The sequence below is a fragment of the Panthera pardus genome, unplaced genomic scaffold, assembly GCF_024362965.1.
Source record: "Panthera pardus isolate Hobbes unplaced genomic scaffold, ASM2436296v1 HiC_scaffold_5, whole genome shotgun sequence".
NCBI lineage: Eukaryota > Metazoa > Chordata > Mammalia > Carnivora > Felidae > Panthera > Panthera pardus.
This window is the reverse complement of record NW_026526980.1, coordinates 10,173,774-10,462,131: the sequence shown is the minus strand read 5'-3', so window position 1 is coordinate 10,462,131 and position 288,358 is coordinate 10,173,774. Positions and strand designations below refer to the sequence as shown.

Sequence of the window (288,358 nt, the reverse complement as noted above, 5' to 3'; positions counted from 1 at the left end):
CCAGGGGAGCAAGCAGCCAGATTGAGTGGGAAGGTGACAATTTCTTCTTTTAAAAAGAGAGAGAGAGAGAGAAAAAATGAGGCCTGAACTCCACTGGTGTGTTCTTTTTTCTTCACAAGCTCAGAGCTCCCAAGGACTTTGACTCCCACCCCAGCTGGGAGACCTTGGTGGCCTTTAGTGCTGCTAATTGAAGGAAAAGACCACTGCAGGCTCCCGGTTTCCAGAGCAACGAGCCCTTTTGTGCATCCCCTCCCCTCCCTTCCCCTCCACCCTCCCTCGGTCACCTCTGGCCTCATCTCTTACCTTCTCACCCTCTCCGATTCCCAGCTTGGCTGAACCATTTGCATTTCTCCAAATGTTCCATATTCTCTCATACCCCCAGGCCTTTGCACCTGCTGTGTCCTCACCGGAAACATGTTCCCTGACTCTTATCTTTGAGGTCTCAGTTGAGACATCATCCCCTCCCAGAAGCTTCCCAGATCTCCAAATCCTAGGTGCCACTTTTAGGTGCTCCTGTGGCAACACCCTGAAATTTCCCCATCTGGGAAGGGGGCTCTGGTGTCCTGTCCTAATCACCCATGAGCTCCTTGAGGAGACAGTTGGAGCGGCCACCAGTTCAACTAGGGAGACAAAGCGAGTAAACAAATAACCAGCCTCCAAAAATAATTTGGGGGTGCTCCCTCAAGTTTTTGCCAGCATGGCCCACATCCACAAATGACATAATAATTTATTTCTGTGCTTATTTTTCTTAAAAAGTTTTTTAACGTTTTACTTATTTTTGAGAGACAGAGACTGAGTGCAAGCAGGGGAGGGGCAGAGAGAGAGGGAGACACAGAATCAGAAGCAGGCTCCAGGCTCTGAGCTGTCAGCCCAGAGCCAGATGCGGGGAGACCACGAACCATGAGACCATGACCTGAGCCAAAGTTGGACGCTTAACTGAGCCACCCAGACGCCCCCATTCTTATTTTTCTTTATGTCAACTTGTAAAACCCAAGCGATCAGAAGCCCCCTCTGTGTAGCTGGCCACAGTATCTCCAGCTAACTGCCTGAGCCCAAGTGGGTGCTCAAATAGAATTTGTTGAATGAAAAAGGAAATGAATGAATGTCCAGACCGTCAAGACTGAGTCAAAAGGAAATGGGCTTAAATCCGACAGGAATCTCTAAATTAGGTCTGGAGCCATACAGCCTGGCTTTAACAACCACCTCTGCCACTCAGCTGCTGTGTGATATTGGGCATGTTACTCAACCTCTCTGTCCTTGGTTCCTTCCTCTGTAAAACGAGAGTGATTGTGGTATCTACCTTGTAGGATGTGTGAAGACTAACTGAGCTGATATGTACAAAGAGCCTGACACCATGCCTGGTTCAGGTGACAGCCCATTGGGGTTGGTCCTGTTTGTTACAGTGCCATCATTACCTGACTCATCAAGCTGTAAACCTATAGAAATCCCTTCATGAGAGAGACACGGATTAGCGAAGGCTACTTTGGGGTTCAGGCTGATAAAAGGCCTCTAAGATCCTTCTAGTCTCAGTTTCTAGAAATCCCAGAGGGAAGGGGGGTGTGGGATACCAGGCAGGGTGGAGTTCATTATCCCATGTCCAAACACGTGGCTTTTTGCCTCCCAGATCCTTCCAATTAAAAGCCTTTGCCTGCCCAGGTGGAAAAGGGAATAATTGAGCAGTGACCTGTCACAGCCCCATTTTCTGGTATGTTTCACCCCAGGCATCCATAACCACCATTTGTTCAGTAGACAAAATCAAAGGAACCAGGAGGGTGAAGGAGGGAGCTTGTTTTCCACAGGGAGACCTGCTTTGGAAATATCCACCAGGCTTTAGGACCCAGGAGAAGCCTTTGGACCTTGGGGAGAGGGGAGTAGGAACCCTGGCCGCCTCCTTTCCCCTTCCAGCCCCTTTCATTTAATTATTAAAGTCTCTCTGCATCTTCAAAGGTAGTGCCACAAAGTTCCTACAAAGAGCTCAGCAACATCCACGGTTTCAAGAGGTGGAACAAAGCAGGACTGACGGTGTGGCTGTCTGGGGCAGGGGAGGGGCGTAGGAAGGGCAGTTCTGGTCAAATGAGAAAGCCCAGTGGCTGTGGTCAGTGATGGGAGACATGGAACCTGTCTGCTTAGCGTAGCTCTTTGGATTAAGACATCTGACTCTTTCCCCCAGATAAATGCGCATGCACACGTACACACTCTTGATTTTGCACTTCATTTCAGGGGACACAATGGATCCCTGAAACCCCATCAACCCCGGCTATGAAACCCTGAGCTAATCATTAATAATCATACTATTACAGAGCAATCCATGGACGCCAAGCATTTGGCGAACTTCTATGAAGTAAGGTGCTAAAAGACAGTGAACCATTCTCAGCCCCGTTGATGTCCCATGATGAGGCATCACGTGGACTTTCAGATCAAAGACTCTGGTGTCAGGAGGTTCGGTTCAAATCCCTACCTGCCACTTGCGAGCAGGATGACCTTGGGCAAGTCACTTAACCTGTCCAAGCCTCAGTTTCCCTGTAGGTGTGTGACACATTACAAATGCTTCATAAATGTTGTCCACTACTTTATTATTCAAGAGCTCAGCCAGCTGTTACAGTGGCTTGAAAGGCAAAGATCCCACGCCCTTGGGGGTCCACAAAAGGGGCCCCAGAGATCAACCAGTTTGACAGCTGAATGTGCCGTTGTCACCTGGCATGTTAGGCACAGAGCTGGCAGCTGGGACCCAGACCTCCAGAGTCCCAGTCCAACAGATGTTAGCCCTGCCCCCCACCGTGGGTGAGCTACCTAACATAGCTCAAGGCAGGTTCTCAGTGCGCCTTCTTCCTCGCAACCAGTCATCTTGAGTTGTGGTTTCCAAAAAAAAAGATATCTCCTAAGAGGCCTTCAAGGGGGTCGAGGCTTGGAGGAACTTTATTGTCTCAAAAGTGGATTTCCATCTGTGCTTTTTCAGAATTAAGGTTGCTTCCTGAACCCCAGTAGTTCGATGGGCTACAGATATAAATAGTCTTGGCTATAGTTTGTCAGTAAACACGTGGAGAAATGTCTGCCCTCACCACAGAGCCCAGAGTTGCACATTGAAACAAGGCACCTTTTTTTTGCTTATAAAATTTGCAAAGATTGCCATTAAAGTGACAACACCCGGCACTGGCGAGGGCACTGTGAGATGGGCACTCTCAGACATTACTGTGGGAGGACAAATTGCTTTCAGGAGGCAATTTAGCAAGTTGTATCAAAGCCTTAAAAATCTCTCCTTGGAAAATCTTCAGAAATGTTGAAAAAAGCTTGATGTACGAGGCTGTTCATCTCAGCATTATGTCTATTTATTTTTAAAAAAAGGGAACCAGTCTAATTATCCACAAATAGGGGAATGATTAAATAAACTCTAGGGGGACCACTCCGTGGAGTATTCAAGAGCTATTTAAAACAATGTTTATGAAAATTTATAATAACAGGAGGGGAATATATTCTAATTTTTGGAACTCTGAATATTGACAGGTATGTATAGTACAATATAATAATAGAATTTTTACAAATCTCTGCGTTCAAGCATGATACGAAGAAAAACACACCAAAGCAGTAACATTTTTCAAGTGTTCTATAATGAGCATATATTACTTTTGTCATTTGGTAAATTTTAGGTACGCATGTATTTTTTGGACCTCAAGCATAGAATGTTACTAATCACAATGGGACATGTTTTACTTTCACTCTTGAAAAGGTGTCATAAGCTGTAGGAACAATGTTTCCACGCTACCAGCCCTCCTTCCAGTCTCTTTCTCTGCCCACAGCCATGCCCGAGCTGCCCCCGGCTTCTCTGTGCCCACTATTCTGGATGGAGTTCAAAGGCCACTGCTACCGATTTTTCCCTCTCAATAAGACTTGGGCCGAGGCTGACTTCTACTGTTCTGAGTTCTCCATTGGCAGGAAGTCTGCGAAACTGGCCTCCATCCACAGGTGAGTGGACATCCGTCCCCCATAGCCCAACCAAGCACCCCCTTTGGAACAGAGAGTGAAAACTGGCATTTCTCACTGGTGTTTCTCTTTGGTAATTCAAGCTAACTTTGATCTAGCCCAATTTCTCATTGAAACTGATCCGGCCTGGGTGGCTCGGTCGGTTAGGCGTCCAACTTCGGCTCAGGTCATGATCTCGTAGTTCATGGGTTCAAGCCCTGCGTTGGGCTCAGTGCTGACGGCTCAGAGCCTGGGGCCTGCCTCAGATTCTGTCTTCCTCTCTCTCTGCCCCTCCCCCACTCCTGCTTTGTCTCTCTCTCTCTCCCTCTCTCTCAAAATTAAATAAACATTAAAAAAAGAAGAAGAAAGAAACAAACCAATCCAGCCCAATTTCTCATTGAAACGGTTGAAGGCGAAGCGTGTAGCATGGGAAGCTAAGAGCGGCTACAGGATCCACCTTCACATGTGCTGATTTTGTGCTGTGCCCCACATGACAACACGGGGCTTGACCCTGCGATACAATGCACATAATATATATACCAAGAATATAATACGAGGAATAATAACTGACGTCTATTTGCTGAGTGTTTGTATACAGCATCATTTTGAAGCTCTCTCAAACCGTATCGGGTAGGTATCTTCCTTTTCACAGACACCGAACCCGATCCTCCAAGAAGGTAACTTGCTCAAAGTTACATAGCTTTAAAGTGGTGGAGCTGGGATTTGAACCTGAATAGTCGAATTACCACCCACCAAGGCCACCTTCAGCATTCCTCTGTGTCTCCTAAGCCCCAGCCACATTGACCGTCTCAAAGTTTTACGGTCTGGTGCAACCGTTTTACTCCTCCAGACCTTTGCACATTCTGTTCCCTCTGCTGGGAATTCCCATCCCCTTCTCCTCCATCTCTTCACTGAAGTCACCCTAACTCCGTGGCACCGTAATTGCACTCATTGCCCACCTTTCCTGGAGCCCATTTTTCATCACCTTTTATTTATTTGTTTGTTATATTTATTTATTTATTTTGAGAAAGAACAAGCACGAGCTGGGGAGGGGCAGAGAGGGAAAGGGAGAATCTCAAGCATGCTCTGACATTGGGCTCGATCTCACGAACCGTGAGATCGTGACCTGAGCCAAAATCAAGAGTGAGACGCTTAACCAACTGAGCCACCCTGGTGCCCCTTCATCACCTCTAACTGACTTGCTTTCACACCCGATGGCCTTGCTGATGTATGGCTTCTTTTCAAGGATCTCAGAGACTTGAAGTCAGAAAGACAGTTGGTTCTTTATGCTTTAGAGTCACTGACTTTTGTTAAGAACAGAGAAGGGGTCCTGTATCTTAGTTTTTGTTTTTAATGTTTGTTTTTGACAGAAAGAGATAGAGAGCGTGAGTGGCGGAGGGGCAGAGAGAGGAAGACAGAGAAGCAGGCTCTGCACTATAAGCCCGACATGGGGCTCGAACTCATGAACCATGAGATCATGACCTGAGCCGAAGTCGGACACTCAACAGACTGAGCCACCCAGGCGCCCCCGTCTTAGTTTTTAAATGAATCCTCCATGTATTCAGCCAACAGATACATAGAGCTCCCACTGTATTCTCAGTGATGCTGAAGAAGATGAGAGGCAGTCATGGTCTATTAGGAGAATGGGAACCACTTCAGACATGCAGAACAGAATTTAGTACGCACGAGTGATGGAATCTAAGATCGTAAAGAGGCAGTAATGAGGCAGTCTAGAGATTCACAACAGCAGGAAGCCAATTCCACCCCTAATGGGAAGGCAAACCAGTCTCATAGAGCTGGAGCCACCAAGGCGAGGCAGCCCCCGCCAGCGACTCCCGAGGCAGGGAGAGAAATACCGGGCTTCTCTCGGCTTCTCTCTGCCCCCTTCCTCTTCTGGCCCTTCCCGCTGCTTACGGGGAAGCTGACAAGAAAACGTGGGAAAGGCAGTCTTCAGGGCAAATCCGCTGTGATACAGGCAGAGCACAGGACCGGCCCGCACACCGGTGGATCAAAGAAGTTGTCAAAACTTTCAAGGCTGTAGAGGAAAATGAGATACTCGGAATAAAGAGTACGTTTTAAAATGATTCCAAGTGAAAATTTCTCTTTAGCCAGCCCACAGGCAGGACAGTTCAGCCACTCATGGTGCTTATAACCTCAACCTTAGCTAGGCATCAGCAAAGATTCTGGGCAAATGTGGGGAGTTTCCAGGCAATTCTTGACCCAATTCTGGTCCTTTGCTGCCTCAACCTACCTTCTTCCTGTCTTCTCAACTCCGAATGCCCCCTCCTTTTCCTTCTTGTACTACTAACATTCTCTCCCTTTCCTCTCTTTTACAGGTAGTTTTCCATTTTGGTATTAATACTTTTTTTTTTAAGTTTATTTACTTATTTTGAGAGAGAGAGAGAGAGAGCAAGTGGGTAAGGGGCAGAGAGAGGGAGAGAGGGAATCCCAAACTCTGTCAGTGCAGAGCCCAACGCGGGGCTCAAACTCATGAACCATGAGATCATGACCTGAGCAGAGATCATGAGTCAGAGACTTAACCGACTGAGCCCCCCCGGGCATCCCGGTCCATGATACTTTTATGAAAACATTTTGGAAAGTTGGATCTGATCAACTCCTTAACCTGTTTTATGTGAAGTTCAGTTCACAGAAAGCTAGACGCTATTATAAAATCCCTAATTACATCTTGTCTTTGAGACACAATCCAATTCTATATTTCTGGTGTTTTCTTCATGCTTTTTTTTTTCTTTCATAATTAAACACACAATCAGCTTATGTCTGTCTGTGGAGCATCTGATTGAAATTTAAGATCCTCATACTTTCTGCTTACCTAATCATTTCCGCCTTTGTTTCAAGAGGCTGTTGAGGTGAATTAAGTTCAACTGCTCTATGCTCCTTATTACTTGCAGTAGCACCTTGGGCTTCTCTATGTTCCAGTTATTTTGACCAGTTATGGGGAAAATGCAATGAAATATGGAAATTTTTTCCCAAGCAGGTGCTGTTGAACAAAGATGACAAAGTGCTAAAATGGCTAGGCGGCCACTCTACCCGATGACTGCTCAACGTGTATGCTCAGCAGTCAATGTAGGAGACCCCAAATTGTGCGTGAGAGAGGCGTGTGGGGATGCCAGTGCTTACGCAGCGGGGCAGGACCAAGCTCAAGGACCCACTAGGGTGAAGAACACCCTGTCCCCAGAAAGTGGATTCCCTCACACGGCGGAACACATACTCTTGGAACATCAATGTTGAAGAGAGCCCTGCTGATGTCAAGTAGAAGTAAGGTTTGGTGTTGTTTATGTGGTCCTTGTGGCTCATTTGAGGACACCAGACCTTAAGAAATAGAGAAATAAACCAACGAGCCTGCCTCTGGGAAGTCAGAAATGTGTGCTCTAAGTGGTCCGGAGTGGATAGGGGGTATTCAGGGAAGGTTTCCTGGAAGGACCATCTTGGATCAGGATATTCAAGGATGAGGAAGCCTAAAGAATGGAAACAGCAGATGTTCCAAAGGAAGAAGCAAGGACACTAGACTCAGACAGTCCTGGACTAGTCCCAGCTCTGCCACTTCCTCCCTACACCAAGGAGACCAAGCATCTGACCAAGGAGACCAAGCATCTGAAGTTCTTACAAAGTTAGCTCATCACTGAGTGCTCAAGAGAGGGAGCCATTAATAGTTTCGTTCATTATAATTCTAGGCATCTCAAGGGGGCCAGTTCTTACTTAGGGTTCCCATGTCAGATCGTCTTTCTGAGGGCCAGCAAGCCCTGCCCCACTCACCCTTTTTCCCTTCCATTTCCTCCAATGGTATCTCGGTTCTTAGTCCATTCAGGCTGCTGTTACAAAAACACGACAGACAGGGTGGCTTACAAACAACAGAAATGTATTTCTCCCAGTTTGGTGGTGAGAAGTCCAAGCTAGGGTGCCAGCTTGGTCAGGTTCATAGTGGGAGAGCCTGCTCCCTGGTCCACGATGGCCATCTTCGAGCTGCATCCTCACCGGGGAAGGGGTGAGAGCTCTCTGGCATCTTTTCAGGGCACTAATCCCATTCATGAGAGCTCCACCCCCATGACCTAATCACCTCCCAGAGTCCCCACCCTCTAATACCATCACACTGGTATTAACATAGGAATTTGGGTTCATATATTCCCAACATATGAATATGGGGTTTCAACAAATGAATTTGGGGGAGACCCAAAGATTGAGTTCCCAACTGTATCTGCAACTCCCTGAATGTGATTGCCTGCAGCACGGTATTGAGAAAGATTCTGAGTGCTTCTGGAACGGATTGGCAATGTCTTCCACAAACACAGAATGAAGCAGAATAAACATGGGTGTTCTGATTTGCTACCAGGGCCTCAGGACAAAGGGAATTTAATAGGGGGCATTTTAGACAAGATGGCAGCCCGTGGAGAGTGGCCATCCAGTGAAGCTTGATGACAGCAGATATGCTTTGTTGCAGCATAAAGGGCACCTCACCAGAGTCCCGTTTTAAAGTGAGTTATTTGCTAGTTATTCGGTCTGAGGCTGCTAAGTATGACTTGATAAAGATTTCTTGAACATACTGAAGTCTACCTTAATGCCACGTGGAAGCCGAAAATGGGACCCCTGGTCTGGTGAGATCTGCCCCTCTGGGTCTGTGAGCTCCTTGAGCCGAGCTATTGTGTGTCCATTGCCCTCACCTCCCTTACCTGCCCTTCTGGCCTCTGCCGATGGCGTTCTCCAGGCTCTCTGGTAGCAGGGCGCTGGGTGAGCTGTTCCCTTCCCCAGGCTCTTCAGTGCAGCAGCTTCAAACATCAGGTCCACCCTCAACTATAACCCAAGAAGGAAAGGCCACGATAGACCCTGCAGCCTTTTCCACACACCTGTCTCCATTTATCAGGGAGGGCAGTATTTTCCAGACGCCACTTACGGAAGTCTGCTTACATCCAGTTGGCCCACCTGGGGTTGATGGCCAGTGGTGGCTGAAGAGGAGGCCAGAAAGTGAAACCTAGCTTTCCTAACTTCTTTTTGGGTGGTGTTTTTATTTTAGAGAGAGAGAGAGAGAGAGAGAGAGAGAGAGAAAGCATGTGGGCATGCTCAAGCAGGGCAGAGGGGCAGAGGATGGGGGGGAGAGAGAGAGAGAGAGAGAGAGAGAGAGAGAGAGAGAGAATATCTCTAGCAGGCTCCCTGCTCAGCGCAGAGCCTGACTTGGGGCTCAATCCCACGAACCTAGGATCATGACCTGAGCCGAAATCAAGAGTCAGATGCTCAACTGACCAAGCCACCCAGGTGCCCTTCCTCTCCTAACTTCTTATGTAGGCAACAGGCAAAGAGACCAGAGATGGCTGTGGAGTAAGCAACCAGGGGTGTCCATCCCAGTGTCCCATTGATATGACAATGCAAAAAGAAGGCAATGCGGTGACTTCACATATGCAAAACATGCAGCACAGTACCTGTCAGGAAGTCAGCACTCAGGAAACATTTTAATGATCCAAGGAAAATCTCTATGTGTCTATCTCTCTATCCATCCATCCATCTCTATTTCTTTGTCGCTCTGGGCAGCAGACTGCTTTCAGTGTCCTCCACCGATGCCTTTTGTTAGGTGAAGTATTTTCTGAGTTCTTTGAAATAGGAGGTGAGGGTCCCCCAAGAAGACACCAATGCCTTCTGCTATGGTTTGAATATTTGTGTCCTACCCCCCAAATTCATAGGTTGAAATCCTAATGCCCAACGTGACCATATTCGGAGGTTGGACATTTGGAGGTGATTAGGTCATGAGGTGAAGCCCTCATGAATGAGATTAGCACCCTTTTTCTTTTAATGTTTCTTTACTTATTTTGAGGGCAAGAGAAAGAGAGAGAGAGAGAGAGAGAGAGTCTCAAGCAGGCTCAGCATGGAGCCTGACACAGGGCTCAATCCCATGACTCTGGGATCATGACCTGAGCCGAAATCAGGAGCCAGATGCTTAACCGACTGAGGCACCCAGGCGCCCTGGAATTAGTGCCCCTATACAAGACGCCCCACATTGCTGTCTTGCCCCTTCCTCCTCCGTGTGAGGACACAGTGAGAAGTCTGTGACCCAGAAGGCCCTCACCTGACCATGCTGGCCTCCTGAACTTGGACTTCTAACCTCTAGAACTGTGAAAAATAGATATCTGTTGTTTGAAAGCCATCCAGTCTATGATATTTTGTTACTGCAGCCTGAAAAGGCTGACACTTTCTAAGCGGGGGTGGCCTGTTAACCAAAGGGCTTTGGTGTTGCTGAGTGGGCTATGCAAGTTCAAGCCCAGAGCCGAATTTTCCAGGGAGGCAAAAGATTTTGGAGGCAGTATGTGAACAAAAACCTGGTAGGATATGTAAGGACTGGCAGCATAGGAGGGCTTCTGAGAGAAAACGAAAGTGTCTAGTGGAGATTTCCATCAAGTTATTTGATGTGCAGAGCGCATGAGAAACCCCTTTCTCTGTCTCTTCATGATATTGTCAATACAATCCACCTCATTTGCTGGTGTGTTTGAGACAGATGTAAATTTTTAGGATGAATAGTGGGGCTGAGATCTGCTTTGAACTGGCATGGATCTGATCCGGAGGTGGCCATGAAAAGACAGTCACATATGGGTGGTGTAATTAAAGAAAGAAAAAGAGGGACGCCTGGGTGGCTCAGTCGGTTAAGCACCCGACTTTGGCCCAGGCCATGATCTCACAGTTTGTGGGTTCGAGCCCCATGTCTGGCTCTGTGCTGACAGCTCAGAGCCTGGAACCTGCTTCAAATCCTGTGCCTCCCTCTCTCTCTGCCCCTCACTCACTTGTGCTCTGTCTCTCTCTATCTCTCAAAAATAAATAAGTGTTAAAAAAAAATTAAAAAATAAATAAATAAAAGAAAAAAGAAAAAGAAGGAGGGGCGCCTGGGTGGCTCAGTCAGTTAAGTGGCCGACTCTTGATTTCGGCCCAAGTCATGATCTCATGGTTCATGGGTTTGAGCCCTGCATGGGGCTCTGCGCTCACAGTGTGGAGCCTGATTCAGAGTCTCTGTCTCCCCTCCCCTCTCTCTGCCCCTCCCCCACTAGAGTGAGCTCTCTCTCTCTCTCTCAAAAATAAATAAATGTTAAAAAAAAGAAAACGAAGGAAAAGACAGGATTGCATCATACCCTCGATTTACTTTGAACCAGGGAGATTAACAAGGATTGCTTTCACTTTTTGACTCTGTCCTAAGAACAGAGACAACGAGTAACACTACTGAGTTTCTTACGTTTGCAGCTGGGAAGAGAATGTCTTTGTGTATGACCTTGTGAACAGCTGTGTGCCTGGGATCCCAGCTGACATCTGGACGGGGCTTCACGATCACAGACAGGTAAGGAAGCAGGGGCCATCAGGCCCTCTTGGCAGCTGCAGCAAGGATGCCATTTTGACTTAGCCGACCTTTCACCTGGGGCCCATACGGCAGGTCACTGCGGCGTGCCCAGCACGTGGAGAAAAACCAGACACCGGGATGCCCCAGGTAGAAGATAGTGTTGTGAAAGAGTATGTGACGGGGACATAGTAGGATCAGGGAAGGCCTTTCTTTGGGTGAGTTCCCAAAACAGTGGACACAAAAATGTGACTAGATGTGTAAAATATTTCTGAGGGAGAAAGATCTGTGAGGGAAAAAAGAGGAGGGGACATAAGTGTGATGATAGCACAGTTCTGAGAAAGACTTGGCTAGGCCAGTGGGGAGTCCTCAGGCAAAGGATGGCCACTAGAGGAACCCCGCCTGGGGCAGGAATGGGCCGGCACCAGCACCCCTGAGTACCTGCTGAGTCACTGACTGGGCACAGCCTGGAGGAAACCTGGTCTGGCTGTGAACGCAGCGGTGAATCCGAAGGGGCAGGGGAGCTGAGGCTGTGGGTCAGCCGTGCTCCCTGTAGCTGGTCCTCCTGAGGGAGTTCCAAGCAGTGCCCTTCCATGGTTGCCACAGCCTCCCTAAGTTAAAGACATTTAAGCTAGTATCTAATGGATAAATAGGAGTCAGCCAGAGGAAGCGCATTCCAGGTAGAGGGAATAGCATGAGCAAAGGTCCTGAGGCGTGAGAGATCATGACCTATTCGAGGACCTGAAAGACAAGTGGGTCTGGGATGCAAAATGGGGCAGGGGTCGATGGAATAATGGTGAAGAGCAAGGCCAGATCTCATACCTGGCGACATCGCAGCAGAGTCCCCCTGGGAATTCTGTCCCCAGACTCTCCCTGGGTGAGCTGAATACTGTCTCTGTTTTGCATGTATGCTACCAGCCCTGCCCCCAGAGTACTGCGGGGAATAGGGCTCCAGTTCCAGCCCCCGTCCTGCCTCTTACTGGCTGGTAGGTGACTTTGGCCAATTTTTTTTTTGTTGACCTCTCTGAGCTTCAGTTTCCTCAGCTATAAAATGGGGGTAATGATAACAGTGCCTTGTTATGAAAAGTCAATGAGCTTAGCCTGGCACTTGGGACACTCTAAGAGCTCACTAGGGCTGGTAGAAGTCACTGTCAAATAGCAGAAGCAACAGTAGTAGCCAGACTCAACAGAGATGGATATATATTTTTTTAAATCAATAGAATTCATCTTGCAAGAACCTACATAGAAGTTGTAATTGAAAAAAAAAAAAAAAAAAAACCCACAAGGGGCACCTGGGTGGCCCAATCAGTTAAGTGTCCTACTTCGGCTCAGGCTGTGATCTCATGGTTCATGAGTTCAAGCCCCTCATCGGGCTCACTGCCATCAGCACAGAGGCTTCTTGGATCCTCTGTCCCCCTCTCTCTCTGGACTTCCCCGGCTCATGCTCTCTCTCTCAAAAATAAATAGACATTAAAAAAAAAGAACCGCAAAATTTCTATTCATAATAGTGACTTTCAAATGGGATTATAGGAACACCTGGGTGGTTCAGTCAATTAAACATCCCACTTGGGCTCAGGTCATGATCTCACGGTTCATGAGTTCGAGCCCCACATCAGGCTTGCTGCTGTCAGCGCAGAGGCTGCTTGGGCTCCTCTCTCTCCCTCTCTCTCTCTGCCCCTCCCCCACTCACTCTCTCTCATAAATAAATAAATAAATGAATGAATGAATAAATAAAGAAAGAAAGAAAGAATTTTTTTAAATGGGATTATAGGGGCGCCTGGCTGGCTCAGTCAGAAGAGCCTGTGACTCTTGATCTCAAGGTCATGAGTGTGAGTCCCACGTTGGGTATAGAAATTACTTAAATAAACTTAGAGAAAAAAAGGATTGTGAATACACTTAGGGTTTAAGGAACTTGTATTACAATAATTAAGTGTAGTAATAACAAACAATACAGTAAAAGATCTTGTTTTTTAAAATCTTCCTTGCAGGACACTAGCTAAGTCCTTTGTGCCCTTTACTTCATCACTGCTCACAACAGGTTTCTGAGGGAGAGACTAGCTCCATTGTAAAGGTGTGGAAACTGAGGCTGGGGAGGTTAAGTAACCTGTCCAGATGGCAGTGAGGAGGTGGGTAGCATCTAGCTCTAGCCTCTCTCTCAGAAGCAGCATGCTGTTTCCATTATCTGATGCCACCTCCGTAATCATCAGTCTTTCGGGGGAGACTTTTCTAAGGACTTGAATAAATGCAGAAATGGCTCGTGTTCCAGAACATGGCAAGGATATAGTTCTTTCCACAGTTAATTTGCACATTTATTTTAACACCAATCAAATTCCCAACAGGAGTTTTCTTGTAATTGGACAGAGAAGTCTCACATCAGGCAAGAAAAATACACAGTACAGGGACAAAAGGAAAGAAATGAAGGGTGACTCCAGTCGGCTGGTAAATTGAATTAAAAAAAAAAAAAGTGTAGTAGTTAAATCTTGGGCACGGAGTCTCACAGACCTGGGTTTGAATGCCAGCACCAATGCTTTATTAGCTATGTGAATTTGGCTAGGCCAATCTGAGTCTGAGTTTTCTCATCTGTGCAATAGACATGATGATGCCTGCTTGGACGACGGGGGGCAGAAAATAAGTAGAGCACCTGATGGCAACTAATGAGCCTTCCATAAACAGCAGCTAGCAGTGATGGTATAATAGCAGTATCTCACATCAAACTGAGGCCTTTTTAAGAATATTTTAGTATTTATTTTTGAGAGAGAGAGAGAATGTGAGACACAGACTCCGAAGCAGGCTCCAGGCTCTGAGCTATCAGCGCAGAGCCCCCGCGTGGGGCTCAAACCCATCAACCAGGAGATCATGACCTGAGCCGAAGTCGGAGGCTTAACTGACCGAGCTACCCAGGCGCCCCTATATATTTATTTTGAGAGAGAGAGAGAGAGAGAGAGACTGGGCGAGATGGAGAGAGAGAGAGAGAGAGAGAGAGAGAGAGAGACGGAGAGAGAGAATCCCAAACAGGCTCCATACTGTCAGCACAGAGCCCAACTCAGAGCTCAAACTCAGGAACCTTGAGATCATAACCTGAGCCGAAGTGGGAAGCTCAGTTGAGTGAGCCCCCCAGGTGCCCCAGGACTTTTTAAAAAGTTTGTTTGTTTGTTTGTTTGTTTGTTAAGGTTTTTTTTGAGAGAGAGAGCTCACGAGCGTGCAGGCTCATGCGCGCGCCCACGAGTAGGGGCGGGGCAGAGAGAGAGAGAGGGAGAGAGAGAATCCCAAACAGGCTCCATACTCTCAGCACAGAGCCCAACTCAGAGCTCAAACTCAGGAACCTTGAGATCATAACCTGAGCCGAAGTGGGAAGCTCAGTTGAGTGAGCCCCCCAGGTGCCCCAGGACTTTTTAAAAAGTTTGTTTGTTTGTTTGTTTGTTTGTTTGTTTGTTTGTTAAGGGTTTTTTTGAGAGAGAGAGCTCACGAGCGTGCAGGCTCATGCGCGTGCCCACGAGTGGGGGCGGGGCAGAGAGAGAGAGGGAGAGAGAGAATCCCGAGAAGGCAGGGCTCGATCCCACAAGCTGTGAGATCATGACCTGAGCCCAAATCAGGAGTCCAAGGGTTAACGGACTGAGCCCCTAGGTGCCCCCAAAGTGAGGACTTCTGCACTGTTCCATATGGAGGCGTTAGAATGTCAGCCCTGAGCTGGGGCTGGCTCTGATGCCAGATCTTTCTCTTACGGACTGGCTTCCTCCACTCTGGATGGGATTGCCCAGGAAGGGCAGTTTGAATGGACCGACGGCTCCTCCTATGACTACAGCTACTGGGACGGAAGCCAGCCGGACGACGGCGTCCACAAGGACCCAGAAGAGGACTGCGTGCAGATATGGTACCGGCCGACCAGCGGTGAGTGCCCGCGAAATCAGGGCTTTTGCAGGGGTGCTGGGGAGGAGCCGGGGATGGCAGAGAGACTGCCTGCCCCCCGCCTTTTCCTGGGCGTTAGGGGGCTGGTGGGGGCGGAGTGGGCGGGGTTGGGGGGCCGGGCCCTTCTCCGCCGTGGATACAGTTTAAACAGTAGGTAGCGGGGCATTGTTGACCTGCAGACCGTGCTTGGATTAAAAAGATATTAGAGGCAGAAGCATGGGGCACATTGGGGGGGCGGGGTCGCAAAGACCGTAGTCAAAAGATGGTGCTTCTGTGTCAGCTCCCCAGTGCGCTGGAGTGCCAGCCCCGACCCCAGGCTCGTGCTCCTCACTATCAGAGCAGAGGTATGCCTGGAGAAGCACCGAGGTGGAAGTAGTGAAAAGGATATACACCTGGGTCCAAGCCCTTGCCTTGCTGCTTTCTAGCTCTGTAACCTTGCAGGGAATCACTTATTCACTCTGAGATTCCGCTTCCTCTTCTGTAAAATGGATTTAGTAACCGTTCTACCCATAGGGCAGACGTGAGGATTATAGGAGGCACAGCTGATCCAGCTGTTCTTGGAACCCCAGCTCCACCCCTTATTAATCGCGTGGTCCAAAGTGAATGCCTTAACCTCCTGGCTCAGAGTCTGCATCTGCAAAATGGGCTAATGATACTTAACGCACAAGGTTGCTGTGAAGAGGAAAGAAGCTAATGTACATAATGTGGCCACAACGATTTGCATGTGGTATTAGCAATCACCGCCATCAGCATGAGCAACATCATCACTCCTCAACCCGATCTGGAGAAGTGAAAATGATTCATATTCTCATTTTGCAGATGAAGAAATGGAAGCTCAGAGATGTTAAACAATTTGTTCTTGGTCACACAGCAAGTAGTGAAATGGGTTTCAAACCTGGACCTACCAAAGTCCAGATTCAAGCACCCAACTCCTGCTCCTTCTGCGCCCCTTTTTCTTTTCCTGATTCGAATAGGGAGGTAGGGAACAGGGACTTGCTATCCTGGGAGCCAGTCTGGAGCCTGGGAGTCAGAGCTGGGCCAAGCCCCTGGGTAAAGGGTGTCCTGCCCCTCCACAGCAGCAAGTCAGGACCAGCCTTGGAGAGAGAAGAGCCGGACAGCAGCCTCATCAAGCACCAGCCAGAAAGGGGTGCCAGTGCAGGCATGAGGCCACAGGAGAGGGCTTTTACTCCAGTGGGGCGGTGAGGTTACTTTTACTGTGGTAGGTGGACCCTCACCCGGATTCTGTGCTTCTTCTCACTGCAGCTCTGAGGTCATGGAATGATAACACATGCAGCCGCAAGTTCCCCTTTGTCTGCAAGATCGCGTCTCTGACCATTCACTGAGCCGGTCTTGCCCCGTCAAAAGTGAGCCCAACTCCAGCACATCATGTAGGTATATCTAGTGTAAATCTGACACTCAATAAATATAAGCCACAGAAGAGATAAAGCTCCTGGGCAGAGATTTTTGTTTTTAATTTTTTAATGTGTATTTTTATTTATTTTGAGAGGGAAGAGGAGAGGCAGAGAGAGAGAGAGAGAGAGAGGGAGAGAGAGAGAGAGAGAGAGAGAGAGAGAGAGAGAGAATCCCAAGCAGACTCTACGTTGTCAGCACGGAGTCCAACATGGGGCTCAATCTCACGAACCATGAGATCATGACCTGAGCCTAAATCAAGAGTCAGATGCTTAACCGACAGAGCCACCCAGGTGCCGCCCCAGGCAGAGGTTTTAAACAAGCAAGTCTTAATGATACAGAGTGGTGACTTGGTCACACTGAAACTGGCTTAATTAAGAAACAAGGGTGGTGGATATAGGTAAGCAACACAAATCCAAGGTTGTTTGAGATTCAGAGTTGAATTTCACGGGCCTGGCTCAGTCACACGCCTATTCCACTTTAGCAAATTCTGGTTGTTTAGATGCCCATCTCTGGGGCAGAGAGTGGTGGGAATTAATATCATCTGAACCATGTGGGCCCAAAGAGGAGAGTCGTTCCCCCCAAAACCCAAAAATATCAACAAATTTATACATTGCTGGTGGCAATATAAAATGGTGAAGCCATTCTGGAAAAGAGTATGGTGCTTCCCCAAAAAGTTAAATATAGAATTACCAAAGGACCCAGTGATTCCAATTCTGGGTATATACCCAGTAGTACTGAACACAGGTATTCAAACATGAGGGGTCATAGCAGCATTATTCATAATGGCCCCTCAAGTGGAAACGTCTTTGGGGGCACCACCCAGATGACCTCATTCCATGTGTCAGGGTCCCAGTCGGGGCCCTGACCATAGTGTAACACTGCTTTCCTTGGGAGCTTAACTGCCTTTGAAGTTCGGTCACCCTGAATCTCGGGCTTGGTCTGCCCTCCTGCCAACTTCCTTGTCTGCAACCCAAGAGGCTCTCTGGTTTTCACTCCTAGAGTAAGGGCCTGTTACTTGTCCTTGGCTGTTTGGTATCCTGCAAAGCCTTGTAGCAATAGCCATCCAACCTAGTTATGCTTAGGGCTACTGTTTTCTTTGTTCATCAACTACCTGATACATGGCTTCTGCTAGGACATTCCCTCCCCCTGGTACACCCTCCCAGCTCAGTCTATGGAGGTTTGGACCACCTTGTGCCAGAGGCTGTGTTCCACCCACCGCTATTGATTGCCAACCTAGAGGGGGGCAGGGGAGCAATCCAGGTCCTAAGCCCTGTCTTGTGGCTTTTTCAGACTGCTCCCAGCATCACTGGTTCTAGACTGGGTTTTCTGGCAGTGGTTGCTGAGACAGAGTTTGGAGTAGAGATTGTTTATTAGGAACCAATACCTGGGAAGAGAAAGCAGAGGAAGGAGTGGAACTGGGGTGCAGTCTGGCAAATTAACAGCCAACCTGGCCGGGAGATCCGGGAGAAATCCTGACCATCAGAGTGGACCACATAGGGCTGAAGTGGCCAGGACTTTAGACCCATACTTCACTCAGTGATGCAGGCTTCCCCAGAAAGGATGTGACCTCTCTGTGGCTGCAGCTGACCCTGATGGAGCTGACAGCTGAAACCTCTCTGTCCTCATCCTTGAAGGAGGGATCTGGGTGGCACATCTCTATGATATCACAACTGGAATCAAAAAGACATAGATTCAGATCCCACCACTTCGGCTTACTGTGTGACCTCATCTAAGTGGCTTAACCTCCCTGAATTTCAGTTTTCTCCTTTATATAATAGAGATACACTCCCCTTCAGCTCTGTGATTTATCAGGCAGCTTTCGGGAATGAGGAGCTCGGCTGAGGTGACTTTTCCAGAAAACTAAAACTCATTCCACAGGCGTCACAAATACTTCTGTTTTTTCTACTTTGGATGGGAATCTTTCTTAACCACGTTATACATTTTCCTGCTTCCTCAAACAGATGATATCCAACAAGATTAGCCTTTCCTTGACGATTCAGGGTCATATGTGCTTTGTCTACTTCAGGTAATTTTTGTCACCTGTCTTATCTGGGAGTCACTGTGCCAGTCTCTGACAGCCCACAGAATCTCCCATCTTTTCTAGACTGTTGCTGCTGAGATGCTGTGGGCAGGGAAGCCAGGCAACCAAGCCCGAGAATAATCTGGGGCGGGGGGGGAGTGGAGAGGGGGAAATAGATCAATGATGGATGGATGGATGGATGGGTAAGTGGATGGATGGATGAGTGGATGGATGGATAGAGGGAGGGGTGGAAACAAGAGAGATTTTTAGAGACACCTAGAGGATAGATAGATGGACAGACAGACAGGGATGCTGGAGCTCATGGCAATTAATATATATCACCCATAGGATCATTGCAAATGAAGCATACCATCCCAGCATGTGGATGTAGCAAAAAGTATTTAACACTCCTATTGTTAGCCTTTTAGGTACCATCTAATTTTCCACTCTTACAAATAACACAGTGATAAGCATCTCTGTATGCATGTTCAATTATTTTCTTGGGGGTATATTGCTAGAAGTGGAATTACCTGTTCAAAGTGTGTGCCCATGTTAAAATAGGATTACTTTTTTTTTTTATAAAAATACGGACATGGACTGTAAAACCGTATATAGAGAAAGGTGTCTTAGGTTGTGTGTGTCTCCCATAATCGCACCAGCCAGAGTTAACCACTGCTGACTTTTAATAGTGGTTTCTGGGTATGTGTCCTGCGACCACCATGAGAACGCACCTTGGGGCCTCCTGTTGAAATCCATCATTTTGAAAAAAAAAAAAGAAAAGAAAAGAAAAAAGAAATCCATCATTTTGTTTGCTTGGAGACCTCACTTTCCATAGGCTGTTCCCAGGCAATGACTAAGTGAGGCAGGGTCCTGAGACAGCCCTGTTTCTGGGGGAGAGCATTCCCTTGTTGGTGGATTTTGGCTCAGGGACACCTTGATGGCCTTGCTGAACTTGCCTTAGACTACAGGCCAGTCTAGGATGCCTCTACTGTCTGTCCTTCACTGGGGGGATGGGGGGGGGCAGACTTGTGTCACAGACTGACACCTCTCCCAGCCCTCTCTGCTCCCCCCATATTTTCTTTCACAAAGGCAATTTTCTCTTAAAATCCTTGCACACTTAATCCATCCTGGTGCCCGCTTCTCAGAGGACCCAGATTAACACTTATACCTGTAGTATAATGAGACAGCCCCCCCCAAAGTCTGTACTAATTTATACTCATACCTGCAGTGTATGAGAGCCCCTCTTCACCCGCACTCTTGCCAGCACATTGATCCCCACCTTCAGACTGAGCCTCCAAGCAGGTGGATACTCCTTCTGCTCCCTTGCCAGTCCTCAGAGGCAAGTGGGCCATCGAGGCTGTTGTGATTGCTAGTGACAGAAAACCCAACCCAAACTGCCTTAAACACAAAAAGACTTTGGTTTACTGATTGAGCTGCAAAGTCCTGAGGTATCTAGCTTCAGGCTCAGCTTGATCCAGGGACTTAAATGATATTGCCAAAGATGTCTGCCTCCCTGCTCTGCCTCCATGGCATTGGCTTGATCCTGAAGCTCCAGTCTCCCCACTTAGGAAAGCAGAAATGGCCATTGTAATTCTACAGTTACATCCTTCAAGAGCAGGAGGGGTGTCTTTTTCCCAGAAGCCCCAGCAACCATCTCCTTTCATATCATTGGTTGTACGTGGGTTATTTGGCCAATTCAACCAATCACTGTGGCCAGGAGGTAAAGGAACTTGATTGCTGCAGCCAATCATGGTCTGTGCAATCAAGCCTTTGAGAACTGCAGAGGCATGGCTTTCCAGCAGGAATTGGAGGTGTGTTTTATCAAAAAAGAGCTGGTGGAAGCACTAATGATATAACGAAAAATCTCTAGTTCAAGAGGGTCATGAGGAACCAACTCCAAATTTCAAACTGGGAAGAAGGTTGAAAACAGAAAGCTAACTGCAGCCTCAGGGCAGTCTTCTCACCGAAGAGCAAGACCACAGCTCACTCCCATGAAGAGCCTTTGGAGGGAGTAGTTTTTGTTTCCTATTCTCAGCTTATAAGAAATAGGATATTCCCTGGGAATGCAAGCTGGTGCAGCCACTCTGGAAAACAGTATGGAGGTTCCTCAAAAAAACTAACAACAGAACTACCCTACGACCCAGCAATGGCACTACCAGGCATTTATCCAAGGGATACAGGAATGCTGATTCACAGGGACACGTGCACCCCCATGTTTATAGCAGCACTATCGACAATAGCCAAAGTATGGAAAGAGCCCAAATGTCCATCGATGGATGAATGGGTGAAGAAGATGTGGTATCTATATACAATGGACTATTACTCGGCAATAAAAAGAATGAAATCTTGCCATTTGCCACTACGTGGATGGAACTAGAGTATATTATGCTAAGTGAAATTAGTCAGAGAAAGACAAATATCATATGACATCACTCCTATGAGGACTTTAAGATACAAAACAGATGCGGGGTGCCTGGGTGGCTCAGTCGGTTGAGCGTCCGACTTCGGCTCAGGTCATGATCTCACAGCTGGTGAGTTTGAGCCCCGTGTCAGGCTCTGTGCTGGCAGCTCAGAGCCTGGAGCCTGCTTCAGATTCTGTGTCTCCCTCTCTCTCTGCCCCTAACGCACTCACATTCTGTCTCTGTCTCTCTCAAAAATAAATAAACATTAAAATTTTAAAAAAGAAAAAAAAGATACAAAACAGATGAACATAAGGGAAGGGAAGCAAAAATAAGATAAAAACAGGGAGGGGGACAAAACAGAAGAGACTCATAAATACAGAGAACAAACTGAGGGTTCCTGCAGGGGTTGCGGGAGGAGGGCTGGGCTAAATGGGTAGGGGGCATTAGGGAATCTACTCCTGAAATCATTGTTGCACTACATGCTAACTAACTTGGATGTAAATTAAAAAAAAAAATTAATTAAAAAAATAATTTAAAAAGGAGACAACACAATACTTTAAAAAAATTGTTAAATGTTATTCCTTAAAAAAAAAGAAGTAGGATATTCCCTGTGGTGCTGCAAAAAAGAATCAGGAGGTGTATCAGCTGTCAAAATAAACACATGGGGCATAGTTAAGTGGTTTGCCCAATTTGAAGGATAATAGTAATAACATTAAAAAAAGAAAAAAACAGTGCTCGCTTCAGCAGCACATATACTAAAAAAAGAAAAAAACAGGCCCCTGTTATTTTGAAGAAAATTTCGAAGTCAACAGCCCAGTGTCCATCTTTTTTCAAGGCGACTCTGACCAGCTGGGGAATTCTCTTGAGGAAGCCAGTCCTCACAAACATGCCATGTTAGAAGATTCCACGGCTTTCTTTTCCAACCCAGGGCTGGCTGCACAGCACTTCTTCCTAACATCCACCGACTGTCAGGGACCTCAGCCGTGGAAGCCGATGCAGTCCTCCCAACAAGGCCACAACAGGGGCTCTGCTGAGCCTCAAGGTGAGAGGATCGTGGGTCTGGGTCAGATGCGTGGCTCAATCCTCCACTGCAGCAACGTGTAACCTTGGCCAAGCTGCTTCACCTCGCCAGGCTTCCATTTGGAAATGCAGATGGAAATGCCAACATTCCTATGACGCTGTGAGGATGGAGTGAGACCCTCCACGAAAAGTGCTCACACAGTGGCTGGCACATAGTAGACAGTTAATAAACATTCGCTGTCATTATGGTGATTGGCATTCCCGCTTCATCAGCTAGGACAAGGACAGGACACCGCCATTTAGTATTCAACCTGGATGACTTTGCACCTATTGTGAGAACCTGAGACTGTCTTTGTTGCCACAGACCTTCCTTCTGTGACAATTTGTGATCCCTAGGGGATGTTCATTCCTGTTTATCTCCGCAAAGGAAGAAACCTTTCAAGGCACATGGGCAGCCCTCGGGTCCTGGTCCTTTTGGCTCGTGTTAATGTCACTGCTGAAACACTAGTGATCCTGAGCTGACCTCTTTCCCCACTGCCAGACCACTGGTGGGGACCCAGGCACACACCTCTGCTGGAACCTGGCACCAAGGCAGCTGTCTGCTCACCTGAGACAGAGCCCCCTGGGCAGGTGCTTTCTGCAGTGAATGAGAGTAAGCACTTTGCCCACGCAAGGCCTGCTCAGTCATGCTGTCTTCTCGGAACTCAGCCACACATGGCGTGGACTCATTTCTGCATTTCAACTTGGGACATGGGCCAGAGTGGTTGGGTCCCGAGGTGTTCGTCATTCTTGGCCACTTCCTGTGCCTGGAATACCCCCTGTCCCCCCTCTGTCTCTCTTTTTTTATTTGGCCTTCAGTGTCAAGTTTATTATTTGTCCCCCTGTCCTCTCTCTTAATTTGCAGACACCAAAAGCAGAATTACCCCTCACTCCCTCACTCCTAAGGCTCACCCTTATACTCTTCCATAAGCTAGGATGGGCCCCTGGAAAAGCTATTTTTTCTTCTATGCAAAGGGAGCCTAGGGTCCTATGTGAGAATAACACAGTGGCCTATTATGTAAGGAAGCACTCAATTTCATGGTGGACGGAGTGGGTTTTCTCTCTTTCCAGCTGGATGGGACTAAGGAAGCACACGGAGACCAGTTGTCAGATGTTCCAAGTTGTTTAATAGTAACAGTAATTAAAATGGAAGGTCTGACAGTGATTTACTCATTTTTTAAGACTGAGTTCAAGATTACTCCAATTATAATGACACTAACTCTTGGCTTGCGTTCCTATATGCATTCTCAAAAGAGAAAGGAAGGGACAGAGTGAGGACAGAGGTTCCCAGACTATTACAAATTAATATGCATCTCTTGAGCAGCGTGTTATGAATGTGAACATTTTTCATCATCTATGGCATGGGAAGATGGGCAGTACACAAGGGTGAGAACCATTGCCCTCAAAGAAACCGTCAGTTAAATAAACTATGCACTAGAACACTATGTAGCCTTTATGTACAGACACAAAACATGTCTAAGGCATATTGTTGAGTGATAAAGGCAAGTTGTAGAAAAATGGATAAAATATTATATCATTTATATATCCACAATCTCCCCCATAGAATTATACCTCATATTTCTATAGACACGTGTATCTGTAAATATGGCAGAAAAAAGCTGGAAAGATACACACAAAACTGATAAAATTGTGGACCTCAGAGATGAGAGCGATGGTCCCATGGGAGAATGTCAGCTTTATCTGTAATGTTTGATTTCACACAGTGATCATATACACGCGCATCATTTGTGTAGTTAAAAATATGTAGATGCTTCTAAACTATGCTAAGTTCAGCCTATTCTCTCTCATAACCCCTAGGGTTGGTTTGACTTGGCCACAGACCCAGGCCCAGCTGCAGTAATTGGGACAAAACTTTGATATGTTTAATATATTTATTGTCAAATACTTTCAAGAAGGTAATACCAATTTCCACCCCAATCTATGCAAAGATGACAAAAATAATAACACTCATGGCTGGTATTGACTTTCCAAATAAATAATCCTTTGATTACCACCCACTGAGGACGAGCATTTGATCATAGTGGTCTCAGCAATCTTGACTTGGGAGGAAGGTGCCAGATTTTCCAGTCCTCCTCAGCTGGGAAATGGCTCCCTCCCACCACCCAGGGACTGTGTAATTAACACCTGCCTCCCCTACCCGCCCCCCCCCCCCCCAACCAAACAACAACCAGGCACTCCGGGAACTTCCCCTGGGAAGAAGCCTATGATTCTCCCCACGCCCAGCTGGAGTCATTACTATTTGTCTTACAATAGAAAGTCCCCAGCGATAACGCTGGCCTGTCAGAGCCAGTCTTCTAGGGAGCCCTGGCTCATAGTAATGATACCTCAGGAATGAGTCTCCAGCTGTGCTGCAAGCATGGATGCAGGGGGAGCTGGGGGAAGCCCTGTTGGAGCCTTCAGAGGCTCCACACGCCCCGCTCTCCTCCACGTGGGCCCTGGCAGCTTGAAGTTCACTGCCAACTCATTGCCAAGCCCCACTGCGCATCAGCCACTATCAGTGTCATTAACTCAGTATCTTTCATCCATACAGGCCAGCCCATTGCCAGCCCCAGCAGCTGGCCTCATGAAGAAGGATATTGTTGGAAAAAGGGCCTCATAGTAATAATAGAGGTGTGGAGGAAGTTGTAGGCATCAGAATTTCTCATAGACCTGACTTTATTTAGGGAAACATCTTGATAAACACTTGGTGGAGAGGAGAGGAGCCCAGGTAAGAGAAGAGATAGCCGAATGACTCCACATTCAAAATGAACTGAAAATATATGGCGAACATGTGTCAAAGATGTTTTTAATTTATTAATGAAGGAACCAGCTAGATGGCAAAACTGGTTCAGAGGATAGAAGTAACTAATATATACATGCTGCCACCAATATACACCCACATCCACACTCACATACATTTCATAGGAAAAAAGAACGCTGGGGCACCTGGGTGGCTCAGTTGGGTAAGTGTCCTACTTCGGCTCAGGTCATGATCTCTCGGTTCATGAGTTCGAGCCCCGTGTCGGGCTCTGTGCTGACAGCTCAGAGCCTGGAGCCTGCTTCGGATTCTGTGTCTCTCTTTTTCTCTGTTCCTTCCCTGCTTGCACTGTCTCTCTCTTTCAAAAATAAATAAAGTTAAAAAAAAAAAAAAAGGATGCTGGGACACCTGGCTGGCTCATTCAATGGAACGTGCTGCTCTTGATCTCAGGGTTGTGGGTTTGAGGCCCGTATTGGGTGTAGAGATTACTTTAAAAAATAAAATCTTTTTTTAAAAAAAAAGAATTCTGGAATAAGTTTCCAAGTTAAATATGAAACTAGCTAAAGACCTGCGGGACAATAAAACCTTTAGGCCAAAGATTGGCAAACTATGACTTGATGATCAAACCAAACCCACCACCTATTTTTGTAGAGTCTTGTTTTTGTTTTACATTTTTTTACACAGCTGGAAAAAGAATGAACAGTATTTCATAATGTGAAAGTGACATAAGATTCAAATTCAACGTCTATAAATAAAGTTTTATGGGAACGCAGCCCTGCTCATTCATAGCAGTCTGTGGCTGCTTTCACACTACTATGGCAGAGTGGAATAGTTGCAACAGAGAATGTGTGGCCCACAAAGTCTATTTATCATCTGGCCCTTTATGGAAGAAGTTTGCTGAGCCCTGCTCTAATATTATGTCAATGATCTTTGAGATTACCTTCTCCACAGGACAAAAATCATTTGCAACTTGTCAATTTTCTACAAGTTAACACCTACCTTTATAGAACTGGGGCCTAATCAATAACAAAGTCAAACAGTTACATCCCCTAGAAAATCAGATAGCCTTTAAGTAGATAGTGTTCTGATTTAAGTTTGAAAAGTTATACAGCCATCTTTTTACTCTTTTTCAAACTCATGGATAATTGTTCTTAACACTTGGAACCAAAAGATAGTTAGGCAATAGAGACTCAGTGATCTATAATGATCTACAATTCATGGTCTAGAAAGCCACTTTCTTCTCAGGAGTTCTCAGAATTGAAGATCTGAAAGCTCTTTCACAAAGCTCAGGGAATGAGGAGGACTCTCGCTCTAGCAGATAGAGGAAACCAAGATCTAGTGGTGGTAGGAGTGGCTGGGGGAAAGCTGGCCTGCTGGTCTACCTTGAAGGTTGATATATGTTGGCCTAGACGGAATGGGGTGGAGAGGGGCAAAGACCAATGTGACAGCCAAGAGGGCTTTGGAGTATGTTGGGAATTGGGTGGTATTTTGGTTATTATTGGTGTCACTCTCCAATAGATTAGGGAAAGACCGCTAACCACATACATTCAAGTGGCCCACACTACACCCCAGCGCTGCCATCATGACTAGAATATGCTGGAAAGAAATCTGGGAGGGTTTCTTTTTCAAAAAGCTTTCTGAAATATAATTCACTCACTTTCTTAGTCCACAATGCTATAACGGAGTACCATAGACTGGGTAGTTTGTGAACAACAGAAGTTTCTTCCTCACAGTACTAGAGGTGAATTCTAAGATCAAGTCACCAAAAGATTTAGTGCCTGGTGAGAACCTGCTTCCTGGTTCATAGACAGCCAACTTTCCACTGTGTCTTCACATGGTGGAAAGGATGAAGGAACTCTCAAGGGTCTCTTTTATTATCTTCCCTAATTCCATTCATGAGGGTTCCACCTCATGACCTAACCACCTCCCAAAGACCCCACCTCCAGATACCATCCCACCGGGGATAAGTTTCAATACACGAATGGGAGCCAGGGAAGGACGCAAGTGTTCAGTCTATAGCACACACCATAACAGTCATTCATTTAAAGTGTATAGTTTAATGGCTTTTAGATCATTCAGAGATTTGTGCACCCATTACCATAATCACTTTTAGAATATTTTAATTACCCTCCAAAGGAAACACACGCCCCTTGGCCATCACCCCTAACTCCCCAGCTGTAGGTCAAGTGGGCTGTTTTTGTTTTTGTTTAACTATAGGTGAGTCAGGAGCTTAAACATATCAATATATCAGAGAAGCATTGCCTACCCAGGGATTTCACAATTTGCTGCCAGCATGCAGGACAAATCCCAAGTCCCAAAATCAGAATTCCAGTGCACTGAAATATTCATGCAAGTCCATGATGTTTCTCCTGCTTCCAACTCCCACCGCCTCCCCACCATGTTCTTGATACAATTCTAAGGTGAGGGGTAGGGGATGACATCACTATAAGGTGCCATAACACCCCTCACTTTGTTTCCCTTGCCTTCCTATACCTTATAGTATAGAAACATCTAAGGGCCATGGAGACGTTTGGGGTTTATGAAATAGACATGTTGGAATTTGGCATTTGGGAAACACAAGCACCTATTCCTGAAGAGGTGGGTGAGAGCTGTTATCATCTCCAGTCTATTCAGGACCCCCAGACTGGCACTTAGGAGGTACACATTCGAGGCATCCAGAAATTCCTGATCTCTTAGGTCACATTTTCTAGAAGCAGAACCTAAGACAAGGACATATGAACAAGTGACTTATTGAGGGAGTGTTCACAGGAAGAATTCATACGGGAAGATGAATAATTAATCCTTTCATCTGGCGATTCATACATTTCCAATTTGTTCTCTTTATTGTTTATTTTCAAATTTGGAAAGAATATCCATATGTTTTGTTACAGTTTTACATTCATCAAAACATATTTTCAAACAGATTCTATAAAATCTGACTCTTTTCCCTGGACTAGAGTGATCAGTTGTTTGGAGAGCAAAGGACACAACTACACCGGAAGAACGACAGCGAAAACATAGTAAAATCTCCATAGTGTGGACAGCAACATGACTGCCAGTCCACTTCTGGCTTCCAAATCTTGCACAAATATTTCTGCAACCCGTGCCGACAGGGAACTCTGTGAGGAAGGGAGTTCTGAGAAAGGCAGTTCCACCGTAGCTAAGTTGATATAACGCAAATTCAACACAGTTTGTCAGCTCCAAGTTACCAGCCCAATGAGAGTGGGGACAAAACCCAAAGAACTTCTTTGCAGCAAAGCCAATTTAACTGGAAGCATATTAGGGCCATTAAACAGCTTGGTTAGGGACAGTTCTTTGTACGGGGGAGGTGATGTCACCCTCATGAAAATTATACACAAGTGACTTTTTTTCCCCCCATTTGGTTATTGAAGCAGTTAAAAAAAAAAAAAAAAAACAACCCAGGACCTACTCCCTTTATTTCTTCTACTATAATTGAGAATATTATTCAGCCATAAAAAGGAATGAAGTTCTGACATGTTACAACGTGGATGAACCTTGAAAACATTATGCTTGCTCTGCATCAGAAGTCATGAGGGAATGACAAAAAAATAACAGTAAGATATCACCATATTCCTATTAGAATTGCCAAAATCCAGAATGCTGACGGTAATGTATGCTGGCGAGGATGTGAAGCAACAGGAACTCTCATTAATTGCTGGTGGGAATGCAAAATATATTGTACAGACTCTTTGGAAGCCAGTTGGGTAGTTTCTTACAAAACTAAGCATATTTATGCCATTTGCAACGACATGGATGGAGCTAGACTGTATAATGCTAAGCGAAATAAGTCAGAGAAAGACAGATACCAGATGATTTCACTCATATGTGGAATTTAAGAAACAACACAGACGAGCAAAGGGGAAAAAGAGAGAGGGACGGGCAAACCAAGAAACAGAATCTTAACTATAGAGAACACATGGATGGTTACCAGAGGGGAGGTTGGTTGAGGGCGTTGGGGGCAGAGATAGGTGAAATAAGTGATAGGGATTAGGGAGGGCACTTGTTGTGATGAGCACTGGATGTTGTACAGAATTGTGGAATCAATATATTGTACACCTGAAACTAATATAACACTGTGTGTTAACTACTTGGACTTTAAATAAAAACTTAAAAAAAAAAAAACCCTAAAACTAAGCATACTCTTACCATATAATCTAGCAATCACACTTGTTGGTATTTATCCAAAGGGTTTGAAAACTTATGTCCACATAAAACCCTGCACATGGATGTTTATAACAACTTTGTTCATAGTTGGAAGCCACTGAGAGGTTAAGTAACTTGCCCAAGGTCACACAGTCAATAAATAGGAGAAGTGGGATTTAGATCCACCGGCATGATTCCAGAAACTGCACACAGAATCGCTAAGTTTGGCCAAGTGTGACCAAGTTAGACTGTGACTCTCAGGAAGAAATACACTTTAAATGTTTATTTGTTTTTGAGAGAGAGAGCATGAGTGGGGAGGACCCAAAGGGGGCCCGATGTGGGGCTCGAACTCACGAACTGTGAGATCATGACCTGAGCCAAAATCAAGAGTTGGTTGCCCAAATGACTGAGCCACCCAGGTACCTCCAAAACTTATTCTTATTACATGTGATGCACTTTGACATTTTCTATTCTCTTCTATTTTACTTTTTATTTATTTATTTTTAAGTAATCTCCATGCCCAGTGTGGGGCTTGAACTCACATTCCGGAGATCAAGAGTCACGTGCTCCACTGTTTGAGCCAGCCAGGTGCCCCCTAATTATTTTTTTAAATTGTTACAACCCCAGGGTGCCTGGGCGGCTCAGTCGGTTGAGCGTCCGACTTCAGCTTAGGTCATGATCTCACCGTCTGTGAGTTCAGGCCCCACGTCGGGCTCTGTGCTGACAGCTCGGAGCCTGGAGCCTGTTTCGGATTCTGTGTGTCAGTCTCTCTGCCCCTCCCCTGCTCACGCTCTGTCTGTCTCTGAAAAATGAATAAACCTTTAAAAAATTTTTAAAAATAAATAAATGGTTACAACCCACTTAATTTATTTCCCCACCCACTAATGGATTGCAACCTGCAATTTGAAAAAATCACTGTACGAAGCCATGCTAAGTCTTTAGCACTTAAAAACTTACTGAGAATGACTATAAGCCACATGCTAAACTTGTCTAGAGATCTCAGGGGAAATGAGACATGGTCTCTAGCTTCAGAGATTTTGCACTTTAGGGCAGAAGGGACACAGAAAGAAATGACTCATGTTATTTGAACATCTGTAATATACCAAGCTCTTTGCTGAGCACGTACACACCTGACGTCACTAATTTTCAGGACAAGTCTATGAATTAGGCCAGTGCTTCTCAAATTCTTAGGTGCATATGAATCACCTGGGGGTCTTTTACAGTGCACATCCTGTTTCAGAGGGTCTGGAGCAGGGCCCCGAGATGCTGTATTGCTAACAAGCTCCCAGGCAATGCCTTTGCTACTGATCCAGGGACCATGCTTTGAGTGGCAAGGAGTCATTTATTTTTAAGCTAATTATTGAGTTCTTCTTCCATACCGGGCATCGCCCTCAGCACTCAGGATGTGATCGTGAGACCACTACTTGACTGCAGAGGTCTCTGATCTCAAACTTTGTGCTCACAGCCAAGAAAGTGGGAACAATTGTACTCAAGATGCAGGGAATGGACAGAACAGTTGATGGGACCTGGCCTGGGGGTTTGGGGAGGGGGTGTGGCGCGGGTAGCAGGCGCCAAACCAGAGCCAGATCCCAGGGCCAGGCTGAGGGAGTCATGGGTAATTTTTATGGGCAGTTTGGCTGACAAGGGCATGACATGGAGGGCTGGTGGTCAGGGTAGGCTTCTCTTGGTCCCTCTGGATTCCCTGCAGCCAAGAAGCCTCTGACTCACATAGCAGGTCACATCTAGCACATGTCCCATGAGGCAGCACTTCCTGCAGTAGCCTTGGACTATTCACTCTGTACCTTCCAAATGAATCTTTGGGGGGGCACACTTTCCAAATAGCACAGCGGGTCCAGCCCATCAAGGGCTCCACAGCCTGTGATCCATCAATCTAGATATCTGCCCCTCAGCAAGACACTCAGCCTAACAATCAAGGCCACCATGGCTCTGAAATGCTCAAATACTTATTCCACTCACTCTCTGCAACTTGTTTTTGTATATGTCTAGAGCTGGAGGGTTTCCAACCCCAGGGAACAGCTTAGTTAGACCATTGCTGACTGCAAAAAGATTCAATGCCTTTCAACAGACACAAATGAACTCCAGCCTTGTCCCATGCCCTGTGGTAGGCCTTGAGGCAGAGACTTGAAAACATGAAAAAGAGGTCCCAATGTGGTCATCCGAGCTACATGCCCCCTTACTGCTGAAAGGTGTCTCCTAGAAAACCACGTGTCCAGTAACCCTACGAAATAATGCTCAGACTCCATAGTAAGGTAAGGGGAACCAAAACATCAGCAAAATACCACATGCTATCCTTCAGATAGGCAAAAAGTTTAAAAAAAAAAAAAAAGGAAAGATTTGATGTTGGAGATGTTCTAGTGAAATGGACATCCTCACACACTGGTGGGTAGGTTAAGTTGTGAAGCTTTTGTGGAGGCAATATGGCAACTTCTGTTGAGAGTTGGTCCCAGCCACTTCCTCCCAAGAGCCCATCACTAAAGGAAGAGCAAATGGAAGAAGTGGCCTTACAATTGAGAGGTCTGTGTTCTGAGCACCTGTGCCTTGGGACTCCCATTACAAGTCATGAAGGCATTGAGCATCTGGACCCTCATAGCACAGGATGCGACAAATCTAAAGAAATGTACGCTGTTTTATCACCGTGTTCTTGTGCCTACCAGGCTGGTGTGCCTCTAAAAACACTGGATTATATCCAGCCTGAACCTTTGCGGGGTTTATAGTCCGGTATGGAAGAAACGTATTTACATAAAAATAATGGACTCAAAGCTGAGCGGGACGCATACTGTAATAGAGGGATGATACCGGGAGCCCGCGCTTTTTGTGAGCCCACTGTGTGCCAGGCACTGGATTGGTGTGGTCTTGGCTAAGCCTTCCAGTAACTCTGTGGGTTAAGCAATAGTATTCCCATTAAGTAGCTTGGCCAAAGTCTCATGACTAGTAATTGGCAGAGTCAAGATTCTGGCTCCAAGTTGGCTAACTCCAAAACCAGCACCCTCCCCGCTGGAACATACCTGTCCTCCCGGGGTTTCCCACTAAGGTGCCCAAATTCTGATCACTTCCTTAGAGCGACCATGAGAAGCCACTGCCCTAGAGACAGGGCCATTTCTATTTTATACGTTTAGCCAGTACCCTTAATTGGATTCGTGACTTAATTTGTACATCGTTCAAAATGCAAAGACACCCTAGGAGAGCGCAAGCACAAAAGGAATCTCTATTTGTTCCTTCCTTCAGAACGAGGGAAAGAGAAATGACATAGTGGCTGAGCATATTACAGGCTCTGGAGTCGCACTGACAGAGTGTGAATCTCAGCTCTCCCATTAATAGCTGGGCGGCCTTGGACATTTTACTTAACCTCTCTGTGCCTCGGTTCCTTACAAATGGCAAGTTTTGGCAAACTTAATGAGTTAATATTTGTGAAGCACTTCGAACGGTGTCCAGCATAGGGGGAGTGTTATTTGTTACAGTCTCAGTAGCTGGTAGGAAAATTCATCTTTATCTTTCTATATTTATATAAGAAATACATTAGTTTGCATAAAATTTAACTACATTTATTTAGGTAAAATACAGTGATATTTCGGGATGAGACCGCACTATGCCCCTCTGTCAAAGGTCATGCTCAAATAACGAAACATGCCCCGCTAAGGTACCTTTCAGAGTGAGGGGTCTTACCCACAAAGGAGCCTCTGTTTTATTTAGTATCATCACAGATGATTGGATGTGGACTGGGACGGAGAAGCCCCTCCACACACTATGGGATAACAAATTTGAATCAGAATCCGAGAGAGGGCAGACACCAAGGTTGGGAGCTAGATACGAAATGCAGTCAGAGGGCAGGCTCAGTGGCATCCCAGTTGAAGGACACGGGAAGACAGAAACACCCACCACGGGCCACTAGGGGAATGACGTGGCCGGCTCAATGTGCCTCCTGTATTAACACCCAGAGCTGGGTGGTTTATGAACGACGCAAGGTCTAGCTCATCTAAAGGGGCATCATTCACGTCACAGAGGGGCAGATTTGTATATCTGCAGTGACAATTTCCAGCAGATGACAGCAACACATCCTGAAGAAGGGGAGCATTTTTCTAATTTAATAAAGGCACCAAAAGGGCTAGTGGTGACCCTGCCAAACGTTTCCCTGCGTAGGAAGGTGAGGGAGGCCCCAAAGCGGATCTTCGGCAGAATGGGATAGTTCAGAGCTCAGCAGAATGGGGTCGAATCCCTACTCTGCCACTTAGACTGGCTGCCTAACCTAGACAAGTTTTTCTAACGTTCTCTGAGACTCAGTTTGCTCAAATATAAAATGGGGTAATAACGACACCTGCTTGTTGAGAGAGCAAAATGGGATATGCCATATAAAACACTTAACACAGTGCTTGGCTCATAGTAGGTGCTCAAAATGCCCTTGAAACAGTAACAGGAAGAAGGAAAAGTGGATATTCGCTGCTTTATCTCTATAAGGCCCCACCACACTCCTCCTCCTGGGAAATGCTCTTTACCCTGCTCTTGTGGTGTGCTTGCTTGCTTTTTTTTTTCCAGCATCTTTGTTGCTGTTTTTAATGTTTATTTATTTTTGAGAGACAAACACAGTGTGGGCTGGGGAGGGACAGAGAGAGAAGGAGACACAGAATCTGAAGCCAGCTCCAGGCTGCAAGCTGTCAGCACGGAGCCGAAGTGGAACTCACGAACCATGAGGTCACGACCCGAGCTGAAGTCTGACCCTTAGCCAGCTGAGCCACCCAGGTGCCCCGCGGGGGGCTTTTGATGGGAGAGGCTCTCTCCTTTCAGGTGGGCTTCCTTGGACCTGATTGGCTTGGGGGTGTCACCTGACCTGAGCTGAACCAATCAGGACCCCTCTCTAACTTCTTCCATTTGGCACCCGAGGAGGCAAGGCTCAGGGCTCACATGGTTAAAGCTGAGTGTGAGTTGAGGGAGGTGATAGGTGCTGTGTGAAGTTCAACTACGTGAGGAAGATGTTCTGGAAAAATGAAGCCAACGAGAGAGAAGCGGTGAGAAGGAAAGGAGGGATGGAGGGAGGAAAAGAGGGGGAGAGCGATCTGGTGGCATTTGAGTCCCTAATCCAGTGTCCATGAAACCCAGAGAGACGTTCCCCACATTTATGTGACGATTTAGATCAATCTGTATAGCATGGGTCACACTTGATTGCTTTGCCCTGTTGTGCAAAAACACTTCTCACCCACCTGATAAAAAATATACAGTTTTCGGGTTGGTTATCAAAGAACTCTATGGTCTGGCTTCAGCCTACCCCGCTAGCCTTGTCCCCCTCCCACCGTCTGCACCCCTGCTTGTTCACCCCTGGCCAACTGAATGTTCCTTGAACATGGCCCTTACGCTCCCGCCCTTAATAAACTACAATAGTCTCTCTTCCCATCACTTCTGCTAGTGGATACTGGTCGTGCTGGCCCTCGGATCTCTAAATCCTTTTCTATCTGCTGCAACATCCCAATTTTTTCTAGGGGAGCCCTTTTCCCCCCACTACAGACAGACTCTGTAGTGTCCTACAGTTCGCAGGTAAGGCGAACCGCATGCTCTCTCCCAGGACTTAGAGTCTGAAGTCAAAGGACCTACCAACAACAGCAACATGGTTTGAACTGACAAGACTCTTGATTTGTTCCACCTGAGGATCCTTTTTGATTTTTTTTTTTTTAATGATTCTTTAGGCTTCCTTATTTCTTTCTAACAAATGGCCTTTTTTCTGAAGTTAGCTAGAATCCCACAATGAAAGCACCCTGACATGGTCCCTGCTGACATCTTACTCCACTTGGAGAAGACCCAGCACAAAGAGCTCCTAGGAGCGATTCCTCCTTTCAGAATGTGACTCAGCGATGACTTCTCTCTCCTTTTTCTCTTTCCCTCCCTCTCTTTGGCTCATGCCCCCCCCCCCACCCCATCACCCTCTCCTTTGATCACTCACAGATTCCCACCTTGGAAGGTGAGGCAGAAATTTCTAGTTGCCTACACAACATCCATTCCACCCCTTATTCCTTTCCAGAAAGCTCTGGTGACACCTGGAGAGCCAATGTGCCTGGCTAAAAAACTACACTTCCCAGCATCCCTTTCAGGGAGCATTCTGGCCAATGAGATGGAAGTAGAAGTTGCTGGCTAGGGTTTCTGGTAACACTGTCCAGCAAAAGGGGCTGGCTCAGATGATAGTCTTGCTTTTGCACCTGTCCCTTCCTTCCTGCCATTTGGCACGTGGATGGGAGAGCAGTGGCTATGGCCGCCATGAGATGGCCTTGAGATTGAAAGGCACATGCTTATGATGGTGGGCCAGAAAGTGAGAGGAACCTGGGTCCCTGCTGAAAATGCCAAGCTGTCTTTCCAACTCTGGACACCCACCTCCAGACATTTTTTTCATGTGAGAGACCGCGCTTTATCTTTATAAAGTACCATCAATTGGGCTTGCCGTTTTATGCAGCTGAACCCAGTCCTGATTCAGAAGGTCAGTGAGGGCTGCTCCTGGAAGAGGAATCAGCCTAGGATCAACGGCTGTACCACTGTTACCCAGTCACATTGTAGCGATAAAGAACAAAACACTAGCATGGAACTCAGGGACCTAGTCCCAGCTTTGTCTTTTTTTTTTTTTTTTTTAAGTTTATTAATTATTTATTTTGAGAGACAGAAGCAGAGAGGGCGAGGGAGAACCCCAGCAGGCTCTACACTGTCAGCACAAAACCCAATGCGGGGCTCGAACCTATGAACCGTGAGATCATGACCTGAGCTGAAATCAAGAGTCTGAGCTTAACTGACCGAGCCCCCCAGGCGCCCCAGTTCTGTCTTCTATATAAGAAAGTGTTGATATTCTTGCTGTTCACCTTCTAACCATCACCTGGCTCTTTGTAATTCTTTTGTTCCCCCATCAAGTAATGGTCCATCAGTCTCCCTCCTCTTTTGCAAACTCCCACAACCCAAGCGTCCCTTCCGTCTAGAAAAGTTCACCAAGACTCCTCCCCCACCCCTGCCAAAACCAAGCCAGCCTCCATGTAGATAGCTAGTATTTGCTGAGTGCTCGTTATGTGACTGGCCCGTGCTATGTACTGTCCGTGCATCATCTCCTGTCCATGCGCCCAGCAACCAGCCAGGTTTTCCTCAGGCGGAAACAGGTTCGTACTCAGCAGAGGTGGCATCTGAACTCACGTCCATTTGCCTCGTGTGGCTGTGCTCCTAACTGACCACTCTCTTCTGTTTGTGAGGAGGAAAGAAATGAAAACTCTTAGCTAGTAGGTGGCAGAGATGGCTAGCTGTCCCCCAATATCCGCCCTCCCCTTCGTCTGCGGCAGTGGTTCTCAAGCAGGGACAATCTTGTTGTCTGGAGATGCGTTATTTGGGTTGTCACAGTGTGGAGAAGGAGTGCTACTGGCATCTAGTGGGTGGAGGCCAGGGACACTGCTAATCACCCTGTAACACACAGGACAGCCTCCCCCCCCCCCCCCCCAAACACACACACACAACACACAGAATTATCTGGCCCAAAATGCCAATGGCACCAAGGCTGAGGAACTCAACTCTGTAGGAGCAGGGTCACAATTTTTAGCTGAGCACAGGGCTGCCTAGAATAATGGCTGCCTGTGACCAAGTTCTGGCCAATGCGATAGGAGCGACTTCTGTATCATGACTTCAAAGGAAGCAGTGTGCCCCTCCTCTTCCTCTTCTCCCCCTCCCTTATGTCTGGAATTTGGACATGCTGGTGGCCATCTTGGAACTTACAGATGGGGCAGCACCCAGGGAAGGCAGGCCAACAAGATGGGGGACCCTGCACCCCCAGCCACCACACGAGCTGGGGACTTTTGCCTGAGAAAGACAAATTTTCATCTTGTTAGAGCCACAGTTATTTTGAGTCCTGGATACAGCTGTCAACCCCTTGTGCTAACCAACACAATATGCTATTTCCAATTCTTCTGCATTCAGAGAACTTCTGGTCTCTGGATAAAACCCTCTGGAGAGGCAGAGTATCTGCTTTGTTTTGGTAGCAGACCCTGAAGGATGGGAAAGCACCCTTGAAAATTTTTTAAATGTTTATTTATTTATTTTTAATTGTTTTTAATGTTATTTTTGAGAGAGAGAGAGACAGAGCAGGGGAGGGGCAGAGAGAGAGGGAGACACAGAATCCGAAGCAGGCTCCAGGCCCTGAGCTGTCGGCACAGAGCCCGACTCGGGGCCTGAACTTACAAACAGCAAGATCATGACCTGAGCCGAAGTCAGCCGCTCAACCGGCTGAGCCACCCTGGTGCCCTAGGAAGGCACCCTTTTTTTTTTTTTTTTTTTTTTTTCAACGTTTTTTATTTATTTTTGGGACAGAGAGAGACAGAGCATGAACGGGGGAGGGGCAGAGAGAGAGGGAGACACAGAATCGGAAACAGGCTCCAGGCTCCGAGCCATCAGCCCAGAGCCTGATGCGGGGCTCGAACTCACAGACCGCGAGATCGTGACCTGGCTGAAGTCGGACGCTTAACCGACTGCGCCACCCAGGCGCCCCAGGAAGGCACCCTTTAACTGCAATGTCATCACTACCTGGTGGCATTTGCTTTGTTGGTAAATGCCCTCAAGTCACCTCCATCTGAGGACATTAGTTCCTCACGTTCCCAGACTGTGACTCAGCTCCATTACGTCTTCGCTCACAGGGCCTCAAGTGGTCTCTTGATGCACAAAAAACAGTCTCCCGAATACAGAGCAGGTGCACATTTCTGGAATTGTAATCTGTCGTCCTGGGGAGACTGCAGTGAAGGAGCCTCTGCTCATGGACTTACTGCCCCCGCTGGACACCTCTGTTCCCTTGTTCTCCTGTCAACACGGAGATGGGGGCTGTGGCTGATCACCCAGATGTCATTATGATCTCCACAGAGTCCTGTCACCCACATCGTTTGTTGAAATCCAGGGGTCACCTGGCATGTGTTTGGAACACATCAAGCACATTGAGAGGCACAGTGGAAAACAAGACTGGCCTCATAGATACCTGGTTTCTTACTCCCAAACCTGCCTCCAGCTGTGTGATTCTATCTGTTGGCAAGTGACAACCTTCAACTGGCTTCTGCAAGAGAATAGGGAATTTACCGGCTCCTGTGACGAAGTCCAAAATCGAGACACGGCTGGGTGCAGGGACTGTGTTCACTGTGTTTCTTTATCTTGCAAACTCGTTGCCTCACTGTCTGCTCTGCGTGCATAGCTGGACAGGACACACTTTGTTCTCCACAACCCAGTAACAGGCCTGAGTTCCCCGTCACCTCGCCTGGGCCTTCTGCCTCCTTTGTCCCCCCTCACTCCTCAGGTGAACCCCTCCAAATGCACTTTTTGGGTACAAACCACCCAATCCAGAGTCTATACCTCAGCATCCTCCCTGATCCATTTCTCACATCCGGGCCACCATATACCTGCTCGCATCACCCCAGGGCCAGTGACAACCATCAGGGACAGCCCCAGTGCCCCAGAGTCCACTGAAGTTATCCAAACGTGCTTCCCCTGCCTCACCTGTTTTTCCTGCAGAAACCACAATAAAGGCTATTACCCACAGACCCTCCTCCCACCTCCACCTCATGACCGACCCTGGTACTTCCCTGACTGTCCCCCCATCCTGCGACATGTACTCTCTCTTGAGGTCTGGGAGCATAACAAGTTATCTTTTTAACGGCAATCACCTCTTCTGTTGGCCTTGCTACCCCTAAATACTAATAAAACCGGGATGCAGACAGTGTCTTCAGGAAGTTCTCTGTCTCTCAGCCCTGTTTCGCTTGCTGCCGGCTTCATTCACAGACAAGCTTTCCCTAAGAGGTGGCAGGGGTTTGCTAGCAGTCCCACTGCCCTTCTCCTTGGAGTTGGGTGGCCCCCATGGAAGGAGGGCTCCACCAGCAGTCTTAGAGTTGATCGCTATTAGCAGGGCTTTGGGTGACATGCTAAGACTCTGTACCCAGTCCTAGTTGTGGTTGCCAACTACACTTCTGGCCAGTTGGGACATTATCTACCTGGACATAGCATCATATCCCCCAGGTTAAGGGCTCATTCCCTCAAGACTGATCCTCACTGCCCCCTCCCCCCCACCCAATTTCAGATGCCAATTACAAATTGATGTTGTCACCTGTACTTCTGACCAGTCAGCTAGGTTCCTGTGACCCCCCTCCTTGGGTTCAGTGAATTTGCTAGAGAGGCTCCCTGAACTCAGGAAAGCATGTATTTACTACATCACCGGTTTATGATAAAAGCATAGAATTCAGGAACAGCGAGATGGAAGAGATACCGAGGGCAAGACATGTGCGAAGGGGGTGAGGTTTCCATGCTCTCTCAGTGCCCTAGCTCCCCAAATCACATGTTCTCCAACCCCGAAACTCTCTGAACCCTTCCTTTTGGGTTTGTATGGAGGCTTCATTACACAGGCATGATTGATTAAATCACTGGCCACTGGCCGCTGAACTCAGTCTCCAGCCTCTCTCCCCTCCCCAGAGATGGGGGTGAGAGAGAGGCGTGGGACTGAAATTTCCAAGGCTCTATTCACAAGGTTGGCTCCCCTGGCAGCCTGCCCCCATCCTTAGATGCTTTCCAAGGTCCCTCTTTAGCATAACAAAAGACACCTTTATCCCTCTCATCACAGGAAAATCCAAGGGTTTTAGGAGCTGTGAGCCAGGAGCCTGTGGGTGAAAAACAAATATTTGTTCCTTATTATACATCACAATATCACATATGTCCATCCTTGAACGAATCCCTGTGGTCAGACAGACAGGGTACTCTGTGTGATATAGGAGACTTCCAAGCCCTGGAGCTGGAGAGTGAGATCTATCCCCTCTGCCGAGAGTGGGAAGTCTACTTCTCAGAACAAAAGGGAGGTGCAGGGCAAGAGAAAACCCTGGGTGGTCCCTACCTTAGTCTGGGTTCCCTAGAAGCAGACCCCAGAGACAAGAATTTGATGCATGTCGTTTACTTGGAAGGTGATCCCGGGAAGCACCAGCAGGCCCTGAGAACGTGAGACAGGGAAGGGAAGGAAACCAACTCAGGGTGCATTCAGGAGGGAGTGCATTCACTTAGGGCACCTGGGACCCAGCCCAGCCGGGAGACTGTACAGAACTCACCTAAAGGGTGAGGGAGTTGGGGGCATTAGTCCACCAGCCTCTATCTGTCACTGCTTTAGGCTGCCTCAAGGACACAAGTTCTCTAGTGCTTGCAGCTTGGCTAGAGTGCTCAGTGAGCAGATTCTTGGGGCCACAGAGTGGCCCAGACAGAAAAATTACAGGTGCTTTGCAGTAAGAAGCTGGGTGTGGGTCCGTACAGAATGATGAGAGCCCAGGATCTGTTACAGTCAGGGGCAAGACATTTCCCCGTGCAGCACCTCCTAGAGTATTCTCACTGGTGAAATGAGATCATTGGACGACAGGCTCTCTCACTTCCCTCTCTGAGGGGAATCCTAAAGCTTTCTCCCTTTGTCCCTTTGGATTCAGCGGGTGGGAGGTTGGGTCGAGGCCATGTAAGGTGGTTGCTGAGTGTTCAGGCTCTGAGGTTGGATTGCCTGGTGCCTCAGCCAAGAAAACATGTGGCACACAGTATAAGGTTTATTTCAAAAGAGTCTCGTGATGATGTGTTGCATCACACGCAGGACTGGCATCAGCAGGGAGCCGCACCACCCCGATGGGTACCAGAAGAGAGGCTGTGTCACCAGAGCCAGGCCGGTGGAGGGAGGGCCACTCGCCAGAGTCGTGGCTGTCCAGAACTGCAGCCAGGCGGGCAGGGGCGAGAAACAGCCTCGTCTCTTCCTGTCCTCCCAACCTCCCACCCGCTGAACCCAAAGGGAAACCAGAGAGCAAGGAAATAATAGGTCATGGAGGTCAGAGTCCCAGAGCACAGAACGGAGCAGAGGACAGCAATTGGATCCAAAGGGACAAAGGGAGAAAAATGTGCCCACCCGGATTCAACACTCAGCTCCTCTGTTTCCTAGCTGTGCAACTTTGGGCCAGTTGCTGAACCTGGCTGAGCCTCAGTTTCCTCCCCTATAGAATGGTATCAGTGTTAATATCTACCTCTGAGGGTTGTTGGGAAGATTAACACCCATAAAAGCGCTTAAAACAGTGCTAGGTATTTTGTAAATGATCGACGGATATTAGCTATTATATTATCATATAATTATATGAGTTATTAATTGCCTCTGACTGCAGCTATTAGCATGTGATAGCCATGTGCCAAGTACATAATTGCTGTGAAGTTAAAACATGACAAAATGTGGGGTGCCTGGGTGGCTCAGTTGGTTGAGCGTCCGACTTTGGCTCAGGTCATGATCTCGTGGTTCATGGGTTCGAGCCCTGTGTTGGGCTCTGTGCTGATCTCTCAGAGCCTGGAGCCTGCTTCGTGGATTCTGTCTCCCTCTCTCTCTGCACCTCTCCCGCTCGTACTCTGTCTCTCAAAAATAAGTAAGACTTTTTTTTTTTAATTTTTTTTTAACGTTTATTTATTTTTGAGACAGAGAGAGACACAGCATGAACGGGGGAGGGGCAGAGAGAGAGGGAACCACAGAATCGGAAGCAGGCTCCAGGCTCTGAGCCATCAGCCCAGAGCCCGACACGGGGCTCGAACTTGCGGATCGCGAGATCGTGACCTGAGCCGAAGTCGGAGGCTTAACCGACTGAGCCACCCAGACGCCCCAAGTAAGACATTTTAAAAAATGTTTTTAAAAAACATAAAATGTGTTGAAGCAGGGTGCCTGGGTGGCTCAGTCGGTTAAGTGTCCGACTCTTGGTTTGAACTCAGGTCATGGTTCATGGGTTCGAGCCCCACGTCAGACACTGCGCTGACAGCACAGAGCCTGCTTGGGAGTCAGTCTCTCTCTCTCTCTCTCTCTCTCTCTCTCTCTCTCTCTCTCTCTCTCTCAAAACAAACTTTACAAAAGAAAAAAGAAAAACACGTGTTGAAGAGATCTGAAAATTTGAGTGTACTCCCAGATACTAAAGAGTATTCTTATTTGGCCTAAGAAGACTTAATGAAGAAAGAGACTGCAGACAGAGGGAAAAAAAAGGAAAGAAAAAGAAAGTGACCAGGGGCAGTGTGGGCAGCACTCTTGATTTTTCCTTTCTCTGGGACATTCCTTCCACCTCCTGCCGAAAACTATCTCTTGCCTGTACTGCACCAAGAGAAATGTTACAGGAGCATAATATGCTCCTCGTTGCAGTGAAGTCAAGATAGATCTTTCCAGACGAATAGATAGTTATCTCTGGGAAGTGGCTGGGAGGAGTCTGGTGCTCATGAAGTTCTGCCAAAAGCTGTCAAGAGCATGGGATCCCTTCCCTGTTATTCCGGAGACCGCAAGGTGCATGGCAAGTACCCCAGACTTGGGGGGGGGGTGGCTATCAGAGCCCCCTTCCTGAATGCTTGCCGAGGGCCAGGCACATAAAGTATTACCTCACTAACCCTTCCTGCAAAGCGTTACTGCGTCCCCCATTTTATAGATGAGGAAACTGAGGCTCAGAGGCTTTGAGGCATTTTCCCAGGTCGCGTAGCTAGTGAGTGGCTGGAACCAATGTCCGTCTAAGTCCAAAGCTCTTGCTCTTTCTGGGGCACCTGGACCTAATGCCAGCTCCACCGTCAACTTACCCTGTAATTTCTTTCCTCTGTCATTTCAGGGAGGTCACTTGTACTTTCTGCCAACCATGGAATGATGGAGCCGGTGGTAATCTCTCCTTCCAGCTCCACGTTCAAGGGCAGGGCCGCAGTGTAGGTGGCTTCAGCGGAAGTTCCTACCCAAGTATAACCAAACCATAGTATGAACACCATGTGGCAGGATTTCTCACCGTCAGCCTGCTTTATATTGTCCATGTTAAAAAAAAAGTTTGCAGGGCAAAGTAAAAGTGCCAACCGGAACTGAACACAACCTGAACATCTATCAGCTGTAGAATGGGTGGATATATTGATTCCAGGGGCGCCCTGGTGGCTCAGTCAGTTGAGTGTCCGACTTCGGCTCAGGTCAGGTCATGATCTCGCGGTTTGTGAGCTCAAGCCCCACCTTGGGCTCCCTGCTGTCAGCACAGAGCCCGTTTCAGATCCTCTGTCCCCCTCTCTTCCTGTCCCTCCCCTGCTCGTGTGTGCTCTCTCAAAACTAAACATTAAAAGAAGAAAAATTATTTAAAGAATAAATTGATTCCATAATGGGTCTGGGTCTCACCTGGCCAAAGTCAAGGTGAGGCCGAGGTCTCCTCTGAAGCCGGGGTCCTCTTCCAGTGCTCACTGGTTGTTGACAGAGCTCACTTTATTATAGCTGTGGGACTGAGGCCTCAGCTCCTGGAGGCCTCTCACTGTTCTCTGCCACACAGTCCTCACCACACACGGCTGTTGGCTCCTTCAAGGCCAACTGGAGAGCATTGCTGAGGCTTTGAATTTCTTGATCTCTTCTGTCTCTGACCTCTAGACCTACATTCTAAGGGTTCAGGTGACTAAATCAGGCTCACTCAGGATAATCTCTCCTTTGGTAAACTGAACCTGTTAGAGACCTTAATTACATCCACAGCACTCTTTTACTTTGCCATATAATGAAACCGAATCGGCAGTGATGCCTCACTATATTCCCGTGTCCCCCCTCCCGCACACTCCAGGGGAAGGGATTGGATAGGGAGGGCTCACCGTGGGCTCCATTTTGGAATCCTGCCTGCCACAATTCACTGAGCATTTACTACGTACCAGGCTCTCTAACTGCTTTATGTGGAACCATTCACATCAACCCTATAAAGGAGTTGTAGGGTCCCTGTTGCACTGGTGAGCAAGGTGAGGGGCCAAGAAGTTAGGTGACTGGTCACACAGCTCATGAGTGGCAGAGCTAGGGTTCCTGTCTGCCTCTGCCCACCCCCCTTTCTATGTGTGTCTGTGTGTCTCTATGTGTACGTGCATGTCTGTGTATGTGTGTGTGTTGCCTTATGTGTGCCTTCCTCTGTTTCTTACACTTACACACTCATAGACATACACATACACATTCTCACAACACTTCCCCCCAGTCCTTTCCTTCTCCACCTTTTTGGTAAACGTTTGCCTTCAGAAAGTCATTCTGAAGGGTCCAAAGGGGATGGGGACGTTTGAGGAAAGGAAGAGACAGGGAGCATATAAAGCCCAACCTTAGGAACTGGTGTGATGACTGAGCATTTGCTGTGTGCTGTGCTAAGCTTTGCCCTTCACATCCGTCACCCCACTCCTCCTCCCCGCAACCCCACTTGACTGACAAGGAGAGGGCGCTCAGAGAGGTTAAGCTACTTGCCAAGGTCACACAGTAAGTGACCAAGATGGAGGCCCCCTCAGATTAGTCCAACCAACGGCCAGCTTTCCCTGGCACCCCAGTGCCTCTCCTCAGGGCCCTCTGGCTTCTCTGCCATCATTGTGAGAGCTGCCAACGCAGCCCAAAACCTCAGCTCACCTCGAAAGAGAGCTGCAAGCAAGCAGAAGGCCCAGGCTCTCCCTGCCTCCCAGCCTCACGGCAAACTCGGCCTGCTTTGCATTCATGACAACATCGATCTTGTTCAAACCCCCGAGCCCATGAGTCCCACCACGTTGGCAGCCTCTGAGTCACTGCACACCAGCAGACGGTGCTAAACTAATTTCCCAGCATCTTTGGGAAGGATTTGGTTTCTGTCTCCCCAGCAAAGGGCCATGCAGACAGTGGCAGGAGACCAGCAGGACCCAGGGGCTCCCTTTCTGCTCTGGGGGAGGACTGACTGAGATGTGATAAGATCCTGATTAGCACAGTGGCTCGGACTTGGGTCCAAACTGAATTAAGGGATGGGACAGCCCAAGCCAAATTACAGGGATGGTGCTAAAAAACATCCCTGGAAATGCAACCAGATAGATAAAATTGTCATTATCTTTTACAGTGACTTACAAGGCTCTCGCTATGCATACAGATGACTGACTCTTCATTACAACCCTGTAAGGTAGGTACTATTTATTTTTACCATTTTACAGATGAGGAAACTGAGGCACAGAGCTCTAGGAACTTGTTCGAGGTCACAAACCTGGTAGGTGATGGAGCCAGACTTTTAACCTTGACCACCTGAGTCAACGGGACACCACATCATTTGCCCGTCCAGGTGCCCACACATCTTGGTCGATCCCTCCCTGGTGATAGCTTCCGCAGAAGACAAGACAATAAGTCAGTTAACATCTGTCCCTCTCTGGAATTGGTTTTGAATCGGTCCCCAGATGTGTAGTGATGCTGGGTTTCAGACCAGGCCCAGCCATCTTCCTGGTTCCCAACTTCCTGCTCCCTGGCAAGGCTTGAGTTCCTACTTTGCACTTGCTAATTCCATCAACAGAGGCAACATGAAGTAATGCAAGAAGCCAGAGCAGAGGAGCCAAGTTCAAATCCTGGCTTTGTCAAGCCTATGACCTTGGACACGTCTCTCTCTCTCTCTCTCTCTCTCAGTCTACACACACACACACACACACACACATACACACACGTATAAGGCACACAGTCAGCCCTCAATCAATGCCAGTACCAAAAGTGACACAGCAGTAATTATTGCCAATTTAACCTGTTGGTTAAGCACACGGACTCTAGAGCCTATCTGGGTTCAAAGCTGTATAGCCCTTCAGGTTTGTCAGTTAACCTCAGAGATCTCACCCCTGTAAAGGGGGATACTGATAATACCCACCTTGTAATTAGTTAAAATCGATAAAGGTTTAAGACACCAGTATACGCTAAATACACATAATATTTAAAATCATAATAACAGAAAGTCTACATGTCCATTTCAACCTTGACTTTGGCTTTGGCAATGGAAATTAAGATGCTGCCGGATGAACTACTTTTAACTAAATGCTATGACAACAAGGCACTTGGGGCACCTGGGTGGCTCATTTGGTTGAGCATCTGACTTCAGCTCAGGTCATGATCTCAGGGCCCATGGGTTCGAGCCCCACGTCAGGGTTTGTGCTGACAGTGCAGAGCCTGCTTCAGATTGTCTGTCTCTGTCTCTTTTTCCTCTCTTTGCCCATCCCCTGCTTGTGCTCACTCTCTCTCCCTCGCTCTCAAAAATAAATAAACGTTAAAAATTTTTTTTTATTATTTTTTTTTTAATTTTTTTTTTTAACATTTATTTATTTTTGAGACAGAGAGAGACAGAGCATGAACAGGGGAGGGTCAGAGAGAGGGAGACACAGAATCGGAAGCAGGCTCCAGGCTCTGAGCTGTCAGCACAGAGCCTGACGCAGGGCTCGAACACACGGACCGTGAGATCATGACCTGAGCTGAAGTCGGCCGCTTAACCGACTGAGCCACCCAGGCGCCCCTGATTATTTTTTAACATTTATTTATTTTTGAAAGCGAGAGAGAGAGACACAGAGCATGAGCAGGGGAGGGGCAGAGAGAGGGGGAGACACAGAATCTGAAGCAGGCTGCAGGCTCTGAGCTGTCAGCACGGAGCCCGATGCGGGGCTCGAACTCACGAACTGCGAACCATGACCTGAGCTGAAGTTGGTCGCTCAACCAACTGAGCCACCCAGGTGCCCCCAAAAAATGTTTTAAAAGAACAACAAAGCAATTAGTAATAGAGTGGATATTTTGAGTATAATTCAGTGACATTTAGTATAAAATGGCCAATTTTATGTTGTGTGATTTACCACAATATTCTACCTATTCATTTGTTCATCCTAACAGTGTCACAGAATCTGGAATTTTTTAAAGGTTATGTATTTTTAAGTAATCTCTAGGTATAGACCCAATGTGGGACTCAAAACCCCAAGATCAAGAGTTACATGCTCTTCTGACTGAGCCAGCCAGGTACCCCAGTCTGGACTATTTTGGACAGATGATAGGTGATCTGTGAGCTTCATATTTTATTTGTTTATTTATTTATTTATTTATTTATTTATTTATTTATTTATTTATTTTGAGACAGGCGGGGGGAGAGAGCAGGGGAGGGGCAGAGAGAGGGAGAGAGAATCCCAAGCAGGCTGTGTACCATCAGCATGGAGCCCGATGTGGGGCTCAGTCTCACAACTGTGAGATCATGACCTGAGCCGAAATCAAGAGTTGGAGGCTCAAACGACTGAGCCACCCAGATGCCCCTGTGAGTTTCATATTATTGTCTTATACAAAGGATATTGCTATCCATACGGAGCTATTTGAACACGCAGGAGAGACTAGTTTTCCCAGCCTGCAGTCTTGTGAACGTGTCCTTTTGACTGACCGCAGAGCCGTAAGTAAATATGGCCAGAGAGAGCTCCGCTCTCGTCAGAACCACGGCAAACCCAAAACGGCCTGACTGTTCATAACCCCCATCCATGCACTGTGGATGACCTGCGTCAGCAGCCGTGGGAGTGGCCCTTTAGAAGCTGCCTGAATACATCTTTGAAATGATTTCTCCATGGTTCATGCTGCATCATAAATTTATAAAGTTAGACACGCCTTCTCCAAAATGTCAGGCTGGAAAGAACATGACAAGCACCGGCATTTTAAAACGCGGTTATCCAAAACGACCGAATAAAGGCTTTGGAAGAACGCCACTTGTCCCATGTGCCTTCTCTCCAGGTTAAGAGCTGCCGCATGGCTTTTGGCACTGAGAACCTCGGAGCCTCCGGTGTTAGAAAGCCGGCCGCTGCAGGGAAAGACCAAGCGCCCTCTGTTCATCTTACTTGGCATCATTATATTTTGGCAAGGCTTCTCAGTGACTGTTCAGAAAGCCACTGGCAGTCTCTGGGTCTGGGCATTCGTGTGGCGGCAGGTGGGGATCAAACATGCCCACTGGCACCACCTGACAACCCCGAAGCCCTTGCTGGAGCGCATATGGCCTACAGGTACTTCGAACGTGATGCTGGGTTTCAGAGTAAACGCTGGCGTCTGAGATCCACATAGGAAAACCTTAACATTTGGTTAAACTTTCTTTTTTAAAAAAAAGCTTATACATAGCAAAGAACTGTGTCTGCCATTGCCTGAGATTTTGTTTAGTTTTGTTTTCAGAGCCGATCAAAGATTTTATTCCTTCCTCTTGGAGAAGGCCAAATCCCAGCTGAGCCCTGTTGATCCTTATCGTGCTCCTGGATCACATCCTTTTTGGATAATTGGCAACAGTGAGCTCAAATTCCAGCCTTCCTCCTGGGAGACTGGGAGCCTGTCACAGAAACATATGGCCGTAAAAGTACTTTCTCGATTGTGTGGGGAATGCAGCCAGACTTCTCCATGAGACAGATCTTGGCCTTATCAGGTCACCCTATTGCAAATCCAGTTTTCGGCATCACTGGGAATAGCCTGGTTCCCCAGGAGTAAAGAAGCTATATTTTCAGGGGCGCCTGGGTGGCTCAGTTGGTTAAGCATTGGACTCTTGGTTTCCAATCATATTTTGTGGGTTAGTTGACCTGCATCAGGCTCCACGCTGACAGTGTGGAGCCTGCTTGGGATTCTTCTCTCTCCCTCTTTCTTTCTGCTCCCCGCCCCCCCCAGTCATGCTGTCTCTCTCAAAATAAATAAATAAACTTAAAAAACCTTTCTTTTAAGAAGCTATATTTTCAAATGGAACCCAACAGGTCTGCAGCTAGAGGTAACCTGAGATGTTACTATTTTGTCTGTATCACTCACAATTCCAATCTGCATTCAACCAAGTGTTCTGGGATCAATCTTTCCTTTATTTTTTTTTAATGTTTATTTATTTTTTGATAGAGAGAGAGAGAGAGAGCACGAGCATGAGTGGGGGAGGGGCAGAGAGAAAGAGGGAGACACAGAATTCGAAGCAGGCTCCAGGCTCTGAGCCGTCAGCACAGAGCCCGACTAGGGGCTCGAACTCACAAACCATGAGATCATGACCTGAGCCGAAGTCAGACGCTTAACCAACTGAGCCACCCAGGTGCCCCAATCTTTCCTTTAATAATAGCATCAGCTACAGTGCTTTCAGCTGGAAGCATTGAAGCTGGCAGAAAACCCAATTTAACTGGCTTAAGCAATGATAAAAGTACAATCTCATCTAACAAGATGAAATCATAAACAAGGCAGCCTTGTACTGGCAGTTCTTGCCACTGCAATAAGGTAAGAAAAAGAAATAAAAGCATAAAGATCAGAAAGGAAGAAGTAAAACAATCTCTATTTGCAGACGACATGATTATTTGTATAGAAGAGCCTAAAGAACTACAAAATAACTACTAGAACAAATGAGTTTAACAAGGTTGCAGAATAGGATCCATATACAAAATAATCATATAACAAGATGCCTGAATGGAGGGGGGGAGTGCCCTTAATTGTTTAACAATATCACCAAATACCTAAGTTATCTAGAGCATTCCACATTGCCAGATGTAGTGTTGTTTCTTATGGTTGCACAATGACTGACACAGGTCCAAAAATCACAGCTCCACAAAGCAACATCCAAAGGCCAGAGCAAGAAAAGAGGACATATTTCTTCCTTGTGTCCATATATAAGATATGAAAACTTTCATAGAAGCCTAACCCCCTAGGCTTTCCTTCATTAGCCAGGATGGTATCACATGCCCATTTGTGAAACAGTCACTGGCCAAGGAAGCAGAATTACTGTGATTGGCTCGAAATAGTCAGGATTTACACTCCCCATTCAGTGGGGATGAGGAGATGGCTAGATTCCTTAAAGCTCATGACCACAGGATACCTGAACAAAACCAGAATTTGGCTGAAAAGTAAAGAAAGGGAAATGTCCACCAGGTAGCAACTAACAGTATCTTTCATGATATCCTGCACACAGTTTCCTATCATCAAGCCATTGGGGAACTCGAAGCTGGTCATGAATAAGATCTTAGCTTCTGTCAACATGGATGTCTGCTGCCTCTGGGTGACCTCCAGACCCCTGGCTTTCAATGCAACCAGCAAAATCCCTTTGGCTTATGTATCCCTTTATTTATGTGTTCTTGAATGATTTTTTAAAACCTTCTGTTTACAAATACATTTTGTAATTTTTAAAGGCAATTTCCCATCCTTTGTCTAATCTCTCCATACAACGAACTCCAGAAGCCCCAAGAGATTAAATGATGTCCCTAAAGTCACCAGGAGCAGAGAAACCATGGGGTATCGATGACCTTGTATGCACCAGAATCTGTACTAGGCATTTAGCATGCATTGTCTTGTGTAATTCTCACTACTACCCAACAAGGTAGATTTTCTTACTATTCCTATTTTGTAAAGGAAGACTGAGGCACAGAGAGGTTAAGTAACTTATCTCTGGTCACATAGCTAGGGAATAGAAGACCCGGGATAGACCTCAGGTCTATCTAAATCCCAAACCCTATGCTCTTTAACTCCTAAATTAGATTTTTAGTTTTTTATTTTACAGAGAGAGTGCATGCATACATGCATGCAAGCAGGGGAGGGGCAGAGAGAGAGGGGGAAAGAGAATCCCAAGCAGGCCCCCCTTTGTGACACAGGACCCCAACACAGGGCTCAGTCCCACAAACTGTGAGATCATGACCTGAGCCAAAATCAAGAGTCAGTTAACCAACTGAGCCACCCAGGCGCCCCATAACTAAATTTTTTAAATCATCTTGTCCCAAACACCTATGTTCAGCTTGACTTAATTAAAGATTAACTCATCTAATATTTCTCTTGATGCTTCTTTCCGTGTCAACACAAATAAGAATAGTTTTAGAAGGCAGAAACAATGGAATGAGGAAAAGGGAGGCTATCTTTCATTTCTTTAATCTGGCAAGCCCTCCTCTCACAAACTCTCCCTTCTCCCCAACCCCCCACCCCACCCTGCCACTAGCCCCAAAACCTGCAATTCACCACAGGCTTCCCATACCCACACGTACTACGCAGTCTTTGTCCCATACTAATGCCTCCAATACAGATAAATTCTGTGCCTTCCTAAATTTTCTTTTTTCCAGCCATAGGTCATTCCTTGAACCCAATTCTTGGTACTCTTTTTCTGGTCCGACACTGTGGGAACCTGGTTGTGTTGCCCTTCCCAGACCCTCAGGTCTGCCAAACCCCTGAGACCCCAATTCCAATAAGAATTCCTTTCCTGGGGGCACTTGGGTCGGCTGAGCATCTGACTTTGGCTCAGGTCATGATCTCACAGTTCGTGGCTTCGAGTCCCACATTGGGCTCTGTGCTGACAGCTCGGAGCTTGGAGCCTGCTTCAGATCCTCTGCCCCCTTCTTTCTCTGCCCCTCCCCAACTCATGCTTGCTCTCTCCCAAAAACAAATAAACATTTAATAAAAAAAAAGAACTCCCTCCCTGTCAGAGTGGAGAAACCAGCTGTTTTATAGCCCATTCTTTGACATTCTCTGCTTAAACCTTTAGTCTGGGACTTGGCACCTCTGGAAAGAAAGATGAAAAAATGGCAAGAGAGGGTGCAGTTTGGAGATAAGAAAAGGCTGCATACAGTCAATATGTCTCTCCTTCTCCCCAAGTGGAACCTCATTGCCTCCCTCCTCCTGTCTTAACTGCTCTCCCATCTCTGACTCACCCTTTAGCCAGCCCCACATAATCTTCCCCACACCCCCAAGCAGACCAGAGGCCAGGCCCCTGTAGCACCCATTTTTTACAAAATACTTCCTACCCTCCATTTCATTAAAAAGGATAATATAAAAATATTCCATGTGTACCATTTCCTATCTCTCTAGCACAATTTGAATTTCATTTTTCTAGGAGATGAGGAAGAACTCTCAATATCCCTCTTTTATTCTGATTGCATTATAAATTGTAAGACTTAAAGCAACATAATTATATCATTTAGGGAAGGTTTTCAGGAAATTGACATGACAAGGAAATTGAAGAAAAAGAAAAAACCTGTTCATTTTTTATCTATTCAGTAAAAATTGGGAGAAAATAATACTCTGTCCCTACACCTGCTGGTTACCTCCAATAGATTCTTTTCAACACTATTTAGAAAGTAAATGACATTGGGGCACCTGGGTGGCTCAGTAGGTTAAATGTCCAACTCCTGGTTTCAGCTCAGGTCATGATCTCACAGTTCCATGAGTTTGATCCCTACATCGGGTTCCACAGGTGCAGAGCCTGCTTCAGATTCTCTCTCTCTCTCTCTCTCTCTCTCTCAAATAAGTAAATTAAAAAAAAAAGAAAGTAAATGATATCAATATGAAAAGTGGAAATTTATATCATATATTCTTACTATTCTAATCAAAAGAGATAGTTCAGCAGGAAGTTTAAAGCAGTCAAGTCAGTGGGTGGCTCTCAGGCTGGACACAGTCCATAGACACTCTATATGGTGGGACTTTTTCAAAATTATTTGCTGTATTTGGCTACCCTCATGGCTATTCCCAATTCCTTTCTCTCTGCCAGTCATCCACTCTGGAGATTGGAAAAAGCCAAATCTTTGTATTGATGTGTCATTTCCTGAATTTGATCATTCTACTGTGGTTACATGGAGGAAGAAACTTGTACTAGGGAAATACACTCTGGAATGTGTAGAGATGAAGGGCATTCTGTTTGCAACTTATTTTTATTTGTTGTATATATACTTTTTTTAAGTAAGCTCTAGGCCCAGTGTGGTGCTCGAACTCACAACCCCGAGATCAGGAATCACACACACTACTGACTAAGCTAGCAAGGCATCCCTGTCCTTATGTTTTCAGTTGTTTATAGTAACTTGCAGCCGAAGGCATTCCTAATATGGTTGTGGTGCTCAATTTTTTTTTTCTAACCTCCCAGCATTTAAACTCTCAAAAACAGGAATTCCAGGACATGTGCCCCAGAGGCTGCAACTTACATAGCACACCTGGCATTTCAAATGGAGGTGGCAGTTGGAAGACATCAAGGGCAGTGGGACTGATAGGCTAGGGGAGCATTGCCCAAAGTCCCAAGGGCAGTGGTACCTACCAATGCTAGCCTTTTACTAGCTACCTCCTTGGGCACAACCTGTCTCTGTCCCCGGCTGCTGGGGCTCTCATGGTTCTTGCCTGGTCTCCTGAGCCCAGCTCCCCACCTTTAGTTCAATTTTCCGAGCTAACTGGTATACCTTTCCCATTAACCCTTTGTCTACTTAAGCCAACCAGAGAGAATTCTGTTAGCAGTTGATAACCCTGACTGGTATAATTGTACACATCTGAAAATCCAAAAATTCACATCAAATCCCACATTTCTGACTTGTCTTGAAAAGCCAGAAGATGATGCACCAGTGGGACTTAACTCCCAGGCAGGAACAATAGGCTGATGTTGATAGCAGCTACTACCCTCCTTTAAGTGGCATATCTTGGTTACCTATCTGGCATTTGGGGGCTTGTGTCTTCCAATCATGAACACCCACATTAAAGGTTTTCTTTCCTTCATTTAAATCTTATCAGGAATATGCAGAACTATAATATCCAGTGAACCCATTTTAACTATGTCCAGATTTCGGGGACATAGGTCAAGTTCAGTGACTAGATGTAGTAGGTAACAATAAAAATAGACTAGGTGGGTGAATAAAAGGATGCAAAGGATGACTGTAGCATCTGGAAGTATCCAGGCTGGAGAAAAGGACACTAAGTCAGTAAATAACCAAAGGGGTATCAGGTGAAAGAATATGTGTTTTGGATTGACCCAAAAGTCAGAACTAGAATCATAGTGTGGAATTTATACAAAAGCGAATTTCTGTTTAGACTAAGAAGGATTCAAATAATTTGAGCTGCTTATCAGGTGGCTGGAGTGCAAAATAAGACCCCTGGCTGGAGGCGGTCACGCAAAGACTGAATGGGTCTTGGGCAAGGATGTAGAAATCTCTGTGCTCTGTAGAGGGCAAAGTAGGACTTCTCAAAGTTGAATGTTCAAAGAAACCACCTGGGGATCCTGCTAATATATAAACTGTAATTTGGTAGGTCTGGAATGCAGCCCGAGGATTTGCATTTTTTTAAATTCAAGAATAGTTGGGGGTGCCGGGGTGGCTCTTTCCATTGATCATTATCAGACTTCTGCTCAGGTCATGATCTTGTGGTTTGTGAGTTCCAGTTTAGGTGCCCTCCTGTCAACATGGAGACTGCTTCTGATTCTCTGTCTCTATCTCTCTCTGCCCCTTCCGGTTCGCGCTTTCTCAAAAATGAATAAACATTAAAAAAAAAGAATAGTTGACATACAATGTTACTTTAGTTTCAGGTGTAAGAGGTTCTGCATTTTTCTTTAATATTTTTATTTATAAGAGAGAGTGAGAGAGTGCGCTTGAGAGGGACAGAGAGAGAGAGAGAGGGGGAGAGACAGGATCCAAAGTGGGCTCTGTGCTAACAGCAGAGAGCCCAATGCAGGGCTCGAACTCACAAACCGGGAGATCATGACCTGAGCCGAAGTGGGACGCTTAACTGCTGAGCTGCCCAGGCACCCCTAGAGGTTCTGCATTTTTAACACATTCTCAGGGAATGCTGATGTTCCTGGTCCAAGGCCACACTTTCAGTAGCTGAGAGATTATCTCTGGGCCCTCTCAGGACTCTGATGTTCTATGAACGTTCTATGAGGCTGTCTGTAAGCTCCCTACCAATAGGGACCATATCTGCCCTGTCTTTTGTTATATCCCCAATACCTAGCACAGAGCCTGACACATAGTAGGTGCTCAAGAAAAAGGTATATTAATGAGAAATACTACTCAGCAATAAAAAAAATAACCAAATGACAGGGGCACCTGGGTGGCTCAGTTGGTTGAGCGTCCAACTTCAGCTCAGGTCATGATCTCACAGCTCATGAGTTTAAGCACCGAATGGGGCTTGCTGCTTCAGCCAGAGCCTGCTTCAGATCCTCTGTCCCACTGTCTCTCTGACCCTCCTCAGCTTGTGTTCTCTCAAAATTAAAAAAAAAAACAAAAAACAAATGACACACGCCAATCTCAAAATATTATCTAATGTGTATGTTCACATGTATATGATATTCTTGAGAAGATAAAGCCATAGTGACACAGACCATATCATTGTTTGCCAGGAGTTAGGGATGGGGAGGGAGACAGAATGTAATTATAAAGGAAAAACACAGCGGAATTTTCTGGGATGATAGAATTCCGTTCTGTATTCTGATTGTGGTCATGATCACATGATCAGATCATGATCTGATCAGGTCATGATCTCGCAACTCATGAGTTCGAGCCCCACATCAGGCTCTATGCTGACAGCTCAGAACCTGGATCCTGCTTTGGATTCTGTGTCTTCCTCTCTCTCTGCCCCTCCCCCACTTGCGCTCTCCTTCCAAAATAAATAAACACTGGGGCACCTGGATGGCTCAGTTGAGCATCTAACTTCAGCTCAGGTCATGATCTCACGGCCCATGGGTTTGAGCCCTGCATCAGGCTCTATGCTGACAGCTCAGAGCCTGGAACCTGCTTCAGATTCTGTGTCCCTCCTCTCTCTCTGCTCCTCCCTCACTCACATTCTGTCTCACTCTCTCTCTCAAAACTAAACATTAAAAAAAAAATTAAAAATAAATAAATGAACATTTAAAACTTTTGTTAAAAATCATTGATCTGCATACCAAACAAGGTCAATTTTACTGCACGATAGTTTTTTAAATAAGATAGATGTTAAAAAAATAATTATTGAAAATGACATTTTCTGAATCACATTAATTGAATAACTATCCTGGGCCAGGCCAGAGCCAGGTACTGAGGCTTCAAAGATGAAAAAGACAAAACCCTCCACTCCCAACATGTCTCCTTATTGTTGACAAAACTCCTCTGGGAAAATAATTACCCAAGAGTCATAAGTGACAAATGGAGGTGGAGAAAGGATCTAAGCCTTCATCAGTTTGTGATCATTATTGTTTACGCTGGGACTTAAGATGAGTGCTAATGACATTCCTTGCTTTTGATGGGCTTGGAAAAAATTCCAGGAATTCTGCTCAAAGTGCCCTACTTAGTAGCCTGTCCCCACTTAACAAGTCCACATGTTTGCCTCCAGACTTAACCTTGTAGATTGTCAAATCCATCCAAGGGGAAAGCCAATTTGCATAATCCAGTCTGGCTGCCAACTGACAGATGAAACAGATCCAGCCCAGAGCAGAGGGAATCTTGACTCAGAACTTGTAAAAATTCAAGTACAGAAATCGAAAATGTAGAGACAGCCACTGCTACAGTTTGGTATTTATTCCTCCAGAGTTTTTTTCCTACGCACATGCTAACATCGGTCCATAAATTATTTGTTTTACAGCATGCGATCCTACTAAGTAAACCGGTCCACCACTTGCTTGTGGACAGTTTTCCAATCCAATAATAGAGGCAGACATTTTTTGTGGTCAGAGCTGCACTGATAGACTGTTATCGAAATACACCCTGTTTATTAACTTAGTCCTCTATTGACGGATATTCACATCACTCCCAGTTTTCACGGTTACAAACTCTATCGCATGGGCTAGGATGGGCTGCTAAGTTAGGCTGCTGTAATTAATATTTCAAATCTTAGTAACTGAACACAAGAAAGATTTATTCCTTGCTCATGATGCATTTCCATTATTTCCAGCCACAGCCCTGCCCAGTGTCAGCTCTGCTCCAGGAGCCAGACTGATGGAGCAGCCATTATCTGAAATTTGCAGGACAGCATAGCATAGAGAAAAAAAAAAAAAAAAAAGAGGTGACAAGACATACACTGGCTTAAAGCGACTGACAGGAAGCGACACATGTGACCTGCTTACATTTTTTTGTGAGGGCATGGGGGCCCAAACAAGTCCCAGGACCAATCTTGGTTTCAAATGGCAGAGAAGTATAATCCTCCCACAGGGAAGGGAGTCAGATATTGGCAGGAAGTCAGTCTACCAATCAGCATCCTCCCACAAGCATCTGTATATTCTTGGGGGAGTTTTTCAGTAAGACAAATTCCTACACATTGAATTGCTGGTCAAAACAAAGGCATACCACTATATGTGTTTGCTTGAATTGAACAATAAGTAAATGGATAGTTATGGTGGAAGCCAACCTTCTCATTATTGGAGTAGATTTTATTTTATTTTTTAATGTATATTCATTTTGAGAGAGAGAGAGAGAGAGCAAGCGGTGAAGGGGCAGAGAAAAAGAGAGAATCCCAAGCAGATTCTGCACTGCCAGCACAGAGCCCATTGTGGAGCTCAAACCCATGAAACGAGAGGTTGTGACCTGAGCTGAAACCAAGAGTTGGATGCTTAACCAACTGAGCCACCCTTGTGTCCCTGGAGTAGGAGATTTTAAATAAACAAGCAGAGAAGTCTAGAATGATCCACGCGGCAATGGTTTACAATTGGAAAGATCATTGTGAACTCTTGTTGAGCTTAATATACATTCAGATGGCGCCACGTAGAAATAGTTACTGATACACTGTATACACAGGTTAGTGAACAGGTACTTTGCTTTGTACTGTCTACCGAGGGGACCAACGGCAGGAACCCCTCAGTAGCAACAAGCACATTTGGTTCTCAGATCTCAGTCTTTAATACCATTCTCCAACCAAAGGACAGGTGGCTGATGCTAGAACAGGGCCAAGAAACATATGAGCTGAGCCTGGAGCACCTTGTAGTGCCAGAAAGTAAAAGGAAATAGTCACACAAAAAGTCACGAGGATGGGGTATGTCAAAGGGACACAGGAGCCACCTGAAGGAGCCTCAGTGGCCAAAGCTGAAATAACCTGAGGCTCAAAATAAATAAAGTATGTTTACCCAAAGTAAAGAAAGAAAGAAAGAGAAAGAAGGAAAAGAAAAAAGACAAGTTCATACTGATATAAATAATTTCATAAATAAATGGGGAGACTCGACAAGAGATTCTCCTGGGCAAGCGAATTCTGCATAATTTAGATAGATACTTTGCCTGCAAGGAGGCAGAACAGAATGCTGCACTCTTCAAATGTGAATCACACATACTGACCTCCTTCCAGAGAACACAGTATGAAAAGGGGAGCAGCCACCCAGTAAGCCGTTCTTATTATCGTCTTTTACTAAATGAACCCCTTCCTGCATTCGGAACAGGTAAGAAAGCTTCCTTTGAGGGGAGAAACAGTGTTGTGTTGTGCAGATCGGACATTTACTAGCTGTGGGATCCTGAGCAGACGTTTTATTTCTCTGAGCCTCACACAATGCTGGGTGTGAAGTAGATGTTCAGTTAATGCTCCATTCTATCGTGTGTAAGTAGACACATCGGAGAGCCTCGGAAGGGTGGCAGTCAGTGGGGTCAGCCATCAGTGCCACTGTCGTCTTGAGACAAACCATGACCAATGGGAAAACAAAGACTGAAACTTGTGAGTGGGTGAGTCAGTTGGGGGGCTTCTGTCGGCAAGTGAGAGAAAATCCAGCCGCCAGTGGCTGAAAAGTAAGAATTCCAGCAGCAGAAGCATCCAGGAACAGTTAGTTCAGTGGCTCAGCGAAATCATCCAGTCCTTCTGTCTGCCTGCTCGGCCATCCCCGCGTCTCCTCCTCTGATTAACCTGTGTTGTCACAACATGGCTGCCACAGTTCCAAGCATCGTGGGCTGGCAGGGACACGTCCAGGGAGGAGGAACAGCAGCCTTTTCTTCTTCGTGTACCTCTTCTGAAAAGCAAAGAACCTTTCCCAGAAGCCCCCAGCAGACTCCCCTCACGTGCCCTTGGCCAGACCAGGATCGTTGCTAAGCCCAGGTTTAGACCAATCAGGATTTACTCTGAAAGCACATGGGGAGGGCTGGACAGAGGGTAAAACCCAGGACTCAGGCTGCAGGAGAGTCTTCTCCAGCATGGCCTTCTGAATGCAAGCAAGAATTAAGAGGAAGCTTCCTGGGGTGTCTGGGTGGCTCAGTAGGTTAAACGTTTGACTTCAGCTCAGGTCCTGATCTCACGTTTCGTGAGTCGGAGCCCCACATCAGGCTCTCTGCTGACAGCTCGGAGCCTGGAGCCTGCTTTGGATTCTGTCTCACTCTCTCAGCCCCTTCCCCACTTGTGCTCCGTCTCTCTCCTTCTCTCTCTCTTTCTCTCAAAACTAAATAAACATTTTAAAAAAGAAAGAGAGAATGCTTCCTTTCATGCATAATTAGAAAAACACGTTAATAACCACGTTCCCATCACCACCACATATAGCCCCAAAGCTAGATTTTCTCTGTAAGGCAGGCTATATAAGGTCCTACCCAAAGGTAGACAGATGAAAAAGATTACCATTTCAAGACCCTCTAGTCTGAAGAGACTAAGATTCTAAAAGTTCCTCCGTCTCTGACCTTGAATAAGTACTCGTTCTCCCTCTGAACTCCGGTGTCTTTGATTCTAAGATAAATGTGGTGCTCTAATTCCCTACTTCTTGAACTCACTATTTATAGATATTCCTTTTAAATGTACAAGTATAATCTCCTAATTAATATTTTGTCATCAACATCATTACATTTATGAAACAAGCAGATAGCCGATTGATTAAGCATGCAGACTGTATGAATATAAATCCCAAATTTACGGTAAGTCCATCAGTGGCAGCGTGACATTAAATAGGTTAATTAATCACTTTAAACTTCCATTTCCTTGGCTATAAAATAATAACATTTACCTCCTAGAAGAATTATATGAGATGAGGCCTATGAGGTGTTGAAATGTGTCTGGCACATAATAAACCCTGGATAAATGTGAACCTTTGTATTTGTATTAGAATCCACACTGGCATCCATTCTCCTATTTGTATCTTCTCTTCTGCCATCATGTGGACACAAATCACAATGGTCAGGGGACCCGTGGAGGACAGAATAAAGATGCCCACGTCCTAATTCTCTGAAACTTGTGAATATGTTACCTTATAGGATGAAAGGGGTTTTGCACAGTAGCCTGAATCATCCAGGTGGGCCCAATCTAATCCCATGAGACCTCAAAGATGGCGGAGGAGTGATTCAACATGAGAGATTCAACTCACCAACACTGGCTTTGAAGATGGAGGCAGGAAACCAAGGACCAGGACAACTTCTAGAAGCTGAGAAACAGCCCTCAGCTTACAACCAAGAAGAAAGCTGGGGCTTTGGCCCTATAATCACAAGGAACTGACTTCTGCCAACTCAAATGAGCAGGAAGGTAACTCTCTCTTGGAACCTTCAGAAAGGAACACAGCCCTGCTGACATCTTGATTTTAGCTCAGTGAGACCCATTTTTGGACTTCTGACCTACAGACCGGTAAGATAATAAATTTGTGGGGACTTTTTTTTTTTTAATGTGTAAAAACACACATTCACAAAATTTACCATGTTAACCATTTTTAAGTGTGCAGTATAGTGGTGTTAACTATATATACATTGTCATGCAACAAATCTCTAGAACTTTTTCATTTTGCAAAACTGTAACTCTCTTTGAACAGAAGCCTCCTCCCTCCTCATTTTCCCCTCTGCCCAGCTCCTCCCCCCACCCCCACCCCCACCATTCTACTTTCTGTTTCTAAAAAGCTGATTACTTTAGGGGCACCTGGCTGGCTCAATCAGTGGAGCATGCGACTCTTGATCTCGGGGTTGTGGGTTCTAGCCCCACAACTGGGTGTAGAGATTTCTTAAAAATTTTTGAAATCTTAAAAAAAAAAAAAAAAGTGACCACCTTAGATACCTCATATAAGTGACATCATACATTCTTTATCCTTTTGTGACTGGCTTATTTCACTTAGCCTAATGTCCCCAAGGTTCATTCCTATTGTAGCGTATGATGGGGTTGCTTCCTTTTTAAGACTGAATAATATTCCACTGAGTGTGTAGACCACATTTGGTTTATCCTTTCATCACTTGACGGACATTTAGGTGACCTCCACCCTTGGCTATTGTAAATAATGCTGCAATCAACATGGGTGTACAAATATCTCTTCAAGATCCTGTTTTTAATTATTTTGAACACATACCCACAATTGGGATTGCTGGATCATATGGTAATCCTATTTATAATTTTTTGAGGAATCTACATACTGTTTTCCATAGCAACTGTACCATAAATTTATGTTATTTTAAGCCACTAAACTTGTGATAATCCATTATGGCGGTGATAGGAAATATTGAACCTTTATTGATTTTCCTTTTTTTAAAACCTTTTGATGTATAACATACACACAGAAAAGCGCACCTACCGTAAGCTTACAGCTTTATCAATTTTCACAGTCGGAGCACACCTGTATAACCAGCACCCAGATCAAGAAATAGAATTCTTCTACCTTCCGCCCCCACCCAGAACCTCCCTCATGCCCGAAAGGAGTCTGGAAACTGTCATTTCTGATTGCATTTTACAGAAGGGAGAATTGAGGCCCAGGAAGGCTGCAGGCAATACCATCACATATCTATTTTTAAACTATGCACATTTCGGGGCACCTGGGTGGCTCCGTTGGTGGAGCATCTGACTTAGGCTCAGGTCATGATCTCGACTTGCAGGTTCAAGCCTTGTGTCTGGCTGTGTACTGACAGCTCAGAGCTTGGAGCCTGCTTTGGATTCTGTGTCTTCCTCTCTCTCTGTCCCTCCCCTGTTCTCTGTCTCTCAAAAAAATAAAATAAAACATTAAAACAATTTTTAATGAAGTATGCAGATTTCGTAGGTGGCTTGGTTGGCTCAGTTAGTGGATCATGCGACTTCTGATCTCGGAGTTGTGAGAGCAAGCCCCATGATGGGTATAGAGATTACTTAAAAATAAGATCTTTATTTATTTATTTATTTATTTATTTATTTATTTATTTATTTATTTATTTTGAGAGAGGGAGTGCGCGTGTAAGGGGGAGTGACAGAGACAGAGGCAGAGAGAGGCTCCAGTGCTGTCAATGCACAGCCCAACGCAGGGTTTGATCCCAAGAACCAGGAGATCATGACCTGAGCCGAAATCAAGAGTTGGATGCTTAACGACTAAGCCACCTAGGCATCCCCGAAATAAAATATTGAAAAAAATAATAAAATAAATTAAGATAAAAATATACACTTCAAATACTTGAGTACTTGAGTACTCTTCAAACATACTTAATAGATGAGATTGTTGGAGGAAAATCATTCCCCTTCCAGGGAAATTCATGAACATTCCCATTTTTAAAGGAATTTTAAAAGGATCCCCAAGAGGGGTTTTAATGCGCCATAAACAGAAATCATCCCATAAATATGTGGGATTGTTTGTAAAAAAAAAACATTTTTACAAATAAAAACCCACCCATGATCTCAATGAATGAGAACACAGGTTTTAGTTTTCAGCTATGGCCTAGCCTCTTGCGCCACCTGCCAGTATATTGTGGGAACGTCGTCGCTGCGCAGGCAGTGGTTCTTTTTTAAGATAAATACGTACTGAACACGCAAGCATCTTGCTGGGAAGGCAGACAGTCATACACGTATAACCAATGTAAAATTACAAGTGTAGTAAATTCAACGATGACAAGCGATTCTCTAACCTGGTTGTTCATCTTGTAAAAATCTTGTTAGACTAACCTTCAGGGAAAAAAACAAACAAACAACCCTCTCCCGGAGATTTGTGTCCATTGGCCTGGAATAGAATCCAAGAAATCTGTATTTTCTACCAGCATCCAGTAATACTTCTATAACTGTGGACACAGTAGATTGGTTTTGGAAGGGGTAGGCGTAAAGGGAACTTTGAAAGTAGACTTTGATTATAAATACACTGTGAATAAAAATCTGAGTAAAGCAAAGATGTTAGGTGGAAATCATCAGGGTAGAAGGGCAGTTATAATTGGAGAAAGTGTTTTGAGGGAGACAGAACTCAACAGAGAGTACAGGCTACAGGCAGAGAATGGAGTTTTAGGTGGGGAAGAGGAGGGAAAGAAAAAACAAGGGTGAGAAATTAGATCTTCAAAAAGAGTCTCTCACTATCAGAAACCCACAGCAGGCTATTCAGCCCCTACTACTGTAAATCACTGCGTCGTATATAAGGGCTCCAACAGATGGAAACATTAGCCACGCACCCCAGGAACATAGGGCCATGACAGGAAGTGAACTCCAGGATTACAGATTTTGGAAATGGTACAATATACCAAAGTCTGGCAACTTCCCCAAGACCACTGTAAACCCCACCAGGGCAGGGACCCCACATGCCATTTTCACGCCTGTCTGCACACGTAGGTACTGCTAGAAAAAGCCCACGAGCAGCTGGGGAGCACACGCGAAAGTGCACAGGTACTGCTGTCCTCGTTGTAGGAACAGGCACGTGAGCAAACTTTCTGACGCACTGATTGGTCCAAGGTGTGGTCATGTGACTGCAGATGATCCAATCAGCATTCTTCTTTAGTCTTTTGGAAGCCAAAGCTGTCACATATTTATTGAGTGCCTCCTTAGCGCTTACCCTTGAAGGCTTCCTTCCAGCTTCAGCAATCGGTGAGACTATAAAAACAAGTCCATTTTGAATTTCCCCACTTGAGAACAATTACGTTAAGCACTTCTTATATGCCAAGCAATATGCTGTATATATCATCTCTCAACAATCTTACAAGATAGGTAATTTCTTCTCCTCACTTTTCAAATGCAAAAAAAACTAAGATTTTTTTTAAAAAAAAATTTTAATGTTTGTTTATTACAGAGAGAAAGAGGGAGGGAGACACAGAATCCAAAGCAGGCTCCAGGCTCTGAGCTGTCAGGGGAGAGGCTGATGCAGGGATCAAACCCACCAACCACAAGATCATGACCTGAGCCGAAGCTGGATGCTTAACTGACTGAGCCACCTACATGCCCTGAAAAAAACCTAAGACTTACCAGAAATAAAGCAATATGCCCAAACTCAAAGAGCCAGGAGGCACCCAAGTTTGGAATCAGCTTAAGTTTCTTTGACTCCAGAGATCAAACTCTTAATTAATGGCTAAACTGATCTCATCTCCATGATTATGCTCTAAACTGGATTATGCCCAGTTCATCATGATTTCTTCGAAAATACCATTTCGAATGGCTACATCAGTTTCACCTTATGGATGTAGCAGTCAATTCCCAATTGTTAACTATTTCAGATATTCTCAATAGATGCTGTTATAAATGGCATTTTGTTCTAAATCTAAATCAGCAAACTATAGCTTAGTGAGCCAAATCCAATCTGCCATCTATTTTTGTAAATAAGGTTTTACTGGAACACAGCCACATGCATTCATTTACATATTGCCTATGGCTACTCTCTGCAGAATTAAGTGGTTGTGGCCGAGACTGTATGTCCTACAAACTTTTAAATATGTGCGATCCGGCTTTTTACAGAAAAGGTTTGCCAACGCATATTCTGAATATTTGTGTCACTGATTAAATTTTTAGGATAAACATAGAGGATAAGAGTCAAGCTAAATTGTTTTCCAGAAGATGGGTTCTGAACAACATTGCCATTAGCAGTGTATTCCAAAGGGTCTATTTCCCATGTCTTATACCTTTGCCAGCACTGGCGGTTATGCAAATAGACGTCAAGGTATTTCACTGTTCTAGGTACCAGAGAGACAGCAGTGACCAGAATACACAAGTTTTTGCCCTCAAGGAGCTTGCAATCTACTCAAGGGGTGGGGAGACATGATAAACCACCTGAAGAGTAAACCTATTATTTGTCAGATGGTAATAAGGTACTGTGATGAAAAGGACAGTGGCAGAAGGAAGGGTGATTCTGAGCAGAGTGGAGTGGAGTGGCTCCAAGGCTGCTTGCCACTTGTCCCTGATTAGATGATGTTGGGGCAGAGACCTGAAAGGAGGAGCATCCCAGGTGGAGGAAAAGGCAAATACAACGAACATGGTGTTTTCAGAATTCAGAAGGGAAGTAGCTATTTTTAACTCCACGGTACCATTGTGCTATGGGCATAACTTCATAGAGCCTGTAAGTCAGAAGTCTTTTCTATTTGACTCTGAAGTCTTTCATATTTGTGCAATGGCAGCAGCAGCTGATTTGCTTAGAGATTAGGTTGTGCTAAAGCTAACACCAAAATTAGTTTTCATTTCCTAAGTAAACAGCAGCTGGCAGTACATTTGGGGGTGGAGAGCAGCCCAAATGAGCTGGGTAGAAGAGAAGAATCATCAGGGGTTTGGTATTTTCTGGAGAAGGAGAGGCATGTGTCAGTGGCTGAGGGGAAATACTCCCTGGGTGAGGTGTTGATTCTGAGCAGGGTGGAGTGGAGGGGCTTGTAAAGTATAACAAGCGAGAAGCATCGCTGTCATCTAAAATGCTTCCCTTGTTCTCGTCCCCTTTACTCATTCAATCACCAAATCCTGTTATTTCTTCCTCAAAGACAGCACTTGATTTTGGAGCCTCATCTCTCGCTCTCGTCACCTCTGGACAGAGAGGGGTAGTTGTCCCTGAAAACTAATTTCACCTTCCTTCCTGAATGCATGGCCGTCCAAAATAAAGACTACATTTCCCAGCCTCCTTTGCAGCCAGGGTGGTCATGTGACTGCACTCTGACCTATCAAATGTGATCAAAAATAACGTGCGTGGTTTCCAGGTTGTGCCCTGAAAGGAGAGGAGTATGCCTTCCACTGTCACCTTTCCCTTTTCTCTCTGGCTGGAATGTACACATGCTGGCAGGAGCTAGAGCAGCTGTTTGGATAAGGTTGGAGCTGTGTTTGAGACCTCAATGCAAAACAGGGAGATAGGAGGAGACTAGGTCCCCAGATCTCTCATCCCAGAATTCCAGCCCTAGACTCCCAACGTAGACTGGCATATGAGAGAGAAACAAACATCTTACTCTAACACGGTCCTCAGTGGCCACTTCAGCTTTATCATTTCAATAGCAACGTGCCCAGACGGATGGGCACAGATACGCAAAGATACAAGGATATTTGCTGCTGCACTGTCATAATTAAAAAGAAGCAGTAGGGGCGCCTGGCTGGCTCAATTGGCAGAACATGCACCTCTCGCTCTCCAGGTCGTGAGTTCAAGCTCCAATGTTGAACAGAGAGCTTACATAAAAAATTTAAAAATAAAAAAACAGGGGTTTGAGGAGGAAGCAAAGCGCCAAACGGTACATGTAATGTGAGCCCATTTGGGAGGTGGAGGGGGAATGGCGACATGCTTGCATATGCATAGGAAAATTCTGGAATTTTATGAAATACACGAGTGATCCCCACTGAGATGTGTGAGCTGGTGAGAGGTGGAAACTGTTCATATTATGATATTCAAAACTACTTGAAATTATAACCGTAATCATAATTATTTTAATTATGTCACGTTAGTTGACCTAGGCAGCCCTTCCTGCACCCCAAGTGGCACCTACTGAAATGGACTTTCCAGTTTAAGTGTGAATTAATTTACGGATCCACCCGTAAATTAATTTGTGCAGCTCAAAAATGAAGCCTGTTCTTGGGACGGAGGGCAAGTGCCGAACCTTCCACACATGGCCACGAGAGGGCGCGCCAAAGTAGCCAAACCCACCAAGGAACCGGGAGGGCCCGCGGGAACCATCCCGAACAAAAAGCCATCTTGTTTTCAAAAGGCTGATAGGGGTCCCCACAGGGTGTTCACACTCGGTCTCTTCATAAGTAAATGACATAATTGCAATTTAATTTCTTCCGAACTGCATCAACAATTAAAGAGAAATTACTTCCTTCGCCCTTTCTATTTTTTTTGCAATAGACTCCTGGTAATTTTAGCAATTTAATGAAGTCCATTGTGGGGAAGCAATTGGATTTCAATGGCTTTCTCCCTGGAGCTCAACCCCTGGGTAGAAACTGCCTTCTCCATCTATTTTTGATTTACTGTGAATCTCCCAACATCTTAATGCATCATTTTGCCTCTCTTGTCCAATAATAAATAACCTCCTTCCTCAGAACTAGGCATATAAATGTCTCTCTGTGGCCATCATGATTCATTTTTTCAAGTTCAAAAGGTAGAAAATAGAAAGCTTTTCTCTGGTTGGGCCCCTCCCTTCCTCCCTCCCGGTGCCTTCCACCATAATTGCTTCTTTGGTCATTTATTCTTTTGATCTCAGATCGACAAGCCTTTTAGCAATGCCCATTATGTACCAGGGAAGATAGAAATTTATAACACCTGGCCCACCTTTCATTCCTAATTCTAGGCCCTGGAAAAAAAAGAGTGGGCCAAAAAACCCCTACCCTGTTTCACAATCACCAAAAGATAGAAACATCCAAATGTTCATTAACGAATGAATAAATGAAAGGTGGTTTATCCATAGAATGGAATATTATTCAGCCATACAAAGAAATGAAGTGCTGACACATACAACATAGTAAGTCTCAAAAACATGTCAAGAGACCAGACACATATTGGATGACTTCATTTATATGAAATGTCCAGAAGAGGCAAACCCACTGAGACAGAAAATAGATTAGTGGTTGCCAGGTCCGGGTTAGAGGGGATCATGGGGATTGACTGCTTAATGTCTTAGAACTAGAGAGAGAGAGATGATGCTTGCAAAATGATGTGAACGTCCTTTATGCCACTGAATTGTATGCTTTACAATGGTTCACTGTGTGAATTTCACATCAATTGAAAAAAAGCCCTGCCCTTAAAAGAGTTTGCATCCTATTGGGAATACATTGAAAATAAACCAATAGGCAAGTCACATGAGCTTGAAGTCAGGTGGGAGAGACAGACAAGTCAAGAAATCATTCTATTCTAGTGTAAGCAGTGTCCTGGCAGACACATGCTAGGGGAAGGAAGAAATTCCAGATAACAATACTGTATTGCAGAAGCTTCCAGCAGCCTCAGCTGGCACCCTGTGGTTGAGTCCCAGACTTAGCTTATGCCTAGGTGGCCTTGGGCAAGTCTTGTATCTTTATTCATTCATTCTCATGAGATACATTGAATCTACAGGGTTGCTGGATGCTTCTGAGTCACTCTGTTCTTTCTGCAAGTGTCTATCTGCCCATTTTCCTTTCTTTCTTTTTTTTTTTTTAAAGTTTGTTTATTTATTTTGAGAGAGACAGAGACAGCGCAAGTGGGGAAGGGGCAGAGAGAGAGAGGGAAAGAGAGAATCCCAAGCAGGGATTTGCTTTGCACTGTCAGCGCGGAGCCCAATGCAGGGCTCGAACTCATGAAACCATGAAATCATGACCTGAGCTGAAACCAAGAGTTAGATGCTTAACCAACTGTGCAACCCAGGTGCCCCACCTCTGCCCATTTTCAAAGTTTTACACGTTGTTTTAACCAGTCATAATTTGACAACTGTGTTGAGTGATGTTACTTTGGGACCCAGAAGTGCAGTGGGGTTTCCAAGAAATAATAGTGAGTCCTTTTTATCTGCAGGATGTAGAAAGAGAAAACAGAAGTGGATTTATCTTGAAAGCCTCATCTTCCTGATTTCTGTTGCTTTATGAGACTTGGGGGCATTGGTTTGAGTGACCTGACTATGAATCTCAAGCCACAGTGGATGCTCAGAAGCTAATGAAGAGGGGCGCCTGGGTGGCTCAGTCGGTTGAGTGTCCGACTTCAGCTCAGGTCACGATCTCACCGTCCGTGAGTTCGAGCCCCGCGTTGGGCTCTGGGCTGATGGCCCAGAGCCTGGAGCCTGCTTCCGATTCTGTCTCCCTCTCTCTCTGCTCCTCCCCCGTTCATGCTCTGTCTCTCTCTGTCTCAAAAATAAATAAACGTTAAAAAAAAAAAATTAAAAAAAAAGAAGCTAATGAAGAATCTTGGTCACGACGCACTAAAATGCATTCTCCCAGTCTTTAGTGACTCTGATGATGTTCATGCCTGCCCCCTTGCAATGTTGACTTCCGGTTTATTCCAGGGGGTGGGGATGACATAGCAAACAGTGGCTGCTTCTGCAGAAATTTTGTGGCCCTTGGGGGCCTCGGGGTAGTTTATATATAAGTATATATAAACATATGTTATATATACATTTAATTAGGGCCTACCCTAATGACTTCATTTTACCTAATGACCTCTTTCAAGGTCCAGTCTCCAAACACTGTCACATTCTAAGGCATTAGGGGTTAGGACTTCAACATACGAATTTTGAGGGGTTACAATTCAGCCATTAGCACTCTCTGTCATACCTAAGCATCTGGTATTCCTGAGTCCTCAAAATCCAACTCAAAAATATTTCAGACTCTCCCTCCTCACCTCTTTGTGGTCCAGCCACCTTTGTCAGACAGTCTAGTCTCTGAATACAGCTGTCCCCAGATAGTGACCATCTCCTCCTCTTGGCCACGTCCTGAGTAATGATCAGAATAAAAGGAATACTGAAGTGACTTTGAAAATTCAGAATCCCATCCTGACCATTTCTGGGCATTTAGCAACTCTGGCTACCCCTTCCTGGAATGTATGAGTCTGGTTTCTCCAGAGAAACAGAAACAATGGGAAACAATAGTTTGTATTTATATAAAATATAAAATCATTGTATGTATATATGTGTGTATGTATGTATATGTGTGTGTGTGTGTGTGTGCATATATATATATTTTTTTTTCTTAGTCTCCATAATTATATATAGAGAGAGACAGAGAACCCCCATGGCCCCCCTTTAGGCTGTTGTTGTAGGGGGACTCAGTGAGCAGGGGACTCAGTTCATTATCCTTGTAATCGAGGGCCATGTTAATCCAAAAAGAGAGTCCAGGTGGCTAAAGCACAATTATATATATATATATATATATATATATATATATATATATATATATATATATATAAAATTATGGAAGCTAAGAAATCCAAGATCTGCTATAGGCAAGCTGGAGATCCAGAAGAGTTGATGGTATAAGTTCCATTCCGAGTCTCAGCCCAAAGAGAGAAGACTGTGTTCCAGCTTGAAGTCAGTCCAGCAGAGAGAAAGAATTCTTACTTAATCATTTATTCTATTAGGATATTCAGTGGATTGGATGAGGCCCTCCCATACTGGGGAGGGTGATCAGCTTTACTCAGTCTACTGCTTCAGATGTTCAGATAATGTGGAAACACCCAATATATACACAGAATAATGTGTGACCAAATGTCTGGGCACCTCATGGCCCAGTCAAGTTTTCACATAAAATTAACCATCATGGGGTAGAAACCTGGCCAAAGAGGGTCAAGGAGGATCCAACTTAATTCTGCTTTAGCCACCTGGACTCTCTCTTTGGATTCACATGGCCCTAGATCACAAGGATAATGAACTGAGTCCCCTGCTCACTGAGGCCCCTACAATAACACCCTAAAGGGGGGCCATGGGAGTTCTCTGTAAGTTTTATAAAAATGCCCTTGTCCCTTTGCCAGCCTTTCAGACAAGAGGGCTTTGTGCGAGCAGGAGATGATTGGAAAAGGTGAGGTCACCAGAATGGACACATGGATTTTGTGGCAGTTGAGGGAGGGCAAAAATCTAGGCTGCTGGGGAGGAGGCACCTTGGACTCCCGGAGGTATGGAAAAAGAAAGGACGTTAACAATCCATTGTCTTTCAGAGCTACTTCTAGAAATTTCCTTAGGAAAATGCCCTCCTTCCCAAACTGCTGCAAACGCCTTAAAATCTGTCTACTGGGTCTGCCATCCCCGGTGAGAAGATTCTGATAATGATTTTATCACTGTTCTCCTTAACCTTACTGAGAAGTCTGTTGCAAACAGCCAGGCTTGGTACCAGCTCCTGTACCTCCCCCACAAAACACCTGTCAGCCTCTTGTCTACCTCCATTCCCACAGCCATAGCTCAGTCACTGGGGGAATAGGGCAGAGAAATGTCCCAGCTGCTGGCATGAACAGAACAGGTTGGACTGAGTGCCCTCAGGCTGTGCCTCGACTATTCAAACTGTACTGGTGCCTTTAGGTCTACCAACTGGCCAGGAGAAGATGTTGGAGACCCTGTCATCCTATGCCCTCTGACTGGTGTAGGTTCCATGTGGGATAGTTGTGGAAGACCCCAGTAGTAGTAAGCAGCGCTCTTTCCGGGAGTGCCATGTGCACTTCTTATGTGGAAGCCAGGCGTTAATTTGTCTCTCTCCTGAAAACTCCAGGACTTACAGCATAAGGATGGTCATAAGAGGTGTTCAAGTATTGAGGAAATGCCACAAGTAGATCCTACAGCCTCCATAGATCTTCAGAGATCTGTCCAAAATGAGGCTGGCCTAAAATTCCCAGAGCAATGGCTGGCTCATTATTTTTCACACCCTGTGGGCAGTGATCCCTGCAGTGGAAGTCATCCAATTACAACAGGTGCTCTGAAACTTGTCCCTGCCTTTAGCTGGTGATCAAATGATACCACCTCATCCTTGGAAGACTTTCAGGTCCGTCTCAACTCACTGGCCAGAGTTGTTAGGGGTGATGTAAGCTCCCCAGGCTTCCTTTTTATAGGCCACAGGGGAATCTGTGCAATTGCTAATACATCCTGCTGTCTGGACCAATGCCTTCAGCCAAGAGGAAAGGTCAGTACAAAAATTTAAGGAGAAAGCCACCTGGCTATCTAAGGTGGATCCAGATGGGATTTGTTCATTTATGGGATTTGTTCAGCTGGCTGGGTCCAAGACCAATGGTGGGAGAATTGCCAAGGCCAATACTATTGCTTAGAGTCCTGTTGGCAGTAACCTTAAACAGTAACAGCATTTACATGCTGTTGGGGCAAGGTAAATGGATTTGGTTCCAGCTTCTGTGGGTCCGATTAATCAAAATGGCCAATGGAATGGCATACTTATGGGAGAATTTACCAAAAGCCAAGATAGTATGGAAATGATGGGTGGACATCATTAGCAAACAATTCTCCATGGGTCTCTAGAGGTTCTGCCTATTTTTTGAACAGAGCTTTTCCAGATTGTTTTTTTAAGAATGTATAGCATGGGGCACCTGGGTGGCTCAGTCGATTAAGTGTCCAACTCTTAATTTTGGCTCAGGTCATGATCTTGTGGTTTTTGAGGTTGAGGCCCAGGTCAGGCTCCACACTGAGTGAGGAGCCTGCACAGGATTCTCTCTCTCCCTCCGCCCCTCTCCCCGACTTGTGGGCTGTCTTCCTATCTCTCTCTCAAATTAAAAAAAAAAAAAAAAAAAAAAAAAGCATGTGCATCAAACAGCCTTGGAAGATAGAGGTAGTATCTCCTTCCAGAACAAAGGACAATTTTGTTTACTGTCCAATGTAGACGAGTAATGTCTCCCTCTGGGAAAAACCCAGGCAGGTTAATTGCCCATTATGAAAGGTTTGGGGCCTATGCTTAAGCTTCCTTTTCTGTAATGCATCTCATTGTATACGCAGGCATCCCTTGTCCCTTTTGCACTGCCCTTTGGGACTGCGTCTTGGGTATGGGCACAAATGCTAGCTGCTGCTATTGCGGTGAGTAATAGACTTTTGTCTCTGATCTAGCAGTCTTGTGCCATCTGCTAGCATCCATGAAGACATGGCAGGCCATCGTGTTAACTCGCAGGTAGAATAAGGTCTCAGACCCTTCACAGTTCTTGACAAGTCCATCTAGCACGTTTTTATTGAGGACCTATTTTCTAAGCACTTTTGTAAATGCTGTGTCTACAAAAATGAACAAAGCAAAGTATCTTCATGAAGCTTCTACTCCAATGGGACAGAATGTGGGAAGGTAAATGGGGGCGTCCTTTATGCAGGGCAGTTTAGCAGGATACATATAAAACCTTAAAAATGTGCCTGCCTCTTGGGGCTGCTGGGTGGTTCACAGTTAAGCTTCTGAGTCTTGATTTGGGCTGAGGTCATGACCTCACAGTTCATGAGATCAAGCCCCGCATCGGGCTCTGCACAGGCAGCGGGGAGCCTGCCTGGGATTCTTTCTCTCCCTTTCTCTCTGCCCCTCCCTCCCTCTCTCTCGCTCTCTCGAAATAAACATACATTTAAAAATAATGTGCTTACCACTTGAAAAATTATAAGAATTCATCCCAAGGAAAATATCAGACAAGTAATCAGAGATATGTGCCCCAGGATATTTACCACAGCACCATTTATGGAAGTGTTTTCTAAACTTCTCTTGTTCAAGCACTAAGTTTGTGGTCTTGTTCGATCCATCTGCCACCATACCATTTTGTTAGTCTTTTTAACTGACTCAAGATATTTAGTTAAATAAATTTTATCTTGAAATTAAACATTACATGACTATCAAAAAGGCTAGTTACATTGTTTCTGACTATATACAATACACATGCAAATATACATACTATGTATGCAAATAAATATATAAATTTTTTTTTAATTAAGTAGGCTCCACAACCCAACTTGGGGCTTGAGCTCATAACTCTGACATCAAGAGTCACATGCTCTACCAACTGAGCCAGCCGTGTACCCCTAAATATATAACTATTTAAATATTTAATAAGTCATCAATATACTACTCAAAATCATATTGTATATCTCATTATGGATCCCATTATGAGAAGTTACGACTCTTTAACATTAAAAAAAATGGAAACAATGCCTACAGTTAAACAAATTTCAGTGTATTTGTATAAAATAAAAGAATGTTGGGGTGCCTAGGTGGCTCAGTCAGTTAAGCATCAGACTTTGGCTCAGGTCATGATCTCACGCTTTTTGGGTTCAATCCCCACATTGGGGTTTCTTCTGTCAGCACAGAGCCTGCTTCAGATCCTCTGTCCCCCTCCTCTCTTCCCCTTCCCCACTCATGTTTTCTCTCTCTCAAAAATAAATAAACATTAAAAATATATATTGGGGCACCTGGATGGCTCAGTTGGCTAACCGTCCAACTTTGGCTCAGGTCAGAACCTCACTGTTTGTGAGTTCGAGCCCCGCATCGGGCTCTGTGCTGACAGCTCAGAGCCTGGAGCCTGCTTCGGATTCTGTGTCTCTCTCTTTTTCTCTACCACTCCCCTGCTCACACTCTGTCTCTCAAAAATGAATAAATGTTGGGGCGCCTGGGTGGCTCAGTCGGTTGGGCGTCCGACTTCAGCTCGGGTCATGATCTCGCGGTCCCTGAGTTCGAGCCCCGTGTCGGGCTCTGTGCTGACCGCTCAGAGCCTGGACCCTGTTTCAGATTCTGTGTCTCCCTCTTTCTCTGATACTCCCCCATTCATGCTCTGTCTCTCTCTCTCTCAAAAATAAATAAACGTTAAAAAAAAATTTTTTAAAATGAATAAATGTTAAAATATATATATACATATATTAAAAAATAAAATAAAGGAATGTTAGCAGACATTCCAAGTGATGATATAATGTATATTTCTTGCCATGGATAAGATATAAATGGAAAATAAGGCAGATTCAAAATAATGTTATCCCACTCTAATATAGGGCTATATATTATACATATTACATATATTTATTTATATACATGTATAGGAAATATTCTAAAAGGATTAATTGTCTTTGATGAGAACCGTGCATAAATTTTTTTTTTTATTTCACTAAAAAGAAGTTTAGTTTTTTGTTGTTACTTTTAAGGCCAGAGAGAAGTAATTTATTACATTAAATGCTCTGGGAGAGAATATGATGGCTGTATTCATCTAAACATCAATTTTCCTATGATATCGGTTTTCCATAGATTGCCAAGTAATTGAATAGAGCTGGAAGAAATGCTTTTTTTTTTTTTAAGTTTTTCATTTATTTTTGAGAGTGAGAGTGTGAGTGGGGGAGGGATGGAGGGACAGAGAGAGAAGGGAAACAGGCTCTGTGCTGACAGGAGCAAGCCCAATATAGGGTTCGAACTCACCAGCTGAGATCATGACCTGAGCTGATGTTCAACATTCAACCAACCGAGCCACCCAGGTGCCCCCAGGAAATGCTCTGGAGAGATAACAAACTCAAACTCTGATGGATCAATGTACTCTCCAACCTCAAGTGTATAATAAATGGCTGAAAAAACTGCCAGGAGGAAGGGTCTGTGTCTTCATAAGTGACATCAGAAACCGCTTATAAAGTCACACAACAGTCACGCTTGAAAAAAAAACTGATAAAGTTACCTTACTCTCACCTGGACATTGGAAAGATGGAGACCCTGAGACTCACTCAGATCGGCTGAAATGTCCAAAGTCACACATTTGCGTTAGTGGTGGAGAGAAAGACCAGAATGCAGGTGTTTGGGGCCCCGTGAGTGATTTGTTATGAAATCATCATGATGGACATTGTCTTATGTTCAAATCTCCATCCTCTTTTTTTTTTTTTTTTTTAATTTTTTTTTTTCAACTTTTTTTTTTTTAATTTTATTTTTGGGACAGAGAGAGACAGAGCATGAACGGGGGAGGGGCAGAGAGAGAGGGAGACACAGAATCGGAAACAGGCTCCAGGCTCCGAGCCATCAGCCCAGAGCCTGACGCGGGGCTCGAACTCACGGACCGCGAGATCGTGACCTGGCTGAAGTCGGACGCTTAACCGACTGCGCCACCCAGGCGCCCCAAATCTCCATCCTCTTATACCCTTGTACCCTGGCTGAGGCAACTTGGGTGAGTTAATTTAACTTTTCTGAGCCAAGATTTCCTCATCCTTTAAAATGGGAATAATGCTTACTTCAGAGGATCTTTGTGAGATTTGAACAGTGTGGTTGCCTACCCTATGCCAGTTACCCCTTCTTCCTAAAAAGACCCTGATTTTGTTTGGAGCAGCAGTGGGCCTTTGAAGGGTATGTTCATTTCCATGATGCCCAAATGACATAGTTCCTGTCAACGACTGATAATCTGAAGAAAGCTTCTGGGGAAGCTTTTGCCTCATGGAATCAGGCCCAGTCCCTTCTTACTTCGTGTTTGTTCCTGCTGGCAATACAGAGAGAGGGCCGGAAATGGAGCAGCCATGTCACAATCCTGGAAACTTCTGCGTGAAGGCAGAATCCAGCATGCCGAAGAAGGCAGAGAGGAAAGAGGAAAGGCCTGGAGTGGCATTATGATTGAACATTTCACCAGCCACGGGCTGCCTGCTTTCAGACTCCCTGTTGGAGGAACACATAAAGCGTATTTGGCCAAGTCACAGAAGTATACTGGAAGATTGGCCCCAAGTATTTCCTGCTCCGTAGTAAAACTATCCATCCACACTAGCCTCATGGAGGGTGTCCTTCCTCTTGTGTTGACTTTGGTCTTCATCACGTGATTCGCATTGTCTAATGGGATATTGGCTGATAAAATACTAAGCAAGGCCTTAAAATAAATATGCTTGTGCAGCTGGGCTTGCTGTCTTGTGCCCCTAACCATCTCCATGAAAGGAACACAACTCAAGAAACCTGCTGATCTCAGGAGAGATGTGGGAAGTAAGACTTAAACCCATGGCTTGGTGCTAAATCCAACCTACCCCAGTCACCTTCAGCCAATTCACTGATGTGAATGAGCAGGAAAAAACATAGCGGCTATCATATGCCAATGAGAGTCGATTGGGGGATTGGTCGTAATCTAGCAATATAGTTAAGGAATGCGTCCGTTATGGTCGCATATTGTTACTGGTACTTGAGAGAATGCTTAACAAATATAAACAAGTAACACAGGAAGAGTGCCTGGTACCTATTAGATACTCAATTAATATCAATCACTTTCTTTTTACACTTCCACACAGTGTCATTTCTGGAAAAGGAAGACATTTCTTTGAGTGTTAGTTGGCCTTTGGTTCTGGTCTGTGCCTCTTTCAATGGGTTTTCATCTGGGATTCAATCATTTCCACTGGGTCGATCACATTATTCCAGGCTTCAAGAAAGAAATTAAAATCAGCCCTCAGCAGCATGGGCTATGGACTTAAAATTTAAAGAACTGAGGTTTCTGGCATGGGATTAATAATTATAACCCATAGATTTATGGAAATTATCAAAATACTGACTTTTTGCTCAGTCATACAAAACAGTACCTCAAATCTGTCTGTGAACTTCCCCCTTTATTTTATTTGTACCTTTTATGTGTGTGCTGAGGCTATAATACAAGGCAACTGCTGTATAATGGGCTCTTGCTGCTTGTATATGCCCAGGCCACACCACAGACATTGTTTGCATAGCAGGAGACATTGATCTCATGACACTGCCCAATTACAGTGACTGTGTGTATTATACTGACTGACCGAAGGAGCTAAAGTTCCCTGGACTTCAGGATTCTGTTCTTGGGCAGCTACCCTTTCAGGAGCTCAGAGGGTAAGGCTGTTGTGTTAGCGTAAGCTGACTTGCTAAATCAAGAGGGAGCTACAGCCTAGATTTGCCACTTAGTACGGACCAAGACCAGTGGTGTTGGCATGACCCAAGAACAGGTTAGAAATGCAGAGTCTCAGGCCTAGCCCCAGACCTAATGACTCAGAATCTAAATGTTAACAAGATCTCTAGGTGAGTCTTTTTTTCCTCGGTTTTGAAAATTGAGATCTAATTTGCATACTGTAAGTTTTCCTTTTTGAAATGTAAAATTCTGTGGTTTTTAGTATATTCAGAAAGATGTGCATCCATGACTAACTATCTAGTTCCAGAATATTTTCATTAGCCCAAAACAAACATCATTCTCATTAACAGTCATACCCCTTTGCTCCCTCCCCCAATTCCTGGCAACCACTAACCTACTTCCTGTCTCGATAGATTTGCCTATTCTGGACATGTCACATACATGGACTCAAATATTCTATGGGGCACTGGGTGTCAGTTGGTTGAGCATCTGACTCTTGATTTCAGTTTAGGTCATGATCCCAAGGTCGTGGATCGAGCCCCATATCAGGCTCTAGGCTGACAGTGTGGAGCCTGCTTGGGATTCTCTCTTTCCCTCTCTCTCCACTCCCCACCCCACATCTTGGTGCAGCCACTCTGGAAAACAGTATGGAGGTTCCTCAAAACTCTAAAAAGAGAACTACCCTACAACCCAGCAATTGCACTACTAGGCATTTATCCACGGGATACAGGTGTGCTGTTTCGAAGGGACACATGCACCCCCATGTTTATAGTAGCACTATCAACAATAGCCAAAGTATGGAAAGAGCCCAAGTGTCCATCGATGGATGAATGGATAAAGAAGATGTGGCATACACACACACACACACACACACACACACACACACACACACAATGGAGTATTACTCAGCAACCAAAAAGAATGAAATCTTGCCATTTGCAACTATGTGGATGGAGCTAGAGGGTATTATGCTAAGTGAAAACAGTCAGAGAAAGACAAATATCATATGACTTCACTCATATGAGGAATTTAAGATATAAAACAGATGAACATAAGGGAAGGGAAGCAAAAATAGTATAAAAACAGGGAGAGGGACAAAACAGAAGAGACTCATAAATATGGAAAACAAACAGGGTTGCTGGAGGGGTTGTGGGAGGGGGGGGATGGGCTAAATGGATAAGGGGCACTAAGGAATCTACTCCTGAAATCATTGTTGCACTATATGCTAACTAATTTGGATGTAAATTTTTAAAAATGAAAAATAAAAAAAAACATCCTATGGCTTTTTGTGTCTTGTTTCTATCACTTAGCCTAATCTTTTCAAAGTTCATCCATATAGTAGCATGTATTAATACTTCATTCTTTTTTATGGATGAGTATTATTTCATTGTATGGAAGTACCACATTTTGTTTATCCATTCATCACTTGAGAAACATTTGGGTTGTTTTCATATTTTGCCTATTAACTGCAATGAACATGTAAGTACAAGTTTTTATGTGGACATATGTTTCCATTTCTCTTGGGTATATACCTAGGCGTTTGCTAAGTCAAATGGTAACTTTATGTTTACTCTCTGTGAAACTGCCAGACTGTTCCTAAACTGGCTACACCATTTTGCACTCCCACCAGCAGTATTTGAGGGTTTCAATTTCTCCACATCCTCATCAACACCTGTTATTGTACTTTTTTGTTGTTGTTAACTGTGGGAAAATACATATCACTATAGAAGTTACCATTTTAATCATCAAAAAGAATTTTTTTTTTAAACGTTTATTTATTTTTGAGACAGAGCATGAACAGGGGAGGGGCAGAGAGAGAGGGAGTCACAGAATCTGAAACAGGCTCCAGGCTCTGAGCTGTCAGCACAGAGCCCGACGCGGGGCTCGAACTCACGGACCCTGAGATCATGACCTGAGCCGAAGTCGGACGCTTAACCGACCAAGCCACCCAGGCGCCCCCAAAAAGAATTTTTTAATGTTCATTTATTTTTGGGAGAGAGAGAGAGAGAACTCGAGCAGTGGAGGGGCACAGAGAGAGGGAGACAGAGAATCCAAAGCAGGCTTCAGGCTCTGAGCTGTCAGCACAGAGCCCCTCGCAGGGCTTGAATTCATGACCCTTGAGATCATGACCCGAGCTGAAGTCAGACACTTAACTGACTGAGCCACCCAGGTGCCCCTATTTGTTTCATTTAGCACACTGAATTCCAATTTCACCCATGTTGCAGAATGTGTCAGAATTTCCTTCCTTATTAAGGCTGAATAGCCTGCATACACCACATTGTGTTCATGCATTCGTCTGTGGATGGACGCCTGGGCTGCATCCCTGGTTTAGCTATTGTGAATAATACTGCTTAGAACATGGGTGTAAAACTACCTTTTAGAGACCCTGCTCTCAATTCTTTGAAAGCATTGAAATTCAGAATTTCAGAAGTAGAATTTCTGGATCATATGATAAATTTATGTTTAATTTTTTTTTTTTTTGAGAAACCTCCATACTGTGTTCCATAGCGACAAAACCAGTTTACGTTCCCGCCATCAATACGCGGTGTAATAATGTCCCTTCATCCTTGCCAACACTTGTTATTTTCCGTTTCCTTTGAGAATAGCCATTCTAATGTGTGGAAGGTGATATCTCATTGTGGTTTTAATTTGCATTTCCCTAACGATAAGTGATATTGAGCATCTTTTTGTGTGCTTAATGGCCATTTGAACATCTTCTTTGAAGAAATGTCTATCCAAGTCCTATGTTCTTTTTTTTTTTTTTAAGTTTATTTATTTTTGAGAGAGACAGAGTCAGTGTGAGTGGGGAAAGCGCAGAGAGAGAGAGAGACAGAGAATCCCAAGCAGGTTCCATGCTAACAGCGTGGGGCTGGAACTCACAAACTGTGAGATCATGACCTGACCCGAAACTAGGAGTCGGATGCTTAACCAACTGAGCAACCCAGGCATCCCCGGTTTGTTCAGTTTTTAATTAGGTTGTTTGTTTTGTTGCTGTTGAGTTTCAGGAGTTCTCTGTATATTCTGGATATTAATCCCTTGTCAGATATACGGTTTGCAGGGGCGCCTAGATGGCTCAGTCGGTTCAGCGTCTGACTCTTGATTTCGGCTCGGGTCATGATCTCATGGTTTGTGACATGTAGCCCCGCATCGGATCTGCACTGACAGTGCAGAGCCTGCTTGGGATTCTTCCTCTCCCTCTCTCTCTGCCCTTCCCTGGCGCTTTCTCTGTCTCTCTCAAAATAAATAAACTTAAAAAAAAAAAAAAGATCTACGGTTTGCACATATTGTGAATTGCCTTCTCGTTCTGTTGACAGTGCCTTTTGATGCACAAATATTTTTAATTTTTATGAAAACAATCCATTTATGTTTTCTTTTGTTGCCTGCACCTTTGGTGTCCTAGCAAAAAAAACATAGCCAGATTCAATGTGGTGAAGGTTTTGCCCTATCTTTTCTTCTAAGAGTTTTATTGTGTTAGCTCTTACATTTAAATCTTTCATTCTTTTGTGCTAATTTTGCACATAGTGGTAAATAAGGATCCAGCTCCATTCTTTTACATGTGAATATTCCGTGTTCAGAGCCAGTGTAAAGTGCTCTGTTCTTATCCTTACCCCTTCAGTGGTCTTCCATGTACTACCACTTTTTTTATACTTTATTCATCATAGTTTTGTTTTTTTTTTTTTAAGTAAGCTCTAGGCCCAATGTGGGGCTTAAACTCATGACCCCAAGATCAAGAGTCACATGCTCTACCCAGTGGACTAGCCAGGCACCCTTCTTCTTCATACTCTTAAAAACCAAAAGTCAACCAAGCAAGTTGAAAGAGCAAACTGGCTTCATTCAATGAATCATGAATCAGGACACCCCTCAAACAAAGAGAAAGAAGCTCCAATGAGCTGTACAAATGGAAGTCCTTCCTAGGCAGAAAAGGGAAATTTTCCAACCAAGAGTAGATGGTTTCAGGAAGGTCACCTTCTTTAGAGGGAAGGAGGCTTCTATCCTGCAGGTTACCTCACTAACACTGACCCAGGTCATTCCATGTTGACTGGTTCAAGGTTACATTCCTGGGAGAGGCTGAAGCTGCAGTTAAGTTAGATATTAAGTCTTGCTTTGCTGACATGGGATTTAGCACAAGTGGCTCCATTTTGGGTCTGATGTCTCTTTTTTTTCTTTAACAATACTGATGGGATTTTAGAGTGATGGGGGTCTGGAGCCAATGGTCAAGAAAGAATTCTTGAAGACATCTTTGGTGCAAAAAGTGATTTTATTAAAGCACGGGGTCAGGACCCGTGGGCAGAAAGAGCTTCACTGGGGTCGTGAAGAGTGACTGGTTATATATTATGGAGTTGGGGGAGATAAAGTCAAGAGGAAGTTTCTTAAAGGGATTTTCATATACTAAACAAGATTCACAGATTACTGGAGGCCTAGCTCTTGTCGAGCCAAGGCTACCCTTCCCTACAGCAAAGCAGCAACATTAAGACAGTAGGGAGTTCCTGGATCTACCTTTCCCTCTTGTCTTTTCCCCTCACATCACTGTGGAGCGGAGGGTAATGTTGGGGCTATAGGTTTTTGGAGCTTAGTTTATTGATAATATTGTCTTTTTCTTGTAATTTACCAAGATATTTGTAAACTGGTGGAGACTCATTTCTTGTGAGTTCTAGCAGTTCAACCATTTAGTTTCTGTCCTTTCCTTTGTTCTTGGACAGCCAGGAGTGCCTGAGAGATGTCAACACACATCCTACCTGGGAGGTGGAGGGGGCTTTGTTGTTACCTTGTGCTTGGCCTTCAGCTTGAGTTATGTTCCCTCATCAATACCACTAATTACATTGAATTGTAATTGCCTATTTACTTATCTGTCCCCCCCACTAAACTACAAGCTCAATGAAAGCAGGAACCATGCATTTCTTGTCCCCCCCGTCCCCCCCACTGTATCTCCAGCACTTGACCCAGTCTCTGGAATAGAGTAGATAATCAGAAAATATGTATTAGTGTGATAGAATAAGAAATGTATTTGGGGGGTGCCTGGATGGCTCAATCGGTTAATCATCCAATTTCAGGCTCAGGTCATGATCTTGCAGTTCATGGGTTCAAGCCCTGTGTCAGGCTCTGTGCTGGCAGCTCAGAGCCTGGAGCCTGCTTCAGATTCTGTGTCTCCTTCTCTCTCTGGCCCTCCCCTGCTCACACTCTGTCTCTCGAAAGAGAAAAAAAAGGAGGAAAGGAAAGGAGGAAAGGAGAGGAAAGGAAAGAAAGGAAAGGAAGAAAGGAAAGGAGAAATGTATCTGATCTTTGTTCCAGGTTCCTTGCACAGAGCTCCAAATACTCTGGAATCTCCAGAGTGATAGGAGCATCCTTTGTTATTCATAACAAGCCCCTTTCATCAAATGTGAGTTTCTACTAATGAGGTGACAATGGATGGGGCCCTTTAATAACCTCAGGATGGCGCTGGTCATTCCAAAGACCAAGCATGTGATTAGAGGGTGGGAACCTCCCCTCCAGGGAGGGGAGAGGAGGGGGAGCTGGAGATCCAGCTGTATAAAAACTCTGGAACACAGAGTTCCAGAATTGGGTGAATTGCCAAGTTGGTGAACACATCAAGCTGCAGGGAGGGCGGTGCACCCAAGGAGGGCACGGACGCTGGCTCCATGCACCCTTCCTTCCATACGTTGCCTGTGCATCTCTTCACTGGTGTGTTCCTGATTTTTATCCTTTGTAATAAATTAATAAAAATAAGTGAAGTATATTCCTGAATTCTGTGAAACATTCTAGCAAATTATTAAACTTCAGGAGGAAGTTGTGAGAACCCCCAAATTTGTAGCCAGCTGGTCACAAGTTGTGGGTGACTCAGAGTTTGTGCCTCACATCTAAGTTGGGGGCAGTCCTCATGAGGGGGCATAAGGCAAGCTAAGAGCAAAGCACGAGCTAACAACACCCTGCCCCGCCCCCCTCTGCCAAATGGGATATGTGTGATATTCCTCAGGCCTGGCTACCCCAGGACTAAGGAAAGAAAAATAAAACCAACAGTTAACTGATAAAGGGTCTCCATCAGTTTACAAATAGCTCAGTAAATTAAAGAAAAAGGCAATCTTATCAACAGCCTGGTCTCCAGGAACTCCCTACTTACTGTCTTAATGATAAAGCTTTGCTAGAGGGGAAAATAACCTTAGCTTGACAAGAGCTAGGCCTCCAGTATCCTGGGAGTCTTTAGCGTCTGAAAATCTCTTTAAGAAACTTCCTCTTGACTTTGCCTCCCCCCACTCCACCGTATATAACCAGTCCCTCTTCACAACCCCAGTGCAGCTCTTTCTGCCCTCGGGTCCTGTCCCTGTGTGCTAATTAAATCACCTTTTTGCACCAAAGACACCTCAAGAATTCTTTCTTGGCCATCAGCTCCTTGACCCCTACCCCCCTTGACTCCAACCCCCCACCCCCATCAGTCCTGGGGCACCTGGCTGGCTCAGTCAGTAGAGCGTGCACCTCTTTTTTTAAAATTTATTTTATTTTATTTTTTTTATTTTTGAGAGAAAGTGTGTGAGTGGGGGAGGTGCAGAGAGACAGAGGGACAGAGAATCTGAAGTGGGTGGGCTCTTTGCTGTCACCAGGGAGCCTGACTTGGGGGCTTGAACTCAGGAACTGCGAGATCATGACCTGAACTGAAATCAAGAGTCAGACCAACTGAGCCACCCAGGCACCCTTAGAGCATGCAACTCTTGATCTTAGGGTTGTGGGTTCAAGCCCCACATTGGGTATAAAGATTATTTAAAAATAAAATTTTAGGAGCATCTAGGTAGCTCAGTCTGTTTAGCATCTGAGTTTGCCTCAGGGTGTGATCTCCCAGTTTGTGAGTTTGAGCCCCGCATCGGGCTCTCTACTGTCAGCACAGAGCCTGCTTCAGATCCTCTGTCCCCCTCTCTGCCTGCCCCTCCCCCGCTCACTCTCTCAAAAATAAACATTAAAAAAAATAATAAATCTTAAAAAACAAGTGGGGACAGTCTTGTGGGATACAGCCCTTTAATTTGTGGGATCAGACACTAACTCCAGGTAGCATTAGAATTGAATTGTTGGACAGCCAGTTGGTATTGGAGAATCAGAGACCTGGTGTTGGGAAAAAAAACTCCATGCAGCCAGCTATGTAGGGGGTAACCAGTAAATACTAAGTATTTTTATAATCATTATTGCCAGCCCCTTACTCCAACCAACCTTTGCAAACTGGCACAGAGATATGTGAGTATTTTCCATGTGTGTTTCCTTGTGCACAGATTTTAAGCCAATTTAGACATCCATGTTTCTGATTGATGAGCTAGAGATAATGATTGAACCTGAGGCCAGATCTTAAGATGGCTCTTTGAACTTTTCTGAAATTGTCTACTTTAACACCTTCGGAAGGAAAATGCACCAGGTTGAGAACATCAAGGCAAAGAACTTCCTACCCATTTAGTGATCAAAATGTAAAGGATAAAAACTCATCTTAAGATTAAAGCAGTCTTCTGAATATGGGAGAAGGAAACAGGAGATGGTTGGGGGGGGGGGGGTGGCATTTGCAGCTGATTTAATTGAATATCTCCTTTTCATCCTTGGCTGCTAAGATTAATGTTGATTTTGAAGGCAGGATACAGTGGCTGGGAGAAAATTCAGCATGAAGTTTGCTGGAAACAACTATAGAAACTGTAGAGAGATCAACTTATATCTTGGGACAGGACTAGAGGAGCAGAGATTTCACTCAATTCAAGGCCAGACTAAGTCCTTCAGCCCCTTTAATCCCTTGAAAATATTGCTGCTATAATGTCGTGTATCTTCCTGATGGGATGCACTCTGAGGCACAGGTCACCTATGAAGTGCTCTTGCCCCAAAACAGCCTGAATCGAGTCAAGGCTCTAGAAGTAACTTTCCAGTTTGCCAGAAAGACAGGGGAGAGAGTCAACACCAGGAAGGGGCCAGACACATTTGGAAGGTGGGACATCTTTCATGACAACTGACCTGATTCTCTTAAAGGTAAATGTCATTCATTTCAGCAAGTTCATTGTTAAAGAAACACTACTGATTTTTGTATGTTGATTTTCTATCCTGCAACTTTACTGAATTTGTCTGTTAATTCTAATCACTGTGTGTGTGTGTGTGTGTGTGTGTGTGTGTCTGTGGCGTGTTTAGGGCTTTCTTCCCATAGGATCATGTCATCTGGAAACAGATAGTTTTGTTTCTTCCTTTCCAGTTTAGATGCCTTTTATTTCTTTTTTCATGTCTAATTTCTGTGGCCAGGACTTGCAGTACTGTGTTGAACAGAAATAGTAAGAGTAGGGGCACCTGGGTTGCTCAGTCAGTTAAGTGTCTGCCTTCAGCTCAGGCCATGATCTCACCGTTCATGAGTTCGAGCCCCGCGTCAGGCTCTGTGCTGACAGCTTGGATCCTGGAGCCTGCTTTGGATTCTGTGCCTCCCTCTCTCTCTGCCCTTCCCCTGCTCATGCTCTGTCTCTCTGTCTCTCAAAAACAAATACACATTGAAAAAAGAAAGAAATAGTAAGAGTGGGCATCGTCGTCTTGTTCTCAATCTTAGAAGAAAAGCTTCCAGTTTTCTAACATTAAGTACGATGTTACCTTTTCATACATGGTCTTTGTGGTGAGGTAAATTCCTTAAATACCTAATTTTTAAAAATTTTTTCCAATGTTTATTTATAAATCTGTCTTGTCAGGGTGTATGATTCTTATAATGTGTTGTTGAATTTGGTTTGCTAATACCAGATGAGGATTTTTGAATCTATACTCATCAGGGATATTGGCCTGTAGTTTTCTTGTAATGTCTTTGTCCAGCTTTGGTATCAGTGATGCCAGCCTCATAAAATGAGTTTGGGAGTGTTCCTTTTTATTCTATTTTTGGGGAAAGTTTAAAAAGGATTGGTATTAATTGTATCACCTAGATGAACTTGGAGGACATTATGCTAAGTGAAATAAGCAGACACAGAAGAACAACTACTAGGTGTTTTCACTTCTATCAGAAATCCCAAACACTCAAACTCAGAAGCAGAGAGTAGAATGGTGGTTTCCAGGGGCTGGAAAAAAGGGGAATCCAGGAGGGTGTTGGTCTGAGGGAAGAGTTTCAGGTATGCAAGACAGAAAGTCCCAGAGATCTATAATACAGCCTGTATGTGTAGTACAGTTAATGATACTGTATGATATTCTTTTTTTTTTTTAAGGGGATAGCCCTAGTTTTTTAATGTTTTAAAAATTTTTTAATGTTTATTTTTGGGAGAGAGAGACAGAGCATAAGTGGGGGAGGGGCAGAGAGAGAGGGAGACACAGAATCCAAAGCAGGCTGCAGGCTGTTAGCAGAGTCTGACATGGGGCTCAAATCCATGGACAGCGAGATCATGACCTGAACCAAAGTCATGTGCTTAACTGACTGAACCACCCAGGCACCCCTATTTATTTACTTTTGAGAGAGAGAGTGGAGGAGGGGCAGAGAGAGAGGGAAAGAGAGAACCCCAAGGCAGGCTCCACGCTGTCAGCACAGAGCCCAGTGTAGAGCTTGATCTCTGGAACCATGAGATCGTGACCCCAGCCGAAATCTAGAGTCGGAGGCTTAGCTGACTGAGCCACCCAGTTGCCCCTGTATTATATCATTAAAAATTTGTTAAGAGGGTAGATCTTATGTTAAATATTCTTATCACTAAATGAAGGAAGGAGAGAGGAAGCTTCTGGAGGTGATGGTTATGTTTATGGCTCTAGTTATTTACGGGGACAGTTTCACAGATGTAAACTTACCTTCAAACTCGTCGAAATATATACGTTAAATAGGTACAGCCTGTTTTGTGTCAAAAAATAAAAGTCCATGTCATTGAGAAAGTAGATCAATGGTTGCCCGAGGCCAGGAGGAGAGAAACAGGAAGTTAATGTGTAACAGGTGCACGGTTTCAGTTCTGCAACATGAAAAAGTTCTGGAGACAGAAGGTTGTGTTAGCTGCACAGTAAAGTAAATGGACTTGCTGCCGTTGAACTGCACAGTTTAAAATGATTAAGGTGGCAAAACTTGTGTGTGTTATACAATTTTTTTACATCAGTGTGAAAGAGGAGATGATGGAAAGAGATGAGAGGAGTTTTCTGGATAAAAAGAGAGTAAAGAGACAACAATACCTGCCACAGGTGAATTTCTCTCTCTCTCTCTCTCTCTCTCTCTCTCTCTCTCTCTCTCTCTCTTTGTGTTTATTTATTTATTTTTTGAAAGAGAGAAAGTGCAAGCAGTGGAGAGCCAGAGAGGAGAGACAGAATCCCAAGCAGGTTCCACGCTGTCAGCGCAGCCCGATGTGGGGCTCGAACTCACAAGCTATGAGATCATGACCTGAGCTGAGATCAAGAGTCAGACGCTTAACTGACTGAGCCACCCAGATGCCCCTACCACAGATGAATATTTTAAAAAAAATTTTTTAATGTTTATTTATTTTTGAGACAGAGAGAGACAGAGCATGAGCAGAGGAGAGAGAGAGAGGGAGACACAGAATCCGAAGCAGGCTCTAGGCTCTGAGCTGTCAGCACAGAGCCCGACAGGGGGCCTGAACTCACAAGCTGTGAGATCATGACCTGAGCCGAAGTAGGACACCCAACTGACTGAGCCACCCAGGCGCCCCCCACAGGTGACTTTTAATGGCATCCTGGTTTGAGGAAAGGAAACAGTCTTAAAGGCATTTTGAAGACACCCGGGGAGATTTGGAAGTGGATGGATACTGGAGACAGTAGAGAATTGTTGTTAATTCCCTTAGGTGGAATAATGCCCAGAGATAATGTAGGAGAATGTCTCTATTCCTACAACGTGAATGCTGAAGTATTTAGGGATCAAGTGTCCATGATGCCTGCAACTTCCTTTCAAATGGTTCTGGGGAAAAAAAAAAAAAAACAAGTTCAGTAAAAACAAAAATAAATAAATGACAGCAAAAATGACAAAACATTAACAATTCAATCACTGCTACTCATTGTATCCTTTTTTGGAACTTCAGGGGTATCTGAAACTTTTCATAGGAGGATGATAGGATAAGATGATAGGATAGGATGATTATAATTCCTCTTCCTCCTTTTTCTCACGTGGTTCAAGATACCAATAAAACCAACAGCAAGGTGGTGGGAGGAGGGACGAATAGCTGAAGCACAGGGGATTTTTTCAGGCAATGAAACTATTCTGCGCGTACGATACCGAAAGGGTGTATGCGTGCTGTTTTGCATTTGTTAAAACCCATAGGGCTGCACACTACAAGGAGTGAACCCTAATGTAAGTTTTGAACTTTTGTTAACAATAACACACTCACGTTGGGTTATCAGTTATAACAAAGGTCCCACACCAATGCAAATTGCTAATAAGAGGAAATGTAAGGGAAGAGAGAATATATGGGAACTCTCTGTACTTTCTGCTCATTTTTTTCTGTAAACCTGCTGTTTGTGTAAAGCTGCTCTAAAAAATAAAGCCTAGGGGGGCGCCTGCGTGGCTCAATTGGTTGAGTGTCCAACTTCAGCTCAGGTCATGATCTCACAGGGTTCATGAGTTCGAGCCCTGTGTCAGGCTCTGTGCTGACAGTTCAGAGCCTGGAGCCTGCCTTGGATTCTGTGTCTCCCTCTCTCTCTGCCCCTCCTCTCCTTGCCCTCTGCTTCTGTCTCAAAAATAATAAACATGAAAAAAAATTTTTTTTTTTAAATAGAATCTAGGGGCACCTGGTTGGCTCAGTTGGAAGAGCATGAGACTCTTGATCTTGGTGTTGTGGGTACAAGCCCCATGATGGATACTTAAATAAATAAGTACTTAAATTACTTATTTAAGTAAATTACTTATTACTTATTGAGATTACTTAAATAAATAAACTTTTAAAAAATTTTTTAAAAATTAAAAGTAAATGGGGTGCCTGGGTGGCTCAGTCTGTTAAGCGTCCGAATTTGGCTCGGGTCATGATCTCGTGGTTTGTGGGTTTGAGCCCCGCGTCGGGCTCTGTGCTGACAGCTGGGAGCCTGGAGCCTACTTCAGATTCTGTGTCTCCTCCTCTCTCTGCCCCTCCCCAGTTTGTGCTCTGTCTCTCTATGTCTCTCAAAAAATAAATAAATGCAAAAAAAATTAAAAAAAATTAAAAGTAAAGTCTTAATTGAAACAAGAAGAAAAATAAAGTTTTTTTTAAATTTTTTTTAATGTTTATTTATTTTTGAGACAGAGAGAGACAGAGCATGAATGGGGGAGGGTCAGAGAGAGAGGGAGACACAGAATCTGAAGCAGGCTCCAGGCTCCGAGCTGTCAGCACAGAGCCCAACGTGGGGCTCAAACTCACGAACCGTGAGATCATGACCGGAGCTGAAGTTGGACACTTAACCGACTGAGCCACCCAGGCGCCCCAAAAATAAAGTTTTAATAATAATCCAAGAAGTTAGCAGTCAGAAATGCATGCACTTGGGTACTGTATAATTATAAAATATGGGCCACAAATTTGGCTCTGAGCTTCACAGAAGCTAGGCAAAGAGGGAAACACATGATAAAAACATATTTACTTAATAGAAGGTAAGATGTTTTTTTGGAAGGAGGGGAAGAAATAGGAAAGAAATCTCTCCCATGGGTCCTTAAAAAAAAAAACAAAACAAATAAAAGGTTATGTACCTGCTCATCCTTGATATTTTGCTAAAATTGACTCAAAAGCAAGTTTCAGGGCACTGGTTGTTTCAGTCAGTAGAGCATGTGATTCTTGGTCTTGGGGTCATGAGTTTGAGCCCCATTTTGGGTGTAGAGATTACTTAAAATCTTTATGTATTTTTTTAATTTTTAAAAAATGTTTATTTGTTTTTGATACACACACACACACACACACACACACACGCACACACACAGAAACTGAAGCAGGCTCCAGGCTCTGAGCTGTCAGCACAGAGCCCGACGCGAGGCTCGAACTCAGAAACCGTGAGATCACCACCTGAGCAGAAGTGGGATGCTCAACCAACTGAGCCACCCAGGTGCCCCAAAAATAAAATCTTAAAAAAAAAAAAAAAGTCAGGGGCACTTGGCTGGCTCAGTTTGTAGAGCATGAGATTCTTGATCTCAGGGTTGTAGTTCAAGCCCCGTGTTGGATGGTGGGGATCACTTAAAAAGAAAATCTTTAAAACTGGGAACATAATAATGCGGGGGGGGAACCCCAGACAGCAAAAGGAATGTAAGAATGTATACAAAGTTCTCCTTTTTTCTATTTTCTCAGAATGACACCATCGTTGCTTTTATCCACGTATCAAATATCAAATTCTTGTGGGGTGGGGGGGGGGAGGGTATTCCCCTCTTTGGCTATTGGCCCTAAACTCTGTTGAGTAATCCAACCCTGATACAGCTTTTTTTTTTTTTTTTTTTTGCAAATATTCATTTGCTCAACAAATATTGACATTTTGGTATCTGTCAAGTACCAGGCATCACGTTTGGTTCTGAGACCACAAAGGTCAAAAGCAAAAATTCCAGCCTTCAAGGAATTTACACACTTGAAGGGAAGGAAGGAGACCGACCGGCACGTCTCATCCTAGTGTAATGAGCCCAGAGTGACCGGGTGTCCGGAGGGGATCGTGGCAACAGCACCGCGGCGGCTTCACGACTGAGGCAGTGAGTCAGTGAAGTTGAAAAAGAGGAGCCACCTGCCAAGGCAAGGGGAGGGAGAGAGAATGCCCAGCAGAGGCAAAAGCGGGGACGGCAGGGAGGGCAGAGTGTATACTCTGAGAACAGAAGCTGCCCTGGAGTTGAAGCCGGAAAGGTGGACCGGGACCGGGTCTGGGGGCTCCAGAAAGCCTCTTTCTAGAGTTTAGACGCTAACGTGATGGTGACGGGAGGCTGCTGGGCAGGGAAGCCTCCCGGTCAGAAATGGGTTGTTTGGGAAAATGTCCCCTGGCTGTTTCCGAGGAGGCCAAGCTGAAGGCAGCTAGACCAGTTCTGAGCTATTGCTGCAACGAAGGAATGAGCCAGGAACGGAGCCAGAGGAAGGGGCGGCTTCGCTGGGCATTCTGGAGTAGAACCAGCAGGACTTACAGAGGGATTATAGGCTGGGGAGAACGAGAGGGAGGAGGTAGGTTGACTCTACGTGCCACACAGGGCCCTGGGGTGATCCTGGGTGTGGAAAGCAGGTGAAGGGCTTCCAGAGGAGGGAGGCGGTAACCAGTAGGTCTGGGAACGTTGAGGCCCAGGGCTTGTGGATGTCCGGGTAGAGGTGGTGGGCTGGCCACTGCGGGGGCAGGGCCGGAGTTCTAGAGAGAGCCTGTGGCGCACAGAGTATGCTGTGGGCCTGGGTGTCCGGCAGGGCGCTGTGAAAGGGACACACTGGCCCTTCCTCAGCACTGTGCATTCACACCATGGTCTGTGTGTCAGGCCCTGCCCGGGGCATGGAGGTTGTGCAAATGCACAAAGACTATCCAAAGGAGAACAAACAGATGCTCCTTACTCAGAGCTGTCTATATAGGCTATAGCAAGCGAGTCAGCCCCCATTATTTGTGTTTTGGCACAGACTCAAAGGCAGACAGAGGAGAGGGAAAGCTTTATTGTTAAAAAAAAAAAAAAAAAGGTGGGGGCAGGGAGCGCTTTGCTGGCTCAGTGCATAGAGCATGTGACTCTTGATCTCAGGGTTGTCAGTCCAAGCCCCATATTGGGTGTCAAGCTTACTTAAAAAATAATAATTAAAAAAATAAAAATTTCATAAGTAAATGAAGGAAGGAAGGATCCAGCTGTGCCCCCAGTGGAGGCTGTTGGCATGGGGAAGTCAGAAGTGGGCTAACTAGAAGAAGGGCATGCCATGTGATTGGTTAGGGGTACCCATTTGGCTTTCTCTAGCTGGTCCTAAGCTAGAAGCAGAGATAGGAATTAGGGAAGCTGTCAGTTACTAATCAAGCCCTGGCCTTTGGGGGACGGTTGTTCCAGGGGCTGTTGTTTGGCTCCCAGGCTGGTTACTGTAGACAATGGGTTGGTTTCCTGGGCTGCAGATTGAGGGTCATAATTCTGTTTTTATATAAGGTCTGGCCAGTGTCTGTCTATTCAGTCTCTCAAGGTGCCGCAGTGAACCTACCAGCTACAGTCCTGGCCCTCATGGCACTTGCGTTCCCGGAGGTGAGACCTGCATGAAGCAAAAACAAGCAAATCCGTTATCAAGACCCTTCCACCCAGGGCTCAGTCCTTTTACTGTCCTTATCAACTGGTTCGTTTTTTTTTTGAAGACACTCAGCAAGGTCTCAAAGAGTCTTGATACTAGAACTCTGACAGGTTTTCAAACCTGAAACACATTTCAAAACATGTATGAAAATGTTCATCCCAGAGCTATATACAACAGTCCCAAAGGGAAACAGCCCAGATGTCTATCAATAGATGAAGGGATAAACAAAATGTGGGATATCAATACAATGAAATATTATTCAGGGGCGCCTGGTGGCTCAGGCGGTTGGGTGTGTTAGACTTTTGGTTTTGGCCCAGGTCATGATCTCATGGTTCGTGGGGTCGAGCCCCATGTCGGGTTCTGTGCTGACAGCACAGGAGCCTGCTTGGGATTCTCTCTCCCCCTCTCTCGCTCTGCCCCTCCCCTGCTCACATACACACTCTCTCTCAAGATAAATAAACGTTGAAAAAAAAAAGAACTATTATTCAGTCACAAAAAGGAACGAAATGCTGGTCCATGCTACAATACAACCATGGATGAACCTTGAAAACATTCTGCTGAGTGAAAGAAGGCAGACACAAAAAACTACACAATGTATGATTCCACTTAAATGAAATGTCCAGAATTGGCAAATTGATAGGTATAGAAAGTAGATTAGCTGTTGCCAGGGGCTGGGCTGAGGGGAAACATGGGAAGTGACTGCTTAGTGGGTACCAGGTTTCTTTAGGGTGATGAAAAGCTCTGGGACTAGGTAGTAGTTAGGGCTGCACAGCACTGTGAATGTCCTTCATGCCACACAATAGTACACTTTAAGGGTTTTTTTTTTTTTAATGTTTATTTATTCTTTGAGAGAGAGAGAGAGAGAGAGAGAGGGAGAGGGGCAGAGAGAGAGGGAGACACAGAATCAGAAGCAGGCTCCAGGCTCTAAGCTGTCAACACAGAGCCTGATGCAGGGCTCGAACTCACGGACCATAATATCATAACCTGAGCCGAAGTTGGTCACTCAAGAAACTGAGACACCCAGGCGCCCCTGTTTTTTTGTTTTTTTGTTTTTTTAAGTTTACTTATATTTGAGAGAGAGCGTGAGCAGGGAAGCAGCAGAGAGAGAGGGAGACAGACAGGTTCTGTGCTGTCAGTGCAGAGCCCTATGCGGGGCTCAAACCCACAAACCGTGAGATCATGACCTGAGCCAAACTTGAATGCTCAACCGAGCCAACCAGGCGCCCCTAAAATGGCTAAAATGGTAAATGTAATGTTACGTATATTTTATATGCATGGTCAGTTCTGGAGATTTAATTAGATTAAAAATACTTATAGGCAAGGATTTTATTTGGTCAACTTTGCTCAAACAGAAGAAAATTCATTAAAATTTTTTAAACATGTTTATTTATTTTTGAGACAGAGAGAGAGTATGTGTGCGGCGGTGGGGGAGGGACAGAGAGAGAGTGAGACACAGAATCTGAAGCAGGCTCCAGGCCTAAGCTGTCAGCATAGAGCCCCATGCAGCTTGAACCCACAAACGATGAGACCATGACCTGAGCCAAAGTCAGATGTTTAACTGACTGACTGAGCCCCCCAGGTGCCCAAAATGCATTTTTTTTAAAGTGAAAATATCAGGGGCGCCTGGGTGACTCAGTTGGTTAAGCGTCCGACTTCAGCTCAGGTCACAATCTCACAGTTAGTGGGTTGAAGCCCCTCATCTGGCTCTGTGCTGACAGCTCAGAGCCTGGAGCCTGCTTCTCATTCTGTGTCTCCCACTCTCTCTGCCCCTCCCCTGTTCATGCTCTGTCTCTCTCTGTCTCAAAAATAAATAAATGTTAAAAAAAATTAAAAAAAAAAATTAAGTGAAAATATCAGCTCCTGGATATGGAATGAATTTCAAAAATGTAAAATATACAATATAGAAAAGACAGCTTTCACTCAGTATGGACAGCTCATTTTCTCAAGAAATCCTATTGTTATTTATGCTAACATAAATATTATTTCTAAGGTTATCTAGGGTTATTATTTCTAAGGCTTTTACATGATGACAAAGCCAATAGTTAGTAATTATGAGTATAAAGGTGATTTTGTATTTGGTCAATATCACAGTGTTCACATTTAAAAGATATCTAATGCAGAACAATGGCTCAGTTTGAATGATTGCAAAATGACTTTAATGACATAATAGTGTAACCACTTTAAGGTAATAGCAATGAACTATTTTTTTGTTGTTGTTGTTGTTGTTTAGGCCAATGACTCTGGTTCTTTTTCTGTTACTCATTGAAAAACACTATCAATCTCACAAGGTGATGCCCAGTCTCACTTTCCTATGGGCTACAATTTATTCTCCACTTTCTAGGCACTGGGCTGTGGGCTATGCGTAGTGATCTAATCTACATCCTCACAATCCCCTGCTGGGTAGGATTTCTTTTCTGCATTTTACAGAGAGGTGGTATCATTTGCCCAAATTCTCTCACATAGTTAACACTGGATCCTAGCTTTCTTTCATTCTAAATCCTATTCTTTTAATTAACAGTCTTATTCTGTAAAGGGACAGATCGCACATATTTTAAAGCTTTTCAGACCATGCAATCTCTGCTGCAACTATGTACTTACTCTTCATGGTAACACAAAAGCAGCCACAGACACATAAACAAATGAGCACAGCCTTATTCTGTGCTACAATATGGGCGCCGAAATTGTATTGATTTCCTATGTGTCATGCAACATTATTCTTTCGCTTTTTTCCCCAGCAATTTAAAAATGTAAAAGCCCTTCTTGGCTTGCAGGCCATACAAAAATAGACAGCAAGCCAGATCTAGCCTTATGGCTCTAGTTGGCTGACCTCCGCGTCTGATCTCTGCGGGGTCCCCAAATGCAGTGTGTACAGCAGAGGGCTAGATAATAAGGTGAATGGAACAGGCCGGGCAGTACGTTCGCAGTTAGTAGGGACTGTGACTAACAGAAGAGGCTCGGGCTTCCTAAAGGAAGCTCTCAGTCTGTTCTTAACTCTCATTGCCATGTGTGAATGCGGCCCAGTATTGCCAATCCTTGCATGTTTTCAGAGGAAGGAAGCTGGAAATTCATGTTTGTCTTTGCAGTCTCTCCGTTTCAATATTAGCGGTGAATTTAAATTTCTGAAAGAAGATAGTGTTTATCAAAGCACATCTTGGATCAGACATGGCCCACAGGGTCCCTTGTTTGTGACCTCTTCACTCCGGTTGTGTGGGTTCTCAACCCTGGCTATCCTTGGAATCACTTTGGACTAAAAAAAGCTTCAGAGAAATCACTTTGGACTAAAAACAAAAACAAAAACAAAAACTTACCCCCCGGAGATCGGATTTACATGGTCTACAGTGGAGCATCTGCATATCTTTAAAGCACACCCAACCCCCTACCTCCCCTCCCCCCACATTGATTCTGAAGTGTAGCCACTACTTTCTCCTTCAGCCAATCACACATACAGATCCCTGGAGCCCTGTACATACACACCAAAGGAGGGCAGATTTCCAGCTGCTTTTGGTCCAAAAGCCGGTTCATTTATGGGGTTCCTGGGTGGCTCAGTCGGTCGAGCGTTCGACTTTGGCTTAGATCATGGTCTTGCAGTTCGTGGGTTCAAGCCCCTCATTGAGTTTGCTGCTATCAGCACAGAGCCCACTTTGGATCCTCAGTCTCCTGCTTTCTCTGCCCTTCCTCTGCTTTCTTTCTCTCTCTCAAAAATAAATAAAACATTAAAAAAAAAAAAAGTCAAATCATTTAACATATTCCTGTGCCTGCCCCAAAGCTATTGCTTATAAACACTGGCCATAAGGGACTGGAGTCTTTCCCTGCTCATTAATCCTTCTACTTGTTAGAGAAAAATACCTCTTCTCGTCAGGGCTGAGGAGCAAAATCATAATGACCATTTGCCAGAATGCAGAGGGAATCGGTCAGGGGGCAGATTTGGGGATAGTCTGATGGCAACTTTTTCTGCACACTGCCCTGCTCTGCTTAGAATCCTGGGGTACTTGAATCCTGGCTGTGGTCAAGGGAGCCCCACGCACAGATGTAGGCCAGCTGCCTGACCCACTGGTCTCTGATAGCTTCTCCTGCTCTTTACGGCGGCCTACATGGTCTGGTCCATTGTATCAGTGAGGGTTCAACCCAGAATCACTATAGGTTATGGGATAAGAGATTCATTCTAGGAATTAGACCTCACAGAGCTGAAGGAGGAGTAAGGGAAGGAATGATTCAGGAGGGAAAGTAGAAGATCAAAGGAAGCACTGGCCAGTCGGTCTGAGCAGCCAAGCACATTTGGCCACCAAAATAGAACAGCCAAGGAAGGCTCTATGGCAGGCTGTGCCTCTGTGTCGCTGTTGCCACCAAGCATCTGGTGGTGGGACAGGGGCTGCTGTTGGTCAGGACAAGAGCTGGATGTAGAGCGGAGGAGAGCAAAGGCCAGTGGAACCTGCAGGCATCTCTGTATCTTACCATCTACCACTGCATCCGACCACGGTGACTTTCAGGGACAGTGCTGCTGCACCTGCTCTTGCCTCTTTCGGCCAAATCGAACAGGGAAGAGGATTCTAGGAGACCTCTTTCCAACGTAACCAAGTTGACCCAGTACAAACCACTCATCCCTGCATTCCTCTCTTGCCTCTTCTGGCCATCACCCTCTGTGATGGTTAATTTTGACCTGGGCCATGAGCTCTCCAGGTGGACATCTAGTTAAACGTTACTCGGCGAATCTGTGAGGGTGTTTTTGGAAGAGATTAGCATTTGAATCGGTAGACTGAGTGAGACAGATTGCCCTCCTCCAGGTTGGCGTTAGCCCAATGGGTTGAAGTCCAGAGTGGAAAAAGCCTTAGGAAGAGAGAATTCTCTACCTCTACCTGAGTGTAGAGCTGGGACGTCTGTCTCCTCTTGAGATGGGGACTTATACCATGAGCATTCCTGATTCACGGGGCTTGCCACTGGCCCCATTTCACACCACTGGTTCCTTTGGTTCTAAGGCCTTCACGTTTGGACTCGAACTACACCACCAGCTCTTCTGGGCTTCCAACAGATTGTGGGATTTAGCCTTCATTATCGTGTGAGCCAATGTCTTTCTCTCTGTCTCTCCTGTTGGTTTTCTTTCCCTGGAGAACCCTAAAAACTCTGTCTCCTACACAGCCCTTCTTTAAGTCCCCAGAAGTTGCCACGTTCCTTCCTACCTCAAGGACCTTTCATTTCCAGCTGTAATGTTCTTCCCCCACCAGAACTCCTCACCTAGCTCCTTTTTTCTCATCCCCTAGGGCCCAGCTAAAGTCACTTCCCCTGGACTTCCCACGCAAGTTATCTTCCTGTTATTCTCTCATATGTACAACTTGGGGTTGTATCCATACAACAAAGAGACAAGGCTCAACACTCAGCTTGGGGTTATATATTTACTTGTAGTATTTCTTTCTTTTGCCAGCTCTGAAGCTCTTTGAGGGCAAAGGTTGTGTCTACTTTGTTCACCATTATAAACCCAGTGCCTGGTATGGAGTAGTTCCCAAACAAACCTGTGAAATGGACACAGTGGTTTTGTTTTTTTTTAAGTACTCTCTACACCAAACATGGGGCTCAAACTCACCACCCCAAGATCAATAGTCGCATGCTCCACCTACTGAGCCATCCTGGTGCCCCTAAACGTAGTCATTTTCAAGGCCAGTGTTTGATAGTATTTTGGTGGAAAAAAATAAAAAATAAAAAAGATGGTCCCTTGCCTAATATGTGGCTTCATTCTGCTATATAATTTATGGTCTATATATGTCAAAACAAACCAAAACAAAAATTCTTAAAGTCTCTGCCAGAAGGCAAAAATTAACCTTACTGCCCATTAACCCTGTCGGGATCCCCCATTGGTCTGGTAAAAACCATTAGAGGTGATAGCTAAAACTTTGTGATGGAATTAACCAACTAGCTCTCAGCAGGAGTTTTAATGGCCACCAGGCGAGGTCTAGAAAATTTCTATGGCTTAATGGCCCACATACATTCACAGCTCTACATGTTTCTTCAGCGGCTACATTATTTTCTCTGTGAGAATGCTTTATCTGAACAGACTATTTTTCTTGAAAAAATATTTTTCCAAAAAAAATTCCAGATAGTTATAATTCCAGTGCAGAGTTTTCTACCGCAATCCATGAGCTAATGAAGGCAAATAAATTTGTGGAATCCCTGAGACATATAGGCACTTAATAAATGGTAGTTTCTTTCTCCAGGGTTATTTTTCTATAAGGATTAAACAGACTTGCAACAGGTACTAAATAAGTCCTAAAAATCTAATGTATAGTATAGTGAATACAGACCACAATACTGTATCATAATCATCAAACTTGCGAAGAGACTAGATCTTAGTTATTCCCACCACTAAAAGGAAATAATTATAGGTCCTAATTGTCAGTATACAGTGGCAATCATATGACAATACAGGAATGTGTCAAATCAACATATTATACACCTGAAATTTACACAATGTTATGTATAAAATTTATTTCAGTTTAAAAAAATGCTATTTAACTCAAACTACTGGTTATGAAAATGTCCCTGAAAGAAAAGAAAAAGGTAGGGGCGCCTGGGTGGCTCAGTCGGTTAAGTGTCAGACTCTTGATTTTGGCTCAAGTCATGATCTCATGGTTTGTGAGTTCAAGTCCTAAGTCAGGCTTGGTGCTGAAAGAGCAGAGCCTCCTTTGGATTCTCTCTCTGTCCCTCCCCTGCTTGCCTGTGCACTAGTGCTCTCTCTCTCTCTCTCTCTCTCAATAAATAAATAAAATAATAAAGTAATTTTAAAAAATAAAAAACACTTTTTTGTTTTAGAAAATGAATAGGTAAGTAAAGGAATGTATTTGGAGAAGATAAAAATGAATGTTTATTTTAAAGTTTATTTATTTATTTTGAGAGCACACGGAGGGAGAGGGAGAGAGAGAAACCCAAGCAGGCTCAGTACCATCAGCACTGAGCGAGACTCAAACTGACAACTGAGAGATCATGACCTGTGTGGAAATCAAGAGTCAGTTGCTCAACCGACTGAGCCACCCAGGTGCCCCCAAAATGAGTATTTTTTAAAAAGCTGCTAGGCCTTACCTGTGCTTTGTCTTGAAGCTTAGTTGTAAATCTCTAGCATGTAATTTAATGTAAAAAAAAAGAATTAAAAACTGGAAAAAAAATTAAAAGCTAGCAAAAGCATTACATGGATTTGGAAAAAACTCTGGGGTAAGGAGCTCAACATTTTTAGGAACAGCCCTGGATGTGGAGCTGCCACCGCCTTCCTCCTCCTCCTCCCCCTCCTTCTCCTCCTCCCTCTCCTCCTCCTTCTTCTCTCCTTCCTCCTTCTCCTCCTCCTTCTTCTTCCCCTCCTCCTTCTCTTCCTCTTCCTCCTCCTTCTCCTTCCCCTCCTCCTCCTCTTCCTCCTCCTCATCCTTTTCCTCCTTCTCATCCTTCTCCTCCTCCTCATCCTTCTCCTCCTCCTTCTTCTCCTCCTCCTTCTTCTTCCCCTCCTCCTTCTCTTCCTCCTCCTTCTTCTTTTCCTCCTCCTCCTCCTTCTCCTCCTCCTCCTCCTCCTTCTCTTCCTTCTCCTCCCCTCCTCCTTCTCCTCCTCTTCCTCCCCCTCCTTCTCCTCCTCTTCCTTCTTCTTTTTTAGTTTTTTTATGTATTTTGAAGGGGGTGGGGGAGGACAGAGAGAGAATCCCACCCAGACTCCACGCTGGCAGCAAGGAGCCTGAGCCACCCAGGTGCCCTGGGCACACTTCCATCTTATTCCCATGAGAGAATTCTTACTGCTCCCACCCCTTCTCAATGTCCCTATGGTCATAGCTGAGCTCTTCCACCCTTTGCCCAAGAAACAGAGCCACAGAGCACCTCTGGAATGGAATCATGGGCTTTTACCAAAACAAGTGAGAATGTTCCACCACCATCCAGACTTGGTGGGAAATCTCCAGTTTGCCCAGGGCCAGGCATTCACCCTCACCATCAGCACCACCTCTCGGGGGATGAGGCCACCAGCGTCTATTCTACAGTGGCTACAACTGGCCTGAACTCTCATAAAAGGAGCTGTCCACACAGAGTGAACCAGCTGGGGAACTGACGAGCCTTGGGGCATAAAGATGGATCCTAGGCTGGGTGTAACTGGTTGACAGTCCTCTCTGGGTGACAAGAGAAGGACAACCAACATAGCTTCCAAGCACTGGTAATTCTTGCTTATTTAAGTACTTAAGTGAAGATCAGTTCCTCCCCACAGCACCCCTGTGTGTTCTCTCTTTCCCAGCCCACCAGCAGAATCAGCAGCACTTTGTTAGACGTGCAAATTCTCAGGCCCCACCCACCACAACTGAAACCCTGCAGGGTGGAGTCCTGCAATCTGTGTGTCTTAACAAACCCTGGGGGTGACCCTGAGATATACTAAAGCTTGCTCTAGTCTGGGGCAGTGCTTCTCCAACTGGGCATTGTACTAGAGTCTCCTGAAGTTTTGAAAACTCCGAATGGCCAGGCTCCACCCATACATTTTAAATCAGAATCTGCCGAGGAGACCGAGATATCAGTAGTTCTCCCGGGGTGACTTGAATGGGCAGGCAGGTTTGAGAACCAGTGGTCAACTCTAGGGCCTGGAGGCCCAAGAGCGTGGTCTCCGTACCTGCAGCTTCAGCACCACCTGGGAGCTTATTAGAAATGCAGAGTCTCAGGCCCCAACCCAGGGCTGCTAAAGCTGTTTGCACTTTCACAAGATCCCGGGTGACTGGGAACCACATAGAAATGTGACAAGCACTGACCTGGAGAACAAAAAACACATCTGAAGTGTTTCTGACTTATAGATCAATGATTTACCCAATTGGGTCCAAAGGTTGTTGCTTTTGTTTTTCTGGTTCTCTGGTGACCCTCCCTCTCCCCCATCAGTGGATGCCCTGGTTGGGGGAGGGGAGAACAACCCAGAGAGAGGAATTAAATTCAATAAGCACCTCATGGGGGCCCTGCAGAATGAGTAAGGAAGGAAGAAACATTTTAATTAACATTTGGATGTGTTCTGGAGGTATACAGTTCACTAGATTATTAAGCACCACATTATGTAATAACTGCTCCCAGGAGGCCTCCCCATGAGCCAGCTGGTTCTTACTCTCCCACCCTCCAGTTTCTTATTTCATTCATTTCTCACCATCGCACCAGATCACTACACTGAATGATGTAGAAAGTGAAACCATGGCTGGCTCAGAACTGGAATAAATATTAACCCAGATTTATTATTTCTCTTTTTTTTAAGTTTATTCATTTTGAGAGAGAGGAAAAGAATCCTGAGCAGGCTCTGAACTGCCAGTGCAGAGCCTGATATGAAGCTTGAATCCACAAACCGTGAGATCATGACCCGAGCCAAAACCAAGAATTGGACGCTCAACCGACTGAGCCATCCAGGCGCCCCTATTATTTCTTTAAACAATGTGAAAAGAGAGTTTCAGATCGGAATGGGCCAGCTTTGGGGTGCCTGGCTGGCTCAGTCAGAAGAGCATGTGACTCTTGATCTTGGAGTCCTGAATTCGAACCCCACAGTGGGTATAGAGATTACTTAAAAAACATTGTTTTTTTCAGAGCAAACTTTAAAAACATTTTCTTAAAAAAGGTTGACTTTGTGACCAAGTGCAATAGAAAGTTTACTGCAATTTTTTTAACTGATAAGATTTTTGAAATTAACCCGATTTACATTTTTAGTCTTTTTCCTCGTCTTGAGAATTAGCCTTGGCTGTACACTCATCTCTGTGTGTATGTGTTTATGCACAGTCAGGACAAACACAGATTTTTAGGCTGCCTGTGCTTCCTGGGCAGCAGGGTGTGGAAAGAGGCTGGGAGTGAGGATGCTTGGACCCCCTTCTAGCAAGTCACTTTGCTGTGCAGGACCTGGCTTTCTCACTTCCATAAAGGAGTGTGACAGTTGAGGTTACAAATTCAAATGGCTTCAGAAGCCTGGGTGGAAATCTAAACAGAGTTTAGGGCATCACCTCCTCAGCCCTTTTCTCCTTGTTGACCTGTGGGAACGTGAGTTCAGTATTGTCAATTTCAAGAGAAGCAAAAAAAAAAAAATCTGGATTTTTGTCTTCAATTTCCCAATTTTTGAATGTTGGAAGCTCATATAACTTGATTTTGTTTTGTTTTGTGTTTTGCAGAAATTGGAAACCACTCAAAACATTTCTGAGGCCATCGACCACCTGGGGCCAGCCAGGTAATGACCTGTAGACTAAGTGATATCCCAGGACTCTTAGGATTCCATGTTACCCCTTTAATGAATCTGTTGTTTTTGTGTAGTCATAGCCGTGTCTCTAGTTCATTCTGTCAATAAATATTTGAGCACCCATTATAAGCCTGAAACCATAGTTGATTAAAAAAAAAAGAAGAATGACATAGGGTTTCTACCTTTAGGTAAGGAAATGGGAGAGCTCAGTGAGATGCACCGTATAGAGTAAGGCTTCCTGAATAATTACGCTTGTTGAAAAGTCTAAGGAAAGGCAGACCCAGTTCTCCAGCGAGACACGCAATCTCTCTGAGGCTTGATATTTTCATTCTTTCTTTTATGTTTATTTATTTCTGAGACAGAGAGAGACAGAGCATGAGTGGGGGAGGGGCAGAGAGAGTGGGAGACACAGAATGAGAAGCAGGCTCCAGGCTCTGAGCTGTCAGCACAGAGCCAGATGAGGGGCTTCAACCCACGAACTGTGAGATCGTGACCTGAGCTGAAGTCGGACGCTTACCTGACTGAACCACCCAGGTGCCCCCACAATTGCAATTTTTTTTTAAAAAAAAAAGCAGAAAACAGCACTGATGCGATGCAAATGCATCAGAGAAGCTCTTTCAGGTCTTTTCCACCAATGATGACACAAAGCCTTTTGCTCCTTGTGAGTGGTGCTTGAATTCTCAGGCAGGTTTAATTAGAATACCAAGAGCCAGAGTTGCGTACTTGATGATTTTGAAGGGGGCTTATACGGATGTTTAAGGGTCTTTAACAGAGATGATTCTTGGTTTTTTAAATTTGTCTAATTGCACTTGAACATGTACAACTTTCCTTTTTTCCTGAGACAATTATTTCTAGCACTGATTTCACACTTACCCTTAAAGCATCATCTTTAGGCTGATGACTCTCAAAATCGCATTTCAGGCCACATTCTTACATATTCAGCTCCCAGCTTGGCATTTCTCCCCGGAGATCTCATACACATCTTGGATTTAACAGGCTCAAAACAGAACTTTTGACCCAAATTTGCCTCCTCCCAAGCCTTTCCTATACCAATAAATCACACACTGGTTGCTCAGGTCAAACGTTGGGAAATATCTTAATTTTTTTATATCACCCCCCACATCCTATCCCTCATGGAGGCCTATGTGCTTTGGCTCCAATATCCCATAGCATCATATATATTTTAAAGTTTATTTATTTATTTTGTGAGAGAGAGAGAGAGAGAGAGAGAGCGAGCGCACGTGCACATGGGTGCAAACAGCGGAGGGGCAGAAGCAGAGAATCCCACGCAGCATGCAGGCTTTGTGCAGCAAGCACAGAGCCCCATGAGGGGCTCCATCCTTCAAACCATGAGATCAGGACCTGAGCCACAATCAAGAGTGGGATGCTTAACCGACTGAGCCATTCAGGCCCCCCAGTATCTCACAGCATTGTAGGCAAAGTGTAATCACTTACCACGTGCACACGATCGGTCAGTTCAAGTCACTATTACCTCTACTCCAACAGCCTGCGAACTGATCTTCCTACTTCTCCCACTTCTATCCTTCCTTACACAGCAGCCAGAGTGATCTGAAAGCACAAATAACCTTTCTCCCTTCCTCACAACCCTCCAAAGGCTTTCCGTCGCAGGTGAATAGAACCCAGACGTATTACAATGCCCCACAAAGCTCTGTGGGATCTTGCGTCTGCCTGTTTTCCCCCAGACTGGCCTTACTTTCATCTGTCAAATATGCCAGGCTTGTAGCAACTGAGGGCCCTAGCCAGAAAGTTCTTCTCATGGCCTCTCTCCTCTCATCACTGTCTCTTCCTCAGAAAGGCCTTCCTTGACCATCTCTGGCGGACACTTCTCCACCCTTGTCCACAGAAATGGAACCACTTATTTTTAGCTGTACCCGTAATGGCCCGGCTTCCCTTGATGATTTATGACCATATGACTAAGTTCTGGCCAATGCAATCCAAGCAGAAATACAATGTGGCAGTTTCCAGGAGCCATCCTTAAAAAAAATCATTGGCACATAGCCTTCCCCCGCCGCCCCCCCCTTTTATTCATTCTACTGGCTGGAATGTGACATGATGGCTAGAGCTGGAGCAGCTGATGAGCTAACCCTAGAAATGGAGGCTGTATGCAGATCAATAAAATAGAAGAAGTCTGGATCCCTGAGGACTTGTTGGAGCAGGACTGCCTTCACAGAACTGGATAACTTGCTTCTGGACTCCTCCTTGAGAGAGATACAAACTTTTATCTTGTTTAATCCATTGTTATCTCCTTGAGAGAGAAACAGACTTTTATCTTGTTGAATCCGTTGTTATTTTTGGATCCTGTTACCAACTTACTTCCAATTGATGTTGGAGTCTCTGGCCAAGGCAGGCTTCTTTCATATTTATCCATATTCTTTTCTTTAAAGCACTTGACATCTGAAATTGCCCTATATATTTACTTATGCCTCTATTTATGTTTTTATTATCTATCTTCCCCCTTCTGTATTGTAAACTTCTTGAAACCTGCTATATCCCTTCCCCCTTGGAAGAGTGTCACATAGGTTCTTAGTAAATACTTGTGGAATAAAATCAGTGAATGAACACCTACTATGTGCCAGGGAGGAAAGATACAAAGATGATTAACACATGTTTCCTGTGTCCCTTATCTGAGAAACTTCACCATCTAACAGGAAAATAACTCTCTAGTCAGTCATTCTCATTAGATTAATCTAAAACAGTGGTTCTTGGGGCGCCTGGGTGGCTCAGTTGGTTGAGTGTCTGACTTCGGCTCAGGTTATGATCTCACAGTTCATGAGTTCGTGCCCCATGTCAGGCTCTGTGCTGACAGCTTAGAGCCTGGAGCCCGCTTCCGATTCTGTGTCTCCCTCACTTTGCCCCTCCCCTGCTTACGTTCTGTCTCTCTCTCTCTCAAAAATAAATAAACATTAAAAAAGATTGATATAAAATGAAACGGTGGTTCTCAGCCAGAGGCAATTTTGTCCCCCAAAGGACATTTGTCAATATCCGGAAATATTTTTATTACAAAATATTTTATTTATTTATTTACTTATTTTTGTAATCAAAATATTTTGATTACAAGCTGGGGGCTGCTCTGGCATCCAGTAAGTGGACGCACAGGACACTGCTAACCACCCTGTGAGGCACACGACAGCCCTCGCCTAGATAATTAGCTGGCCTCAAATGCCAATAGTGCTGACGTTGATGGACCATGACCTAGCAAAGGTCAATGCCAATTAGATTTTTCAGAAAACAAGTTGTTTGGGCTGCATGAGAGTAGAAGCCATGGGGTGTGGGAAACACATGCCATGTGGCCTCTTTGGTGTTATTAGTGACAGTGTGGAATTAAGCCCCAAGTAGAGGTTGGCTGAGTTGTCACATTCTGCAAATCTCTCCATGGAGAGGCCAACCCCAGCTGTCAACTTTTTTTTACTTGTCACAGGGCCCACATTGTGAGGACACTGTAAACTCAGAGCAGGTAAAATTATGTCCAGAATTCTAGAGTTCCACACCAGTGAAGCTCTTTGAACAGTATCATCATTAACATAAAGAACTCCGGCATGGATTTTCACTTCACCTGATTTTCTCTGGAAGGCTGAGAGACCTCTGGGGATCTAGTGCTCTTTGTTGTAATACATCTCTTCTCTCTAATGAGTGAAACAAGTGTATCCACATTCATGGTCTTTCTGCAAAATGTTATTTTCTGATGCAAGTAAACAAATGATAGATGAGAGTAGACTAAAGGGCCGGAGATAATGGAAGTCATAGTTCTGGGCCACTTCATATCTTAACCATATATATCTTTTTTAAGCTTTCCAATTTGTTAGACATCGATGCATTCGGTGACCTTGCACAGTGGACTGAATCTCCCTGAGCCCCAGGTTCCTCGTCAGCAGACTCAGGGGTTGGATCAGACCATGACTTAGTTGTCTTCCACTCTAAGTAACCACAATGATATGTCACCTGTTACCGCCAGATAACTGATGGCTACCAATGCCTGGGTTTGAAGAAGTAAATTTTAAAATAAAGGAAAGACTATGGTGATTACTAGCATCAATGTTTACCACCACCCTCACTGCCCCCCCTCACCCTGTTTTCAAAAATAAAACATCACTGAGGCACCTGGGTGGCTCAGTCAGGTAAGCATCTGACTTTGGCTCAGGTCATGATCTCATGGTTCTTGGGTTCACGCTCTACATCGGGCTCCACACTCTTTCCCTCTGTCTCTCTCTCTGCCCCTACCCCACTCACACTTTCTTTCTTTCAAAAATAAATAAACTTTAAAAAAAAAAACATCAGCATGAGTCCTTAGAACAGTATTTCCTAAAATAAATTTATCAGAACATAGGTCCTGAAAACAGGACCTCTATGTCAAAAAAACTGGGAAGCATACTAGAAGAGTAACAGTGACTCACTTTAATTTTTTTTTTAATGTTTACTTACTTTTTGAGAGAGTGAGAGACAGAGCGTGAGCAGGGGAGGGACAGAGAGAGAGGGAGACACAGAACCCGAAGCAGGCTCCAGGCTCTGAGCTGTCAGCACAGAGCCCGACACAGGGCTCGAACTCATGAACTGTGAGATCATGACCTGAGCCGAAGTCGGCCGCTTAACCTAAGACTGAGCCACCAGGCACCCCTCACTTTAATTTTTTTTTAAGTTTATTTATTTATTTTGAGAGAGAGAGAGAAACCGCACAAGCAACAAGCAGGGGAGGGGTAGAGAGAAGAAGAGACAGAATCCCAAGCAGGCTCCTCACCATCATCTCCGAGTCGGATGTAGGCCTCAAACTCATGAACTGTGAGATCATGACCTGATCCGAGATCAAGAGTCATAAGCTTGGGAAGCCTAGGTGGCTCTGTCGGTTAGGAGTCTGACTCTTTGTGTCCACTCAGGTCGCGATCGCTTGGTTTGTGCATTGGAGTCCCACGCTGTCAGTGTGGAGCCTGCTTAAGATTCTTTCTCCCCCTCTCTCTCTGCCCCTCCCCCCTCACTCTTTCTGTCTCTTTCTCAAAAATAAATAAACTTAAAAAAAATTATAAAAAGAGTCAGAAGCTTAACTGACCGAGCTACCCAGGCACCCTTTAATTTTTTATAAACCCAGTGTTTTCACTTATTAGACTAGAGAATTCACTTTTTCTTGAATATTTCTTAGCATCCTACAGCACTGGTGTTCCTTGAAACACTTTGGAGACCCTGCCTTTGTATATGATGATCTTACCCTTTGCTCTGTACCCACTTCAGGAGAGAATGATGGTAACCACTAGGAAAAAAATGTCAAGGAAGACAGACAACATGCTTCCCAACATCCCTGGCCTTGAATAAAAACATGAGAATTCCCATATACTTGATATCAGGCAACAATAACATACTCAGACACACTATTAATGAAATTCATGTATTGACCTCATTTTGTTGTTATATAGCCTGTGATACAGAGAGAGAGAAATTTAAACTTGTGCCTCTCTGCTTTATTTACTCAGTCAACCCTATTTCCTAAATGATTCTATTACAGAGGTGACAAATAGTTTTCTCATGACAACTTTGATCAGTGGGAAGTAGCTGCCTAGAGCTCTGTATTGAAAATGATAATAAGACCTTCAGTGGGTTTGGAGGGAGCATATGCTGTGATTGATTCTTAATGTCTGTCTTGGATATAGTCTTGTGATTGATTATTGATGTCTGTTGTTGTTTAGACTAGCAGAATGCATTGGTTTCTTGTGTGTGTTTCCCCACCCCAAATCAGAAACTTCTATTTTTTTTTAATTTTTAACTTATGTTATTATTTTTTTAAATTAAAGATTTTATTTTAAGTAATCTCTACACCCAGTGTGGGTCTCCAACTCACAACCTTGAGATCAAGAGTCTCATGCCCTGCCAACTGAGCCAGCTAGATACCCACAAAGTCAAAACTTTTACAAACTGCTCATGTTGGTTTGATTGGGAAATTAAGACTTGATGCACTTACGTGACAAAATGAGTGGTATAATTCCATAGGGTCAGAAAACTGAGAAGTTCCTTAAGTTCTTAGGTAAAAATAAATTATATGTAAGAGTTAATATGGGCCTTGAAGGGTAGAAAGGTTAGGTCTTATGAGGATACCTTGGGAGATAATTCTTAGCAGAAACTATAATGAACTAACCAATGACCATGGGATAGCTTGTATCTCTAGAGCTGCCCAGATACCGTGTCATCCCTTAGACAGTGCTCAATAAAGGATACATTCTTATCCTTTATCTAGCACAGCAGTGTCCAACAGAAACATGATTTGATCTACATATATAATTTTAAGCTTTCTAGTAGCCACCTTTAAAAAAGGGAAGAGAAATGAAATTAATTTTAATAGTATATTTGATTTAACCCAATATATGTAAAATAGTATCACTTCATATAATCAATATAAAAATTATTAAAAAGATATTTTACACTCTAGTTTTGGCAATAAGTCTTTGAAAGCTGGTAAATATTTTACTTACAGTATATCTCAGTGGGAACCAGCCACATTTCAAGTGCTCGATAGCCACAAGTGGCCAGTGGCTACCATATTGGAAACTATCAATCTAAACTACCACCACCACCACCCCTTTTTTTAAGTAAGCTCTAGGCCCAACATGGGCCTTGAACTCACAACTCAGAGATCAAGAGTCACATGCTCTATAAACTGAGCCAGGCAGGTACCTCTAAGCTACCACTCTTATTTACATGTTCTTTCTTCCAAAGAGTTTGCAAATAGTTAATTAGGTTTCAAAAGTTTTCCCAAACTCTGTTCTGATGGATACAACTGGTGCCAGCAATATTTTTTAATCTAAAAATTATTTCTGAAAATAAAACATAAGAAAAATCTATAGAGGCACCTGGCTGGTTAAGTCAGAAGAACATGCAACTCTTGATCTTGGGGTCATGAATTTGAGACCCATGTTGGGTGTAGAGGTTACTTAAAAATAAATAAATACATACATACATAGGAGAAATGGGCAGGGGGATGCGTTAAATGGGTGATGGGGATTGAGGATGGCACATGTTTTGTTTGTTTTTTTTAATTTTTTTTTCTTAACGTTTTATTTATTTTTGAGACAGGGAGAGACAGAGCATGAACAGTGGAGGGTCAGAGAGAGGGAGACACAGAATCTGAAACAGGCTCCAGGCTCTGAGCTGTCAGCACAGAGCCTGATGCGGGGCTCGAACTCATGGACCACGAGATCATGACCTGAGCCAAAGTCGGCCGCCCAACCAACTGAGCCACCCAGGCGCCCTGAGGAGGGCACATGCTGTGATGAGCATTGGGTGTCGTGTCAAAGTGTTGAATCACTAAATCCTTCACCTGAAACTAATATTACATTGTATGTTAACTAACTGGAATTTAAATAAAAACTTGGAAGAAAAAAATATATAGATAAAAGTCTATTCATTACTTTAAAAAATAATTTAAATTACAAATTGATTTTAAAAAATAAAAGAGGGGGTGCCTGGGTAGCTCAGTCAGGTAAGTGTCTGACTTTGACTCAGGTCATGATCTTAAGGTTAATGAGAACAAGCCCCACATCCAGCTCTCTACTGTCAGCATGGAGTCCACTTTGGATCCTGTCTCCCCCTCTCTACTGCCCCTCCCCTGCTGGCTGACTTTCTTCGTGTGGCATTATACTCTCTAGATCCGTCCATGTTGTTGCAAATGGCAAGATCTCATTCTTTTTTCTGGCTAGTATTCCATTGTATATATACAGCACATCCTTTTTTAAAAATTATTTTATTTTATTTTTTAATGTTTATTTTTGAGAGACAGGGACAGAGCACAAGTGGGGGAGGAGCACAGAGAGAGGGAGACAGAATTCAAAACAGGCTCCAGGCTCTGAGCTGTCAGCACAGAGCCTGATGCGGGGCTTGAACCCAAGGACTGCGAGATCATGACCTGAGTCGAAGTCAGATGCTCAACCAACTGAGCCATCTGGGTGCCCCAGTACATACAGCACATCTTTATCCATTCATCTATTGACAGCCACGTGGGTTGATTCCATAACATGGCTATTATAAATAATGCTGCAGGGGCACCTGGATGGCTCAGTCAGTTCAGCGTCCAACTTCGGCTCGGTAATGATCTTGTGCCTCGTGAGTTCGAGTACCACATCAGGCTCTCTGCTGTCAGGGTGGAGCCTGCTTGTGGTCCTCTGTCCATCTCTCTCTGCACCTCCCTTGCTTGCACTCTCTCTCTCACTCTCAAAAATAAGTAAACCTTTTTAAAAAAGATTTAATAATGCTGCCATAAACACGGGAGGGGGGCATATATCTTTTTGAATTAGTGTTTTCGTATTCCTTGGGTAAATACTCAGTAGTGAAATTACTGGATCATATGGTAATTCTATTTTTAACTTTTTGAGGAACCTCCATACTGTTTTCCACAGTGGCTGCACCAGTTTGCATTCCCACCAGTAGTGTGTGAGGGTTATTTTTTCTCCACATCCTCTCTTTTATTTTATTTTATTTTCATTTTTTAATTAAAAAAAATGTGTGTGTGTGAGAGAGAGAGAGGGCCATTTAAGTGCCGTCAGGGACAAATAGCCTACAATTTCACTCATGTGGAATTTAAGAAACAAAACAAACAGATAAAATAAGAGACAAACCACCCCCCCCCAAAAAAAAGACCCCCCAAAAACAGACTCTTAACTGTAGAGAGCAAACTAATGGTTATCAGATGGGAGGTAAGTAGGGGGTTGGGTGAAACAGGTGAAGGAGGTTAAGAGTAACATTTGCCATGATGAGCACTGAGTCACGTACCAAGTTATTGAATCACTATATTGTACCCCTGAAACTAATATAACGCTGCATGTTAACTATAGAATTAAAGTAAGGTAAAATAAAAGTTTCTATTATGCAAGATGAAAAAAAATCATAATCAAGAAAATCAAAAATAAAAGCGATTGTTATTTTTGTTCCCTGTTGACATTAGGAAGGCAGAGCTATTAAATAGACAATAGTGCTCGTTCCCACGACTTGTTCTTTCTCTCTCTCTTTCATTTTTTAAATTGTGCTAAAATATACATAACATAAAATTTATCATTTATATGTGTAGTCATGGCATCAAGTTCATTCGTGTCGTTGTGCTACCATCACCACCATGGAACCTTTTCATCCTCCCGTGACCTAATCCACCCATTAAATAATAACTCCGCAACTCTCCTTCCTACCCTACCCACCCCTGACGTCCACCATTCTACTTTTGGTCTCTATGAATTTGACTACTCTAGGTACCTCATATAAGTGGGGTCACACAGTATTCATCCTTTTGTGTATGGCTTCTTTCACTTGGCATAATGTCTTCAAGTTTCATCTATATTATGGCTCATGTCAGAATTTCCTTCCTTGTTGTTATTTTTTCTTTCTTTCCTTCCTTTTTGAGTCTGAATAATATTCCACTGCATGTATATACATATATACATACATATGTTATATATGTATGTAGAAACATATATAAACTAAATGGTAGTTTATCCATTCACCCATCAATGGACACTTGGGTGTCCATTTGGACCTTTTGCTATTGTGAATAATGCTGCTCTGAACACAGGTGTGCACATGATCTGTTTGACTCCCCACTTTCAATTCTTTCGGGTATATGCCCAGAAGTAGAATTGCCAAATCATATGATACTTCTGCTTTTTCATTGGTCAAGGCACTTCCATGCTGTTTTCCATGGCGGCTGCTGTACTGTACCGTATTGCACACTCGCCCACAATGCACAAGGGTTCTGATTTCTCCATATCCTCACCAACACTTGTTATTCTCTGCTTGTTTGTTATTTACTTATCATCGCCATCCTACTGGGCAGAAAGTGGTATCTTACTGTGTTTGTTTGTTTGTTTGTTTGTTTCAAGTAGGCTCCGCACCCAATGTGGGGCTTAAACTCATGACCTTGAGGTCAAGAGTCACATGCTCTACCAGCTGAGCCAGCCAGGAGCCCCTGGGGGTTCGTTTTGAACTTCTGTAATGATTAGAGACGATGACCATCTATGCACGTGCATTTCTTCTTTGGAGAAATGTCTATTCAAGTCCTTTGCTCGTTTTTTAAATTGAGTTGCTTGTTCTTTTGTCATGGTTGAAATGTAGGAGTTCTTCATGTATTCTGGATATCGACCCATTTTTAGATATATATGATTTGCAAATATTTTCTCCCATTCTATGGGTTTCACTTTCACTCTGTCGATAGTCTTTTTTTTTTATTAAAAAAATTTTTTTTAACATTTATGAGAGACAGAAATCAGGAGCAGGGGAGGGGCAGAGAGAGAGGGAGACACAGAATCTGAAGCAGGCTCTAGGCTCGAGCTGTCAGCACAGAGCCCGGTGCGTGGCTCAAAGTCCATGACCTGAGCCGAAGGTGGAGGCTTAACCGACTGAGCCACCCAGGCGCCCCTGTTGACAATGTCTTTTGATGCACAGAAGTTCTTAATTTTGTAGTCGGTAGTCCAACTTAATCTACTTTTCCTTTCATTGCCTCTACTTTTGGTATTAGATTAAATTGGGAACTTTTGATAAAGAGATCAGGGTCTTCCTAGTCAATGAACTCTGCCACATATTTGAAAAGTTAAACCAACAGAGGGATCCTTAATGTTTTAATCTACTGACCCCTTTCATAAAGTCTAAGTGTTTTTTTCTGGAAAAGACTGTGAAATCTTTCTTTCTTTTCAATTTTTAATGTTTGTTTATTTTTGAGAGAGAGACTGAAAGAGAGAGACAGAGCATGAGCAGGGGAGGGGCAGAGAGAGAGGGAGACACCGAATCCGAAGCAGGCTCTAGGCTCTGAGCTGTCAGCACAGAGCCTGCTGCAGGGCTCAAACTCACGAAATGTGAGATCATGACCTGAGCCGAAGTCGGACTCTTAACTGACTGAGCCACCCAGGCGCCCCTCTTTCTCTTTTTCAAGTAGATTTCATGCCCAGCATGGAGCCCAATGTGAGGCGAACTTGAACCCTGAGATCAAGACCTGAGCTGAGATCGAGAGTCTGATGCTTAACTGACTGAGCCACCCAGGCGCCCTTATAAAATCTTTCTAACGCATGTTCTCAATACTGTTTCCAAATAGCTTTCTGAAAGTTTGCTTATTTATGAGGACAACCTCTCCTTCCTGTGCTGAGCCTGGGACTTTGTCCTCGGCCATTCCCCACTCCTCCCCTACTCTGCTCTGCCATGCAAGACACTGATCCCTGAAGGCTGCATTTCCCAGGCTCTCGAGTGAGCTGACTCCTGGCGGGTTCAACCAATGACAGTCACTGGCACGAGACTGGAGGGTAGGAGGAGGAGAGAGGCCAGGGCATTTCTCCCCTTCTCTGCCTCTGCCACTGAATCACCTTTGTGACTCCAGTGCCCAGCGGAAAGACCTGGCCCACATCTTCCATCAGGTGTGACCAGGGCTGTGGGCTCTGGCAGCACCTTTTGTTTTTTCAGCTCCAAGAGTGGTAGTGGCTTGTGCTGAAGTGATTGCCTCACTGTATCAGTCAGGTGCTTTTGGGAAACATATGGTAAAATCAGTCAAGGAAATAGGAAGAAAATTTAATAAAGGAACTATCTACAGAGGGGTGGGAAGAGTTCTGTTGAACTAACAAAGGAGACGCAGTAACCCAGGGCTAGTAACAGCCAGGAGCCTCTCTCACCATTAGGCCCTGGAAAAGACAGGTGGACGAAGACAGCGATGTGTAAGGAACTGTGGCCTTCAGTAGAGGGATGCAGTCACCTCTAGGTGAACTGCAGGGACAAACCTGGAGGAATAAACACACACACATCACTCTCCTCCCGCTCTCCCATCTGGTGGTGGCTCCTATTGGCAGAAGACAAGGACAAGGATTCTGCCATTGCAGTCCATACAGGTCAACCTCTGGGGCCCCGAGCAGGGTGGAGAAGGATGGAGAGCAGATCTACACAGACAAATGGAAAGAGCAGGTACACCACTCTCACACGTTGTCCCCTATTTAGGCTTCCCAGCAGCCAAGGAACACATTCCTATCATCTGTGTGTGGAAAATGGACTGTGCATGGGGCACCAGTGTGGCTCAGTCAGTTAAGTGTCTGACTTTGGCTCAGGGCATGATCTCACAGTGTGTGAGTTTGAACCCCATGTTGGATGGGCTCTGTGGGGACAGCTCAGAGCCTGGAGCCTGCTTTGGATTCCGTGGCCTCCCTCTCTCTCTGCCCCTGCCCCACTCATACTCTGTCTCTCACTCTCAAAAATAAACATTAAAATTTTTTTAAATAATAAAAGAAGATGGACTATGCTGTGATTATTATTGTTATTACTTTGCCATAATATGTCTTTAAGAAAGAGGGTGCTATACCAGGGATAGGCATGCTGTAGCCTGTGTACCAAATATAGCTAGCTGCCTGTCATTGTAATTAGATTTTTATTGAAGCACGGCTCACTCATTCGTTGACATTATTTGTGGCTGCTTTTCCACTACTATGGCAATGTTGAGTAGTTTCAACAGAGATCACATGGCCTGCCCAGCCTGAAATATTTACTCTCTGGCCTTTTATACAAAAAGTTTGCTGACCCCTGTGCCATGCCCATTGTACCAGGAAGAACTGGTTACATAATTTTTAGGTCTTACTGCAAAATGAAAACGCAGAGCCCCTTCTTCAAAATCCTTGACGTATTTCAAGATGGCGGCAAACTTAAGGCTTCTCTAAGTGTGGGGTCATGTGGTACTGCACAGATGACACGCTTACATGTGTATACATACAGAATGGTTTCTAGCTGAATACGATGGCTATAGTAATCCATTTATCTCATTATTCATGGAGGTTTGAGGAGCAGGAGACATGGAATTTGGACTTTAACTACAGTAGGCACAGGAAGGCATCCTGTGTTCCAGGGATGCAGAGATCTACCAGAAGAGGAGAATTGTTTGAGAAAGAGTTTTTACAATGTAACAGTTTTTCAAATAGAGAAAAGTTAAGAAACTAGAGAATATAACAAAGAGACATTACTTTAACATATAACTGAGGCATCTGGGTGGCTCAGTCGGTTGGGCATCTGACTTTAGCTTAGGTCATGATCTCACGGTTTGTGGGTTCAAGACCTGCATTGGGCTTCGTGCTGACAGCTCAGAGCCTGGAGCCTGCTTTGGAGTCTGTGTCTCCTTCTCAATCTGTCCCTCCCCCACTCATGCTGTGTCTCTCTTCCTCTCAAAAAAGAATAAACATTAAAAAAAAATTTTTTTAACTGCTACTATCCTTCTGGGGTACCTGCCACTAGTTTTTCCAGATGAACATATATCAAGAAAAAAAAAAATTAAAGCCTGGTTCTCCAAAACATACCTCACTGGTAAGAGTGACTAGGTGTTTAGAATTTTATGCATCATGAAATCATCATTTCATGATACATTATAATGTAGTCAGAAAAATGGTCCTCCTTATATGCCCCTTAGGTGGTTTTCAGGTAGGGGTGTTTTTGGCATCAGGTACCCCAGTTTCTGCCACTTATCAAACTGTGTGGCCTGAGGCAGGTAACTCACTGCATTTTTTGAGTGCAGTTTCTTCCTATGAAAAAAAGGATTTGATAATATTTACCTCCTAGCAGGGCACCTGGGTGGCTCAGTTGGTTGGGCACCCTTGATTTCAGCACCAGGGTCGTGGGATCGAGCCCTGTGTCAGGCTTTATGTCGAGTGTGGAACCTGCTTAAGATTCTCTTTCTCTCCCTCTGCCCCTCTCCCACACTCACGTTTTCTCTCTCTAAAATAAAATAAAATAACCTCAAAGAGCTTGAGAAATAGTGGTGGTTAGAAATAAATATAGGGGCAGCTGGTGGCTCAGTCAGTTAAGTGTCCCACTTTGGCTCAGGTCATGATCTCACCGTTTGTGGGTTCATGCCCCGCATCAGACTCTCTGCTGTCAGCACAGAGCCCACTTCAGATCTTCTGTCCCCCTCTTTCTCTGCCCCTCCCCTGCTTGTTCTCTCTCTCAAAAATAAATATAAGGGGGGCCTGGGTGGCTCATTCCGTTAAGCACCCGACTCTTGGTTTCAGCTTAGGTCATGGTCTCACAGTTTTGTGGGTTGGAGCCCCATATTGGGCTCTGTGCTTGCAGTATGGAGCCTGTTTGGGATTCTCTCTCTCTCCCTCTCTCTCTGTCCTTCCCTCACTCACCCTGGCTCTGTTTCTCTCAAAATAAATAAAAATTAAAAATATATATACATATAAAAAGAAATAAATATAATTAGGGTGAGTGTTCATTATTATTTTAACAAAATGGCGGAAAAGGTGGGTTCTGTTTTAAAATGGTAGCACAGGGCCAGGCTTTTTCTTTCGCTAGCTCTCTTCTCTCCCTGGTATTTGCTGAGAATAAACACTTCCCAAACACTCAATGATGATTTGGAGATTAAGCTATTATTTTTCTACATCCTATTATTTTCGAATTTGCTTCCTTTACCAAAGGTGATGTAATACTCGGCCATCTGCTTCCCCTTCATCCAAAAGCCACCTGAAATCATGCTTTTTCTGAGAAGCTTCTTCCAGGGCTCAGCAGGAAGGGTCCCCTAAGAGGTGGTATGCTTGGGGGACAGTCCAAACGCCATGCCAGCAGTGTGACCTTCAAATCATCCGAATCATTTTGTGGAAGCACAAAAGACCTTCCAGAACAAGCCTTCATTTGCTTCCTTGGCATAGGACGAAGGGATTGTTTCTGTTATGACACATACAGCTGTCCACTAATGAGGATGAAAAATTCTATTTCAGAGGTACTCTGGAAGGAAATATTTATACCTGTCTTACTTGGTAGGCAATTTAACTCTTACATTTTTTTTTTTTTTAATTAGAGAGAGAGAATGAAAGCTGGGAAGAGGGTCAAAGGGAGAGCGAGCGAGAGCGAGAGAAGAGAGAGAGAATCCCAAGCAGGCTCCACATCCAGTATGGAGCCTGACTAGGGGTTCCATCTCACAATCCCAGGATCATGACTTGAGTCAAAGTGAAGAATTGGATGCCTAACCAGTTGAGCACCCAGGCGCCCCTGCAATTTAACTCTTTAACTTAAATGAATTAAACTTATGAGACCTGGGGCACCTGGCTGGCACAGTCAGTGGAGAACGTGACTCTTGATGTCAAGGTTGTAAGTTCGAGCCCCAGGTTGGGTGTAGAGATTACTTAAAAATAAAATCTCAAAAAAAAAAAAAAAAAAAAGCAAAATGGGGTGCCTGGGTGGCTCGGTCGGTTGAGCATCTGACTTCAGCTCAGGTCATGATCTCACAATTGATGAATTCAAGCTTCGCGTCCAGTTCTGTGCTGAGAGCTCGGAACCTGGAGCCTGCTTTGGATTCTGTGTCTCCCTCGCTCTCTGCCCCTCCCCCACTCGTGCTCTGGCTCTGTCTCTGTCTCAAAAAATAAATAAGTAAACATTAGAAAAAAAAAATAAAAAAAAAAAACGACAGTGATACCTGATTGTTTTTAAGAAAATGGACTCTTCGTACAAGTTGACAGAATGGGTTGATTGTTGGCTGAAGTCAGTCAGAGGGGCAGCATGGAGACAGGCAACCACATGTGGGTTTAAATTTCAACCCTATTCACCAGCGATGTCACCTTTGGCAACTCATGTCCTTTATAGGCCTCTGCTTATAACCAGAGCACCGAGCTAGTTATGTAAAGCCCTCAGCAATGTGACTGGCAAGTAGTTAGAGCCCAACAAATGTTAGTTACTGTTATTATGAATGGTATATCATGACCATCATCATCAGATTTGGGTAACTTCCAAGCAGTGACAAGAAAAACTGCAGGAGCCACTCTCCTTTACCCTGACTTTAACCTCCATCTGCCCACCTCCTCTTCCGGTCCCCAGCCCACATTAATATCCTTTCTCTTTAACTCGATCTCGGTGGGCCCTGACTTTAGGCAAGATATTTAAGAAGGCTTTTGCCGGTGAGGAACTCAGGGAAAGACTCAGGGGTCAAAACACAAGGAAGAAACCCAGGGCTAGACTGCTAGGAACGCCTACTAAAGGCCAGAGAGAGGGCCACCTGGGTGGCTCAGTCGCTTGGACGCTTGGGTGTCCAGTGTTTGATTTCTGCTCAGGTCGTGATCTCATGGGGATTCTCCGTCTCCCGTTCTCGCTGCCCTGCCCTTGCTTTCTCATTCTCATTCTCTCTCTCTCTTTCTAAAATAAACATTTGAAAAAATGCCAGAGAGAAAGGAAGATGCGGTATCTCTGGCCCAACTGCACTTGTCAACGAACATTCAAAATAAAAAGTTTTGCCCCCGTTCAACCCAATTCTTCAGAAAGAAAGACATTGACATACACAGGATAGCCTTTCAAAATGTTAAAGAAAGAAACATACACAGGATAGCCTTTTAAAATGTTAAATGATAACCGTACCGACAATAGATGGCAATGACTTAGAGTTGGAAATTTTTTTACATAATCTGCATTTTATTGACATATATCCCTGATATTGCTGTAATCTTCAGAAGCAAAGGAGCCGGTTCCTTAGTAGTGGCCATGCAAATCCTTGGGCACCTGCAGGGCCACACTGGAGGATCTCACCCTGTGTTTTCTCCACTTTATAAGTCACAAATAGCTTTGGCTGGGCATCATCGTCCTCCCATTTAATTGTTCGGAGAATGCATGAGCCACTGGGCAGCACGGCTTGTGCCCTGATTCATAGAAGCTTGGCCCTTGCCTCAAGCTGAGGCAGCCTGAGTGAAGATTTCAAATGTGTCATGAGTTTCCCAGCCAAATTCCTCCAAGCACCAACTTGAAAACTCAAAAATAGCCCTTAGTGAGGGAGTCTGACCTGTGACAAAGATTTCCTAGCTGGGAGCACGTATAAGAGGGCTGAGGGTTTTCTTTTTTTAAAATCTGCTTTAATGTCTCTATGCTGGGAATTTGCTTTTAAGAGTGTGTTTGAAAAATCACTCTTGTACTTGAGTCTACTGTTTGAGAATGGGGTTCCTCAATTCTTGTGCCTGATTGGGGTTAATCCTCTGCCAGATCTAAGGATCAAAGGAAACAAAAGAGAGAGAGCCTTGTCTTTTATTTACTCAGGATATAAATTGAAGTATCTATCTAGGAAATGTGGAAGATCTATCTAGAAAAATCCCAGTGGTTGAGGACTCTGGGTTTGGCCTATGTTTAAATTCTGATGCCAGGGTCTTTTAGAAGTTAAAGGCTCAGGTCAACTCAGTTTTTGAGTTTCTGATTTAAGAAATATAAGAATGTATAAGAAATAGCAAATAGGACACAAAACTTATGGTCTATTTTAAGAGTTCTGTTTTTACAACTGAACACTTTTAACACAAGGGGAAAAGCAACAATGCAATATAATTACTTATTCACCAGGTAATAATTATCATTTATTAGGAAGGATTCATGCATAAGCCCTACAGGGGTGTGGACTAGCAAGGTGCACTATTTTATTTTATGTATTTATTTTTTCTAAAGGTGCACAATTTTTTTTTAATTAAAAAATTTTTTAATGTTTATTTATTTTTGAGAGAGAGAGAAAGAGAGAGAGAGAGAGACAGAGCACGAGTGGGGGAGGGGCAGAGCTCGAGGGAGACACAGACTCCCAAGCAGGCTCTAGGCTCTGAGCTGTCAGCACAGAGCCCGTCGCAGGGCTCAAACCCACAAGCTGTGAGATCATGACCTGAGCCAAAGTCAGACCTGAGCCTCAACTGACTGAGCCACCCAGGTGCCCCATGGGTGCACAATTTTAAAATCCGGACTTCTTTCCCATCAGTGTTTCTCCAGGACTCTGTGTATAACCTCATTAGGCAATAACATTCAAGATCTAAATCTGAGGCCTATGATGAATGTGAGGTCAGGACCATATGTCTCTTCTGTCCCTGCCTGTCATAGTCCTTGCCTGTTACCAGCTGTGTGACCTTAGGCAGGCTGCTCAGTTCCTGCTGGCATCAGAGATACTGACATCCTAGGGTGGTTCTGGAGAATTCCATGAAGTAACCTACACAGAGCATTCAGCTCAGTGACTGGCATTAGTAAATGCTCAATAAACATTAACCAGAGTTGGTCACTATTATTAGTGCTAAGACCCTATACCTCAGCCAGAGTTTATTTAATTGGTTTGTGTGGGTCACTGCCACACCCTGAGAGTATCCATTCTTTGTCCATTTGTTCAACACATATTTACTGAATCCCTACTTTTAACCTTGTAAAGAATTTTGTTTTACAACTACCATGTCTGTATTCTAATTAGGAAGCTAGCAATAAGAAAAAAAATCACCCATGATCCCATGATCACAGGACATCGATATTAAGTACATTTGATACATTTTCTTCTTAGGTCTTTTCTCCTTCCTTTTTTCTCTGCATTGGGATCCTTGCTGACAGAGTGGAGCCTGCTTGGATTCTCTCTCTCTCTTTCTCTCTCTCTGCCCCTCCCTCATGTGTGTGCTCTCTCTCTCAAAATAAATAACATAAATAATAAAAAAAAAAAGAATTCTTGGGGTGCCTGGGTGGCTCAGTTGGTTGGGCGTCCGACTTCGGCTCAGGTCATGACCTCACGGTTTGTGAGTTTGAGCCCCGCGTCGGGCTCTGTGCTGTCAGTTTGGAGCCTGGAGCCTGCTTCAGATTCTGTGTCTCCCTGTCTCTCTGCCCCTCCCCCACTCACGCTCTCTATCAAAAAACGAATAAACGTTTAAAAAAATTAAAAAGAAAGAATTCTTCATATCTAGGGGCTCCTGGGTGACTCAGTCAGTGGAGTGTCTAACTCTTAATTTGGAGGTCATGATCACAGGGTCATGGGATCGAGCCCTGTGTCCAGATCTGCGCTGAGTATGGAGCCTGCTTGGGTTTCTCTCTCTCCTCTCTCTCTGCCCCTCCTCTGCTCCTTTTAACTCTCTCTCTCTCTCTCTCTCTCTCTCTCTCTCAAATAAATAAAACATATAAAAAAAGACAAACGACAACAACCACAACTATTTTTTGAGTGTTTACTGGGCCAGGTGCTGTGCTATGTGCTGAGGATTGACGGGGAAGAGATGGACAGGTGTGGACTCTGCTTTCACAGACAGAGGTCCTATTCTAAAAGTGAGACAGATAATAAATTGTACAAAGAAACCCAATACTGGCAGATGGTGATGGGTGCTACCAAGAAAAGAAATAGGGTGTGTGACAGAATGTTCCTAAATAGGACATTGGCTAGGTTTTTGGGCAGGGAGGTCAGGGAAAGCCTCTCAAGAGAATGGAGATGGACCATGGAAAACAGTGCCAGGACTAAGATGAGGCAAATGAAGTGCCTAGACCCCCCAAATTTAGGGAGGCATTCACTTGCTGGTCTATGCCTGTGCAACGTTAGCGTTTGCATGATCTTAAGAGTGAATGCCTCCTGAAATTTGGTACCCCAGGTGCTTCCCTCACTTTACCCACATCTCAACTCTGATGGGAACAAGTGTAGGAATGGCATTACAGGCAGAGGGAACAGCAAGCACAAAAGCCCAGAGTCTGGAGAGGCTCAGTGTGCTTTGCGAACAGAGAATCAGTCCTGATGACCTGAGTGGAAGGGGAGAAGTGCTAATGGAACCATGAAGCTTAGCCACCGAAAGAAACAAGATGACATTTTTTGAAAGTTTGAGAGTTGATCACATTTGATCTATTTTTTTTTGAAATATCCAAGTAGTTGCCATGGGAAAAACTGGCCTTTCATTTCTTTTCCTCCAGTGGTTTAGAATTGTTTTTATAGCAGCACCTGGCTGGCTCAGGTGGTTAAGTGTCTGACTCTTGATCTCAGCTCAGGTCATGATCTCTCAATTCATGGGATCGAGCCCAACATAAGGCTCTGTGCTGACAGTAGGGAGCCTGCTTGAAATTCTCCCTCCCCCCCTCAAAATAAATAAATAAACTTAAAAAAAAACCTTGAAATGCTTAAAATTTCCCATAAAAAAAAATTGTTTTTTATAGCTCACATATGCTGGGAGGCAAGGTTGGGTGTAGGGGGACACCAATAACTTTGTCAGGGCTCAAAAGTGGTGTTTCTTAGTCTTGGTTGCACATTAGAATCCCCTGCGGAAGCCTCAAAAAAAGAAAAAATACTGATTCCTGGGGACCCTCGGGGGGCTCAGTTGGTAGAGCATACAACTCTTGATCTGAAGGTTGTGAATTTGAGCCCCACATTGGGCACAGAGATTACTTTAAAAAAATACTGATGCCTGGGCTGACACTGAGAGATTCTAATTTAATTGGTCCAGGGTGCAGCCTAGGTGTGGGGAGTTTACTATGAAGACAAAATTGATACCCACCATTAGGATCTTGTTCCAGGTATGAGCTGCCGTAGGGTGTTTGCAATGTAGGAGAAATCAGCTTTTACAGACTCTTGTAGGCTCATAGTTTTTGTCTTAAGAAGTATAGGAAGCCATTAATGGATTTTAAGTAGGATGGTGAAATGATCTGATTTTTATTTAAAAAGAAAATCACTGGAGGGGGCACCTGGATGGCTCAGTTGGTTAAGCATCTGACCCTTGATTTCGGCTCAGGTTGGGATCTCATAGTTTGTGAGATTGAGCCCAGAGTCCAAGCCTGCTTGGGATTCTTTCTTCCTCTGTCTTTGCCCCTCCCTTGCTCTCTCTCGCATGAGTGTGTTCTCTCTCTCTCTCAAAATAAGTAAACCAAAAAAAAAAAAAAAAAAAAAAAGAAATCACTGGAACACCTGGCTGGCTCAGTTGGTAGAGCATGCGACTCCTGATCTTGGGGTTGTAAGTTCAGGCTCCATGTCGTGTGTAGGGATTACTTAAAAATGAAATCTTAAAAACAGAAAGAAAGAAAGAAAAAACCACTTTAGCTGCAGCATGGGAAATTTCCTGAAGATAGATTCCCAGAAGAGGAATTACTAGGGGAAAGGTATTAACAATTTTAAATCTTTGGATACATACTCTTAAATTGCTTTCCAGGAAGTTGCTGCCAAATGACACTTACCCCGACCGTCTGTGTCCTCACACCACCCCTTTGCCAACACTGAGTGCTTTTGAGGGTTAATTATTTCTATAGGAGAAGTACAAAAAAAATGACAAACAAGAAGCAGTTGATGGAGCGACTGGGGACAACCTAGGACAGCTACTTCCTTTTTTCTCCTTCTTCATTGATCAAATATTATCCACATAGCCATGTGCCTCAGAGAAGTTGTAGAAATCAGTAGATCTGATTTCTAGCTAACATTTATTGATTGTTAACTGTGCGGCAGGCACCGTGCCAAGCCCTTTACATGTGAGATCTCAATTAATTTTCTCAATAGTCTTAGAAAGTCAGTACTATTATTTCTATTTTAGAGATGAGACACTGGGGCACTGTGACAGTCAGGACCTTGTTGATACTCCCTCAGTTTCAAGCAGAGGAGTTGGAATCTGAACCCAGAGCCCATCCTCGAATTACTCTGCTGTTGTTCTGTAATTTGAAAAGTTTAAAGGGCCCTGACATTTTTCCTAGGGGTCTAAGGTTCTAGTTATTGTGCTGCAAATCATTTTGGAATCTAACATAATTTGGTTACTGTACCGTTGTTACAATAAACTATTTAAGGAAGTAAAAATGATTAATTGGCCCCATCAGCCATTTGCTCATGGATCGGAGGGGAGGAGAGCACTAACTCACCTGGAGCATAAAAAGTACAAGAACTGGGGGCACGTGGGTGGCTCAATCGGTAAGCGTCCAACTTCAGCTCAGGTCAGGATCTCACGGTTCATGAGTTCGAGCCCCGCATCCGGCTCTGTACTGACAGCTCAGAGCCTGCAGCCTGCTTCAGATTCTGTGTCTCCCTCTCTCTCTGCTCCTCCCCCACTCACACTTTGTCTCTCTCTCAAAAATAAATAAACATTTAAAAAAAATTTTAAAAAAGTACAAGAACTGAGGAAAGCAGGTCCAAGGAATCTCAGAACTTACAATTAAGAAAAGGCTTTGGGAGAGGGGCCTTTCTGGTCAGATTGATAGGTCTGGAGAGAGAGGAAAGTGAGCAAAAATAACTATTTCAGTCATTTCTAAGAATAGATGTATCTTTCTGACTCCTACTCCTGGAGTTCCTTTAGGACAGAGATGGAGTCTTGATTACTGTCCTGACCCCAAATACCTAGTTAGTAGATGCTCAATAAATTTTGCTGAATGTTGAACGAAAGAATAAATCAGAATTAGGCTGTATAATATTCAAAAGTCATATGAGGACAATGTATTCATTATTGCTTATGTAATTAAACAGTAATTACAAACAAATAGAACCCAAATACCTTGTGGCAAGAATAATAGTCTCCCAGAGACGACCATACTGAGTGAGGGGACCCTAATCTTGGGACCTTATTGAAGAGGGACTTTTTCTCTCAGGAGAATAGGAAAGAGGGAAGGATAAACAGGGAAGAAAGGACACCTCTCATTGGGCCTCTTATTCCAAACAGGTAGAACACTGCCTCATATCCTCTTGTCAGCAAGAGGGAGGTAGGCTGGTATGGACAAATTTTGGGATGGAGTGTGTGCCTGAGCTATATCCCTCTTGATGTAGATCTTGTTCATTTTTTTTTTAACACACTTCGTGACCTTGGCTTGGGTCTGACCTAGTGGGAATTTCTGTGTTGAGTCAAATATCAGCCCCAGTTCCGAGGTTCAGAGGTTTCTCCCTCCCTTCCTCCCCTCCTTCCTTCCTTCTTCCTCTCTCTCTCTCTCTCTCTCTCTCTCTCTTGTCTTTCAAATTTAGTTATTTTGAGAGAGAGAGAGAGAGAGAGCACACATGCATGGGGTGGAGGGGGGAGTGGGGGGGCAGAGGCAGAAGGTAAGAGAGAATCCCAATGAATTTTCCATCTTTTAGAGCTGGCAGGATCATACCTTAGTGAGGGGTTGGTGGGCATAAGCAAGGAGCCCAAGGTTGAGGAGGTGTGGGTGTGGAAATACCTAAGTCTTATGATCTTCAAGAACTTTAGGTAACCATTTTTAATTACACAGGTAGTATGTAAAAACTGACTTCTTGCAACATAAAATAGGCTAAGACCCTCTGTGTAAATGTGAAGACCCTTTTGACTATCGTCCCCAAAGGTAATTCCCCTGTAACCTGTTTGATGTGCATCTTGTTCGGCTTTTCTCTATGCATCTGCACCCACAGCATGTATCAGATGCTTTCGTGAAATCTTTCCGGGGGGACTGTGGGCAGGGGAAAGTGCTCAGGTGTGTAACCCTCTCCCTACCAGCCAGGTTTTTCTGGTTGGGAAGGTGGGCAAGTGTTACACAGTGAGAGGATTTGAAAGCACAGTTCACATTGCAGGGGACAGGCATTGCGGGGGGGAAAGGGGATTCCCTTTTCTCCCTCTACTTAGTTTAGTTTTTTACACCGGGAAGAGATGGTCAAGGTGAAAGGACTCCATGGGCACATTTCCGGAGGGGGCTGGGTAGGGGACTATCCACCCGCTCTTTATTTTTACTTTTTACCGAATAGGGTGGGGAAAGTGCGCCCACGTGAGCCTAAGGGCACGCCCGCCAGTGTGTGCGTGTGAGCGCGCGGAGACACCCCGGGTCCTTGATTGGATGCCTGTTTACACCTGACTGCGCAGCCCTCGGGGGGTCTAATGCTTTCTGGAGAGTGTTTGGGAGGGTGTGTGTTTGAGGGTGGTGGCGGAGATTCCCCTCTCCCATGATCCCCCGCGGCGGGGCTGGGACCTTGGCACGGTCCGCAGGGAGTGGAAGCTAGTCCGGAGCGCGGGAGGGCTATCCGCTCGCCGCGCCCGCCCGGCTCCGCCCCCTGTAGCCGGCCCCTCCCCTCTCCCCTGACCCGGCGGGCGCCGACACCGCCCCTCGCTCCCAGCATGCCGTGCGGCAGCGGCGGCGCGGCGGGCGGAGCCGGGAGGCGGGGAAGCAGTGGCTGTGTGAGCGTGAGCAGCCGCCGCCACCGCCTCCTCCTCGTCGTCCTCTTCCTCCTGGGTCCCGGCGTCGCGGGCCGCGCTCGGCCCTGGAAGAAACGTCGCCTCCCCTTCCTCCGCCTCCCCCTCGCGGCGTTGCTCCCGCCTCCTCGTCCTGCGCTGCGGGCTCAGGCGGAACCCGGAACGGCCGTCCGCCTCCCCCGCCCTCCGCCGCCTCCTCCTCCTCCTCCTCCTTCTTCTTCTCTTCGGCTTCCTCCTCAACCCCAGGCGGGAGCGGAGTGTCGGCGGCGGTCGGTTCGGGCGGCGACTCGCGCTTCTTTGGGCGGCGGCGCTTGGCCATGTCGTGTCGGGGAAGGTAATGAGCCGCAGAGCCCCGGGGTCTCGGCTGAGCAGCGGCGGCGGCGGCGGCACCAAGTACCCACGGAGCTGGAATGACTGGCAACCCAGGTGGGTGAGCCGGCGCCTAGCCCGCCGCCCCGACCCCGGGCCCCGCCTCGGGCGGGCCGAGGCCTAGGGCCATCCGGCTGGGAGGCGCGGCCTAGGCCCTCCACCCCCCCAGGAACCGAGCGCGGCTTCCTGGGTCCCCTCCCGCCCCTGCTCGGGGAGGAAGGCCGCTGGGAGGCGAGGCCTAAATGTCTCCCTGCCACTGCATTTCAGCCCCAGGGCTGGAGCTGAGACCAGGGCGCCCAACGAAGGCACTGGCCTAGGAGTTGGGTCAAGGAGGGTGAAGAAAGGGGCATGGTGGTGGTGGGGGACTCTGGTTACCACCCACCAAGTTGGAATTGGAGTTGGGGAATCCTGGGAGTCCAGGACCCTCTGTGTTACCCACTCACTCCCTTGGTCCCTTACACTTTGAGCACCCACGTAAAAGAGCTTCTTAACTGTGATTCTCTTCAATGAGCCCCCCACGTGTTAATATTTCAAAAAAGAAAACCCCCAAACACTCCAAGGCTTTATTGTGACTTTAGGCAGGGCAGTTGTGGGGCATGAAATGAGATTGTGACTGTGTTAATGAGGCTGACCCACCGCGGTCCTGGGAAATGAAGTTTTCCCCAAGTGCAGGGGCAGTTACCCTGGTGGAGAGCAATTCATACTTGGACTGTTGAGCAGGCACTAAGAGGAGTAGAGAATTTCCTCTTGCATGGAGGGCATTTGATCTCAGACTGCTTTGGGGCCTTTTTGGAATTGAACATATTAGGAGCATCACCTTTTTACATATATATACAGTTTTTGTGTCTTTCTGGTTAATCATGAGGCACTTGTGCCTAATTTAGGTGTGAGTGCCTAAAAGAACTCCCTAAATGTATATAAGGTTTTAGGGTTAGTTGATTCATGGAGTTTTCATACGTTGAAGCGCACTTGAATTATGATTGTCCCGAAACTGGCGAAATAAGTGTTAAGACACTTGGGATGACTTCCTTCCTCGTAGTTATATGTAACTTCAGTAGTGCTGGAAATAATAATTTGTTCAGATGTTAGAATGTAACATTTTAAGAGGATGGCAAAGTCTTTTGGATGAGGGGTGGTACACCTCTTACTCTGTTTAATATATCTTCCCAAACCCTGTGTCTGTTGAGAACATTTGTGTGTAAGAGTTAATGCCTGACTCTTGAATTGAGATGTTAAATAGTTGTAAAAAATTGAAAAGTACAGCTTTACTTGTCCTTTACCACTTAGGGTTTGTGAGTGCTTTAAGTACTATCAACTGACTAGTTTAAGTAAATTGATAGTAATTAAATTATCTGTAATTGACATTCTTAGTTTTGTACTTTCATTGAAATGTGTGAAGTAGTTTTTTTTTTTTCGAATCTAGTAAATTAGATGATTAAATGAGCTTGAATTTGACATTTGACAGCCTTAGATGGTAGATTTTTCAGTATTTTTTTCAGTATTGTGGTCATTATTTTTCAGTATTGTGGCCATTATTTTTCAGTATTGTGGTCAGCATATGTAAAGTATAAAAAAGCATCCCTTTAGAGGACTAAATAAAGTGCTCACAAATAGTCCTAGAGCTTTTGGAAAAGAATAACTTGTAACTTTTAATTCTAAATAAATGGAGAAGCAGAGTTGCAGCCACCTGCTGGGGTCACTTGACTGCATTTGACAGATATGAGGCAGAATGGGTTATATATTTATGGACTATGTATGTGGATTATTAATATTGACCATATCTTCTTTTATGTGTTCTGTTTCATGGCTGTGGTGTGCTTGTTGGGGGGACGGTGTTAGCTTTCTGTGAAGCTGGGCTCTGTAACCAAGTCTCAGAACTTTATGCTTAGATAGAGGATACTGTGAGATGTAGTTGGTGACACAGAGTAACAGTTGGTTAGGATGTTGGAAATACCTAACTTTTTTTGTAGAAGAGGGAACAGAGAAGGACGGACAGTACCCCATAGCAGAACTTGATTTATCTGTGGGGTTGCCATAGTTGTTTTGTTAAAAAGTAAAGAACCTTGTTTGCCAATCATAAATTTTCATAAGTTTGTGGTGGGTTATTCTGTCTCCTCTTCAGAAAGGTGACAGATTCCAGTTAACTGACAAATGGAACCTCATCTTCCTCTTTGTTTAAATGGAGATTTATTTTTCTAAACATCTTCAAATGTAGGCAGATTCCTTATGGTTCATGTGAATTATTTTGTTTTTTAAAAAAAATTATTTGTCTTTCTATACCATTACTTGCCTGATTTTGTTTTTCTTAGATTTAGACTTTTGAACAAGTGGGATTTAAAAAAGCAATTCTTGGGGTGCCTGGGTGGCTCAGTTGGTTGAGCGTCTGACTTCGGTTCAGGTCAGGTTCAGGTCGTGATCTCGCGGTCATGAGTTGGAGCCCCGCGTGGGGCTCTGTGCTGACAGTTCAGAGCCTGGAGCCTGCTTCAGATTCTGTGTCTCCCTCTCTTTCTCCCCTTCCCTGTTCACGCTCTTGTCTGTCTGTCTGTCTGTCTCTGTCTCTCTCAAAAATAAATAAAGGGTAAAAAAAAAAAAAAAAGCAATTCTTGTTGGTTTCTTTTCGTGTTAGTTTGTCAGTCTGGAAACCGACTGTTGAGTCAGTCATGGCCACACGTGATACTTCACACATACTGACAGGAAGTGTTCCAGGTGGCTGAATAGACTAGTGTCATATGGCAACAGAACAAGCCCATCTTTGCTAGAAGCATACCTTTAGCAGAAAGCATTCATATAGCGCTGGTTGATAGTCTTCCTCTTCATTCACTCTAGTGTCAGTTAAGATTTATGAATGATTAGGCAAATGAGTAGTTTTATCATTGCCACTAGCCAAAGTATGTCCTTTTCTTGACTTTGTTTTGGAATATGATCTTCCAGTTGTACCAATCAAGATAGAGATCAGAATGACTTGTTTTAAAAATTAAATGTATAATTATTATATACTTTAATACTCCAAAATGGCATGACTAATTTGACATTGGAGTCAAAGATCAGTTCAAACAAGAGGAAGCATTCAGGTAAAGAGAAAACAAGATTTTGCTTCTGTACTTTGGAATCTTAGGACTTTATTTAACAGATTTACAATGGGTATCTTACAGTGCCCAAACTTGTCATCTTTCTACAATTCTCTAACGATGAAACTGTATCTTAAAAATAGCTTCCATTTTTGGTATAATGTAGACAGATTAAAGTTCTCAAAAGTACAAATACCTTTATCCTCCATTGTCACAGACCAAAAAATAGGAAGAGTGCTGTGAAGATAGAAAAGTCAGAAACTGGTATGTCTGGCATTGTGAGAAGCTGGATTTTTGAAACCAGAGTTGTCTATTTGTTGTTGTTGTTTTTAATGTTTATTTGTTAAGAGGTGGCACAAGCAAGGGTCAGAGAGAGAGGGAAACAAGATCCAAAGCAGGTTCTTTGCTGATAGCACAGAGCCCTGTGTGGGGCTTGAGCTCATCAACCAGGAGATCATGAGTTGAAGTCTGATGCTTAACTGACTGAGCCACCCAGGTGGTTCTGTAAACCCAGGTGGTTTAGCTTTTTATGAGTCTGTATACTATTTGATGTCCACAGGTACGTGATATAGTGAAATACATAAAGGAAAAATTAAGTGGAGTTACGTATTTTATAACTAAAAATAGAGCTTTAGTTTAATAGAATGTAACGATTACCAATTCTGTACTGCAGATTTTCGAGTACGCTATGGAGGTTTATCAGATAACTGTGTATGGGTGTTTAATTTGTGGGGAGAGTTTGTTTTTTCCATTATAAAATAAACCATATGCTTTATGAAACATTGGCAGTTATGTCTTTAAATTGAACCTCTTTTACCTCTTCTGTTTTGGTTCCTTTCTAGTTGGGAGTATAACTGGAGCGCATGTTAGTAGCAGGAGATTATGTAATATTCTAATTCAATGAAAATATTTGCTTTTAGGAAATATTGATCCTTTAGGGATTTTTATGACTGATAGAGCCACTATCTTTAAGGAGGTTATAGGTTAATATGGGAGAAAAGACTTTGAAATGGTGAAGTATTATATGGTTATGAAATGGTATATAATTTTTGATTTAATTATTTTTATGTGTAATTAATAGGGTTTAAAACCTGGAGAGTCGGGATGTAAAGCTATACAGATGAATAGGGGGCAGTGGGGCCATGAAATTGATTTGTACTATTTTGACAGTAATTGGGGAGGGGTCTCAAAAAAGAAAGTAAAATAAGCAAGTGGTCCTTGGTAAACTATTTCCAGTTTGATGAGAAGGATGGGGTACTTTTGAGTGATACAGATGAGAGAGCTCAAGAGCTATATTGGAGCTGTATGGTGGGCCTTGAATCAGTACCTTACAGAGACTGCTAAGGACCTGAATATTTTGTTTATAAATCATTATTTAAATTCATACAGAAGTATTCAGCCCAGTATGTGGGAATTTCCATAAGCAAAGTTTTCTGGTGTTGATTGAGTATGATCACTACAGTGATACTTTTTATTTACTCACACTTTAGGTTAGGACACTTACATGGAATGTTCATACACAGAAAATGGAGTGTGGTCTGTGGTGTCTTTTGTGAACAGTTAATTCTCACAATCTTTTTTTTTCTCCCCTGTATTCCTTACACTGTTCCTTTTATTCTGGTGACTTACTCATTCTAGAACTGCAAACCTGTATCTCCTACTCTCCTTCACCCATTTTGCCTATTTCCCCCACCCTGCTCCCCTTTGGCAACCATCAATTTGTTACCTGTATTTATGGGTCTGTTTCTGCTTTTTGTTTGTTGGTTTATCTGAATTCTCGCAACTTTTAGATTTGAGATTTCTTGCCTTCACTGCCTGGCATATAGTAGACACTTGCTTACTTGCCTTTCTTATTCTAATCACCTAAAATAAATCCCTGGGGTTCTTTTCAGTGGCCCTCGCTTTATGGATTCACACAAGTAGTCATTTGTTTGGTGTCTCTTCTTATTTTGGTTACCTGTCTTTGGCTTTTGAAAGTTTTTTCAGAACCCATTTTATTTTGGGGACTACAAAATAAAACATCCCCTTTTGTGTAGAGGCGGAACAGTAAAGATTACAGACATTTTTTGGTTTAATTTCCATGTGAAATACTCAAGCTTATTACATTTTATTTTATTTTTTTAATGTAGAGTGTAACCTATTCTTATTGAGACATTTGTATTTTTGTAGTGTTAGTTTTCCTCCACTTGTATTAGTTGATTGTACTTTTTTTGAATACTTTTTTATACTGGACTGTGTTACTTTTTTTAGACGAAATTTACTTATGTATAGATCTTAAGTTCAGTGAATTTTGACAAAATGTGTATACCTGGGTAACCATGACCCCACTTAGGATGCAGATAAGCATTGACTTTTCAGATGGATTACACTCCTCCCCGCCCCTCAAAACAAAACAAAACAAAACAAAACACATACACACAAACAAAAACACCACACTGGCAGAGTGTATGGGTAGACCTTGCCTTAAAATTTGCTGTAGAAAGGAAATCTTTGAATATTCTTAGGACTTATTACCAATTTATAGTTTCTGTGGATTGGTAATCTTGTCATGTTCTTTTCTGTCCTTTTTCTTTTGCTATAAACATATTTTCTTGGGATATCTAAAGATCCTGTGTAAAAACAGGTGGAGGCTCCCTTGTTAACTTTTTTAGGCATTTTAGGACACATGAGAGCTCTTCTTGGTTGAGTTTAGTCCTATCAGCTACAGGTTCATGGACTTTTCTCTACCATCTTGATACCTATTGTTGCTTTCTTTTTCATGCTTTTCCCCAGTCTAAACCTTGTACTTCCTTTAACCCCCCTACCTGGCTACCTCTGCCCTCTGTGATCCCTCTTCTGTTGCAACAGGTCTGCAGTGAAAGCTAACTGCTTATCACTTCAGTGATTGATCTCTTAAGTCCTTGAGGGCTGAGCCTGTCTTTTTCTCCCCTTTCTGTGTCTTACTTGCCCTAAAGCACTCCTGAAGTTCATTTCTGCCTTAGGGCCTTTGCATGTACTGTTCTTGCTGTGTAGCTACTGCATAGATTGCTCTTCTCAGAGTACGGTGACCTGGATGCCCTTCTGTTGTCCCAGCCTAAATGTCACCCCCTCACTGAGAAGAAGCAGCTTTCTCTGACATTTCATCTGGGGTTTTCTTCATAGCACTTAACAACTATCTGAAAGTTTCATGTGTGTCTTCCTCCAAAAAACAGCCTTCATATGTGCATGCGTTTTGTATAATGGTTCGACCTCTGCGTCCCTTCTTACCTGCTAGTGCGTCAGTTAATAGTATATACTCTAGAGGCGCCTGGCTGGCTCAGTTGGTAGAGCATGCAACTCTTGATCTCAGCATCGTGAGTTCAAGCCCTACGTTGAGTGTAGAGCTTATTAAAAAAAAAAAAAAAAGTATACACTCTATATTTGAGTGTTCTTCCTGAAGTAAATACATGAAAATGAAATTCTGCAAGTTTGTTTTTGTGTTTAGAGTTAACTCTAGCTTACAACACAGAAGCTATGAGAGGCATTTTGAAGGGAACTGTTCCTGGTATAGCAGCCTGGTTAGCCTGAGGCAGCAGTAAATTAAGCTGATTGAACGGGTTTAAAGAGACAGTGTTCTAGTAGACTGAGATGGCCAGATCTTTTACAGAAGGAAGAATATGTTCATTTAAGAAAGAATATGAATATCCATCTTGAAAAAATACCTTGCTCACATATTTGAAGTTCTTTTACAGGGCCATCAGGGTGGCTCAGTCAGCTAAGTGTCTGACTTTGGCTCAAGGTTTGTGGGTTCGAGCCCGGTGTCGGGCTCTGTGCTGATGACTTCAGATTCTGTGTTTCCCTTTCTTTCTCTGCACCCCCCCCCCCCCCACCCCATAGTGGTCGCGTGTGTGTGCGTCTCTCTCTCTCTCAAAAATAAACATTAAAAAATATTTTAAAAAAAAGTTCTTTTACACCTTGATATTTTATCCCGTATCTATTGTATCTATTTGGACATTATTTAAACAATCTGATCACTGAAAAGTTAAGCACTGGGTTGTGCCTTCTGGCATTCCAGTAGAATACCTGAGTCCTTGTATGCCTGCTGATTGGGGAATGACTGAAATCAAAATTTTCCAGAATCAGGGGTACCTGGCTGGCTCAGTCAGTAGAGCATATGACTCTTGATCTCGGGGTCCTGAGTTCGACCCCCCACTTTGGTATAGAGCTTACGTAAAAAAATTTTTTTTTCCCCCAGAATCAACAGATTTCCCAACATGGTAAATTACTTCTTTCATATTAATTTTCACACCCTTTCAAAGAAGGGAATTGTATTCTTGCTGGAAATCATTTTTTTGGAGCTTAATTTGCTATTCATATTACATAGTATGTTTAGGATCTCATGTTTATTATTTAAAAACCTCTTAAAGGCTTTTTGTGTTCATTTAAAAGACGTTTCTTCAGAGAGGTTTCTGGTGTCAGAATTAATTATTTTTTTCTTTTTTGGTATGGAACTACCTCAGTTATGTTATTTTTTGTTTACAAGAAGCACTACTTTAAACACATTTTTTTAAATGTTTATTTTGAGAGAGGGAGAGAGCGTTTGGGAACGCAAGCAGGGGAGGGGCAGAGAGAGGGAAAGAGAGAATATCAAGCAGGCTCTGTGCTGTCGGTCAGCACAGTTTGACTGGTCAGATGGAGCTTAACTGATGGAGCCACTCAGCGCCCCCCCCCCCCCCCACTACATTTTTCCCTTATACGTTATTTTAGCATCTTAAGGAACCTCAGGAGTGCTCTTATGGTTCACAAGAAAATTGTTAATGGCTCTGCAGTGGCCTGCGATAATTATGTACTCATGTATTTGTCTGCAAGTTTTCAACAAATATTCTTTTGGGGCACCTGGGTGGCTCTGGTAAGTGTCCAACTCTTGATTGCGGCTTAGGTCGTAATCTCGAAGTTTGTGAGTTCGAGGCCCTCTGTTGGGCTCTGTGCTGACAGTGCAGAACCTGCTTGGCATTCTCTCTCTCCTTTTCTGCCCCTCCCCTGTGCAAGCACGTGCTTTCTCACTCTCTCTCAAAATAAATAAACTTAAAAAAAATTTTTTTTAATTAAAAAATGTTGTTTAACTTAGTATTTATTAGATCTTTATTTTTGGTAGCATCCAAAATACTTAATACCTTTCCTGTTGAATAGGGAGAAGCCTCCACTAATATATATACTGACAAATATTCATTTTTTCCTCCATGTATAACAGCATTGGCACCTTTTTTTTTTTTTTTTTTTTTTTTTACTGAAGCTCTTTGAATTTAATTTTTCCTTTTTATTTGACTTTGTTCATTGAAAATTTGTTTTTACTACATTCTCTTTAGCATTTTAATCTTCTATTTATTTATTTATTGAGAGTGAGAGACCATGTGTGCCTGTGGGGGAGGGGCAAATGGAGAGGGAGAGAGAATCCAGTGGGCTCAATGACCAGCTTGGAGCCCAAGCTCGATTTGGGAAACCTTGAGATCATGATCTGAACCCACATCAAGAGTCGGATACTTAACTGACTGAGCCACCCAGTTGTCCCTAATCCTGATTTGAAAAGATGGGTGTGTTTATGTGTGTGTGTGTGTGTGTGTGTGTGTGTGTGTGTGTTTGAACAAATTTTAAATGCGATCTTGGCATATTTAGTTCTTTGAAGCAACCCATGAACAACTCTTGGTGTTCAGCCTGTTGAAGGTTTCCCTAGTTTATATTCCTGATAATACGACCGCTGGAATTCCTCGTCTGAAGTGTAATGCTTTATTTTCAGACTCTTTGTTTTGATTCTAGCATTGGACATTCAGATTCATTGCCCTAATGACAAGATTCTATGCTGGCTTTCTGAGATTTGCCAGAATTCAGACGGAAAAACCTATTAATTTTAGGAAAGATGTCAAAATTTTCTCCTCTATAGAATGGGACTCTGATTAGGTTAGATTCTGATTAAAAAATCCCAAAGAGGATAACCAGTATCACATTTAGTGCAGTTAAATTAATACATATATTCAGTTGAAAACATCCTGGGTTTTCTGTCCTCAAAAGATTGCTTTTCTTGCCTGTCCTATTCTTTGGGTACACATGAAGAAAAATGAAAATGTAGCAGGTTTCCCAACAACAGGATTATGAAACTTGAGATCCAGTGTTTCTTCTTCAGTCAGGTTTAAAGGACCCTACTTGGGCATCCAGCTGCCTCAATCGGTAGAGCATGAGCCTCTTGATCTCAGGGTTGAGTTTGTGCCACACGTTAAGGGTAGAGTTTACTTTAAAAAAAAAAAAAGAAAAAAGGAATCTACCGTAAGATACACTTTGTATTGGGGTGCCTGGGTGGCTCAGTGGGTTGAGCATCCGACTTTGGCTCAGGTCATGATCTCACAGTTTGTGTGTTCAAGCAGGCTCTGCGTGGGGCTTGAACTCATGAACTGTGAGATCATGACCTGAGCTGAAATCAAGAGTCAGGAGGCTTTAACCTACTGAGCCACCCAGGTGTCCCAGGAAGCTTTTGTTTAAGTGGCCTGTCTTGTGGAGTTACTGTAATACTAGTATTCCGTTTTTACTGTTCTTATTAGGATATAAAAATTACACCAGTAGTGCTGTTTTCCCCACTTTGAGTTCATTTAAAAATCTGGTTACTGTCTTAGTGTAATTGCATTGGAGAAGTTAGAAATAGAACTAGGGTGTTTTATGTTCCTCTGTCAGGTGTATTTATTTTTAAGAATATGTGCATTTTTAGTATTGATCCTTCACAAATATTTATCTTCTGAGAGGCTGGTGTCATGAAAATAACAGCGGACTAAAAATGGGTAGACAAAAGTCCTTTGTACTGACACTACCCAGCTGTTGCCTGAAGAGGTAATTCTTGCCTTCCCTAAGATGTAGGGTTGTGAAGGTTAAAGTTTGGAAAATTACTTTCAAAATTTTTGAAGTGCTACACAAATGCTGTTTATGTTGCCATGTCTGATTCAAATCTGGAATTTTAAAGATCCTCCTTTTTTACCTCTTCCTCAGAAAGTTTCAGGATTTACTACACACTTGGACACACGCACTAGTTCAGTTTTCTCTTCTAGTACTTTGTATGCATGTGTGTAGTCATTCTAAGAATTTCATAAGGAGTATTTTATGAAATAAAACTTTATTTCGTAAAATAAATATGGGATTTATTTTCTATTTACGTGGGAATGGGATGTATGAATGGGAGCACGTCATTGTTAAATTTCTATTAGGTGTGGCATATATGATGTTTGATATTATTTATATGAAATATTGTGATATATAACTGATATCTATTAAATTGGTTGTTATGCAGTTAATTGCTCTTCAGTATAATAGTGGTTCTCTTGCTGCATTTTTTAGTATGCTGCCATAATCTAAGCCTATGTCAAGTTGGCTAATGAGGAGTTTGACTATGAATCTGCATAATTGTCTGTTTTTTCTCTGTGTCTTACTATTCACACTTTAAGAACTTGATACCTGTTAAAATTATGAGCCAGGGGAAAAAAATCTCCTCTTTGTAACTATTTGCATAAATTAGAGGGCAGGTGCCAATGGAATTAAATAGAGAAAGGTAGATTAAAAGGTAGTTTGTACCTTGCCTAACTTTTATTATACAGCTGGAATTTGAAGAACTAATTCTTTAAGAACACCAGTTGAATGCTGCGTTGTTCTCCCTTTCTCCCACCATCTAGTATTAATTTTTTTTTTTACGTTTTTTTATTTATTTTGGGTGAGCGGTGGGCGGGGTCGGGGATAACAGAGAAAGAGGGAGAATCCCAAGCAGGGATTGAACTCATGAAAATGTGAGATCGTGACCTGAGCCGAAATCAAGAGATGCTTAACTGACTGAGCCATCCAGGCACTGCAGGTATTAATGCTTTATTTATTTATTTATTAAAAACTTTTTTTTATTATTTTTTGAGAGAGAAAGAGACATAGTACGAGCAGGGGAGGGGCAGAGAGAGAGAGAGAGAGACAGACAGACGGCATCTGAAACAGGCTCCAGGCTCTGAGCTGTCAGCACAGAGCCAATGCGAAGCTTGAACCCACTAACTGTGAGATAATGACATAATGACCTGAGCCAAAGTCAGAAGCTTACCAAGTGAGCCACCCAGGCGCCCTGGTTAATGTTTTAAAGGGGGTAGGGAGGATGGATCGTGGAATCATGGCAAGGATATATTCTGCCAGTGTAACAGTTTGGAGTACATTAAAAAAATAAATAAACCACATGTATCTTCTAAACAAAGATAGGAATAAATTTTATATCATTGTGAGACATATACATTATTATGCTATCCTGAGTTTTTACTATTTTAAATTATGGTGCGATAAATTTACTTAAAATGAGTAAATGCATCTTCTACAGAACCTCATATTTAGAAACATTGATTTTTCTCCTTTGTTGTAAAAGGGAATTGTGAAAGTTTCTTATTTTAAAAACACTTAAACCGATTAATGTGTGTCTAGTGTAAAATCTAATGAGAAAAAGTCGCTTAAGTGATCATTTTGAACTGTTTCATAGTTTTCTTAAACTTAAGACTAAATAGTTTTCTTTTTTAAGATCTTATATTTTTTTGAGTAATCTCTACACCCTGTGTGGGGCTCAAACCCACAACCCAGAGATCAAGTGGCACATTCCACCAGCTGAGCCATCAGGTGCCCCAAGGCTAAATACTTTTAAATACCTCAATATATTTCTTGCTACTACTGAGCACAGTGGGAGCATTGTTTCCTAGCACTTGATTGCTGCTTCTACTATGTTTCCGTAACTACCACAACTGTCTTCCTTTAATAAGTTTTCCTATAGTTAGAAGAATAGTGTGATTATTCTGAAAAGTATCTTTATTTCCCAGCTACTTGATTTAGGGGACTATATTTTTTGAGATTTGTCTATCGAATCTTTTTATTTATATTCAAGGATAGGAAGTAGTTATTTCAAGATCGCCTCTAAAGCAGAAGTCCCAGTACTTAAGTAGAGAGTTTATCGTACATATTTACCCCTGATTACACGTAGTATGTTTCTTTACTGTTGCACCCCAGGATATCTCAGGAGATCGGTCTTGTAGGTGTTATTGGAGATGTTGAGAGGAATCAGAGTCCATTTAAAATTTGCTACTTGTATTGGGGTGCCTGACTGGCCCAGTCTGTAGAGCTTCCTACTCCTCATCTCAGGGGCATGGGTTCAAGCCCCCACACTGGGCATGGAGCCCTACTAAAAAAATCTACTTGTTGTCTTCGTATAATGTTGGTAAAGCTAGACGTAGAACCAAGGTGTTTTAAATTCTCTTCTAAGGTTTTTTTTTTTTTTTTTTTTTTTTAATGTACATTTACTTTTTAAGAGGGTTGGGGCAGGGGTCGTGTGTATAATTTGAGAATGCTCTAAAAGTATTTCTGTTAATAACTTCCTCTTTGTTACGAATCACGGGTGTGGAATATGAAACTCAGTAAGTCCCTTTTCCATATTTACCATCATATTTAAGATATGTTACTTACTAAGGGGTACATGGAATATTGCTCTTCTGATACTCTAAAACCTTGACTGTGCCCAAGAATTGTAGGGTGTATCATACCATTAGGCAGTATTGCCTAACTTGGTAATAGTTTTCTTAACTATGTCTAAATTGCATAACATTTTCTTAATGTGTTACAAGTAATTTTTGGCAACCACATAATTTTTCTTGACCAGTGTCACCTGTAAAAAAAAAAAAAAAGGTGGTAATGATGTTTATCTTTTACACAGTACATTTATTTTTAAAAGACACCACAGTGCTTTTTAGAATTATCTTTAAAGGGAAAATTTTAAATATGTAGTTGTTGGAGAATCTCACAAGCATGTCAATCCCTTGGTGGGATGTGCTTGAATCTTTTAGCTAGAGGAATTTTATCTGAATAACTCTATAGTCAGTATTTGCCTATTTTCAGGACTTTTTAAAGATGGTCGCACACATTTTTATATTAATAAAACACTGCCTTTTTCTTGATTGTAGAGTCCCATTCTGGTTTCCAGACTCTTCCTTTTAGGATTTCTATAGTATTTAACACTTAGTGATTCTTCTCTAACCTTCTCTGTCTTAATGGGCTATATGTTTGGCATTTAACTGGAGAGCCCTGGGGGTGTGGGTGAAGAGGTGGACATGTTTCTTTGTAGACTTTCAGTTTTTTTGTCCTTCCTCTGCTAGGGAGGTCATGGAGTGAGAGATTTCCTTTCAATGTTGGCAATTTCCCAGGCTGAATGGGATGTTTCTAAAGTACTTCCAGGACTTGCTGACAAAAGGGGAAGATAAGCGATACAAATGGGAGCTGAGGCAGGGTTTCTTTTTAAGGCAGTCAGCCAGCGTTGGTTAAAAATAAAGGCCAAAAGAGAGTTAAATTACCTTGGTGCGTTAGATTCATGAGCCTTTAGGTGAGCTATTATTTAGCATAAACAAAGTTATTTCTGTTAAATACTGAACCCTAAATTCACATTTGTGTTGGAGGTTAAAAGCATACCGGATTTTATAACTGCCACTATTCTTTAATACCTGGTTAGGTATGAATTTATGCCAGATGAGGTAAAGAACCTTAGAATACTTAAATTAGCAGTGGATTTCTCATGTTTTTGTCTCAGCCGATGATTTTCTGATTTTATCAGCCTTAATGGTTTGACTCTTTAATTTTTTCCTGCTTTCTCAGTGGTCAGTTAATAAGAATTTAGCCACAATTCTGAATGGTATCAAAATGGGTAGACACTAAAATATTAAGAATTTATGGTGCATTTCCTTCCTTCCTTCCTTCCTTCCTTCCTTCCTTCCTTCCTTCCTTCCTTCCTTCCTTGTGCATTTCATTCTTAAAAAACTAGAGTGCTATAGGGACTATCTCAGGTATTTCTCAGGCATTGATAAAGAATGAAATTGCTCTTTTGTTAGAAATTTAGAAACTTTTTTTTTTAACTAATGTAGGTAACATGTCTTTTACTGATATAAATGCTGTTGTTTCTTTCTGTACCTTGGCTAGGTTAATCCTTTCTGAGCTCTAAGTTCCTGTTCTTAGACCTGATTAATTAATTCAGACACTAACAGTCTTTGGTTTCTTTGGAAAGCACAGTGACTTAAAGCTGGTGCCATATTTTGCTTTTCCATTTAGATTGGCTAAATATGGGTAGGCAATATAAGACCTGAAATACTAAAGTATTAAGAATAAATCAACAGTCTTTTCCTTATCTTTTGTATCTTCACTGTAAAGAACTGTTGCCTTTAAAGTCAGATTTATTGGGGTGATTGGGTGGCTCAGTCGGTTAAGCATCTGATTCTTGGTTTTCGGCTCAGGTCTTGATCTCATGGGTCATGGGTTGGAGCCTCACATCTGGCTCTGGGCTGACAGCGTGGGTCCTGCTTGGGATTTATCTCTTTCTCTTCCGTGCCCTTCCCCCACTTGTGCACTCGCTCTCTCTCAAACAACAACAAAAAATAATAATAAATCAATGTTAAAATAAAGTCAGATTTGGGGCACCTGGGTGGCTCAGTTGGTTAAGCATCCGACTTTGGCTCAGGTCCTGGTCTCACTGTTCGTGGGTTGGAGCCCTGTGTTGGGCTCTATGCTGACAGAGCCTGGAGACTGCTTTGGATTCTGTGTCTCCCTCTTTCTCTGTCCCTCCTTCCACTTGTGCTCTCTCTCTCTCCCTCTCAAAAATAGAATAACACATTAAAAAAATTTTTTTAAAATAAAAAAATAAAGTCAGATTTATTGAGGTGCCTGGGTGGCTCAGTCGGTTGAACGTCCGAGTCTTGATTTCAGCTCAAGTCATGATCATAGGGTCGTGATATTGAGCCCCACATTAGGCTCTGCGCTGAGTATGGAGCCTGCATAAGATTTTCTCTCTCCCTCTGCCCCATCCCCTGCTTGTGTACTTTCTTTGTTTCAAAAAAAAAAAAAAAAAAAAAAAAAAAAAAGATTTATTGAGGTACAATTTACAAGCTGAATAGTTCTTTGAGTTTTGATAAATACATGTAATATTGTAAACGTGTCCACCATAGTTAAGCTATAGAATCGTTCCATCATCCTGCAACATTTCCTTGTGCCCTTGTCAGGCCTGCTTTCTGTCCTTGCTAACTAACCTCTGGTCTGTTTCTTCTTTTAATTTTATCTTTTCAGGAATGCCATATATATTTTTTTAAAGATTTTAAAATTATTTTTATTATTCTTAAGTCATCTCTACACACAACGTGGTGCTCAAATTCACAACCCTAAGATCAAGAGTTGCATGGTTCAGTGACTGAGCCAGCCAGGTACCCCAAGAATGTCATAAATTTAAAAAAAAATTGTGGTAAAATGGACATAAAGTTTACCATTTTACAGTCCAGTGTGCTGAGTACAGTTGACCTAACACCCCTACACACACACACACACACACACACACGAAAATCTGCATATAACTTCCCTGAAACTTAACTACTAATAGGCAGCTGTTGACTGAAAGCCTCATAATAACATAGTCAATTAACACATACCTTGTGTGTTTTGTGTATTACTGTATTCTTACAATAAAATAAGCTAGGGAAAAGAAAATATTAAGATCATATGGAAGGCATTTATAGTACTGTACTGTATGTATTGAAGAAAAATCCACATGTAAGTGTAAGTGGACTGGTGCAGTTCAAACCCGTGTTGTTCAAGAGCCAACTGTACATTCATGATACTGTGCAACGATCACTACTGTCTAGTTCCAGAACTTTTCATCACCCCAAACAGAACCCCGGTACCCTTTAAGCAGTCACTTCCCATTCTGCCCTCCTCTTAGCTCCTCGCAACCACACATCTACTTTGTGGATTTGCCTAGTCTGGATATTTTATATAAATGTAATCATACAATATGTAGCCTTTTGTTCTGGCCTCTTAGCATAATGTTTCAGGGTTCATCAGTGTTGTGGTAGGTGTCAGTACTTCATTCCTTTTTATGGAATCTTTTCTTTTTTTGTAAGTTTATTTATTTTGAGAGAGAGTGAGCAGGGAAAGGGCAGAGAGAGAGGGAGGTAGAGAATCCCAAGCAGGTCAGCATGGAGCTGGATGAAGGCCTCAGTCCTGTGACCCGTGAGATCGTGACCTGAGCTGAAATCAAGAGTCGGATGCTTAACCCTCTGAGCCACCCAGGCACTCCCTTTTTATGGAATCTTATGTGGAATTTATAATCTTCCACTGTCTGCATATACTGTGGGTTGGTTTTTTTTTTTTTTTAATGTTTATTTTTGAAAGAGAGGCAGAGCGCTACTGGGAGAGGGGCGCTTAACCGCTGAGCCACCCAGACACCCCTATACCATGTTTTTTAAATCCATTCGTCCTTTGAAGGACTTTTGGGTTTCCACCTTCCTTTAGGTTATTGTGAATAGTGTTGTGGTGAACATTCATGTACAAGTTTTTGTGAGAAAATCTGTTTTCAGCTCTTAGGGTATATGTCTAAGAGTGGATTTGTTGGGTCAAAAGGTAATTTTTTGTTTAACTTCTTGAGGAATTGCCAAATTGTTTTCTAAAGTGGTTTTTACCATTTTACATTCCCATCATTTATGTATGAGGGTTCCATTTTTTCAATATGTTTGCAACACGACTTATTTATTTTTTTAAATTATGGTTAGCCTAGTGGGTGTGATTTCTTAATTGTGGTTTTGACTTACATTTTCTTAATCACTAATGATGTTGAGCAATTTTTCATGTGCTTTTTGGCTATCTTTATCTTTGGAAAAATGCAGTTACTCAAAATTTTAGCCCATTTAAAAATTGGATTGTTTATGTTTTTGTTTAGTTATAAGAATTTTTTATATATTTTGTTATAGTATATATTTTTTAATGTTTATTCTTAAGAGAGAGACCACGAGCAGGGAAAGGCAGAGAGAGAGAGGGAGACACAGAATCTGAAGCAGGCTTCAGGCTTTGAGCTGTCAGCACAGAGCCCAACACAGGGCTCAAACCCACGAACTGTGATATCGTGACCTGATCTGAAGTTGGATGCTCAACCAACTGAGCCACCGAACCACCCCAAGAATTTTTTATGTATTTTGGATATTAGACTTTGATGAGATACATGATTGCAAACAATTTTGCTAATTTTGTGAGTTGTCTTTTCACTCTCTTGATAGTGTCCTTTGATGTGACAAAAATAAATAAGGTGTTAAAAGTGCATATTAAGTAGGTAAAAAAATTCAGAATTCATTTACATATATGGCTGAAGCAAGCCTGAATCTATTTTTGGTGGCTTTTTGTGTTTATAAGTTTCTCTTAAGATCATATGCATAGATCAGGTTTTAGTTATGGAAGTTTAACTTAAGATATAAATTTTTACTTAATTTAAATAATTGTAATGGAGTTTGAACCAAGGTATTCATCTAGTCTGTACTCCTGTGCCGCAACCACTATATTTTTCTCTTTTCCCTATGAAAGCGTGTGGTATAAGATAGTAGTACCCTCTGCTCACATCTCAAACAAGCGAGCAAATTGAAGCTAGTATATAACTAAAGTGCAAACTAAGGTGGTGCACACTTTGAGAGTTTGAAGAAGGAGTTGAATATTGGGATTGTTTCTGAAATCACAGAGCATTTTATACTCCTAATTGGAACTTCTACTGACTTTACAGTTCTTTTGTTTCTAGATTATAAATTCTTATAGGGTTGGAACCATCTTAGTTTGCCTTTTAGAGTCATTAGCTCTTAGTTAATGCTCTTGTACTAAATGATCAAGAAAAGACTGATTTTAATAGAATGCTCTGGAGAGGAAGTATGGGTTGAAGAAAAGTTAGTGTTGGTTTAGGTTAGGGAACTGTATTCCACGGTTGAGAGAAAGGCCTTAGTTATGACAGTAAGCAATCGTTTAGTCAACAGGTAATTTATATGCCATCTAGGCAGTGGGAATATATGATAAGCAACACGGACAGTCCCCTGCCCTTCTGGTATTTTCAGACTCTGGCAGAATACATTTAAATACACTTCTCAAAAGGAATTATTAGGTTCCCTGGTAGCACTTATATAGCAGGGACTATTAGCCAGACTTAGGGGAGTCAGAAACTTTTCAAAGTAAAGCTGAAGCTTGGAGGATAAAGATAAATTGGCTAGGGTCACCAAGGGGTGAGCACAAAGCTGTTCCAGGCAGACTGGCTGAGCAAGGTGATTTTTTTTTCCTCTGGGTGTGAAAGATTAGGATGGATGGACATGGAGTATAAAAGGGGTGGTTGGTAGAGATATAGCTAAAAAGGGAAGTAAGGTACATAGGATAAGGGCAGTGAGAAGATATCAGATTTGTGTTTTATAACAATAATGTTGGAATGTGGAGGTGGGATGGAGATGAGCATTGGAAGTGGGAGACATACTGTCTGGCTGATCAAATAGTGCCATTTATTAGAAAATAGTTGTTAGATGATGGTACCATTTATTAAAATGGGGATTCCAGGAGGAAAGGAGACAGTTGCATTTGAGGCATTAGAACATTGAGATTGTTTTTTTTTTTAATATATTTTTTAAAATGTTTATTTTATTTTTTGTTAGCTCAAGCAAGGGAGGGGGAGAGAGAGAGACAGAGACAGAGGATATGAAGCAGGCTGTCTGCTGACAACAGTGAGCCTGATGCGAGGCATGAACTCACAAACCACAAGATCACAACCTGAGCCTAAGTCAGATGCTTAACCGACTGAGCCACCTAGGTGCCCCGAGATTGTTTTTTAAACAGTTGGGTACATGGGGCGCCTGGATGGCTCAGTCACTTGAGCATCCGACTTCGGCTCAGGTCATGATCTCGAGGTCTGTGAGCTCGAGCCCCATGTCCGGTTCTGTGCTGACGGCTCAGAGCCTGGAGCCTGCTTCGGATTCTCTGTCTCCCTCTCTCTCTGCCCCTCCCCTGTTCATGCTCTGTCTCTCTCTCTCTGTCAAAAATAAATATACATTAAAAAAAATTTTAAACAGTTGGGTACATAGATCTAGATCTCAGTGTGGACATCAGTGATGGAGGCCTAGATTTAAGAGTTCTTGTCAAACACTGGTAAATATTGCCATCGGTATGGATTGAGTGAGAGAACACAAAGTGAGATGAATAGAGGGCCTAAGGTCAGGCTTTGAGAAACCTTAAGATTTAGTGGCTTGGTAGAGAAGGCTGAACAAGCCCTCAGAGGTTCCTAAGAAAGTAGAACCAGGTAGGAAGAAATAGAGAGTATAATGTCCCATAAGCCAAAGGAAGAGAAGAATCTGGTTACTTTGAATTCTCGGGATCTGAGTGCCCAGGGTTATTGTAGGAATTTTAAAAAGAAGTTTTCATTCAGCCCACCTCTTCTCTGCAAGACACCTTTCTGGGGGCCACAACCTGCTTAACTCCACTTAGCAGCCCTGTGAAAGCCTCTGAGGAGTAAGATAAAGCCTGAGCTATCTTGGGTTTAGCATCCTGGAAGTCATAGTTGGTTTGGCCAAAAGTGATGGGGCAGAAATTGAATCATTGTGGGTTGAGGTGCCAGTAGAGGTGAAGAAACAGGGCGGGAAATAGAGACAACTCTTAGTTTGCAGAAAGTGAAGGCAGATTGTTTGGTGGTGTCAGGTGGGATGGATGGAGCTTTTCTGTTTGTTTTGTATTATTTGTTAAACATATTTTTGTATTTTTAAGTGAGAGACATTAGAAAACTTTACATGTGTAGAGAGAAGATTCCATTGTTCAGTGGGAAAGGTAGATTCCACAGGATAAAGGGTATTTGCAAAGTTACGAGAAGGTGGAAGTAGATGGATCCTAATCAAGGCCTAGAATTGGGTGTCGATGTGTTATGGTATCTTTTTTTTCTTGGTGAAGTAAAGTGTGCGCGTGTGTGTGTGTGTGTGTGTGTAGGAGGTTTAGGAGAGCAATTTGGAATCCAAAGGGAATGGGGAGGTCTGGAAAGTGCACATAGAGAATGGGAGATGAACATCAGAGGACCTGGGAGTGTGCTGATGACTTAGGGATGATGGGTAATTGATAATTGGGTTATTCAGGGTTGGGGTTTTAACAGATCGGTGTGAGGAAAATATTAAGGGAGGTTAAGGTGACTGGCAAGAGTGTTGTTGAAATGATAGACCGTGTTTGTCCAGTGCCCTTGGAACGTTCTCCAGAATAGACCATATACTGGGACACAAATCAGCCCTAAGTAAGTACAAAAAGATCGAGATCATACCGTGCATATTTTCAGACCACAGCACTATGAAACTTGAAATCACAAGAAAAAATTTGGAAAGGTAACCAATACTTGGAGACTGAAGAACATCCTACTAAAGAATGAATGGACCAACCAAGAAGTGAAAGAGGAAATTAAAAAGTATATAGAAGTCAATGAAAATGGTAACGCCACAACCCAAAACCTCTGGGACACAGCAAAGGTGGTCATAAGAGGAAAGTATATATATAGCAATCCAGACCTTCCTAAAGAAGGAAGAAAGATCTCAGATATACAACCTAACCTTACGCCTTAAGGAGCTGGAAAAAGAACAGCAAATAAAACTCAAAACCAGCAGAAGACAGGAGATAATAAAGATTAGAGCAGAAATTAATGCTATTAAAACCAAAAAAACCAGAACAGATTAATGAAACCAGAAGCTGGTTCTTTGAAAGAATTAACAAAATTGATGAACCACTAGCCAGTTTGATCAAAAAGAAAAAGGAAAGGACCCAAATAAATAAAATCAAGAATGAAAGAAGAGAGATCACAACCAACACAGCAGAAGTAAAAACAATAATAAGTGAAATGATAGACCATGAAATCTAAGGTGAAAGAAGGAAGTGAAGGAGGAAGAAAGTACTTGGACTAGGAGAAAGTAGAAAGTCAGTGGAATTAAAGTTGCGTAAAAAAACTTGAGAGTGGTATTGAGAAAGAGTGTGAATAGACAATTGTCCAAAGTAAGTCATCAGGGGATGTTGAGCAAGATGATCTGAAAAGAGATTATGGCATTTTAGAGACAAATAGGCCACAGGTGGCAGCTCCTACTTTGGTAGGAACGGTTTCATTGGAGTGCTCAGGGGGGAACCCAGGTTACAGTGAATTGAAAGGTGAGTGAAGATAAGGAAGATAAATTTTTCTCAAGAGTTTTAGCTGTGAAGAGTCCAGACAATTAGAAGGAGAAAGGAAATTAAGATTTTTTTTTTTTTAATGCAGGCTCCCCGCCCCGATGTGGGATTTGAACATCCCACAAGATCTAGAGTTTAACATCCCTAAGATCTAGAGTTGCATGCTCTACTGAGGGAGCTAGCCAGATGCCCCAAGATTTTGATTTTTGTTGTTGTTAAAAGAAAGACTTGAGGATGCTCATGTGTTGGTGATATGATGAGCAGTAGGGAAGTGGGAGTCCACAGCATACCTCAGAAAATAGGGGGAATGTGTGGATCCAGAAGGTTACTGTAGATATAGGATGTTTACTTGTTCATTATGTGAGGGTGATGGGAAGAAAGGCTGTGTGTGAAGATATGGGTGAATTTGTGGATTTGCTGGAAGGAAGTTGGCAAGCACTGATGGAGTGCTGAAGAACTTGAAAGTTTGTACAGAGTTTGAGGTCTTGCTCTGTCTTTTACCAGATGTGCAACTTTCGGTCAGTTATGGAACCTTAGTTACCTCATCTGTAAGAGGGGAACTTACTATCTTTAGTAATGAGTTAATCATAACAATGGTAATAAGATTATGTTAAAGATTAAATGAAATACTAGATACATGCAAACTGCTGATCTAAGTTGCCTACCAGATGTGGTAGGAGCTCAAAACTGTTAGCCCTTACTATTGAGAGTGCTGTAGAATGGCTTGTATTTTGCATGAAGCAGGAATCTGCAAGGTTGTGTATTGGAAGAGCTCTGGGGAAAGGAGGAAGGTGCAGGAAGCTTGAAAACTGTTTGGGGAAGGAGAGAACCCTGATTAGGGAAACATGGGCAGTGTTGAAGACCTAGTTGTAGTCTGGGAACTACCTGGGGGTGCTCTGTTGATCAGTCTTTACACTGAGGACAATTGTGCCCATGAAGCAAAGGATAAAATCTGATGTGGTGCCCTTTTAGAGTTGCTTTGTCCCTTCTGGTTAATTTGGTTAGAGGTCTATCAATAGAGGGTGTTTGAGATGCCTTGGAAGGGAAATTATGCTGAAGTCAAATCTTTACTATGTTTTCTTAAGATGGTATTAAAAAATAAAATTCACAATCTAGGATTTTGGGTTACAGTATATTCAGTGATTTTAAATACAGATGCAGAATGAGAAGGAGCAATGGCCATAAGACCACTCTTACTTCTGATACCATTTCCAAGTTCATGGGTCCCAAAGGCTACTCTTAGGTTGGTTAAGTCACCAGAAGGACTACTGAACTCGCTGAAAGCTGTTATACTCATGGTTACAGTTTATTACAGGTGAAAGACTCAGATTAAAATCAGCTACTGGTAAAGGCCTATATACATCAGTCCAGGAAAGTTACGAATGTGGACCTTCCAATTGTCCTTTCCTTGTGGAGTTGTGAGCACAGTATTACTTTCTTGGTGTTGATGTGTGACAGATAGTATGCAGAGTATTACCAACCGTGGAAGCTCACGCCAGCATTGGTGTCTAGAGTTTTTTATTTGGACTCCATACATAATCAGTTGCCCACATGCAGAAACTTAGTTTCCAGACCTTCTGGAGGTTGAGTGATCCATGTGACTCAAAGCCCCCTCACCCTCATAAGTCACATTGTTATACTTTCTCGTGTGTCCCAAAGCCTCCAGGTGAACAAGGACACTTTTACTAGGCACGACATTCCAAGACTTTAGAGATTACCTTCTAGAGGTTGAGGGGAAAGGCCAGACCTATATTGGGCAAAGTGAAATTATTTATAATTTTACAAAAATAAATATATTTTTATATTTTGAGTCTTCAGTGGCTATTTAGTTGAGAGTTTGGTGATTAAAAATGAGTAACAAAGAATTCATTAATAGATAATTAAGATTTGGTGTTATAGATAATATAAGAAATTCTATTAACTGTTAATATTTCAGTGTTGCCAAACTTAAGTCAACTCAGAATTTCGGCATGCTGGTTCAGTTCTGTTTTTACTAAGTTTGAATTATTTTATCTTGTGGGAAGAGTTTCAAAGAATGAAGTCGTGAGCCTCCCAAATGAATTTTGTAGCCATCGACATGTTTTAGAGCATAGTTTCACCTTGTCTTGTATCCCTCATGAAAGCATGTCTGAATCCAGGTGAGTAACAGGCATCATAGGGATAACCTTGAATTTATTTGTAAAAGATAAATCATTTTCAAGTGTATTAACTTTCACTAACAATGAACTCCCAGCATATTCTACAGCTACTTTATGACAGTGACACTATCTTTGCGCACCATTGCTTTAGGGAATAAATGCATTCCCACCTCATTGGCTTAAGTGCAAATCTCATTTCCTGGTTGATATCCATTACAAATTAGATCTCACTGTGAGAGCAAAATCCTTCCATAAGCCTACTTAAAAACAACTTGAAGCAATATGATGCTTATTCCAGTGGCACCACTAGGTGTGGTGTTTGCATCAAGTCATTTTGGGGTGCTTTTGGGAAATGCTTCATGATAGGGAATTCCCTGACTTCATACTTTGAGAGTGGTGCTTTTTCCCCCCCTCCCTTTGGTTGCTTTTTAGTGCTTACAAGAACTGGATAAGACCACATGTAGCCAGGAGATACTATCCCCTAGCACATGCTGGATTGTTGATGTGAGGTCTGAGGATGTGCGTCATTCAAAATGAATGACCTCTCAGATTTATTACTTTTTCTGTATGTTGAGAATAGTTGACGAAATGAGCGGTAACGAGATTTGCATGTGATTTGTATGTTATAGTTAACATTTAAATTCTCTTATGTAACTAAAAAGTTTTTGGTATCCACCTTAAGCTTCTCTGTCTTCTAAGGCATAGAGCGGCTTTCCATCTCAGTTTTTGCTTCAGCATATGAACCCTAGAGGGCCATAGTACAACTAAAAGCACCTAACCCATGAGTGATATTTGCTTCATGTTTGAACAACAAATGTTTTAACCCACTGTCTTCACTAATATTGTAACTACTGTCTTACAGATTGACTTGATGCAAAACATCACAAAGGCTCCATATTATACAGTATGCGATTTTTGAGGTATGAGCTTTAGAAACTTACCTCTCATGTGGCATGTACATCAGGCTTTAACTTCAGTTTAATGATTTGGGGGAAATTTATGCATTTCTTTTTTTTTTTTTTTCTCTCTCTCTCTCTCTCCATAATATTTTTAGAGTATTAAAGGGGCTGTGGAGGTATTTTTGGATCCTTGCTTGTATGATTCTTAGTTTTAACAGATACATTTTCTCTTATCACTAAACTGAGACACTAATGCTGGCAGATGATAGCTTTTTCAGCTCTTATAACTGGCTTAACATTTATGCCTGCCTCTTTGAATTCAAATCTGTATTTTATGCCTTTGATTCCTTCATTTTAAGTGCTCATTTCCGTTCGTTAACAGTTTTCTATTTATTGGACTGGGTGGTCTTGTTGGTGCTAACAGCTGGATACTGACTTTTTTTTTTGAGACCTAAGCAGTCTAGATATTAAAAAATAGACATTTCATATAAATGCTGAGCCATTTTGTGCTTTGGGGTTCAAACTACCTATAACTTGAATTCTGGTTGGAAATGTTTTGATCAGTTTGTATTAAAAAGAACTTGGCAACTAGTGAGTTTTTAGACAGTTCTGAGACAGTAGTTCCACCCCAGTGAATTTTTTTGTTCTATTCTGAAAACCCAGACTCCCAGTGGGGGATGGGGGTGGGATACTTGGTGTTCATAACTCATGGGATTTTAAAACTTGTATTTCTAATAAATTGGGAAGTTGTTCCTTTTTTCTTTTTTCTTTTTTCTTTTTCAGTTTAGTTTGAAATAAAATGCTTTGTGGGTAGAAATGGATTTGTTGGTAGCAGATTGCTTAATTTGTTCCATGAAGAATTTAAAATCGGCTGCTATATATTGGATGTGAAAGCTTGTTTAATTGTATTCCTGTGCTCTTGAACTAATGTATGATTTGTTTGTTAGACTGGAAATCTTGAGTTTATTTAGTGTTATGGTCTTAATAACTTTGAGCATTCCCTGCAAGCTAAGCATGTCTTACGAATCCATTATCTTATTTAAGCCTCGCAACAACTTTACACATTAGATAGGTATTATCTCCATTTTATGCAAGAAACAGTTGAGGCTTAGAGACTAAGTACCTTATGCACAGTCCCACTTACCTTTTCAGTGTGGAGCCGGGATTTGAGCCCAGATCTTTTTTTTAATTCATATTCTCTGCTGCCTTATGTTTACTGCTGTCACCAGAAAAGTGATACACATACTTAACTCTTAATGGTAAAAGTAGTATATGTAATATATAAACATAATTTAAGCAGGAAATTCAGATATTTAAATATTGGTAGATTTTTGTTATCTTGCTAACATCTTACTTTTCCAGATTGTGCTAGGTGCCATGTGTATAGTACGAGTTCAAAATCTGTCCGAAAAGCTCTTAAGCTCTCTTTTATTTTTCAATTCCCTTTCAGAAATTTATGGTATGTAATGGTTTATTATAGGTACGCACTCAGTGTGCTATTTTTAGAAACATGGGGGATGCCATTACATTCGTTTTAAAAAGCTCTCATGCTCCATTTTGTGTTAATGGTATTTGAATGCTTACAGATTTAGTATGCTTAGAAAAAAAATCCTCATACATTTTTTTTCTTGAAATTCCATAGATTTTATTTTTCCACATCTTGGAAGTACTGAGCCTTGTCGACAAGTGAACCCTGAATGTTTGAAGAAGATACTCCATTATGGAGCCTTAGTTATTGTAGTAGGCTAAGGTTACGAAATTTTATCACGTTTCAGATTAACAGACCTTAGGAATAATTTAGATTTGTGTCACTTATCCAAGTTTCATTGGACCTATTGTTTGCATTCTGTATTAACAGTGGTTTAAATATAGATCAGGGTGTTTAAGCTTATTCAGAGTTGCATGATTAGTATTTTTATGGGTGGGGGGTGGAGAAAAGATGATAAATTGAAATATATACACAAACACTGAAGTCACTTTTATATACGAGGGAAGAGCCATGGGGGTTGAGAAATAGGTTAGTTACTGCTCTTGGCCAGTATCCTTAAGTTTCCCAAATAATTGTGGGTTCAGAAGGTGTTTTTAGTACATATCATAAAAGTGATTATTTGTAAGAAGGTTATTCCTTTCAGAAGTAGTATCAATAGGACAGGAGCTTCTTTCTTAGTATTTTCATATGCTGTTGTAGAGTAGTGTGGTCTTATTTCTTGATGCTTTAGGATTGATGGCTGGAGGAATAAGGCTCATGAGAAATCATGAAACACAGCTCCCTACTTTACAGATGAGGACACTGAGGCATAGAGCTGATCCTTACGTAAGGATAAGGACTACTCTTACCCTGGCCTGCACTACTTGTTTATTAATGTCTAAGTATCAGCGATTATTCTAGACAGTACTTGACTTTTAAGTAGATTATGGACTGCAGCCTTCTAATTCAGCTTCATTGGATTACTGATACCTTATTTTTATTTTTCCTCACTCTTTATAATTTTAATAGGTAGTCTCTAGAGTTCAGGAGTCTTCAGTGAAGTCTCCAGTATGTTAAAATAATCTTATTTTCTGGGTAATGTTTTCTTATATCCTATCGAGCTTGCTTTCAAATATCATTCTATAATTACTTTCCCACCAAATAATCAAGTTAGGAATTCAGGGGAGAGAGAGAGGGAATGTCACATTGCCCTTGCCTGATATATTGCCTGTGCTTTTTATTTTTACGACTGGGAAGATGGTAATTTTTCCACTGATTAACCATTCCTAGGAGGAGAGCTTAGGAAGAATTCCTTTTATCACATCATGTGAAGAGAATCGTAGACCAGGGTAACCAACTGTCTTAGTTTGCCTTGAACTGAGGGGATTCCTCAGACACGAGATTTCACTGCTAAAATCGTTAACTCTCAAGCACAGCAGGATGAGTTGGTCACTCTAATCCTGGTAGTTATGCGTGTGTCTGAATGGGTCTATAAAATAGAAGGGGCTGAAAGCTAGCATTTCATTCATTGATAATCCTTTCCCCGTTGAAAGATTCATTTGAAATTGGAGTGCTTATTTATAATAGTAATGAAAAAAATTAGAATGGTAGGAGAGGCTTGAATGAAAAGATGTATGATTTGGGCTATTAAAATATTTGTTTAAAGTTTAATCTCATGCTCTTCTCTCTTTACAGAACTGACAGTGCATCAGCCGACCCAGATACATTAAAATATTCTTCATCCAGAGATAGGGGTGGGCCTTCTTCTTATGGACTGCAACCTTCCAATTCAGCTGTGGTGTCTCGGCAAAGGCACGATGATACCAGAGTTCACACTGACATTCAGAATGACGAAAAGGGTATATATGCTTTCTTACTGTTAGAGGCATGTTTTTTTTTGTTTGTTTGGTTTTTAACCTACCAGCCTTCCTCTTGCTCCCTCTTTCCCTCTTTCTTTCTCCCCTACTTTTTTCTTTTAATATGTTTAAAATAAAAATATTGGGGCACCTGAGTGGCTCAGTCAGTTTGGCATGCAACTTCAGCTCAGGTCATGATCTCACAGCTCGTGGGTTCAAGCCCCGTGTCAGGTTCTGTGCTGACAGCTCAGAGCCTGGAGCCTGCTTCTTGGATTCTGTGTCTCCCTCTCTATGCCCCTCCCCCACTCACCGTCAGTCTCTCTCAAAAATGAAACATCAAAAAAAATTTTTTTAAATATAGATATTTTTACAGTGCTCTTTTTGAAACTTCATAATAAATTTACCCCCTTCATTTAGAAAAATTTAAATGTGGGGCACCTGGGTGGCTCAGTCGGTTAAGCGTCTGACTTTGGCTCAGGGCATGATCTCGTGGTTCATGGGTTTGAGCCCTGCATCAGGCTCTGTGCTGACAGCTCAGAGCCTTGAGCCTGCTTCAGATTCTGTGTCTCCTTCTCTCTCTGCCCCTCCTCCACTTGTGCTCTGTCTCTCTCTCTCAAAAATAAACATTTAAAACAAAAAAAAAATTTTAAATGTTCTTTTCGTACATTAAAACAATTTTTTTAAATGGTTTATTTATTTTTGAGAGAGAGAGAGAACAAAGAGAGGAAGGGCAGAAGGAGAGGGAGACACAGAATCCAAGAAGCAGGCTCCAGGCTCTGAGCTGTCAGCACAGAGCCTGACATGAGGCTTGAACTTGTGAACCAAAAGATCATGACCTGAGCTGAAGTCAGATGCTTCACTGACTGAGCCACCAGGGCCACCCCCCCCCTTTTTTAAATTTTTAAAATTCTTTTCATACATTAGAATACACATAATGTGGTTTCCTTGCTGCCCAAAATACAGTATTATCATAAAGGCTGAGGTTTCCTGACTAGTCTGTCCTCTAAACTTCTAAAAGGTTTTTTTGGTAATTTTATAGAGAGAGCACATGCCCATGAGTCAGGAGGGGCGAAGGGAGCGTGAGAGAGAATTTTAAGTAGACTCCATGCCCATTGCTGAGTCTGACACTGGGCTTGATCTCACAACCATGAGATCACGACCTGAGCCAATACCAAGAATCAGACGCTCAGCCGACTAACTCACCCAGGCGCCCCTGAAAAGTTTTTTTTTTTTTTTTTTTAATTTTTAATGTTTATTTTTGAGAAAGAGAATGTGAGCGGGGGAGGGGCAGAGAGAAAGAGAGACACAGAATCTGAAGCAGGCTCCAGGCTCTGAGCTGTCAGTACAGAGCCTGATGTGGGGCTCAAACTCACGAACTGTGAGATCATGACCTCAGCTGAAGTCGGACGCTTAACCAACTGAGCCACCCGGGTGCCCCTAAAAAGTTTTAAAGTGCAAAATCTGACTTTGGTTTTCATTTCTCTTCTTCCTTGGGTGCACAAAATGAAACCAAAAGGACTTCAGGGCAGGCAGCACAGGGGGAGAGTAGGAGAAACAGAGGCTGGTTGAGCTGCTTGCAGAGGGGTTGTAAGATCCTGGACTATCGGAAATTGATTGAGTAAAACAAAGAGCCCTATTAAAATAATGTAAATATTGCTGGTTGTAGGTGGCTACAGTGTCAATGGAGGATCTGGGGAAAATACTTATGGTCGGAAGTCGTTGGGGCAAGAGCTGAGAGTTAACAATGTGACCAGCCCTGAGTTCACCAGTATTCAGCATGGCAGTCGTGCGTTAGCCATCAAAGACATGAGGAAATCACAGGGTAAGATTGGGCAAACTGGGGACCAGTCACAAATGCCTCCACAAATCTCTTTTTCCTGGCCACCTTATTTCTTACTAATGTTTTGCACATACATGAGTTGGTTAGTTTACTTCAAGTTGAAAAACATGTATAGGTGATAATTGTTGGCATTCTTTTGTGAACTGTTTCTTAGACTAAATTCTCATAGGAAAGGTTTTAATACTTTTTAGACTACACTTTCCAGAGAATTCTCTTAAGATTAGAATACTAGCTAAGATCTAAAGAAGGGATTTTCCTGATTATAGTAGATGAGGAATGTATGGTGTGTGATGGGCTCTTACAAGTCCTTGAACTCTAGGGTCTGTAGGCAATATGGTTATAAAAGGAGTGGGCACTTTTCTAAAGTTAAATAAATGGATCCCACCTTCTGCCTTGTAACACAGCCCCGCTGAATAGGTAAAGTGCCTTGAATGATGATTACAGGTAATGATGATCATTATTTTTCTAGAAGAAATTTATTTTGTTGGTAAAGCTAAGCATGAAATTTTTGAAGTTTCTGACGTAAAAACTTTGTTGGATATAGTCACTCTTAGGTCCTTTAGTTATGACCATTTGTTTCCATGGGGTGTGTGTATGTGTGTGTGTTGTGTGTATCTTGGCAAGTATCTTTGTGCATACAGCTTGTGTGTGTGTGTGTATGGCTTTTAAAAAATGATTTATTTTGGATAAACTTTCAGATGTGGACCCACTAGTCAAAGGGTGTGCTGATTTTTAAAAAGTGTTTGATGTCCTTGACCTTGGTATGCTAGAAGCTAGAAGGTGACCCCAAAGCTAATTTAATTTAGTCCAGTTCTTTCTCCTCGCAGGCTCAGAGTTAAGTAACCCGGCCAGTGGCAGAGTTGTAAATAGAGCTTAGTTTTCTTGGCTTTTAACCTAATGACATTTTCAGTGTCCCATTTTTACTGAACTACTCACTGGGCCAGCGGTCTTAAAAAAAATCCTATCCTTCTCTCAAATAATTAGTTTTATTATCGAAAATTTTTCATGCCTTAGAAATGAAACTATCAGAGCCTTTAATTTAGTTTGTTTTGAATGTACATTGGTTAATCAATAACCAATGCACAGCTGAAAATTTAAAAAGAAAAATTTAGTACTTAAATGTATTTTATTGGCAGTAACCAGCATTGTTTGAGCTTTCTTATTTGTTCTTGTCATTAAAAAAGGGAAGAGAAGTTCTGGTTTGCCACTTCCCTGGTAGCAGCATGCCTTGCACATGGTAGCTGGTGATTAGACATTTGTTGAACTGAATGTGTGATTGCAGTTCACAAAAACTTTGTCTTAGGAAAATGATGATAATGTGACCAAGAGAATTCCCTCCACTGGTTACCAAGTGAGAAATGGAAGCATATATCCTCCTTCTGCCCGGTCGAGACTTTATCCGTAATCTGTAGAAGTCTCTTACCTGTACTCATGCTGGATGTTGAAGAGTTTGGAATAGATCTGAAGAAAGTAATTTCTAATCCTCTTTTCTCTCTCAGCTGGTCCTCTGGAATGAGGTGTTTGCTTAGGTTTATCTTTTTTGAGGGTCTGCTTTGTGCCCAGCACTCCGATGGAATTTGGTTTATAGTGACAAAAGTGTGATGGGACCTGCATTCAGTTGAACTTTTATTGTTCAGTGTACTGTGATTTTTGACGTACTTTGAAATATTTGGGCTGGAGGGTTTCTGTTTGTCTCTTGTTCACGTTATCGTTTTTGTGAACCTCAATCACACGTTCAGTTCAAATGTCTGATCACCAGCTACCGTACAAGGCATGCCGCTGCTAGGGAAGTGGCAAACCAGAACTTCTCTTCCCTTTTTTAATGACAAGGGATGCTCACTGAGAAACAAATGCTTATTTTCACAGAGCGATCGATGTCTTATTCCGATGAGTCTCGACTGTCGAATCTTCTTCGGAGGATCACCCGGGAAGACGACAGAGACCGAAGACTGGCTACTGTAAAGCAGTTGAAAGAATTTATTCAGCAACCAGAAAATAAGTTGGTGAGTACAGTATAGAAATGTTGATAACTTTGTGTTTCCATAATAAAGTAGATAATGCTACCTGGAGTGGGTTAAGAAGGGAAAAGATTTGCTTCTAAGGAGAAAATGGCAGGGATTCCTTATTCCTGGTTGACTTGGCCTGTATTGTGATCGAGAACTTAATGAGCCTGCTGTGTAATTTACCTGCCATTGTTGGATCTACATTGGTATCTTCTGCAATAAAGTGCTTTTACGTTTAGTCCATTTATTTTGTTGCCCTCAGAATTGTTTTTCTGTATGCTAGGACAGACTGTCTCTTTGTTTTTCATATGTGAAGTTGGGGTGGAGGTTACATATTATATTCATGGGTAGGTATGCCCTAGTGGCCAGGGCTAAATAAATGGAAAAACTCTTGAAAGAAAAAAGTTCAGGAGCAGTTACAAATACACTCTGAGTAATTCTCCTGATGTGAAATTAAGAACTTGATGTGGAGCAGGACAAAATTAATGAGAATGGCATGGTGAGTCAAATAATATTTGGTTCAAATAAGTTTTCTGCCTCCCCCCCCATTTTATTATGAGACATTTCAAATATATGGCAATTTGAAATTGAATATCATTATGTCTGCCATCTAAATTCTGTCATTATGTGTGTCATATGTGACATGTTGCTTTGTCATTTAACTTTTCACCTCTCCATCCGTCACTTTTTTTTTTTTGAGCATAAGTAAAAAAAGCTTTTTGAGTTTATTTTTTTCATTGATGATCACGGTGGTACATAGGAACAGATACATTTCAGAATCTGAAAGGAAATTTGTAACACTCCTGATAATTGGGGACTGGGAATAATAAAAGGAAGGTGTGCTGTTTGATTAGAATTTGGAGGGGAACATGAGTAAAAAGTATACAGTGTTATTGAAAGTATAGGAATTCGAATTTTTTATAAATTTTTTTTTTTTTAAAGGTACTAGTTAAACAATTGGATAATATCTTGGCTGCTGTACATGATGTGCTTAATGAAAGGTAAGTAACTATGGGTAATTTTAAGTTTTTAAAATGCATTTTTAGAAATTATTTAAAAATATACAAGAAGATAAACTCATTGGCTTCATTTATGAATACCTACTTAATGTTTCATTGTGTTGCCATCTTTATTGGTGTTAAAGCATTTATATGTTAATTGCCATTGAGTATGAATGGAATCCACTTGAAAAGAAATGCCATTCTTTTTTTTTTTTTCTAATTTGTCAACTTGACTGAGTAATTGAGCGTTGACTTGTGGAATGACGTAGACTCTTAATGCTGGCATGAATGAATGCAATTACCTTTTGTAAACTAGAGAATTTTGAAACTGCTTAGAGAATAGAGGTGAAAGGGAGCTTCCTTCTTTGGGCAACAGTGCATTCACACCATCTGTTCTACGAGGCTACTGGGGTTCTCCACAAAGGTGTGCAGTCTATTCTTCGTATGGTGATTCCCAAAGAATTGCAGTGTTGGAAAGCACCAAAAACTCATCTCAGCAGGTCACGAACCTTACTGCTTTTTGATGGTTTCATTTTATATAGTTATTAATATACTTAAATCAGTGCTGTTATCCTTTTAAGTTTGTTGCGTTTTTTAACTGTTACCATTTCCTATCTTATAGTCCTTACCTACTGAACACTACATTGTATATAGTTATTTGTAGTATGTTTTATCTGATCCTTTGTTGCTGCCCTTTTCTGTGAATCATTTAATGTAGTTTGAGATGGAATTTGAAGGCTGAATTTTAGTATCTCTGGCCCTTTCCTTACTGTTTGTAAATAATTGATCCTGCAAAAGAAAATCTAATGTCTAACAAAGATGCTTTTGGGCACTGGGATAGAATAGAGAACACATTTAAAGATAAAATTTCAACCTTTTATGTAGTTTGAATAGAAAAATTTGAAAAATCATTGAAGACATTCTTTTGTAAAATGTGTCATTCTTGTCATCTTTGAAATGTTAAGCCTTTTGTGTGTTTTGTTTTGTTTGCATTGAAATAAACAGTAGCAAATTGCTTCAGGAGTTGAGACAGGAGGGAGCTTGCTGTCTTGGCCTTCTTTGTGCTTCTCTGAGCTATGAGGCTGAGAAGATCTTCAAATGGATTTTTAGCAAATTTAGCTCATCTACAAAAGATGAAGTTAAACTCCTCTACTTATGTGCCACCTACAAAGCATTAGAGACTGTAGGAGAAAAGAAAGCCTTTTCATCTGTAATGCAGGTAAGAATGAAGGGGAAAACCGATGTACTGGGGAAGAAAATTTTTTAACAACTTCCCAACAATGTTTTTGGAGGGAAGCTTGGAGAAGGGAAACTTAGAAAAGGGGTTATTTACTGGTAGTAAATATGATATGAGTAACATTTCTCTTTCTGAGTTTGAGTGAAGGATACACATTAAAGGTAGATTTAAAATCAGTTAGGGGCACCTGGCTGGCTTGTCGGAAGAGCATATGACTCTTGATCTCGGGGTTGTGAGTTCGAGCCCCATGTTGGGGGTAGAGATTACTGAAATAAAAAACTTAAAAAATAAAATCTTTAAAAAAAAAAAAAGTTTTTTTGTTTTTTTTTTTTTATCTTTTAGCATGTTTGAAGCTTTCCTTTGAGTTTGCTTAGTAACAATCATTTGCTGATATGAAAATAGAGACTTGGTGAGGAAGCTGGATAGGAGGACACTCATTGGTTTTGAGGGAGACAAACTGAACAGCACCACTCATTCTAGGACTTTTTAGGTTTGATAATGGGCCAAAAATTCTTACTCCAGGTGATATATACAATAAATTTGTATAAATGAAAACCAAAACTACTTAGTTTTGTTTCACTTTTGTATATCTGAATATATTAAAAGATCACTCTCAATTTAATTTTGAGCAAACTTACAAGCAATTAAATTTTTGTTGACTAATCATGTTTTTAAAAATTAGAGTTTGGTATGGTTTTAGAATATCAGTTATCTTTTATTTATATGCGCTCTTTACAATTCATGATATGCTTTATTTTACTAAAGTCACTTTCAAAAATACTTATATTCTGGGGCACCTGGGTGGCTCACTCAGTTAAGTGTCTGACTCTTGATTTTAGCTCAGGTCATGATCTCACAGCACAGAGCTTGATAGCATGGAGCCTGCTTGGGATTCTCTCGCTCTCTGCCCCTCCCCTATTAATGTGCTGTCTGTCTCTGTCTCTCTCAAAAATAAACTTAAAAAAAAAAAGATTATAACTATTTTTTAAAATTTATTTATTTATTTTGAGAGAGAGTGTGAGGGTGCGCGTATTTTGAGAGAGAGTGTGAAGGTGCGTGGACGAGCGGGAGTGGGATGGACTGAGAGGGAGAGAGAGAATCAATCCCAAGCAGGCTCCAGGCTGTCAGCAAGGAGCCCAACTCAGGGCTTGATCCCACAAACATGAGATTGACCTGAGCCAAAACCAAGAGTTGGACACTCAACCAGCTGAGCGACCCAGGTGCCCCTGTTTTGAAAATTTTCAAATCCATGGGAAAACGTGGACCAGTATAATACCCATATGTCCTTTATCTAGATTTGTTACTTACTATCATTTTGCTACATTTGTTTTATTTCTGCACACACAGGAGCGCATCCTTTTTTGTTGAACCATTTGAAAATAAATTACACGCTTCACGATAGTTCACCCTCAACATGCATCTTATAAGAATAAGGCTTTTCTCTTATGTAACAACAAAATTATTATTATACCTAAGAAAATTTTATTACATAATGCAGTCCAAATTTAAACTTCTGCCATTAAGAAGCTTTTACAGCTTTTGTCTTACCTGACCCAGGATTCCATCAGGACCCCGTGTATTGTTTGGTAGCGTGCCTCTGTACTCTCTCAATTAGAATGGTTTACATCTTTCTGTTCTTATTTTTGGAATGTTCTACTTTGTGCGTTTGATTGCTCTTTCCTGACTTTAAACATTTTGGTCATGAGTCCTTCATGGGTTCATCCTTACTCTTGCAACCCACCACCAGCAGGCACATAACTGCAGATTGTCTTACTGTCAGAGGGAAAGAGTGCTCATCTGGTTGAGGTGATGACCACCAGAATCTTCCCATTGTGGAGGCTTGTTTTTCTCCCTTTGTAATTGGTCAGTAATCTGGGCATGATACCTTGAGACCTTCTGAATATCCTTTTTTTTAGTATATTTCACTCCGTGATTTTGGCACCCATTCATATTCTTTACCCATATAGATTCTAACTGCAAAATGTTAGGTGCTTTTCCAATTCTAGCATTTTTTCTATAGTTGCAACCTCATTTTTTTTTTTTTTTTGTAAAGAGCTTTTCTTTTTAGGAAAAAAATGGTTTCTGACAGCTGCAAGATAATTGTATCAGTGGTCTGCCTTACATTTGTTTAAAAAATAGAACGGTATATAGTGGTGACATGAGCCCGCATGTCTGTCATTCATGTGTTGGGGCCATGTTAATCTCTGTGTCTTTCAAATTTGAAGCAAGTGCTAATATCTTAAAGCATAAATTACATAAAATTTGCTATGGATTTTGAATTGGAGAGTAATTGTAGTACTTTAAGGACAAGTTTTCCAAGCACATCTTAGTTTTATACTTGAAATTTAATCAAGTCCATGGTATTAAACAGAGCACTTAGGAATAATGTGAACGGACGTTACTTAGGAAATATTTTAAGAGACATTAAATACGATGAAACAGTACTTATTTTCAGCCTAATCTTAGTGGAATGAAATGCTTTCAACTTTATTTGGAGCTAAAACTGTGCACTTTGTTTTCTTTGGTACTATAGTCAATTTTAGATAAAGTTACTAATAAATAGTGAACCCAGTATGCTTGTTTTCTCTCTGTTTTGAATATTCATGATTTAAAACTTTTATTTTTTAGCTTGTAATGACCAGCCTACAGTCCATTCTTGAAAACGTGGATACACCAGAATTACTTTGCAAATGTGTCAAGTGCATTCTTTTGGTGGCTCGATGTTACCCTCATATTTTCAGCACTAATTTTAGGGTGAGTTCCCTGACCCTCTCTGTTTAGGTGATGATGTGAAGGGTTGGTTGTATGTATAGGGACCTTGGGAATCAGAGAAAACAAAGCTTCTGATTGTTAAAGTGTAATCAGTGATAGTAGAGGGTCTAGGATAGAATGGTCCAGTAATACTATTTTTGTAAATACCATCTGTACTTTCTGACATTAATGCCTTAAAATATTTAAAGAAAAAAAATACTTCCTCAGGGTCATAAACAAAGTTCCATTATTCTCTTGCCCTGCCCCCCCCCCCCCCAGTTTATATAATGTCAAATAGGTCGAACACAGACACTTTTGCTAGGATTGCTTACTCTGAAATGGTCCACAGGAGGGATAGCAGTTAGACCTTAAAATGATTAGCCCTTTTCTCTGTGTCTCCACACAGGATACAGTTGATATATTAGTTGGATGGCATATAGATCATACTCAGAAACCTTCGCTTACACAGCAGGTGTCTGGTAAGTTATTCAGCATATACCAATCATTTAAGTATTGTGGGAAGGAGCTCTGGTTCCTCAGAGTCCAGCTGTTAATAGTATTTCTTTCCTAATGTAAGAAGAAGAATTGCTTCCCAGAAATATTTTGGTTATTATAAATGAACATTGCTTGTTAGCAAAATCTATCCTTTCAAAGCAAGATTGTGTACTTAGTAGTTTGTAGGGGAGGGTAGAGACAGGTTGTAATTGCACCTGTGAGAAATTGAAAGGACTTCGCCCTAGTCACTTGGGGTGGGTGCTGGTAGGAGGTGGTGTTGCAGGGGCAGTACTCCTAAGTGTAGAATGAAATCCTGGATATTTGTGACCTGTTTTTCTGGATCCGTTTGGAGAACTCTAAATGATAAAGACAAATTTTTTCATTTGTTTTGAGTTAAATGAATGACTAGCACAATTCATTTGGACATTTTGGCTTGATTCAGGTGCTAATGGTTTCTTTCTCTTAGCTTAATTGGTGCAATAACCTGCTGAACATAGGATATGACACTGAGAGTGGGTCTGACCCATTTCCACTGGGGAGATGAGTGGACACCTTTGGTGGGTGGTTGTGGCTCTGGAGTTGAAAGCCAGGCTGGTGGTAGATTGTGGCATTTTACTCTAAGCCACGTGTATAGTGACAATATGAAAAATAAGGACGCAGATACACATTTTAATTTCTGGAGACTGTTCATTTTTGCAGCATTAAAAGACATTGGTAATCATGATCAGCTTATTTAACAGTTAACATTCCTAATTTTATGAAATAAGGTATGTTTTAAGGATATGCAACGTGAAAATCATAACTTTTAAAACAAGGCTTTTAGATACTAATTTTAACTTGGATTTTTTGTTTTTCTTTACTCTTTTAAAATTTTTGTATGTTTCTTAGGATGGTTGCAGAGTTTAGAGCCGTTTTGGGTGGCTGATCTTGCATTTTCTACCACCCTTCTTGGTCAGTTTCTAGAGGATATGGAGGCATATGCTGAGGTGAGTATATAGAAACCTGAGTTATTTCCTAAGATTTCAGTTAAGAACAAGACAGAAATCTTAAACAGTGCTAGATTGATTGATTTATTGATTGATTTTGAAGTTTTTTTATTTATTTTGAGAGAGAGAGAGAGAGAGAGGGAGACAATCCCAAGCACGCTCCACACTGTCAGTACAAAGACTGAGGGGCTCGAATCCACAAGCAGTGAGATCGTGACCTGAGCCAAAATCAGATGTCAGATGCTCAACCGACTGACCCATTCAGACACACGTAGATTTATTTTTAAAATAATTCAGACCACTTGACATTTGAATAGAAATTACAAGACAGTTAAAATATTTTAATTTTTTTTTTTTTTAGATGTGTGTTTTTTGTTTTTTAATTTTTAAAGAGTGTGAGCCAGGGAGAAGGGCAGAGGGGGAGAGAGAGAGATAGGATCTCAAGCAGGCTTCATACTCAGTGTGGAGCCCAAAGTGGGGCTTGATCCCATAACTCTGGGATCATGACCTGAACCAAAATCAAGAGTCAGATGCTCAACCAACAGAGCCACCCACGTGTCCCTTACATGTTGTTTTTAAGTTACCAGCTGCATCACCGGAAAGACTGAAAGAAAAATAGCAGGACTTATTTTGCAAAACTTGAAATAATTCTGGTTGCTAGTAGTTTTCTGAAGACATTTTCTGTAGTTCATTTTTATTTTCTGTTACTAAAAGTATTAAAAGTAAAGTGAATTGATATTGTATACAAGCCTCTAAAGACTTTTCTTTCACATACACTGAGGATCTTGGGTCATGCTTTGGAGGATACGCCTTGGCTTCAGCAGACTCTGCAGTTGTATAAGTGCAGTGCATCCACTTTAAGGGTCCTGCTCAAGTCTCTGTTATTGGGTCTTGGGTTTCCTGGCCCACTGCTCATGACTTAAATCGGCCATGTCCTGTGTGAACCTCTGTGTTTCTTCTCTACTCAGAACTGCCATGATTCTTGTGTGGTGTTTGAGGCTCCCATAATGATTCAGCTTTGTCTTTGCTATTTTGAGCCTTTCAGAGAAGAATGAAGGGAGTATTTTGCTTGTATGTGTTTCTTTGCCTCCACACTTAGAATATCTTTGTTCCTGGCCTGCCTTTAAAGCTGTATCTGTATCAGTGAACCATTTTTGTTTGTAACAGTTCTCTCCCCCCCAACCCCCCTCTGGTATTTATAAGATCTCATTCCCTTTAATTATTTTGGTGCCTAATTATATGTAGGTGTATGTGGGTTCTAGTATCCTATTTTTTGCCAATCTTTTTCTTTGAGTATATCTTATCTCCTTAACTAGATTTGTAAACCAGATTTTATAATTTTTTAACACTTCCCTTCGCTCTTTGTGTGCATGGTGTTCATGTAGGGATACTTACTGTTGAGTTGAGTGGCTCAAAGAATACCTGGAGTAAGATTTTGGCAGAAACCAATTCCGGCATGGCAAGTTTCTGGCTTCATTTATACCTGTATGTAACAGAGTATATGTACTAGAATTAATTTTTCCTCAATACCTATCTGAGTTGGTATGAGAAGTTATTTCCTCAATCTGTTGAGGTTATTTTGGCTTATTTAAATATTGGCTTGTTAATTCGAGAAGTCAAATTCATTTTTACATTTAGATTCATGTTTCTTTTTCTGATTTCTGATAGGCTAAAATTACTTTATTTGTAAAAATCTATTACAAAATTAATTGACTTAAAAATTGGGAGTTTTTTGGGGCACCTGGGCGGCTCAGTCAGTTGGGTGTCTGACTCTTGATTTTGGCTCACGTCATGATCTCATGGTTTGTGGGATTGAGCCCTACGTCAGGTTCTGAGCTGACAGTGCAGAGCCTGCTTGGAATTCTCTCTCTTTCTGTCTCAATGAATAAACCTTTAAAATAAACTTTTAAAAATGGGAGTTTTTTGGGTTTTTTTGAACAATGTCCTACTTTAAACATTTAAAAAAAAATTTTTTTTAATGTTTATTTTTGAGAGAGAGAGAGCCAGAGCATGAACAGGAGAGGGGCCAAGAGAGAGAGAGAGAGAGAGAGACAGAATCCAAAGCAGGCTCCAGGCTCTGAGCTGTCAACACAGAGCCCAACTCAGGGCTCAAACCCACGAACCGTGAGATCACGACCTGAGCCAAAGGTGGATGCTCAACTGACTGAGCCACCAAGGCGCCCTGAACAATGTCCTACTTAAATAAGAGTGCTGTGATTTCACATCTAGGACCTCAGCCATGTGGCCTCTGGGGAGTCGGTGGATGAAGATGTTCCTCCTCCGTCTGTGTCCTTACCAAAGCTGGCAGCTCTTCTCCGGGTGTTCAGTACTGTAGTGAGGAGCATTGGGGAACGCTTCAGCCCAATTAGAGGTCCTCCAATTACTGAGGCATATGTAACAGATGTAAGTGTCTTTAGGACTTTTAAGTATCATTCAAAAATAAAATGGTTGTGTATTGTAAATGTTTCTCTTTACCTTGTGAACTATGTTATTAACTCTTCATTTGTTTAGTATGTAGGTACATATGTGGCTGCTTTCTTAAATCACCAGGAAAGTAGGGAATCCTGTTGTATCCCTCTTCTTTCCCCACCCCCATATGAGACGAAGGCTACACTGCATTTTAAAATGTGCAAAGTTTTATCTCATGAGATCCTTCATAAATGCATTATTCTTGTTCTTTTAATATTCTTTTAAAATCTTTCATGAAATTAATAATTTTGCTTTTCAACTACTGAGTTTAGTTTTTCAGCATAAGAATAGTACATTACAGAGAAATCCTCAAAAAGTAATTTTTTCTGAGCATGGCAGGATGAAACAACTTGATAGCCTGACATCAAAGGTTATAAAGTTATAAGAACTTAAATACATAGTAGTGTGAGATCAGTTATAAGAGGCAGTGTGATTGCCCCTCTTCAGCAGCCCCAAACATGAGCTGCACTGTATTAGTCTAGGGAGTGGCTCTGTCTGATAGAAATGAGAAGGGAACCTGTCATTGGCTGTGCTTGAATAAGAAGGGAGAAACATGCATGATGTAGTCATAAAAGGTTAAATGATTAAAATTTTACTGTTAGGATAAAACTCTCATGTTTATTTACTTCTGTTGAATACGTTGCTAGATAAAATAGGATATTAATTGTATATGTAATTTTTGGTAAGTTAATTGTGTATTTGAGCAGAAATGTCAGATCTTGAAGATAATTAAAACCAGCATTTTGATAGTTTAAACCTGAACAAGATGATTTAATATCTTCAGGCTTGATGATTGTTAGTGTTGAAATAAGGGCAATAAACTCAGATACAAAACAAAAGGAAAGAACAGTCCTTTCCCCGGGTAGTTATATATTTAATATATTCTTTTATGAAGGTCTTCTAGGCCTTTTTAACCTATAGGTTGAAGCCTGGATGTAGTGATTGTTGAATATTACAGAAAAACATACTGTGTCAATTTGTTGGCTTTTTCTTAACTAATTTTTTTAGAAATTTAGTACATTAATAGTGATGCTTATTGTTTAGTGGGGTTTTTGGTTGGAAGTTACATGATTTTCATAATCCTCAAATAGGTATTGTATGTTATGAATGAGAGTTATGTTTCCAAAGAGGCCATCAGTACATGAACTTTCATAAGCTAAGGTGACTAGGATATTTGGTTTTAAAAGATTGATTACCAAAAGCCCAAGTGCTTTAATGGAGAAAGATTATTTTCATGGCTGGTTTATTCCCATGTTAATACTGTTACTGTTCTCAGTACTGGTGTATTTCATGAATATAAAAATTCTGAGCTTCAGCCATTTGGTCACTTTAGGTGGGGGAGGGAGGGTGATAGAAATTGGGTATGAAAGAAATAGAGGATGGCAAATTCCATTTTCTGTCACAGTAGTACTTTAGAATTTTTTAGGCAAGATCATTGTGTGTATTTTACTAAAGATACCCTTGTTATTCAGCCACTGAGAGCTAGAATATTAAGAGACTACTGACAAGGCAGGCAGTTAATTTTCAGTTGAAACTGCATTAAATAGAAACTATTTTTTTTACTCTGTGGAAGCATGTGAATTTTTTTAAAAAGCTGCTTGTTCTCCCCATTTGCAGGTTCTGTACAGAGTAATGAGATGTGTGACGGCTGCAAACCAAGTGTTTTTTTCTGAGGCTGTGTTGACAGCTGCTAATGAGTGTGTTGGTGTTTTGCTCGGCAGCTTGGATCCTAGCATGACTATACATTGTGACATGGTCATTACATATGGATTAGATCAACTGGAGAATTGCCAGACATGCGGTACAGATTATATCATCTCAGTCTTGAATTTACTCACATTGGTATGTGAATTCTTGTTTGTTGCTTTTTAATATGTTTGTTCATTCAGGCCCTTAAATCAGTGTAGAAGAAGTGAAGGCCTTGGCTGTTGTTCTTTTAAGAGTGCGTTAATTAGTCGTATTTACATAATCTAGTTTGCTTTTGCTGTTATCTGTTTACTTTTAGTGTTTGATCTTAATATAGCTTTTTTCCTTGTCTCTCTTTTTTTGGATGAAACACTGTCCTTCACATAAGACTATCGAGTACACATGATAAATACTGTATCGGTACTTGATAGCTATTTTGAAAGACCTTTTTCTGTTTTGTTTCCCAAATCAAACTTGTTTTATAGTGTTTATTTTTTCCTTAACCATAAATATTTCCCCTCCTCTCCGTCTTTTATTATGGGCATTTTGAAGGGTATTAAAAAAATAGAATAGCATAATGAATCTTTGTATTATTTCTATAATTAGAAACACATGGTCCATCTGGTTTCCTCTAGGCCTCTGACTCTCTGTCTTCCTTGCTGTGCTTCCATCCCCAACTGAATTGTTTTAAAGCAAATTGTAGCTGATATTCTGCTGAACATTTCTGCCAATTGCCAATGTAAAAAAATGCCCATATTTAAGTGTAGATACAGGTATCCTATTCAAGTGTCTCAACATTTAAATGTTACAATGTTAAGGATTTAAAATATAGTTTAGATATATTACTTTTTTAATTAATATTTTTCAGAACAGTTTTTAAGGTTTTAGAGAAAAATTGAGCCTTAAGTACAGAGTTCCCATACTCTCTACCACAATATTTCCCCTCATTATTAACTAATCTTGTTTAGTGATACATTTATTACAATTGATGAACCAAATTGACAGGTTATTAAGTGAGGTCCATAGTTTACCTTAGGGTTCACTCTCTGGATTGTACATTCTAAGGTTTTGACAAATGAATAATGCCACCATTATAGTATCATACTAAATGGTTTTCCTGCCTATAGATCCCTTGTACTCTACCAATTCATCCCTCCTGAATCCTGGTAACCACTGATATTTTTACTGTATACATAGTTTAGCCTTTTCCACGAGGTCTTATCATTGGAATCAGTGTGTAGCTGTTTCAGATTGGCTTCTTTCTGTTATCATTTTGCATTTAAAAACGGTTTCTTGTCCTTTTGTGTCTTGATAGCTCACTTCTTTTTGTTTTATTCTTTTAGATTGTTGAACAGATAAATACAAAACTGCCATCGTCATTTGTAGAAAAACTGTTTATACCATCATCTAAACTACTATTTTTGCGTTATCATAAAGAAAAGGAGGTAAGTGATGCCCTGATAAGAACTTCTGGTAACTTAGGTCATTGAAGAGTTGACCTAAGTTGCCTATTAGGCTACATAAATGAAACTGAGTGAAATGCTAAATACTGGATTTAAAATACAATGATTACAGTGATGCCTTTAACTTAGTATTTGTTGATTGTCAGACTGATGGGCCGCTATTCTTTTCATATTTCCGTAATTTGTTTTTATCAAGTTTTATTAAAATTTCATAAAACAAGCAGCTATCTTTTTAAAGTTATAAGTTCAGAAGTACTGTGTATGTCATAAATTTAACTATTAGCTTTTCAACTGACTCCCAGTCAGAACCGCGACAGATTTTCCAAGTAGTTGTTGAAAAACCAATTTTAACAAATTGCTCTTTTTGTGTGTGTTTTGATACTTTTATGAACTCTTAATTTAGAGGACCCTTTCTCTCTAATAAGGTTTTGAAAATGTTTAAAATTTACTTACTTTGAGAGAGCATGCATGAGCGCATGCCATGCACGTACGTTTGGGGAAGGGGGGAGAGAGAGAGAGAGAGAGAGAGAGAGAGAGAGAGAGAATGAGAATGAATCAATCCCAAGCTGGCTCTGCACCATCAGCGCAGAGCCCGACACAGGGCGGGAGCCCACCCTCTGAGCCGAAGTCAAGAGTTGGACGCTTAACTGACTAAACCTCCCAGGCGCCTCTGAAAATTTTTATAAACTTTCTGATGTATGTAGGTTCCTTAAGGTTGGATTTTTAAAGAAATTAAGGTCTCTGATGTTCTGGACAGTGAATTTCTCGGTCTTCAAATTGATTTGTATCATCACATTAGGCAGCTAGTAATTTTATTTTCCATTTAGTTATCACTCTCCTGCATTCTCTTTTTGAAGGTTGTTGCAGTAGCCCATGCTGTTTATCAAGCAGTGCTCAGCCTGAAGAACATTCCTGTTTTGGAGACTGCCTATAAATTAATTCTGGGGGAAATGACTTGTGCCCTAAACAATCTGCTACATAGTCTACAACTTCCTGATGCCTGTTCTGAAATAAAACACGAGGCTTTTAAAAATCATGTATTCAGTGTAGACAATGCCAAATTTGTAGTTATATTTGACCTCAGTGCCCTGACTACAATTGGAAATGCCAAAAACTCGCTAATTGGGGTGAGTCTTTACTTGTAGTGTCTTTGTTTTAATCTCATTTAAGCCTCTTGTCATTGCATGTTTATTTCATTTAATGTTACCATGTCGGTGTGTCTCTGGAGTCACTGTAGAACAAAGTGCCATATTTAGGACATGCCTGGATAATTAAAATTGACAGGAATATTTTCTTGTCGTTAGATTTTGTTTTCTTCTTCCTTTCCTTGACAGCCTTTGAAAAGATTTTTTTCACATTTGTTTTATTTTTAGGAAAATGTCTTTTATGAATTTCTGTTGACTCTAGCATACCTATAAAAAATTTGTCAACATTTTCTACAGCTCAAATTTGTGTAGTTTTTTTAATACACAGCTCCTTCTTCCCTGCTTTTCTCCTTCTGTTCACTAAAGTTAGTGCTTACAGATGGTTTTACTTTTTGACTGCCTACTTTTCTCTAGGAATACTCATATATTCTTTCTTTTGGGGAAAAGAAGAAAGATAACTTTCCTTTAAGAAATTTGAAGTGACCTTGCTTTTTTGATTTATAATTATTGCTGATATGTATATTTTCCCCTTCTGTTAGACCTTGAAGGATTGAAAAACATTGCTTCTAATAAAAAATAATAGGATATAATTAAGAGATAAAGTTTTCTAAGAGGGAAGGGAGGGAAAAGCCAATATTTGATGTTTATACTTGCATACTCTCGTGATCAGATTGCCTTGTGTCACTCCACGTGTAGCTCCTTTTTTCACTGCTCCTTACGGCAGATGTTGGAAGGAGAGAGTAAACTCTACTCGGACCCTAACCTTTCATTGTTGAGCACTTCTTACTGTATATAGATTTGAGGAGGTTTTTGTCTTGCATTCTGGAAACAGTATTGGGAAGGGACAGTCAGGTGGAATGGAGTATGTTGGCCGTGGAAGGAAAAGGGAAAGATGGAAAAGGCTTAGAGTGGCAGGAGGTACCTTTTTTCTCATTGGACAGGGCACCTTGCCATTTGCAGCAGATGGAAAATTGAGGAGAGGCAGTCTAGTCTAGTACACTAAGGGTACCAAGTGCTTTGTTTAGATCAGGAATTAGTAGACTTTGGCCCGTGAGCCAAGTACAGCTCAATACCTATTTTTGTTTTTCTTTTTAAAAAACAATGTTTATTGTCATTTAATTCACATACCACATAATTCCCATTAAAATCAAGGATTTATAGTATGTATAAAAATAGTATAGTGTTGTATGTATATATATATATATACTATATTTACTGTAGTAAATATGGTATGTAGTAAATATGGTATGTATAAAAAGTTTCTGTAAGGAAACTTTTCTGGAAACAGCCACTCTGATTTATGTTTTTGTCCATGGCTGTTTTCTCACCGCCCTGGCAGAGTTGAAGAGGCGACCATTGCAACAGAGGTATCACCTGACCTGCAAAGTCTAAAATACTTACTTTCTTCACAAAAAGTGAATGCTGACCCCAGGTTTAATGCACTAGATTGTTTCTGGATTTAAATCTGTGATTTTAGACTTTAAACATGTGTGCACGTACTTTGAAGGACAAGCGTGTCTTGGAGAAACCAAACATTTACTCTCTTTTTACGTCATCAGATGTGGGCACTGTCTCCAACTGTCTTTGCCCTCCTGAGTAAGAATCTGATGATTGTGCACGGTGACTTGGCTGTTCACTTCCCTGCCATTCAGTATGCAGTGCTCTACACGTTGTATTCTCATTGTACCAGGTACTGTGCTGTACGGATACTTAAAATAATTTCTTTTTAATTTTTATGAGGGAAGATGGGCACTTGAAAGTGTTGACTTTGGAACTGCTTTTTTAAAAAAAATTAGAGATGAAAGATGATTTTTCTTTTGTCTTCCAGGCACGATCACTTTATATCTAGTAGTCTTAGTTCTTCGTCCCCGTCTTTGTTTGATGGAGCTGTGATTAGTACTGTAACTACAGCTACAAAAAAACATTTCTCAATTATATTAAATCTCCTGGGAATATTGCTTAAGAAAGATAATCTTAACCAGGACACAAGGTAACTAAGTGCTAATTTCATAATATGAGGTGTTCTTAACTTTCATTAACTTAGCTACATAATTTGAGGGTAAGAAATCCAGCCTTAAGGCAGTGGGGTAGAGCAGCCTCTTCGTTATGACACACTTGAAAATACAGCTTTATTATTTAATCCAGGATTTCTTGTTCTTTCCCGAAAGAATTGAATGAAACTTCCCTGCCTGCAGTTGTGTAGAAGAATGTACCTATACAGATTTTTTATATTCTGTGCTACACCTTCTGGTTTGGGGAGATTTTCTTAAAAGGCATTCAACTTTTTGACAAAGGAATTTCTATAGTTTGAATTTTTGTTTTCTGTTGCTTGAGATAGTTAAAAAGCCAAAAGCAAACCAATGTAAGAAGAATAGATTATTTTAAAGCTTTTCTTTCTTTCCCTTTCTTTCTTTTTTTCTTTCTTTCTTTCTTTCTTTCTTTCTTTCTTTCTTTCTTTCTTTCTTTCTTTCTCTTTAATGTAAAATCAGTTGTATATTTTGTGTTTCAGGAAACTGTTAATGACGTGGGCTTTGGAAGTGGCTGTTTTAATGAAGAAGTCTGAAACATATGCACCTTTATTCTCTCTTCCATCTTTCCATAAATTTTGTAAAGGCCTTTTAGCCAACAGTAAGATTCTGTGATTTTTAAAGATTTTGTTAATCTACACTTGAAAGGGGTCTTTAGTAAAATAAGAGAAAGATAGTCACTTGAACATTTTCATAACATGAAATGTATAATTCCCATCTCGGGGCAGATGCATAATCTGTCTTAGCTTTTGTTATTTTTTTTAATGTTTGTTTATTTTTGAGAGAGAGGCAGTGTGTGCATGCGCGCATGTGGGCAGGGAGGGACAGAGAGCGAGAGAGACATAGAATTGAAAGGAGACTCTCGGCCCCGAGCTGTCAGCACAGAGCCTGACGCAGGGCTTGAACCCACAAACTGTGAGATCGTGACCTGAGCCAAAGTCAGAACCTTAACCGACTGAGCCACCCAGGTGCCCCAAATTTTGGTATTCTTAATACATGAAAAATAAATTGTTTTTAAGTGATTGTCACATTTTTATTTTTATTTATTTATTTTTTTTTTAAATTTTTTTTTCAACGTTTTTTATTTATTTTTGGGACAGAGAGAGACAGAGCATGAACGGGGGAGGGGCAGAGAGAGAGGGAGACACAGAATCAGAAACAGGCTCCAGGCTCCGAGCCATCAGCCCAGAGCCTGACGCGGGGCTCGAACTCACAGACCGCGAGATCGTGACCTGGCTGAAGTCGGACGCTTAACCGACTGCGCCACCCAGGCGCCCCAAGTCACATTTTTAATCTTACAAAAATATTTATACATTCCATATACTTTTGAAATTTCTTTCAGAAAAAGGTTTGGGTGAAGACTAGTAACTTTAAGTGGGTTTTATTGAACATATCGTTTTCCCAGCTGTTACTGCCAGTGATGGTTCTAGGCAGGAGCAATGCTTAGTCCATAGTGTGGGCGCTCACTATTTGTTGAACGAGTGAGTGTGTTCAGGAAGTTATGTACTGGCATGTGATTTCTTGTGCCAAACTGAAAGTATCTTTTAATTCCTGTTAATAGCTCTTGTTGAAGACGTGAATATCTGTCTGCAAGCCTGCAGCAGTCTACATGCTTTGTCGTCTTCCTTGCCAGATGATCTTCTACAGCGGTATGGACTAAAGCTTCTATCTTCTGACCCTGGGCCTAGTACCTTGGAACTGTTGCTGCACTTCTTTCTGTTACCTGTTTCGTTTTTTTGTAGGTGTGTTGATGTTTGCCGTGTTCAGCTTGTCCACAGTGGAACTCGCATTCGACAAGCATTTGGAAAGCTGTTGAAGTCAATTCCTTTAGATGTTGTCTTGAGGTATAACAGTTGTGTTAGAACAAACACATCCCTCCCACTATGTTTTAACTGCCTAGTAGTCCTTCAGTTTAAGAAAAGACAAATTGCCTATTAGTGAATCAGTGTCACATCTTGTGTGGCACTTCTCAGTGACTGAAGACATGTCAAAGGATCAAATTGTCCAGGTCTAGAAGAAAGTAACAAAGTTTAATATTTTTTATAAACTTAGAAGCTCATGGTAATAAGTACCGAATAATTTATATAATAGGGTGCCAAAATGTGTTTCTTAGTAGTTCAGTTATTTGAAAAACTCAACTGTAATCTTTATTTTTTACTAGGTTGATTTTGAAGCTGTAATAATATTTCAGTGTCTGTTTTGAAGTCTGTTTTATTTTTTTACTTCTGCATTTAGTTGGCAAGGAAATAGCCCATTTACAGTATGAACTAGCCTGTTCACTAAAACATTTTGTGTAACAGTGACTTTATTTTCTGTCTACAGCAATAACAATCACACAGAAATTCAAGAAATTTCTTTAGCATTAAGAAGTCACATGAGTAAAGCACCGAGTAACACATTTCACCCACAAGATTTCTCTGATGTTATTAGTTTTATTTTATATGGGAATTCTCATAGAACAGGGTAAGATTTTCTTTGACTCTTTCATCTGGGAAAAGCAACTTAAATGTACTTGAATGTCTTGACCCTACACCCATTTTTGGAGAGAATATGTCAGGAGTGGCAGAATAGAAAGTGATATCTTCTCAAATGGGTTATTTTAGTTTCCAGCAGTAGGAAGAATTGCTTCGAAGATAGCATCTGAAGAAACAAAAATGGGCTTTAAAATTGAGTGATGAAATATGTTTGACAGTTAACTATTCTGACTTAGTCATTAATGCTTCGAGGAGAGGCCTGGGGACATAGACATTCTGCAGGTGCTGAGTTGCAGTGAATGTTTTATCCTGATAGCCAAATTCTCATGGGCCATTTACCGTAATAATCCTTCCACATCGTACCCCATCCTGTTTTAACTGTAAAAGACCTCCTCAGCATGAAAGGTAGGGATATAATGCTTCTCAGCGTTAAGGGTTTTGCCTTTTGAACTAGGAAAAATTGTAGTCCCCTACGCCTGTTCCCCTTGCAAATTTTTTTATTTTTTATTTTTTTTTTATTTAATGAAGTTGTCATTGTCTGTTAAATATGAAACTACTTTTCCCAGGAAGGACAATTGGTTAGAAAGATTGTTCTATAGCTGCCAGAGACTGGATAAGCGTGACCAATCAACAATTCCCCGAAATCTTCTAAAGACAGATGCCGTCCTTTGGCAGTGGGCTATTTGGGAAGCAGCACAGTTCACTGTGCTTTCTAAGTTGAGAACCCCACTGGGCAGAGCTCAGGATACGTTCCAGACAATTGAAGGTAAGTGGCTTTGTGCTTTTTCAAACTTGGTGATAGAAGTACCTTTAAACCCTATATTAAGAAATGATGGGGGCTCCTGGGTGGCTCAGTCAGTTAAGTGTCATAGGCTTGATAGCGGATCCGGTCATGATCTTATGGTTTGTGGGACCAGGCCCCTCTTTGTGCTCTGTACTTGTAGTGTGGAGCCTACTTTGGATTCTTTCTCTCCCTCTCTTTTTGCCCTTCCCACTTGCGTGTGCTGTCTCTCTCTCTTTCTCTCTCTCTCTCAAAATAAATAGGCTTTAAAAACAAATGGGTTTCTTATCTTTGTTCAGAGATTTGAGGTTATATGCTTTTTTTATTCCTCAATAATTGATCAGTCTTTCAGATAATATTTGCTAAAATAACCTTTCATTGAATAATTGTGTTGACAACAGCATGGATGTCTTTTTTTGTTAAAAAAAACTAGGGGATTTGTGTTAAGAAAACATTTTTCCCCCTAAAATAAAAGACCTTTCATGTTGTGAATTTTGTTTTTAAATGGTAGGTTAGAGAGGATGCTTGACAAATAGGAATTTGTGAAATTATCTCTAACTTCTAGAATCTTTAGAGATGTCTTTTAAATATGGAATTCTGTCTTTGCTTTAAGGTATCATTAGAAGTCTTGCGGCTCACACGTTAAACCCCGATCAAGATGTTAGTCAATGGACAACTGCAGACAATGATGAAGGCCACAGTAGCAACCAGCTTAGACTTGTTCTTCTTCTGCAGTATCTGGAAAATCTGGAGAAGTTAATGTATAATGCATATGAGGGGTGCGCTAATGCATTAACGTCACCTCCCAAGGTTGGTTCCAGTGGGTTGAGTGTTGCTTTGTAGCAGTTTCATGGTCAAGCCTGGCAGTGTGTGCAGAGCTGAAATCCCAGTAGTCTTGTGTATTTGAGACGTCTGTACCTAAAATTTTAACCAACCGTGAGCTCTTCTTTTTCTTTATTCTAAAGGTCATTAGGACTTTTTTCTATACCAATCGCCAAACTTGTCAAGACTGGCTGACGCGGATCCGACTCTCCATTATGAGGGTTGGGTTGTTGGCAGGCCAGCCTGCTGTGACAGTGAGGCATGGCTTTGACTTGCTTACAGAAATGAAGACAAATCTATCTCAGGTAAAGTGTATCTGGAGTTAATTTTAAATCTGTTGATTAGAAAAAGTTGAGTTTAATTCCTTGGTTGTGATTTAATCTATGAATGAAATAAGTTAAAATTTCTGTTCCGAGTCACTATTCATATTTTGTGCTTAGAACATGTCAAATGTTTAAGGGCTTGGAACTTTAAAGGTAGTTCTAAGAAACTTGTAGAAGAAATAGTTCTTGTAATCATTTTTAGTAACTATAATGTACAGGAGAGTGCAGGTAGTAGTTTTTTAACGTATGCGGAAGTGTATATAATAATGTTATAATGAATGGGAAGAGTGCTCGTTTATAAATGGGTTCAATAAACAATTGGAATCCAAAAATAACAAATGTTTCTTAATTCGATAATAGCAGTAGGCAATATTCAGGCATAAAATTAATCATCCTTTAGTTCATGGTTATTTATATTTGACTTTTGCTTTATATTTACTGCATATGTTACTCCTACAGATAGCACAGTTTAAATTTTGGATAACTTTTTTTTACTTTGTAAAGCCTGACACCATCTGCTGTTAAGCTTGTGTCAGTTACCTTTTGTAGCCACAGTATATGTAAAATTTCAAGAATTCTAAGCTAATAATGTAATGTTGTTGTAAAAATAATTGTTAAATACACGTGCTTTTAAATGGGCTTCGGTTGTGATCAGTGGTTGTAAATTTAGTAGATGCTTGAATTTTAATGGTATTGAGGTCTGTGGTTAATTGTTGTGAATGAACTTCCAGGGGAATGAATTGGAAGTAACCATCATGATGGTGGTAGAAGCTCTGTGTGAGCTGCATTGTCCTGAAGCCATACAGGGAATTGCTGTCTGGTCATCCTCCATTGCTGGCAAGAATCTTCTCTGGATTAATTCAGTGGCCCAGCAGGCAGAAGGGAGGTAAGTTGGAAGGTAGGAAATAGGTAATGGGATATCTTTACATTTAAACCCTCTGTATTCCTGGATAACATTGTAGTTAAATGTTAAAACAGCTTTGTTCAATTTCAGCAATTGAAACTCGCTGTGAATCACTTTACTAGGAGTCATCTTTAGTCTGTTCTTTAACAGCAAAACTTAGATGCCTTTCTTACTTACAGATTAGTAAGAAATCCTCCTTAAAATAAGATCTGCCAATTACTTGCATTATAATTGATAACCTTTCTTGTCAGAGTCTGGTACAAACTGTCCTTCATGGCTAGAGGGCTTGCTCATTAGCCCTGTGCACTCATTCTCTAGGTAAATGAATATGTATTGCAACAGACTGTGTATATTTATGTCCGTTCTCCCAAGTCTGGAAAATGTGGGAAAAATAGAAGAACTCATAATTACATCTGCTAGTGATAACTTGTTAGTTTTGGTGTACGTGCCTCTGTAGTTCTTTTTTCTTTTATATACAGTCTTCTCCCCATGTTTCTCAGAAATGGCTGTGTTTCTGCTACTCACATCATTTTGTTTTTTCTATTCAGTAACCTTTAAAAAAATATTTTGGCATGTTAAATATTCTACAATGTTATTTTTAATGACGCAGTTGTATTTTTTGTGAGTGCACCATAATTTAACTTTCCTTATTCTTGGACAGTAAGGTTGTTTCTGATGTTTTTTACTAATCTTAATGTACCATGGCACTTAATTCTTCATAGTAAGCTATAGCTTATAATTTTGTTTCTTTTCTTTGAATTCATTCCTGCAAGTTGATTTACTAGAAGAAAGGCTACAGACCTTAAGGCTTATGATACATACTGTTGCAAAGTTATTGTACAGAAAAGAGATTCCATTTTATATCCTTAATGATAGAGTAACCCCTTCCCTTTGCTGTTGTGAATAGTGAGGGTCACTGAGAAACAACCACCCTGCCACCATCATCAGTGAAGATAATTTGTTTTAATTTATATGTTTTTAGTAATGATTAATATAACTTTCCCCTTAAGTTCTATTGACCATATGTGATTTTTAGAAACACAGATTTTGTCTTCGTGGCCTCTCATATTTTCCTATACTGATATGTCAAGTATAGGAAATCCTGCTATACTGATAGAGCAGGATTGTTGATGCGGTCTAATTTCTTGATTTATAATTTGTTTTTAATGTTTATGGTGTTTTTTCATACCTGGAAGTTTTAAATTACGCCATTAGTATCTGTTACTTTATGAATTCTTTTTTAAAACTTGTTCTTCTACTTAGCCTTGGCATATAATGAGATCAGATACTTAATATTTTCTGTTATTTTATACTGCCTTTAAAAAAACTTTAATAGTGTGTACATTTATTTTCATTTGTTGTGAGGAAAAAATCTAATTTTGTGCACCCCACCCCACACAAAATAATTAATTCGTTATCTCTGCTCAGTTTATTTGAGTGATTAATTTTTTTTTTAGTTTTTTTGGAAATGAAGTCTGTGGATAATTTAAAAGTAAGGACTGTTTGAATTTGCATTGAAGGTTTGAGAAGGCCTCTGTGGAGTACCAGGAGCACCTGTGTGCCATGACAGGTGTTGATTGCTGCGTCTCCAGCTTTGACAAATCCGTTCTCACGTTGGCCAACGCTGGGCGTAACAGTGCCAGCCCCAAACATTCTCTGAATGGTGAGCGTCCAGGATTTAAATAAAAAGTCGTATACGCTCAGTTTGTATTAATGATCCTGTTGTATCGTTTAGATTTCTCTGCTCATTAAAATATTTATAACTTCCCTGGATCTCTCTGTTTTATAAAATACATTTACTCAGGTGAATCCAGGAAAACTGTGCTATCCAAATCAACGGACTCTTCCCCTGAGGTTATAAATTATTTGGGAAATAAAGCATGTGAGTGTTACATTTCCATTGCGGACTGGGCTGCCGTGCAGGACTGGCAGAATGCTATCCACGACCTGAAAAAGAGTACCAGCAGCACTTCTCTCAACCTAAAGGCTGATTTCAACTACATAAAGTAAGGACTGTTTTTCAGCTCAATAAATTTTCAGCAACCTTAAAGTCTGCCTCTATGGCAGAAAAATATTAAAATTGGTACCATTTACTACTGCAGCATGTTTGAAGTTCTAGTAATACTGCTGTTCAAAAAATGACCACAATGAGAAACCAGCGTTAGATGTGAGGAAGATACTCATACGGTGGAAAACAGACTTGTTAACTGTTGAAACGGTCATTTGATCTTCATTCTCAGAGCTTATGGTTTTAAAATCAAAAGGAGTGAAAGCAAATTTGTTACTGCTTTAGGAAGAGTCACATTTGATGACTTTTCACGGTTGGTGGGCTCAAGCCCCATGTCAGGCTCTGTACTGACAGCTTGGAGCCCGGAGCCTGCTCTGGATTCTGTGTCCCCCTCTCTGTCTACTCCTTCCCTGCTCACTCTCTGTCTCAAAAATAAGGAAACATTAGAAAAAAATGAACTTCTCAAAAATATTCTTGAGAGGACAGAGTTTATGAACATTTATAAAATCAGCTCCCTTTCTTTTCATCTCCATATTTCTCTGTGCATTTATTAATCCCTTAATTCAAAATGTAGGTACTGGGAGCCCCTGGCTGGCTGTGTCAGTAGAGCATGCAGTTCTTGATCTCAGGGTCATGAGTTCGAGTCCCATATTGGGTGTAGATATTATTTAAATAAATGTTAAAATTAAAAAACAAAAACCAAAATATATGTACTGAATTTCTTAATTCAAAATTTGTGTACCCCCAAGAGGTTGGGACACAGGAGTCGTTAGCTGTCCTTCCCATTGTGGAGCTCAGCTTCTAGGGAGCAAATGGGTTAATGGGTAATTTTTCCATTGAGCATGTACTATGTGCCAGGCAGTGGGGTGTAGCACCTCATGAAACATGAATTCCGACTCTTGAGGAGTTCCCTTCTAGAGGGACACACAGGCAGATAGACAAGGTTGGGAATGCCATCAGCATGACATTTGGGCGAAGACTTAAGGAAACAGATCTGATGAAAGAATAATGTGCTTTGAGTGTTCTGGAAATGGCCCAGAAAGTGGCCCAGAGGCCACTATTATTGAAGCAGAGTCAATAATAGGAGATCAGGATAGAGGGTAGATGGGGAACTGGGAGAAGGACTTTGACTCCCAGTAATATGGAATATCTTAGGTGAGATTTGAACAGGAGAGGCATGTCGTGATTTGACTTAGTCATTCCCCCTGCTGTTGGGAAGAGACTGGAGGTGGACGGCAGGGGTGGCAGCATGTAGACCATTTATCTGTGGGACAAAGGTGGAGGGAGGACAGACACTGTTAGTTGAAGCAGGAGCACACAGAACCAGGAGGTGTTTTTACGGTGCATATGAAACATGCTGAGGAGAGTAGTAAGCAGTTAAGAATTGGATTTGGAACAAAGGAGAAAAGTCTAAGCTAGAGAGTGATTTGGGGGTTCATTAGCATATAGGTGACAGTAAAAGACATTTTTTTTTCTCTTCACACTTTGTACTCCAGAGCCTTTGTAAGCCACGAAATCACAGATTAAGCTCTGGAGAAGGGTGAGTGAAAAGGAAAGAAGGCCAAGGTCAGAATCCTTACGAGCATCTTTGTTCCAGGAAGGGAGAGGAAGCCACTGATAAAAACAGAAAGACACTGAGGAGAGAAAAGTCCAAGATGTAGGAGAAGCAGACTGGAATAGTCAGTCTTGTCAGAAGCTCCAGAGATGACAAGCAAGAAGAGCTTTGTAGAGAGAGATCACGAGAAGCAGCTGGGTTGAGTAGTACTATTGAGTGGTGGAGAAAGTTGAAAATCAAAAGCTTTAGTTAGGTTACTTGGGTGGTGAGTTTTTCCTGAAGTCAAGGAGAGGAGGAGGCTGTGGCTGGAGGAGAATGTTGTGTAGTTACCTGAAATATTGGAGAGTTTTAGTGTTCTTTCAAGTTCACGGGAAAGAGTGACAGGAAAGCAGAGGTTTAAGAAACAGGATAAATAACATTGAAGGATCAACTGGGCCCTGCTTTTTTTATGCCTCAAAGAAAGCAGCGGAAGTTGGATATAGACTGTTTTGGGAGTGGATAGATGGTGGACTAGAGGTAAGGGGAGAGGAAATGAAAGGGTAGAGGATAGATGGTTGGGCTTTTTGTTTGTTTTATGTTTTTTTTTTTTTTTTTCGAGGAGTCCGTCATTAGCTGACAGTGTGAGGGCATTGTAGAGTATAGTGGGGAGGGACACGGGAACCTGCCCCTGGAGAGGACTCAGATCCAGTAGTGGCCGGAATGATCAGGGTGCTGTCACCAAACCTCGACAGTTCTTCAGTCACAGCTTACGTGAGAAGCTGGCATTTACCTTAATCCAGGCTTGGAGCTTATCCAGTGGAGGCAGGTGCAGTTATTGATGTCATATTTCCAGTGCTGGCTTCAAGCTGAGTTGTAAGGCAGGTGACACAGTGAGAGGGACAGGAAAAGATGAGAGATTAATAGACTAGAAAGAGATGAGAAACTAAGTCATCTTCTTGGTTGGAAATCAGCTGTAGTAGGAATGGGAACAGAGTGAGTGATCTGAAAGTAGCAGGAAGGAGCTAGGAGAGGGCCTCTCCTCATATGGATGCTGCAGGACTAAAGGAGTTTCAGAGGTGCCACCATTTTCAGATAAGGTGAGGAGATGGAAAGGAAGAATTCTCTGAAAGAAGAGAAACAGGTTCCGTGAGACACGTTGGAGAAGGAAGAGAGGGAGGATGGCCAGCAGTGAAAGGAGGCAGGACGAGGATGGAGCCCTGAGATAGTAGGACAGGAGCCCTCTAGGGGCTTAGGCTTTAGGTAGGGAATGGGGTCGCGTAGGGAACGGAGAAGTAGCTTGGGGAGAATCAGATGTTGCCATTGCCCTGCAGTGGTCTGTCAGTTTGTTGGATGGGCCCGGAGGATAACAGACTACAAAAAGAGGACAGGTGAGCGTGCTAAACTGAATGTCTATAGCTGTGGTTTTCCGGTTTGCCACTCCAATTTTAGTGCTAATTAAGTTGGTAGTCCCATCTTCAAAATAGAAATAAAATGATGGCCTACGTAGAAGGAACTTCACCAAAAGAATGCTGTGTAACTGGGCTTTTTCCAGAATTTGTTCTGCCTTTCTTTTGAATGATTGCACGGGCTGGATAGAGTGTGATGTAAGCTAACTGATGTTTTAATTGCAGATCACTAAGCAGTTTTGAATCTGGAGAATTTGTTGAATGTACTGAGCAGTTAGAATTGTTACCAGGAGAAAATGTCAATCTACTTGCTGGAGGATCAAAAGAGAAAATAGGTATTTGAGATAATAATCTTAAAATTAAGTATTTTATGGACAAGTTGCCCAAAATATTTGGCTTAGTATTTCACTGGAAAAATGGGAGGTTTTTGTACATTTATTTTGGGGCAGAGTCCCACGCGAAGGAACGTATGTAGGGCTGTTTTACTTACATTTGATTTGGCAAATGGAAACAGTTTAATTAAAGTTAATCTAACTTAAAAAGACTGTCATAAGACTTGGAGATTTATCTGGCCACGTTTGAAAAAGTTCAGTGTTTAAGCTAAATATTTTTCTTAGCGTCTTAATGTGGTTCGTTAATTTCCTTACCCCAACTGGCACATTCTGTAAAATACTGCACTAAAATTAGTATTGTGAGTACTTTGTGTGTTAGCACCGCTTTGCCAAATTCAGTAAGGTTTGCAAAATAGGTGTAGATTTGCCCCTTTAAAATGTAGCGTATGTTGGTTTATTGATTTTCGAACTTGGGAAATCAGCTGATTTGGGTGGGTGTGAGATATAATTTGAATGCAGACTGTGACTTTTATATAGCTCTCAGAAATGCTTCATCATAGTGTTCAGCTGGCTGAGCTTAAATACGAAAGAATGTATTCATCAGTGATAACTTTTTAATACTGTTAAAATGTCTTCTCATTCTTAACACGTTAAAAACAACTTAGCAGAATTTATTTAACTTCTCTGTAGATATGAAAAAACTGCTTCCTAACATGTTAAGCCCAGATCCAAAGGAACTTCAGAAATCGATTGAGGTTCAGTTGTTGCGAAGTTCTGTTTGTTTGGCAACTGCTTTAAACCATATAGAACAAGACCAGAAGTGGCAGTCCATAACTGAGTAAGTTTAATCCGAAGGAGGTTAATGTGCGCTGTGTGTACCATATGGTGAATGTACGTACTTGGCGATGAATCACTTAACAGTTCGCTACAATGCTAGTTAGTCATGATAGCTTCGTTTTCGTTGTAGAAGTCACGTGAAACGTGAGTGCCCCTTGCCAGCATATATAGAGGTTGAAACTAAATAAACTGTAGAAATCCACAGAAGCATGTCTTGACTTGCTTGTGTCATTTTACTAAAGGGCAGACAGCTCTTCTTCCTTTCCCCTCTTTGGATGCCACTGTGGTAGCATCTTATCAAACTGCCTTATCTCTTCAGTGATTACCGGCTGGAAAATCTCATTTGTTAATTAACAGTATATATTTTGTTTCAGAAATGTGGTAAAGTACTTGAAGCAAACCTCCCGCATAGCTATTGGACCCCTGAGACTTTCTACTTTAACGGTTTCACAGTCTCTGCCAGTTCTAAGTACCTTACAGCTGTATTGCTCTTCTGCTCTGGAGAACACAGTTTCTAACAGACTTTCAACAGAGGTGTGTATGTGTGTATTTTTATCAGGATATTTTTGTGAACATTAATAGGCATTTGTGTAGAAAAAGATTTCTTTGAAAAAAAATTTTTTTTAAATTTTTAAAATAGTATTTGTAGCATTTGTTGGACAAGGTAGTAAATACAGAAATCCAAAATGCCATTTTCAGGTACATTTTCATTTGAGAAGTGTATGAGGCAGATGGAGGAAGTAAAGATAGAGAGTTTTAAGGACGGCTAATTGCTTAATTTTTTCCTTTGCTTTGTTTGTTTGTTTGTTTTTGGAAGAAGAGCTAGTGTATGTAAATATATTTCCGTTTGACAGGTGTTACAAATTTTATTTTTTTTTTTAATTTTTTTTCAACGTTTTTTATTTATTTTTGGGACAGAGAGAGACAGAGCATGAACGGGGGAAGGGCAGAGAGAGAGGGAGACACAGAATCGGAAATAGGCTCCAGGCTCCGAGCCATCAGCCCAGAGCCTGACGCGGGGCTCGAACTCACGGACCGCGAGATCGTGACCTGGCTGAAGTCGGACGCTTAACCGACTGCGCCACCCAGGCGCCCAGAAATTTTAGATTTGATTAGCGAAGATACCCGCAAGGTGCCTGGCTGGCTAGGTGGTAGAGCATGCGACTTTTGATCTCCAGATCTTGAGTTCAAGCTCCGTGTTGGATGAAGAACATACTTTAAAAAAACAAAAACAAAAAAACAAAAAAAAACACCCCATCCTTCTCCCAGATAGGGGACAGTTTAACCAAAGATGGGCCCTTCCCAAGGGAATTAGAATCTTTGAGAATCTGCTAATAAAGTAGTAGTTTTATGTTTCTCTGTAATCTAACTTCTGTTTTATAGTTAATATGCTTGTGTTTATTTTTATAAAAATGTGCTTTATTGATAAATTGGACTTGATTTTTTCTTTCTTTTTAAGGCAAAGCAAAGATTTATCTTAGACTGTCTCTTTTCCTCTTGTGATTAGAAGATAAAATGAAGAAAGGGGGGAGTTGAATAGACAAGTAGAGCTGAGTAGCTGGTTTAAGGGGATGCAGGTTAACTCGGTCTACAAACATGCATGGAGTCTGTTTGCATTAAGTAGTTTTGGTTTTTCTCTGGCAGGATTGTCTTATTCCACTCTTCAGTGAAGCTCTGCGTTCATGTAAACAGCATGATGTGAGGCCGTGGATGCAGGCCTTAAGATATACCATGTACCAGAGTCAGTTGTTGGAGAAGATAAAAGGTAATTGGCTTGGATTTTTTTAATAGCTTTGATTGAGATATGATTTACACATTTGGCATGTACAGATCCATGAGTTTTGACAGATCTTTACCACCAGTTCATTCAAGATCTAGAACATTTATATCACCGCAAAAAGTTTTTCTTATGCCTCTACCCATTCGCCTCTCCCATGTGTCCTGTCCTGGGCAAGTGCTGATTTGTTTCCTGTCACTGTAGATTAGACCTGTCGTAACTAAAGTTTTGTATAAATGGGATCATACAACTCTGTTGTGTCTGGGTTCTTTTCGGCATTTTATTTTTAAGTTTCACCTGTGTTGCGTGTATCAGTAGTGTGATCCTTTGTGTTGTTGAGTAGTGTCCATTTGATGGATGCACCATAATTTATCTGGTTCTTTGGATAGATCCTGGAGTTGTTTTAAAATGTGGGCTATTATGTGTAGAGCCACAGTGAAATTCATGTACAGGTCTCTGGGTGGACATATATTTGTGTTTTCTCTTGAGTAAATGCCTGTTAGTGAAATTGTTGGGTCGTAATGGTTCAACGTTAAAAATAAGTTGGCGAGTTCTTAGAACGTGTTTGTACATTTTACATTTCTTCTTGTGTCTCTATCTTTGGTGGTGTTGGTCTTTAATTTTAGTCACCTGGCACCAGTGTATAGTAGTATTTCATTGCGGTTTTGTTTGCATTTTCCTGATGATTAATGAGATTGAGCCTCTTCATTTGCATAGTGACCACTGTGTATCTTAATTTTTAAAGTGTTTAAATCTTGTCCGTTTTTAGTTAGGTCATAAACTTGTTTATTTGTTCTGGATATGAATTCTTTGTCAGATATAATGGACTGTGGATGTTAAGTTTTAAACACTCCAAATGAGTTGACAATTAGTATTTGTATAAATATTAGTAGATCTCATTTTTTTTTTTTTAATTTTTTTTTAACGTTTATTTATTTTTGAGACAGAGACAGAGCATGAACGGGGGAGGGTCAGAGAGAGGGAGACACAGAATCTGAAACAGGCTCCAGGCTCTGAGCTGTCAGCACAGAGCCCGACGCGGGGCTCGAACTCACGGACCGCAAGATCATGACCTGAGCCGAAGTCGGCCGCCCAATGGACCAAGCCACCCAGGCGCCCCAGTAGATCTCATTTTTAAGAAAGAAACGTCTCTTATGTTAAAAGGGTGTTAGCAATTTATTGCTTGAAAATGGAAAAGTTGCCAGAATTCTGTAGAATTGTAGTTGAAAATTGCGGTAGCTAAGATTACTGAATACATTTGAGTATTAAATTTCAGGGGGACCTGGGTGGCTCATTCAGTTAAGCTCCCAACTCTTGATTTTGGCTCAGGCCATGATCTCACGGTTTGTGAGATCAAGCCCTGTGTCAGGGCTCTACACTGACAGCACAAAGCTTGCTTGGGATTCTCTCTCTTCCCTTCTCTCTTTGCCTCCCCCACTGGCACGCCCACGTGCTCTTTCTTTCTCTCCCTCTCTCAAAATAAATAAACATTAAAAAAAAAATAACTACCAAGGTAGTGTGATAGGGATAGACAAGTAAGGTAATGCTGGGGTGTGGACTCGCATTGCAGAGTGATTACTGGGAACTGTGACTCTCCTGGACTCTCAGTGCTGTATATATTTGGGTTGGATTGTTAGCCCAACTTTTGCAAATGGAAGGACCTTAGGGCAAGTCATTAAACTTCTGAGTCACATTCCCTTTCAGTTCTGGGTATTGCCTTGCTGAGGAGATTCTTGTAAGGATTGTGGGAGATGAGATAAGGCATATAAAAGCCCTGATGCAGAGCATGGCATATAGTAGGACTACAAATACCATCTTCTTTCTCATCCTTCCCATATTGAACAAGTTTTAAAATTGGGAATAAAAAGTCAGTAACTCAGCGGTTATATTTGAGACAAAACTCCACTCCACCTTGCCTTTTTTTCTTCGGCAAGTGCTTATGAAGTGTGTGCTTTGTGCCAGGTATTGTGCTCGAAGTTGGGATGTAATGGTGAACAAGACTGTTTTCTCCATTCCTAAAACCAAAGGGATTCTAGAGTCTAGCAGGGAAAACTGACGTCGTGCAAGGAACAGCAGTGGTGTGCTGAATGGAAGTGCACGTACATGGTGCTGAAAGAACATAAAACAAGAGCACCGATTTAATCCTAAGAATCAGTCGGAAAAGGATTTGGGGAAGAAGTAACATTTAATCTGATACCCGAGAGAGGTAGAGATGAGAAGGAAGGTGGTGGACCATTTGGCTGGAAAAAACATGGGAAGGCCAGTGGCAATAATGAAAGATTCTTAGGTGACTCAGTTTGCCTAAGGGAGAATGGGAAGAGAGGAAGCTGAAGGAGACTGAGATTGGAATGAAATGTAAGGCATCAGTGCCTTTCAAGGCAAATTCAGGAGTTGGGATTTTGTCTGGGCAGTGGGAAGCCTTCAGAGGGAAGTTAATTGTTCAGGTTTATCTTTGTATAAGATGACTTCAGTTGCAGGTTGGAGAATGGACTAGAAGAGGAGAAGACTGGGGGCAGAGGGACCCATTAGGCTAAAGTCCCTGCTAAAGGTAACCAAGGTAGTGTGATAGGGATAGACAAAAAGTAGATGTGATAGGAGGGCTGAAAGTGAAGTCCTGTGACGGCTGCCAGGCATCTGCTCAGGTAGCCAGGTTGATTATGTTCCTCAAGAAAGGAAAAACAGGAGAAGGAAGTAGAGTGTTTGGAGGGTGGCAGAAAATGGATTTAACTTGACACAGTTTGAAGTACCCTTGAAATGCCTGACTGTAGGTGAACTGGTAGGCAGGTGGGACTCAGATGTCAGGTCTGGGCTCAAGATGAAGACTCCACAGTCCTCAGCATTTGCATGGTAATTGAAACTACAGAAGCAAATGATACTGTCCAGGGAGAATATGCAGAGTAAGAATAGTAGAAAGCCTAGGATCGACCCCTAGGAACATCAGTTTTAATGGATGGGTAGTAGAGAGGAAGGAGGCTGAAGGTTCATCAGAAAGGTAGGAGTAAACTCGGAGAGAATGGCGTGATAAAAGGGCAGAGGGTACTTCTACACGAAGGAGGCTGGTCTAGCTTTACCCTCACTTCCCACCCTTTGTCCTGAGCCCTTTACTAAAAAGATCTAGAAACTGAAAAGCCGATCTCTTAGAGTGAATCATTTTTACTTTTGTCAGCTTCATTGTATACATTTATTCCAATAAACATTTATTGTCTGTTGTATGCCAAGCACCATGCTAGCTGCTAGGGATTTAAAGACGGTGAAAAATGAGTTATCTTGATTTAAGGAGGTGGTAGGGAAGGGAAAATAAATAGTTGGGGAAGAATTTTTGGCCATGTTTCCATGCAGTCTGCGACTAGACCCATCAAGGACTAATGAAACGTTTTCTTCTCTCCAGAACAAACAGTTCCAATTAGAAGCCATCTGATGGAATTAGGTCTAACAGCAGCAAAATTTGCTAGAAAACGAGGGAATGTGTCACTTGCAACAAGACTGCTGGCACAGTGTAGTGAGGTTCAGCTGGGAAAGACTACCACTGCTCAGGATTTAGTCCAGCATTTTAAAAAACTATCAACTCAAGGTCAAGTGGATGAAAAATGGGGGCCTGAACTTGACATTGAAAAAACCAAATTGCTGTATACAGCAGGTTAGTAAAATGAACTGTGGTTAGTATATGACAAAATAAAAATCATGTGTATGAATGGTAATGTGTATGATGTAAGGCAATAAAAGTTGGGTTTTTTTCAGCTGTGGCACAACATTTGTGTCCTGAATAATAAATTACCTGTAATTGACTTATCTCTATAATTTGGGGCTTTTATTTTTATTTATTTATTTATTTGTTTGTTTGTTTATTTATTTTAATATATGAAATTTATTGTCAAATTGGTTTCCATACAACACCCAGTGCTCATCCCAAAAGGTGCCCTCCTCAATACCCATCCCCCACCCTCCCCTCCCTCCCACCCCCCATCAACCCTCAGTTTGTTCTCAGTTTTTAACAGTCTCTTATGCTTTGGCTCTCTAATTTGGGGCTTTTAAAAGAGGCAATTTTGGTGTATTCAAGTAAGAAATGTTTCTGGAGATCATTGATTACCACTGAATTTACATTGTCACTTTACCCTGAAATACTGTTAATCGTTTGCATATAAAACTAAGGTCTGATTTTTGGTTTTCTGTAGGCCAGTCAACACACGCAATGGAAATGTTGAGTTCTTGTGCCATATCTTTCTGCAAGTCTGCCAAAGCTGAATATGCGGTTGCCAAGTCCATTCTGACACTAGCCAAATGGATCCAGGCAGAATGGAAAGAAATTTCAGGGCAGCTGAAACAGGTTTATAGAGCTCAGCAACAGCAAAACTTCACAGGTCTTTCTACTTTGTCTAAAAACATACTCTCTTTAATAGAACTGCCATCTGTTAATACGATGGAAGAAGAATATCCTCGGATAGAGAGCGAATCTACAGGTAGGATATCTTTATTTTATTAGCTTTAAAATATTAATTTTAGGGGCGCCTGGGTGGCTCAGTCAGTTAAGCGTCCGACTTTGGCTCAGGTCATGATCTCGTGTTTCATGAGTTCAAGCCCCGCATCGGGCTCTGTGCTGACAGCTCAGAGCCTGGAGCCTGCTTTGGATTCTCCCCTGCTTGTGCTCTCTCTCTGTCCCTCAAAAAATGAATGAGTGTTAAAAAAATTTTTTTTAAATATTAATTTTAGAAGTTATTTCTCCCTGTTTTAAAGTTTACAATGTTATACTGGCTGTAATTTGCCACAGAAATTGTTTCTATGGAAATTTAGCGTATTTTACTGCCTGGAAGTAAGTAAAACACATTTCTTTAGTATCTAATGCTACCGTGCAAGTCACTTAAAACTCTGCCCACCAGGCCTTCCCTAACCACGGTGCTTTTATGCACTTAGATGTTTTTGCTGGCAAGACGGCCCTGCCCCAGAAAGCTAAATGTCACCACACACTAGAAGGAGCAACAAAGACAGATAATAGTAGCCTGTGGTCTCCTTGGGTGATAGAGCACAGAAACTACTGAAAGATGAAAGTTTCACATTTTGACACTAGTGCTAATAATAGGGTACTTGACAAATAGGGTAGTTAATTCAGTGTTGGAGAGCCTGTTATGGTAGGTACCGTTGTCCATGTTTTACAGAGTGGGAGATAATTAACCTTTTTGCCAAAGCATGAGAATATACTTTCATTATTGTTGTCATGAAGCATAGGACTTTGATTTCTTACATTGGTTTTATGAAATCATTCTCATCTGTATATTATATAGTCTTGATATAAGGGATATGTCTGGTGACTGTTATAAATCTTACATTGGCATATGACATTCTAGCAGGTGATTTCTTTACTTCTGAACTGTGGATAAAGACATTTACCTCATGAATTTCTGATTGAATGAGATTGTATACTTAGCACCTATGTATTACTTTTCCCAGAATGCTTCAACTTAATCTAATCACAAGGAAGTAACCAGTCATATCCATAATTCAAGACATTGCACAACACATCTGACACCTGAACTTTTTTTTTTTTTCAATATATGAAGTTTATTGTCAAATTGGTTTCCATACAACACCCAATGCTCATCCCAAAAGGTGCCCTCCTCAATACCCATCACCCACTCTCCCCTCCCTCCCACCCCCCATCAACCCTCAGTTTGTTCTCAGTTTTTAAGAGTCTCTTATGCTTTGGCTGTCTTCCACTCTAACCTCTTTTTTTTTTTCCTTTTCCTTCCCCTCCCCCATGGGTTTCTGTTAAGTTTCTCAGGGTCCACATAAGAGTGAAACCATATGGTATCTGTCTTTCTCTGTATGGGTTATTTCACTTAGTATAACACTCTCTAGTTCCATCCATGTTGCTACAAAGGGCCATATTTCATTCTTTCTCCTTGCCACATAGTACTCCATTGTGTATATAAACCACAATTTTTTTATCCATTCGTCAGTTGATGGACATTTAGGCTCTTTGCATAATTTACACCTGAACTGTTTTTATGTAAAGTGTCGTAAAAGATATTTATGTGGTTTACAGGGTGATAATTTAAGCCGACTTGGGAAGCTGAGTGGTTGATTTCAGTTCATTAGCCTTTTCAAAAAGCGTAGTAGGAAATGTGTTCCTTTGTCAAATTTTGCACTGTAATATTCTGGAACTTACTGATAGCTTACAGATAATAAAACCCCAAAATGTTAATGGGAGTGCCGTTAGAAATTTATGAATGTAGCATTGCTGAGTTCTTTCATTATTTTTATTTTTATTTTTTTGTCCATCATGGCAGTGCATATTGGAGTTGGAGAGCCTGACTTCATTTTGGGACAGTTGTATCACCTGTCTTCAGTACAGGCACCTGAAGTAGCCAAATCCTGGGCAGCATTGGCTAGTTGGGCTTATAGGTGGGGCAGAAAGGTAGTTGACAATGCCAGGTACGTATGTCAAAATGTGTAACTTAGCTAATGCATTGCAAAATAGAGACAAAATGTCTGCTGACAGGTTTTGGTAACTTGACATGGCATGTTTTGATAGCTGCAGCTAGTGACTTGTTTATTTTTATAGTCAGGGAGAAGGTGTTCGTCTGCTGCCTAGAGAAAAATCTGAAGTTCAGAATCTGCTTCCAGACACTATAACTGAGGAAGAAAAAGAGAGGATTTATGGTATTCTCGGACAGGCTGTCTGTCGGCCAGCGGGGATTCAGGCAAGGAAAATATGATGTAGTGTTGGGAGAAATGGTGTCAGGATCACGGTTTTAATTCATTGATTTCGAGGAGGTTGATCTTATATATACTTGATTAAATATTGAATAGGGTTTAGGCAGTTTTTGTTACAAATCAGAACTTTGAGTTTTAAAACGAAAGTGAGTTATGATACTTTTCTAAGAAAAATGTCATTTCTTGAGAAATCATTTCTTTAAGGTCCTGTTATTAAAATAGGTGAAGTTTGTTTTATGGGAATGAAATTTCTCTTTTAGGTGTTTTGATCAGAAATTAGGTTCTTAACACTAGCTTGGGACCTTTTTAAACTACACGAGTGCCTGCATACCACCCCAGATAGCTGAGTGGGACATATGCGCACGTATTTAAGCTTACTAGGTGATTGTACTTCACAGCCAGAGTTGAAACCTAGTGAACTAAACGAGCTGTAGGATTTATTCCCTCTCTGCTCAGAGTTCTGTCAATTCTAGAATGTCATAAATACTGAGTAGATACAGACTTTAGAAGTTGGGATTTTATTCGCTGACCTAACCTCGTCTTGCTCTGGACTTCAGCATGTATCGCTGTCTGCCAGAGCTGGTGTTCTGTACATGCCCAGTACTATGAAGAGAGCAGGGTCTGTTGTGAGTGAATTCTGTGAACATTTAGCCTCAACCTTCTGAACAGATTATGTTTAATGTTCTGCCGGCAGAACATCACATTATAATTTGGAAGCGTTTAAGGTGCAAAACACCGGAGTTGTCTTCATTAGCTACGTTAGTAAAACATCATACAGAGGAGTGTATTGATACTGGTTTAGCATGTATAAAATTAAGTGTGAAGTAATTGAATTTTCCATCAACGAGAAAAATGCTTTTGTAGAATAGGAAAATCATATACCTTTTTTCCCCTTTTCAGTTTGTGTTCAATAGCATTTTATGCCCAAATTTTCTTCAGGATGAAGATATAACGCTTCAGATAACAGAAGGTGAAGATAACGAGGAAGACGACATGGTTGATGTTATCTGGCGTCAGTTAATCTCCAGCTGCCCGTGGCTTTCAGAACTTGATGAAAGTGCAACAGAAGGAGTTATTAAAGTGTGGAGGAAAGTTGTAGATCGAATCTTCAGCCTCTACAAGCTGTCTTGCAGTGCATATTTTACCTTCCTTAAACTCAACGCTGGGCAGGTAGGTAGCACACTGTTCTGTTCTGAGAAAGTGTATTTGACATCTCTCACCTAGCAGACGAAAACGGTATTCTTGTTTCTGCCTTTCATCTTTTGCCCTTAGATTCCCTTAGATGAAGACGACCCTAGGCTACATTTAAGTCACAGAGCAGAGCAGAGCACTGATGATGTGATTGTGATGGCCACCCTGCGCCTGCTCAGATTGCTCGTGAAACATGCCGGCGAGCTTAGGCAGTATCTGGAACGTGGCTTGGAAACAACACCTACTGCTCCATGGAGAGGTAAGGGTCTAAATAAAATGTTTCAGGAAAATTATTTCTGGGTAGGAGATAGAAGACAATTTAAAAAATGGTAGTTCCTTTATGTTTATTATTTGAATGTGTTACAGAGTAGCTACACTAGTGATAGAATATGTGACCTGTACGTTACATGTTCTTGTCTCCCACCTTTCAGAGAACTAGAAGGCTGAGAGGCAGGAGCTTTATGCATGCAAGATGAATTTTGGAGATACTGGTGAAAATAACTTTTAAAAAAATTTTATATGCCGGGTGTTAAAAAATGATCTGTGTCTGTCTTTTACAGGCATTCTTAGAAAATACATTTGGCCAGAACATTGTTGAATTGCTCTGTACCCTAACCAAACGTGCAAATCAGGAGCTATTGTTAGGGTTCTTTGTTATTAATACAGAGAGGAATTTGAGGCTCTTAGAACTGATGCTGACATATGTCAGGTTTTACGCGTTTGCATCTACTGTGTTGACAGTTTTTAATAACTTTAAAGTATCTTTCTTTCTTCTTATCCTGAAGGAATTATTCCACAGCTTTTCTCACGCTTAAACCATCCTGAAGTATATGTGCGCCAGAGTATTTGTAACCTCCTCTGCCGAGTGGCTCAAGATTCCCCACATCTCATACTGTACCCTGCAATAGTGGGCACCATATCACTTAGTACTGAATCACAGGCTTCAGGTATGGAATATTAAAACACTGCTACTCTGCTCTAAATATAAAGTCTTTTGCAAGGAATGTCTGTTAGGTAAACTTTTTGAGCTTTATGTTACAGCGTTGGGGAGTTCGTACTTTTTTCGAGAATAAATAATAATAATAATAATTACGGTTTATTGAGATAGTAACTGCTGAGTCCCACAGTGGGGCATGTTCTTTACATGCGACCTTCAGCCTTAGAGTAACCCATTCAGGCTTGGAGAAATCAGATTCCCTGATGAGTTGAGTAAATGGTGGATAAGGAGGAAACGAAGCTCAGAGGGCTCTGGCTGTGAGAAAGCTTTGTGTGCTGAGGCTCATTTATTTATTTTTTCATTTATCTTCTACTTGCTTATAATATTAATAAATACAAGGCAGAAGATCCATGATTTTTGGTCATTTTAATGCACAGAAGGCAAATTAAAGTGAGTGCCCTTGGAGTCAAATAGATTACCGATGTTTTTCTTAACATACGCGCATAGGAGAAACTTCCAAAGTGTACCTTATTCTTGCATTTTCTCATAGGAAATAAGTTTTCCTCTGCAATTCCAACTTTACTTGGCAATATTCAAGGAGAAGAATTGCTGGTTTCTGAATGTGAGGGAGGAAGTCCTCCTGCCTCTCAGGATAGCAACAAGGATGAACCTAAAAGTGGATTAAATGAAGACCAGGCCATGATGCAGGATTGCTACAGCAAAATTGTCGATAAACTGTCCTCTGCAAACCCAACCATGGTGTTACAGGTACAGAAAAGCACAGTTCATATGTTTTAAAACAGCTTTTATTATATTCTCTCCCTCCCCATAAAACAACCTAGAACCCACCCATAAACACTGTCATGGAAACCGTATTTGAAGAACAAAAAAACCTTTAGAGTTTTTACTCTAAATGAGCTTTTACAAGTCAGTACCGGTTTTACAAATCAGTATTGATAGAATCACTAATCAAGGTTCTCTGCTCGTAGAATGAATCAAAGATGCACACAGTGAACGTGTAATTCCTAGTGTTTGCAGAACTGTGCTGGGTGTGTGGACTTGTAGCTGAGCGTATTTGGATGTACCATGTGTCGCAGGTTCAGATGCTTGTGGCTGAGCTGCGCAGGGTCACTGTTCTCTGGGATGAGCTCTGGTTGGGAGTTCTGTTACAGCAACATATGTATGTCCTGAGACGAATCCAGCAGCTGGAAGATGAGGTGAAGAGAGTGCAGAACAACAACACCTTACGCAAGTACGTTTTCATACGCTTTTACTCTGAAAACAAAGCCGCTCCCTGCCCCCCTCCCCGCTTGTAACGTAAAATACACAAGACATAAAGTTTGTTACTTTAACCAGTTTTAAGTGTAATTCAGTCACAGTAAGCGTGTGTCCGGTGTTGTGCAACTATCACTCCTGTTCATTTCCAGAACTTATTCATCCCAGACATAAGCTCTGTACTCATTAAACACTAACCTTCCATGGCTCCTTAACCCTAGCCCCTCTTTACCACTACTCTACTTTTTGTCTCTGAATTTGACTCCTCCGAGTACCTCATGTAAGTGTAGTCAGAGGTATTTGTCCTTTTGTGCCTGGCGTGTTTCACTTCGCATGTTTGGAGGTTCATCCATGTTGTGGCATATGTGAGAATTTCCTTTTATCGCCGAATAATATGCCATTGTATGGATATACCTCATTTAGTTCATGCCATCATCTCTCAGTGGACATTTGGGTTGCTTTTTGGTGAACATCAGTGTGCAAGTATCTGTTGGACTCCGTTTTCAGTTATTTTGTGTATGATCCAATGGATTTGCCTGGGTCATATTGTTACTCTATGTTTGAATTACAGAGGAACCACCAGAGGAACTGGTGCTGTTTTCCTGCATCAGTTTACATTCCTGCCACAAGTGCTCAAGAGTTCCAGTTTCTCCACATACTTGCCAATATTTGTCATTTCTTGTTTTTTTATATAGTAGCCATCCTGATGGGTGTGAAGTGGTATCTGCTTGTGGTTTTGACTCGCATCTCCCTAACGACTAGTGATGTTGAGCCTCTTTTCATGTGCCTTTTGATCATTTGAATAGCTTCTTTGGAGAAATGTCTATTCAAATCTTTTGCTCAGTTTTGAATTTGGGTTGTTGGGAATTTTTTTTGTTATTTTAGGAGTTCTCTCTGTAATTCTCAATATTAACCCCCTTTCACATGTATGATTTGCAAATATTTTCTCCCCTTTTGTGCGTTCTTTTCAGTCTCTTAATAGTATCTTTTGATGCACGAAATTGCTCCTTCTCCTTAATAGATCTTTTGATATAGTAGCCCGGTTTTTCTGTTTTGCCTTTTGTTGAGAAATTGTTGCCAAATCCAGCGGCCAGAAGCCTTTCCTCTACATTTTTTTTCCTAAGAGTTTTAAAGTCTTAGCTCTTAAGGTCTTTGATCCATTTTGAGTTATTTTTTCGCATGTCGTATAAGGAAGGTAAGGGTCTGGCTTCATTCTTTTGCAAGTGGATGTCCAGTTTTCCCAGTACCAGTTGTTGAAAAAAGCTTCCTCTTTCATGTGCTGGATATTTTACAGTGCTGTGTTAGTAAGTTATTTTGCCAGTATTTTATTTATTTAGCTTACTCTCTGATAGTATTTACTTGCACTTGATGCATTGAAACTGTTCCATGTTTGTAAAACTCTTTATGCCTCCCTGGCCAGAGAAGAGAAAATTGCTATCATGCGGGAAAAGCACACGGCTTTGATGAAGCCCATTGTGTTCGCTTTGGAGCATGTGAGGAGCATCACCGCGGCCCCTGCGGAGACACCTCATGAAAAGTGGTTTCAGGATAACTATGGTGAAGCAATTGAAAATGCTCTTGAAAAACTGAAGACACCCTCCAATCCCGCAAAGCCTGGAAGCAGCTGGATTCCCTTTAAAGAGGTACAGAAAAATCTCAAGAATGCTACTAGAATGGGAAATTCCGTATGAGATACAGAATTTAAATATGGGGACACTCCTTACTTGCAATGTGAGAGAAGACTTTTGTAGGCCCCTAGAAGGCAACCTATGACCAGTTGCTTATAAGAAATGTGGAGAAAGAAAGGTGTTTTCTTTATTTGGAGAATTTGGCGGTAAGTGGGCCTAGGGCAGCAAACTTTTATCTGTAGAGGGTTCACACTAAGGAAGAATATACTGTAAAAAATTAACCAAGGAAGAGGTCTGGCCTCGAACTAAATATTGATTGCTTGCTTTATTGTCTTCATAAAGATTATAAAATTTAACCTTGTACCTATATAGTTTTCTTTGGGGTGGGTATTGAATATTCCTCTCTTTTTTTGTTATTAAATATTTCTAACAGACAAAATGTTCACATGGAACAACATCAATTTTTATAAGTAACTGTTTTGAAATGGGTTTTGCATAGGCTACTTGGGGATGATTAGCGTTTTTAAATATTTGAGAATCCTGTCTTTTATGTTTTGGTCCCCTTAATTGTGTGTTTTCTTTGACCTGGTACAGCAACAGCACCATTATTTTAGGAGAACATTTATCATGTAGCTTTTTCTTTCTTTCATTCTCTCTTTCTCTATCCCTTACCTTACTCCTAATTTCCTTACTTAACTTTAGCAGTGAGAAAACTATTAAAAGACAGTGTAGAAAGAAAGTCACCTGACTTTAATGAGTAAGTGCAATCTAGAGGAAACTAGAGTACATGCTAAATTCATAGGACGTAAACTAGAAGCACAAGGCTAGAGGGCTAACGTGAAGCTTGAAGTTCATTGTGTGTGTGGCCCAGCCAGACTTGTTTGCTTGTGTTCCATTAGCAGTTCCTTGCTTCTGTGTTTCCTTGTCAATAAATTAACCAAGAAAACCAGAGGAAGAGATGGGAAGAATACTTTAAAAAATAGTTTTTATTTACTGATGCATTTCTAAAGGATGTTTTTAACTTAATATAAATGAGGTTATATACAGTATACCAGTATGTATGTATGTATGTATATGTGTGTGTGTGTGTGTGTATACATGGTGTATGTGTGTGTGTATGCATGTATGTTTTTATTACTTCCATAATTGATAGATTAGCATTGGGTTTTTTTTTCTTTTTTTTTAATGGTCCATCCATATTTTGTATGCAGGTGAACATTGATCTAATATGGGAAAATGACACAGTGTATCCATTGTCCTGTCATGGATACTTGGGGTGTTCCCAGTTGTATTTTTCCTTTTATGGAACAAAGCTCGCTAAGGATTGATTACACATTTTTCACATGAAAGCAGAACCCAGAGTTCATTAATTCAGGTGCACATTATTGAGTTAGCTGCAAGCAGGGATACACCTACATATGCTATTCACTCCCTGCGAATTATTAGAGGGGGTTGTGGTGTTATTCTACATACTTTAAGTGGTCAGAGCTCTAACAGTGTATCTATTTGATAGCCAACAGCTGTCAGTTACATCCGCTCTATTGTGAGGACTTAATTGATTTGTTTTGGCACTGATCAAACATAGCTTAACAGTGGGGGGATTAGCTTGTTAGAAGCTCTGAATTTTGCTTCTGAATTAGTGCTTTCTTTCCATCTGCTGGGATTTCATTGCTTGTTTGGACAGAGAAGTTGGTCTGAACAAAGTAAAAATCACCTAGGTCACATCTGCACACCACTATTTCCCTTCTCAGGATGGCCCAAATACATAACGTCAAATAAGGATAGGCACTACAATAAGAAGTATCTGTGTTGGTATGTTAAGTTTACTTTTATGCCAGTTGAATGTGGAAGAAAATAAGTGCTGTAATGATAACATGAACTTGTTTTTCCCCATCTCCTAAATATAGATAATGCTGAGTTTGCAACAGAGAGCACAGAAACGTGCAAGTTACATCTTGCGTCTTGAAGAAATCAGCCCCTGGCTGGCTGCCATGACTAACACTGAAATTGCTCTTCCTGGAGAGGTGTCAGCTAGAGACACTGTCACAATCCACAGTGTGGGCGGAACCATCACCATCTTACCTACCAAAACCAAGCCAAAGAAACTTCTCTTTCTGGGGTCAGATGGGAAAAGCTATCCTTACCTTTTCAAAGGTGGGATTTAAAAGAAGAGCATTAATCTGATTAATCTGATTTTGTGTGTGAAATGTGATGGGAGAGGATTGTTGCAGGTGAATAGCCTGGCCGTGATTTTGAATAGCAGTGGTTGGAGGCTGTGTAGTAAGATTTTTCCATTTCCTACTGTCTCTTTGCTTAAGAACTTATATAAGCAGAAATGAGGTACAGCTAATAATGCTAGTGTCTTGATACCTTGTGACTAAATGGAATGTTCTCTAATGCTGTCATTGTGCTTCTTTGGCTCTCAGTTTTTGACTGCTTCTGTTAACTGAGAAGAAACACAAAAGTGTATGTTTGTAAGCCCCATGCCCCTCCACCCCATTGCACTTTACACCCATGTGGTCACCACTCTAGCTACTTTTACCTTTTGTTTCCATAGGATTGGAAGATTTACATCTGGATGAGAGAATAATGCAATTCCTGTCTATTGTGAATACCATGTTTGCTACAATCAATCGCCAGGAAACGCCCCGTTTCCATGCCCGACACTATTCTGTAACACCGCTAGGAACACGATCAGGACTAATCCAGTGGGTGGATGGAGCCACACCTTTATTTGGTCTTTACAAACGATGGCAACAACGGGAGGCCGCCTTACAAGCACAGAAGGTTGATTAAAACTCAAATATGCATATACTTTTATTTGAATATATATAAAAAAGCATATTAGTCTCTTGTTCTGTGTGAAATGCTTACAGGCTACTGTTCTTGAGTGTTTTGGAAAGTTTATATGTTACAGAATAGACTTAAGGTATCTGGGAAAGTGTTTCTGAGGCACATTTTATAAAAACTTAAGAGGAAGAAATGGTGACATTTGACAGTCTTGTTCTAGACAAATATAGGGGGGAGCAGGTAGGATGGTAGTATGGTCATTAATCACTCAGTAAGTTGATATTTAACATCTTGATGCTTTTTTTATTGGGCTTAACTAGGGTCTTTTAAGTTAAACTTATAATAAACAGCTTGGAAACCCAGGTTCTTTTAAATTAAGGATGTAAATAATAAACAACTTTATATTTAGGGTTAATTATGTGATTTTGTGACTGGGAAATTTATGATTTTGATTTAGACTAGGGATTCAATTTAGCATTAATTGTAGCTAAGTACCTGTGTGTTGAGTATATGCCAGGAACAGTACCAAGTGCTACAGACATACAAGGTAAGTTTTCTAGTCTGAACTTCAGGATTCCATATCTAGCCAAAACAATCTAATTAGGTTAGGTATAGGAAGGAACAAGAGTTTGAAAGGAGTCGAATTTAAAAAATAAGCGTAGAAGACTACAGAACAATTATTGGGGGGGGTAGATTAGTGATGGGAATTAGGGACTACCTAAATATTTGTCTGAATGTTGTTAAATGACTTGATCAGTGAAGAATGAAATTTGTGCATTCATTAATGATAGATTTGAAGTTTATTTTGAGAGAGGGAGCAAGAACGCACACGTGTGGGGGAGGGGCAGAAACAGGGAGAAAGAGAGAATCCCAAGCAGGCTCCAGACTGTCAGCACAGCGTCTCACCGGGGGCTTGAACTCAAAAACCATGAGATCATGACCTGAGCCAAAGAAATCAAAAGTAGGATGCTTAACCTACTGAGTCACTCAGGCATTCCAAATTAACGACTAATTTTAAATAGAATTGTATGTTACAAAGAAGAATGTAAATTGGATGTTGAGTTTGAATTGAACCTCGAGAAAATAGAACAGTAGACCAAGTTTCCAGTAAAGTCATAGTAGTTAATTAAGAGAAAGATGTGTAGATTGTAAGAAAGATGGAACTTCCAGAAGAATTACCTGTTTGGTGTGTATAAATTGGCTAGATAGATGGAGAATGCCACTCAAAAATCAGTTTTTAACATACTACTTTATATTGCAAGTAACCTTTGTTTAAATAAAGTTAATTTTTTTTCTTAAAAAAAATTTTTTTTAAGGCCCAAGATTCCTACCAAACTCCTCAGAATCCGGGAATTGTACCTCGTCCTAGTGAACTTTATTATAGTAAAATTGGCCCTGCTTTAAAAGCAGTTGGACTTAGTTTGGATGTGTCCCGACGAGATTGGCCTCTTCATGTAATGAAGGCGGTATTAGAAGAGTTAATGGAGGCCACCCCCCCAAATCTCCTTGCTAAAGAGCTTTGGTCATCTTGTACCACCCCTGACGAATGGTGGAGAGTCACACAGGTATGTGTTTTGTTTGGGACTGTAATCAATATTGCTGTTTCTTTTGCCTGTTTCCTATCTTGTGTGTGTTGTTCACCGTCCTTCTCTTCCCCCTTGTCTCCCTCCAGACGTGGAAATTCGAGAACTGTATTTGAATCTTAGGTGCACTTATTTTTATGAGGCGTGGCCATAACTGTGTGTGGGCAGAACAGAGGGGATTATGGATGGAACGAAAGAATAAAAACTTGAGAAAAGGAAAAACTAGGGAGACTGAAAATAGTTTGATTTTTAAATCCAGCATTCTGATACTGAGCACGACCAACAGGGACCACAGTGTTGTGTGCTGCTGCTCAGCGCAGAGCCTCCGTGACCGCTCATAGCAGCCCCGAGGAGTGCCAGCTAGTTAGAAATGAGGGAGCGGGGTTATGGTGTTGGGAATTTTGAAGCGTCCAGTCTGTGTTGGAAGGAGATTTGCTGATGGTGTTACAGCCTGCTCTCCCCACCCTTTACCCTCTTGTTTAGTCTTACGCCAGATCTACTGCAGTCATGTCTATGGTCGGATACATAATTGGCCTTGGAGACAGACATCTGGATAACGTTCTCATAGATATGACGACTGGAGAGGTGGTTCACATAGACTACAACGTTTGCTTCGAAAAAGGTAAAATCAAATTGGACTTTTTACATTTACGTGTGGGTCAGATGTTTTTGGTGAAAGGACAAAAACAGAACCATTTGTCTTTTCAAGGTAAAAGCCTTAGAGTTCCTGAGAAGGTCCCTTTCCGAATGACACAGAACATTGAAACGGCACTGGGTGTAACTGGAGTAGAAGGTGTTTTTAGGCTTTCATGCGAGCAGGTACACTGTTTCTCTCCACCTTTTCACGTACCTGTTAAATTAACAGATCTTGTGGAATGAAAGACTGCATTTCAGTGAGGAACCTGGGGGAAAGCCTGATTGAAACTTCTCTAAAAACAGGTTCTACACATTATGCGGCGTGGCAGAGAGACTCTGCTGACTTTGCTGGAGGCCTTTGTGTATGACCCTCTGGTGGACTGGACGGCTGGGGGCGAGGCCGGGTTTGCTGGCGCTGTGTACGGTGGAGGCGGCCAGCAGGCCGAGAGCAAGCAGAGCAAGAGAGAGATGGAGCGAGAGATCACCCGCAGCCTCTTTTCTTCCAGAGTAGCTGAAATTAAGGTGAGGGCAGTGACAGTCACCGCCTTTTATTAGTGTTAACATGTCCATCAAAAAGTGGGTGAAACTCTGTTGATTTAGTTATTTTCATAGGAATAGTATTTTTTTTTAATGTTTATTTTTTCAGCAGGGGGGCAGAGAGCGAGGGAGGCACAGAATCTGAAGCAGGCCCTAGACTCCGAGCTGTTGGCACAGAGCCCGACTTGGGGCTCGAACCCACGAGCCGCGGGATCCTCACCTGAGCTGAAGTCAGACGTGTAGCCAACTGAGCCACCCACGTGCCTCTAAAGCTATCTTTAAAAAAATTTTTTTTGGATGACTGTCATGTACAACATTGAAAGGGCAGCGGAATAGGGCGATTTGATGTCTTATTAGTAGGAAATGCTGCCAACACATTTGTGTTGTGCACAAAGGCACACGACCACACTCCCGTTTGTTGGAGATGGGTTCATGAATTGAAAAAACTTAGACCTTTTTTAATACACTGCAGTGTGTTTACCAGTGACTATTTTAGGTGTTCTTTAATTAGATAGCCTCCCGTCAGTCTTAATCTTAGTATTGTGGTAGCCAGTGATGCCAACACTGTTTTGTGTGCCTTGGTGGTAACTACATGGTATTGTGGGATTTGAGTCCCCGTTTACTACAGCTGTGTGAACTTGAACGCCCTGCTTATCTTTATTTGTAAAATGCAGGTGATACCATCACCCTGTCAGGGTCAGGGTGTTCATCTAACACGTTCCTTCTGGCACGTGTCATGCTGTCTCACAGTTGACCGTGTAAGAATCTTTCTAATCATAATTATCTTTCTACAGGTGAACTGGTTTAAGAACAGGGATGAGATGCTGGTTGTGCTTCCCAAGCTGGACAGCAGCTTAGATGAATACCTAAGTTTGCAGGAGCAACTGACAGATGTGGAAAAACTACAGGGCAAACTGCTAGAAGAAATAGAGTTTCTAGAAGGAGCGGAAGGAGTGGACCATCCTTCTCACACTCTGCAACACAGGTTTAAAAGTGTTGAACTCTTGTTTCTTTAAAAAAAAAAAAAAAAAAAGTTTTTTAATGTTTATGAATTTTAGAGAGAGGGAGGGAGGGAAGGAGAGAGAGGGAGAAACAGAGCATGAGAGAGGGAGGGACAAAGAGAGAGGGAGACAAAGAATATGAAGTGGGCTCCAGGCTCCAAGCTGTCAGCACAGAACCCGTGAACTGTGAGATCATGACCTGAGAGCCCAAGTCAGATGTTTAACTGACAGCCACCGAGGAGCCCCAAGCTCTTGTTTCTTAATATTTGCCATGAAGGAGAATTTTCACATTTGTGTAAACATTGTCAACCTGATTTAGAATTATAACAGCAGTTTACATAAATGATAAAAATACTCCCAAGGACTGCAGTTTCAAAATGTTAATGCACAAAAAATCATTTAAATTTTCTGCTTTTTTATATTCACATGTTTGAGCATGTAACTATGGGAGATGGGTGGGTATAGTGGTTAGAATATGAACTTGGATTCAGGCAAATCTGGGGTTTCTCTCTACAGTCTGTGTCTGAGTCCTTATTCATTAGTACAGTGGCAGGTATGTTATCCACTTTGCTGAGTTAAGCATTAAACTAGAATGATCTAAGTGAATGAACCTCGTACAGAGTAGGTAGGTGCTCAGTAAGCGGTACATATGCAGATGCAACACATTGCACGAGTCTGTGAGATTCAAAAGATCTGTCAACCTTCTTGTCTTTTATGCTGAAGAGAACTCAAAACCTGGAAGGTATGGTAGAATTTTATTTAGAATGTTGTGAGTATAGTTGAGAGAGTTACGGGAAAAATCAGAGAAGTAAGGTATTATGTTTGAGCACTGCCCTCAAGATTGAAAAGGGAGCTTACTAGGCAGTCCCAAGTTAGAGCAAAATCAAGGTTATGAAAGTACGTAAAGAAAGAACCAATTAAAAAACGTTTTCCCTTCCTATTAGGTATTCTGAACACACTCAACTACAGACTCAGCAAAGGGCTGTTCAGGAAGCAATCCAGGTGAAGCTCAATGAATTTGAACAGTGGATAACACATTATCAGGCTGCGTTCAGTAATTTAGAAGCAACACAGCTTGCAAGTTTGCTTCAGGAGATCAGCACACAAATGGACCTTGGTATGGGTTTTGATTTATTTTAGATACACACGTGAGCCTGTGAATCTGGGGTTGTTTTGTTATGTGTGGGGTTCTGCTTTGTGCTCCTTGCAGTGACTGCTGGGTGGGAGGGAATAGTTGCACTGGTATTAATAGTCCTCTTTCACCAAAAGGTCCTCCGAGCTATGTGCCAGCGACAGCCTTTCTACAGAATGCCGGCCAGGCCCACTTGATCAGCCAGTGCGAGCAGCTGGAGGGGGAGGTGGGTGCCCTTCTCCAGCAGCGGCGCTCCGTGCTCCGGGGCTGCCTGGAGCAGCTGCATCACTATGCGACCGTGGCTCTGCAGTACCCCAAGGCCATATTTCAGAAACATCGGATTGAACAGTGGAAGACCTGGATGGAAGAGCTCATCTGTAACATCACAGTAGAGCGCTGTCAAGAGCTCTACAGGAAGTGAGTTGGGCATGCTTCATTTGCTTAACTTCTCGTGCGATTGGAAGCAAAGCTGTGTTCAAATGATTATCATTATGTGTGCATGATATTTCATTTTTTCTGCGAGAATGGGTTGATGGATGGGGTTTTAAACGGAGTCACTTTTTTCTTGGTTTGAGGAGAATCTAAGCTCATGCTTTCCCTCCTAAGACAGTGTGGTTTTCCTCATTAAATAAAGTGGATCCCAGTGTCGGAGTCTCTTTAGCCACTGACGGGGATCTGGGTCAAGAGAGCTAAACTCAAACATTGATCTGTCCCTTATTAACGAGTCATCTTGGAAAGTTACTTCAGTTCCTAAGACTTGGCTGTAAAAATGGAAATCACGATTTCTCCTGTTTAAGGTTTGAGGATCATATGCGATACCCCATGTCGCCCTGGGTCCAGTGTGGTTGTGTTGTAAACAAGCGCCTCTCTCTGGTTTTATAGATACGAAATGCAGTATGCCCCCCAGCCCCCCCCAACAGTGTGTCAGTTCATCACTGCCACCGAAATGACTCTGCAGCGGTATGCAGCCGACATCAACAGCAGGCTTATTAGGCAAGTGGAACGCTTGAAACAGGAAGCTGTCACTGTGCCTGTCTGTGAAGATCAGTTGAAAGAAATTGAACGTTGTATTAAAGTTTTTCTTCACGAGAATGGAGAAGAAGGATCTTTGAGTCTAGCGAGTGTTATTATTTCGGCCCTTTGTACCCTCACAAGGTGAGTCAGCCAGCCTCCTGTGGAGACCGTTTCGTTGTCTTGAAAACATTGATGTTTATTTGCGATTTCACTGGTCTTTTGTTCAATCCCCAACTTAAGGTATTCTGTACTGTCCTGGGTCTTGCTTGACGTCACAACTGCTTTACTTCCTTTCCAGTGTTGAGGCATTCGCTTTTGTGAGTGAGGGTAGCTGGGTCGGTTTCACTGTACAAATATTTGAGTTTAGGCGGAACCTGATGATGGAAGGTGCAGCTTCAAGCGCGGGAGAGCAGCTGGTGGATCTGACCTCTCGAGACGGAGCCTGGTTCCTGGAGGAGCTCTGCAGCATGAGCGGGAACGTCACGTGCCTGGTGCAGTTACTGAAGCAGTGCCACCTGGTGCCGCAGGACTTAGACATCCCGAACCCCCTGGAAGCTTCTGAGGCAGTTCACCTGGCCAATGGAGTATACACCTCCCTTCAGGTGAGCACTTTTAAGTTAGCTTAAAGTTGATGAATTTGTTTTAGATCAGTTGAACACCGTACTTCTTACATCTTTGGTTCAGAAAGGCAATTTGACTTCTCCCCTTTTAATCCTGCTTCATTGGTCACTTAAAGATCACTGAGAGGTTTGTGGCCATGTTGGTTATAGTTGCATAAGTTCTTAATATATGGCATTAAGCCTGTAAATGTATAACTTATCTGAACTCAGAAAACATTAAAATATATTTCTCACATATTTATAGGAATTAAATTCAAATTTCCGGCAAATCATATTTCCAGAAGCACTGAGATGTTTGATGAAAGGAGAGTACACATTAGAAAGTATGCTTCATGAGCTGGACAGTCTTATTGAGCAGACCACTGATGGCGTTCCCCTGCAGACTCTAGTTGAATCTCTTCAGGCCTACTTAAGAAATGCAGCTATGGGACTCGAGGAAGAAACACATGCTCATTACATCGATGTAGCCAGGCAAGTGAATGCTAGCTGTGCAGTTTTCTTGGGAAAGAGATGGGGAAGCCAGATAAAGGGGTTCTGAGCTCTTATTCTACTCTGAGTTCAGTTTTAATTTTACAGCAGATACAATTACTTGCAAATGTGTACTTATCTTTAAAAAACTTTTATTTGGGAATAACTACAGGTTCTCAGGAAGTCGTAAAAACCGTGTGCAGGGACATCTCGCTCACGCTTCATCCATCCTGCGGCGTTAGCATCTTGCCTACTGATGGGCTGTGGCAGCACCGCGAAAGGGATGTTGCCGCGGTCAGCAGGGCTTCCTGAGGTTTCACCAGTTACTCACGCGCTTGTTTGTGTGTGTGTAGCTCTGTGCCGTTCTAACACATACACGACGTGTGCGTGGGTGGTGTTTCACCATGTGAATACACACGGAGTGGAGTGTAGTATTTTTTAAGCCAGCCCTCAGAACTCCATGAAATCACATGGGCCAGTTTAGTTAGTTAATGGAGTATATGGCTCACTTCAGGTGAAGGCTTTTAAATTTGCTTAAATTTTATTAAGTTTGTTTTAGATACTGAACGCTGTGTTTTTCATCTCATAAATCCAGAAAAACAGTTTGACCTTGGAACCTGTAAAGGTTGGGTGGTTCCTTCAGCCATGCACTATCCCCATGGTTTAAGCCCCTTTATCTCTGGTGACTCAAGACCTCTTTCTTTGGCATTCTCGTGTCCAGTTGACCCCAGAAAGTATAATTGAGAGAGTTGAAATGGATTGACCTGCCGTGCTTCCTCCATGAGAAAATTCAAAGATTAAAGAAAGTAGAATAGTAGAATGAACCTTTGTTTTACCCCTTTGGGTATTATCTGCATCTGTTTAAGTGGTTTAAATTATTTGTTTAAATTGTACCGCCCTGGGACGCCTGGGTGGCTCAGTCGGCTAAGGGTCCAACTTCGGCTCAGGTCATGATCTCGCAGTTCATGGGTTTGAGCTCCGGGTGATGATCTGTGCTGCTGGCTTGGAGCCCAGAGCCTGCTTTGGATTCTGTGTGTCCCTCTTTCTCTGCCCCTCCCCTGCTCTCTCTCTTTCTCAGAACTAAATAAACATTAAAAAAAAAATTTTTTTTTAAATTGTACTACCCCAATTAGTTTGAAGCAGGTATCTTTTCATTCTTAAATACTGTAGGAAGTATATGTATCTAAAATATAAACTTATTTTTCTTAAAAAAAAATTTTTTTTTAATGTTTATTTTGAGAGAGAGGGAGACCCAGAATCTGAAGCAGGCTCCAGGCTCTGAGCTGTCAGCACAGAACCCAATGCAAGGCTTGAACTCACAAACTGTGAGATCATGAACTGAGCTGAAGTTGGACGCTGAACCAACCGACCCACTCAGGAGCCCCTCAACTTATTTTTCTTTTTTTTTTTTTTTTTTTTTTTTTTTTAATTTTTTTTTTTCAACGTTTTTTATTTATTTTTGGGACAGAGAGAGACAGAGCATGAACGGGGGAGGGGCAGAGAGAGAGGGAGACACAGAATCGGAAACAGGCTCCAGGCTCCGAGCCATCAGCCCAGAGCCTGACGCGGGGCTCGAACTCACGGACCGCGAGATCGTGACCTGGCTGAAGCCGGACGCTTAACCGACTGCGCCACCCAGGCGCCCCCCTCAACTTATTTTTCTTAATCATGGTGCTGCTACTTGACCTAAAATGTTAACATTAATTTTTAGTGTTTTCTGCAGTCACAGTTTTCCTATTTTATGTTTACTTGTAGTTACTTCACCATACAATAAAAAAAAAAGAGTGTAATTATTATAAATGTCAGCTAGACAGTGGTTTAGATTATTTGCCTAACATCTTTATCATTTAATTTTTAGCATTATTTCAAATGTGAAATGTAGATCAGTACACCTTTCTTTCTCACTGTATTTCAGCCCTCATTTATCTCCCTTTAATATCTAATTCAGATTTCCCTTACCTCAAATGGATGATTGTCCACTATTTTGTATGAGTTGGGTGACTATCTTCATGCTTGGTTCTGTTACAGCTTGTATTTGTACCTTGTTTTGGAGAAACTTTCATCATCTTAAGGAAAATTTTATAGCATGTTGTAGCTCTTTTTTTCCATTAGAAATTGCTCTGGTTAGAGAAAGACAGATACCATATGTTTTCACTCTTATGTGGATCCTGAGAAACTTAACAGAAACCCATGGGGGAGGGAAAGGGAAAAAAAAAAAAAAGAGGTTAGAGTGGGAGAGAGACAAAGCATAAGAGACTCTTAAAAACTGAGAACAGGGGCGCCGGGGTGGCTCAGTCGGTTGAGCGTCCGACTTCGGCTCAGGTCACGATCTCGCGGTCCGTGAGTTCGAGCCCCGCGTCGGGCTCTGGGCTGATGGCTCAGAGCTTGGAGCCTGCTTCTGATTCTGTGTCTCCCTCTCTCTCTGCCCCTCCCCCGTTCATGCTCTGTCTCTCTCTGTCCCAAAAATAAATAAACGTTAAAAAAAAAAATTAAAAAAACAAAACTGAGAACAAACTGAGGGTTGATGGGGGGTGGGAGGGAAGGGAGGGTAGGTGATGGGTATTGAAGAGGGCATCTTTTGGGATGAGCACTGGGTGTTGTATGGAAACCAGTTTGACAATAAATTTCGTATATTAAAAAAAAAAGAAGAAATTGCTCTGGTTAGCCTAGTTTTTAAATTCTCTTAATAGTTTCGTAGCGGTTTCTGTGTGATAAAGTTGACAATCTAGTTAACGTTAGTGACATAAACTGATACTAGTTGTAGGTACTAGGAGTGCTGTTTTTGATTTTTTTTATATAAAAATTTCAGAATAGTGTCTTGATTCATAAGCCACTTTGTAAGTCTTAACAATGATGAGCAGGGTGAATTTCTGAAAACCTATGCTCAGACTATGCATTATTCAAAACCAAGCTTGCCCAAGATGGCAGGCATCTGAGTTTACTGCGTGTAGTTGGCTCGGTCATGTGACAGTAGTGTGAACATCCTGGACAATTTTTGCTAAGTCCTCCAACTTCAGAATTTTGTGATTCTTGACAGTTATTGGGAGGTTATATTATTTTACATTCTTTGTATAAAATGAGACTGTAATATCTTATATAGTGCTTTTAAAAATTGTTACAATTCAAGTTTGCATTAAATTTAATCACATGATTGATTACTAATACTGAATTGGAATCATTAACTTCACATTATGGTGGACACAACATGCCGTTTTACCGTAACACTCTTCACGCAACAAGATTTGTTTTCTAGATTACATGTTAGCCGGCTCTGACACTTGTTACTCTTACTTACTACTCTTCAGGGAGGATTTTAATTCCCTTTTCTTTTTCTCTAGAATACTTCATGCTCAATATGGTGAATTAATCCAACCAAGAAATGGTTCAGTTGATGAAACACCAAAAATGTCAGCTGGCCAGATGCTGTTGGTAGCATTTGATGGCATGTTTGCCCAAGTGGAAACTGCTTTTGGTTTACTAATTGAAAAGGTAAATATTGATTTTGTGAATAAATAATGCAAGTGTAGTAAAGTAGTTGTTCACAGTACAAAGAGTGGAGAAATGAACTTTTCTTCTTTTTTACATAGTTAAACAAGATGGAAATTCCCATAGCTTGGCGAAAGATTGACATTATAAGGGAAGCTAGGAGCACCCAAGTCAATTTTTTTGATGATGATAATCACCGGCAGGTGCTAGAAGAAATTTTCTTTCTAAAAAGACTACAGACAATTAAGGAGTTCTTCAGGCTCTGTGGTACCTTTTCTAAAACTTTGTCAGGTAATACTTCACATTTAAACGTGTTGAATTTAGTTGTGTAGAATTTAGTTGTGTAGGATGGGGTAGGCTTAATTTAGTTGTATGTTCATTAAGTCTTTTTTTTTTTAATTTTTTTATGTTTATTTAGTTCTTAGGGAGACAGAGTATGAGCTGGGGGAGGGGCAGAGAGAGAGGGAGACACAGAATCTGAAACAGGCTCAGCTCAGAGTCTGACGGGGGCTCGAACTCACGAGCTGTGAGATCACAACCTGAGCTGAAGTCAGACGCCCGATCGACTGAGCCACCCAGGCTCCCCAAGTCTTGTTTTTAAATAAGCAGTACTGTCACCTTATTTTGCTTTGCATGAAATACTTTAAGAAGATTTTCTTTTTTTAGGATCAAGTTCACTTGAAGATCAGAATACTGTAAATGGGCCTGTACAGATGGTCAATGTGAAAACCCTTTTTAGAAACTCTTGTTTCAGTGAAGACCAGATGGCCAAACCTATAAAGGCATTCACGGCTGACTTCGTGAGGCAGCTCTTGATTGGACTTCCCAACCAAGCCCTAGGACTCACCCTCTGCAGTTTTATCAGTGCTTTAGGTGTAGACATTATTGCTCAAGTAGAGGCGAAGGATTTTGGTGCTGAAAGCAAAGTTTCTGTTGATGATCTTTGTAAGAAAGCAGTGGAGCACAACATCCAGATCGGGAAGTTCTCTCAGTTGGTCATGAACAGGGCAACTGTGTTAGCGAGTTCCTACGACACTGCCTGGAAGAAGCATGATTTGGTGCGCAGGCTGGAAACCAGTATTTCTTCTTGTAAGACAAGCCTGCAGCGTGTTCAGCTGCATATTGCCATGTTTCAAGTGAGTATTTTTCGAGTGTGTTTTTCCCCAATGTAGGAATTTGAAAATCTGGGGAGATTAATATAAAACAATATAAGGGGAAAAAAATATAAACATCCTGAATTGTGCCAGCTTGCAGCAAACCCAGCTTTTTGGAATTTTGGTGTTTCTTTCCTGTTATTCCTTGTCTGTGTTCCATGTAGTGGAGAGTGTTTTGTGGTTACACTTTGTGACCTTTGAATTCATTTCCATCAGCGTTGTATGTTTGGTATTGTCTGTGTCATTAAGTATTGCTTGTAAATATAATTTCTAATGGTTGAATTTATTCGTTATGTGAATGTGCCTCCTATATGATTTAACGTGTAATTAAGATGATTTCTAAGGTGACTTCTGTTTCCCTGATACTCTCTTGATGTGTTACCAACTTTGTGCATGAATCTGTCATCATTTGGAAATTGTTTTTTTGAGAAGCCGGTTTTTGTCCTTGATTAGTTAGGGGGGCAGTATGATAGCACAGGCTTTGGGGATGAGATGGATTTGGATTCAGGTATATGAATCTGAGTTTAACTTCCCTAAGGTGGGGACAGTACCTCTCACAAAGGTTCAGGACCATGAGTGTTAAAAATGTTCTAGGGGCACCTGGGTGGCTCAGTTGATCAGGCATTTGACTCTTGGTGTCCGCTCAGGTCACGATCTCGTGTTTTGTGAGTTTAAGCCCCACATTGGGCTCTGCACTGGGGTGGGCTTGGGGAGGTGCGTGGAGCCTGCTTGTGATTCTCGCTCTCAAAAATAAATAAACTTTAAAAAATCCGCCGTTCCCCCCTCTCCCCCAAATGATGTTCTATATGGAATGTTGGGTGGCTCAGTCATTTGAGTCTGACTCTTCCTTTCGGTTCAGGTCATGATGTCACGGATCGTGAGATGGAGCCCTGAATAGGCTGTCAGTGCAGAACCTGCTTGGATTTTCTCTCCACCCCGCTCTCAAAATAGATAAATAAACTTAAAAAAAAAAAAAAATGATGTTTGGGACAGTTGGGTGGCTCAAGCATCCGATTTGGTTCAGGTCCTGATCTCGTGATTTGTGGGGTTGAGCCCTGTGTTGGGCTCTGTGCTGACAGCTCAGAGCTTGGAGCCTGCCGCAAATTCTGTGTCTCCCTGCCCCTCTCTCTGCCCCTCCACCATTCATGCTCTCTGTTTTTTCTTTTCTTTTTCTTTTCTTTTCTTTTCTTTTCTTTTCTTTTCTTTTCTTTTCTTTTCTTTTCTTTTCTCTTTCTTTTCTTTCCTTTTTCTTTCTCTTTCCTTTTTCTTTCTCTCTCTCTCTCTTTCTTTCTCTCTCTCTTTCTCTTTCTCTCTCAAAAATAAACGTTAAAGGGGTACCTGGGTGGTTCAGTCGGTTAAGCATCCGACTTCTGCTTGGGTCATCATCTCACAGCTTGTGGGTTTGAGCCCCGCACTGTGCTCTTTTGGCTTCTGTGTCTTCCTCTCTCTCTGCCCCTTCCCTCTACTCTCATGCGTGCACTTGTGCGCGCTCTCTCTCAAAAAGTAAACATTAAAAGTAAATGTTAAAAGAAAGTTATGTTCTGTTTAAGACACTAAGCACAGTATAAATTGTAGCTATTCCCCCACCCCCACCCCCACCCCCCGCCAATACAGGCTTCAATATTATCAGTAGCTTCAAACAGGTTATATAACTCATAGAGTAATATTTGGGGACTGCCATTTTCTTGGGGTCTGTTTTGGTACAGACAGTGGTTTTTTGGTATCGTTTATGTTGAAGCTGCTTCCCAGTGGTGGAATTGGTGGTTATAGCCCAGTGTGAGGAACCAGTGTATTTCCTTCTCTTTGTGGTTTTATCAATAGCTGTTTTTTTTTAGCTCGTGAATTAAGAAAACTAATTTATTCAGATTTTGAAGTTGTTTTCATTATGTATTAATAGTCTTTCTAACACGTTGGAGTTTTTAAAATTTTTTTCTTCTAAAAAGTGTGATGTTGAAAGTTTCATTATTTGATATGTTTTAGTTTATTTCCTTAAAAATTGACAGCCGTATGGAAAACAGAAAAAAGCCTTTCAGTTTTGTTCATCTGAACAGCTGTCCATCATTTTAATAAAAGCGCAATGTATTACTTTTAAATTATAGCCCAGTTGGCCTTCTGGGGCCACCCTTGAAATGGAAGGCGCCTTGACCCTCTGTCAGCAACTGCCTGCCCCTTTCTTCTCCGGAGAAGTCTTGGTTCTGTGACTCCTGCCATCATTTCTTTTAATCACTTCTGTAGCCTCATGCTGGACAACCCCTCCCCACCCCCCAGTACCCGTTCTGATCTCTTAACTGGAGATGTCTTTTGGGGGAGGTTGTATACTAAACTTTTTTACAGACTCGGAAATATCTTCAGAATTATTACTTAGATGTTGCATTTCACTGATTGAAGAAATTTATCAGCCATTCTCTACATTAGGAAACTTCACCTGGTTGTGATCATTTTGTAATTTTGCACTTACACTTCTCTGCCTGCCTCGCTTTGCTGCAGCTGTTTTTTTTTTTTTTTTTTTTTTTTTTCTTTCCCCCGGTCCTAATTCATACCTCCCATCTCTTTATCTAAAGGTTTTTTTTTCCTGCTGATTTTATTACATTGCTTTTTCTTTGAACAGTGGCAGCATGAAGACCTCCTTATCAATAGACCACAAGCCGTGTCAGTCACACCTCCCCCTCGGTCTGCCATCCTAACCAGCATGAAAAAGAAACTCCATACTCTGAGCCAAATTGAAACTTCAATTGCAACAGTTCAGGTGTGTTCGGTCAGACCTTACTTGCAGCACATTTACTTTGAGAGAGCACCTGCACCGTGGTGACGTGTCGGTGCTCCGTGGTTCATTGGATCTGCCCGTCTGTCCTTGGCTTCTGAGCTACAGGGGCACACACTGCTTTTCGCTTTTACGCGTGATTTATCTTTTTTCCTTACCCTCCAAGGTAACCAAATCTGCTATTAAGCTGTGTATTTTGAGCCAGGAATAGAGACATACTAAATATTTCAGGGTTTTAATGGATTTGATGATCACTCTGCCTTTGTGCATTAAGGGAACTCTGGTGATTAGAAAAATGTGTCTTCTGAAATGTACATAAGCAGTTCCATCTGGCTTACTGTTCAGACCTAAAAAACTTAGGCAGTTCTTATCCCTGTTGTATAATTAAAGGTATTTAAAGGCGATAGAATGTTTTCGTTTTATTATTGACTGTATTTCTTTGTCATTTCTGCTTAATATTTAGTCTCACCTCCCTTTTTTAAATAAGAGAAACAGTTCTTGATTATGGTTATGTATGTATCTTTGTATTGTGTATTCTTACATCATGTACGTAGTAGTAACTGATGTCTTCCTGTTCATTTTATAAATTAATGTGAGTACAAAATCAAGTGTAGTCACTTCTATAATTTTTACGTATTTAATGAAACTTTCTGGAGCTCACTTCTTTGAAGATCGACGTACCTTTTCTCTGTAGCATACTAGGCCTAGTTTTCAACTGTGGAGAGCCTTTCTCACTTGAGAGGTGTGTTTGTGTGAGAGAAAGAACGGGAGAGAAGTGCAGGAAAGACAAAGGATGGGAATCCTTTGCCTGAAGTGGTGAATAAATAGTGAAATAATTTTGTTACATAAAACCTTCTTTATCATGGTAATTTGGATACATTTTTACTATCTTCCATAAGCTGCTGAGTTTCTGAGAATTAGATTTTCATCTTTCACAACCAAAAGTGTAAATGGATTTTTTGAATTAAGCTATTTTAATTCTAGGTGGTTACCGTACAGTGTTACATTAGTTTTAGGTGTACAATATAGTGATTCACTAATGCGCTACGTTACTCAGCGCCCATCATAAGTGTACTCTTCAGTCCCCATCATCCATTTCTCCCCTCTTCCCACTGACCTCCCCTCTGGTAGCCACCAGTTCTCTATAGTTAAGAGTCTGTTTCTTAGTTTGTCTCTCTCTCCCTCTCTCTTTTTCTTCACTTGTTTTGTTTCTCAAATTCCATATATGAGTGAAACCTTATATTTGTCTTTTTCTGACTTATTTCACTTAGTATTCTACTCTGTGGCTCCATCCATGTTGTTGCAAGCGATAAATGGATTTTCTCCTAGATAGCACATAAAGTGCATTAGGGATTGGATGTAGCAGGTGTTTGATTTTAAAGACTACTTTTTTTAAAAATGAAAAATTTTAAGACAAACTGAAAGCCAGTTCTTCCCAGACATGTTGAACCTGTTCAAAGTGAAATTTTTAACATGTTTGTTAAAAATGTTTTCTGAATGATTCATGTGCTTCTTTTGAATCTCCCTGGTATTGATATAAGATGCCCAGTAGGAACTGGAGAGTGTCAGATATTCACTGAGATTCTGCTGGCTTTTACAGGAGAAACTAGCAGCACTTGAAGCAAGTATTGAACAGCGACTCAAGTGGGCAGGCGGTGCTAACCCTGCACTGGCACCTGTACTGCAGGATTTTGAAGCAACAATAGCCGAAAGAAGAAATCTTGTCCTTAAAGAGAGCCAAAGAGCAAGCCAGGTATTGTGACCCGTGCGTGCCATCTTTGTTTTCAGTTACATGATGATACAGCTGATTGGAAGTTACGTGTGGGATAACTAGGGGTAGCTTGAGAACCCACCCTCAAGTTGACAGTACTGGGAAGAGGGAGCTGGTAGGCCTTGGTGGGAAGGGCATCCATCCTTCAGGCTGAGCTCACAGCCAGTTATTTTCCTGGACCTTTACTGCCTCCCAGCTAAATATAAAGTAGATTCAGCCTCTGTTGGAAAATATGGAGTTGAATTCCATATTTGTCTAAGGTTCTCTTTATGCAGCTTAGGTGACCCAAAGATTTGATACTATTCTTTCAGCATGGCAATAAAATGTCTTTATGATCTTGAATTCTGCCAGAGGTTGTGGATTAAGTTTGTTACTTTCGGGGGTGGAGAATGGAAACAAACTATTAGGTATGTCCAGTCAGGTAGAAAATTAGACTAAATCAATGACATGTTTCAGTACGTACTTAAAAGAACTATTTGCATAATCACAATAGTATTATCATACCTTAAAAGATGTACGTAATGTCATCAAATAGCCAGTTAGTATTCTGTGATCTTTATTGTGAAGTTAGGCAAGAGGAGAAGCAGAAGGGCAACATTCCAAATTGAAATTTGGACATAGCACAAATAAGCTGCCCCTGAATATGATGATAGTTCTATTACGGAATAAATTTTCTGTGTGAAAGCAGTTGTACAGCAGATACTTTTACCCAATTGTACTTAGGTGCTTTTAACCATCTCAGACCTAATAACATCAGCCAAAAAAAAAGTGCATTTATTCATAGCCTTTCTCAGGCTTACTTCTGTTTTGTCCCAGAAGAGTCAAACATTCATACCATTTTCAGGACCAGTTTGGTCCTGAATTCTGGAAATGAACAGGCAGTATTTTTTCATGTCAATTAAAATTGCATTCCCCCCTTATTGTGGTGGTTCCATTCCTCTTTTGCCTCTTCACAGGTCACTTTCCTCTGCAGCAATATCATTCATTTTGAAAGTTTACGAACTAGAACTGCAGAAGCCTTAAACCTGGATGCTGCGTTATTTGAACTAATCAAACGATGCCAGCAAATGTGTTCATTTGCATCACAGTTTAACAGCTCAGTCTCTGAGTTAGAGCTTCGTTTATTACAGAGAGTGGTGAGTCTTGAATCTTGGTGTGGGGGTAAAGAGACTTGTTGATGAAAATGATAAGGCCAGTGTCATGTGCTCAAAGTCCATTTAATATATTCACTCGGTTTACATTTATGCAGTGTGTATACTATGTATATGATGTTGTTATGAGGGATATAACAATGGTTAAATCTTGCTCTTAGGGCCCAAGGAACCTATTAATTATAAATACAATGAATTAAAAAGTGAGCCTGGGTGGCTCAGTTTGTTAAGCATCCAACTTCAACTCAGGTCCTGATCTCACAGTTCATGAGTTCAAGCCCTGTGTCAGGTTCTGTGCTGACAGCTCAGAGCCTGGAGCCCACTTCACATTCTGTGTCTCCCTGTTTCTCTTTGTCAAAAATAAATAAAATATTAAAAAATTATTTTAATGTATTTGTATTAAAAAAAAGTGAAAAGGGTTCTCAGAGCCACAGTTGGAAGTTCTGTGGAGTTTCAGAGGGAGGAGAAATACAACGTATAGCAAATGACTTAAATGTACTGAAAATACGGTAGCAGACAGGGGGCTAGTGGAAGGTGAATGCTGGACAGGAGGGCTAAGTCCAAAAATAGCAAATTGATACATTTGATGTTTATATTTTATGAGAAGACTTTAATTAGGAAGCTCTCGTGGCCTTTGAAAGCATGATTTACATTGGGTTTAGCATTCTAGATTCGGATCATCTTTGGTATTCTAGATACATTTGTTATGTCTTAAACTATTTCTATTTCTTAAACTATTGTGTAGGTCATTAGTTCATGACTTGGCAAATGAGTTTGTTTGTGTCACTTTGAGTTACTAGTACCTTTTAATGGTGATGATGAAGGAAAGAATCTTCCATTATTTATTCCATCTAATGCTTAAAATCAAATGTTTATTCTGTTTAGGACACCAGTCTTGAACATCCTATTGGCAGCTCTGAATGGCTTTTGTCAGCACACAAACAACTGACTCAGGATATGTCTACTCAGAGGGCAATTCAGACAGAGAAAGAGCAACAGATAGAAACGGTCTGTGAAACAATTCAGAATCTGGTTGATAATATAAAAACTGTGCTCACTGGTCATAACCGGCAACTTGGAGATGTCAAACACCTCCTAAAAGCAATGGCCAAGGTAAGACTGATACGAGTGACACCCAGTCAGATCTCTCTTTTCATAAAATTACAAGTAGTCGTATTTGGGAAAATAACGATATAAGCAAAAACAACTTCTTGGTTCACATCTTCCAATTTGTAATGGAGTTAATTTGTGTTTTTATCAACTTTTTTTTTTCTAAAGCAGGTAGTCGTATTCTGATTTTGTACCCAGAGAAACTGGGGGTTAAAGAAATGGATTAACCCAGAGTCCTATAACTTAACAACAGAGCTGAAACTTGAATATAGTCTCCAAGTGTTTAGATCTCCAGTGTCTCGTCCTCCTCCCCAGCCTTATCCCTAAGCTCGTTCACCTCAAAATGAATGAAATGTTGTCTCTTCCTTTCAGTATCCTACATAATTTCTATAGTAAGGAAACTCAGCCCCACAAAAAAGCTAAATAACTTCATCATTACAAAACAATGAATCATTTAACTTGGGGATTTAGTTTTAGTTGGACTTTTTGTTTTGTACTGGAAACCAGATTCCTGTAGAAAAGGAGTTAATACTTGCTGGAAAAACACTTATTACTTGTTATTCAAAATGTGACTGTCTTATGAGTTACTACTGAGACCAGTACCATTTCTGTCAGTCACTAACATGTGGATTCCAGGATGAAGAAGCTGCCCTGGCAGACGGCGAGGATGTCCCTTACGAGAGCAGTGTCAGGCAGTTCCTAGGTGAATACAAATCATGGCAAGACAACATTCAGACGGTGCTGTTCACATTAGTCCAAGCTATGGGTCAGGTTCGAAGTCAAGAACACGTTGAAATGCTCCAGGAAATAACTCCCACCTTGAAGGAACTGAAAACACAGAGTCAGAGGTAAGGATGCCTTCTGGCCTAGATTTCAAATGGAAGCAAAAATCTGGTAGAGTAAGTTTTGCTTATTTAATTCATTTAAATTTTTTCAGTTTTGTTCAGATTTATAAGTAGCTACCTGGTGAAGCATTTCATAAATAAGCCATTTTATTTTGTATTTCAGTATCTATAATAATTTAGTGGGTTTTGCATCACCCTTAGTCACCGATGCAACAAATGAATGTTCGAGTCCAACGTCAGCTGCTACTTATCAGCCATCCTTTGCTGCAGGTATGACTTTTGCACTTCAGAAAAGACCTGAAACTTCATCTGTTCCTAATCTTATTTTTTTAATTTATTTTTAAAGTTTATTTATTTATTTAGAGAGAGAGAGAGAACACGAGTGCATTTGAGCGGGGGAGGGACAGAGGGGAGGGAGAGAGAGAATCCCAAGCAGGTTTCCTGCTGTTAGCGCAGAGCCCGACATGGGGCTTGATCCCACAAACCATGAGATAATGACCTGAGCTGATTTCCAGAGTCAGATGCTTAACTAAGTGAGCCACCCAGGTGCTCCCCTCCCCCTTTTAAGTTTTGGCTTAACTTTAAAAGTGTTTCTGTGAGAGAGTAAAAATACCTTGTGTTTAAATCTTCTTCAGATAATTTATGAATGGGGTGCCAGGGTGACTCAGTTGGTTCAACATCCTGCTTCAGCTCAGGTCATGATCTTGCGGTTCGTGAGTCTGAGCCTTGTATTTGGCTGTCTGCTGTCAGCACAGAGCCTGCTTCAAATCTCTGTCTTCGTCTCTCTCTGCCCCTCCTCGCTCACGCTGTCTCTCTCACAAATATATAAACTTAAAAAAAAATAACACATGAATATAAAATAAATACTTGTCAGGGAAATTATAAAAAGAAAAATTTGTAGTTTCATTCCAATTAGAGGTCACTCCGTTAATATATTTGTTTTTATACTTGTAGTTACGTATGCATAGTACCTGCACAAATTGTGATCATTCTGTGAATGCAATTTTTGTTGTCTTTTCCCACTTAATATTAAATTGGTAATTTCGTCGCCACCAAATGATCTTTTAACAAGTGACTTCATGCCCAAATTTAATATGCCATTCTGTGTCTTTACCATATTAACCTTACATTGTTGGACAGTTCATACATTTCTAGTATTTTGGTGCCACAACAAGCATCACTGTACAAATTCGTTTTTGAATGTCTAGCTCTTTAGGCTATATTTTTCAGAGGACAGTATCTATTTGAAGGGATAAGGATTTTAAGGTTCTAAAGTCATACTCACCTTTGTGGCTATATATGTGTAGTTGATGGTTGAGAGAGCCCTGCCCTGCTCTTTGTCTCCCTCCATCTTCTGTTTACATGTGAATTGAGCTACCCTCTCTTTCCCTGTAGCAGTCCGGAGCAACACTGGCCAGAAGACTCAGCCTGATGTGATGTCACAGAACGCTAGAAAGCTGATTCAGAAAAATCTTGCCACATCAGCCGATACTCCACCAAGCACCATTCCAGGAACTGGCAAGAGTGTTGCTTGTAGTCCTAAAAAGGCTGTCAGAGACCCTAAAACTGGGAAGGGTAAGTTAGTAAGAATAAGGGTGCCTTAGATACTTGTACAAAGTTGTGGTTTGACTTCCATGTTTCCGTTGCTTTGTAGCTGTGCAAGAGAGAAACTCATATGCAGTGAGTGTGTGGAAGAGAGTGAAAGCCAAGCTAGAGGGCCGAGATGTTGATCCAAATAGGAGGATGTCAGTTGCTGAACAGGTGACCTTTTAAAAATTATTTATTACTTTAATTATTTTTATTATTTTTTTAAGAGTTTTATTTAAGTAATCTCTGCACCCCATGTGGGGCTCGAACTGGTGACCTCAAGATCAGGAATCACATGCTCTTCTGACTGAGCCAGCCAGGTGCCCCCAGGTGACCATTTTTAAACTTGATCTACACATTTTCATGCTGCTGAAACAGTACAGGTTAAAAGATAAACTCACCCATATTCTTGGAGGTTCATCAGGAAATAAGGAACTGGAATTTATTTTCGGGATTCCGAAGATTTTGAGTAACATAACTCTGGAGTTGTCAAACATTCACCATTTTATTCTGACTACCCTGTTAGCATGTTCCTTTCTCCCCAGTCCCTCTTTTAGCAGAAATTAGAAGTGTGACTTGACCCTCTCTCCTCCACGAGAACACAGTTAATCTGCATTTTAAAGAGGACTATCTGAAGGTTTCCAGTGAAATGAGGGTGATGTTTGGGTGCGGGAATAGTATCTATAAAGTGTTTGGGGGTGTCAGTTTGTCTGAAGTCATTACTCTGAAATTTTCTCATTAGTGTTATTAAAATTATATATTTGAGAATGAATTCCCCTCTAGCTGTTTATTTTGAAAAATTAATTTTCTTAATGTTTATTTTTGAGAGCATGTGCGTGCAAGAGAGAATGCGAGCAGGGGAGGGGCAGAGAGAGAGAGAGGGAGACACAGAATCTGAAGCAGGCTCCAGGCTCTGAGCTGTCAGCACAGAGCCCGATGCGGGCCTCGAACTCATGAACCGCAAGATCGTGACCTGAGTCGAAAGCTTAACCAACTTGAGCCTCCCACTTGCCCCATATGTTGAAGTATTTAGGCATGAAGTGTTACTAGGTATTATTATGTATTATTAAAAAATTAATAAATACTTCAGTATATGTCTCCTAGACAAAACATTAACTCAGGAAACTTACCATTGATGTTAACATTGGTTGTTACCTAACATTCAGTCCATACTCGGATTTCTCCAGTTATCCCCAGATGGCCTTTATTGTTTAGCCCTTCTCTCTTGAACCACCTGCTCTGCCCCCAACAAGATCTAGTCAAGGCTCATCTTCATTTCATATACTTGTTCTATTTTTTAGTTGTCTTCAACGTCTAGAACAGTTCCTGATCGTTTTCTTTTCTTTTTTTTCTTTTATGACATTTACCTTTTTGATGTGTCCAGACCAGTCATTTTGTAGAATGTGCCTCACTTTTTATTTGTCTGATATTTTCCTCATAATTAAATTCAGAATCAGCATTTTTGTCAGGAATGCTATGTCGCTGATGTGTCTCTCTCAGAATTTTACATTAAGGGATACCGGTCACTGTGCCGTCTTTTGTGTTACTAAGTTAGGTCATTTGGTCAGTGGTAGTGTTCTCCTGAATTCTCCTTTACAAATGTACCTTTTATTCTGTGGGTTGAAAATTTGAGACTATGATTACCCTGTTTTCAATGTTTTGACATTCACAATTCAGTTTTAACATCAGCACTAAAAGTTTTTTTTTATTTTAAATGCTGCTGCACCACTGTGTAGAAACTTAAACTCTTCTTGGTCAAGAGGTACTTCCTTAGAAATTACCAAGTTTGTTAAAAAAAAAAATCCATGGACAGGGGGTGCCTGGGTGGCTCAGTCTTAGGTTAAGTGTCCGATTCTTGGTTTTGGCTGAGGTCATGATCCTCACCATTTGTGTTTTGAGCCCTGCATAGGGCTGTGTGCCGACAGTGTGGAGCCTGCTTGGGATTGATTCATCCCTCTGCCCCCTACACATGTTCACTCTCTCTTTCAAAATAAATAAACTTAAAAAAACCATGGACGATACTGAGTCAGAGGGGTATCTTTGCTTCCAAAGCTTTCTGGTAGGTTAATAGCTTGTGTACTTTCGCGACTGCCTGTCTTCGCTCTCTGTCCATTTGTTTGAAGGATCTTTGGCTATTGTGCTTTTTATTCTGATAGTTACTAAATTTTACATGAAAGAGAGTTAAGGGACTTAGAGGAGTGGGGTAAGTGTAGAGATCTTTGTGCACGGCTTTTGGTATAAGTCATCATTCAGCAGCCCTATATTGAGCATTTAATATACAATTGGATCCTCTGGGTTCTCTGGATACAGAGATAATTATATCTCTTACTATAAAAGAAAATTCAGCTGAGTCAGAATCAAAGTATTTGTTGAGTACCCAACTGTATTGCAGAATGTGCCAGGCACTTTGTTATACGCTGCCTAAGCATTTACCTAGTGACTTCATGTGTTTAACCCCAGGAACACCTGTGCGGTCAGTGGGGGCTCTCTTCATCTAAGGATTGACAAGGCTCAAAGGGATTTTTGACTTTCCCAAGACACACCTCTTGTAAACTCTGGGATTATGAGGGAAGCTCAGGTTATTTAACCTCTCCACCATAGCAACGACATGTCCTATGGGCAATTAATTTGGGTGATTAGAAACTTACTTTTAAACAATTCTTAGAACTCATATATGTCCTTTGAAGTTTTAAATGGTTTAAAATATTATCCTGCCTACTTTTACAGGTTGACTATGTCATTAAGGAAGCAACTAATCTAGATAACTTGGCTCAGCTGTATGAAGGTTGGACAGCCTGGGTATGAATGGCAAGACAGTAGATGAGTCTGGTTAAGCGAGGTCAGACATCCACCAGAATCAACTCAGCCTCAGGCATCCAAAGCCACACCACAGTCGGTGGTGATGCAACTGGGGGCTTACTCTGAGGAAACCTAGGAAATCTCGGGGCGCTAGGAAGTGAATCCTGCAGGACAGCTGCACTCAGGGATACGCCCAACACCATGGCCTGCAACCCCAGGGTCAAGGGTGAAAGAAAGAAAGCTCACCGCCTGAACATGGAGATTGTCTTTCTGCCACAGAACAGCTGCAAACGTGTCAGGAGGTTAGCTGCAGAAAGAAATCGGGATGCCGCGGAGCACAGAGTGATTTGGAACTCCATTCCACCTGACCCTGTGTGTACAATCCAGGAAAAAACAAACCCCGCTCAGAAACAGAGAAGACTGGGGCCGCGAAGAAATCACAGCCAAGGAAGATTTGATGCATTCAGATTCTCGTGTAACACTTGTTGCTTGGCAACAGTACTGGTTGGGTTGACCAGTAGGCACAAAAAGGCTATGCGATAAGAATTTCAGAAATGGACTGGAAATGGAGAGCTATGTAACAGATACACTACATTGGAAGAACTTACTTCTGAAATGAAGGGAAAAAAAACCTACCCATCGTCCTGTCCTCCTCCCCCAACCCCACACCATCTACCCATCCTCCTTTTACCTGATCTAGTAGATTAGCCATCTTTCAAATTTACTTTTATGTCAATCCTTACATTTCATATACTTCCGTCTCGATGCTTTTAACCTATTTGGAGTGATAAACGGGAATTTCTCCAAAACCACTGATAACATGGAAAATTCAAGGATTGTTTAAAGGTCTGATGATCACATACAAAATGTAATCCTGGTTATTTAAGTCATTTCTGTGATTCTATCATGTACAGTTTCCAGAATTGTCACTGTGCATTCAAAAGTAATGAATCTAACAGACATTTGATTTAATGTACACTCCCCTTTGCTTATAGTGTGCATTTTTGGGAGGTCATTCAAATTTTCCCTCTTCTGCGATTGCTGTAGTTTCTTTCATAGAAAGTAGCTAATCCAATGTAATCTTTTACCTTTTTAAAAACCAGGATAGAGTACCTATTAGAGTTTTACATTGTTGATGACAGATTAACAATAAAGTGATGTTCTGGTGGAGGTAGAGTGAAATGTTTTTTAATTCAGTTTTCTCATTTGATACTTTTAATTTACAAAGTGTAAATTAAAAGTGCTTTGGTTTACCTGGCATTTTAGGACATGTACATGAAACATCAGCAAATGAGAACCACCGCCATCGTTTATTAAGTTCAGTTATTAATCTGTGAAGTCCTTTACTTTTTGCACAATTTTAATAGTTTGCTGTGAATTCATGATCAAGGTTTCCTTAAATTTAGTGTTGCATTTCAGTACTGTAAGCTGAATTGTTGATCCACAATAAAAACCAGACTAGGATAGGATTCTTAAAATCACGTATCAACACAAAATAGAACACAAAATCTTGATTGAATGCATTTTTCCTGCATTTTAGAGATGAGGACTGTGATCATTTCTGGTCGCCGGTTTTCACAGACAAACTTGAAGGGTATTAAGGAAAAATTCCACATAGCTCTGGCCTTTTCTGTATTCTGATTGCCACCTTAATCTATAATCCTTAGGTACCCGTGAGAGAATGCATCTCAGGATCAGTGCTTTTTTTAATACTTAGGCAAGTATTGCAAGCAAGGTGGTATTTTCAAATACCCGTGTGTCCAATAGCCAGTTAAGGAACCTAGTGCATCAAATTTTATTTTCTTCATTCATTTGGACCTTATTTTCACAATCGAAACAACCTATCTGGAATAATGATGCCATATTGTGTTTTGCACGCTGCTTTATTTCCTCGAGGCTCTGTGGGAGCTGCCGTGTCCATCACCTGATTACCTCTGCTCTCTCAAAAGTAAAGTCTTTCCGGCGACATTCTTTGTTGTCACAAGGAAAAACTTTTATCACAGTGATAAAACAAGGTCACACTAGTTTGTCCCGACAGAAATTGCTTTTTTTTTAGGTAAGGAAGGTAAAGGAAATAGGTGGGTTTTATTGCCTGAGAATTTCAGGCTTCAGAGGTACCTGGCACCTTATCCGAGCAAAAACAAAACAGCTTTATATCAGAAACATGTGCCTCTGATAAATTATCCATCGCTTTTATTTTAAAATGGTCCCTCTGAGAAGAAATAGCGTGGCATCATACATGTTTGGTTGTGGGGCAGATGTGACCGATGACTTCAAAGCTTGCTCTTTACTGCACTCTGCACAATAAGACCCTGATCTGCACAGTTTGCCTTCGTCTGGGAAGTCTTTCTGTAAGCAGCCTTGGCTTTTTGAACCGTTGGAAGCAAACTCAGCAGATGTAATCCGTGGTGAAAGGCCCTAGTGATGGAGCAGAGTGAGAAGCCAGCGCAATACTGGGGGGATTGTTTTGTAAGATAAAGCTGAGAGTGCTGTAGTTGTGAAGTCACACGTCTTTGCTGATACAGAATACCTGTGGACAACCAGGGATCTGCTCCTCTCTTTTCCTTTCTCTCCAAGATTCAGGGGGTATACAATAACCTACAACCTCTTCTTCCATTCAAAGTACCCTTGGAAATTGAAGTTGATCGTAAGTGTTTTGTTGTCTTTGATTTTCTAAAATTGCCTGAATTTTAGTTGATATCTCTACAGAGCTGTGGAGGCTTAGTGGTTTATGGAGCTGTGTGTATTTCTCGTTTAGTCTTTCTTCGCTGTGTCTTGCAGGATCTCATTCTCTCTGGTCATGAGTTAACATAGTTTGCTAGGATTATTAAGATTCTTTTGCGTCTGGCACTTGTGGTGAGTGTTTTTGAGATATGTGAGATTTCTCTGTGTGAACTGATAATCAAGCTCTTGATCTGCTTCCCTAATTTTTTTTTTTTTTTTTTTTTAAGAGCCCAAACCCCAAGTTCAGGGTGAGGGTTTGTAATACAAAGAAAAACTTTCGTAACTTCTGCCCTTAACACTTGCCACTATGAAGCTTAGTGTGTAGTTTTTCTTAATACTGTCCGTGTTTGGTGTCTTCTGCATTGTTTTTGTTTTTTAATTGTGGTTGTTCTGACGTGTGAAATTTAAGGAAAGAGCCATTAAAAAATGCCGAGCAGGGCAATGCAAGTACAGCCAAAAATATTAGAGTTGATGTGCAATCTTAGGTCCTTTTAAATCTGGGGTATTATAGGCAGTACTTTAAATTGAAAAGTCTTCCTGGCCTATTATCCTCCACATATTTGTAATTATTCTGGGGGCTTACTTGTTTTGGCAGTACTAAAATCAAAGGGGCTGGTTCTTCTTTTACCTAATTCTTTTCATATGAAAGGAAGCACCTACAATTAGCCTGTTAGACCGATTCATATACATCAAAAATCAGCAAATGCTTTACTGTTAGCGCACATTCCTTTGTTTTACATAAGATTAGATGAATGTGAAAAACAGTGACCTTCCATGCTCTATCATCGTGGGCTTGTAAAATGTAATTTAGAGCTAGGACTTTCCCCCCTTAAATCAAGGAGGTAGACTATAGTAATGTAAGGGTCACTTAAAGAAGGTAGATTTTGTTTTCAATGTATGGCTTGTATTAGAAATTGTCCTCCTGTGGGGAAAAGCTAGCTTAGGGTTACAAATTTTTCCAAACATTGCAGAAGGGGGAATCCCCTGTATTATGAACCCCTCAGGATTTGTTGCACTTTTCCTGCTTTTTAGGCCTGAGTAACAACATCACCATCCCTTATTTACAAAAAGGCAAATGGACTCCAATTGAGAAGCTTTACAGGTTAAGGGTTAGTTGTACAACATGGAACCACTTAGAGTCCCTTGCTTTCTACGGGAAATTGGGCTTACTAGGGAAAAGCTGTTTGTTGTGCTAATGTAAAAATGTCATACAATTAGTTTGATTTTTGAAGATGGTAAACTTAAGGAATTGCATGTTCTCCTGAAATGCAGGCTTGTAGAATGTTTTTCTTTCAAAACAGGCTTTTTTTTTTTTTTCTTTTCTTTGCCTGACAGTCCAAGTTTCAGCTCCTGTTTAAAGTTGTTGTGTCAGTTATTTTCCTGTTTTAAATTTCTCTTATATTTCCACCTGTAATGTCAGTGGCAACATCATACTTCATTTGTTAATTTACTTTACCCTTATAAGAGCAAATTGAGTTTAAATGAATCTTCCTTGTCCTAGTAACATTGTATAAATAAAGTGGCTTCTCTGTACAAAAGGTTGTAATGCCTCCTGATGGATATAATTTTGTGATTGTATTTAAGATTAAAAGTTGAATAAATCACACCAGCTTCCTGAAAATGTTCATAATGCATCTTTTGGAAAACAAAAATACATGCCTACTTTGTGCATATTTGCATTAACACAGCAAAGATTGTATGAAATACCTGTTTTTCAGAAAATAAAATCTTAAAAGACATAGCATTTAAGCTCTGGATTTATTGGTTAAAGTAAGTTTCAGAAAGCTTACTTTTTCAATATGGTTAGAGGTTTTGTTTTTGTTTTTTTAAGATTTTGTTTTTAATTAATCTCTATACCCAGTGGGGCTTGAATTTAACCCTGAGGTCAAGAGTCACATTCTCTACCTGAGCCAGGTGGGTGGCCCTCAAAGTAATTTTTTAATCGTCAAAGTATATTTTTGAGCAGCAGCTAAAATTTTACTTCTGTGGGTAAGTTCTAGTATCAAGGTATAATTAGCTTGTCAGTATTTAAAAACAAAACTATAGCACATTATTAATATGTATATTCCCTGGGGTATGAAAGCTCTGTAGGAAAATAGAATGAAAATGTCTGGCTTGTTTTAATATCTGGAAATGAGATTGCATTTTGTTCTTGCCAGTTCATTTTAAGAGGATTTATGTGAACCGTGTCATCATTGGGCACCTTTCAAAAGATCACTTCCTATTTTTGTTGTATAAAAACAAAGGGCAAAAGAAAGCCCTTGAGGGTAGGTGTTTTTTAATGATTAGGCCAATTGGAAGTTTACAGAAAGACCTTACAGCAGGGCTTCTGTGCTGTGAAGTTGCAGATAGGTCTGGGACCTCATTCCTTGAGTAACAAAAACTGGGGACTGGGGCAACCTGTGCTGTTGGAGTTGCTTCAGTTTTTTTCACCTACCTCAATTTCACAAGCTGGTGTTGAAGTTGTACATAGGGAACTTGGCGGAATCAGACGCATTTTGTAGCAGAGGCTGATTTCCCAGAGTAGAAATGTCATTTTTAAAGCATAATAATTCTGTGGCTTCTCCTTTGGATGCGGATGTTACCGTGTCTAGATCAAGATTTTGCACCCAGTGCTAAATATATTCACTAATTATGTGGCTGCTGATAGGGACCTTTTAATGTCCTTTTGAAGAGGTAGGCAAGGGCCTGCTCCTCAAACTTCATAGCTTAAAATCTCCCCAAATGGGATCTCTATCAGCCGGCTTCAGCTTACCCACAAAACCGATCCCCACTCCAACATTCCGCAAAGTGGCACTTATATTTAAGAGTCCCCCTTCCTTTGTAAAGGGTTACTTCCCCCCAAGTATTTATATCTCATCCAGATGCTTCCCCCCACCTCTCCCGCCCCAAAGATTTGTGGTAATTCACACCCTTCCATGAAATTCACAATGCTCCTTTCCCCACTGGCTTGTTCTCTCACATCTCTTTATGCCTTCCCTGAACTCTTAGGAACCTGGTAATTATTTAAGTAATACTTTTAAAATAAATTTAAACTTGTGGCATAATACAGGTGATTATAAAAGGATAAGAGGTTGTAAGTTAAAAGCTACGGTAAAGTTTCCTGAAACCTATCTGACCAGGTCCACATCTGGCATGGTTTTGTTCCTATTAATAAAAAATCAAGCACTTAATGCATTTTGCAATCCTGCAGAGAAAAGAGGTGGAAGTTATTCATCTAGTAAGTAGTGTATCTATCTAGTAGTTCATCTAGTTCTTAAATTGCTTATGAATTCCACTGCTTAGCAGAGGGTTTATTTAACATCTTTCCTTGGCATGACCCTTGATGGAGAAGGAGTTCCTGGTTCCCTAAGTAACTGAAACGCCCTGCCCCACAAAGGATATTTTCCTGAAGACCCAGTAAACCAACTTCGTAAATTGGTGCATTTTTCACAAGTTTGAGAACTAAACCCAGAATCCGCCCCCTCCCCTCGTCCTTCCTCCATCAAGCTACAGGCCTTACTCTTAACTGATGGGAAAAACTGCTACAAATTTACATAAACAGCTCTTTTACTTGTGCTCAAAATCTCCTGGGGCGGGCACGAGTCTCCGAGACTCAGGGGCCTGGGTAGGGCGGCCAGAGCAGGGATTAGAAGACAGGGCCGCGCAGGGCCACAGCGAGGGCGACGGGCACCGGGCCTCTAAATCATAGCGAGGTTAGTGTCACGCGCCCGCCTCCGCCCTCCGCCCCCCGCCTGATAAAGCAAGTCCAGCTTCTTCAAGGACTAAAATTCCAGCAAGGCCCTTAGCTGCTTTAAACTCCAGTAGGAGGGGGTCCGAGAGCAACCACGGCGGCCACACCCGCTCCGTCCGCTTACAGACCGAGTAAGAGGATGCGGCAGTTCAACCGCTACCCAAAGGCCTGGGCGGGGCGTCATGCGGCTCCTGGGCGCTGGTTGGTCATTCCTTGTCCCCGCCCCCTCGGCCCTGCGCCGCCTCGGTGTCCTTTGACCTCGATTTCAAGCCATGCGCTGAGCAGCGGTTGGTCCGGCTACCCTTAAACTTGAGTTGAATCCACCCAATGAGGAGCGGGCCTTGCGAGGACTGTCGGGAAAGGCGGCTGGCCTATATAAGTGGCCTGCGGGGCGTACCCTCGCGTTGGGGTCGCCGTGCAGGGCTCTGCGGAAGACTCGTTGGGAGAGTGGCCTGTGTTCGCTAAGGCAGCGCCTCAGGGACGATGGCGGAGGGAGACAATCGCAGCACCAACCTGCTGGTGAGTCGAGGGGGAGCCGAGCAGGGCCTCGGGACATCGGTTGGCTTCGCCAGGCGGTGCTGCGGCCTCGTTCCTATGCCCCGTAGCGGGCCCTGTCCTCCTCTCCCGGTTCCCGGGCGCAGACGACGACGCCTGCCCCTTGGACCTCTTAGGTAGCTCCAGCGTGGCGGTCGCTAGATGTAACGACCCCTAACATCCCGGGGAGGGTACGCGACGGGGTTAGGAGGGCGCGTGATCAGGCACCGCGAGTGATCACCGCGAATAGGGGATGAAGAGGAAGTGGGAGTAGGAGGGCTTTGATAAGCCTGGGGTGCAGCCTGGGACAGAGGGCCGCGAGTGGCCTGTCGAGCGCTTCTCAGTCCCAGGTCCCCAGTCGTATCTGGGTTTCGTTCTTTTCTCCGCCCCCCCCCCCCCCCCCCCAGTACTTGGGCAGGGGTGGAGAGTCAAGGGGCTGCTGGCGAGAATTTATTAGAGCTGGCACCGCTTAAACCGCAAAGAGGCTCTGAGCTCACCGCGGGGAAGCGGGACTAGGGGACCAGCAAGGTGGATAGTGGGAGGACCTGGCTTTCGTCTGGAGTTTGTAAGGGGTGTGTGTGTCACAGGACGACCTTAGAATAAGCAGGGGTCCGAAGGAACTGCAGTGACGTTATCACAGGCGGACAGAGTCAACCTCACTACAAGTTGCACGGCATGATCTGGCAAAAACAAACAAAACACGGGAGAAATCTTTGCTTTGTCTCCGTTGCTTTTCCCCAAGGAAAGACCGGACACACACCACGACCACAATGAATAGAGGAACCAAAGAATTTAGTGTTTGACGATTGATTTTTCCAAGAGCCCAGATGCTAACTAATTAAGTGACTTTGCAGAGCAGTTTTGATTGTGCACGATTTTCATCTTGCGTTGGTTTTTAGAAATGCATGACCTACTCCTTTAAACGCACACACTTCTCAATAGTTGGCATAGTTAGCCCCAGCCAGGTTCCATTTAAGAGGATTGATTGAAGCACAAAGAAATTGCCCAGATTCACACAGCTTACTGAAACGACAGATCCTGCTTGACCTGGAGCTTAACTGTTCTTTCCAGCAGAGCAGCGTAACTTGAGAACAAGGCCTTTGGCTTTGCATTTCCTCAATTCAGATCTCTTAACCTCTGCGTATCTGATAGTGTAACAATACCATCCTTTTAGCTTGTTGGGAGGATGAATTAAAGCATAAGTATATAAAATACTTCGAGTCTGTGGCACATAGTAATCCCGTGTTTAACCGTGTTAAGCAGGATATACAAAGTCAGAAATGTGAAAGTCACCTAAGTGATGAGTGTGGCACAGATAGCATCTTTATTATGATTAGGCTGCATTTGCATCTTTCCCTGTGATAACATTTATAAGAACATGTGGGTTTCTTGTTTCATTTATTTTTCCTGTACCAAAACCAGTTTAAGGGCTTTTTACCACATTAGCTTATCCTAAAAGCCTACTTCGCAGAGAAATTTGAAGTCTCACCAGATGTCCTGGTAAGTGTAAGAAGCACTCCGTGTATTGAGATATATTGAGCTTAAGATGCCTCATGCAATTTGGTGAAAGTAGTTTGACTTAATTGTGCAAATGATGCCAGCATCGAAATGATTCCATTACACAAAGCTATTTTAAAAATTGAATGCTGTTCAGGGAGAGGCTTTCCTAATGGCTTTAGAAGTAGGGGTTTAAATCAGTGAAATGACAAAACAACAGATCTATTCTAACCACCCGAAAAATGAGTGAACTTAATGTGATTTAATTTTATATTTTGAGGGCTGCCACTTAGTAGTCCATGACTTTGAGAAAGCTAGTTACCATTCTGAGCCCACTTTCTTTAATTGTTAAATGGGTCTAATTATCCCCACCTTGAGGGGCTTTATAGGAATTATGTCACATTCTTTATGAAAAGAGTAGCCCAGAGCTTGGACTTGGAAGTTGACCACTGAATGATAGGTGGGGTTTGTTTGTTTTTTTACTCGTAATTAATTTCTGTCTTTGGTACCAAAATGGCAGAGTGTTTTAGAAACTGATTGAAGATAATGATTTGGTTAAGAGCTGTTTCACATTCTTGGTGCCTTAAAATAATTTACCTCTCTAGGAAGCACAGAGAGGCCGAGAGCAGTAAAATGACCACTTTACACGTTGATCTTCTCTGCAGGCCGCAGAGACTGCAAGTCTGGAAGAGCAGCTTCAAGGATGGGGAGAAGTGATGCTGATGGCTGATAAAGTCCTCAGATGGGAAAGAGCCTGGTTTCCACCTGCCATCATGGGTGTGGTTTCTTTGGTGTTTCTGTAAGTGAGCTCTTAAATTAATATGGATTGTACTTGTTATTAATAAGGGCTCAGGTAAAACCCGGCCTCCATTTTTGAAAGTGCCTTAAGTCTTTTGTATTGTGTCATCTGTAAAGAATGCCTTTTCTTAAAGCACTTCTAGTTTTCAGAATTTATAGTACTTACGTAAGCTCGGTCACCTAATGCAGTTGAAAAAATCAGTGGCACTCACCCTTGTTGGTCTTAGGATCCTTTACACTCCTAAAAGGTATTGAGGGCCCCAGGGAGCTTTTGTCTCTTGATATTCACATTAACCATTGCAGCTATGATGTCATGTATTCTGAAGCTTCTCGGAAAACCACTTGTGAGAAACTTAGAAGGAAAAGGGCAGATAACATCTTTAAGACTCAAAGGATTAAATGAATAAATGTCTTCAGCTAGGAATAATAATGACTGTTTTTCTAACCTTCATTATTATTATTTTTTAAACAGGACTATCTACTATCTAGATCCATCTGTTCTGTCTGGTGTTTCCTGTTTTGTTATGTTTTTGTGCTTGGCTGACTACCTTGTTCCCATTCTGGCTCCTAGAATTTTTGGCTCCAATAAATGGTAGGTGGCGTAATGACTTGGCAGTCTAATTTCTGTGAAGTTACTGAACCTGGTGGCTGTGATTACTATGCAGCGAGAATTGTCTAATCATCAGATACCTAGAGGTTAGGATTGTTGGCTTTTACGTGAAGAATTTCTTAGGTGATGCATATAAATCATGAATTTTCAGTATTTACAGTTCCATAGTTCCTTTATGGGCTAGCATTTATTTTGGCTTTTTTTTTTTTTTTTCTTTATAGACCTTTTATTAAAGTGATATTTTTTGAGGTAATGTTTTATCAAATACTACAGAACTCATAATGAACTTTCTGTAGAAATTGTTTACATTTTACATTCATTTTCTTTGATATTTAAGATAGTATATTTTGCAAGCTATTTTTGAAAGAATACGGAAATAGTGACAGATTTTTTTGTCCGTTTATGTAATGAATGTCTGCTGTTAGGCACTGTTCTAAGTGCTGTGAAATATTTTGACTTTTAAGATTGATCTTGTGTTTAAGGTTGATACTGAGGCAGTGTAGTGGTAGTTAGCTAAATGCATAGCAAGTGATTCAGAACAGATTCGTTCAAATATTCTAACTTCCTTCTGATCCAAAAAATAACAAAACTAGATGGAGTAGATTTTTTGTTTGTTTTTTTGGTCCTAGTTGCTGTTCTTCCTTGGTTGTTTATTTTAATTTGATTAGTAGTCTACATGTGCCTTTAGTTTTTTGTTCAATTATAATAACAAAGTATAATACCAAATTATTTTATAATTTTATAAATTATATAATTTTTATATATAAATATAAATTAAAAATATTTTTTATAATTATATAATTTATAAATTATAATTCTGTAAAATTAAGACTTTTTAAATTAATATGCCTTATGGATCTTTAAGAATAAATTTGGACATTTTAGGGGAATATGCTTAAGTTATGGGATAATTAAGCATGTTTATTTAAAGATGTTTCCCCTATAGCAAAATGGATTAGTGGTAGAAAATGTCCTTTGAATTGTTTTTCACATGTAACAATGCATTGCTGCTGTGTTTTGGGCAAGTTTGTAACCATGTAATGTAACAACTTAACAAAGGACATCATCCTCTGACCTTGAGTTTATTAGTCAGATGACATTCTAATCTGCTAATTCATAACTCTGGGAGAAAATTTTTCAGAAGTAAACAGTGAACGTTTCATGGTAATCAGTATGTGGCTCAGTCCACAGCAATTTTATTTTTTGATCTTAATGGAGAAGGAAGAACACTGTTTCATAGCCACAATTCAGCCTTGACCATGGGCAGCATGTAAGGTCCAGCTGCTGACAAGGAGTCTCAGGGCTCATCAGGAGCCCTTCTGCTGTATCTGTCACTGCAGTTTTACAGGGACAAGAACTAGAGGAGAGAAAGGTACATATCTGCCCAGTGAAGGGTCTACTTCACCATAGCAGCCATCATATCTGTGTAGCAAAGACAATACAAGGGCGAACTTTTTTTTTTTTTAATCATAATTCAAAAAAAACAAAAGAGGGCTTTCTTGGAGGATCTTTTTGTATTTTTACTCTATTTTATTTCTATTTTCCCTCCCTGGGACTAAATTTATAAAGAATTTGGATCTGAGCTGTTGGTTGCTACCTTGGCATCAAGTGGGCATGAAGCCCAGTATTATGCTTGGAATGTAGTTGTTATCATCTTACTGGAATGCTCAGATACAGCTGTTGGGTAGAAACTTAACGTCCTCCTCAAAACAGTGAGACCCTGATGGGCTACAACCCAGGATTCATTAGAATCTGAAAAATAATATAGGAATAGAGAAATTAGTTTATACCGATTATAACATGGCCCATAGTAGCCTTGAGTCTTTTGTTACTATAATTAGTTAAATGTGGCTTTAGAACCAGGGATTACCATGGCTTTGTGCATACACGTGTCTTTTTTTTTTTTCTTTTTTTTTTTTTTTTAACATTTATTTATTTTCGAGAAAGAGAGAGGCCATGAGCAGGGGAGGAGCAGAGATAGAGAGGGAGACAGAGAATCTGAAGTAGGCTCTAGGCTCCAAGCTGTCAGCACAGAGCCCGACGCGGGGCTCGAACTCACAAACTGGGAGATCATGACCTGAGCTGAAGTCAGAGGCTCAACTGACTGAGCCACACAGGCGCCCCTACACGTGCCTTTATGTAAAAACTCATTCCTGTGCTATACAAGGGGTCTTAATAGTACAGAAACTTTTTCACGTTCATAAGAGAATGATGAATTGTTTTTTATTTAGACTTTCTTTAGGGGATAGCTTTTTAAATTTGAGAGGATGATATTTTCTGTTTACTATAAAGATTTGCTTATAGTGAAGGGGAAAATTTTTTTGTAGGACCACTGAGCAACAGCAAAGATTCCATGAAATTTGTAGCAATCTAGTAAAAACTCGACGCAGAGCTGTGGGCTGGTGGAAACGCCTCTTTACACTAAAGGAAGAAAAGCCTAAAATGGTACTTTTTTTGTTTTGACTTATTTAAGTAGAGCAAAATTTTAAGATCGAGTCCATTTTTATTCATTGTAGCCTAATGATGGCCTTTTTGTTTTAATAGTTGTAGTTTGATATTTATTATTCATTGGTTTGACTCCTCCAACTACATTTGTAAATGTTTATCTGTATGAATTAGATTGAATTATTGGAAGTTAAAATTATATTTTGCATTTAACTTTGTACTCTAGCAGAGCAAAATGTTTCTTCTATGCTTACTAATATAAAAGTAAAAGACAAATACTTAAAAAGCATTTATTCTCTTATCTCTTAGCTTCACATGAGGTTACTATGTGAATTATTAATTGTAAAAGTATAATTGAATTTAAACTAATTTATATATAGAATGACAGTAATTCTAGAAGGGAATGTGTATAAATTCTATAAAGTAGATCTAATGGAATTTCCTATGGGTTTTTATGTAATACATAAAACATAATATGTAAGATATATAATCCTTAGATACGAAGTCTTTTAAGAAAAGTTGTTAACAAGTACTGGATTATTTTCTAACCTTTGAAACAGCGTCCTACAGTTAGGCTTCTGGGTCTGTTTCTAGGGGTTGATAACTTCTTGTTGTTTTCATTGTTAGTACTTCATGACCATGATCGTTTCTCTTGCTGCGGTTGCGTGGGTGGGACAGCAAGTCCACAACCTGCTGCTCACCTACCTGATAGGTAAGTCTCTGAGGAGGGGCTGTAGACATATTCTGGCCGTAGAAGTCTGAGTGGGACTTTGTAAAGTAGTATCTGTGTGCTTGTCGAGTTGGAAGGTACAGATGGAGGAACTGCCAGTCTAGAAAGAGAATTAAAACCTACAGCCTTGCTTTCTGGGAGTTTGTGGTCTTCGAGTAAGTTAAGACATACTAACCAAGGTAGAAAGTGGTGTGGAAGAGGTAAAAATAAGCAGCGTTCATTATCTGAGGTTGGGGGGTGTGACAGAAGTTTCAAGGGATCAATACCAGTGAAAGTAATGGAGTGCCTGATAGTCTGGGAGACTAACTTCTATAAAATGTAATCACCTGTAGGAAGTTAATTAATGCCTTCTTAATTTTGTTTGTTTATTTTTAAGTGACTTTCTTACTGTTGCTTCCTGGATTGAACCAGCACGGAATCATTTTGAAGTACATTGGAATGGCCAAAAGGGAGATAAATAAGCTTCTCAAACAAAAAGAAAAGAAAAATGAATAATGCGTCTGCTTTACTGAGTGTAATGAATGGCATACACCTTGTCCTTGGGAACAGTTTCTCTTAATGCTGTCTGGATTCTGAAATGTTACAGAAATAGCTCCTTGCTCTCCCTCTTTCTGCCCTTAGTAGAAATTCAGCCTTGCCAAGTAAGGCTTTATGCATAGTGTCTTCATGTGAAGTGTAGCTGAATGCATTCTCATCACTTGGCCTTATGTGGACAATTCATTCGTGAGTACGACTTGTTTTGATTTTTCTCACCCAGGTTCATTGAATTCTTACTTTTAGGTAACTTCCTTTAAAAATACGTAGTGGTGAACTTCACCTTTTAGTATACTTAACTGTGACGTTGGATAATTGTTCCTGTTGATCTTCGCTTTAGCTAGATACAAGGTAGTGGTCTGTGGCTACAGGAAGCTGGTTCTACTGTCTGCTTCCACAGTCTGCTTAAACTGTCTGGCTCCATGAATACAGAGACCAAGTTTCCCGCTTCTGATGAAGAGACCAATTAAGTAAGATTCATTCCTCACACTGTTTCTGTACTGTGGGAGAAGATCCTTCTGGAATCAAATGAAACCAATTCCACGCCCTAGTATGTGTTGGTTTCTGCCTTGTGCAAAACTTAGCAATTTGTAAGAAACACTGATCCTTCTTCCCAAATGGGGAGTATGACAGGCTTAGAGCTCTTCTCTCCTTGCTCTGAGACTTCGAGTTAGTAGATCCTTAAAGGCTTTTTAACAGCAGGCTTCTAAAAGTTTGTGTTAAGTATTTTTAGCATATTTTTAATTTCAGATTTTCCAGCTGACTGAAACTAAAGTATATAATAGGTTAAGACTCAGGTCTATGACCTTCACTCCGACACCAGCCAATAAAGGACAGAAGTCTTCCTATATGTAGTCAAGATTTCATTTCAGTAGAAAATAAATCTTATCCCTACTAATTTTTCAAGACCAGACTAAGCCTTTTAAAGGTAAGCCTCAAGATTCTCATTTGAAGGTAATTGTGGGCTGCTTTGGTCCCCTTAGATTTGGCATACGAGGTGGTGACTATGCTGGCATCTGACTTTTTCCCTAGTTATTTCTGTGAAGAATGCAGGGGCTGTCGGGGAGAGCAGACTTTTGGCGACGATAGGTGGCCTCTGGTCTACAGAGATTTTGTAACTTTGGAAAGTGTAGAATCATCCTCCCTCTCGGTAGCTAGAAATTTAGAATAGTTGAAAACTGTAGGAATTGAAACTGAGGGCTGAAAATGTGACATTTGGGAACAGTTCTTAAACTCTGATTAAGTAGCTGTAATATAGTTTTGTGAATTTATTGCACTGATGCTGTAAAACCTGGACCTTGTGGTATATCTGTCCCTAAATAAGTGTTGTTTTCTCCCCTTCAATATTACTGTAAACAATGGCACCCATTGTAGCATAATGTTTGATTTTTTTTTTTTTTTTTATGTTCCATATGAAACCTACAAACTACCTTAATTTTTACATGTGTTTTCCATTGTAGATAAGCCTGTCTTGCTGTCTGGATTTTTTTGTGTATATGTGTTCTACCATTTAACTACTTTTGCAGTTTTAATCTTGTATTATTTCTTCTACTTGGTTTTGTGTAAAAGGGGAACAATAAAGCTGGAATCCCTCCTTGTGTCTTGTTTTCTTTATACCTTAGCCATTAAGGTGTTGACAGAATGTGTGAATCCAGTTACTGAACTACCCTGAGTGATCATTACATGCCTACTCTTGAAGAACAAAATGAAATAAAAGGTGTAAATTAATTGATGCAGCAAACTTCAGGCACCGTGCGAGATGGAAAAGGAGATAGAACGGAAAGCCATGGCCAAAGATGAAGTATGAGAGGGCCATGCTGGAAGAACAGGCAGGAAGCAGTGCAGGCTGGAGAGAAAGTGCCCGTTATGGTTACTTCTGCAGGACCCAGCTCAGAGTTGCATGACGTACTCGCTTATTGGTGGATGACTTCTGTCTGTACTTTGAACTCTAATCATGAAAAGTTTTACTGGCACCTGGGTGGCTCGCTCAGTTAAGCATCTGACTCTTGATTTTGGCTGAGGTCACGATCTCGTGGTTGTGAGATCGAGTCCTGCTCTGTTCTGAGTGTGGAGCCTGCTTAGGATTTGCTCTCTCTCCTGCTTCTGCGCCTTCCCCTTCCCTGCGCTGGCTTTTTTTCTCTCTCAAAATATAGTAAAAAAAAAAAAATTTTTTTTTTAATTGAGGAAGGAGTGCCTGCCTGGCTCAGTCAGTACAGCATGCAACTCTTGATCTTGGGGTGAGTTTGAGCCCATTGGGCATAAAGTTTACTTAAAAGGATTAAATTGTTTGATCAGTGGGCCTCATTGTCTATACTTAGTGGGTCTTAGGAACAGATTCGATATCAAATTCTGAGCCCTCTAACCATTGCTCCCCACCCCCCACCAAAAAGTTTGGCTCCTTAGAGCCTTCTGTGGGTTTGGTGATCTCCAGAAAAGGAAAATCTTAGTCATGGTGGGTCTGCCCATGGTCACCTGAGTTTTGAAATGCTGGTGTTCTTCCATCCAGCTGTGACTCATTCTCAGGCCAGCTTGGCTACCCCTGTGCCAGCTCGGGCTCCAGCAAAAGTCCTTTTTTGACACTGGCCTTGGCACCATCTCCAGTGGAGTTCCCATCATCCTGGAGTTCACAGGACACCGAGAGGAGGCTGTTTGGAGTTGGTCGGGTGAAGAATACTGAAGGGGGGTGCCTGGCTGGCTCAGTGGGTAGAGCATGTGACTTGACCTCAGGGTTGTGAGTTCAAGCCCCACATTGGGCATGGTGCCTGTCTAAAAAAAGGCACTTTTAAGTGCCCTGTTTACAGGACAAAAAAAAGGGGATTTGTGAGTGTTGAGGAGAGTTGATTTTTACCAGTATTTTATCTTCCACATGTTGACTTTTTTTTTTTTTTTTTTTTTCAAAAAGTCGGCCACTTAACCGACTGAGCCACCCAGGCGCCCCCACGTGTTAACATTTTAACAACTCAGATCACAATCCTCTTCAAAGACCTCTCAGCAAGCAGGTTCCAGTTTGCCTACAGCATATATGACAAGCTTGTGAGGCAATTTACACATGGCCCTCGTCCTGTTGCCACATGCCTCCAACTTACTTCTCAGTTTCAGCCCAGGCATATCTGTCTATATGATTCCATTACTTCCTAGTTCTTGGAGCTGTTATAAGCCTAGAATATCTATTGCCCCACAGGTCTTCAAGTTTTGAGATCAGGTAGACCTAGGCTGAAACCACATCAAGTAATTTAATAGCTTAGACAAGTAACCACTTTTTTGTTTTGGCATTTATTTATCGGTTGGTGGATTGATTTGTTTGTGCAAGTGGGGGTGAGGGGGAGAACAGGGCAGAGGGAGAGACAGAGAATCTCAAGCAGGCTCCACCCTCAGCAGGGAGCCCAATGCAGGGCTCAATCCCACAACCCTGGGAGCATGACCTGAGCCAAAATCAAGAGTTCTGTGCTCAACCAACTGAGCCACCCAGGCGCCCTGCTTTGACTTTTTAATTAAGTCAATTTGGGGACGCCTGGGTAGCTCAGTCTGTTAAGCGTCCGACTGTTGATTTCGGCCCAAGTTGTGATCTCACTGATTGTGAGCTGGAGCCCCACATCAGGCTCTGTGCTGACAGTGCAGAGCCTGCTTCGGATGCTCTCTCTCTCCCTCCCTCTCTGCCCTTCCTCTGCTCTCTCTCTCTCTCTTTCAAAATAAATAAATAAAAACTTTATTAAAAAAATTAAGTCAATTTCAGATTGAATTTCATTTTCTCATTTGTGAAATGAGGGTAAAAGTACAGATCTCCTAGGGGCATTATACAACTGCATTTGTTTTGAGGATTCCATGAGTTAATTTACTGGAAGCACACAGTGGCCGTCACGAATTGGTAGTGTTGGTACCCTTCATGACACAGGTCAAATGGCACCTCTGTGAAATCTTCAACTTCCCAGGCCACCTCTGCATTCCCACAGCACTTCATTGGCATCCATTAAAGCACACTGCTCACTATTATATTGTTACTTAGAGGTTTGTTTTCCCTCTGAACCTCTGAACCCTGAAAGAGGGATCTGAACCTCTTAAGGTCAGAAACGTATTTTCGTCCTCTCTCCATCTCATACAAGTCCTGGCACACAGAAGACACTCATTATATGTTTGCTGAATGAATGAGTGAAATGTATTAAGAGATAGTGGTGGTACTATTTTTCTGTTTATGGGAAGGTTCTTGAAGGAAAGTGGGTTTGGTTTTTTTTTAACGTTTATTCATTTTTGAGAGACAGAGAGCAAGCGGGAAGGAGCAGAGAGAGCAGGAGACACAGAATCCGAAGCAGGCTCTGGGGCTCAAACTCAGATTGCGAGATCATGACCTGAGCTGAAGTTGGACACCCAACCGACTGAGCCACCTAGGCGCCCCGAAAGTGGGTTTCTTAACTCCCCACTGTTGTTAATGCCTCAATTAAGGTGAACTGCACATTTTTAGTAAACAAGACATGTAAGTGTACAGAGAACCAGTTCATCAAAGTAATTTTCATTAAGGGAAACCAGGGTGGTTCAGTTGGTTAAGCGTTCAACTCTTGATTTTAGCTCAGGTCGTGATCTCACGGTTGGTGGGTTGGGGGGGGGGCCCATCAGGGTGATTCTCTGCCTGGGATTCTCTCTCCCTCTCTCTGCCACTCCCACAGAGAGAGCACACTCTCTCTCAAACTAAAACAAAACAAAAAAACCCAGCTAATGGTCCTTTTGTAATGTAAATTATAACCAGAGAATTCTGTATCCTGGAGCTGTGCAAACTGAGAGTTTTGCTTTCCTCAAGGTTCACTTAGGTCATGTCTACAGCCAGCAGGGGGCTCAAACTCCCAACCCTGAGATCAAGAGTCACATGCTCTACTGGCTGAGCCAGCCAGGAGCCCCTCAAGCTTCACTTAGGATTTGAGAAGAATTAGGAGCAAGGTGGGCTGAGAGACTACTGTTGATTGAGCGCTCACTCTGTCAGGTTTTGTGTTTATTCTTCTTACTGAAGTGTAGTTGATACACAATGTTGTTAGTGTGAGGTGTACAACATAGTGAACTGAAAATTCTGTACATGATGCAATGCTCACTACAGTAAGTATAGTTACCATCTGTCACCACGTGACATTCCTATAGTGTGTTAATCTCTTTTATATGGATTATTTCATCTATCCTCATAGCAACTTCAAGTGATTAGGAGCATCATTCCCATTTTACACATGGGCAGACTGATTTATTCACCAAATATGTATCAAGAGCCTACTGTATGCCAGATAATTTTTCTAGGAGCTGTGAGTACAGCAGTGAACACAACTGACCAAATCCCTCCTTTCTTGGAACTTAATGGAGACAGTTAAATACACTTTCAACATTCCAAGTGCTATGGAGAAAATTTTAAGCCAGGCAATGGAGTTAGGAGGAACAGGGAGAAGGCTCCATGAGTGTGTGTGTGTGTGTGTGTGTGTGTGTGTGAATAGAGTCTGGGAAAGCCAGCGAGCCAGCTTCCTGGCAAACTGGAAAAATGTTCAAGTTAGAGGGAAAGGCAAATGCAAAGGCCCTGAGGTGGAGTACGCTTGGGGTGTTTCTTTGAAGAAACAAGCTAGGGAAGAATGGTGGGGAATGAGGTCTGTTGTGCCAGGGCCAGAAGGCAGGTGTGCACATCACGGAGGACCTTGTAACCTTTGTAAGGAATTTGCATTTTGCTGAGGGTGATGGGAGCCAGTGTGTGATCTGATTTAGGTTTTAAAGAGGTCATTCTGGCTACCTGTGGGAAAAACAGGGGTGAGTAAAAGGGAGGTCAAGGGTGAAGGCAGCGACCTAAGGAGGCTATTGCAAATACGTGGGACGTTAAGTAACTAGCCTCAGGTCCCTCAGCTTCGGAGAATTCACTCCCTTACAGGGTATCAGATCCCGGTTTCAAGCAATAGCTAAAGCTCCCTGTTGTTCCCATTGTCAAAATACACTGAGTGGGGGACCTGGGGGGCTCATTTTCCATTAAGCGGCTTGCTTCCGCCTAGGTCATGATCTCCCGTTCCCCAGTTCGAGCCCCACATCAGGCTCTGTGCTGACAGCTCCGAGCCTGGAGTCACCTTCGGATTCTAATCTCCCTCTCTCTCTGCCCCTCCCCCACTAGTGCTCTGTTTCTCTCTCTCAAAAATAAATAAACATTTAAAAAAAATACATTGAGCATTTACTACATGCCAGACACTGTGCAAGCCCTTTGCCCCATTATCTCATCCGACCTTTGCAATAACTTTCTAGAGTTAAGTATTATTATCCCTCCCCGCCCCGCCACCTATTTAGGGAAGGTTCAGAGAAAATACGAAGACTTATCAAAACTAGTTCTTGTCCGGGTGCAGAAATGTTGATAAAAACTACTGGTTCAGAATCCTGAGTACTTTTTTTTTTTTGAAACGTTTGTGGCTTTCATCCAAACTGTGTATCCTGGAAGTTTTAGAAAGAAACGTTTGGAGCTCCAGTAAATAATTTCTAAGAATTAGGGAGCACTGACTTAAAAATATATTTTTGACTTTGAAAAAGTAATCTAGGGGCACCTGGATGGCTCAGTCGGTTGAGTGCCTGACTTCGGCTCAGGTCATGATCTCACGGTTTGTGGGTTCGGGCCTCGCGTCGGGCTCTGTGCTGAGAGCTCGGAGCCTGGAACCTGCTTCGGATTCTGTCTCCCTCTCTCTACGCCCCTCCCCCACTCTTACTCTGTCTCTCTGTCTCTGTCTCTGTCTCTCTTGAAAATAAATAAATGTTTAAAAATTTTTCCAAAAAAAAAAAAGGAAAAATAATCTATACACAGGTGTGGAAAAACAAACCACAATTGTATATAGAGAAAAGCAAGTCTTTCATCCCAGTTCCTCAGGCCCTCGTCAGAGGCAATTATCGATTTGCGTGGGTCCTTTCAGAGATACTGTAAATACACAAATGTAAAAATCTATTCTAAATGGTGAACAGTTATTACAACAAAAATTAGCAAATATCTCAGCCATTTTCAGTTCAGTTTTTTACAGAGTAAGGGCTAGAAAGGTGTCAACGTCGATCCTTCCCACCCCGCCCTCACCTGGAGAGGTCGATTCCATCGATTCTCTGCTTCTCATCCCTGAAGAGGCTCCGCCCCTTCACCCGCCTTCTTCCAGTAGGAAATACTTTTTTTTTTGGCCCTCCTTTAAAAGTCTCGCGATAGGCCGCCCGCTTCCCATAACTCCGTGCGCTCGCCCCTCCCGTCCTCTTTCCGCCATCTTTCCGCGCCGGTGAGTACTTCTCTCTGAAGGATCCAACATCATCCGTTGGCTATCTCTGCCATCCTGCAGTCTGAGCCTCAACTTCGGTGTTCTCTGATGGTGCCAGGGCCTTCTTGGGCGGAGGATGCTGCGCTTGCGAGGGTTTGGGCAGGAGTAGAGGAGAGTCATGCCCGTCCGCTCCACGCTCTGCATTTTGGGGATCCCGGTTTGAGAAACGCAGGCCGCAGCTCTGGCGGGAACGGAGCAATCGGCCGACGGGAGAGGCGGTAGACCCAGCGTGGTCGGCGGCTCCAGGACCTCCCCTTAGTGGCTGGGGTAGCGCCTTGGCTCCGGGCGGCGGGAAGCATCGGGGACGGTGGCCGACGTGGGCCGAGCTGGCGTCCCATTCCTTCAGCCGCGCTGTAAGCTTAGGAGGGTGAGGCCACTCAGCAGGGAAAAATTGCCTTCTGCCTGGGCTGGCAGTTTGCTGGGAGCTAGCTTAGATCTTCTGGGCTCCGGGATTTCCCTTGATACTTTGTGGAACTTGAGGAAGCAGGTTGGATTCCTACTGTTGGAGCTTGAAGCATGCTTTGGGCTCCATTCTCAGTTTTCACAGCGTTATTAGAGTATCGGGCAGTTCGTGCACATTAGGATAGAGTCGTGTCCGGTGCACGTAAAAAGTTCTACTTGTCACTGTGGTACGATTGCTGCCGGGGCACAACTTTGGGTGGCACACGTACCGACGTTTTTAGTTAGTGTTAGTGAAAGCTAAGTATCTTTTGGATAAGGCTGACATCGAATTTGTTGGTTAAAGGGCAGTGTTAATAGTCCAATTGATGTTGGATTTCAAAAGTTTGGAAAACCTGCCTGGTGATTTGCAGGTCCCGTTCTCAATAGCTGAGCGACCGTAGCTGACATTGCGCGGGGGAACCTGTCTGTTTAGAGATAGGACAGTTTAATGATAGAGGCAGAAGGAAAAGGATGTGTTTGCAGTGGAATGATTGGGAGCCTTTTGATGTTGAGAATGCCGGTAAAACCCCTGTTTTTCCTTCCCTGAACAGCCATAATGGTGCGCATGAATGTCCTGGCAGATGCTCTCAAGAGCATTAACAATGCTGAAAAGAGAGGCAAACGCCAGGTTCTTATTAGGCCATGCTCCAAAGTCATCGTGCGATTTCTGACTGTGATGATGAAGCATGGTAAGTGTGTTTTATGTTTTCATGTAAGGATACTGAAGGAATCCGTTCTGTAGACATTAGTTGTGCAGGACAGGACTGGGAAGATGGGGGAGCTAGGTGTAGGTTATACTTGGAAACTCATGCAATGCAGTGGGGCTGTGGAAGGGGTAGTTGGGACATAAGCTATTCAGGAAGCGCTGAGTAAGTTAGGACTGTTGAAAAGAGGAGGAAGTTTGTGACTGTTGCTCTGTTAGTAGTTTGGGAGCTAAAATGGCCTTTCTTGGTGTAATAACTGCTGCTGCAACTGGTCGTTGAGCATATCTTGAGCTCTTCCAAGAGTTTTGGGATGGAAAGGAAAATGGTTGCGGGTCTTGGGCACAGAGTAGCTTAATGGGAGGCAAGGGGAAAATAATCCCCGTTAGAATTGCAGGGTGGGTTGTTTTGGGGTGTTGGCGGCCGGAAAAGTTTTGATTCAGAGCAGCGGTCTTTTCCTAAACCATGTAGACAATCAGTCACTTGAGGTGATGTGAGAGGAAAGTAGGCAAACAGTGGGAATCCTAGAGCATAAGCATTTAGGTCTGTTAAGTTGATAACTTCTTTTCTGTAGGTTACATTGGCGAATTTGAAATCATCGATGATCATAGAGCTGGGAAAATTGTTGTGAACCTCACAGGCAGGTTAAACAAGGTAAGAGTTGATATCTTCCACATAGAAGAACTTTAAGAGTTTCCAAACATGGTGTTAAATATGTTGTAATTGGCCTTATAAAACTGAATTAGTGGTGTGCTTGTTCCACCTAGTTAGGGTAAAAAAAATTAAGAATTGATTGAAATCATTAATTTTTATTGTCGTATTTTGATTGATTTTTTTTTTTTTTTTCCTCTAGGGTTGTATTTGCTCTAGAATTGTTAGTTGACCTAATGTTTGTGGAGTATGGGGGCTGTCTGAAGGGAGATGCCACAGGGTGGGGTGCATTGATCTCCTGATGGTACTGGTGTTTGAATATCGGATGGTACGTGCTGCCCACCCAGTGGCTTGAACTTGTGCCGAAGGAAGGTCTAATCCTATCTGTAAATAACTTTGTTCTTCGTCTCTCTTGGTGATAATGTTGTGTTTTTTGAACAGGATTGGGTTCTATAACAATATTAATACCTACATTTTTACTGGCGTGGGCTGTATGGGTGTCTTTGAGTTTCGTGCTCCATTTCAGTTTGCATTGTCAGCATAACCTGTTGGATATATTTGATCTGATGTGGCTTAATTTATTGCATGTGTTAAGGGGCAGGTATCTTTAACAAGTTAGGGTCCCTGAATTGCTACCCTACTTTTTGTGTTCAGGTTTCTAGCTTTCAGATTTGCAAGCAGCTTGACATCCTGTGGTCCAACACAGATGAGGGGAAAACAGGTCGAGAAATGAGTCGTTAGTGGCAGGGGCCAGATTGATTGGTAAGGTTATTCCCTGGTCCAACAATTTGTTTTATAAAGTTGCTTCCTTGTCTAGTGAACTTGCTTCATGTGTGGATACCTACCTAATGTTGGATGAAAACTACTGAAGGTGAAGCTTTCATGAGAGATTAGAAGAGTTTTCAAGTTAATTTTGAGACTGTTCTAGTTGTTAGCCAGTAGACTCCAGCCAAAATAGAATTTGGATTCACTACTCATTGTCACTCAGACCCTCACAAAGTGTTTTTGAAGTAGAAGAGGGTGTGTTTTCCTACTCTTAGGAATTAGGAAGCTGACTTAGGCCCAAGGTGCCCTCATCTCGCACTGCCCAACAGTGGCAGAGCTGGCTCCAGAACATAGTTGACAGTGCATTATAAAACTGTCCCACAGAATGACTTGAAGTTTAAAAAACAAAGACAAAAACCTCTTAAGTGCTGTGCACCCAATTCCTCTCGAATATTCACTATACATAAAACTGGATAAGTTTGAACAGTATTTCCCAAGTGGAACTCCTTTGTGGCATTCTTGTTCTGTGGTAGCTTGAAAAATGGTGGCAGTTGAGCTTTCTGACCTTAGCTTTCTAACCTTGGTGGGGCAAAACAAACATCAGTTTTCAGTTTTTCTCAGCTTCAGTTTTCCTCCCTTGTAGGACACCGTTGCCTCAGTTTCCTTCATGCAAGAGATGGATGTACCCTTACTGTGGAAGTTTAATGGGGCTGAGAAGTAAGGTAGTGTTTAGAAATTAGATTGAAATTCCGGTTTTGGTCACATCCTAAGATTTGTGTGGTTTAGGAGAGGTTTAATTCTTTCAGCCGAAAGAGATTTTGCTGCTGGAATAAATAGAAGCCTGGGTGTGGTCGAGTGGAGGCCTCACAAGTCTACCGTTACAGCTTGCTTGGAGGAAGAACTGTTTTGCCCTTTTCCTGTGTCTGTATTCCTATTTTCCATTGTGGGGTTGCTCTTGACAGTTGACACCATAGCTGACAAGGTCTTGATGAAAAGGAAAACCTGAGTGGGTCTCCTGGCTTAGGGCATTTGGGCCTCAGAGGCCCTTTTTCAGTTTCTTTGGGTTCAGATCTGCCTGTGGAAGTGTAACTGTTGTAAAAATTTGAGTAAGTTCTAACCTCATAGTGTCCTTTAGCTTCCTGTTAGGCATTTTGGAGTCGCAAGACTCCTGTGTGGATGTGCACACGGCTGTCTACCTGCTCTCTTAGCCCTCTGGAGTTCTATTTGAATGGTACTAATCCTGAGTGTTCTCACATGATCATCTCTGGTGTATAAATATCAGGAACCTTTCTGCATTGATATTTACAAGTGTGTTAGTGATTTGTAGGGTAGAGATGTGAGGGGGGCATATGTAGCTCTAATCAAGGAGATTTTTGATCCCCTCATGTTTTACTTTCTAAACCCAGTTGATCTAGTCAGGGATCTTGAATGAGCCTACAGTAAGCACAAACAGTCTGCTAGTGGATGTTTGAACTTTTGTTGTGTTTTAGGATTTGCATGTAATTGAACCATTAAATGTTTAGTGCTCTTGGTGACCTCTCACACTGGAAGGTGATTGTTGCTGTGTCCCAGTAGCAAACAGGGCAGGTAACTGTAAGGACTCTGTTCTTTCTGGCTTCCACCCATTTTGCTAGATTAGTTGATTGTAAATGTACCCTGGTAGTTCATTGACATGGAACAGCAGTTCTTAGATTTCAGTTTTGTGTCTGAAATTTTTTTAAGTTCTAATATTTTGCACTTTCAGCTCATAGGTGAAGAATTGGTGACCCTGCATCTTCATTTCAGCCTTACTATGTGAAAAAAAATTTTTTGAGTACAATTTTGTCTAAGTCTTAGTCTCTTATCTCTTTAAAATCTGGTTATTTGTTTTGGGACAACTAGCCCATAGGGATGTACGCAGTTGACCTGATCTTGCCATATATTGACCTGATCTTGCCATATATTGCCTTGTGTTCTGCCTCTTCTGTTTACTTTTTAAATAACTTTTTCCAGGCATAGTCGTAGTTCAATGTATTTTTGAAATGACGTGGATGTTAAGATTGCACAGAATAGTTACCCAATAAATGCTGAGTTGGTTGGTTTATATGATTATTTAGATACAGATGCCATTTGTGTTAATTTTTTTCTGGTATTGGTGAGATGTGAACGGTGTTTTCTGTTATGCTTTTACAGTGTGGAGTGATCAGCCCCAGGTTTGATGTACAACTCAAAGATCTAGAAAAATGGCAGAATAATCTGCTCCCATCCCGCCAGTTTGGGTGAGTTGACTTTCCTCATACGAAAGAAATTAATGCTAAGGATTGCTGTGGTGCACTTGGACCACTAGAGTGGAGGTTTTTTTGTTTTTGTTAGAGTAGTAATTGTCTCCATCCCCAATCGTCCTGACTCAAGGATTAGCTCTCTTGCGTTGCCATATTTCATGTGCTAAGCGACAGTGTGTCCCCTTTAATATCTGCTCTTTTGACTCCATGCATATAGTTCATATTATATTATGTTCACTGTGATCTTGTTCTATGGCTAGAATCACTTCTGAACCCTAGGCCTCTGGGGAAACTCAATCTCTTCATCCTTTTAAAGAGAAGGAGTTCAAATCCTTGCTTTCCTGCTTTAAAGCTGTGAGGCCTCGCATAACTCCTAGCCTTGGTTTCGTCATCTGTAAAAATGATAATTCTCTTCATTTACATTATCAATTGATTTGATTCTGGCAAAATACTTTCAGGCTCTGACATGATCCAGTAAGCGCTTAGCTGTTTGTGGTTAAGAATGTAAGCACCCCCAGTCATATGTTTGGTGATGTGGTTGGATTTATTCCCACTTCATGGTTACTGTTTTCCATGTATAGTGTCATGAATTATTTCTGATTATAATTATGGTGCTAATTTTAATGCCTCACAGTTTACTCTGATTCCCATAGTAACCCTTGAGGTAGCCAGGCCAAGTAGGATTTCCATTGTCCAAATGGCTGTCTCTACAATAGGTTGCCTGTGATCATATAGTAAGTGGCAGAAACAACTCAGTCAAGTTTATGTTTACGCTTTATTGCTTTAAACTGTCTCCTTCCCTGAGAACAGAAAATGACAGTTTGAAATTAAAGGAGTTCAGTTTTTGTTTGCAGTTAGGTTTAATAGCATTGTGTCTTGGTGTTAGCTGAGGGCAAGGCTGTAGGAGTGTGTTGTGTAGCTAAGGTTTTTGGATTTGGGTCTTTGGTTCCAGGAGCCATGCTTGCACTTGCTGGCCCAAATAGGCAGCCTTAGTCTCTGCACCCTATTAAGGGAAGGCGTCTTAAGCACTGATGAATGTTGGTCTTTTTCTGTACCACAAAGCGGCTCTATGTTGAACTGTTTTTAGGAAAAACTCACCAACATGTTTTTTTGTTTTTTGTTTTTTGTTTTTTTTTAACTTTCCATAGTTTCATTGTACTGACAACCTCAGCTGGCATCATGGACCATGAAGAAGCAAGACGAAAACACACAGGAGGGAAAATCCTGGGATTCTTTTTCTAGGGATGTAATACGTTCATACAAATAAAATGCCTCACTGGACTCTAGTGCTTCCCTCGGTCGTTTTGAACTTTACAGCAGAGTAGCAAGAGCGTCACTGTGCAGCCTTTGTTAATTGGGGAATGCTGTTTCCCTGAAGTGCATAAGAAAGTCTTGCCTTGTGATAACTCACACCATCATGCTCATGGCTCGTCAGAGGAGGTTGTATCTAGCCCTGGATCGCCGAATCTGGGTTGGGGTCCAGGTGGTGAAGCTTTCCCTTTCTGGAGTCTTACGCTAACCCTCGAAGGAGTGATGCCTTTCCTGATGTTAGCTTGACAGCACACATTTCATGCGCTGTTCTTAACTGTCCTAAAAATATGAGATGGCTACAGTTAACTGTAAGTGCCTATGAGGAAGCAGGCAGGAAGCAGACCACTAGAGCCCACAGCTCACTAAGATTTATTTCTGAGTAAATTTGGATGGCATGTCAGTAACATATTAGAAGTATGTGTTTGTAAAATGTCAGTCAGAAAAATGAAACCTTTTAAAAACTAGTTTTATGGTAAACCTGTCACAGATGTATTCCTGGAATTGAGAAAAATTAGTTTGCTGGACCATGTCACATGGGGAATGCTTATAAATAGCTCCACCATCAAAGAGTGTAGGGTGGCTTCTGTGAAGTACACCAGGGCTCCACTCCCCATTTCTAAGCATTGCTGTCCAGTAACATAACAAAAGCCACATATGTAATTTAACCTTGCAGTAGCTGTATTAAGACAAGTGAAGAGAAACTGAATTTTTTTAATAACCTGTATGTTCAAACTTAAAATTTTAACATGCAATTGATATGAAATGGAGTTTTACTCTTTGTAATAAGTCTCTGAAATTATGTATACTGTACATTTATTTACACTTCCAGCACATTTTAATTGGGACCAGCCCCCTAACATAGCCACATGTGACTGGTGTTCCCTGTTGGACAGCACAGGCTAGATCTTGATTCTTGGAAGTTCTGTGGGTCTGGCTAAGGAGAAAGGAAGCTTGGAAGAGAGCCCAGATGGATCATTGTGCACCTGGCTAGCTGCATTTGCCAGGCAGGGGAGTAGAATGAATGGGGCAGATCACAGCCCCAAGAATTAATGGTCTTCTAAGTCCTGTGAGCCAAAGTTGAAAAAAAGTCCAATTGCCAGCCTGATTTCAAGAAGTCTACTAGGTCCGGTAGGATGTAGGGTGCTAAGAGCTGTTGGAAGGGTGTGGGTTTGGGTTTGATTTTTTTTTTTTTTTTTTTCCCCTTTTCAGAAAAGGGTGCTTTTTCACTGTTTTGATTGTTTTAGTAACTCCTGTAAGACTACTTTCTGACTTCCCGGTAGGTCAAGCAGTTTTCAACACTGAAGTAGTAGGGATGTTGACTTACCACTCCCCTGGTTGTAAGCTGATGTCTGGCAAATGACAACTTCTGTGGGTCTCCCTGTTAGGTAAAAAGAGAAACTACCTCAAGGGATGCTAACAGCGCACTTGGAACAGCTTGGGGCCAGGGCATGGCCAGCATTCAGGAATGTAACTTTTTTTTTTAATTAAAAATTTTTTTAATGTTTATTTCTGAGAGAGCATGAGTGGGAGAGGGGCAGAGAGAGAGACACAGGATCTGAAGCAGGCTCCAGGCTCTGAGCTGTCAGTACAGAGTCCGACACGGGGCTCGAACTCAACAGACTGTGAGATCATGCATGACCTGAGCCGAAGTCCGACCTGAGACGCTCAACTGACTGAGCCACCCAGGCGCCCCAGTAATGTAACTTTCTGAAAGGAGGAAATCCTGTAAGAAGATGTGGGAACTAGCTAGGAATGCCAAGACTGGCCCTGATTAGTAGGCCCCACTTAATCTTAGAAGAAAGCAAGATGACAGGCATGTCTGGATTTCGGCCCTATGATGTGCTTAGGGGTTTAGCAAACCAGAATTGAAGTGTGCTTTTCCACTAAGCCATGATGTCTTCATCTGCATAATGGGAATAGTGGAAAACCTACTTGAAAGTTGGGGGAAAGATGACGTTATGTAAAACGGCTAATTAGCGCTTGGCAGTCCTATATGTAGTATTTCTCAGAGAGGTGAAGTGAGTCCAGAAGAATCTTAAAAGAGCTGATTGATTTCTCTTAATGCCAAGATTGTGAGCTCCAGGAAGACGTCGTGTTTTGTTTACTGTTGTGTATCCCCCTAGACTGATGCTTTGGCACAGTGGATACCTCTGAAAGTGCATCTTGATTGAATGAATCATCCTCTTGGGCACTGATTCTAAATACTAAAATAGGACAAAATGGTTCCATTTGTTGTCAACATGTAGTGGGGATCTGTCCTTTGAAGTGGTCATGGGTAGAAAGAAATAGGTGCTAAGGTAGGGAAAACTGAGTGGCCAGTTGATGGGTTTAATGGCAACAGTTCCCTTGTGTTGATGAGGAAGCAGATGGTTTTAGCCCATATTTCTGAGATCCAGTAAATAGAGTAATAACATGATCTGAGAGCTGGTTGCCCTGAACTAGACTCCCGAGGTTTGAGGATCTGGAGACCACTTAGGTTCCTGCTGACAGGATAGCTTACCTCAGAGGTGTGGTGTGAACCCAGCCTTTCCTCCCAACCTGCCGCTCCCACACGCAGGCAGAGACCAGGAGGTGAGTGTGGGGCTGCCAGCATTTTGATCATCTGAGCCTACCAGATGCATTTTGAGTCCGTGTTTTTTAAAAGGGGCCTCAGCACCTATCCAGATCCTGGATTTTTAACCTAAAACCTATAGACAGATGACAGACGACCTTTATGAAAACAACATGCAAGATTGATACTCATGCATTTCTTTTTGGAGAGACATTCCATAGAGCCTTTGATCAGAGGGTGAAAGAAATTTAGGAAGGTTAAAGATTCACACTACCAAAGACCTCATCTTAGGACATCTGTGTCCATGGTTAGTGTGTGCGGTGTTCTCATTTACAGGCTCTTTGACTTTACCTTTGGGTAATGTGGGTTCACTCTGGCAACGGTGCCAGATAGAGGAGCTCTAAGTTCTTAGGGTAAGAATGTCTTTCTTGGTCAAGTCAGCATCTGAGAGATGGCTTCACTGCAGGCTAAGTTTGCTTCCCACTCCTGACCCCAAAGAAAGCAAGCTCTGGGACATCCCAAATTTGGTTCTCACTTGATTCCTAATTCCAAAATTAACCACCCCAAATGGCCCTCACCTCTGAACCTTGGTTAAGGCTCACCCCACCTGGAATGCCTTTTTCCTGTTCTCCGGAGATGTTCCTAGGAGCCAGCTTAAATGTCTCTTCTGCCATAAGTCTTCCTCCAGAAGAATATGTGCTGTTACACTTTTCTCCTAAAGATAAGAATGCATTAATAAGTAGTTTCTTTGCTCCTAAAAATAAGAATGCCTGTTGAATGTTTACTATGTGCCAGGCACAGAATTTAGCTTTACATCTACCATCTCATTTAATTTCAGCAATTCTACCAAATGACTACTAGTAATTACTGGCTCTAGTTTTTCAGCTGCAAAATGAAGTGCAAGAGTTGTGAAGCCGTGTGTTCAAGATGCTATGAAATGGCAAAGTCAGGATTTAAATGTACAGACTTTCCTGGCCCTTAACCATGTTCTGTCATGCTTTCTTGTCTTCACTGTACCTAGGGCTTATGAGATACTTAACATGTCTAGGTGTTTAGGGTACAAGGGCACAAGCATCTGGTCCCCACCCTCATTGCTCATTGGACCCTTTTCATCTGTAATAGACTGACCTCTCCATGGGGGGGGGGGGGGGGGGGGAGAAGCCTGTTACTCATCTCTATAACCAGCAGCTAGACTATCAAAGGGGATATTGACATGTTTAAAAAAAGTCCTTTCTGACTCTTCATGGCTGTGTGGGACAGCATGCTTTTTTTTTTTTTCTTTGAAGTTTGAGAGAGTGTGCAAGTGGGAGAGGGGCAGAGGGGGAGAATCCTAAGCAGGCTCTACTGTCAGTGCAGAGCTTGGTGTGAGGTCAGTCTCAGCCATGAGATCATGACCTGAGCTGATGTTAAGAGTTGGGTGCTTAACCAACTGAGCCACCCAGGCACCCTGGAGAACATGCTTTTTTTTTTTTTTTTCATTATATGAAATTTATTGTCAAATTGGTTTCCATACAACACCCAGTGCTCATCCCAAAAGGTGCCCTCCTCAATACCCATCACCTGCCCTCCCCTCCCTCCCACCCCCCATCAACCCTTAGTTCTCAGTTTTTAAGAGTCTCTTGAAAGCATGCTTTTTAAAGTGGAATCCTGTCCAGCACCCGTGCTGTGCTGTGTTGAGTCCACAGATTTCCATTGAGCCAAGAATTGGGAGTAGAGTGGGATGTGGGCGGGATTCAGTGTAGGGTTGTTGTCCTGGTGTTCAGGTCCCCCCTTTTATGTTTAAGTGATTTAACGGGCAATGGGATTGCTGAAGACCATACAGAAGATAAACCAAAGGAGGCAATTAAAAAAACCATGCTTAAACAAATGGACTTTGGAATCAAATGCCTCCCTCAGTGTGTGACCTTGGGCTGTTTGCCTTGCCTATGTATTAGTTTCCACATCTTTAATATAGGGATAATAGTAATACTTCTGTGATGGTTGTGAAGATTAAATATAATGCTTGTGAAATGCTGGAGTGATAATTAGAGCTATTTGCAAAATACCCTGGTTCTTCCCCTGCCAGGCACATGCACTTCCCATGTGACCATTTCTGGCCAGTGAATTTGCTGTGAGTAGAAGTACTGTCTGTACCTTCCAAACTGGAGCATTTAGTGGCTGGTGTGAGACCTTTGTGCCTGTTTTTCTGCCATGGTGATGGGTGCTATGCAAGAAGTAGCTGCTTCATTACTCCAGGCCTCAGTGATGGTGACCGTCCAGAAGCTCCAACCATCTACCAGTGGGAGCATAGGAAGAACAAGAAATCATCTGATGATTTGGTTTGTTACATATCTACTGATATAAGTGTTTAGACCAATCTCTGAGATTTATTAAGGGTTTATGTACTAAATTACAAAAAGGAATAGGATGGAATGTAGAATAACAAAAGCGATTCTTTGGGTGGGTGTATGAGACTATAGCACTCTCTGTTCTGAATGTAGTTTTTTTTTTCATCAACTACCTCTGTCCCCCTCCAGGTGTCCATGTGGGTCTTAAATACCCCACTCCCCAGCCCTCTGACACAGATATTCAGTCCCTGGAGGGAGCACCTACCGCAAATCAGGTTGAAGATACATTAAGATATTTTGAACTTGGGAGATGTGAAGTTTGTCTCTCTAAAATGGTGGAAATTATAAGATGAAAACATTGAGTGCTCCTGGTTCTCATTATTTCTGCCACGTGAAAAAGGTTACTTTGGGCAAAAAGGATGGTCTGTGAATGAGCAGCACAGATCAAGTCTTCGTGTGGTTGAGTCTGGGCTCTCCCTGAGATGCTGCTACACCCCTTCCCACGTTTGTATTTTGTGAGCACCGAATAACATTCTCCTCTTTTACTTAAAAAGAAGTACTTGTTTGAGCTGAAAGCTACTAGTTTGGGCTAAATTTTAGTCATTCATTTGCATACTAATACAGTCCTACTTCCAGCTCTTTCCCTGTTGTGTTCTGGGACTTTATGGGGTTCGATCTTGCCCTTCCTCAAATGAGGGATGGGAAATTGGTTCTCCCTCCTTTATCAGTTAGTGTTCCTCAGTTGCAAAAAACCTCTCAAGCTAGTCTAATTTATTGAAGGATATAAAATAACTCGTGGAATCTCTGGAAGGGCCAGAGAATTCGTTTGGCCTTTGCATCTAGGCATGGATTTTCCATTTTACTTCTGGCCCATTCTTTGGAGAACTGTAGCTGCTTCTGGACACACAGCTCCCTCTGTGACCCTGTGTTCCTAACATGCTCCTGAGTTCTTTGCTGTTTCTAGAAGCTTGAGGTTTCTCTGTTACCTTTACTAGAATACCCTTGGTACCATGGACATTTTGGGTTGGATAATTCTTTGTTGGGGTGGGGAAGTCCTGTCTTGTGCATTGTAGGATGTTTAGCAACATACTTGGCCTCTCCACACTGGATGCCACTTGAGACAACCAGAAATGTCTCCAGGCATTGTCACATCCCCCAGGTTGAGAAGCGGTGCTCTATAGGTCAAAAGTTAACAACCCAAATGCAAACAGACAGCGCCAGAGCAAAGTTCAGAAGTAGGCCTGTGTGCCATTCATCTATATAAAAGTTGTAGTTCAGGCTATCAAGCTGTTTAATAAAAAAGGTTCTGTCCTCCTACCTTGACAACTTCATAACACCAACCCCCCAAACAAATCTTTTTATGTGATAAAGTTGACAAAATATCAAAACAATTTGATTGTTGGATATATTTAAGTTGATGGGCCAGCAATATTTGGGTGAGAAATAAAATGAAGACCTTCGTGACTTACAAACTCTTATATATTTATTTCTTAAAGTTTATTTCTCTTGCCTTCATTTCCATAAAATCACTAAATAGGTTGTTATAATAAATTTTTTTGTGTAATTTGTGTTCTATTGGCAGTAATGACTCAAAGGACAAAATATAATTTTCCAAAATTTACAATTTCAGAATATAAAAAAAGTTTGAATTTATTTTCAGAGAAAATGTAAATGAAGGTTAATGTAAAAAAAAAAATTAAAAATTTAAATGTTCAGAAACGTCAGTAAGGTTTTCTAAAATATTCAAAAGTATTTATTAAAATTATAGGGCAAGGGCACCTGGGTGGCTCAGTTGGCTAACCATCTGACTCTTGTCGGCTCAGGTCATGATTTCATGGTTGTGTGAGATCGAACCCCGTTTCGGGCTCTGTACTGATGGTGTGGAGCCTACTTGTGTGGTTCTCTCTCTCCCTCTATCCCTCCCCTGCTCGCGTTCTCTGTCTCTCTCTCTGTGTCTGCCCCTCCCCTGCTTGTGCACTGTCTCCCAAAAGAAATAAATAAACATTGAAAAAAATTTTTTATTACAGGGCAAAATACAAAGTATTATATAAGTAATAGGTATCAAAGTTTTAAAGGAAAGTTGTATAAAGCTGAAATTTTTAAATAATATTTTCAAAATTTAATCTTATGTAATTTTGTTACACAAGTATTTGTAGTTCTAGTATTCAGTGTCAATGTAGTTGCTAATGTAAAGAACTGGTGTCACTTCATACATCTTGTGTCTAGATCTCATACATACAAATTAGTGATATAAATTGTTTAAATTGCAGAATGTTCCTTGGCTACAGTAAGCTGAGGACAGCTGAGAACATGAAGAGAAACAGAAAAATGGATGCTCAGCATTGCTGTTATGTTAGAATCTAATGCATGCATGCCACTCGAGAAGTTAATTAATTAATCTGTCATTTCTCTTACCTAAGTGCATTTTCAGTACTTCCTTCTCATCCTCTGAAGCACTTTGTGTCTACGACATTGGCAGAGGCTGGAACCCACGAACCTTTGTGACCTTTAGATACAGTTGCCTTTTGTTGAGAGATTTTAGGGCAAGAGGTGAAGCGATCATTCCTTGGGGCCTGAACAGTGGTAGTTATGCAATGGGATGTTGAGGATTACAGATCATGCAGAGCCAGTGCCAAGCACATGATCCTGAGTGACAAGAGCACCCTCTGTTCCTTCATATGTTTATTTTTTTTAATGTATTTCTGAGATACGGGGCCAATCTTGGTAGGATCTAAGTGCACTACTGGCTGGAAGGAACCTGGGGAAACAAGTCCCTGGCCTCCACCCTGGGGATCTTTAGACTCCATACAGGAATTTTCTCCAAACACAGAGTGCTCAAAAGGTGCTGGGGAACCGAAAATGTAGAATAGAGAAATCCAGGGCTGCATCCCTCTCCCAGTACAACTAATGAACTGGCAAAAACTGTCAGAATCAGCTTTTGAAGAACTCGAAAATCTAGTCAAAAACTGAAAACAAGGGGAAAGCTTGAAGAGGGAAACTGCTGCTTTATGGTGAGAGTGCTGTGGCATTTTAAAATGGCCATAGGAATGGTGCCCAAATGTCAGGTGCTGGTTGCTAGTGCCAGAAGAAGCAATATAGAACTTATTCTCAAGGAGTGTGGCTGTGGGTGTCCAGCTGTCTGGATGGTGCCTCTCTCAAGGACAGGTGGAAAGGCTTCCTATTTCTTCACTCAGGGCATCCCCAGGGCTGTCATGGCTTTCCAGGTGGCTTTTGCTGAAAGCATTTGAAGGCGCAGGTACTGGCCTCAGTGGCCTGGAACAACACCTGGGACAAGTAATAGACCAAGAAGCCTGGGAAAGAAGAGATTGGGACAGACCTATGTGGGAATAGAGCTTTTGGAAGCTTCTGTGTATGCCTGGGAATCAAGAAAGCCATGTGCAGACTAAGAGTGAGACACACATACTTGGCAAAGGCCTAAGAAGACTCGAAGCTTTCATGTCTTGCTGGGCTTTGGGCTCTGTGTGAGGAGGGAGTGAAGCTAAGGCAGAGTTGTAAGCAGCCAGAATAAACGTTCAAGGAGTTAGCCCTGACATGGTTCCATTTTGCAAAGATACAGGAGAGTATTTTTTTCTTTCCTTAAAAAAATTCTTTCTTTTGTTTGCTGCAGGCATTTAAGGTAACTAAGATACCAGCTATCTTATCCTAATAAGCTAAAGGAACGCAGAGTTCAGTGGTAAAGAGCACAGACCTCAATACAAATAGTTGAGAAAGTCTGTAAGCAAGCTAACACCAGCAACTCACAATAGGCAATGGTAAACCCTGGGAGGAAGGAAAATCTGACTTCTAGAGTTGCTACATAAAATAGAAACTGTCCATGAGGCAGCCTAGATATTGGACTTACTAGACAAAGACTTTAAACTGTCTTAAATATGCTCAAAGAGCTCGGGGAAACTAGGAGAACAATGTCTGAGCATATAGAGAATATCAATAAAGAGGCAGGAATTTTAAAAAGGCACCAAATACGAATTTTGGAGCTGAAGAGTATAACTGAAAGGAAAAACTCATTCACTAGGGAGGCTCAGTAGCAGATTTGTGCAGGCAGGAGAAGGAATCCGTGAACTTAAAGGTAGGTCAATTGAGATTATTCAGTCTGAGAAGCAGAAGGAGAAAAGAATGAAGAAAAATGGCCAGAGCTTGAGACCTGTGGTACACCATCAAGAATACTAACATCTGTGTGAATGGGAGTCCCAGAAGGAGTAAAGACAATCAGATCAGTAAAATAGAATGAGAGTCTAGAGACACACACACAGATACCATACATCTATGGCCAATTAATTTTGACAAGGGTACTAAAGCCATTTAATGGAGAAAGAATAGTCTCTTCAAAAAGTTATGCCGGACAACTGGGTATTCATGTGCAAAGAAAGTCGGACCTTGAGGAACGCCTGGGTGGCTCAGTCAGTTAAGCGTCTGACTTCAGCTCAGGTCATGATCTCGCGGTTTGAGTTTGAGCCCCACATCGGGGCTTGGACCTTGAACTCACATCATATACAAAAATGAATTCAAAATGAATCAAAGATCTAAAGGTAAGAGCTAAAATGAAAGAAAACTCTTGGAAGAAAATATGGTAAGTTTTCATGACTTTGACTTTGGCAATGGATTTTTAGATATGACCCCAAAAGCACAGGCAGCAGTAACAACAACAAAATAGATACATGGGACAATATCACAATTTAAAACTTTTATGCATCAAAGGACATTGTCAAGAAAGTGAAAAGACCTCTTACAGAATGGGAAAAAATACTGCAGACTCATGTATCTGATTAGCACGTAGTATCCAGCATATATAATGGACTCTTATAGCTCAACAACAAAAAGACTAGGTGATTAAAAAATGGGCAGAGGATTTGAATACACATTTCTGTGAAAGAGATATACAAATGGCCAACAAGCACATGAAACAAGATGCTCAGCATCGTTAACTGTGAGGGAAATGCCAGTCCAAACACGACAAGATACCACTTCACAATAGGATGGCTATAAAGAAAGAAAAAAAGCAACAGGTGTCGGTGAGAATCTGAGGAAATTGGAACCCTCAGACAATGCGGGTGGGAATATGCAATGGTGCAGCCACTGTGGGAAGCAGTTTGGTAATTGCTCAACAAGTTAAAACCAGAATTACTGTATGCCCCAGCAATCACTCTAATGTACATATTCTAAGGTATATTTTTTGTATATATACAAAGGATTGGAAACACGTATTTAAACAAATGCTTGTATAAAATGTTCATACACTGTTGACAATAGAGCCAACTTGTGGGAACAACTCAAATATCCATGGCATGATAAACAATCTGAAGTGATAGCAGACTATCACTTCTGCCATAAGAAGGAAGTGCTGATACATGCTGTAATGTGGATGAACCTCAAAAACATGCCAAGTGAAAGAAGCCAGACACAAAAGGTCATATATTGTATTGGTGCACGTATACGAATCATCCAGAATAGGTAAATCTGGGAAGAGGGGGGAACGGGATGTCTGCTTAATGGGTATGGTATTTCATTCGTGGATACGAATATGTTTTGGAACATGGAAGGGGTGATGGTTTTACAACTTTGTGAATGTGCTAAATGCCACTGAATTGTACACTTTAAAATGGTTACTTTTATGTTCTGTGAATTTTACCTCAATGAAAAAATAAAAAGAGGTGCTACACAGCCTGAAAATGTGATGGATGTCTACCACCCTGCCTCGAACAGCAGTGAGGTCTGTGCTGTTTTTGGAAGTGGCGTTTTTTACAGGTATATTTGGGGTTCCCTCTTAGTGGGATTTAAACGTGTCTTCATATGTCTGATAAGTGGGGGTGGGGCAGTGAGACCGTCAGAGGCCTAGGAAAGAACCCCATGGCCCTGTTAATCCAAGAAAAGGGGTGTTTCTGAGTTTGGCCTTGTCATTCGGTGCAGTCCGTGTTGGGGACATTCCCAGATCTGTTCCTGGACAGAGGGTTGAATGTAAACTTTGCAAGTCTGTTATTCTAAAATTCATAAGCCCCATTTGGGAGCCGTCTCACAGAGTATAAGACACAGAAGAGGAGACAGTCATTCTCTCCCAGGTTGCTGTGGAACTTACCCACGAAGGTCCTCAGGACATTGGAGGCAGCCCCTCGTGGAACAGATGCTTCCTCATGGAGCAGGGCTCCTTTGTGACCCCACGTAAGGCAGCACCTGGGGACTCCCAGAAATACTTCAGAGCACTTTGCAGAAAGTGTAGACCCCCGGGAGCCAGTAAGGCACTGGGCCAGTGAAATGATGAGTTATTATTGTTATTTCAAGGTACATGGACAGTACATCCTGAGGTGACAAGAAGTGTTTGTTGTATTACAGGGATTATTTTAAATGGGGCAGAAACCGCTCCTGTCAGCACACATGGAATCTTGAACTTGGTACAGTGCCTTGCACAGTGAAGGCCCTCAAGAAACCTATTTTTTTGGCTGTCCTGAATTGTCTATTAGGTCATTATTTTACAAACATTACTTATATTAGCAGGGATGGTGGAGCTGGAGAGTACTGCGTCTTCTCCATGGCCTCTGCGAGAAACCAGTAGTGTGGTGGGACTTGTGACCTTTTCCAAGGCCACGGCTCTTGAGGCCTGCGGCTTGCTGTCAGTCCTCCCAGCTCCCTGTGCTTGTGGGCTGGTTTGGTTATCCACTGGGCGTCAGGATTTCCTCTGATCACTTTACGGAACAGATCAGTGACGATAACAATTTCATGGAATCTTCACCAACCCGGTAAAAGGACTCCGGACTCTCAGAGCCCCACGTTGGCATCCGGCTTGTACCTCTGCAACAGAATGAAGGCTTCAGGCAAACTTGAGCTGGTTAACCCCATGATGGATGGGCTTGCCATAGGTCACACTCTTAGGAACTGGGCCATCATGCTGCACAGAGATCCGATACATGACATGACCTTGCTTGGCCTTGTACCCCAGTCTGCGCGCTTTTACCGGGTTGTGTTGTGGCGGGGAGGGGGGCGGGGGCGGTGGGCAAGGAGAGCAGAGCTGGCAATACTGCCTGCAGCACAGCCTGAGAAGAAAGCGCATTACGCCCGACTGCTTCTTCCTCTGTATCTCCTGGATGTGCTTCTAAGCACCCATTTTGGGCTTATCCTGGAGCTGATGGCTTATCCTTCCGCCAGAAGGAAAGCAAGAAATATTTTTTGAGGGGCACCTGGGTGGCTCAGTTGGTTAAGTGACTTCGGCTCAGGTCATGATCTCACGATTCGTGCGTTCAAGCCCCGCATCGCTAGCAGCACGGAGACTGGGACTCTCACTCTAGACTCTCTCTCTGAGTCTATATATATATTTATATATATATAAATAAATAAAATATATTTATATTTTATATTTAATTTATATTTTAAAATATAATTTACTGTCCAAGTTAGCTACCATGCAGTGTATACAGTGTGCTCTTGGTTTCGGGGGTGGAGTCCCGTGATTCATCGCTTACGTACAATACCCAGTGCTCATCCCAACAGGTGCCCTCAATGCCCGTCACCCATTTTCCCCTCTCCCCTGCACCTACCCCCCTTCAACCCTCAGTTTGTTCTCTGTATTTAAGAGTCTCTTATGGGGGCGCCTGGGTGGCGCAGTCGGTTAAGCGTCCGACTTCAGCCAGGTCACGATCACGGTCCGTGAGTTCAAGCCCCGCGTCGGGCTCTGGGCTGATGGCTCAGAGCCTGGAGCCTGTTTCGGATTCTGTGTCTCCCTCTCTCTGACCCTCCCCCGTTCATGCTCTGTCTCTCTCTGTCCCAAAAATAAATAAAAAACGTTGAAAAAAAAATTAAAAAAAAAAAAAGTCTCTTATGAGTTTTCCTCCCTCTCTGTTTGAAACTATTTTTTCCCCTTCCCTTCCCCCATGGTCTTCTGTTAAGTTTCTCAGGTTCCACATATGAGTGAAAACATGATGTCTGTCTTTCTCTGACTGACTTATTTCAGTTAGCATAATACCCTCCAGTTCCATCCACATTGTTGCAAATGGCAGGATTTCATTCTTTCTCATCGCCAAGTAATATTCTCTTGTATACATAAAACACATCTTTATCCATATATCCATTGATGGACTTTTGGGCTCTTTCTGTGATTTGCCTGTTGTTGAAAGCACTGCTATAAACTTTGGGCTACATGTGCCCCTATGCATCAGCGCTCCTGTATCCCTTGGGTAAATTCCTAGCAGGGCTATTGCTGGGTCATAGGTAGTTCTATTTTTAATTTTTTGAGGAACCTCCACACTGTTTTCCAGAGTGGCGGCACCAGTTTGCATTCCCACCAACAGTGCAAAAGAGTTCCCCTTTCTCCACATCCTCACCAACATCTGTTGTTTCCTGAGTTGTTAATTTTAGCCACTCTGACCGGTGTGAGGTGGTATCTCAGTGTGGCCTAATGATGAGTGATGTTGATCATCTTTTCCTGTGTCTGTTGACTATCTGGATGTCTTCTTTGGAAAAATGTCTTCTCATGTCTTCTGCCCATTTCTTCACTGGTTATTTGTTTTTCGGGTGTTGAGTTTGGTAAGTTCTTTATAGATTTTGGATACTAACCCTTTATCTGATATGTCGTTTGCAAATATCTTCTCCATTCCACCGGTTGCCTTTTGGTTTTGTTGTTTCCTTTGCAGTACAGAAGGTTTTTATCTTGATGAGGTCTCAATAGTTGATTTTTGCTTTTATTTCCCTTGCCGTCAGAGACGTGTCAAGTAAGAAGTCGCTGCGGCTGAGGTCAAAGAGGTTATTGCTTGTTTTCTCCTCTAGGGTTTTGATGACTTCCTGTCTCACATTTAGGTCTTTCATCTATTTTGAGTTTATTTTTGTGTATGGTGTAAGGAAGTGGTCCAGGTTCATTTTTCTGCCTGTTGTTGTCCAAGTCTCCCAGCACCGTTTGCTAAAAAGACTGTCTTTTTTTCCATTAAATATTCTTTCCTGCTTTGTGAAAGATTAGTTGGCCATATATTTGTGGGTCCAATTCTGGGTTCTCTGTTCTATTCCATTGACCTATGTGTCTGTTTTTGTGCCAACACCATACTGTCTTAATGATTACAGCTTTGTAGTAGAGGCTAACGTCTGGGATTGTGATCCCTCCCGCTTTGGTTTTCTTTTTCAACATTACTTTGGCTATTCAGGGTCTTTTGTGGTTCCATATAAATTTTAGGATTGTTTGTTCTAGCTTGGAGAAGAATGCTGGTGCAATTTTGATTGGGATTGCATTGAATGTGTAGATAGCTTTGGGTAGTATTGACATTTTAACAATATTTGTTCTTCCAACCCATGAGCATGAAATGTTTTACCATATTTTTGTGTCTTCTTCAATTTCTTTCATAAGTTTTCAGCATACAGATCTTTTACATTTTTGGTTAGGTTTATTCCTAGGTATTTTATGGTTCTCCATGCAATTGTAAATGGGATCTATTTCTTGATTTCTCTTTCCGTTGCTTCATTATTGGTGTATAGAAATGGAACTGATAAGGACTATTTTTCTGAATAAGCAAATTCTATTATATTGTGTAAGATCTTTTTAACAGCCAGCGTTTCTTTTTTTCTCCTTTGTGGAGGGGAACATGAGCAATGGCATAGAAGAAAAATGAACCCAAAGTCTTGAATCACCAGCCAACATTTTCTTCTTTCCTTCCTGCACTAAAGAGAAAGGCCTCTTTTGGGGCTGTGAGGATGGGAATGTGTTTAGAACAAGTGTATACATGTGTGGTGACACTGAGGAGTGGTGCCTGATGTGTTCTGTCTGGCTGTTAAAGTAACAACATGGGCCAGTTTGAATGGGGCTGCACGTCGGTATCCTCTTAGCAAAGAGTACAGTATGGCACAGGGAGAACTGCGGAGAGCCCCCGGGGGCGCGCAGCATCAGCCAAGCAGGTGGTGGTGTGGGCAGGGGTGTGGGTGCCCAGGGAGAGGAAGTCCGTGCCCACCTGTGCTTCCAGCAGATTGCTCTCAAAGCAGAGAGAAGATGTAGTGTCCCCACTTCCTGAGGCATCCAAAGGGCAGGCTTGTAGAATGTAATTAGCTGCTATGTGAGTGGGAATGTTGGGGAGGGCAGGACTTGACAGCCTGACGGTGGGACAGACCTGTGGGGGAACAGCTTAGCCTTTTTACCTTCAAGCTTTGGTTCTCTTGTCTGTGAAAAGGCATGACGATGATGATAGCCATACTTGTACTCTACGTACTCTGTTCCAGACACTGTGTAGTAACTCATCTAATTTTCATGTCGTATTATGGGGTAGGTACTATTATTATACACAGTTTTTTTCTTTCAAGTTTTAAAAAAATGATTATTTATTTTGAGAGAGAGAGAGAAAGCGTGTGTGCATGTGAGCCGTGGAGGGGCAGAGAGGGAGAGAGAGAACCCCAAGCAGGTCCAAGATGTCAGCATAGAACCCAACGGGGGGCTCGATCCTGTAAACCTTGAGACCATGACCTGAGCCGAAATCCTGATGCTTAACCGACTGAGCCACTCAGGCACCCCTTGTTTCAAGTTTGTATTTAAATTCCAGTCTGTTAACATATAGGATAATATTTGTTTCAGGTATTACACACATTTTATAGGTGGAGGCACAGAAAAGGCAAGACACTTGGTCATCCAGTTAGTATTTGGTGGAGGCTGATACAGAGCTTGGCAACTATCTTCACCACCACACTGGCTTCATGGGCTCATTGTAAGGGTAAAACGAGTGGACATAGGAAGTGCTTAGTATAGGGTCTGGAACAGATGAGTGTTCAGAAAATCCTAACAGTTGTTAGTATCAGAATCAGAACCCAAACATACACGTGAGGCTTTCTCCAGCTCTCATGCCCACCACTTCTAAAGGAGAGTGGGGAAAGCCATGTTTTGCAACTACCTGTTGAACTGGAGGATCTTAGAACAAACATGAACATCTTTGTTCTTGTGAAGGGAGCATTTGCTCAAGCCTTTCCTCATTCCGCCCCAGCCCCAATTGGGCGAGTTGACCTTACCCTCTGCCCCTCAGTCCCTGTGTTTCGTCCCCACTGGAGCACTGATTATACATTTTGTAAGTGCCTGGTCAAGAGCCAGGCTCTTCTGTTAGCCCTTAAAGGATCTGAGAGGTTCACAGGAGAACACACAGGATATGTAGCTGGTTCTCTGCACATGATTCCAAGGGGCTCTCCAGTAGAGACTGGGAAATGTGGGCAGCCCCCTCCTCAACCCACTCTGGAAGTCTGCTTGTTAGGGGCGCCTGGGTGGCGCAGTCGGTTAAGCGTCCGACTTCAGCCAGGTCACGATCTCGCGGTCCGTGAGTTCGAGCCCCGCGTCGGGCTCTGGGCTGATGGCTCGGAGCCTGGAGCCTGTTTCCGATTCTGTGTCTCCCTCTCTCTCTGCCCCTCCCCCGTTCATGCTCTGTCTCTCTCTGTCCCAAAAATAAAGAAACGTTGGAAGTCTGCTTGTTAGAGCAAAATCCAGATGTCAGAGATTTTGATTTTCTTTGTTTCTTTCCCATGAAATAGAATGTGGGTCTGCCGTTGGAGGAAAGAATCTAGTGATTCATATTTTCTGCTTATTTGGATCCTGGCTGAGTGGGAATTTGCATTACTGAATGTCTGGCTTTTTCCCTGGGAATCAAAATAAGTTTCCTATTCACTTATTAAGCAAATTTCACAGCTAAATAATCCTCTTATTTTTACAAGTGGGATTTTCCTTGGTGGAGGGTGTCTGGATTCTCTCAGTAGTTGATCCCTGTCACGTCTTCCCTTTCCACTGTCCTTGTTTGTCTGTGCAGGCCGTTAAGTTTTCATTCTTGGATTAGGAGCCTCTAAATGGCAGTTTGGGAGCCTTTGACCTTGCAAACCAGGGGTGAATTCTTGAATTCTATCCACCAACTGTGGGATGAGAGTTTAGGCCTCCTCTTTGTTCTTCCATTTATCAGCTTTGGACAAGGTCAGATAAGCCACATCTTTAGCAGAGCTTAGTTGGGCCTGGAGTCAGTGAACAAAAAATATGAAGGGAACAGAGCAGTGTGTATAGTCCAGTGTGCTCTGCCTGGGCTAATCAGGAAAAACAAGCAAACAAACAAGAAACCTCTGCTGCCTTTGAGATGGAGTTTAAACCAGGCTCGTTGAAAGGCCATGTCTGGGAAGCCCACAGATTAGGTTCATTTAATTCTCTTTCCATTCTGTCCCATCAGAAGGTAGGCTTCTTGAGGGCAACTCAGCCAGCTATCCTTCTTTTCCTTTATTTCTCCTCTTATGCCATCATCTATGCAACGTGATCATTTGATATATGCTCCTGAGGCCCTGACAGTCACTGTTCTCTTCTGCTCTTTGTTTCCATGAGTTTGACTTTTTTTTTTTTTTTGGTTTCACATATAAGTGATACCATACAGAGTTTATCTTTCTCTGTCTGGCTTACCACAATGCTCTCCAGGTTCATGCGTACTCTTGCGTATGATAGCATTTTCTTCTTTTTAATGGCTAAATTGTATTCCATTATTTATACATACATATTGCATTTTTAAAATCCATTCATCCGTTGATGGACACTTATGTTGTTTCCGTATCTTGGCTATTGTGAATAATGGTGCAGTGAATGTGGGAGAGTAGATACCTTTTCCAGATAATGATTTCCGTTCCTTTGGATATATAGCCAGAAGTGGGATTGCTAGATCATATGAGTTCTACTTTTAATTTTTTGAGCAACCTCCATACCATTTTCCATAATGATTGTACTAGTTTAAGTCTTGCTAATAGTGTACAAGGTTACACTTTCCTCCATGTCCTCACCAACATTTGTCCTCTTTTCTGTTTTTTTTTAACTTGTTTTATTTTTTATTTTTTAAAATTTACATCCAAATTAGTTAGCATTAGTGCAACAATGATTTCAGGAGTAGATTCCTTAGTGCCCCTGACCCATTTAGCCCATTCCTCCTCCCAAAACCCCTCCCATAACCCTCAATTTTGTCTCCATATTTATGAGTCTCTTCTGTTTTGTCCCCCTCCCTGTTTTTATATTATTTTTGTTTCCCTTCCCTTACGTTCATCTCTTTTGTCTCTTAAAGTCCTCATATGAGTGAAGTCATACGATTTTTGTCTTTCTCTGACTCATTTCACTTAGCATAATACCCTCCAGTTCCATCCACATAGCTGCAAATGGCAAGATTTCATTCTTTTTGATTGCTGAATAATACTCCATTGTATATATATACCACATCTTCTTTATCCATTCATCCATTGAAGGACATTTAGGCTCTTTCCATACTTTGGCTATTGTTGATAGTGCTGCTATAAACATGGGGGTGTATGTGTCCTTTCGAAACAGCGTACCTGTATTCCGTGGATAAATGCCTAGTAGTGCCATTGCTGGGTCGTAGGGTAGTTCTATTTTTAGTTTTTTGAGGAAGCTCCATACTGTTTTCTAGAGTGGCTGCACCAGCTTGCATTCCCATTCTTTTCTCTTTTTGATAACAGCAGCCATTCTGACAGGTGTGAGGTGATATCTCAGTGTGATTTTGATTTGCATTTCCCTGGTGATGCGTGAATGTGTGATATTGAACACATTTTCGCATACCTGTTGGCTATTTGTATGTCTCCTTTGAAAACTGTCTATGTAGAAAAAAATGTCTATATAGATCCTTTGCCCATTTTAAAATTAGATTGTTTTTTTTCTATTGAGTTTATGAGCTCCTTATATATTTTAGATGTTAACCCCTTATCAGATAGAATAGTTTGTGAATTTTTCTCCCATTCTTTAGATTGCCTTTTCATTTGTTGATTGTTTCCTTTGCTGTGCAGAAGCTGTTTAGTTAGATGTAGTCCTGCTTGTTTGTTTTGCTTTTTTTGCTTATGTCTTTGGTGTCATAGCCAAGAAAATCACTGCCAAGACTAATGTCAAGGAGATTTTTTGGTATGTTTTCATCAAGGAGTTTAACAGTTTTAGGGCTTACATTTAAGTCTTTAAATCATTTCAAGTTAATTTTTGTGAGTAAAGAGTCCAGTTTCATTCTTCTGCATGTAGCTACCCAGTTTTCCCCAAACCCTCTCCCATTGTGTGTTCTTGGGCACCATTGTCAAAGATTAGTTGACTGCATATGTGGACTCTTTATTCTTTTCCATTGATCTTGTGTTTGTTTTAATGCCAGTACCATTCTATTTTGATAGTTTTGCATTAGAGTTTGAAATTGGGAAGTGTGATGCCTCCAGCTTTGTTATTTTTCAAGATTGCTTTAGCTATTCAGGATCTTCTGTGGTTCTCTACACATTTTTGAATTCTTTTTTTTTTTTTCTGTGAAAAGCATCTTTGGAGTTTTGATAGAGATTTCATCAAATGTTTAGACTGCTTTGGGTAGTATGGACATTTTTTTTTTTTTTGATATTTTGACAATATTAAATCTTCCAATCCATGAGCATGGGATACCTTTCCATTTATTTGTGACTTCTTCACTTTCTTTCATTATTGTCTTATAATTTTCCGTGTCACTGGTCTTTCACCTCCTTGGTGGAATATATTCCTGAGTATGTTATTATTTTGCTGCTATTGTAAATGAGATTGCTTTCTTAATTTCTCTTTCAAATAGTTTGTTGTTAGGGTATAGAATGCAATTGATTTTTGTATATTGATTTTGTATCCTGTAATTTTTACTGAATTCATTTATTCTAACAGGTTTTTGGTGAGTTTTTAGGGTTATCTATATATTATATCATGTTATCTGCAGACAGAGACAATTTTTTTTGTTTCTGATTTGGATGACTTTTATTTCTTCTTGTCTAATTGCTCTGGCTGCAACTTCCAGTACTATATTGAATAGGAGTCATGAGAGTGGCATCCTTGTTTCATTCCTAACCTTAGAGGAAAAGCTTTTGAGTATGATATTAGCTGTAGACTTGTCATATATAGCCTTTATTATGTTGAGGTACATTTCTTCTATACCCAATCTGTTGAGAGTTTTTATCCTGAAAGAATGCTGAATGCTTTTAATACATCTATTGACGTGATCATATGATTTTTTTTCTTCATTCTGTTAATGTGGTATATCTCATTTATTAACCTGTGTGTGTTGAACCATCCTTGCAGGCTAGGGATGCATCTACTTGATCGTAGTGTATGATCCTTGTAATGTGCTGTTGAATTTGATTTGCTTATATTTCAATGAAGATTTTTGCATCTATTCTTATCAGGGATATTGGTGTGTGATTTTCTTTTCTTGTGGTGTCCTTGTCTGGTTTTGGTATCAGGGTCATGCTGGCCTTGAAAATAATTTTGAAAGTATTTCCTTCTCTTCAACTTTTTGGAAGAGTTTAAGGAGAATTGGTGTTAATTCTCTAAGTTCCTGGTAGAATTTGCTATTGAAGCCATCTGGTCCTGGACTTTTCTTTGGTGAGAGATTTTTGATTACTGGTCAGTCTTCTTACTACTGACAGATCTGTTCAGATTTTCTATTTCTTCATGGTTCAGTTGTGGTAAATTGTGTATTTCTAGGAATGTATCTATTTCTTCTAGTTTACCCAGTTTTTTGGCATATAAATGTTCATAGTAGTCTCTTTGATCCCTTCTATTTCTGTGTTACCGTCTCTTTCATTTATGACTTTATTTATTTGATTTATCTTTTGCTTTTTCTTAATCTTCTTTTTCTAGTTGTTTGAGTTGTAAACTTGTTTGAGGTTGTTCCTTTTTCTTAATGTAGGCGTTTAATCGGAACTGCTTTTGTTGAATCCCGTAAGTTTTGGTATGTTGCATTTCCATTTTTGTTACACGACTTTTTTTCTTTTCTTTTTTTTAAGTTTGTTTGATTGATTGATTGATTGATTGATTGATTTATATAATCTCTACATCCAACTCACAACCCCAAGATCAGGATCAACATGCTCCTCTGGCTGAGCCAGCCAGGCACCCCATAAGTTTAGTTTTTTTAATTTCTTTTTTTAATTTAAAAACTTTTAAAAAGTAATCTCTATATCCAATGTGGGACTTGAACTCATGACTGCATGAGTTACACTCATGATCAAGAGTCACCTACTTGGGGCACCTGGGTGGCTCAGTTGGTTAAGCATCCGACTTCAGCTCACGTCATGATCTCACAGTCTGTGAGTTTGAGCCTCCCATCAGGCTCTGTGCTGACAGCTCAGGCCCTGGAGCCTGCTTCAGATTCTGTGTGTGTCTCTCTCTCTCTGCCCCTTCCCCGCTCATGCTCTGTCACTCTCTGTCTCAAAAATGAATAAAAACATTAAAAAAAAAAAAAAAAAAAAAAAAAAAAAGAGAGAGCCACCTACTCTCCTGACTGAGCCAGCTAGGCATCCTATTTCAAGATGTTTCTTGACTTTCCTTTTAGTTTCTTTTTTGACCCATTGATTGTTTAGGAGTGTTTTTTAATTCCACATATTTGTTAATTTTCCAGCTTTCCCACTTTTATTGATTTCTGTTTTCATACCATTATGGTTGGAAGAGATACTTGATTTGATTTCAGTCTTCTTAAATATGTTAAGACTTGTTTTGTGACCTAACATTTGATCTCTCCAGGAGAGATCTGCCCTTGAGAAGAATGTGTATTCTGTTGATGTTGGATGGAATGCTCCGTAGATGTCCATTACATCCATTTGGCCTAAAATGTAGTTGAAGTCCAATATTTCTTTTTTGATTTTCTGTCTAGATGATCTATTCGTTGTTGCAAATGGAGAATTGATACCCTCTACTACTATTATTGCATTGCTGTCTATTTCTGTCTTCAGATATGTTGCTATTTGCTTAATATATTTAGGTGCTGTGATGTTAAATGCATATCTGTTTATACTTGTTATATCTTCTTAATGAACTGACCCCTTTGTAATTATACAATGACCTATTTTTTACTTAAAAGTCTCCTTTGTCTGGGGCGCCTGGGTGGCTCAGTTGGTTAAGCGTCTGACTTCAGCTCAGGTCATGATCTCCCAGTCTGTGGGTTCAAGCTCTGCGTCGGGCTCTGTGCTGACAGCTCGGAGCCCGGAGCCTGTTTCAGATTCTGTGTCTCCCTCTCTCTCTCTGACCCTCCCCCATTCAAGCTCTGTCTCTCTCTGTCTCAAAAATAAATAAATGTTAAAAAAATTAAAAAAAAAAAAAAAGAAATAGTAGACATTTAAAAAAAAAAAAAAAAGTCTCCTTTGTCTGATATAACTACCTTTGCTCTCTTTTAGTTTCCATTTGCATGGAATATCTTTTTCCATTTCTTTTATTTCAACTTACATGTGTCCTTGAGGCTAAAGTAAGTTCCTTGTAGGCAGCATATTTTGGGTCTTTTTTTTTTTTTAATCCATTTAGCTACTCTATTCCTTTTGATTGGATAATCTAGCCCATTTACATTTAGTTTTTAAAAGTTTTTTTAAATGTTTGTTTATTTTTGAGAGAGAGCAGCACGAAAGGGGGCGGGGAGAGAGAGAGAGAGGGAGATACAGAATCTGAAGCAGTCTCCAGGCTCTGAGCTGTCAGCACAGAGCCTGGTGTGGGGCTCAAACCCACAAGACACAAGATTATGACCTGAACAGAAGTTGTACACTTAACACAGTGAGCCACCCAGACACCCCAATTTACATTTAAAGTAATTGTTGATATACAAGGACTTACTATTGCAATCTTATTTTCTTTTTCATTATTATTATTGTCATCGTTATTATTTTTGTTCTTCTGTTGTTCCTTTCTTCCTCTCCTGCTTGTCTTTCTTTGTGAATTGATGATTTTAGCATAGTGGTATGGTTTGATTCCTTTCTCTTTTTCTTTTTTGTACCTATTATAGGTTTTTTCCTTTGTGATTACCGTAAGGTTTATATGATACACTTGTAACCATCTTATACTTATAACTGCCTATTTTAAGCTAGTAACAACTTAAACTTTGATTGCATATGAAAACTATCCTTTCACTCTTCCACTTTTATTTTTTAATTTAATTTTTTTTAACGTTTATTCATTTTTGAGAGAGACAGAGCGCGAATGGGGGAGGGGCAGAGAGAGAGAGAGAGAGAGAGAGAGAGAGAGAAAGAAAGACACAGAATCTGAAGCAGGCTCCAGGCTCTAAGCTGTCAGCATAGAGCCCGACACAGGGCTCCAACTCATGGAGTAGACCGCGAGATCATGACCTGCACCAAAGTCAGATGTTTAACCAACCAACTGAGCCCACCGCTTTTATTTTTTGATGTCACAAGTTACTTCTTTCTATATTGTGTACCTATTAACCAATTATTGTAACTATAGTTATTTTTAACTGGATACCAAGGAATCTAGGCCACCCAGAAATTCAAGCTACTCACTCTTGGTGCTTCATGGGGAAATTGGTGCACATGAAGTAGAGAGCCTGACCACTTTTCATAGGCAAATTATCTCGGAATGTATTTTGTTTGTTAGATAGCCAGTATTTTGTAATGGAAGGTTGCCCATTATTAACCACCTCAAGTGCCTCTGTTGCTCACATTGAGCTTGCAGAACTGAGTTATTGTTGGGTCCCTGAAATTGGGATTGTTGAGAGGCCCCCACCTGATGGAAGCTGCCTCAGTACTTTTCTAGCCCTCTGTTAAGCTGGGAACCACCTAGCTTTGGTGGGCAGGGCTGAGGTCAGAGCCAGCAGGCAGGGCTGCTGTGGTGGAGCATTTATGTTGTCTGTGTATTTCAACATTTGTCAGAACCAGGGTGAGAGATCAGAGTCTGTGCTCTTCAGTAGAAATATAATGCCAGCCTTATATGTAGATTAAAATCTTCTGATCACTCTGTTTAGAAAAGTAAAAAGACCAAGAGAAATGAAAACATGTCTCCACAAAATCTTGTGCATCACTGTTCATAGCAGGATTACTCAAAATAGCCAAAATATGGAGGGAACTCAAATGTTTATCAACTGATAAAGATGTGGTCTATCCACACATTGGAACATTATTTGGCAATAAAAAGAAGCCAAGCACTGACACCTAGTATAAATTGTGCAAACATGCTAAGTGAAAGGAGCCAGACACAAAAGACCGTATATTATATGATTCCATTTCTATGAAATATCTAGAACAGGAAAATCCATAGAGACAGGAAGTAGAATAGTTAAGGCCAAGGGCTGAGGGAAATAGGAAATGGGGGGTGACTGCTAATGAGTAACTGGTTTCTTTTTAAGGTGATGAAAATGTTCTAAGAGGGGCAGGTGGGTGGCTCAGTGGGTTAAGTGGTTAAGTATCTGACTCTTGGTTTCCACTCAGACCATGATCTCACCATTTGTGAGTTTGAGCCCCGCATCAGGCTCCTCACTGACAGTGTGGAACCTGCTTGGGATTCTCTCTCTCTCCCTCTCTCCCTCTCTCTCTCCCTCTCCCCCACTCATGCTCTGTCTCTCTCTCAAAATAAATAAATAAATAAAACTTAAAAATAATTTTTAAAAATTAAAAAAAAAGAAAATGTTCTAAGATCGATTGTGGTGATGGTTGCACAACTTTGTGAATATAGTAAAAATGAGTGAGTTACACAATTTAAATGGGTGAATTATATGGTATGTGAAGTATATATCAACAAAACTGTTTAAAAAGAAAAAAAAACAGGTAAAGTTAACTTTACTGGTATGTTTTCTGTAACTCAAAATGTTCAAAATAGTATCATTTGAATATGTAATCAATGTAAAACATTAATGAGAGATTTCACATTCTATTTGGTGAAAAAATCTTTGAAATCTGGTGTGTATTTTACAGTTATGGCCCACCACTTTGGATTAGCCACATATCAAGGGCTCAGTAGCCACATTCAGTCAGTGGCTTCCATGCTGGATGGACTTCTAGGTAGTTCTTAGCTTTCTACCTGCAAAAGTCTCTCTCCGTCTTCCTTCCCCTCCTCCTTTACAAACCCAAACAGGCCTGGGTTCACATCACTTTTTGGCACTTACTAGGAGTATAAGTTTGAGGCTATTATTTAATCTTTCTGAATGAGTTTTCCTTTGGTGAAAGGGGCATAATTAAAGAGGGGTTGTGTTCAGGGTTAATCGAGATACTCAGTATAAATTTAGAATGGTGGTTGGCATACAGTGCTCAATCTGTTGGTTGTTATTTTTTCCTTAACTTCGCAAGGCAGGACAGCCTATATACTTAGGTGGGAAAGACTTGGAACCAGAGAACTTGGGCTGAAACCCTGGTCTTGTCACATACAAGCTGGCTCGTGGGGGAGCCTGTTACATCGGCAGACCTGTCACACCCACAGCTCCTTCATGGAGTTCTTTACTCTGAGTCACCACACTCTGCAGCTTAGGACCCAGGATACAGCTGATTGGACCGGAGTGGACACCCACCCTGAGGGCAGACAACATCTAGGCTGGTTGGAGGACTGGGAAATCCAACCCACAGGGATACTAGGGACCAACTGAACGGTTCAGATTCTTTCTTTTGCAGAATTTGAATATGAGGCATAGAGGAAAGACCAGTGTCAATATTGGAGGCGGAAGCACAAGACACGCAGAAGGACGGTTCTAAGTAGAAGCCTTAAGTCAACCTAAGCTATGGTGGGGAGAAGCCATGGATTAGCAGGAATTCTGAGTCAGCAGAAATTGCGATGGAGGGCACAGTGGGGACAGCAGAAGAATAGGCCAAGACCCAGAGGTGCTGAGTCACCATGATATTAGGGCCCCAGAGTACTGGCCTAGGATGCCCCTGATGAGGGGCATCCAAACGTTCTGCCAGTTACAGAGCTGCCGTCAGGTGACTTGTGCTCCTGCTGTAACCCAAAGCTTTGCCACCCTCTAGGAGCCCTGGTTGGGTGGCTAAGACTTTGGTCTTCCCAGTCTCCTAATGAAACCCAAGAATGTTTTTCTTCCTTGCAACCTACAAGAACCTGACATGACAACACCAGCAACATCACAACTCCTCTGAGACTGTTTCCTCACCTGTGAAGTGGGGACAGCTGTGGCCTTTGGGTTCAGCATTCCTTCCTTGGGGGCAGTGACTTCTATCTGACACTTTGCAGTTCTCGGCTTGCTAGTCATGGGACTCCACCTTCAAGGTGGCCACATAATCCAGGCTGATCCGGACAGACTCTGCATTGCAGGGATGTGTCTCTCTTTCTTTCTTCCTTTCTTCCTTCCTTCCTTTCTTACTTTCTCTCTTCCTTTTCTTTCTTCCTTCCTTCCTTTGTTTCTTTCCTTTCTTTCAATATTTATTTATTTTTGCGAGAGAGAGAGAGAGAGACATAGAGAGTGCAAGTGGTGGAGTAGAGAGAGGGAGACCCAGAATCTGAAACAGGCTTCAGGCTCTGAGCTCTCAGCACACAGCCTGATGTGGGGCTCGAACCCATGAACCATGAGGTCATGACCTGAGCTGAAGTTGGATGCTTAACTGACTGAGCCACCCAGGCACCCCTCCCCTTTTCTTTTTAAAGTAATAATGGTAACTGGACACCCATCTTTCCGGGTTGTTTTTAAGTGAAATAAGTGACTCCTAGGGACACAGGCCTTCCTGCCCCTGGTTGTTCATCTCTCCTGCCCTTTCCTGTTCTATCTGACCTGTCTGCACTCCCTACCTAACATCTCTGGGCCCAGTGTGCCTGAAATAGTCCAGTGTTTTTCTTCTTTGAAGGAGGATTCTAAGCCTAAGCCAGCTCCCAGTTTACCAGAGGCTTTACCAAGTCCTTGCCAAGTGCCTTTTCAGGCTTCAGTTTCTCTTCATAATTTAAGAATATGTGATGACTCCTTGAGATTTAAATCAAACGGGGCTCCTCTCTGCAGTTCCACACAGTCCCCGTAGGTGGCAGCATGTCATCGCAGATGTCCCGGAACGTCGGTTCTGGCGCTGGAGAGGAGACTGGAGGGGGCGCGTGAGATGCTGGCATAGAGCACTTGCTGGCAGTAGGGGAGAGGAGGGTGCAGGAGGCGGGAGGAAGGAAAGTGGACTTTTACTGGCCTCGAGGCAGAAGAGAGCTGCTTGAAGTTTGGAGGGCCGGAGTAGTTGGTGGACCCAGTCCCTCCACCCATCTGCCCATCCATCCTCCAACACTTATTTTTGGGCACCTCTGCCAGGCTCTGGAGACGCTGCCATGAACAAAACAGACACAGGCAGTCCCTCTCCTCACTGCCTTGGAAACATCCTCCCCCCGCCCCTGCCTCCGCCAAAGCCTTTATGTAGCACGCCCCTTTGTCTTCTGGGCTTGTTTTCTCATCTGCAAAACGGGATAATAAACCACGTACCTCACAGGGTGAGCCCCACCTCACCCTTCACAGGAACTGAAAAGACTGCCGACCTCTGCAGTCATGGGCTGAGGGCTCAGTGTCCTTCTGTATCGAGGGAAACACCTGCAAAGTCTCCACTACTTCTGCAAAGTCTAGTTAAGCCTTGAACTTGAAGGAATTGGCCAGGCCTGTGAGAAACCCCAGAAAATGCAGATTTGAATTTGATGGTTTGCGTCTATTTTAGGTTTCAATGAAGAAATATTTCCTTTCTTTTTTTAAGCTTATTTATTTATTCTGAAAGACAGAGAGAGAGAGAGCCAGGGAGGGACAGAGGGAAAGGGGAGAAAGAATGCCAACGAGGTTCTGTGCTGTCAGCACAGAGACTGATGTGGGGCTTAAACTCATGAACTGTGAGACCATGATCTGAGCCAAAATCAAGAGTTGGATGCTTAACAGCCATGCAGGAGTCCTCAGTGAAGAAATATTTCTAAGGAAAGAAGTTGGAAACATTATTCTACTGATATAGATCATCTATGCATATACATATATACATACCCACATATATATATACACACTGATCTATACACACAATTTATCATATGTGCTGGTACACATATGTGTACATATCCATATATACACACACACTGATATATATCACATATGCTGACATCCATGTATACATATACATACACATGCACACACATATGCTCTGTGTATACATGCTAATGTGCTGGTATTCATATACACATATGTGTATACACACATTGATATATAATATACACACTATATACATATAGATGCTGATCTGTATACACACATATATGCTGATATATACATACATATATGTGTATACACATGTACACATACTGATTTATATCATGCAGACATATATGCACCCTGGTATGTATCATATACACATATATACACACTGATATGTATCTTATATTCTGATATACATGTATATGCATACATACGTAAACATACTGATATATGTATACTGATACACATGCGCACACATATTCACGCTGATGTATAACATATATACACACACATCCACATGAGAACAATTGGTAGGACCTTTTACTGAGTGTCAAGGTTGCTTTTAGATGCTTGTAACCCTTTGGACCTGTCTGTAGTGCTCCTATTACTAGCATTTCCAATATTATTACCCTATTTCTGTTATTATATCTTGCTCTTTCACTTCTTAATGTAAACCAGATATCATCTGGGGACCTTTTTGTGCCTGTGATCTCAATAAGATTCCCCAGAATGTCCCTTCTTCCGCCCCCCACCTCTGTCCCATTTCTGACAAGGTCTCCAGGGCCTTTCTGGGATTTCTGCTAACTCCTGGCTTTTTGTGTCCCTGAGACTTTGTTTCCTAGTGGATGCCTCTGACTTGCAGCACATAACATTCTTTTGTATTTTTATTTTTTTGAACAGCAATAACCACCACCAAAACTTTATTAACACAACTCACACTAGGCCTCTGTGAGTTTAGCAGACTTTGAGGAAGCTCATGGAAGGTGTCCTGGGAGGGATCACATGTCAGCCACCTGACTCCCTCATACTTCTCATTGTTCGGAGCTTTGCCCACCATCTCGCACTTCCTCCCGTTTGCTGATTTGCCCCCAGCCACCACATCCTTCTCCATCCGGTATGCCAGCCCTAGCCCTGGAGGACTGGGGGTTCTTTGAAGCTGGGGTGTCATCCGGCAGCATGCTCCTTGGAAACTCATGTGGGTGATTAAATGTACATACTGTGTAGTCAGATGTTTGACCTGAGAAAGTAGGAAAATGGGGGAGAAAAACGTTAAGAGTGGCTTTGATCGCTTTTGAGTTTGTGATACCAAGTCAAACGTCCACAGACCTAGGGCTGGAATTTAGGGAGAGGACAGGCTGTGTGTGGGGGTGCAGGTTCAGGAGTCTGTCATCATGGTTAGCAGGCATCTGGAGACTTGAGAATAGATTCGTCTCTTAGAAAGCCAGTGCCCTCTGACACCCAGGCCCTGGCACATGGCTTGTCTGCCTGTCCCTTCCTCCCATTGCTTGGCCAGCACCTATCCTCCTATGGAGGGCTTTCTGCAGGCCCTTGGGCTGGATTAGATGATGATGCACAGGAGGTCCAAGACCTCAGGCAAATGTGCTTTCTTTTCTTAGACATGTCTGAGGCAGGATGGCTTGAGGACCAAGCATCTCAATGACAATATCATTTTGCTTCTCTTCTCAGTGAATTGAGTTACAGCTTGTGCTAAGAGACCCTGCCTGCAGGTGCTGGAGCCTGTTAGGAACAAGGCAGAGTAGGGCAGGTAAAGACTGTTTCTCTTCGCTTGGCCTGAAATCTAGGGAATCTAGGAATTGTGTGGTCTGACTAGGGGCACTCAAGGGGGTCTTTCATGGCCTGTTGGAGTATCGAGACCCAGCTGTGAATGCAGATCAGTGGCTTGAAAGGACAGGCTCGGGGCGCCTGGGTAGCTCAGTCGTTAAGTGTCTGACTTTGGTGCGGGTCATGATCTCGTGGTTCATGAGTTCGAGCCCCACATCAGGTGAGCTCAAGTTCTGCTTTGGGTGAGCTCGAGATCTGCATTGGGTGAGCATGAGCCCCGCTTTGGGTGAGCCCTGCTTCTCTCTCTCTCTCTCTCTCTCTCTCTCTCTCTCTCTCTTATTCTCTCTCTGTCCCCCACTCACATATGCCCCTGTTCTCTCTCCTTGAAAAAAAAAAGGAAAGGACAGACTTAGAGAGGTGAAGTGACTTGCCTGAGGCCACACAATTTATTGGGTCAGAACTGAGATTTGATCCTGGGCGTGTCTGACTTGGTGCTGGGCTCTTTTCAGTATAGGATTCATCCAGTCTCACACACCTATTCTAGAAGGAAGAAGGTGGTGAAGCGTGTGCCACAGGAGAGGGGCTTGTTGGCTAGGACTCCAAGCTGGTGCTGTATCCCATGGGGCCTTGGGGTGAGGAAGTGGCAGGGGACATCCTGAAATTGAAATGCAGGCTGCAGCCTCAAGGAGAGAGGAGCTGACAGTAAGAAGGCCCTGGTCAAGGGCACTCAGCTGTTGGGCTATATGAAAGGGCTGAAGGGGTAGGTGGGAGAAGGGGAGGGGCACTCAGCCAGGACCACAGGAAGTTCTAGATTTTGGTTTGAAGTTGGAAAATACCAGCAATTCCTACTTGCACTAAAACCAGGAAGAGATGGGTTTTTCTTCATAAAATAGAGCTGAGTGGAGAGTTTGCAAAGGAAGCAGTGATCTGCAGACTGGGGCCAGAAGTCACCTGGCCACCAGGTGATTAGGTTGATTAGTCACCAACTAATGTGGTAATCTGCAGAGCAGCGTCTCAAAGCTCATTTGGAGTAGATCACAGCCCAAAGCTATTCCAAATGGGGACCTCCCAGAGGAGCCACCAGGATGCAAGAGGAAGAGTTAGATGCTGGGCAAAACCTAAAAGAAAGAGAGAAAAGCAGAACTCCAGTGTGACAATAGGAAAGCCCATCATAGCCATCATTACTGTTGTCATGATTACCAACAGCAACAGCAGCCACTAGAGTGATTTTCTAAGCATCCAGTGACTTCGCACCTCCTTCAGGGTCAAAGCCATATCTTCTCACTGGCCTAAAAGGCCCCCTGCCCTTTGGCTTGGCATTGCTTCTCTGACCTCTCACAACCTATTATTCTCCCCTCCTTCCGTCTTCCTGGCCGCCAGTGTTGCTCCAACACACCAGGCTCCCTCCTGCCTTAGGACATTTGCCTGTGCTCTCTCCCCTCTGCCTGGAATGCTCTTCCCAGGCGTCCTAATGACATCCTCCCTCACTTTCTGCAGGCTTTCTCAAAGATCCCCCTCTCAACAAGACTGTCCTTGATGACATGTCTAAATTTGCAAAGCTCCTTCTCCCTCCTCCACTCCTCTCCATGAATGGGTAGGGAATCCGTATCCACTTCTGCATCTAAAAGTTTCCCCACAGGACTTCTTGCCGTATTCATGCCATGTGTTTCTGTTTCTTGTGTATTTCTTTTTTTTTTTTTTTTTTAACGTTTATTTGTTATTGAAAGAGAGAGTCAGAGCATGATCAGTGGAGGGGCAGAGGGAGACACAGAATCCAAAGCAGGCTCCAGACTCAGAGCTGCCAGCACAGAGCCCAACGTGGGGCTCGAACTCACAAACTGTGAGATCATGACCTGAGCTGAAGTCAGATGCTTAACTGACTGAGCCACCCAGGCGCCCCTGTGTTTTGTGTATTTCTATCCACATGAATGTAAGCTCTCTGAGGGCATGGGATTCTGGAACAGTGCCTGGCACAGAGCAGGCACTCAGTGTTTGTTCCTTTTTTTTTATTAAAAAAATTTTTTTTAATGTTTAGTTATTTTTGAAAGAGAGAGAGAGAGAGAGAACATGATTGGAGGAGGGCAGAGAGAAGAGGGAGACACTGAATCCAAAGCAGAATCCAGGGTCTGAGCTGTCAGCACAGAGCCCAACACGGGGCTTGAACCCATGAACTGTGAGGTCATGATCCTGAGCCAAAGTCACATGCTCAACCAACGGAGCCATCCAGGCACCCCACTCAGTATTTGTTCTTGAACGAGGGAGTCACAGATGAAGGTTCATGCTTTGGAGCTGTGGGCTAAAGCAACATGTCTAACATGGCTGTTGCTTGAGAGTTCTGTTCCCGAGGGGTCTGGCTTTGAGGGTACCCAGGACCCAGAGTGTGAAACTCTACTCCTTGGACAACATCTGGGACCAATACCTGATTGACAGGGGGTGGGGGAGGTTGGGACTCAGCTTCAAACTAATTCTAGCCCTGTGGAAATCACCTATGACTCACCACTAACAGGGTAAACAGAACTTCTTTTTTAAATTTTTTTAATTTCTAAATTTTATTGGAGAAAGAGAGCATGTGAGCAGGGGAGAGGAACAGAGAGAGAGAGGCAGAGGGAGAGAGAGAGAATCTTAAGCAGCCTCCATGACACATGGCTCAGTCCCTCAGCCCTGGGATCATGACCTGAGCTGAAATCAGGAGTTATACACTCAACTCACTGAGCCACCCAGGACCCCCCAGAACTGCTGCTTTAATCACTAATGAGAATATCCTAGTCCCTACAAACAAACAGCTCACAATTTATTCACTGGGAAGAAAGAAAGGTATGTGGAAAGAAGGAGGCACTGTCAGAGGGAGGAGTGTCAAGATGTTAAAGTTGAGTTACTCAGAATAATTGATTTACAATGCTCCACTGCAAGGAAATTGCATCCAATCAGGAGCTGTCTATACAATTTCCCACTAATTGTCACCAGGTGCCATGGTCGGGTAATGAGTTTTGGGACACAGGGGACTCAGATGTGGTGAGCCAAGAAGATCATTTTGGTCTTTGATCTGAGATAGGTGGAAATTTAGGATCCTTCTTCTTCCTAGAAGGCTGCTTCTTTACTCAACATTTTATTGATCCAGAGGGTGCTGGACCAGGGGAAATGTGGAAGGATGCACACCTGGGATTAGGTCACTAAGCCTGGACCCCCAGGGGCTAGAAGCTGCCTAGTTGAGGGACATATTCTTGGACTCCTTACTCCTCAGATAGAATCTGTCACCACGTTCATTCATCAATTTTGCCTCCAGACCATCTCTCCTCTCTGTCTACTTCTCTCCATCTCCACAGCCACTGTCACCTCTCACCTGCTGATCACTGACCTCTCTCCTTCCTCCTTTCTTCCCCTCCTTCATCCCCCAACCTGAGAGGATACACTGCTCTACACACTTTAGTGGCTCCCAATATCTAGAGGATAAAGACCAAAATCTTTAACCTCGTCATCATCTGGCCCCTGCCCACTTGTCTGCTTCACTTTTCACCATTTCCTCCAGCACAAATGAATGAATGACCCAGCTTCCATGCAGTTCATGCCCTCATTTTTTTACTCTAGAACTTTGACCTTGTTTGCTTTGCACAGAATGACCTTTCTTGTCCTTTGCCAGGCCAGCTGCTTATCTTTTAGGTCTCAGCTCAGGTGTCACTTTTCAGGAAGCCCTGTCTTTTAGCCCCCGGGAGGCGTTGGTGTGGCAGATTGCATTTTCCAAAGATGGGGCAACACTGTCTCTTGTCCCACATGCTTTTCTTACAAGGTGACCTTGAAATTCTTCCCACTGAGGCAGGGGGTGGGGTGGGGACTTATATCCTGTCCTCTTGAATTTGGGCACACCTTAGTGACTGCTTCCATCCAGAGAGTCCAGCAGAAGTGATACTATGTGACCCCTGAGCCTGGAGCATAAAATTACCACACAGTTCTGTCTCTCTTTGGGGCCCAATCCCAGCATGTGAGGAAGCCCAAACTAACCGCATGGAAAGACTTCTTGGTGGGGCTCCTGTAGGTGTTCTGGACACTAGGTCATTGGAGATCTTAGCCAACAGCTAGGCATCAACTAGCAAATGTGCCTGAGGATGCCTCCAGATGATTCCATATGGTTAGCCTAGCACCCCCAACCCTTTAGATTTCTCAGCTGAAACTCCAGACCTCATGTAACATCCTCACTGTGACCATGTCTGAGTTCCTGACCCAAAGTGTCCACAAGCATAATAACATGGCTATTTTATGCCATTAGTGTTGGGATGATTTATTATGCAGCAGTCACTAAATGGGACAGTGAGGAGCTTTTCACATCTTCCATAGCTCTTCCCTGATCACAGGATGAAAACACAGTGTTCTAGTTGCTTGATCTTTCCTTCTGGACTGTATCTTTTGTGAAGCCTTCTATTTGGGTTCATTTCAACTGCATCTAGATCAGAGATGGCACTGGAATATTTTGTGTATTTTTTTATTATTTTATTTTATTTTTAAAGATCAAAACAATTTTTTTTTCAGTAATCTCTACACCCAACGTGGGGCTCGAACTCACAACCCTGAGATCAAGAGTCGCATGCTCTACCGACTGAGCCAACCACTTATTTTCAGAATCAGTTTTAATTGCTTGTGTAAAATATACATTCTCCTCCTCAAAGAAGAATACAAAACTAAAGTCCCTTTAGCCACCATCCCTCATTCCCACCCCTCACTATTATGAATGTCATTTGTATCCTTAAGGACTTTAACACACTTTTACATACATCTGTACGCACCTTTAGTATTGTTTTAAAAACCCAATGATACACCATGCTGTAATGCGTATTTTGCAATTTGATTTTTTTTTTTTACCTGACAGCGTGTTTCTGAGACTAGTCCTTGCTGATATAGATCTAGTTAATTTCTCTTAGCTTCTGTATAGCGTTTTATTATTGCTTATCTTTTTTCAAACTATTCCTGTGTTGACAGACACTTAAGTTACATGTACATCTCTGCTTCTAGAAACAGCACTAGTGAGAGGCCTACCTACACAGATTCTCGACCTGACTGCAGATAAAATGACTCAGAAGCTTTACCATCGCACCAATGTCTCACCCTCAAAGATTCTTTTTTTTTTTCAATATATGAAATTTATTGTCAAATTGGTTTCCATACAACACCCAGTGCTCATCCCAAAAGGTGCCCTCCTCAATACCCATCACCCACCCTCCCCTCTCTCCCACCCCCCATCAACCCTCAGTTTGTTCTCAGTTTTTAAGAGTCTCTTATGCTTTGGCTCTCTCCCACTCTAACCTCTTTTTTTTTTTTTTTCCCCTTCCCCTCCTCCATGGATTTCTGTTAAGTTTCTCAGGATCCACATAAGAGTGAAACCATATGGTATCTGTCTTTCTCTGCATGGCTTATTTCACTTAGCATCACACTCTCCAGTTCCATCCATGTTGCTACAAAGGGCCATATTTCGTTCTTTCTCATTGCCATGTAGTACGCCATTGTGTATATAAACCACAATTTCTTTATCCATTTATCAGTTGATGGACATTTAGGCTCTTTCCATCATTTGGCTCTTGTTGAGAGTGATGCTATAAACATTGGGGTACAAGTTCCCCTATGCATCAGTACTCCTGTATCCCTTGGGTCAATTCCTAGCAGTGCTATTGCTGTCACCCTCAAAGATTCTTAATTCATTTCTTAAGAGTTTAAGATTTTCTGAAATCTTGAAAGATTTCTATTGATTGGTCTGGAGGGAAGCACCAGTGGTTTTAGAAGCTTCCAAGTGGTTTGAATATGCATCCAGGAGTGAACAGTGGTGGTGAAGGTGATAGAGTCACTCTGTCAAATGGGATGTACATCATTACTAGGCACCCCATTGCTTTTCACAGGGGGGTGGCCTGATTTGCATCCTCGCTGGCAGTGTGTGAGCAAATAGTGATTGTTTTTACACCGACAGATGTATACAAGTCACTGCAGCCCAGTGAGCCAGAGCTCCTGACCACAGTACAGGCGGGTTTCTGAGTGGCCCCCAAACTTCTGGGCTGCAGCAGGTTTGAGATGCTTTGTGTCCTTAGGTGGCAGTGTGGTACAGCTGCCAGGGCGTTGAGCTGGGGAAGAAAGCCTGGATTCTAGTTCAGACCCGACTCTGCCTCTCTGGCTGTGCTCTCTGGGTCACTTTCCCCAGCTGGCCCTCAGTGTCCCCTCCCTTGCAGGAGGAAAGCCACCACACCGCCATGCATGGGGTTGCTCCCTGCCCCCGGCTGTCCAGGCTGAGAGCTATTTCTAGCCAGCTGGTCAGAGTGTGGGCTCCAGAGCCTGCTTCTTTATTTTTTAAAATTTTTAAATGCTTATTTATTTTTGAGAGAATGTGAGTGGGGGAGGGGCAGAGAAAGAGGGGAGCAGAGGATCTGAAGCAGGCTCTGTGCTAACAGCAGGGAGCCTGATGTGGCGCTCAAACTCACAAACTGTGAGATCATGACCTGAGACGAAATCAGACTTTCGACTGACTAAGCCAACCAGGCGCCCCCAGAGCCTGCTTCTTAATCTTCCCTGTACCTGGGCCCCTTCTCAGAGTAATGTTTTTAATATAGGATCCAGAGGATTACAAAGGCAATCAGGTGTGTGTGTGTGTGTGTGTGTGTGTGTGTGTGTGTATAAATACACATAAATTGTACACACACACACTTTTAAGTTTTATTGAAGTTTAATTAATAAAATTCTAAGGTACTTAAAGTACACAATGTGATGATCTGATATTTGTATACCTTGTGGAAGGATTTCCACCATCAAGTATTGAAGACATCCACTACCTCACATATTTACCCCCCTTTCTGGGGGGAGAACATTCAAGTTCTCTCTAAGCAAATTTCAGCAATATAATGCCATGTGTTACCATGTCATACATTAGATCAGCAGAACTTACTCATCTTATGACTGTAAGTAAATCTGTACCTTCTCCCTCTTTTCCTCACCCTTCAGCCCCTGGAAACTACTTTTCTCCTCTCTGTTGCTATGAGTTCAACTTTTTTTCTTCCTTCCTTCCTTCTTCCCTCCTTTCCCCCCTCCTTCCTTCCTTCTTTCCTTCCTTCCTTCCTTTCTTTCTTTCTTTCTTTCTTTCTTTCTTTCTTTCTTTCTTTCTTTCTTTCTCTCTCTCTCTCTCTCTCTCTCTCTCTCTTTCTTTCTCTCTTTCTCTCTTTCTCTTTTGTTTTGTTTTGTTTCTTTTTAGATTCTGCATGTAAGTAGACCATACAGTATTTGTCTTTCTCCATCTGGCTTATTTCAGGCAACCAATTGTGTCGAAATACATTTATCAAAATATACTGCGATATAGCCATGCTGCGCCTATTTATTTATTTATTTAGCATGTGCCTTTTTATTAACAGAGCACAAAGCAACACCTGCTGGTGGGTGGGCCATGTTATTATGATGGTAATTGCAAGGCAGGGATAAGTGTAAATGATCATTCAAGATGTATGCTACAAATGTAATCGGACATGAAAATATCTTTGGTTCCAACTGGGGACAGAGTCGTGGGGGCTGGGGACATTATTGCCGCTTGCTACCGATATCCATAATGGAAGGAAATGCAACTTTTCAGTTCGATGTTAAGAAAATTAAGTGGCAATATATGTATTTTTTTCATCTAGGTTCACCCATCCCAGGTTAAGAGCGCTTGCTGGAGTTAAGTAGATGAGAGGTGTCAACACCTTGCCCTACAGCTCCCGGTGCGGGACATTTCTGTGAACTGTTCTTCCTCTCTGTGCCTCAGTTTCCTCATCTTTAAAATGGGTGTAAGACTGACTGGTGAGCTCATAGAGCTGCCAGGAAGAGTAAGGGCGAGTAAGCCAAATTCAGCGCACACTTATTTCTTTAAAATTTTATTTTATTGTGGTAAGGACGTATAGCATCAGAACCACCCTCTTGACACA

General features: G+C 42.2%; 4 protein-coding genes, 2 long non-coding RNA genes and 1 pseudogene across 12 annotated transcripts in view; 4 read left to right on the top strand and 3 right to left on the bottom strand.

Moving 5' to 3' along the window:
• CLEC19A (C-type lectin domain containing 19A) overlaps positions 1-16,630 on the top strand; it is a 22,435-nt gene extending 5,805 nt beyond the window's left edge. For both annotated transcript variants that reach the window (XM_019468716.2, XM_019468715.2), the window contains exons 2-5: positions 3,795-3,960; positions 11,188-11,281; positions 15,037-15,166; positions 16,448-16,630. In XM_019468716.2, coding sequence (XP_019324261.1) covers positions 3,797-3,960; positions 11,188-11,281; positions 15,037-15,166; positions 16,448-16,527 — 468 coding nt within the window. In that variant the 5' untranslated portion in view covers positions 3,795-3,796 and the 3' untranslated portion in view covers positions 16,528-16,630. The remainder of the gene's footprint in view (positions 1-3,794; positions 3,961-11,187; positions 11,282-15,036; positions 15,167-16,447) is intronic.
• A 74,762-nt stretch (positions 16,631-91,392) lies between these two features.
• LOC128774874 (uncharacterized) lies at positions 91,393-96,642 on the bottom strand. The gene is made up of 3 exons (XR_008419369.1): positions 96,268-96,642; positions 95,290-95,509; positions 91,393-91,779 (listed from the first exon to the last, which is right to left on the bottom strand). It is a non-coding gene; the product is annotated as an uncharacterized LOC128774874 (long non-coding RNA).
• Positions 96,643-101,957: 5,315 nt separating this feature from the next.
• Positions 101,958-228,568, top strand: SMG1 (SMG1 nonsense mediated mRNA decay associated PI3K related kinase). Of its 4 annotated transcripts, none has more exons than XM_053894504.1 (64): positions 101,958-101,998; positions 150,264-150,321; positions 153,464-153,627; positions 155,291-155,446; positions 157,331-157,467; positions 158,410-158,468; positions 159,474-159,687; positions 162,334-162,459; positions 162,863-162,935; positions 163,840-163,937; positions 166,167-166,340; positions 168,024-168,248; positions 169,436-169,537; positions 170,413-170,682; positions 172,260-172,390; positions 172,529-172,690; positions 173,210-173,328; positions 174,289-174,376; positions 174,470-174,571; positions 175,050-175,190; positions 175,768-175,967; positions 176,596-176,792; positions 176,948-177,109; positions 177,859-178,013; positions 179,552-179,694; positions 179,836-180,037; positions 183,205-183,314; positions 184,002-184,149; positions 184,523-184,682; positions 185,793-185,913; positions 189,314-189,562; positions 190,098-190,382; positions 192,207-192,351; positions 192,482-192,620; positions 193,573-193,803; positions 193,906-194,083; positions 194,610-194,771; positions 195,312-195,529; positions 195,859-196,013; positions 197,457-197,679; positions 199,572-199,818; positions 200,222-200,451; positions 201,771-202,019; positions 202,521-202,659; positions 202,747-202,856; positions 202,977-203,195; positions 204,005-204,195; positions 205,156-205,328; positions 205,481-205,760; positions 206,226-206,498; positions 206,725-206,959; positions 207,222-207,448; positions 210,784-210,934; positions 211,033-211,222; positions 211,598-212,067; positions 214,694-214,831; positions 216,447-216,599; positions 217,574-217,753; positions 218,654-218,881; positions 219,515-219,726; positions 219,887-219,993; positions 221,119-221,298; positions 221,378-221,484; positions 224,038-228,568. In XM_053894504.1, exons 2-64 carry the CDS (start codon positions 150,308-150,310, stop codon positions 224,113-224,115), a joined length of 10,905 nt encoding a protein of 3,634 aa, XP_053750479.1. In that variant the 5' UTR covers positions 101,958-101,998; positions 150,264-150,307; the 3' UTR covers positions 224,116-228,568. The 4 variants fall into 4 exon arrangements, with proteins under 4 accessions (XP_053750479.1, XP_053750477.1, XP_019324253.2 ...); XM_053894503.1 differs by lacking the exon at positions 101,958-101,998 and adding an exon at positions 126,136-126,249; XM_053894502.1 differs by lacking the exons at positions 101,958-101,998; positions 150,264-150,321 and adding an exon at positions 125,813-126,249 and having other exon boundaries at positions 221,122-221,298.
• Positions 228,569-230,911: 2,343 nt separating this feature from the next.
• ARL6IP1 (ADP ribosylation factor like GTPase 6 interacting protein 1) lies at positions 230,912-239,312 on the top strand. Its single transcript, XM_019468709.2, has 6 exons — positions 230,912-231,085; positions 233,263-233,396; positions 233,868-233,987; positions 236,333-236,450; positions 237,078-237,162; positions 237,557-239,312. Exons 1-6 carry the CDS (start codon positions 231,050-231,052, stop codon positions 237,673-237,675), a joined length of 612 nt encoding a protein of 203 aa, XP_019324254.1. The 5' UTR covers positions 230,912-231,049; the 3' UTR covers positions 237,676-239,312.
• Positions 235,532-240,816, bottom strand: LOC109278393 (uncharacterized). The gene is made up of 2 exons (XR_002085646.2): positions 240,187-240,816; positions 235,532-235,757 (listed from the first exon to the last, which is right to left on the bottom strand). It is a non-coding gene; the product is annotated as an uncharacterized LOC109278393 (long non-coding RNA).
• A 4,027-nt stretch (positions 240,817-244,843) lies between these two features.
• On the top strand, positions 244,844-251,098 carry RPS15A (ribosomal protein S15a). 3 transcript variants are annotated; one of them, XM_019468710.2, is made up of 5 exons: positions 244,844-244,958; positions 245,990-246,127; positions 246,714-246,793; positions 249,728-249,813; positions 250,965-251,098. In XM_019468710.2, the coding sequence occupies exons 2-5, from the start codon at positions 245,995-245,997 to the stop codon at positions 251,056-251,058; spliced, it is 393 nt and encodes a 130-aa protein (XP_019324255.1). In that variant the 5' UTR covers positions 244,844-244,958; positions 245,990-245,994; the 3' UTR covers positions 251,059-251,098. The 3 variants fall into 3 exon arrangements, with proteins under 3 accessions (XP_019324255.1, XP_053750475.1, XP_053750474.1); XM_053894500.1 differs by lacking the exon at positions 244,844-244,958 and adding an exon at positions 244,965-245,350; XM_053894499.1 differs by lacking the exon at positions 244,844-244,958 and adding an exon at positions 244,965-245,364.
• An 11,407-nt stretch (positions 251,099-262,505) lies between these two features.
• Positions 262,506-263,119, bottom strand: LOC128774880 (60S ribosomal protein L15-like; annotated as a pseudogene).
• Between the last annotated feature and the right edge of the window lie 25,239 nt (positions 263,120-288,358).

Bases quoted from the DNA above. Each gene is read 5' to 3' on its own strand.
- SMG1 (XM_019468708.2), top strand. From the start codon at position 126,161: ATGAGCCGCAGAGCCCCGGGGTCTCGGCTGAGCAGCGGCGGCGGCGGC. The intron at 205,761-206,225 runs GTGAGTTGGGCA...CTGGTTTTATAG, and splicing joins TGTCAAGAGCTCTACAGGAA to ATACGAAATGCAGTATGCCC. The intron at 210,935-211,032 runs GTAAATATTGAT...TTTTTTACATAG, and splicing joins TTGGTTTACTAATTGAAAAG to TTAAACAAGATGGAAATTCC.
- ARL6IP1 (XM_019468709.2), top strand. From the start codon at position 231,050: ATGGCGGAGGGAGACAATCGCAGCACCAACCTGCTG. The intron at 233,397-233,867 runs GTAAGTGAGCTC...TTTTTTAAACAG, and splicing joins GTGGTTTCTTTGGTGTTTCT to GACTATCTACTATCTAGATC. The intron at 233,988-236,332 runs GTAGGTGGCGTA...ATTTTTTTGTAG, and splicing joins ATTTTTGGCTCCAATAAATG to GACCACTGAGCAACAGCAAA.
- RPS15A (XM_019468710.2), top strand. From the start codon at position 245,995: ATGGTGCGCATGAATGTCCTGGCAGATGCTCTCAAGAGCATTAACAAT. The intron at 246,128-246,713 runs GTAAGTGTGTTT...TCTTTTCTGTAG, and splicing joins GACTGTGATGATGAAGCATG to GTTACATTGGCGAATTTGAA. The intron at 249,814-250,964 runs GTGAGTTGACTT...AACTTTCCATAG, and splicing joins CTCCCATCCCGCCAGTTTGG to TTTCATTGTACTGACAACCT.